General features: G+C 40.9%; 12 protein-coding genes across 22 annotated transcripts; 9 read left to right on the top strand and 3 right to left on the bottom strand.

Moving 5' to 3' along the window:
- The first annotated feature begins 1,352 nt into the window (after positions 1–1,352).
- Positions 1,353–43,262, top strand: wu:fj29h11 (protein NO VEIN). 3 transcript variants are annotated; one of them, XM_046376616.1, is made up of 48 exons: positions 1,353–1,870; positions 3,400–3,539; positions 4,618–5,429; positions 6,312–6,507; positions 6,685–7,052; positions 8,305–8,430; positions 8,517–8,714; positions 10,119–10,259; positions 11,885–12,145; positions 13,867–14,047; positions 14,157–14,323; positions 14,520–14,654; positions 14,775–14,953; positions 15,218–15,390; positions 15,665–15,889; positions 16,047–16,156; positions 16,859–17,074; positions 18,119–18,245; positions 18,360–18,582; positions 18,669–18,816; positions 19,142–19,319; positions 19,453–19,630; positions 20,499–20,625; positions 20,746–20,865; positions 21,545–21,695; positions 21,785–21,897; positions 23,688–23,838; positions 23,937–24,185; positions 24,789–25,001; positions 28,101–28,282; positions 28,428–28,611; positions 29,953–30,095; positions 31,301–31,482; positions 33,629–33,888; positions 34,019–34,253; positions 34,334–34,514; positions 34,724–34,850; positions 35,040–35,126; positions 36,346–36,531; positions 36,690–36,958; positions 37,252–37,394; positions 37,569–37,653; positions 38,632–38,746; positions 40,432–40,563; positions 40,654–40,860; positions 41,995–42,124; positions 42,279–42,432; positions 42,514–43,262. In XM_046376616.1, exons 3-48 carry the CDS (start codon positions 4,629–4,631, stop codon positions 42,925–42,927), a joined length of 8,871 nt encoding a protein of 2,956 aa, XP_046232572.1. In that variant the 5' UTR covers positions 1,353–1,870; positions 3,400–3,539; positions 4,618–4,628; the 3' UTR covers positions 42,928–43,262. The 3 variants fall into 3 exon arrangements, with proteins under 3 accessions (XP_046232572.1, XP_046232573.1, XP_046232571.1); XM_046376617.1 differs by lacking the exon at positions 3,400–3,539 and having other exon boundaries at positions 6,405–6,507; XM_046376615.1 differs by lacking the exon at positions 3,400–3,539.
- Positions 43,263–45,860: 2,598 nt separating this feature from the next.
- Positions 45,861–59,378, top strand: LOC124052588 (serine/threonine-protein kinase SBK1-like). Its single transcript, XM_046377011.1, has 5 exons — positions 45,861–46,122; positions 53,335–53,591; positions 53,715–53,917; positions 54,306–54,497; positions 54,575–59,378. The coding sequence occupies exons 2-5, from the start codon at positions 53,420–53,422 to the stop codon at positions 55,325–55,327; spliced, it is 1,320 nt and encodes a 439-aa protein (XP_046232967.1). The 5' UTR covers positions 45,861–46,122; positions 53,335–53,419; the 3' UTR covers positions 55,328–59,378.
- A 1,475-nt stretch (positions 59,379–60,853) lies between these two features.
- On the bottom strand, positions 60,854–71,223 carry si:dkey-94l16.4 (retinoic acid-induced protein 1). 3 transcript variants are annotated; one of them, XR_006842019.1, is made up of 7 exons: positions 70,884–71,006; positions 67,312–69,911; positions 65,883–65,976; positions 65,433–65,482; positions 65,189–65,253; positions 63,368–63,414; positions 60,854–63,285 (listed from the first exon to the last, which is right to left on the bottom strand). XR_006842019.1 is itself a non-coding variant. In XM_046377010.1 (6 exons), exons 2-5 carry the CDS (start codon positions 69,904–69,906, stop codon positions 65,206–65,208), a joined length of 2,787 nt encoding a protein of 928 aa, XP_046232966.1. In that variant the 5' UTR covers positions 69,907–69,911; positions 71,013–71,223; the 3' UTR covers positions 60,854–63,414; positions 65,189–65,205. The 3 variants fall into 3 exon arrangements, 2 of the variants coding, with proteins under 2 accessions (XP_046232966.1, XP_046232965.1); XM_046377010.1 differs by lacking the exon at positions 70,884–71,006 and adding an exon at positions 71,013–71,223 and having other exon boundaries at positions 60,854–63,414; XM_046377009.1 differs by having other exon boundaries at positions 60,854–63,414.
- Positions 71,224–73,113: 1,890 nt separating this feature from the next.
- Positions 73,114–113,761, bottom strand: LOC124052247 (myosin phosphatase Rho interacting protein). 3 transcript variants are annotated; one of them, XM_046376261.1, is made up of 25 exons: positions 112,825–113,761; positions 107,722–107,799; positions 107,124–107,189; positions 100,334–100,485; positions 100,167–100,251; positions 99,897–100,068; positions 99,255–99,699; positions 94,239–94,365; positions 93,194–93,298; positions 90,784–90,840; positions 90,100–90,168; positions 89,907–89,996; positions 89,257–89,366; positions 88,283–88,850; positions 87,704–87,841; positions 84,811–84,870; positions 78,537–78,684; positions 78,146–78,263; positions 76,727–76,886; positions 76,508–76,621; positions 76,294–76,380; positions 76,030–76,192; positions 75,266–75,351; positions 74,787–74,862; positions 73,114–73,964 (listed from the first exon to the last, which is right to left on the bottom strand). In XM_046376261.1, exons 1-24 carry the CDS (start codon positions 112,945–112,947, stop codon positions 74,830–74,832), a joined length of 3,354 nt encoding a protein of 1,117 aa, XP_046232217.1. In that variant the 5' UTR covers positions 112,948–113,761; the 3' UTR covers positions 73,114–73,964; positions 74,787–74,829. The 3 variants fall into 3 exon arrangements, with proteins under 3 accessions (XP_046232217.1, XP_046232216.1, XP_046232218.1); XM_046376260.1 differs by lacking the exon at positions 74,787–74,862; XM_046376262.1 differs by lacking the exons at positions 74,787–74,862; positions 84,811–84,870 and having other exon boundaries at positions 112,825–113,760.
- A 53-nt stretch (positions 113,762–113,814) lies between these two features.
- dhrs7cb (dehydrogenase/reductase (SDR family) member 7Cb) lies at positions 113,815–121,115 on the top strand. Of its 2 annotated transcripts, none has more exons than XM_046376263.1 (8): positions 113,815–113,937; positions 114,409–114,578; positions 115,714–115,870; positions 117,106–117,218; positions 118,596–118,806; positions 118,926–119,018; positions 120,194–120,355; positions 120,583–121,115. In XM_046376263.1, exons 3-8 carry the CDS (start codon positions 115,717–115,719, stop codon positions 120,786–120,788), a joined length of 939 nt encoding a protein of 312 aa, XP_046232219.1. In that variant the 5' UTR covers positions 113,815–113,937; positions 114,409–114,578; positions 115,714–115,716; the 3' UTR covers positions 120,789–121,115. The 2 variants fall into 2 exon arrangements, with proteins under 2 accessions (XP_046232219.1, XP_046232220.1); XM_046376264.1 differs by having other exon boundaries at positions 114,406–114,578.
- An 18,173-nt stretch (positions 121,116–139,288) lies between these two features.
- Positions 139,289–155,988, top strand: hs3st3l (heparan sulfate (glucosamine) 3-O-sulfotransferase 3-like). The gene is made up of 3 exons (XM_046378258.1): positions 139,289–140,280; positions 152,308–152,537; positions 154,313–155,988. Exons 1-3 carry the CDS (start codon positions 139,793–139,795, stop codon positions 154,699–154,701), a joined length of 1,107 nt encoding a protein of 368 aa, XP_046234214.1. The 5' UTR covers positions 139,289–139,792; the 3' UTR covers positions 154,702–155,988.
- A 2,649-nt stretch (positions 155,989–158,637) lies between these two features.
- Positions 158,638–174,625, bottom strand: gsg1l2b (gsg1-like 2b). The gene is made up of 5 exons (XM_046378346.1): positions 174,136–174,625; positions 172,901–172,948; positions 170,786–170,938; positions 161,011–161,122; positions 158,638–159,509 (listed from the first exon to the last, which is right to left on the bottom strand). The coding sequence occupies exons 1-5, from the start codon at positions 174,434–174,436 to the stop codon at positions 159,209–159,211; spliced, it is 915 nt and encodes a 304-aa protein (XP_046234302.1). The 5' UTR covers positions 174,437–174,625; the 3' UTR covers positions 158,638–159,208.
- A 31,163-nt stretch (positions 174,626–205,788) lies between these two features.
- On the top strand, positions 205,789–208,015 carry LOC124053085 (serine-aspartate repeat-containing protein E-like). Its single transcript, XM_046378049.1, has 4 exons — positions 205,789–205,951; positions 206,489–206,548; positions 206,937–206,981; positions 207,321–208,015. Exons 2-4 carry the CDS (start codon positions 206,494–206,496, stop codon positions 208,013–208,015), a joined length of 795 nt encoding a protein of 264 aa, XP_046234005.1. The 5' UTR covers positions 205,789–205,951; positions 206,489–206,493.
- A 1,308-nt stretch (positions 208,016–209,323) lies between these two features.
- LOC124053290 (fibrinogen-binding protein-like) lies at positions 209,324–211,627 on the top strand. Of its 2 annotated transcripts, none has more exons than XM_046378359.1 (4): positions 209,324–209,486; positions 210,024–210,083; positions 210,472–210,516; positions 210,856–211,627. In XM_046378359.1, exons 2-4 carry the CDS (start codon positions 210,029–210,031, stop codon positions 211,524–211,526), a joined length of 771 nt encoding a protein of 256 aa, XP_046234315.1. In that variant the 5' UTR covers positions 209,324–209,486; positions 210,024–210,028; the 3' UTR covers positions 211,527–211,627. The 2 variants fall into 2 exon arrangements, with proteins under 2 accessions (XP_046234315.1, XP_046234316.1); XM_046378360.1 differs by having other exon boundaries at positions 210,007–210,083.
- Positions 211,628–212,084: 457 nt separating this feature from the next.
- LOC124053287 (fibrinogen-binding protein-like) lies at positions 212,085–215,019 on the top strand. 2 transcript variants are annotated; one of them, XM_046378356.1, is made up of 4 exons: positions 212,085–212,837; positions 213,358–213,434; positions 213,824–213,868; positions 214,208–215,019. In XM_046378356.1, the coding sequence occupies exons 2-4, from the start codon at positions 213,380–213,382 to the stop codon at positions 214,888–214,890; spliced, it is 783 nt and encodes a 260-aa protein (XP_046234312.1). In that variant the 5' UTR covers positions 212,085–212,837; positions 213,358–213,379; the 3' UTR covers positions 214,891–215,019. The 2 variants fall into 2 exon arrangements, with proteins under 2 accessions (XP_046234312.1, XP_046234311.1); XM_046378355.1 differs by having other exon boundaries at positions 212,086–212,837; positions 213,375–213,434.
- Positions 215,020–216,221: 1,202 nt separating this feature from the next.
- LOC124053189 (serine-aspartate repeat-containing protein C-like) lies at positions 216,222–219,061 on the top strand. Its single transcript, XM_046378196.1, has 4 exons — positions 216,222–216,369; positions 216,890–216,966; positions 217,355–217,399; positions 218,111–219,061. Exons 2-4 carry the CDS (start codon positions 216,912–216,914, stop codon positions 218,791–218,793), a joined length of 783 nt encoding a protein of 260 aa, XP_046234152.1. The 5' UTR covers positions 216,222–216,369; positions 216,890–216,911; the 3' UTR covers positions 218,794–219,061.
- A 3,983-nt stretch (positions 219,062–223,044) lies between these two features.
- LOC124053283 (serine-aspartate repeat-containing protein E-like) lies at positions 223,045–225,890 on the top strand. 2 transcript variants are annotated; one of them, XM_046378350.1, is made up of 4 exons: positions 223,045–223,810; positions 224,321–224,397; positions 224,786–224,830; positions 225,170–225,890. In XM_046378350.1, the coding sequence occupies exons 2-4, from the start codon at positions 224,343–224,345 to the stop codon at positions 225,862–225,864; spliced, it is 795 nt and encodes a 264-aa protein (XP_046234306.1). In that variant the 5' UTR covers positions 223,045–223,810; positions 224,321–224,342; the 3' UTR covers positions 225,865–225,890. The 2 variants fall into 2 exon arrangements, with proteins under 2 accessions (XP_046234306.1, XP_046234305.1); XM_046378349.1 differs by having other exon boundaries at positions 223,051–223,810; positions 224,338–224,397.
- Positions 225,891–229,114: the final 3,224 nt, after the last annotated feature.

Raw genomic sequence — 229,114 nt, 5'->3', positions numbered from 1 at the left:
GTAAGTTGGGAGAAATCTATGAAGATGATCCAGAACAAGGCTCTTGCGTTTAACACAAAAGCAAAGAAGGACAGATCATTGTTGGATCCTCTACAGAAATTCTCTGATTGATCAGGGGTAGTAAAGGCAGTTGCCTGATTTTTGAAAGATAACAAAGAAAGTATAAACTTATAGGAATTGAAAAGAAAAAAGAACTTGGAATTTTGAATCCAGTTCAAGACTTTCAAGGCTGTGAAGGTTGTGTTTGACACAGCCCCTGATTAGGTCTGACAGATTTCACAAGACAGAGAATTTGAGGGCATAGTTATGCTTTAAATATATCCTTGATCACTCTCTCCAGCTAGTTAGTTAGTTAGTTAGCTAAATCCATGGCTCCTCCTATCCACATGAACCCTACTAAACCCCAGATTAGCAGGGCAAATTAACAGGCAAGATGGGATAAGTAATACTTCCAGAGTGTTTCTCTCAGTTAACTTACAAGAAGAATAATGTTCACTCAAGTATCTCATCTTTGATCCTTCTTATAGACAGACCATTGATAGTATTTTAAAGAATCTCTTTATATGTTTTTAGTTTACTGTGTATTTGAGATAATATACAGAATTTATTGAACATGTCACTTTGACTATCCTTTTACAGTTTCTTGAAGAGATGATGAATTGTTATCACTGGTTTATGTGATGGCCATATGATCTGTATGACTAAATTTTATCCAACATGATATGATATTATATTATAAATACTTTGACACAAATTTGGTTACCTTTTCATACATCATAATGAATGATTATGTTCAGCTGAGTTTTTTGAGATTCAGTTCAATATTCGAAGTTTGAATTTTCATTGGTTCGGGGGATTTTTATCTTTTTATTTTATAAATTTCCGTCTCTCTTATACCCTAGTGTCTTAGAAAACACAAAAACGCAGACAGTTATCTAATGCTGTACACTATCAAACTGTATTTCATATGCTCTTTAAAATTTGCGCCTGTTTTCCTATGTGCTGCATTGGCCTGTAACTCACGAGGCATTTACGGTCCTGGCAAATATTGTCACTTTTTTTTATTACAATACTGCACTCGTTCATGCGTTCACAGGTCAGAAAAGTCGTCAGTTCTCTCGGAAACATGCATCCTCGATAGTTAGTTGTCTGCTTGTGTAAAATCAATCTGCTGTTTCACCATAAAACTAACCGACAAAACCTCAGAGTCTCAAGAAACAAATGGGGTGCTGAGGTGAACAAATATCGGTGGCTGAAATAAATGATATATAAATAATTTTTGTACATGAACATTTTTCTTATGGAGGAGGAGAGCGGCGTATTTCCTATCTTTGGCGTGTAACATGAATGCACCATAAGGTTAGCGTGGTAACCGTTAGCGGTGACAACAATGAGAAAATCTAACGAGTTTCGCTTTTTATTCCGTACTATATGTACATTAATCGCAACAGTATTAAGATTCCGAAATGTCAGTGCTGTGAGCACTGTTATTTTGACGCTCGTTACCGACCGAATAATGAACTTTATTTAAAATGATATCAGAATACATCTGGTATTATTTGCTAACGTTAGCCTGTATAGCAGGTCCGCTAGCTAAAGTAAACGTTCTCATTGGTTCCATCGTTTTACTGCCATAGTTATTTACTTCAGCACTGAGTCTCAGGATGTTGAAAGAAGGCGAGGACGCACACCCGAACACTGCCCTTAGTGATACTTGGCTAGTACAATAACATATCCAGAGTCAGTCGGCAACACCTAACCAGCTATTTTAGTTGGTGTTTGATTTTACAGTAACGCTAGCATGTAACTGAACGTAGTTAACTGTACTTTGTCGGGACTGTGGTTGCACGCACTTTCCTGTCAGATACTGGTAAGTTAACGTTACATCGCCGTCTTACAGGAGTTTGTGGCTGTTAACTACTTGTTGACATCAGGTGTGATTTAAATTTAATATTAGTACATTCTTCAACATTGCTTTAACTTCTCTCCGCAGCTTGTAATATATTGGCACAATATTAGAATTGAGGAATTCCAAAATCTTGCGTGACTGTCTATAACTACACACAAAATGTTGCATTCTCTCTACCAAGTACAGTTTTTTATATTAAATGTGATTATATAATGTAATATATACGGTGTTACATGCCAGACAAAATCATCACCACCTGCCCTCACTGAAGGCAGGAAACCTCTCTGTGCGTCAACAGTGCTGGGTCAGTGGGTCAGTAAGTATGGGACCAAGATGACTTCTGCAGGTTCTGTAACCTGTAAAACCCAAGAACGTCCACATCCAGCATCATGTGTAGCAAATAGAATAACTGTACAGCAGCATAGGTTTATATAAAATAAAAACTGTTGACCTCTTTAGACTTATTATTCCTTCTCCATGCACCCTGGAAGCAGGTGCAGTTGTGTCACAAACCTCTTCCCTGCTTCTACAAAACTTCCTGGGCCAGACTTCTCCAAGTTCTCCAGGTTATAAAACTGTGGCCTAATGATTTGATTGATAAGCTTTGACTCTGAAAAGATAAATTACCTGTGCCCTGTCACTCTTCTGCTGTCAGCTATCATCATCATTATTTTTTTAAATCTGCATTTAACATTTGGTTTACTATGGCGGCAGCTAAGCGATGCCGTCACTATGCCACTCCCATCTAAGCAAATATTTCGTGAGAAAGGAAGAGGAAAAGGTGCAATTCAGTTGTCAATGTGAATCAATGCGCAGATTCGAACTAAGAACTAGTCAATTAAAGGGGATGTCCACAAAAGAGAAGTCTGTTTGCTCTTGGGGAGTACACTGCATGTGTTAAAAAAGTTGTAGTACCGGTAATTCATATCCCTGGAAGGAGCTGTGCCCAGAAATCTGCGACCTGCTCCTTCTCTCTGTCATGTTGCTTGCATAACACAAAATCTCAAATCAAAACTGTTGTTGGTGGAGTTCCATGTCATGTCAGTGTGTTAAGTAGTGAACTGTTTTCTTCAGTAGCTGCCAGTCATTCCGGTTAAATGGGAACTAGGCACAAGAGTGTTATCAGCTTTTTGATGTGTTGAAGCAGAACACAAGACTTTGCAATGCCAGAGTAGCACGCCTAACCTGTGTTTCATTTCCTTAGGTGCACAGCTGTTTTCGCAAGTAGTACACTGACTGGGCATGAACCGAATTATTAGGTCACGTGATTTGTTACACAACACAAGTGAATCAGCTGAGGCAGACCAGGAATGTGAAACTCAAAGCCACTGTTTCATTCCCCTCCGTCCCATCATTGGTTTGCCTGTGTGGTGACCACCATCACCATTTTCCAGGAATATGAGAGTGTGGCTGCTGGTCACAGGCAGCCATAGACTTGAATGTGCTTGCCAGTCTTGCTTTCAGTTTCATTTCTCTCTGTCTTTACTCAGAAAGAAGCACAGTAGGTAGGGGGAAGGAAGTGAGTACAGTTTATAAGCTAAAGCAGGAGGACTGCAGCTTTATACACAGTAGTTCAACTTTTAAGGAAGATGAACCACAGATCTCTCCTTTTTGTCTTTTGAAAGTATAGGTAAGGTAGACTGAATTGCTGCTTATTTATAATGCAAGGTTCTTTGTACTGCTGACTGTGTTCCTCTTTATATGTTGTAAATATTATGCATAGACTTGTTTTGATCTTTTAGTACAGTTACAGTAGTGATTATTTTTGTTATGTTAATGCCGTGGATTAACAAAATGAATGGAATTTAGATTTGAAAAGTTGGAGTAGTGTCACAAAGGAGTTGATGACCATTTTGAATTTGTGGTGTTAATGAAAACATAAACTGTCGTTCGATACGGTCTGTTGTACGTTCTTAAAGAAACACAAACGGTTCATTGGGTCTGCCTCTGGAGAGGAAATAATCCATCCAGCTAATAATTTTTGTGTTTGTGGTTTTTTTGTTGTTTTGTGACTAATCACTGTACTGTATTTGCTGCATGGTTTTAAAGAGTGTATAAAGTTTAAAGGTGAATTATTAGGTGTTTAGAGCCTTTTGATGTAGTATTGTAGTTTTAATATTGACTAGGTCTGGGTATTGATTTGTGATTTTTTTCACAAAATTGGTTACATACCTGTCAAGCTGACCCCTGCTTATTTGTGTTGTTTTTGTCACGATAATGCTTCATGTGCATGTAAAAACAAAAGATTATCTTCTTTTTTTGTGTTTGTGGTGGCATTCCTGTGCATCCGTAGAGACATGTATTTTTTGGGATTGAACACTAGGAGTGTGTGTTTGTAATTACAGACACAAACGGAAAACTGTTCAAAAAGGTTCAAAGTTCACTGTTCAAACTGGTAGTGCTTTATCGATCATTATCCATTTAAAATCAAGACGTAGTGCCAAGACCAACATAGTGAGTGGGTCATTTTACAGCTGAAAATTCTACAGAGTAATAATGTCACTGTTTCTAAACTGCCTGCCTCTTTTTCCTTTCTCTCTAGCATTAGGGATCATTCTCTGTAGGCTGTCTGTGTGTTTTGTGTGTGTTTTACAGCACATGACTTAAACCATATTTTTTGTTTGTGGATTATTGGCGAGAGCACAGGCTGCTGGTTAACGACTGTGTAGTGTTCGTCTGTTAACGGTGGTCTCTTTTTCCCTTGATAGTTTTACTCAAGATGGAGACGGTTCAGGACAAAATTGTGGCCTTGGTAGAGAGGCACCCAGCTGGTATCCCCCTTAAAAAGCTGGCTGTATTCTACAACCAGACATATCGCAGCAACCTGACTGTATCCTCCCTGGGCTTTGACTCCATGGCTAGCCTGGTAGCCTCTTTGGATAGAGATCTGGTTGTAAAAGGGGAACTGGTGTTTCACAAAAGCCATTGTGGTGCAAGTCGGGCCAAAGTTGGAGCTGGGACTGAAGCTAGGACTGAAGCTGGGGCATCAGTAAAAGCTGCAGAAGATGGGAGAATTGACAAGGTTCTGGAAGAAATTGTTTCCATGATAAAAGAGCATCCAGAAGGGGTTCCTCTGAAGATGGTGGCTATAGCCTACAACAAGAAATACCGCCAAAACCTGACCTTAGCCTCCCTGGGCTTCAAAACTATTTCCTGTCTCATAGCATCTTTGAAAGAGGATCTAGTTGTTAGAGGGGAAATGGTGTTCCATAAGCTCCACCAGCCTCTGAGTGAGCCTGGAACTGTGAAATCAGCAAATGCTAAAGAGGACAGCAGGCCTGCAACTCCACAGAGGACTGAATTGCTTGCAGCTACCCCAAGTGTTACCATGCCACAAGTGGATGTCAGTTCTCCCCATGTGCCTCCCACACAGGCAACAGTGAACCTTTTAGGCCCCCCCTTGATTTCCTCTGCTTCTTTATTCTCCACCGCCTGTGCTGTTCCTGTCAACACACCTTTTACCGTGTCCAAGCCAGCTGAGAATTTGACCCAAGAGCAGCTGTACGAGAGGGTCATAAAGGTCGGTGATGAAAACAGCAGATCAGCTTATTTTTCACTTAGTTTGTGTTTACTTTCTTAGTATTTGTTTCTAATGTACATCTGAGGGCATTTGACAGCAAAAAGGGAAAACCAACAACCAAATTATAAATAATAATAATAATCAGACATGAACTAAACCTAAATATATTGTGAGTTGTTTCTCTCTCATTAGCAAAGTTGTATTTTAGAGCTGAAAACTAGTTGAACTGTTTCATGGTGTAAATCATGTGCCGCCTTAAATCTTATTTCTGTGGGCTCATGCTTATAATTTGAACAACTGGGATTTTTTTAGCCTAAAACCCAGTTGTTCTGTCTTGTTGATTTAACCAAATTACTTCTAGAGGCAATACTTTCTGATGTCTCTGGCCTATCTATGGCTTTTTGCTAAGGAGCCACTTGTGAATTCATAGTTCAGTCACCTATTGAGTACCAATCAGTCCCTTGTTTTTGATGCAGAGAAAATAATGTTGGTGCCCAACCCATTGCTTTGAAATGTTGTTAAACCTGTCATGCATGGAGATGAATTCTGTGGTTGTGGGGTAATACTTGAAAAGTTAATTAAAGTAAATTTTGCATTTGTTATGCACTTTGGCATTTTGAAGTATATTCAATATATTCATATTCAGTTACAGAAAATGAAGGTACAGTACAGAGGTATTGTTGTTTTACTGATTTGTTTTACTTCAAATATATAATAAGATAATAAGCTAATCACTGGTATATATTTGTAGTTTGCATCTGGATGTTGGGTTATGCCTTTAGTTTACTAATCTAATCTAAAAATTAACCTTTGACCTGAACACTACAGTCTGTATTAGTACTGTATGTAAACCACCTAGTCAGTGAAAGTAATGTTTTCCAGGTGATAACGCAGTACCAGCTGAGAGCTCCTTCCATGGACCAGCTCCAAGCCAGCTACTTTCAGCTTTTTGGTGAACAGCTTCCTCTCTTACAGTACATGTCTCTGTATGACACCTGGGAGGCATCGAGCCACAAGAGGCTGACCACTCAACCTGAAACAACAGCACATCCAGAAATTGTGATGGGGGCAACTGCAGGTACATTTATTTATTTGTGTTGGCCTGCCACAATATCAGCATTATCTGTCTCAGATACACTGTCAATCTGTCGGAAACGCTGCCAACATGACAACATTCATCTTTTTGCATTAAAAACAAATATTGCCACTTATCCATACTTATAAAATAAATATGTGCTTCCATATCCTTCTACAGCTGCACAGAATCTGACAATAGAGCCTGTAAAAGACCAACAGCAACAGGACATTCTGTCCAACTTCCTCTCTGCGTCTGACTTTCCAGCACTGGGCGAAGATGTAAGCTTGACCAAAGAGAAGAAGAGCAAAAACAGAGGTGCAACTCAGAGAGAGAGCAATGCCCCTGTGTTTAGAGAGGCCTATAACGCCCAGTTGAGAGAGGTCCATGGAGCTAATATGCGGGCAGTAGAGGCTATGGAGAAGGACGAGGACGAGCTCACAGGGAGGAGAGTCAAAAGAGCGCTGGATCCAGATATGGTCAACAGTCTGATGAAAGAGGTGATACGAGAAATAGCTGCAGAGGGAGAGCTGGTCACCAAAGACAAGGTGAGGAGGAAACAGAAGCGCTTTGAATTTTAAAGGACTGGTTCAACATTTTTGGAAATACATTTGTTTGTTATGTCTGTAAGGTAAAGAGGGAGCAGATTTAGCTTAGCTTAGCATTAACTAGAGAAGCAAATGTAAAAAGAAAAAAAAAAAAACAACCCAAAAGTCCACCCCCACCTCTAAAATGTTATCCAAACTCCACACTCTGTATCTCGTTTGCATAATAACAAACAACGTGGTTTAAAAGGGAGTTTCCAGCTGTGAATGTCAACGGGTGTAGTCGATTCTGGTGACTCTGGTGGTTGCCTGGCAACTTTGTTGTGACAAGAAATTAAGTCACTGCACCTGGCTTAGAAATAGCTCCAGCGTGTAGCTCCTTTCTTTCCCATTTGTGTATGGCTTCCTGGCTCTACCTTCATGTTTGGCATACTAATGTGAGAGTGGCATGCATCTTCACAAGTCTCAGCAAGACAACCAATAAGTGTATTTCCCAAAATATGAAACTATTATCAGGTTAAAGGCTGTACTGCTTTTAGAACTTGTTGTTCCACTGTTTGTGGTTTATCCCTGTAGTCATAATTTTCTCATTTTTCTCTTTTCTCATTTTGGTGTCTGTGAGGTGTGCAGCAACACCAGTAGGTATGCATGCACCTGGTATGCATGCCTTCACATATATGAGACACCAGTGCATTGAAATAGCAAAGTTTCATTGCACCACAGAAGGCACGTGCTAAATCTGCTATTTTTGAACTAACATGAGTAATGAAATAGTGTGAACTTCAACTGCATTAATGCATTCGGCACCCTGCAATGGTCTTTTCACTTATTGTGATTCTGACTGATTAGACCTCTGCACAGGCTTAAGGCACATTACATGAAGTCACTGGACATCATGCGCCAACAGTCAAGTGAGGAAGATCTCAATCAGACACAAAAGAGTGCTGATCACCCAGAATAAGTTAGAAATATGTTAAATCTCCTGTGTAGAAGACCCATGGATGTATAGGTGTGGTGTGACCTTTATTTATTTAATTGAGAGATGTGAGAAAGGGCACTTGCCAAGGCTTGTCCAGTTTACTGTGTGAAAGTGCCATGTTCCTGAGTATGTAACCAAAATGTTCCTGAGTATGGTTTCTATTAGCCCAAGAGCTTCTAAAGGTAGATTTTGCTCACGATGCATTCCATTTGTGAATCTGTACAACTATCTAATGTACTGTATGTGATTTCCTCCCTTCAATGTAACACTATCCAGGTGATATCCAGGGTGTGCGAGTTGATGCAGATTCCCTCTTTGGAAGCGGGAAAGATAAAACCGTGGGCGACTCCGGCTCTTAAAGACCTTCAGTACACAATGAGAGAGGTCAACATGTTCATAGAGGTTGGCAAACATGCATTTGCTCTTAAATGTTTTAATCTGTATGTTTTTCCTGCTATTGGAGTCTTTTTTCTTTCTCTGTCTGTCAGAGTACTGAAGCAGTGGCATCCATATGTACCCTGTATGAGCTGGGCCGGTCACTGGCTGCCTTGAAGGACAAGAAGCACTATGAAGAGCTGAACCTGGGGCCCCTCTGCAAACTCCCCCTCGTCCACCGCATGTTCAAAATCGACAGTAACACTAAAGATGATGATATCCACCAGATTGAGACAATAGACATCTTAAAGGTATCACTCACATGGCAAATGAGATTTAGTTGATCAAACTGCTACTAAACATTTACCAACAAACTAGTTACATATTAAATAGATGTTTTGGGGGGTTTTTTTGTCGACCAAGCTTTGCATTTAAGCTTTACAGATTTATATTCCATAACTGGAGTCATCTTATTGATTGGACTATTAATTGTTGAGCCAAAAATGTTTATTTTGATTACACTTTCAGTATGGGAAGATTTAATTTGTGTAAAAGGAAATGAGCTCTGGTTCATGGGTATGTTTCTCATAATTCTTGTCAGAAATCTTGCAAGGAGCACCTGGTTGTAACCGGTTTATGATGAAATGATTCCACTTCCAGATTATGGCCCCAACAGTGCTTACTGGAACATTCAGCAGTTTAGAAATCCTTCTGTGACCATTGCAACAGTAAAGTTGCGATGGTCTTGAGAAAGCTCTTTGCTTTTACCCATCATGAGATGTTTCTTGTGTGACTCCTTGGTAATGAGATGCTTGTTTATAGGCCATCAGTTGGCGCTGAACCAGCTGATATTAATTTGCATGGTGCTGGTGTCTTGGCTTTCCATGCCTTTTTGCACCTCCCTTTCTTCAAGTGTTATTATTACACATAATTTATGAACATCTATGGTTTGATTTCTTTGCATATGTGGATTGCATGGGCTTTTACTGACATCTAGTGGAAATTTCATGTCAGTAGCACCTTTAGGGGCAGCACGGTGGTGCAGTGGTTACGCTGTCGTCATAGCAAGAGGGTTCCAGGTTCGAATCCCGGTCTGCGCCCTTCTATGTGAAGTTTGCATGTTCTCCCTGTGCCTGTGTGGGTTTTCTCCGGGTACTCCGGCTTCCTCCCACAACCCCTAAAACATGCACATTAGGTTAATTGGCTACTCTACATTGCCCCTGGTGTGAGTGTGAGAGTGTGTGGTTGTCTGTCTTTGTGTGTTGGCCCTGTGATTGACTGGCGACCATTTCAGGGTGAACCCCGCCTCTCGTCCACAGTCAGCTGGGATAGGCTCCAGCTCCCCTGTGACCCTGACAGATAAGCAGTATAGAAAATGGATGGATGGATAGCACCTTTGGAAATATATTTACTGAGAAAAATGGTGATGTGTTCAATACTTGTTTTACCTGCTGTATATTTGTTGTTTTCCTTCCCATGAGAGCTGATGTTCAAAACAGCTTCAAATTGAAGCTAAACAAAACAGCAGGGATGCCTTTCAGAGTTCATTTCGATGTTTCTGTTACCTGATGATGAGACTTGTCCATACTGATTTTATTTTGTTACCTACCAAGTTGTACATTAGGTTCCTCTAGCTCTAGGTACTGTATGTGAGCCCTGTATAATGTTTTAACTTCCTTTGTATTGAATACGTCTAATTTCTTTCCATTGTTTAGCAACTTCGCATTTACAGGAGGCAGCACAGCAAGCCGAAAGTAGACCTGGCTGAGTTCATGAAGTCTCTAGCTGACCACTACAAATGTGATTCTCCCTATGAGCTGGGTATCAGGATACACAGCGTTGGGCTGCCCATAGCGGTAAGAGACATGCCCTGCTGCAACATATGAAGATTTATTACTATTTATTAGTTATGTTACTGTTTTGTTCTGCACTTCATTTTATTTTCCCTGTTTTTGATAGCCGTTTTCCATTCACTTAGGTAGACAGTGGTCCGAAACTGTTCACATAACTGGACAGAGATGCAAACAGATTACTGACATCTTATGTCAGCCTACGTTTTAATGTGTTACCAAGTTGGATCTCAGTACCCTCATCTGGTCTAAATTGTGACGCTTTATGGGCAAAAGAATTAATATCTAGATTTATGCACAGCTTTGTTCCACTAAATCCATTTTTAATGTAGTATTGGCTGACCTTGTCTGGCAAATAACATTTCCTGGAGTGAACAAAATACTGATGATTTTGTTGCTCATGAGTCTTAACATTAGCTACACTGAAAATAAAAAATAGTTTTAAGCAGAAATTTACACTATATAGACAAAGGTATTGGGACACCTGACTATTACACCAACAGAGACTTTAATGACATTGCATTCTAAATATTACAGACAGCTTTGCAGCCATAACAGCTTCCACTCTTGTGCAAAGGCTTTCCACAAGATTTTGAAGTGTTTCTGTGGAATTTTTTGCCCACCCGACATTAATGTTGGGCAAAAAGGCCTGGCTCACAATCTCTGTTCCAGTTCATCCCAAAGGTGTTGGATGGGTTTGAGGTCAGGATTCTGTGTGGGCCAGTCAGGTTCTTCCACACCAAACTCCTCCAACCATCATTTATAAACTTTGCTTTGTGCACTGGGACACAGTCATGCTGGAATAGAAAAAGTCTTTCCCCAAGCTGCTTCCACAAAGTTGGAAGCATAGCATTGTCCAAAATGTCTTGGTACACTGAAGTATTAAGATTTCCCTTCACTGGAAGTCAGGGGCCGCGCTCAACCCCTGATAAACAGCCCCATCCTAGTACTTTTGTCTATATAGTGTATCTTGTCTTTCAAACCCATCAGTAGCGTTAATGTCGGCTGTAAATTTCATAACAGTGTTCCCATTAGGTTTTTATGCATATGACGTATGTGGATAAATCCATTTTACTATTGTGTGACAGGAATGTTATAATCCCTGTGTTTTCAGTGTCATCTCTAAAGATATGTCTGACATTAAGCTCAGTTCTTAAGGAATTTGGTTAAAGGTGGCTTTGAAGACTAATATTCGTGGTGCTCCTTTGCAACATGCTTAATGCTGAGATCTGTTTTACTGCACTGCATCCCACCAACTTCCAAAATAGCCACTCACTCACTAGATCCACATGTGAACACATTTTAAGAGAATAGCCACTGAGCTGTGGTACTGATGATTCTCTGTCTAGTTGTTGTGATGCTACCACTACACCACTGTGTGTCATCATTGGTGGCCACATCATAGTTATCAACTCACCCATGAGTACTGACACACTTAAGTTTATTGTTGGATGTACTTAAAATAATGCTGAAAGTAGCAGTAACTACTCCACATGTGACAGCATTTCCATTGCAGTGGGCCAATGTAAGAGGTGCTACCTGAATTCGCAATAACCCATCTGGTAAAGACACTGGATAGTTGATGAAATGTTAAGTTTGTAGTTCTCAGTTTGCTTAACGCTCCTTTTCAGACCCTTATAAAGGTGAGTCGTTGTGAGCACACCATCATGGAGCAAGCCAGGGAGGCCATCCAGAAAGAGCTGGAGGAGGAGATCCACGAGCGGATGAGGAAGATAAAGAAAAGCGTGTTGGACCCAGTGCAAGGAGCGGGTTCGCCCTTCTCCTCAGGCAGCCTGGAACTCAGGAAAAGATACGCCTCCATGTCGGCATCCGAGGTCGTACTGGCAGTCTTCACCAACGTGGAGGGGGTTTTTAGTCCCAGAATGGCCAGGGTGGGTGTCAGACTCTGATGGATGTCTTTCATTAATGGCTCAGATTCTTCCTGAGGTGCATCAAAAGAGCTGTGGGAATTTTGTGTCCACTTTTTTGGATTTTGTGTCTTTGCTGCATTAAACTGCTGGGTGATAGTTTCACTAAGCCTCCCGCCATGAGCCATTGGTGGGGGATAAGGAAAGCACTACAGAACCACTCTCCAGTTCTGAACTCATTAACAAAATGTCACCCTTCATAATCTCCTAATCCCTAATGAAGGCGTAAGAAAAAATGACTTTTTAGCTAATGAATACAGACTAGACATCAGAGATTTGTGGCTTAACTCATCTTGACACCTACTGCTACATGTTCTGGGATTATCTTTATGCTGCAGAATTTATCCTACTTATCTGCAGTTGCATGCTCAATAGGCCTTTTTTCATCATCATTAAAATAATATTCGTTGCACAATATCCAGGTCAACATGACCACACACAACATCACCATTCAGTTATCCCCCGTATGTTTCCAACATATTTTAAGATGGGATGTTGGAAGCATAATGGATCCTGTAGCTTAAAATCTTAATTAGAACAAAGGCCCCAAACGATGAAGACCAGCCCCAGACTGAAAGTCGTTTGCAGTAAAAAAAAAGAAAAGAAAAGAAAATGCCCACCACCACAGCAATCATCTCCTCCTTCTGAGGCCAATAGAGGAAGTGTGGCAGTGAGACAGCACTGTGCTGCCAGTTAGCTCGCTCAAATGCCCTTTTCTGACAAAAAATTTCAGGTTTCAAATTAGTCAGATTTATCAGAACAAGTAAGCTTTAATAATGTAATTTTTGCTGGTAAGTAAGACTGCAAATTTGCTTTACACAATTATTTAATTACCAATTATTTTGGTAAGTGTTAAATAAGGAACTTAAAAACAGTTATGAAACAGCCTTCACATGACATGACAAGCAAACAGGACCGTAAGCAATAAAGATGAGCTGTTAGTGTATTATAATGTTATTCTTAATGCCTGCCACTGGCATGGATTCTGAAAATTGAGGCTATGTTTTTATGGCTGAGGATGAGTTGAGAAGTCTCACAGCCTGAGGAAAGAAGCTGCTCTGTATTCTGCAACAGCACATAATTCTATATTGCCGGATGGGAGCAGAACAACTGGCTTATTTTATGTTACAAGGGAAGGGTGATATCTTGAGCTTCACCTCAACCAAATTACTTTCACAGAGCAACTGAATCCATTACCTCTAAGCTTACGTGTAACCTGGGTATGTGATCTGCACTGATGAAGTTTACTTTGTTTCACCATTGTTATATTACATGTTTTAATCTTACATTGCATCATCACTAAGCCTCCTGAAAACAGTTGTTTTTTTTAAAGAAATAAAAATATGTTGTATCTTTCTTTTACTCACTGGCAAAACAAATACAGGCACTAGGCAGATTAAGATCTGGAGGCAGTGGTGCTCATACTTCTTTTGCACAGAGGCCACCAGAATCAACAGCAAAAAATAAAGGAAGTTCATTGTAGCTGCTTTAATGAAACAGTATAAGAAACAGCTGAGGGTAGAAACAGCTGAGGGTGGGTTGATTGCCACATATTGTAATGTGATGCATGACTGCTTGCTAAATGGACTTGACAATTAGATGTGGCGTACCAGAGAGGCACAATTCAGTCAGTCATTTGGGATTTCCTGTCTCTGATACACGCCTTTGTTTGATACCCAATCCAGCATATCCAGAACTTCCTGCTGCAGGTGTCAGAAAACCGGCTGGCAAAGGCTCTGTTTCAGCTGGCCATCTGTGGAGGCTCCCTGGCAGTCCCACAGGACCTGGTGCCCAAAGACAAGGCATCCAAAAGCAGTGAACAAGCAAAAACAGAGGACAAAGCCGCCACATACATCCCCAGTGAAGGTATTCATGCAGGATGTAGCGTTAACTAGCCTAATAGTATCTACTCATGATGTATCAGGTCCACATTAATGGACATGATTGACAGATATATCTGCTCTGTGTCTTTCAGCCAAAGTGAAGCAGTACCTTAAAGACAGCATGTCCTCTCACAACTCAATCTTCACTTTGGCCAACTTGGCTGCTTTAGAGAGAAAGTTGACCAAACACTTCCAGGTCAAAGATTTCCTCTCTTTGGAGCAAGGCAACTTTCTGGAATTCCTAGCAAAACACATTCAGGTATAATTTTCTTTTTTGTTAATTCTCTAAAAATCTTTTATTTTCTGCTAACTCTCACAGTCTATATAGTGTGTGTGTGTGTGTGTGTGTGTGTGAGTTATAGGTCCGAGGCATTGTACAGCTCTCACCACAGTGATGAGATGAAAATGTACCCTGTTGTCACCTTCTCTGTCTCTCTGTCTCTGGATGTGTTCAGCTGCTGCAGGAGACACTGGGATCTGCTGTTTTTCTGGGCAGTGGAATCATGGATCTTGGTTTCAGACCCACCAGACAAGACGTGTTTGAGTTCATCAACCAATGTGGTGACATAACCTCCACTGATCCAAATGAAGTGAGTCGTTTAACACCAGAAGAACAAAGCTCTTCCTCTCTCAGTGTAAAGATTCTTTCTCTTTGTCTGTGTGAATTAAATTCTGCAATTTGACGGTAACAAACGCCTTCCTTTTCCCAGCTCTCCCACATTGAGTCAGCGCTGAGGTCCCACTACAGGGTACGTGACAGTCGTGACCTGGGCTGCGGCACTCTCCACATGCTGGTTGGCTTGGTCCAGCGCCAGAGAGGGCTGGCTGGTGGCGGACTGAGCCCCATCTACTACGAGTCAGCTCTGTTTGCTAAACACTGCAAATCGAGGTCAGCAGTGTGTTTTCAGACAGACTTTAAGCCGCAGAAATACATACAAATGTTTTCACATGCTCTACAGTACCTCTCATGATGAGTAAACTTAACTGCATTTGTGAAATTGGTGGAATGCTCCTTTATCAAAGCCAACAGTTGAAACATTATTGTGATATCAATTTGGGGTAGTTTTTGAAGAAATGTTTTTATTATAACTGAGCAGGCAGATGTTTGTCCTCATCTCTGTCCTCTTTTGTCCCACATCCATCCTGTTTACAGTCCTGAAGGTGGATGTGAGGCAGTGGGACGCCTTGGTGAAATGTCTAAAGCCCAGGCCCTGGCCAGCTTGCTGTCCTGCCCTCTTTTAGAGGATTTAAGTGAGTGGAGCCAATGGGAGCTGATCTTTAAGCCCCTTCATGGCTGCCTCAAAGAGTTCATCGAAAGAAATGCAGGTAGGAGTCAGCCACAGTGAGTTTGTGTGTGGTCATATTATTTGTAGATAAATGTACTGTACCTCTTCCTGTACGGTGAAACTTAAATTCTGCCCAGTGTCTCATGCTGATGAATACAAATGGTTTTAAATGGAAATTTGAAGGTCTTTGTGCAGAAATGTGGTTGTTTGTGCAACAAATAGTAAGTTAGAGCTGCGAATACTGCCAACTAAAATGTCAATTACAAACTTTTAATTTACTCTTTAATTTAATCTTTATTTCACTTATGACACAGCTAATACAGGCCTGGCAGCGTTGGAAGTGATGCCAGGTTTGCTGCTCAGGACCACCACTCACACAGGGGACAAGCATTTCTCCAGTGCCGCCACCAACCTTGACCCCGTCGGCACAGCCGGCCATCTCGTGTCCATGGTGGTAGCTGATGGGATTGTCAACGCTCCCACAGCCCTCCTGGCCAATCACATGCAGAGCTCCCTGGCGGCAGCTGTGGCTAAAGAAGGTAGTGATGCATCAGGGATGGGAGTTTTATGTTCACTTTTTAATTACATGATGCCTTTCTAATTCACTTTATAGCAAGGAAATCTTTACAATTGGAATGTATTTCAAGTGCTGCATGGTTATATCATCATGACTAAAATAAGGTTCGTGTTCCTTAGATTTGTCCCAGGCTGAAGAGGATGTGTCATGTTACAGCAGAGTGGCCGAATTCCTCTTGGCGTGTTTGACTCGAATCCCCACCAGGACGTGCCAGGCTCTTTTGCAGCAGGTCACTTGCACTGCATTGCCCGTGTTAGATTACAGGATCGAATCATGTACCCTCTTGTTGTTTCTGGAGAGAATTTGCGTTGAAGCTAAATTTAGATTTTCGAGTAAAGGTGGTGAGAACAAACTGTCTAGGTAGATTTTATCCCATGCCTCCTTAGGAAGGCTCAACAGGAAATGGAAATTCAAGCTCTGATATCGCAGAACCACCTTCATATACTTGAAATCCAATCAGTGCATTTAATAATCTGTGCATTTAAGCTTAACACAGCACCAGTAGGTGTATCAGCATCTTTAGCTGTCGTGCGCAGAGCTTCAAAAATAACAATTTTGAAAGTATAAAGAGCGGAGATACTGATGCTGGGCTTTTATTTCTTTATAAACATCGATATTGAGAATGCACAGTTACACATTCTTCCCCAGCAAATAGATGGAGCACAGCCTTTAACTAACAAACAGAGACACTGTACCGAGAGAGTGGGCAGCTTAAGCCGATGAATTTAACCCGCTCACCTAAATTGAGGAGGTGGTTATTATCAGTGTTCCAGTTGTCATGCCAACCGCAGACTTTACTTGCAAGACAGATAGATACACCAGCTCCTGGTTTGTTGGTCTTTTTAGGCTTTCTTCAGTTTGTGACTCCTTTTCACTTGTATGACAAAATGTCTAAAAGCAACATGATGACTGATGTGAATGTGACTTTCAGGTGTTTTTGGAGCCTTTCTCCCGTGTCTTGGGCCATGCCAAGTCTAAACAGGTCCTGATTGCTGTGGCCCAGTCTGACCCGAAGCACATGATTTGCCTGCATCGACTGGGCATCCTCCTGGGCATCACAGACTGGGTCAGAGACTACCAGAAGAAGCTGAACCCTCCACAGAGCCAAAATGGCATCATGCACGCAGCTCCTGCAGAACACACCAAGGTCAGAATACAAGATATTAGAACAGATCAAACAAATATGAAGTACAGTACAAACATACTTACAAACTTAGAAATATTAATATTAGTGCAATCCTGGTGCTTAAAAGTGTGGACTTTGCACATGTATTATCCAAACAAGCAGTATTGGTCTACATATTTCTTGGAAAAAAAATCTAATCAACAGGAAGTGATGTTTTTTCTGCTTTGAGCAGTAGCATCAGTTGAATAAACAGAGTAAGAACGGGTCCCAGTGTAACCGAGGGTGTATTTAATAATGTAATGCCAAGGCGCCACTGCCATGACACAGCACTTTCAGCCACCCAAAGCCATTAGGCCGTATTGATCACATTATTTTCTCAGGGTTATAACACAGACTACAAATAATGCCAACAAATAAGGTTTGCCTGTGGACATGAAACACTCTGGGGTCTGACTGTAATTATTCTTATCAGTTCTTGTATCTCTCCTCTCTCTTATCAGCAAGGAGCAGCATAGCTTCTCATTTTTAGCCTGCACAAACCGGCATTTGCACGACTCGTGTCTCTAATGACCTGCTTTTGGCTTCACTGTCACATTCTCCCATTTAAGCTTCAGGTTTTGTTGTTGTTATTGTTGTTATTAGCTTAAAGGTTCTGAATCAGGATTGCTATTTTTTGGTGAAAGTTACTTGTGAAAATTCAGCTGAGCCAAAGCTAAAAGGTTACTTTTATTTCATTGTGGCAGGTAAATATTCAGTCAGTCATTTTTTTTTCTTTTACTCCTAAACCTAAATGAACTGAGTGAGGGATTTAAATGAGTTCAGGTTTGATACGTAGTTTCAGTAAGCAAACTAGACACAGGTTGTAGCTGTGTTGCTTGAAGAGGGATGCAGTAATGAAGCACTATGCATTCCTGTCCTTACTTAGGTCTGAAGTATACCCTAAATTTCAAAATGGTTTAATTTTCACTGATTGATTAAGTGCTTCAATCAGCTCACTCCTGCATCTTGTTCATGCTGTATGTTTAATGAGTTAACCTGGTGTCTAATTTTATTTTCTTTCTCCAGTCTAATTTGATAGATTCCAAGAGCAGCAGTCTGTCAGCTCTAAACATGAGTGAAGATGAGTATCTTGAGGATAACATCCTGGACAGCAGCTTTGCCTCCTCCCACCTTGACCAAAGCCTACAGCAAGGTGAGTGAAAGTAGTACTCAACCACGAGGATGTGAATTTTCATGCCGTACTCTGACTAAAGGACTGTACCGGTTTCCCTTTCTTAGTTTTTAATTGCCAAATGCTTTCTTCTAGTCAATGGTGAGGAAGATGTAGAGGTTGAGGAGGGAGAGGATGAAGAGGAGCTGTACGAGTTGGCCTCGCTTCATAACGGAGAGATCTCAGATGTCAGCAGTGACGCTGAAGGAGGCCAGGCCAAAGAACAGTCAGAAATGTCTGATTCTAATGAAACAGATGCTGTCAGCTGCCAATCAGAGACCACATCAGATCTCCAAAGAGTCATAATTGAGGACATCAGGTTTGTTCTCATAATGTCACCCTTTACAATAATAATACATGTGTGCTCATAGCTGATCTGTGCTTCCATCTCTTCTTTTTTTTCAGGAAGGGGGAGTTTGGTATCGGTGTGGAATTGAATGCTGAAGGCCAGAAGCTGATGCAGGTCCACCAGGAAAGGCTGGGCCGCAGCTTGGACCGCCTTTCCACTGAACTGTACAGCAAAGACACACACTTTGTCCTGGAACTCATTCAGGTGGCTTCTATAATATTCACAGCCTTAAAAATGAAGCAGAATCTTCTTTCAGTTACTGCTCTGTTTTTATTTATTTTCTAAGTTAAAGCATGTAAACATTGCACCACTCCAAAAGATTATCCAGCAAGCATGTTTTCAAGCTAAAAATCACAGAAGAAGCGTATTATACTTAATACTGATTAAAGAATAAAGTTTTTCAGATGTGATTACTATTCTTTAAGAATGAAAATCCACTTGGGATTTTGATTTGCTGTGAAGAGTTACGGTTTCATTCAAAATATGTCTTACTATGGCTTACTCTAACCCATGTGTTTCAATTTGTCAGAATGCTGATGACAACGGTTACCCTTCAGAGACTGGTTTCGTTCCAGCGCTGGCCTTTGTGGTGGAGAGACACTGCATCACCGTTCTCAACAATGAGACGGGCTTCCAGGAAAAGAACATCAGGGCCATCTGTGATGTGGGTCGCAGCACCAAGGGCAAACACAAATATGGATACATAGGTAAGTATGTACACAATGCCTTGATAGTGATCAGAAATTGTAAGGGTCATGGTTAGAAGGATGTACTGAATGTGTGTTGTGACCTCGTCTTAACGTGTTCTGTTAATGATCCTGAACGCTCCACTCATCACAGGACAAAAGGGCATCGGCTTCAAGTCTGTGTTTAAAGTGACAGACTGCCCTGAGATTCATTCCAATGGCTTCCATTTGCGCTTCGACAAGACCTGTGGCCCCATGGGATACATCCTGCCCCACTGGGCTGAAGATGAGAGGCCTCTGGACATACCGCCAAACGACACGAATCAGCACAGGTTGGGTGATTGAGAGATAGCTTTCCTCAGCAGACATTTTAACGTTTCATGGTTGGTAAAGCTCAGGTGTTAATTAATAACATTAAGAGTGTCCCTGTAACTCATGACAGTGTGACAGCGAGCCAGCATGCACACTACCAGGATCCTGAGTCTAAAGCAGCTAAATGGAGCTCAGATATCTCATCATTACACCTGTGTTCACCTGTGCTTTTTCCATCGTAACATGTCAAAATGTCACCATATTCAAACATTCGAGTGAACTCATCTACCTGAAGGTGCAGCCTGTAAACCAAAATCTATAACTCGAACAGTGTAATTAGCTTAGTAAATATACTTCCGGTACAAACAGTCCAAACCACGAACCTGATTCCTAAAAAGTTGGGATGCTGTGTGAAACTTAAAAACTCAATCCAGTTATTAGCAAATCCTTTTCGACCTGTTGAATATAGGTTGAAGAGGATTGTCAAGTCACTGAATTGTGTTTTTATCTTTCACACAACTTTTGATGGTGTTAGGGATTGTAGAGGAAGAAGTTGCTAGATTTGCTAATTCTAATTCTGATTTACTAAGAGAATAGAAGGAGAACTTCACCCCATCCTTGCATCTGATCAACTGAGCCTTTTGAGGATGTCTCTTTCACATGCAATCATGATACTGTCACCTGTTACGCTGTATAAAACTTTTAGTGTGTTTTTTTTATCCTTGGTAATTGAATGGCGAGAACATTTGAAGGCTTGTCTCTTCCATGACAGCCTAATTAATGCCTAAAAATCCCTGTGGGTGCATTTATGTTTTCAGTATCTAAAAACTGATGCAGCACTGACAAACACAAGTGACATAACATCACCTGCATTTGTTCTCTTGTCAGCTGGACCACAAAGATCTGCCTTCCTCTGCGCTCCGAGAGCCATCAGACCAGGAACCTGTTCCATGACGTACACCCCTCCCTGCTGCTCTTTCTGCACCGCCTGCGCTCCATCACCATCTACAATCAGGTGACTCTTGCACATTTGCTCACATTCATGTATGGAGACGCGCATAATTGATGTTATATTTTTCAATCCAAAAACAAGCCATGAACCTGTTTCCTATTATTCCACCGTGTGCTTCGGCAGAGTGAGAAGCGCCTCGTGACAATGATTCGAAAAGACCTCAGTCACAATGTGTTAGAAGTGGAGCACACTGAGGGCACTGAGCGCTGGCTAGTGGTCAAAACCACACTGGAGCCCAAGAAGGTAATGCAACCACACTGGTATTCAGATCTAATTCTGTTGCTTCATTTTGTTCAATTTTGATCATGAGGGCTTTTCAAGGATTCTCACGAATGCTTTAGTTTCTATATTTTGTGCAAGAACAGAAGTTGACATTTTATGTTTTTGCAAATAGGCTACACTCTGCTGTCTGCATGTGTGCAGCGGGAGTAATTAAAGTCCAGTGACGCAGGTTACGGCAAGCAAGCGAGAAAGCTAAAGCGAGTAGTCCTCGGATATGCTTGGAAAATGTAACATCCAAGAATTGAATTTGATATTTAAGAAGGTGTGGGAAAGCTGATTTTCAGGCAAAAATATCATATCTAGATTTCATAACAAGATTTCATAACATTTCCCTCTATGAGACTAAAAAAAATCCAGACACACATGCAAGCACTTGAACGCCACCAGACAGATTTTAATGATGTGTTAGCCTGAAACAGCCCCACTGCTCTTTCTTCTTCAGTCACTTTTCTTCTTGTGTTCCCCGTCACCTGCAGTTAGGTTGTTAGAAGAGAAAAGAACTGAAGTTGAATGGGAGAAAACATGTTATGTTCCAGTTTCTCAGCAGCCATTTAACGGGCACAAAGATCAATTTCTGCAAGAGGTCGACTTTTCTGGGAGCCGTAGCCTCTGTTTTGACATTGATCCGTTTCTCCCTTAGATCAAAGAGGATGTTGAGTCCACCGAGCTCGCCCTGGCTTTCCAGCTTGACAGCAGCAGCACAGAAAATGACATTGTATGGCAGCCACAGAAACAGCCTGTGTTTGCTTACCTGCCCCTTCGCAGCTTCGGCTTCCGTTTCATCATCCAGGGTGAGAAAGGAGTTTGGAATTGTAGAGCTATCCATTCATGCATGCACTGGGTTTTGTTTTTTCCCTCTCACTCAAGTTTTCTTCTCCAGGTGACTTTGACATCCCTTCGTCTCGGGAAGATGTTGACAGAGACAGCTCATGGAACCAGTGGCTTCGATCTGAGATACCTCAGCTTTTCCTCAAGGCCATGGATGTCTTCACTGTAAGATGACACTGTATCGGCAGGGTGGTGGTGGGGAATTCAATTTCGGTTCAATTCCGTTTATTTATTTATGTAGCGCCATATCACAACAACAGTTGTCTCATGACACTTTCCAGTTAGAGCAGGTCTAGACCAAACTCTTTAATTTGATTTTAAGAGAAACCGAACAAAATCCCCATGAGCAAGCACGAGGAAAAACTTCCTTTTAGCAACTCAGTGTTGACGGCGGTCTGCCATGACCAGTTGGGTTGTGAGAGAGAGAGAGAGTAGTGGTGGTATACATAGACAGAGATGCATAACAATAGCAATAACAACAGAGTATTTGAATGACAATGACAGTATTAATAATTATTATTTTGATAGTAGTAGTAGAATTAATAATAATGGTGCATAAATATAATAGGTGGTAATAACAGTCATCAGTGTCAAGCAGGACTACAGCAGGAGGTCCAGACACGATCCATGGGAACCCGAGAGACGAGAAAGCACAAAGACTCCAGAGAAGAAGTCAAGTCAGTGACATGCATTGATGGGACATGAATGTGTGTGAAAGGAGAGTTAGAGGAGGAGAGAGAGAGAAGCTCAGTGCATCATGGGAGATTCCCCCAGCAGTCTAAGCCTGTAGTAGCATAACTAGTGGCCAGCCTAGGCCAGCCCTAACTATGAGCTTTATCAAAAAGTAAGGTTATAAGGCTACTCTTGAATGTAGAGAAGGTGTCTGCCTCCCGGACCAAAGCTGGAAGATGATTCCGTAGGAAGGGAGCTTGATAACTAAAGGCCCTGGTTCCAGTTCTAATTTTCTACTCTTTCACTTTTTTACTGACTCTAGGAACCACAAGTAAGTCTGCATCCTGGGAGCGTAGAGTTCTGGTTGGATAATAAAGTACTATGAGCTCTTTGAGATAAGATGGCACTTAATCATTTAGGGTTTTGTATGCAAGGAGGAGTATTTTATAGTCTATTCTGAATTTTACAGATTCACACACAGCCAGTGTAGAGAAGCCAATACAGGAGAAATATGCTCTCTAATATGAGTTTTTGTCAGTACGTGTGCTGTGGCATTCTGGATTGGTTAGAGAGTCTTTATGAACTGATAACAGGGAGAGAAATCACTAAAAGAACAAATGAGATGTTACTTTAATGATCTCTGCAAGGATCATTCACATTAATACAAGTAGAACGCAGCAATTGGAGAGAAGCAAATATGTAGCGTAAAGTATGCGACTGACTTTGACAAGGCCAAAGATTGCAGAAGGTTGAAATTACCTGTGCTGTAATAGGTCATATGGTAAATTGAGAATAGTGTGCAACTGGTTTTATTCACATATTAATTCCAGTAGCTTCCAGTCTGCTATTTTTTAGGAGTCTTAATGAGTTATCAGATCAGTAAGAAGAGTGCCAACAAAAAACAAACAGGGGAATCACTCATTTCAAATCAACAAAACAGTTTGGAATTTGGTAGAGTGGTAGGATTTTACTGGTGACAGGAAGAACGTGACTGAGAAAATCTGTTTTCAGGGTCCTTAATGTGAAGCATCTGGGCAGGAAGTGCTTCATTGACTTGGCAGCGATAAACGTAAATGAAAACAAGTGGAAATGATTAGTGAATGAAAACCAGTATTTCTGTTAGAAGAGAGACTCTAAGCAGATTTGTAATATCAACACATTAACGTGATGAAAAAGTTTTCAGTAAATCCAAATTAAAACAAGCAAATTTGAAAACAGGGAGGTCACTAGTTCTTGGCTGGATTCTTCCTTTAAAATGGTGTTCTGTGTTCTCTTTATTCCAGGAGCACCCAGAGTTCAGGGGGCTGAATGGCCTCTGCCAGTTCCTGCACTTTATCCCCCTGCCTGACGAAGTGTTGGACTTCTTCAAGCCTGTTGCAGGGCAGATTATTCAGTTGCTCAAGGGCAAGCGTTTCCTGCCTACGCTCAGCTCAGGTATTAATCACATCTGTGGACCTTAAAAGCACCCAAAAAACAACTGAACACATTGTATCTAATCCGGCAGCCGTTCCTCTCCGTGCTTTCTCTCCCAGATGGTAAGGTTGTGAACAAGCTGCCGTCCGAAGTGGCCGTCTGTCAGGACGCTGTGATTCGCAACGTGATTGGTGGAGACGAACTCGAAAGGCACTTGTCTCTGTCATATCTCCATCCGAGTTTGAGCAATGCGCCACCCACCTCCCTGCTCACTCACCTAGGAGTCCGATACCTGAGGGGTTCTGATGTTTCTACGGTAACCACAGCCATGGCCAAGGAGCTGATGAGAGTGGAAGGCATCCATTCAGGTGTGAGCAGTCAGAGTGCGGGAAAGGGAGAAAGAGGGAGAAATTAGATGAAAAGTCAGTCCGTATCACTTCGAATGATGGCAGAGCACGATGGATTGTAACTGCCAAGAGATCGCAACATGTAACAGGATTGCATGTATACTGATAACATAGAGACTGTGAGTGATTCAGCTCCCTAGCATAACAACAGCGTTCACTGCAAACGCACATCAGCTTCTATAGAGTAAAATTTTTCAAATATTTTACTAAAAAAAGATCCAATCCATATTTTATTATGCAATTTAGACCATATTGTCTATAAATATTCTTCTGTGACTCAAAGACTTCGATGTGATTAACTTTGAACACACATTTTTCTGTTTAGATGTAGTGAGATTTTGGAGCCATTTTAATATTTGCTAATTAAAGGACTACTGTAGTGGCTTTGTTATTCATTATGTTTAAAACTTCCTCTTCTTTTTACTGATAAATATCAGAATATTTCATGAAAGTAATATTGATCTTCATCATTGGGTACTCACAGAATTTCATTTTGTCATTTTGAAAACTTCACTGTCATGTAAAATTCAGAAAATGTTTGACTCCAGACCCATTTCCTTTTAGATGACGGCCTGCGTCAACTGGCCAGGCTGCTGGTTTGCAACTTCCGAGCTCTGGAGCACGGCTATGGAGAGACGGACTCCGTCTTGCAGACTCTCAGGGGTCTACCCATAATCCCGCTGGCTGACGGACGCGTGGTGGCACTAAGCGAGGAGGGAGTGTTCTTTCCAATGGAGGAAACCAAGACCAAGAAAAAGAACGCTCAGGCTCAGACAGGTAATTTCGCCTCAGTTTATACTCTGCTAGTACAATTATTGTTCAGCTTATTGAATGCCAGAACATACTGTATTATTATCGTCACTTGTAGCCAGTGGTAGCAGTAACATCTTCAATGTTATACATCTCAGATGCTTACCTTCATTTGGCAATGCACCCCTCTCCATTGCCATGACAATGGAAGTTTGGCTCTGTGACAGGTGTTTGGCAGGTTTAATTGTACACTGTGTTCTTGTTAAGAGTGTCTCCATCTGAAAAGACCAAACATTTACAGATATTTTCTGTTTTTGCAAGCATGTTTTGAAGACGCTGTATGATTTCAAATAGGCAAAGTGTTTAATCAGAAAGAAGAAAATGTACCCGTAAGAAAATGTGTTTCTTTTATTCATTTCAGCCATATGGTAAATCTGATGCATGTTACAGCTTAGGTTTTATTTCATAGCTTGGGACATTTGTTCTCTCACAAAATGAATTGCAGAGATCTCACCAGTGCAACATCACTAAAAATAGGTCCAATATAGAGTGCATGGGTATGTAGAGTCAGAGAAGAATTTGGAACAAGACAGCAGTGTGTGTCTGTGTTGTTTTGTGTTTGTAATTATCACACAGCACCTGCAAAGAACTTCTGGTTGTACATGTGCCTCCTGATTGCACAGTGCTAAATCCACCACCACAAAAACAAAACACAGATAGAAGAAGAAAAGCAGTGTGAATGTAGGGCAGTACAGTTTCACAGGCTTCCACTTTCCAAAAAAGATATAAATGGATGTAGACAAACAAAAACAGATAAATATGTATCACTGTGGTGATGGTGAGAGGTGCACATCTAACATGTTCCATTTGTGCTCACAAATGAAGAAAGAAACTGAAAATGATGGTGTGATCGTGTTAGACATGAGACGAATAAAAATAGCGCATTGAATTATTTGCCACATTTGGACCAAGATAAACTGACATGGTAATTCAGGCTGTAAAACAAAACTTTCTTTCTGGTCTGAGAAGCTTAGACAAACGCAGTCCATGTTGTTTGTCTGACCTCTTGTGAGAGGACCTGCTGCTACAGCTGTGTCTGTTCTCTCAGAAGTCACCACAGTCACGGACACTCGGGGCAGCGAAGTAGGTGTTTGACGAGCTTCACGTCTCTGAGAATAGGCAGACATACAGACACCAGAATATGCACACACAAACGCGAGGACACACCATGTTGTGCGTCATCATCGCATTCAGAAACAGAAGCAGAAACCCCATAGCAGAAGTTTAGAATGGCAAGCATGAATAATTGACTTTCACACTCTGATGTAAGCATCATGCCTCTGCAGCTTGTTAGCTTTAACACTCGTGAAGTGTAAGTGCTCAGACGTCTTTATAAGCACCTCAGAGGTGCTTTTGGACTTTAAACTGATTTTGAAAAGTTGAGCTGAAATTCCACAAGCAGTCAGAAAAGAATTTCTATATATCACAGTTCGATCATGATTTCTTCCAGTAAAACAGAATATTAAATGTTCTTATGGAGGCTTGAACCAACCACTTTCGACCAATAACATGACATCCACCCATCAATCAGTCTTCAACTTCTTTTCTTCTTTTTAATCTTAAACTGCACAATGCTAGTTTAAGACTCCATTAAGACTACTTCAGAAGGATGCTGCCAGAGTGATTGGCTGCGTTCTCTCTCTGGGGTTCACAGAGAGTAAGTGTATCGGGCTCGGGACCCAGCAAACTTGGTTGGACTGAGAGTGAACAGACTCAGAGATGAACCGAGGCCAGGTTTTATGATGGAGAATCTGGAACCAAGGAGGCTTATAGAGTTCCTGATAGAAAGATAGCTTTAAAGTTCTGTATTGTAGCTGTTGTTAGACAAGGACTGCCATCTGGATTAAATATGTGACTAACATTAGTGCCCGTATTAGCTGGAGGGGGCCAGGAGCCAAACCCGTCAGACTGGATCCATCAGATGACCAGTCAGTGTACTGGTCTGTCCGTGTTTGTACGTCATACTACAAAACAGTTTATCTTGACTTCTGCTGCATTGATTTTTTTTTAAATTCTTGTCCATTTATTTTGAGACCCCAACATTATGGAAATGCTAAATGCTAAATTAGCATCACAAGTGGTGTTTCCCTTCAAATATAGACATAGATATTGTTAAAGCAGATAAAGCGTTTTTGCAAAGTTAAATGTTTAAATTTAGCCTTAGTGTGGTTTTAGTACATAATATATGTTAAACCATGCCATTTATTCACAGTTAAATATTTGCTGTTAATGTTCTATTTTTTATTTTGAACTAATTTTTAACCGATGAGTCTCTTGGCTTCTTCAGACTTCAGTTATTATCAGGATACTGGAAACTGACAGCAAATTAAATATTGTGATGAATAGCAACATTGATCATTATGGACAAAATTATAGTTTTTGCCATATCATCCAGCTCTACACTCAAGCTGATTTTCAGGCCAGTGAGTATAGTTGCTTCTCTCTGGAGTGAAGCAAGCCTTGTACAGCACAAACCTTGGACAGAGGTGTGTGTGTGTGCGTGTGATCGTTTAAGAGAGACAGCTGAGATAAACACAGTGTTCTCCTGAAATATTGAGCAGCACAGAATCAGTGGGGAGACACTCCTTAAGATGTTATTCTCAGAACATAGAAAAGTAGGTCACTGGAGGTTTTTGGTTAACACATTTAGATTAAAACAACAAAGAGGCCATTAAGTAATGCAAGCAGTTGCGACTCACAATGACTTCTTTGTAATCCCGGTCAAAATTAGTGTAGACATCAGTACTAAAATTTTGTCAGTTTGTCACTACAACAGTCTTCTGCCTCTCTTATCATCTGTCGAGTCGTAAGGGCTTGTAAATTAAGAAATGAGCTGAAACAAGTGAAACACTCTCTATCACTGTGAGGCTTGTCTATTCAATATTAAAGCACAAATGTATCCCCTACAATCCAATGCTACATAACAGCACTGTAAAAAAATGGCTTTTTGTAAAGTTTACAAAGTGTAATATATGTCATCACGGTCAGTGTCAGTGTTGATTCTTTTGTTAATTAATCAATAGCTTTGTTAATCCAGTTTACCCCTCACGCTGTGTTGTTTCACAGGACCTCTGTCTGCGTTGTATAAGGATGTAAATGTAGTTCACCCGTCTCTGCTGAACTGTGTGGAGCCTCTTGAGGGTCAGCAGGTTCGGGAGCTACTGAGAAGACTCGGTGTTCATGAACTTGAGCCTCAAGACCTACTGGAGCAGCACATCTACCCTACAATAAAGAGCAACAAGTGGAAGGTACCATACTGTTCATACTGGATCACAAAGTTGTTGCAGAAGTGACCTCAGGCTTTTAAATGACAGGTTTTAAGCTTAGAAAATGTTTCTCTTATTACTCTCTTTTTCCTTGTACCCCCTTTTTCTCCATTGATTCCACGACCAGTCGAAGTCAGAGGCCGTGGTGGTGAGTTACTTGGTTTTCATCAAGCTGCACTCCTCCTCCAGCCAGGAGTACTCAGACGCTGCAGTGCCCGTCCTGACCAGCAGGGGTCTGTTGTGTCCGGCCAGCGAAAAGGTGCACTTCTCTGAAGAGTACGGAAACATCGACCTACCAAAAAAACTGCCTGGTACAGAAAATCCTGACACACACACACAAACACACAGATTTACATTGAAGACCCTAAAACAATAAGGTGTTCATTTAATGCCACTTGTCAAGCCTTCTGACAAAGATTTGTTGCCTGTGGGTATGTTGTTATATATGAGATTTGACTCAGAGCCACCGTTCTCATTCAGTACTAGTGTGTTTGTCAGTTCAAGAACATTGATGACAGTTTGGAATGTTATGCGTGGTGACACTGACTACATTACACAAGTAGTCAACGTCACACGTTCCTGTTCTGTCCTGATTTTAAGTTATTGCTGATTTTTTTTAATCAATATAAACAAATAAATTAACTCTAAGACATATTATAGGAAGTCCCTACATTATAAAATTACTACATTCCATTAAAGTGTAATATACAGATTACTTTGTTAAAAATAGTAGTAATAGGTACTCTACTATTGTATACATGGTCTCATTTTCCATCTTTTGGAAACTAATGGCAGATGTTTTAGGTGTTTGTTGATGAAGTTGATGACATACTGAGTATAACTAAGTGTGGCTCAAGGGTGACAGAGCTGCCTCTAGTCAGCTTTGGGCTGCCCTTTACCAGCTATCCATAACTTTCATTACAGATTATTTGAAGATTATTTTATTAATTAATCATTTAATCAGTCTCCAAGTGTCAAACCTGACAAAGCTGAAGGTATTCTGGTTTGCTTAGCTTGTCCGCCATTTTTTGTTTAAATATTTAAACTGATTATCAAAACAGTTGCAGTATAATTTTCTTTCCGTGGTCTTACCAGTTGGTTGAAAAATTGGAGTTAGTTACCTTGATCAGCTCTGACAGTCCCTTACATGAACAAATGAGGCTATGGGGGAAAACAAGTACCAGCCAGCCACCCATCATTGCTGTTGTTAGTACTGGTGGTTTTCCAAATGATGACCCTGTGTCACATAAAGCTACTATAGATGGATATTTTTGGGGCCTGTTCTTTATGTTCCTGTCTTATTTGACACCAAAAAAAAAATCTCTGAGACTTTTTGAGACTCTGTGTAGTATCACAAAATACAGTATCACGATAGTTAAGTGTGTTAATATTTTCTCCTCCTTGGCTTCACTGAGGAAGTTATTGAAGCTTTGGTTCTGTTTGTATTGGGAAAGCAGTGTAGCAGTGTACCTGCGAGATTTGACTCATTACACTAATGTTTCACTGATTTAAATGGTTACCTGATGTCAAATGATAAACATAGCACTTCACTCTTTCAGTTCCTATCTGTCTTTCACTTTCTCATCTTCTTTACCTCTTTACTGTTCTGCTCTTCACCAGATTCATGTGCTTGTCTGCTTTTTCTCCACCAGGCTGTGATTGGGTTTTGCTGAGTCCCTGCTACGTGCAGACAGACAGCGATGTAGCAGGTTGGCGGGAGCTCTTCAGCCGCCTGGGAGTCAGAGATGGTCTCATCATCCGCAAACAGAGACAAACACTCACTCCTAAAGAACTGGTGAGGAGGACATCCCTGAATTGTTACCTCAGCTATTTAGGGATAACATCAAAATGCAATACATAAAACCAGACCAAGGTCATGATAGCCCCACCTGTGAGCATAGATGATAAATGGTTGTGGATATGTTGTGTAAGGACTCAATATTTACCGGTTGCGTGGACACCAGACGCAGAGCTCAGTCATCCTGAAACAGGCTACAGTGCAAACGAACTATGACTCACCATGATGGATAAGGTAGTGATTAAAGGATGAAGATACTAACTGTTATGAGTCACACTGGGACTAGCGAGATCAATATCTCCTTTGAGGATGAGCAGAAAAAGCAGGTGACTGATGGGAAGTGTCACAGACAGAGCTGAGGCTGTGCATGTCAGATATTCCTGATCCCTGTTTTATCCCGGGCTACAGCAAACAGGGATCTTACAGTATGTGGATTTATCCTGATACCACCAGTCATTGTCTCTATGCTGCCTTCATGTAATATGGGAAAACATGGTACTTACATTATTCTGCTTGCTTGCTGTACGCATTAGCAGATGCTTGGGAATTGGCCGTAACTTTATATTAAGCAAATGAACAAAACAGTTTATGGTTGCTTTCAAAATTTTCAATGCAGTGGCGGGCTTGTTATTTTCGGTTTATATTGCAGTGTTATGTTTAGTGTTAAAACATGAATATTCATGATTTGTTATTCAAAAGATTTATTTATAGAGTGAAATGCACTTCACAAAAGACAATTGTGAAAACAATAAAATGAGTACGAATTTGTCATTTATTCTTTTCCTTAAACTGGCAGTAGTTTAAATAGTATTTAGATATTAGTGTTAAATCAGTTCACTGTGTGAAAATATCAGATTTCCTTACAGTCAGAGAGATAAACAAAAAAGTGAGAGCTGATCACAGTACAGTTAAAAAATCCTAGCGCTCCACAGAGTGTCTCTCCTGCTGGGCTGTTGACAGCACTGTCAGCTGCAGCCTGGATGGCTGGCTCATGACTGAAGCTCAGAGTTGGAGCGGCGAACACACACTGCCCTCCGTTTCTGTTGCCTTTATATGTTTTCATCGCAGCTTTGCTGTGTGTGAATGAGTAACACGGTTATCCCCATATGATGCGATTGATTTATATGTCCTACCCAGTTTAGTAACAGTGTGTGTTTCATTTTTCTCTCTGTCTCCTCCTCCTTCTCCTCGTGCTCCTCCAGGCCTCTAGTCCCTGGTCAGCGGAAAGTGCGATGTGGAACCTAAATCCAAAGGACGGCTATGTCCTCGATGACTACCCTTGCGAGGAGTTTCACGCCCTGGCCACGGCCCAGCTGCCTGGCACCATTCTCCTGCAGCAGAGAATGGCCTTGCTGGATCTGCTGGCGACCAACTGGGGAACTGGGTAACGCACACACACGCACACACACACACACACACACACACAGACTTATTTCTCCTCCTGTGTCACATGTTGTCTAGTTGAAGATTGTCCCATTTGAGGAGCAGTTGCATTCACTGGTTGTGTGTTGTATTGAGGAAACCTAATGGCCACAGATGGTATCTTAATGGCTGTATGGTTAGTCAGGGTCAGGTAGTAATTCCCATAATGTGGCCATTAAGTGTTTTCTGGGGTAAAGTAAGTTCAATGTTGGTGACACATCAGCCTTTTGTTTGGTTTTTGGATTTTGAGGTCGCCAGACGGATCAGTCTGGGGATTAATTCATCTGGATTTAGCTGCTCTTAGCTCCGCCTCATGTCGTTATGGATGCTACTGTTTTAGATGTGTGTGAGCGGAGGACAGCAGGTCAGGTAAGGAGGTCACCTGAGCTTAAAAACCCATACTCGCACTCCCGGTGCAAGCAGAGTATACAAGCGACAGGCCGATTTAAGTCTTACGTGACCCTTCCTACCAGCCGCCCTTTTATATCACAGCTGAATGAATAATTAACGCATCGCACCATCGTTTTTGCATCATTTATCACTTACACTTCACATGACTGCCGTTGTGTTTTATATTGCAGCTGTTCACGTTAAGCTTTCCACAGTGTTCGTGTTTGTCTTCTTGCTCTGATTTTTTTTTGAACGCAGTCCTGATCAGCCACAGAAATGTTCTAGAGCGAAACCAGCACTCAAATGCACCACATCTGCAGACAATTCAAATTACTTGACTCTTTCATTAAATAATTTCCCCTCTGATTTCAGCATTAAAATGCAAAGGTGACATAAGAGACACTCTGAAAAACGTACATATTTTTCATGATGTATTGCCTATCTGAAGAAAGGCTGTACTAAAAGGAATGGAAAATAGTGACTGCATGCAACTAAAACATTGTGGTGCGTCTGAATTTTAGTCAACAGTGATGATAAACAAACAACAGTCCTGATGCACTCCATTAGGGTGTAATACATCCCAGGGGACTTTTACTAAGACCTGGCACGTTTTATTCACATCTGGAACTTAATGGAGAACACAAATTGCGTTTTCTGCTGCTGAAATACAAATGAAGACACTTTTGTAACTGAAAGCATGTGTTCCTATATGTGTTAGTTACATAAAACATAATGTCATCAGCAAAATAAAATGCTCAGTGGTTGAGTTAATTATCAAAACTGAAAAATCAGAAGATTTTTTTAGAAAAAATGGAAGAAGGCCAACTTGAAGTAATATTAGCTGCTGTAATCATACTGCACTTATCTGGATCTGCGGTGAGCCATTTAAACAAAAACAGAGATTCCAGCAGGAAGCCACTGAGCAAAACACAAACACAATGTGAAAAAATAAGGGGCGGCTTTGATGTTTTGCAGTGTTGTGCTGGGTTTGGTCTCTATAAAGCCTTCTTCGAGTTACCTGGTGGGAAGAAAACAATACAAGAGTTCATGCGAGTAATGGCATAAAATCACACATGTAGGTCATACAGAGAGAAATAATCTTCATATGTCAACACTGTTAATAACCACTAAAGGCAGGGAAGCACTGATGTGGGCTGCCTGTTTATCAGGGGGGCAAACAGAAACTAAAACTACAACTTTTTTCTTTTTTTTTTTTTTTTTTAACTCTGTCAGTGCATGGTGAGAGAAACTGTCATCTATTACACTGGTCAATTTGATGCAAGTTGATTCTTCTTTCGAGCGCAGATAAGAATTTCTCAGTGCATTTAACACTGACCGGTAAGCACGTGCAGTCCTGCCGAGTGCTGTACGTTGTGCGCAGGAATGTAGGTCAAACAGTCACTGCCGCTTTGTTTGACTGTCACAAGTTGCATTAAGATCCCGTAGTCACAGCGACAGAGGCTGTCATCCATGCACTGTAATCACTGGGCCTCTGAAGTGATATCAGAATCAGAAATTTATTGATCCCTGGGGGAAATTGGGTATATATATATTATATGATCTCATTATATGATTATATGATGTATTAAACATATCTTGTTAAAGAAACAGTGGCATTGTTGGCTGTCATCTAGTTTGTTGCTTCCACTGCAGAGAGTGTGGTTTGAAAGTTTGAATGAGTCTGTTCTTATCTATAATTACCTTTCCCATTCTTGCAGACACTGCTACTCTCAGTACCTCACAGCTAAGGTGGTGGACGGTGACGGGCGAGAAATTAAAAAGACCAAGTCCTCCTTCTACCACTTCTTGTGTTTCCTTCAATGGGTGCCTGCGTATCGCCCTCTGGAAGGAAACCAGCAAGAGAGAAAGTACCTCAGTCCGAACTCAGTCTACCTGAACTTACCTGAGGTCACCAGCCTGCTGGGGATTCATGTGTGTTATGTGGACCTAGACCCCAGCGAGTTTAGCAGAGCTCTAGGTAAAAATGTGTCTTCTGTGGTGTAGATGTCTGCTGTCCATATAGCTATAGGTCATCTTAGAATTGCTGCAGATTATTTTGACAGTTGCTTAACATCCACTCTGTTGGTCACTCTTTTCCCCTCTGTTAGGAATGAGGCAGAGTATCTCAGTAGATGCTCTCATAAACTACCTGAAGGAGTGGTGTGTCAAACAGGAAGGAGATAAGGAGCAGAGACTGCCTGAGGACGAGTTGGAGGGGGCGAATTTCACTTCCACAGTTCAGCACATCCACAACGTCTACACCCATCTTTATATGAACTGTCCCCAGGGCAGCCTGAAGGAGCTGTTCCAGCATAACCCCGCTGTGTTCGTCGAATTCAAAAGGTACGTTGTCAGCTCTGTTAGCATACCTTTTAAGATCAGTGTCTCGATCTTGTCACCACAAGTCTGTATTTGTCCTCCAGACGAAACGATGAATGGTGTTCAGGACGTTTCTACCACCTGAAAGAGGTGTGCTGGAGTGACCCAACGAGCATGTTCCAGCGCTACAAACAGCTGACTCATGGAGCAGACAGTCCTGTCCAGGAGCCCAAAGTCCTGGCTCCCTTCTACACCCCGCTGGATGGCATGAGAGAATTCTTCAATGTATGCTGATCTTTGACTGTTTTCCTGAAAAGATCCCATGCGTCAGTTTTTGTCACTTTTAGCAGCAGCTTATGTAATTCCCCTACACATATAAAATGTTTCTTTAAATGGCACTTTGCTGTCTATGTTTGTAGCCAATTTTAATACCAAACTCCACCATTACGTATCTACACTCTGCATGTGTCTGTGATTACGTATCTTATGTACAGCTGCTGAATGTGGATCCCAGTCCCAATATGAATCAGTACGTCGGTTTGTTGGAACTGATCTGTTCATCGTCTCCCATTCCAACTGCTGAAGTGCTACAGGATGTGTCTGTGCTCTATGCCAGACTTGGTAAGCACATTCAGATTGTCAGTGTTTTGTTTCAGAGTGTTTCTCTTTCACATATCTCCCATCTGTCTGCAGCTCAGTATCTCTCTGGTCAACAACTGTTATGTTTCCCTCTTGACTTGTTACATCCTCCCTCTGTTCCCTGACTAGTATAATATAATATAATACAATACATGTTTCTATCTTTAACAGCTCTGAAGTGTTTGGTTCGAGTATCTGGTGATCAGGAAAACATCCATCAGCCCAAACTCGATCCTGGTTACTGCTCCACCTTGAAGGGTGAGAAAGACACACATTTGTATTGCAAACACAACAGACCCTTTGTTGCATCTTTAATCTGTGTGGCTGTTAGACTTCCTCTACTGTAATTGTGTGGATGTGTGGCAGCAGCAGAGTGAGCTGCAGTGCTAATGTAATCAGGAACTCATCTGAAGATGTGTGAGTCCTCTTGAGAAGTCCTCAAGAGCTTTGTTCCCAAGCAGTAGTGACTTCTAATCGATGGCCTGGCTCTTCCAGTGTGGGGAAAAAGGATTTTTTTTTCTTTTTTTTTTTAGATGTAGTTTTAACAACAGAAAATAAGAGATGCAAATCATGGCCACAGCGATGGACCAAGAATGGAGCCTTGGGGAACTCAGTGGAGTCACTGAGGGTGATGCATTGCCCATGGCTGCTGAGAGAGTCCTGTCTTATAATTATGATTTAAACCACTGAGGAGCACTGTCCCTGATGTCAGCCTACTGTTCAAGGCAACTCAATAGGATAGCATGAGCAGCAGTGTCAAAAGCAGAGCTCAAATCCAAAAGAATTAAAGTCAGACAGCATCAGCTACAAGTAAGAGGAAATTTATTAAACTGATGAGAATGGGTTTACTGCTATGAAAACCCAACTGGAATTTATTAAAAATATCAAATGTATTCATCAAGTCTGGGTAAACAGTCTTATCTGAAACCTTCAGTTAAAACTGTAATTTAGAATTTAGGTCCAACGTTTTGAAAATCAGTGGTGTCAGGGCGCCATTGCATTCTTGAGGGAGGAGGGAACAAAGCCAGAGAGCTTTTTTTTTACGATCAATAAAACAGGTGGGACCAGTACTGTTAAAAACCTCTTGGAGACATCTTGCACACCATAAGAGTCAGTGAAGGATTTCATTTGGTCATTAGGTCCTTTAAAGTGAACAGTTTAAGCCACTAAAAGTACATAGAGAGAAATGTTGAAATAGTTGTTGTGAGGTTTTGTAGTTGAACAGTTTCAGCAGCGTATTTCCCTCAGTGTTGCACTCTTTGCAATATGATCAAGACTGCTGTGATGTCATGTAAGTCCAACAGGATTCAGTGGGTAGAAAATATTATACAGAACTGATTTTGGAGAAGTGACTTGTTGGATTCCTGTTGGCTTCAGCTTGTTGTTGAGGGTGAGGTTGAAAAAGCGAGACAGGGCACATTTTAGTGTCACACTGAAGGCCTTCGGTTGAACCTGGCTGTCCTTTATTTGTGTTCAGGTATGGTTTCTGATAAGAAGGTTTTCCCCACCAAGGACAACACCTGGGTGAGTCTGGCACGCAAACCGATGATTCCTGACAACAAAGAGCTGGAAAAGGTCTTCAGACATCACAAGCAGGTCTGCTTGCTCAACCTGCCAGCAGCAGAGAAGAAAGCTGCTCGCAAGAGCAAGACTGGGAACTTGGGTACGCTGTTTTTGCAGTTTTATTTGTTATTTTTTGTGCATATGGTTAATATTAGATTAGTACTTGATTACTTTTGATGATACTCAATAGGAGAACTTTACAAATAAAACCTGGGTTAAAATGGAAATCCTGACTGTGATTGTATAATTGCCCGCCAGTGCCGGGAGAACGAGCCAACACCGTGCCAGCCTTCAAGGAGAGGGACCGAGCTTTGTTTCTGGATATCTGTGGGATCCGTCAGCTGTCCAGGTGCGTCAAGACTGAGCCACAGACGGAGTCCCTGAGACCCTGTCCATCCATACAGGCCATGGTGCGCTCCATCGTACCCTACATCCAGAGGTTCCTGTACTACGAGCAGCCCGATGTCTATTCAGAGCTGGTTGACAACAACTTTGGAGAGAAAATCAGACGACTTAACTTCAGACAGGTCAGAAGATCTCACCTACTTGGTTTGGAGTGCTTTAAAAACTGTAGCGCACATTGCTTATTTGACTAAGGAAGTGGCTCATTATGCAGGCATGACAGGGATGTTATTCTGCTAAGTGAAGAACAGCTCCAGATGTGCCCTTCAGTTGTGGATTTGTCTTACAACACCAAATTCAGGTTGTAAATGGTATAGTGACAATCCTGATTTCCACTCATTGTTCCTGATCTTTGGCACAGAGAGTGAGCGTCAGAGAGCAAACATTATGTCATCTGTAATGTGCCGTATGTTTACAGGTGGGCAAGCTGTACATTCGCTACCAGCTGGATGATGCTGGCGATGAGGTGGTGGAGGTGCAGGATGTTAACTGTCTGCTGAAGGATGAGAAGGAGCTTTACATCCAGAAAGATCACCTCTCAGCCAACCTGGACATCTGCAGGTGTGTTTGTGTGTTTGTGTGTGCATGCGTGCCTACAACTGATCCCATCAATAAGAAATCAAACTTTGTAAAGAAATAAAGCATGAAGAAAGGAACTGTGAAAAAAAAAAAATCCATTTCATACTCCTGTATGTGAATATATGTGTTATATGTTTGAATCTGTGTGTGTTTCAGGGAGCTGGTGAAACTTTTCTGCACGGAGAGCAGCCACAGGAAAGATCTGATGTCTTTCCTGACTTCCCTGATAGGCTCACTCAGTGTAAGTGAAGTACGATGCCTTCAAGCATTGATCACAAATCCACATCCAGTGAAAAGGGTGTTTGCTCGCTCACACTCAGCCCTCCCGTCCTCTGTCTCGTCCATCACACTTCCACACTGCGCCGCAGAGCTGACCGCAGCTAGAACTAATAGGCCGTTTCCCCCGTGGGAATCACGTTTGCATCACATGGCAATTTGCTCTCATCTCGGTGGAGCAGTGCAGCAGCAGACACTCCGTGAAGTGGGAGAGCTAAAAAGGTTAACGGGCCTCGACTTTGATGCCTCTCTGTTTCATATCCTGTCTTTGTGCAGCAGCGTCTTTGAGGCACACAGCAGAATTCGGCTGTGTTATATAATTGATGATGAATCGTGGAAAAGATGCAGCCGTTTAATTTAAGTCTGGATTTTCCAAAGTGAATAACATGTAAGTTTTGACTTTTTGATTGAAGATTTTAATGATGTGGTTGTGAGACTTTACAGGGATTTAATATACTGGAGTCAGATTGATGCTGATAGGAGAGGCTTAGGGGAAAATGCATCCACATCCGCCTCTCGACTTATTATATTCGCATATCACTTTAACATTTATATTATTCCGGGGAATTGATCAAACGGTCACTGGCTGCACATGTTAATAAGGTCATCAACATTTTAATGGGATGAGACGTCTCTGAAGCAGCGAGGTTGGGAGCGCCACTTCCTCTGTTGGTTAGAGAATCTGAAAGGGGAAATCTGCTCAGCTCTGGTCTTCAGACGCGTTCTTTTTGCGAATCTTGAGTGTTAATCCTCAGTTTCTGTTTGAGCTATTTAATTTCGCTCTGAAAACAAGCCATTTTTATAGACAGAATAATGAAATTCTCCTATTCTTGAAAAAAAAGCATCAGGGAATTCTGTAAAACAAATATAATATCCTGCATCAAGATTAGATCTCAACCTTGCTGCATATTGTCCCCCCACCCCCACCCCCCCTGCTCATCAGGACTCAGGATCCCTGAAGAGGTTCTTGCTCAAGGAGGACATCAGAGAGCTGCCCGATGAGGAGGAGGTGTGGGAAGTCCCAGAGCCCCCCAAGTTAGATCTGAACCTGGAGAGAGGTATGGAGGGCACACAGTGAACATTCCCACAAAGTTCATCACTTCACTTAAAGCAACAAAATGTCATTTTTGACAGAAGAAATAGCATCTTCCTGTTACAGATGCCATGTGAAATTCTTAAGCAGTGTTGTCATTATGAGAAAAAGTGTGTGTGTTGTGTTGCAGAGATAGCATGCTAACCAGCTAGCTCAGGCTCGCTCCTGGCTTGTAATGCCACTTCACAAACTCTCCTCGCTTTTAGTTTAATAAGTAAACAAAACAAACTCACAAAATTGTCAACGAAGGAATTATTCTTACACATATTTTCCTTACTAAGCAGAAAAATACAACATTACACCTTGTAAAGTGAAGTATCCCCCTTTTGCCTCACTTAAACAAGCAAAATAATCCCGTTAACTTAGCGTACACGCTTCATTCAAATAAGAATAGTAAAACTCAAGCCTGTCTGTGAACATTCTGCCTAAATCGTGACACATAGATTTTTATCATCAGTGGTGGTTGTTGTAACAGTAAAGACAGCAGCTCCCATGAACCCATGCTGCTTCTCTGCGTCATCAGACTGCCCCTTTTGTTTTCATTGGTTTGATTGGCAAACCCTTGGCAGCAGAAATGACATGCTGTGCATTTAAAGGATAAGTCAGGTTATATTCTATATTTTTCTTATTATCAACTAAGCGCATTAAAAAAAAAAAAAAAAATCAAAAGTGTGTTAGTCCTGTATTCTATATTATGTTTATACATTTTCAGGTATGTAGGTAGGTGCAAGAAAATATTTCCAGCAGGACAGTGGATGTTTGTGTTGATGCTAATGATAAAACATGTTACACTGTGCAACAGTATGGCTCACTGATGAGTCTTTAGACGACAATAGAGCTCCGTGGCACATAGGAAGAAGATACATCAGCCTTTGATACACACACACCAAAAAGAAAAAGAAAACAAAATCATCCCAAACGTTTGCAAACGACTGGAACGCCCAGTTTTCTAAAGAAATTCCCTTTACGGTCCGAATGTGTTGAGACATGGACGAAGGACTGCATTTGGTCTTTGCTCCGTCCTCATTAACAAATCCACAGAAAGTTGCAAAAGTAGAGAGGGGGAATATGTATGTGCAGTCTGGTGTTAAAGTGTTAGATAATGACAGTTTGACGCAGAACACGAGGATAACTGGAGCATGAGATGAATCCTAACAACACTGTGCTGCTTTCTCCCGGAGTCTCTGCAAAAGTGACATCTTGCATCTGCAGTTTCTCCAGTTCCCTCCGTGACACTTGCCCCGATTTCCATTATCATTTCATAATATGTGGGGTTTTTTTCTTCTCAGTCTCAGCTTTGCACAAACACGTTTGTTCACACGCACACACACACACAAGCAGATAACTGGTGTGTTTCTCTCATATGCTAATTTGGGTTTGTTCACTGTTGTGTGTGGCGACATAAAAGAGCAGCTGTTGCCAGGGCTCAAAGAGTGAGAGAAGCAGATCCCTCACTGCAGCAAAGAGCAAGCACACACTGTCTCTCTATCACACACACACACACACACACACATATGCAAGTATTAATATGATCAAAAGACTTTTTCATCACAAATCTGTTCAGTCGTATATGATTGATGTGTTACAGCTTTTATTGCATCTTTTCTTCTTCTGCTTTGGTTTTAACCAACTGAAAATGTTGTGCTTCAGTGCTATCAAGGAGTTACTCCTCCAGCAGCACCCCAGAGGAGCCATCTCGCCCTGCACAAGAGGATGGAGAACAGACACTGGTTTGCTGGCCTCCTCGAGCATCCATATTAAATACAGGAGCCAGTCGCACAGGTAAAAAGAGATGGTTGTTTCCAGCGTGGTCATTCTATCGCAATGCAAAACTGCATTTATAATTTCCAGCAATTTCCTTTCTGGCAAAAGTTCATGCCGATAGCAGTGTGGTGGATGCTGTCATGAAGATGTGGCCGCCTCCTGCTGGGCCCAAAGAGAGAGAGCCAGAGAAGGACGTCGCCCTCAGAGGAAACAGCCAGAGTGCCAGCAGCACCAGCACCAGCAGCTGCGAGGCAAACCAGCCACCCATAAGCAACAGACCTACAGACCAGCCTAGCCTTCAGACACTCCATCCAGGTCAGCCTAAACCTGTTGCTGTGACCTCCAACACACCACGCAGTGTGGGGGCGATCCGTGTTTTTGCAATGGAGAAAGCAACAGGCTTTGACCCATCTTGACACTAGCTAATGAACACTAAAACTAAGACTAACTAATGCTAAATCAAACAATCCTCTAAAACACACTAGTTTAAACTATGACCTGAAGCTAGCCTGCTACCTAGCAACTGTCTAAAATTGCTGCCTAACCTACTGAATACTATAAACACAGAACTAACTATAAAATTAATACCAAAGTATCTATGCTAACATTACAATGAAAGACCTAAGTCACAATATTAAATCCACGTAATTCACTCAAATCGCTCCTAACTCTCAACGGTCAGCAAAGTGCAGAGACCTCAGTTTTATAGGAGGGAGGGGAGGGGTGGGGCTCATTGTTTTGGTTAAAGCAGCTAATGAAACACACGTTTTCGCAGGTGCTGATGGAGACCAAAAACAGAGCTAAAAGCAGAGAAACTACTGTATTTACACACTTCGACTTGTCAGATACACAACTCTTTGTGGGCTTGTTTCTACTGAATGTGTAAATAAATAGGCTGTGTGTCTTCATTAGTTAATAGTGTGACTATTTTGTGTTTTAATTTTGTCCCACTGTCTGCAAGTGGGACAAAAAAGAATTAGTGCAGCTTTAAGTCACATTGAAAATTGGTTTAGTTCTCTAAATGTTAAATATTACAAAGTTTGTTTAACAGAACTGGCTAATGATAATACAGCACTATAAGCTAATGCTCTTTAAAGGTTGGTGATAAGTAATAAATTATGGGATGATTGTTTGACAGAACTTACATTTGGTTATTATTTTAATAATTTTTCTATAGTGTGGCAGCATTTTAAAGCAAGCTTCAACTTACTTTTATGGTAAATATGTAATCCATCCATAAATCCATTCTATTTAAGTATGGTCTGTCTTAATTAAACTAGTCCAGTTTAGATTTCTGAGCATGTTGTATTCACAATTGGTTCTGTGCTGGTTCTGAGTGTGGTACAAACAAAACCCCCTGCCATCAGAACGAATTGAACGATACCATGATCGGACATACAGCACATCCGGTGTTAAATGCTTCCATTTGGTCTTGTCTATCACCGACAGAATGCAGTCAACAGAGTGAGACCACGAAGTCTGGCAGAGCCGAGGATAGAAAAGAGAGCCTCACAGCTCCCAGACCTCCATCTGCACAGCCTGCTGAGACAGCCAGCGAGCAGCCGGCTCCAAACAGCCTGTAGGCTTCTTCTTCTCATCCCCAAAAATCTGAAAAATGAATGAAGAAAACCAATGTTGATTTTTACTGTTACTCCAATTAGAATCCCAATTCCCCCTACCTTCTTTTGCTCCCTTTCGTCTCTAAACGGAGCCTTTCTTTTTCTCTTTACCAGCATTGTTCCTGAGGCCATGGTGCTTTCCGGTACTTTCCAGGGGACCTCAGCTGCTGCAGAGACTGTGCGTCCTCCTCTGAACCTGGACTTCCCTAACTGGAAAACACAGGCCACACTGGAGGACATGGAGCTCACCTGCCAGAGACCAACCACCGTCAGTACACGGACTACACGGCATGTTTTCTCAGCGTTTGAGTGTTAGCAAGATTTTCTAAACTGTACTGTGCTTGCGTAGGTGGTGTTGTCGGACGACGCCAAGGATGTGGCTATGATCGGCGAGTGGGGGGAGCAGCTGGTCAACTCCTTCCTCTGCCACTGGAGAGACAGCAACGAGCCTGGACGACCCACACACGTCCTGTGGTGCAATCAGAGCGGAGAGAGCGGCCATCCCTACGACTTCAGGCTCACGTTTGGAGCTGCAGGACGGGAGACGTTGGTGTACGTGGAGGTGAAGGCGACCGTGAAGAGAGAGAAGTCGTTCATCCACCTCTCTGCCAACGAGCTGCACTTTGCGCTGAAAGAGAAGGAGCGCTATCACTTATTCAGAGTGTACAGTGCAGGAGATGCCCAGAATGTTCGACTGTGTCGCATTCAGAACCTGGCACAGCATCTCCACACCAAAGACGTGGCACTTTACCTGTTCGTATAGGTGTGTTTGTGGAGGTATTTGCACTTTATTAACCCGTACCACAACTGCACTGTAAACCATTCATTTGCCTCTGAAAGTCCCTCCTAACTGCACTGATTTTAGTGTTTTTATTTGTTTTAGTGCTGTATGTTATTTTGCTTGCTGAAAAAATGTGCACATTCCTTTTTCATCTGACTGTTCAAGGTTTTTTTATTGCCAGTTGTCTACACACAGTAAGCGTACAATTTTAAATTCTTAAGTGGATTTTACCAAATGCTAACCTTCTTTTTAATTCCCGTTTCCTCACCTTTCCTCAAGCATTACTTTGAAATAAAATCCTTTTTCTGACAGCTCAATGTGTTGGTCTTGTGCTACCGTATGTGTACAGACACAGCTTGTTTTTACCCCTTGAATAAGCCTGCGGGCGGTTCTAACACATCATTAGCAGTGAGGGATTCTGTCATCTTAACTTTGCTCACTGCGATTGTAGCTGAGGTTTTGAGTTAAATCAAGAGGAAGTGCAGCTGACTGGACAGGTCCCTCATAGGCTCCCATCATTCCTGGTAATTACACTGTCACAGGCTGCACTTCGATAGTGCAAGCATACAAAACATCTGTATGATGCTCACACAGCTCTATCCACTCATCTATAACCACTTACAAGGCTCTTTTTGATACAGCTATTACTCTTCGAAGAAAAGGCCGTCGAACATTTTGCACAGTTCAAGCCTGACCAAGAGAAAACATCTGACTCTGAAATATTTTCCACCTTTTTGTTTTGCTTTGTAACGGGAAAAAAAAGGGCAGATTCTGTGGGGGAGGTAACAATGCAGAGAAAGCAATCCAGCATCACATTGTGTGAAAAGAACCGAAACTTTTTGTGGAGCGCCTCCCCCCCAGAAAGGACCCCTGGCAGTCCCTCAACCTCACTATGAGAGCCACAGTCTGTGTACTTGCTGTAGGATGGTATTCTTTGCAAAACAGGACACTTATTACCCCATGTGATGAGCGTTGGTGGAGACATCCAAAACAGCTTCTGGGGACAGCACCTCCCTATTTTCATCCTGTGATGCAACCACTCGGTAACCAGAGGGCTGTTTTCTACAAAGAATCAGTCATGGATAATGTGTTCCTGTGAGACTAAATATATGCATATATGTATATATGAGCCGATTGCAGCGGATTTCCATTCAGAACAACGGCTATTTAATGTAAGGCTGTATATATAATACTGCACAAGCATAACATAGGTTAACATAGGTTATTCATTTAAAATGCAGTCCAGTATCTTAGAATACATTTCATAGGAATCTAATGCCCTAATAGAAAAAATGAACGCCCTCAAATTGTTAATCTGCTGCACTGCTGTGGGTCACAGAACTGAATATTGTTCCGATGTTACAGAGACTCTTACTGAGCCACAGTCATGAGACAGAACAGAGATGACTACCAGGTGAAAACACATTTATATTAGTGGCACCCAACCCCGCACAGAAACTGCCTCTGTATTAGCCCTATGGGGCATTCACATGCAGCTTGTAAACTCCAACGTCAGAGCTCACAAGGTAAGTTTTTTTTTTTTGGATTGAAACAGTAACAAAATCAAACTTGAGACACAAAACCGCTTGGTGATGATTGTTTGTATATTTAAAGAACTGTGCTTAGTAGAGGATTATTAACAGAATCTATTTTTTTAGTCATTATTATTATGTACAATGTACATTGAGGTGCAGAGGATTTTATAAGGGAGACAAATGAAATGTTGCAAATGAAATGATACAAAATTAAATAACAAAACAAAGCGTGATACTAAACTTATGCAAAAAGTAGGCTTTGTACAGGGACAATTAAAAATGGAGACATTCAGGTAGTTTGCAAGTCATGCCAGAGAAGTTGCTTTTGCAGACTGTTCAGAGTAATTGGAGCCGAGCACATGAAGGCTTTGTTAGCAACACACCACAGATATTCTGTATGTTTTGTGATCTGACAAAACTGTGAGCAGACTATTCAGAGGTGTGACAATATTTTGACTGAAATTACTTTACAAATAAAAATATGACTGTTGTTGTCTTGCCCTGAGCTGAAACAATGTCCACAATTCATACTGACTTCCTTTTACATTAGAAAACATCAACAGCAACTTATCTGATAGTCTGAGCTGAGCTGAGTAAAGGAAGATCTCAAAATATTAAAGATGAACTGCATTATGAAGTATCAGTACATGAAAAAGGCTATTAGTTCTGCACGGATTAACACCTCAATTATTTCCAGAGAGAATAAAAATGGGAAAAGCAGTAACTCCCGAGGCCCGACTATTTAACAGGTTTTGTAATTTTTTTTTAAATAAATGCCACAAAGAGGATTTCATATTCTATTATTAGCATTGTTGTTGTTGTTAATAATAATAATATGTTTGCTGTATTTAAGAACTAAGAATTGCTTTATTGACAGTATATATATTTTTACATACACAGACTGAATTTGTCTTCTACATTTGACCCATCCTGAACACACACATGCAACACCTGGCAAAATTACATGCAGTGAAACACACACAGGAGCAGTGGGCAGCTTGCTCAAGGGCACATTAGCCAGCTAATGGCAGGGGGACATTTTTCACTTCAATCACTCCCATTAATCACTCCACCACACCCAAATTTTTCCTGCCTGTCCAGTGGGGGAATCAAACCAGCAACCCTTTGATCACAAGCTTCTCCAACCTCTAGGCCACAAAATAACACAGGAAGATCTATTAATGACATCCCCGCACCTGTCTTGGTATTCCCGACTGCTCATGAAGGCAGCATAGTCTGTACGGAGACAGCGAGCAGCGGCGGCTCCCGGCGGAGCAGCGCTGTGATTGGCCAGATCGGAGAGGAGGGGGAGGGCTTTGTCCCCCCACCCCACCCCCCCTCTCCGCTCCTAGTCTCACTACTGGCGCTCTTCTCCTTTGCCGCCTCCCCTCCCCTCCCCTTCCATCCTAGAGGACGGAGCGATGCGGAGACAATAGGACGCAGAGCCGGAGGAGGCTGCAGGATGCTCGGCGCCACATCCACCGTCACAGGGCTGCACGGAGGCTTCTCACAGAAAAGCGACTGCAGGCGTTTCTCCCGGCTTACCTGGCTTTAGTATGCGCTCAGATCATCCTGTGTGTTTACCAGCAGCCTGGGCTGACAGGGCGGACTCCACAGCCCTCATATGGGAACCAACTGAAGGGTGAGTGGCGGAACAAACCCGGTTTGATGCTTCATCTATCCTCACCTGCCCCCGGACGAACCCGGCATCAGGCTCCCTTAATTACAGATCAATTACTTTGATAAGTGGGATGTATTACACTGTGTTTTGCTGTATTCAGTGCATGATCGATCAGGCCTTTTATGTGCAGCAGAACACAATGCTGTGGTTGGTCCTGAAGGCTGTGTGTTGTTCCATTTATCTCCAGCAAAAATGCAGCTTGTTGGCATTTTAGATTGTCAACAGTATTTCTGTGTGTTTCAACCTCTTGCACCCCCTCCACACACACACACACACACACACACACAATCAGCACCTCCACCATGCATCCTGTATACTGGGAGCAGGCAGGTATCTGCAGCGGCTTGTCTGTGTGTGTGTGTGTGTGTGTGTGTGTGTGTGTGTGTGTGTGCCTGTCACTCAGCTCTGGGCTCTGTTACTCTGATAGTGATTTTCCTCAGAGTCAGCGCTGTCTGAGGACACACTGCAGGTGGGATCCAACATGACGTATCCCTGGAGCTGAGGATGTCTGGAGAATAATAAGAGAGCAGAATGTTTACATCCAGACTGCCTCCGTTCGCATGCTGCTCTCAGGGCTCGCTGGGCCAGCGTCCAGTGATTTTTGTGTCTTCCTTATAAGAATTAATGGTTGCAACAAACCATTTGTGCACGTTATGTTGCAGTATTCATCCAGAAAACTTAACACTTGTGGTATTCTTAATTACTGTTTATCAAAACTGATGTAGGCGTGAATCACCTTGTAATTAATTGCTGTTTTAGAGTAATCTTCTGTTGCTTTATGTATTCTGAGCCTCTGTGGGAGGTTGTCTGGTTGTGTGTATGTGTGTGTGTAAAGTCTGAGACACAGCTGATCAAAGTGGGTTTAATCTACTTGAGGGCACATAAAAGCAGACACATCACATATACAAACACACACACACACACACACATGCAAGGTACCCACCAGCCTGATGAGTCACAGATCATGATGTAGGTCATATACACACTGCGATGTTCAACAATCCTCGCCAACGGACGTCTCGTTGGCAGCAGTGGTACCTTCTAGGTTTGTCCTCATTGTATGAAAAGACAACTTTAGTAGGAATATGGAAACCATCCTGATGTTGAGCCTCACTGGTTAAAATCCAGTGTCTGAGTAGTATCCTTGCTGTTAGGGAGTGCTGAGGGATATGTAAGGGCTTTTTACAGTATATATGGCAATATGGCAAAAATATGTACAATCACGTACAAATAATCAAACAGATATTTTAAGATTCACATTTTTGTGCAGTGCATGACACCATAAAAAAAAAGAATATTTACCAAGGTCGTATTTAGACAGCAAAAAATCTGGAGAATGATAACGATGTGGTTACATTATGATGCAAAAACCTGAATTATCAACCAGCTTTTGACATTTCAGGAAATTCTTTTTTTTAAGTTTCCCACTCCTGTATTAGAAGAGATAATAAATACCTCCCTCAAATCTGTAGGACAAATGTGAAGATAGGGCCGGGATGTGCTTAGCTTAGCTTAGCCTAGCTTAGCCTCGCTTATAGACAGTGGGAAATGGCTTTACAGGGAGATACGTGCATGAAGTACTTTTTGGACATGCTCAGTAACTCTTTGTGGCTGATTGTCACACAACCTCATTGTAAAAGAGAGACTTTAAGAAGTAAAATTTAAAGGCGCTGTTAGGTGGATTTTGTTCCCTTCAGACAGAGCCTGGCTAGCTTTTTCCCTCTGCTTCCAGTCTTTCTGCTAAGCTAACAGGCTGGTTCCTTGACCTTCATATTTACTGTACAGAGGAGTGGCATCAAACTCATTTCCCAAAATGCTGAACTGTTCTTTTGAGATGTTAATAGTCTGAATCACAACTAGGATGCTGATGTAAAAGTTTTTTTCTGATCTAAACAATATGTCATGATCCAAAAAACACTTCATATATTACTATATTTCACATACTGTGACTCGATATAATCTTGATCTTAATCTTGATGTAATTTAAACTCCATACTTCCAGTTTGTAACACAGATTTTCACAAATTTGTAGTCTCCTGGTACAAGATGGAAGATGAGATAACCCTGATGACATGACGGTGACATCATCAGGGGGCTCCTCAGAGCAACGGCGACAACACTATATAACACAGTACAAAATCAGTGGAGTGCCCCTTTAAAGCCAGAACGCGTGATTGTTGACGTTCTTTTTGTTAATGGGAAGGTTTGAACACAGTCTTAGCTCGCTGGATTTCTAATTACAGCAAGGTCCGAGGTCAGTTACACAAGGTGGAGGTCTGAATAAATCTATTTATGATTTCAAGATTAGGCTGTACATGTGGTCCAAAATCTGGGATTTGAGTTGTCAGTCTGTGATATTGGCTAGTGCAGGAAGAATATTGGCCACCACACCACACACTACACATACACACACACACACACACACACGGTTGTGTTTCCATCACTTTTGGGGACATTACATAGACTTACATTAATTTCCTAGAGGCTTAACCACCACCTAACCATAACAATAAACATTACTTGCCTAATCCTAACGCTGACCTCAGCCTAACCTTAAAGCAACTCTTCACCCCAATATTTAATGATTTACATTATGGGGACTTGAATTTTGTCCCCATAAGTAAGGTGGGTTCTCACAGTGTGACTGTTTTTGTCTCCTAACCATAGGAATACGCGTCCACACACACACACGCTTGCTGGTACTTTGCAGCTCAGCGGTCCTTGTCGTGGTGTGTTGCCCTCCCTCTCTTCCCCCTCTCATTATTTTCTCTCCCATACACCACTCCCTGTCTGCCTGGTCAGTCTCACACACACAAACACACAGCAGTCAGTCACTTCTGATCATGCTAGCTTGTTGTAAACAGACGACAGATCCTATGTGGGCATAAATTTCATTGCTTAATGTTTGTGCTGCTGATGCTCCTCACATGGTAAACAGGACTGTGCATGTTCGCGTCTTGTGCATCAGGAAAACTGAAAGGTCATTGAAATGGAAAAAGGATGAAGATGGCGTTTCTCTAATTGTTGGAGGGCAGCATGGCTGCATCGGCGGGGGTGGACGTGGCTGCGATCAACGCCTTGGCTCGCCGAATGTGCTCAGCCGGTCAGCTTTGCTTGCTTGTTGCATAAGCAGTCTGGGATTTAGTCAGCTACAGCCCCTGGTCGCTGCTCTGTTTCCACAGAGTGCTGAACCTGGTGGCACAGAGTGTCAGTGCTGAGGCAGGAGGAAGAGGAGGAGGAGGAGGAGGAGGAGAGGCCTGGATTTGCTGTCAGTTGAAATGAAAATGGTGTATTTTCTGTTTGCATTTGAAAGCCAGTGGGAGTGTACAGGTGCAGTCCCGAGGAGGAAAGCAGGAATGTCAGTGGCGAAGGAATCTAATTACTAGGATTTGCAACAATTTGTTGATTTTTGGATTAATCAGCCATGTATTTATTCTATAAATTGCCCAAAACTAGTGAAAAATACCAGCTGTAATTTATTGTGGCTTAAATCTTCAAATTACTTTTGTCCAAAACCAAAGAATATTCAGTTTACAGTCCAATAAACCAGACATCCTCAATCCTCAGGATGGAACCAGCAGGTGCCTGGTGAATAATTTAAACACTGATTGATGAAAATTGTTTGCGATTAAATTTCTGTCAGTCAATTGATTGATTAATCAACTAATCACTTAAGCAGGCTGCCAAAAATCTGCTGCGTTAGTTTAAGGATCAACTCCAGACCAAACTGAGTGCATCATTGACATGATTTTGTCAGCAAAACTGCATGTGACGCAATGGAACCACATTAACATTTGGAGTCAAATTTCTCATCACCTGATAAAAGTCCAATGTTCACCCTGCTTGGAGCTCTGTTTTGGTCTCCATCAACCCCTGGGGGGAATATCTGGCGTTTTAGCTGTGCTGTGCACGAACCCCAAAATGTCCAGCTGAGGCTGGCTCGTCTTTTTGTGATGTTAACTTTACAGAAACTGAAGAAGAATGACCCAAAAAACTCCTCACCAGCTGGCTAATCTCTAATCAAAATACAATCAAATCTGCTCCCTTTTTACCTGCAAACGTCATGAGGAAAAAGTAACTCCTCACATGATGCTCATGAATAACATGCCTGTAATGTATACAAATAACAAAAGTGTTTAATGCATGCATGTGATTTAAATGTGTCTATATGTATAACATTTCGAATATAATCAATATAACAATGCATCATACAGTGGCCTCTGAGAAGTTCAGTTAGTGTGAGACTGAGCCGAGCCCAGTCCATGCCCAGACCCAGCTGCTGACTGGTGCTGGACTTGTTTTGTACAGTGGGATTATCAGAGCTTCTTGTCTGAAAACAGCTGCCTGCTGTGTCTGAAAATGTGCTTAATAAGAGTGGAATTTCTAGGCTGGAAAACCAAAGTAGAAAAACGCTTAAAGGCTTCCTGGAGCTGCTTACCTCCGAGTTGAATGATAATTCTCTGTGGGTTTGTTTTTACACATGCCACCTTTTATATTACACATTTGACCAGTTGTTAATATGAAGATATTGACGTTTTAGGTGTAAGCAGAGCTACAGATTTAACATTACATTACATTGATGTGGAAAACCAGCCCATTCATCCAGCTGGAAGCTGTGGGACATATTTCATATAAGTTTTCTCCTGCTTCTGTTGCTGGGTGCCACATGAGGATCAGTGTCTGGATAATATGAAGATTTAGTTGTATGTTGGTGTGGACGTAATTGTTGAAATTCTTTTAATTCAGATTTTGTCTGCTTGAAAGGGAGCATCACATGACCTGCAGTTCTAACTTAGGCCACCTCAGAGGGGAGAGAAATCCTATAAATAATTAGAATTACTGTTAACAATAACATAATGGGGTGAGAAAGAAGCTGCTGGTCATTTCCACACTGTGTCAGATACTCCTCTACATGATCACAGAGAGAGAGATCACAAATAATTTGATCTTTCATAAAAAATACCGTTAAGGTGGATAAGCTCCAGGGTATAGAACAACATGTACATGCCTTTTTTTCTGGTCAGATTTTAGCGCTGGATACTGTGGATACTGTGCCAAGGATGTGACATGCGTGTGAAATGGACCTAGTTGTGTCTTGAGTTATTGTTAACACTGTGACGCAGCACACACACACACACACACACACACAGAGTGGGATAGCAGACTCCACATGGAGATCCGACATTTGTCCTGACCTGATGACTCATTCAGCCATGAGACTAATGTTGTTTCTATATAAATACAGATGCAGCTCTCTTTGTGGTAGACACACACACACACACACACACACACACACGCTCAAATGAATATTCATCTGAGCTGCCAACTCAAAGATAAGGAGAGTGACGAGAGTGTGTGACGTCTGCTGGGAATATCTGCTCTAGACACACACACACACACACACACACACACACACTTCTTCAACCTAAAATTTAACTATTTACATTATGGGGACATTTTGTCCCTGTAGAGACGACGCGCCCCCACATTGTGACTGTGTGAATGCGAGTATGACACATCTACACACACACACACACACACACACACAGCGTTGCATGTATCCTGCAGTACTACAGTAAGCACTTCTGACTCTGGACAGAAACAAATGGCTTTCTCTGTTTACAACACCCTGCACTCCCTCCTGTGTATGTGTTGGGGTGTGTGTGTGTGTGTGTGTGTGTGTGTGTGTTTATCACATGTGTCCGGGAGCTTTTATTCAAGGCAGCGTGCGAGCTGCAGTACATCCTCTCTGCTCTGCCATTTATCACCTAAACTGACTCATCCCTCCTCACCTGCTGGTGTCAACTGCTCTTCCTGTCAGCTTCACACAAAAAAGATTACACTCCCACAGAGGAACACAGAGGCCTGTGGAGGGGATGACGAGGTACTTCAGCTAGTGTGCTGCTGCTGCTGCTGCTGTGTGTGTGTGTGTGTGTGTCTTCTGTCACATAGCCGGTGACTTAACATGTGAAGAGGAAGGTTATGACTGCTTGCAGCTGCTCAGTCCATGTCAGAATGTTGTTTTCTGCCTCCTGAAGCTGGACGATGGAAAGGAATTTGACTCTTTGAAGGATTTGGGGAGAAGATTAGACAAATGTAATTTGTTCATAGATCATCTGAGATCTGTGCTGAGGCTGAATATGACAGGAGGCCAAGTGTTGCTGTTTTTTCTGTGAGCAACAACAGGAAGGCAGATTTACACGAATCTCCTCAGGGATGGAAAGAGGCTGCTTTCCAGCACTACAAGTTATGTAATGAGTGTGTGAGTCTGCATGTGTGTGTTTGCGTGTGTGTGCAGACTCCTCTATTTTTTCCACGTGTGCTTGGATCTATAGAGGGTCAGAACTTGGCAGTCGTTGCTGAGGAAGAAAAAAAGGGAAAGCAATCACTAAGAATAATCACACTGCAGCAGGGAATGGTTTTGCTCGAAAGTTATTGACTGTGTGTGTGTGTGTGTGTGTGTGTGTGGTGACTCAGCTCACAGCTCAGCTCTGGCATCCCCCTTGGAGAGTAGCATTCAAAATTACTTAAGCCTTTACTGCAGATAATTAGCATTTTCAGTGACTATCACACTGCAGATCAAGCTGCAACATCAACGGCTTGTTGTCCATCAGTGACCTTGAAAACCAAACACACACTCTGCTGTCCACATGCCATAAGGCCACAGGTGTAAGCTGTGATTTTTACTTACGTAAGTTACATAAAGGTATATATAGATGTGTTTTAGAATAATCTATATTCTAATAAAACAATAAAAAACAATAACATTTTAAAAAAAACAAAAACTAGAATGTGTAGTTTTTTGCAAATAAACGTGGTGTCCAAGGTGGTAGACTGCATCAAAATTTGACACAAATGTCAATATCCAAAGATGCACTTTCTACATAATTTGACAGAATATAGATAGAGAATTCCTAACTTGGTCTAATTCATGCTGATGATTCACTGATTAAGCTCAAGATATGTCTGGTGATTGTGATCAATTGTTCAGAAGTTAAAGAAAGTTATGGTTATTTAAATGTATGTATTCACTACAGCACCCCTGTTCATATATTTATTTTAATAAAAATTAAAAAAAAAATAAAATAAATGAATGAAAAAAGTGGATAAAAATGTTGTCTTTCACTCATTTAAGAATGGGTATCCTCTTTTGTTTCTGCACGGTAACACCAGGTGTTAGCTGCTGCTGCTCCTGTCCTGCCTGAGCGTCTGTTACCCAGTTTTTCCATCCAGTCCGTCCCCTGAAGTGGTCATCAGAATGAGTTCCTCTCCGCTGGTGTCTCGAGCCAACATGGACATCCTGGATGAGCTGCAGCTGATTGCAGCCCAGAACCTGGAGAGGCTCGAGGTTAACAAGTACTACGAGGTGATCCGGGAGTTGGGCAAAGGCACCTACGGCAAGGTGGACCTGGTCATCCACAAGATCAGAGGTGAGGGGACATGTCCAAACAAGTACTTTAACGCAGAGCGATAACCTGCTGATGTAAATAAGTAGAAAGGTCTACAGTAACACCAATGGCTATGAGGTTGTTTCTCTTCTTTCACCCCAAAAGGTACAAAAATGGCACTAAAGTTCCTGAAGAAGAAGACAACCAAGCTGAAGTCGTTTCTGCGAGAGTACAGCATCTCACTCTACCTGTCCCCCTGCCCTTTTATCATCAACATGTTCGGCATCGCCTTTGAGACGGACGACTACTATGTGTTCGCACAGGAGTACGCTCTGGCAGGCGACCTCTTCGACATCATTCCTCCACAGGTGCTCCACCTCGTTTATTATTCTCATGATTGCTTCTTAGCGTCATTGCTACTGGGATCGAGGGCTTTTGCAATAATACACAATCTCGATAAGTTTTTAATAGTTCTTTAACAGTTAAGCGTAAATTAAATCTGTGAAATCAGTCCAACGTTGGTTTCCAGACTTCTCTTGAACCTGTTGCCGTTGTGTTATCTGCTTCTATCTATAAAGATTAGTTAAAAGATTTATACTTTGAAATCAAGTGGAATCCAAAAGGATTATGTCACCTTAAAATTTCAATGGTCATTACATAAAACCATTTAACACACAATTGCTGTGATGCTGTTTTATTAGTGTATACGTTATAGGTTTTGTGTGTTTGACTCTGATCTCTCCCTCTGTTCTTCAGGTTGGTCTTCCTGAGGCGGTGGCGAAGCGCTGTGTGCACCAAGTAGCCATTGCTCTTGACTATCTGCACTGTAAGAAACTGGTCCACAGGGACATCAAGCCTGAAAACATTCTCATTTTTGACCGAGAATGCCGCAAGGTCAAGCTGTCCGACTTCGGCATGACACGCCGAGCCGGCTCACCTGTGAAAAGAGTGAGTAACACGTCTTTCTCTGACCTCCAGTTCTCTTGTTTTGACCGTGGCGCTGACCTGTCGAGTTTCACTTTTAGGTGAGTGGTACCATCCCCTACACGGCCCCGGAGCTCTGCGACGTCTCCCGTCATGAGGGTTTCTGTGTGGACTACAGCACTGATGTCTGGGCCTTTGGCGTACTGCTTTTCTGTATGCTGACTGGTAACTTCCCCTGGGAGAAGGCGCTGCCATCCGACTCCTTCTACCAGGAGTTCATCCGCTGGCAGAGGAGGAGGACGAACGCAGTACCGTCTCAGTGGAGGCGCTTCACTGAGCAGGCCCTTCGCATGTTCCGCAGGCTGCTCTCCGTGGAACAGGACCGCCGCTGTTCCGTCAAAGAAGTGTTCGGCTACTTCAGCCACTCCTGGATGCTGGACGCAGAGAACAACAACAACGGCAATGGCAATAGCAACAGCGGAGGTGGTGGAGAGAGGGTGAGTGGGGGAGGAGGTGGAGGAGCAGAGGTGCGCGGAGAGTTGGATGGCACCATCTCGTCATCTTCATCTGGAGAGGAAGACGAGGAGCTCCTTGTGGAGAGGATGAAGCAGCAGACTTTATCTCCTCTCTCACCGCTGTCACCCCTCTCACCCCTGTCTCCGGTCGTGGTAGAGAGGCGTAGCGGCGCCGGAGCTAAGGGTGGGATGACAGAACCGGGCGGCGGCCACCATTTTGTGTCCGTCTCCACCAACAGCTCTGTATCATCCACCAACAGTTATGATCGAATGCCGCGAGAAAACAGTTCACCCGGTGGTCGCATGCTGGTGGCTACACCCATTGAAATCTGTGTGTGAGTGTGTCAGGACGTTAATGTTGTCACACTCACCCACTACACACTTTTATACCTCCAACCACTTAGATGTGCATGCATCCAAAAAGAAACAGACAAAGAATATTAACGTGTATCCTGTTTGAAACATCTTGAGAAAAGAAGAGCACACATGGAAGACTTAGAAAGTGTTTCTAGACTGCACACATTCCTCGAGAGGTACAGTTTTTGGTCAGATTGGTGTCAGAAGACTCCAAGAGAAGCCCCATTTACACTTTGATTTCAGTCATGTGTGCAAACGGAGTTTTGTGAAAAACAGGAAAAATGAAAAACTGAGATTCTTTCACTAAAACCATCTGAAAAGAAGACCAACATGTATTTCTTAAAGCAATACTTCCAGCAAAAAAAAAGTAAACGGAGACCCAAAAGTGGAAGAGTGCTGTGTGATCTCTTCAGGACGTGTCCGGTTTTCATTTTTTAATGAAGCCAAGGGACAAACGATTTGTATTTTTGAAGTAGACTAAAGCAGTTCAAGGAAAGACCTTATAGGATAAAAATGAGCGAACGGTGGTTTTAAATGTTCCATGTGTAAACAAAAATGTGGACGTGTGAGTGTGTCTGTGTATCACCGTGCGTTCAGTATGTATGAATCCAGAAGAAGTGGATTTATTTTGCTTTGAGAATTTATTTATTTTGAATCTAAAAAGACTACACACTCTATTTTTTCTATTGGGTTTTTTTTTTTTTTGTAAAGCAGCTTTCGTTGTTTTTCGTTAGATGTCACGTTGTAATTTGATGCTCTGGCACAGCTGTGCCAAATCCACTTCTCTGCACGTTTGGTCGGCTGCTGTACATGCTGGTATGAACGGCTGTGTGTTATGTGTGAGCTTTAACCAGTGGTTTTCAGACGGAACATTTTACCGCCCATGACTGGACTGAGAGAAGGCTTATGATGTCTGTTCTTTATGTCAAACATATCTGAAGACTGTTTTCTACTCACTCAAAATTCAGTTTGTACAGCTTCTGTTTCCTTTGAAACCTTTCCTTAAAAAAAATTTGTTTGTATTGTTTATGTTTTGCAAAATGTATGGTCTGAAAAACAAAATGATCGCTTAGCATTTTCAATTGGATCTGAGGAAAAGAATCACAAAAGATGCTGAAGAGTCATCTTTTATAAATTGCATGAAGAGTAGCTCAAAATGACATTTATGAAAAATTTGAACTGGCTTTCCAAAAAAAAAAAAATTTGGGGGGGACAAAAAAAAAAGAAAAAAAAAAAGATAAAATGTTGTGATGTGGAATTTTTGCCGTAGCACAATTTGTTGTCCCAGAGTAAATATTGCCGTCATGAGACATCCTAGGGCTAAAAAAAAATCTAACAGTTTTTATTCAGTGTGTTGTACTTGTATTGCTATTAATGTTGTGTACATCTTACCACCTTCAGGAACAGAAAAAAAAAGCAAAGCATGAGGACATAGAGCGAGAGGCTTGACTTTAAAACAGGTAGAGAATTAAATGATGTAATTTTAGAAGAGGTTTTTGCTTCTAAATTGCCACTTTTAGTGAAGTAGTGTGGCATAGATGTTTTTTTTACCAAGTTAAAATTAACAGCAAAAAAAAAAAAAAAAAGGATCAAATGCTTTAAGTCATCATGAATATTACGTAAATAATTTGAAGGGGAAAAAAGCATCGGATCGTGCACAGGAATGGGCGTTTTGTGTGTTGCTTTCCGGACATAAATCTGCATGAACTTGTATGTGCTAAAGCTCTGTTGTGAAAACCTGCTCTGTGTTTCTCCTGTCACAAGCTGTAGTACTCTGTAGATGTAGTATAGCTGCAAACAACATGTTTCTTTATCTTGTGAGAGTCATTAGCCTCAGCTTGGATATGCCTGACTGTGGATCAGCAAAACTCTGTTCAGCCCTCACATAAACAGTTTGGATCATGTCCATCAAGGCTGCTCCCGGATCAGCGAGCGAGTATGCAAATTACTACATCTTGTGACAATCTCTGACCTCATCCGCAGCCTTCTGACTCAGTACAAAGGACGGTCCTGATACAGACACTGTAGCCGTGCTGTTTTCTGCAGTCGTTTGCTCTCCATAAGCAGCTGCATAAGCGCTGGCTCTGCAGCGTTTACTGTGTGAACTCCAGCACATCAGAAGATTCACATGACCGTTTAAAGGAGAGATTACACGGGCCTGTACATTACCTCATTATGCCATTCCTTCTGTGCAGCATTCCCCCTGAAACCAACTTCCAGCTTCTCCTTAGCACTACTGAGATGTCCCTACAGTGTATCAAACGTCCATGCTATCAAAGCATTCAGTGTGATTAGAAATCAGTGGTGGAGCCAAGGGGTGGCCAGTGATGGTGTCAAGTGCTGTCACTTTTTGAAAATAAATAAATAAATAAATTAACTAATATGTAATTTGCTCAGATTATATGTAACACAACGCACATAAAGTTGGCGCAGAAATGACATTCTGTTCAGCTGTGCATCAGATGCCTTAATTAGCATCAAGCTAACATCTGACTTGAGTTTTGTGTTTTGAAAGGGCAGTAAACAGCTTTATCTTTATCTACAGGTTTAACCAAATACGATGAAAATTTTTTACCATGTAAAAATGGCAGTTTAAATTTCAAATAAAAGGTGACAGTTCTAGTGGCCACCACCACACTGGTCATCACACGCAGCACCACTTTTCTAGTCCCCTGTTTTCTTTATGGAAACCTTTCCTGCAAATATTTAAGCCAACCAGCTTTTTCATATGTTTTGCAGGAATTATATTAAAGGTGCCCTGTGGAGTTTTTAATGTAAATAAACATGATGTCCTGTCTCTGTTTCTTGAGGCAGTACTGCCACTAACTGTCAGTAGAATAACATAAAACATGACAGGATGCACATTTCTTGCATATGTGCATACGAGTTCCTGTATGTGCAAATGGGCACTCATATGCAAAAACATAATCCATAGCTACAAGTGGTCAAAAGCTCCACAGTGTACCTTTAAAGGACTGTCTTTCAGAGTTAGAGACATTTGTGCACCTGCTTTGCATCAGCGTAATGACTTTGAAGTTTTGTTTTGGCCCATGAGAATATTCAGGACTCACTTTAGACAAGCTGGCCCAATTTTGATCATAAGCAAATGTCATTTAACTTCCATTAAATATATATAACCTCATTAAATGTTATCTCTAATAGTGTGCTGTTGGCTTGGGGCTGATCTAGCAATGACTGTTACGGAGTGTGTGAATTTTTTCTTTTTCTTTTTTTTTTTTTTTAAAGTGATCCAAAGTGACTATTTTACCAGTGTCACCATGCCATGCAAAAAAACAAACAAAAACAACACAATAAGGCACAGATTTCTGTCACAAAGTGATTAGTTGTTTTAGCCACCAGTATAAAACCTATTCGGCTCCATCACTAAATTCTGTGAGATAATGTTTGCCTGTTAAAATGCAGATTTATTTGTTTCAGAGTTTTATAAGACAAAATGGCTAAGACAATAAAACAAGCCTAGGCTGACATTAAGAAAAGATACTAAAGAAAGATAAACTAAAGAAACAAGCTGATTTTGGGCATAATCTTGGCATAATTTCATCCTAGATGATTTATGCCTTAACAGAAAATTAGAATGGATATTTTGGTGTAGCAACACAAGCTGCTCCTGTTAGAATCAGAACCAGTATTTGCTGCAGCTGAGGACACCTGACATGGGAGGAAGGATGAGTCATACCAAACTAGACATTAAGGGATACGTCACCGTCCCTTTTCTTCCTTGTAAGGTCTGATTCAGTCGCTGCTGCCTCCTCACCTCATCCATAACATACTGCGTTGTAGTGGACTTCCAGTGTCTTCACTGTCCAGTGGCATATTTCAAAGCATCATAACTTTGGTGGAGTTTTAGTGAGTAGATGACTGCAGCACTAGAACTCGTATCCAGTTCTGTCTTTGCAATACAACTGTCTTCCTGTAAGCTGAGATTTAGTCAATAAAATGAGAATTCTTGTTGATCTTTTTTGTCTCTTTTTTTCCTCAAGAATCTTCTGGGATGCAGTAAGACAAAGCAGGACATACAAGGCGGGTTGTTGTATAATTAGTGTAAACTATGGAATATAATGGACTTACAACGCCATGTTGTCATCAGTGGCTTTGTGGTTTTTTTTATATTAATGAAAATAAGGGTCCACTGTCATGGGACACCAGACTAGAACATGTTCTTTGGAACATCGCTATTGTAACAAGTCAAAATGCTGTGTCACCACATCCCTCTGACCATAAGCACTTATTTGAACCAGATGCTAAAATATCAACTAGTGTAGCTATAAATATATAGTTAGGTTTGTATATATTGGCACAGTTTTAATTTTTTTGGGGGGGGATTGTGCACCACCACATTGAATTTGAAATGAAATTAGCGAAATGAAGGCCAGATTAGACTTTGCGGGAAAACACCTAAAAAAGCCTGCCCAGTTCTGGAATAAGATGCTTTGGAGTGATGAAACCAAGATTAACTTGTAACAGAACGATGGAAAAGGAACACCTCATGATCCGAAGCCTTCCACCGCATCTGTCAAACATGGTGGAGGCAGTGTCATGGCATGGACATGCATGGCTACCCATGGAATTGGGTCACTGGTGTTTATTGATGACCTGACTGCTGATAAAAGTAGCAGGATGAATTCTGAAGTGTTCAGGGTTATACTCTGTGCTCTCTGCCAGGCGATGAACGTTTATATGATGCTGCTTCTTAGTGCAGAAGGATAATGATCCAAACATACAGTAAAGGCAACCCTTCTTTGGCCAAGTTAGAAGTCAGACTGAAGGCAAAAAGAACGACCAACAAGCAAAATGCAGTATGTAGTAAATGTTTGGCAAAGCATCTCAATGGAGGAAACTCAGCATTTAGTCACGTCCATGGGTTCCGGACGTCAGGCAGTCATTGACAATCCTTATATTTGGAATTATGTTAGTTTGTCCCATCATTTGTGAGCCACCAAAAATGGAGGTGGTGTATAAAAATGGCTGTAGTTTCTAAATGGTTAACACTTTTGTCAAACCCTTTGAATTAAAGCTGAAAGTCTTCACTCTGCTCACACCTTGAGTGTTTCATTTCAAATTCAATGTGGTGGTGCACAATTCCAAATGCCAAAAAACTTAAAATTGTATAATATATAGACACAATACATATGTACCTAACTCTAATTATAATGATAACAACGCTGATTCTTAAAAAAAAAAAAAAAAAAAAAAAAGTTGTGACACGTAAATAAAACAGAATGCTTTTTTGGAATCAAGGTACAAAAACAATGAAATATTTCACAATAACCCGAGGTTGTTTTAATAAGATATTGCATTATTTAGCAATTAACTAGTTAGTGAGGTATTATTCCTAGTTTTCCATAAAGTCTTACTTAATTAGATTTTTGTCATGTTTTATTTTATACTTTGCATTTTGGATTTCTGTGTTAGACAGAAACAGAAACTCAAAATACTTAAAATCAAAAAGAAAGATTTAGCCCCCAGCCATCCAAAAACACAAATCTCTTAGGAAAACCACAACATTGAACAAAATATTTATTTTTGACAATTACAAGACCTCTGATGCTCCGAGAGGTGACCAAGACGGTACAAAAAAAGAAAAAAAAAATGTTGCCATAACGTAAGAACCATGAAAAAAAGTGACACGAGTTGGCAGTCCTAATCCCATGTTAAACCTAAAAACACCACAGCACTGACAGACACATGGAGGAGGTGTTGGAATGTGATGAATAGTGCGTACCAGGACAAAAGGCTTTGCATCTTGAGGAGATAACCACATCCTGCTACATGCATCATTGCTCCAGTCAATGTGGGGTTAACACAAAAAAAGACAAGAGAAAAACTAATAATCACAAAATAAAATTCAAATCATTAGAATATCTGAGATTCAGCCCTGAGATTAACACATGGACAAATTTAAAAAAAAAAAAAATCCAAACATTTTGGAAGAATAAAACATACTCCAAAAGCTGTATTTGGTACAATGCAAACAACTTCCTGTAATTAAAAAAAAAAAATAAATAAAGAAATGCAGTGAAAATTTTTGGCTTACACCTGCTGATATAAAAAGAAAAGGAAAATCACTGCAACAAAATATAAAATGAACAAAAGGTTGGCACAAACAAAACAGATGTGGTGTTCTAGGATAGGGAGACTGATGTATGTGTGTATGTGTGTGTGTGTGTCCTGCTGCTGGTGCGACATGAAGCATGGCTTACTGGACCTCACACATTGGTCTCAGACAGCACAATGCTGCCCCTAGTGGCGCTATGCAAAAGTACATGAGACGTTACACCAACACTGATCACACAGAGACTGTTCTCTAACAAACAAACTGGCAGGAAGGCTGACAGGCCACAGCCCTGACCTCATCACCTGATTCAACAGATACTAATACACCGGGAACTAATCTCAGTACATGGTTTAAAAAGTCCCAGAGAGTCAGTGTGTACCTGCGTGGTCGGAGGGTTCATTAGCAAATGGCCTACCATGCCCCTGGTATTAATAACAACAAAGTGTGCAGCAGAAAAGTGCATGCAAGCTGCCTTCAGTCATCAGGATGTCCAAAGAAGGGTGACGTACATCCACTGATTTGTCGTTGCACCACAAGCTAGTGAGAATAGAAAAAAGCACTGTATATACCTCTTGCGTGTCAGATAAGGCTTTTTCAGAAAGGTTATGGTGGAAACTCACCATTTAGGCCAAGAGATAAAATCAAGAGTTAAAATCTTATAGCAGGAATCTTAATAATAGCATGGCCTATTGAAATTAGGATTGATGTAAACCAAAGATTCTCAGCACAGAAATCTGCAAACACACATCCTTCTTAAACTTAAGTGTCTCGAAGCCAATGTGAATACTGTGCTGCAAAATTCTGAAAAGTGAACAGCAAGAAATTATTGCAGCTCCTACAGTCCAAGTAAACGGCAGATGACTTGCATCGAAAGGAATCCCCGTAACAGCTTTCTCAACAAACAGGATAGGAATTCTATTAAAATATCAACTGATTTAAGGGCCGTGCAGACGAACACAACATGGGCACGTTTAAATTCTCCCAGCCTGAAGCGGGAGGCCAAAGTGCTTTCAGTCAAATAAAATCACACGGTCTCACCCTGATGGTTAGATGCGTCTCTTAAAGTTCACAGGACGACCTGTGACCCTCACAGAGCCACGTGAGTGAGCTTGAGGGAAAGGTTACTATCATGTCAGCTGAAGAAGGTAATACTGCGGCCGGAGCAGAGGAGCACACGAGTTCAGCGCCACTCCAAAGTGCTTCCTGCAAAACCCCCTCACATGGGGAGAATACATTCAAACACACACTGTTCAGTCCTCCTCAGTAACATCAACTGGGCCCAATGTTCAGTGCGGCTGTCATTTGGGTGGAAATGACACGTGCCCCATGGGCCGCTCTCAGTTGCACAAATCTTTAATGCCATATGTTCTGATCCAAAACGGTGTTCAATCAGGTACCTTGTTCTGTAAGTGTCCAGCCCTTTGTCTCTCCCATCATTTAAATAAAAACGATCTCCTTGTCTGGCTTTATATTTCAGCACTGAGTCTGTTTTAGCAAATAACTTAAAAAAAAACAAAACAAACAAAAAAAAAAACAACAACACACAGTCAAACCTCTTTGAGAACAGCTATAGAAGCCAATAAGAAAACTCCAGGAATAAATAAACCGAATATAAATCAAATACTTAGAAAATCTTTAAAAAATTAAATATCTTTGATTGTTATTCATATTTAATCCAGGAAAAAAAAAATCCATATAAATAACTACAAAGTGATAACACAAATGTTACTTTATGTGATGTTGAGAGTAGGTTTCCTCAGTCTGTAGGTGTTAACTGGTGTCTGATGGGTACCGTCAGACTGCACTCAGGCAGGATTCGGTGACTGGGCTCCTCCAGTCACAGTGTCGGGTGTGAACAGTGCAGCTGAAGAGCAGAGGGAGAAGTTAAGGTTTATGGGTGCTAGCTGTCAGTCAGAAGAACCCTGGTCCGTGGTTGCTATGGTTACCAGCAGAAGGGGAAGGAGAGCCCCTGCAGGATGTTCCAGGTAAACATCTGGATGAACAGACAGAAACAGAATTCAAAGTGACGAATTCTCCTGAGCACATTTCTTCTTGTTCTGAACAAACAAGAACCACTTTGACTGCCTGCTGACACAAAACACAGTTTAACTCTAATATCGCTTTCTTCAGTTTCAGCAATGCTTCTTGTGTGAAATATTGTGCGTCTCCATCTTCTTCTGTTTGCCCCTCAACACCATCCACCAGTAAGGAGCTGCACCCGACAGCTTAGATACAAAGTGTGGTTGAGATGACATTTATGACTTCTAACATGTACACTGTTTTTTGTTGCACTGTTCTCATAACAAAAAAATTGTAGTTAAGGGTAAAGACACACTATATGGACAAAAGTATTGGGCCACCTGATCATTACACCAACAGGGACTTTAATTCAAACTACACAGTCAGCTTTGCAGCTACAACAGCTTCTGGGAAGGCTTTCCATAAAAGTTTGGAGTGTTTCTGTGGGAATTTTTGCCATTCATGCAGTTGAGCATTTGTGAGGTCAGACACTGATGTTGGATGAAAAGGCTTGGCTTGCAATATCTGTTCCAGTTCATGCCAAAGGTGTTGGATGGGGTTGAGGTCAGGGCTCTGTGAGGGCCAGTCAAGTTCTTCCACACCAAACTCATCCATCCATGTCTTTATGGACTTTGCTTTGTGCACTGAGACACAGTCACGCTGGAATAGAAAAATTCCTTCCCCAAACTGCTGCCACAAAGTTGGAAGCATAGCATTGTCCAAAATGTCTTGGTATGCTGAAGCATTAAGATTTCCCTTCACTGGAAGTAAGGGGCCGAGCCCAAACCCTGAAAAACAGCCTGATAAAGAGGTGTGTCTGGATACTTTTGTCTATAAAGCGTAGCATCTTTTAGATTCTTTTAGTCTCTTACATTCTCTCCCACATTACAATTATGCTGCAGAATATTAAGCTCAAAATTGCAGCATGCAGCAAAATTTTGACTATTTTTAGTTAGCAAACTTAGTTAAAGTACTAAGTGACAACACTGAAGTTCTGACAACATTGACATTCAGATCGCGCAAAAGGTGGCAGAACTTAATAGTTCGCTACCATAAAATAATCCCTCTCAATCATCACTTGTGACCCTCAGCCTCTATTTCCTCGTTTTCATAGTGTTTTGCTGTGTTCAGGTTGTTTCTGGATGTCGATAATTCTGAAGAAAGAGAGCTGATTGTTGAGTCTCATTTCCAGGTCATCAAACACATATCAGACGCATAATTAATCCAACCTGGCCGACTTGGGAATGACACTCATCAACTGTCTTTCCCGTGTACTGCACCTTTAAATGGCATGTTTACTATCAGTAAGTGACAAATCTTAAATCCTGTTACCATGGCAACATCTTGCCAGTTAATGTTTGCTCAGTATTTGATCAGAAGAGTAAGAGACATATTTCCAACTATTTTTTGTTGAATGAATAAACTAAAATGAGGATTTCCCTTCATCACGAGCACAGACGCTGACACATTTTACCTGGCTGATAAAAGCATATTATCTGTACTTGATACTTGCTCAACCACCAGTAAGTTGAGTTGAGCTTCAAAACTCGCCTACACTTCCCATAATGCAGCTTCTTTCATTAGATCCCCATGACCCAGTTCATAAAGCAGCTTTTCACTTTTAAATTTGCAGGCTAGTCAAGAGACTACTTTGACACCACTTTAGAGGCTGATGAGTAATTTCTTCAAACACAACAACTTCCTCCAGATCTGCAGAGGACAGGAAAGCAGAGCAGGTATTTACTAACCTCATGAGCTAACTTTGTCACCTGTCATCCCATCTGTTCCCTGGAGGGGCTTTGAAAGTCTTGTTCTGGGGACAGATGAGGGATCACAAAAGTTAGTATTTAAAACAGTCTGTTTTAAAACAGTTTAGAAGAGTCTCAACTTTTCCCATGATGCACTTAGCACAGAACACAGCAAGTCCTCTATCGGTTCTAAACAGTAACATTTCCCACTGTGACTTTTCAAAGGGCAGTTGCTTCTGCTCACCTTGTGCTTTTTACACTTCATGGAGAAATTTTCTTCAATGAGGACACAATCTGTTAGAGGCAGAACAGAACAGGAGTTAAAGAAGCCACACTGACTCATCCAAAGGGTTCCGCCGCCCACACGTGCGACTTCAGGCTTAGCGGAAGTGATAACAGCCGACCGCACTTCACAAAAAAACCCTATTTCCAGAGCAGCACGCGCGCACGCACACACACACACACTCACGAACTCAAACACGCTTGCATAAAGCAGCAGTCGTGGGTCCATTCAACAGGTGTGATGTTCAACAAAGACACAAGTGATGCCCATCTAAACTTGGGCAAATAGAACAAAAATGAACCGTGTGGTTAGATAAGAGAGGAGTTAACTGGGTGAACAAACCCACACGCACATAAGAAGCAGGAAGTGCGCTTGGTTCCCCTGTGACATGCGGAGACGTAGGTCACTCACCTGACTCCAGAGCACACCTGTAGTGGTACTTGTTGGGACAGCTCTTAAAGAAGCAGCCCAGCGTGGCACCCGGGTCGCGGCAAGCCGAGCACATCTGGAGGCACAGCAGACAAAAGGTCAATACCAGGTGGTCTACTCTTGAGTATGTACTTACAATACTGCAGGTAGTGCGGACAAAGTACAAGAAAATGTATTGGATGCGACGCCCCGTGACTCCTTCAAGATCTTTCTGTGAATATACGGTAAACCATACAGTCTGAATTTAACAGCAAACGTTACGTTAGCAAATTCAATTCATTCACTTAAGAAAACGAGGATCTGGAAACACCTTATTAACACATTATCACTTCTTCAAGGTCCTCATTTATCAAAGAAACCTCAAACATGTTGTACCGCGCCAGGAAATTAACAACTGAGAACATCCTTTCACATGCTTCTTCAAAGCAGACATTTTGACTTGCCGTAGAGATAAACGCACACGTCTCAGTGGGAACATCAACCACGACTCTGTTCTATTCAAGTGCATCGGTTAGACAAGACAGAGCGCAAATAAACTTCCCAAAGGTTAAGTAATGTTTGTGTTTCATAAAGACACACAGATTTTTCCCCTTCAGCAGCTGCAGGGAATATTTATGATTATGAGTAGTGATAGAGTTAATGAGCAAAACTTTAGAGATACTAGAGCTGAACTTTGGTTCCACATGTGGCTGCAGGCTAAGGGAACATGTGCCCTTAGTCTAAAACGACTGTCTGTTCAGCAAAAAGTTCATTTACAAAAACTTTAATGCTCAATTAACCTTTTTTTTTTTGCCCAACAACTGACTGATTCCTGCTACTCCCAAAAGTTTTCGATCGCACGTCTTCCTCAGGGGATGGACTTTGTTCTGTAGAGACTGTTCACCTGGTGTCACATGAGCTAAAAGGAAAACTCTGCTAACACGACATTCATTTAACTGTTGTTTTGAATAATAAATGAAAAATGAATGTTTGCCCTCTAAAAATAAAGAGTTGGATCTGAAACTGTTTGCAGAAATTGCTAAATTGTTCTGACAAGGTAGGAGCTCAGATCGTTCGGTCCGCTGTGGACTTGCACTAATGCAGTCTCTTTGAAATGCACAACAAGACGAACCCCGAGGCAAAGCTACATTTTTTCATATTGTACAAACAACGTCTCAATGTCCTTCGCCTGCACCAAGAACTTCCAGTCTTTCTCTGTCTTTCTCTGGCTGACGTAATTGGCAGTTATTCATGCTTACTCATTCGATTACATCTGAAAACTATTAGTAACCCAAAGGCCTAGAAAACAAGCGAACAGACATTTAATGCATTAACATCCTTCAGGTTTTGTCAATCTCCAGGTCCATCATATAAACCGCATCTCCATGTGGTAACAACATCTTCACCATACAAGTTTACAATGCAGCTTTACCGTCTCCTGGGCCACCTTGACAGCCTCCTCCAGCCCGTAGACTTTGCCTTTCACAAGGAAGACGCCTGCGGACCAGATGCCGCAGTCTTCGTGGAGCCAGTATTCACAGGGCTCCAGGGGCAGCACTGGGGGGCTGTACCAGTCCTCCACATGGGCAGAACCAGCGTCTGACCGAACCCGCTTAGCTGCTGGGCTGCCGGTGCTGTCACCGGTCCACCGTTGACTCACCAGGAGGCCCTTCTCCTTCAGCTGTGCTCCTGGCCTGAGGGGCCGTGGTGCGTGTGGAAAGGCACGTTTCCTTTCCCTGCTCCTGATAGTGTAGGACGAAGAGTCTGAATCGCTGTAGTCATCTTCGTCCTCTTTGAGGCCTGATACGCCGGCTGGTGTTTTGGGACTTGGCTGGTACCCTTCAGGGTAATAAGGACCATGAAGGTCCCCCAAGTCCATTGCATTGGCCGACAACCCACAGAGGCAGCAGACTAGAGAGCGCTGGTGCTGGCTGTGCGTGGACGCCCGACCCAGCTGCAGACAGGAAGTGCTGGGTACGATTGCAGAAATAAAGCCACCTGGGTGAGCCTGCTGACCTTTCTTGTGTTGTGTCCTTAACTCCTCGGGATAGTTGATTACAGTACACAGTGATGGCGATGACTGCTGACGCTCCACACGGATGAATGGAGAGAAACTGTCCAACCTCAAGTCCCTTTTCTCCTCCTTATAGTTGACATACCTCAACTTGATCTCCGGCTCCTTGGGGGAGAACATGGAGGAAGACTGGCTCCGTTTGTGTTTCTTTCGCCTGCTCTTGGGAGTGCGAGCCCCCTTCGACTTGGCAGCTGGAGACATTTTGCTACCTGTAGCCTTGCCTTTGGCTTTGCCTTGGCTTTTCTTTGGAGATTTTGATGGTGGTGCGGAGAAACCTGCCACATGAATTTCCACCGAGGGGTCGGAATGAGAAAGCTGCTCTGGCTCCTTTATGGAGTTTTTGTGCAGGGCAAACTGAGGGCTTTTTGGAGGTGTGCTGCTATGTGACTTTTTAGAATTATTGATTTCAGAATCAGAGGTAGAGTCTTTGCAACTGTCAGTGTTAATGTCATTAGTTTTACCCCTTTTCACTGGAATTACTGCTTTTTGTTTCATTGTCTTCACCGAAAAAGACGCTTCCGCTCTTCTTGTCCTTTTTCCCACAGACAGGGCGTCATTCTTCTTAGCACAGGCTAACTTGGAATGACTAGCTGTCGACGGGGAAGCATTTGATTTCGTATTAGTACGTATGCACCCTGACACTTTATATCTGCTTGAATTTATGTTCATAACTATAGCCTCTAACCGCGTGCCCCTGCCGGAACGCACTGGCAGTTTCTTTTCTTTTAAAGTTCTCTGTAGTGCCTTTGCATTCCCATTCATGTGAGGAATGACAGTCTTGGGTTTATTTTCCGAAACATCTGACACACAAACGTCATCTGTTAAGTCGATCAAAGGCTCCAACACTGCCTTCCGTCTTTGGAAAGGCTGCTTATTTTCGTTGCTTGCATCTAACTTCGTGGTGTTATCACTGATGCCAGATCCAGGGTGAATGGCCCCTTCTGTACTCAAGCCATCGCACGCAAGCTCATCAGCTGCCTCCAGATAAGAGTTGTCGCCGCTGGGTGAGCTGGAGGCCTGAGGCAGGACGAACACATCTTCCACATCGTCTCGTGAGGTAGTGGCAGGGGAGACGGGGTCCTCCAGGGGACTGATGAACTCCCTGCTCAGTGAACACAGATCTCTAACAACCAAGCTGTCCGGGATGACCGCTGGTTCAGGTTTCTTAGACATGAGAAAAAGTACCTCAGAGCCTCCCCTCTCCTCATCCTCCCCTGTGACAGGGGTGAGGTTTTCCGGTGAGGATTCAGCACATCGTCCTGAACTCGACAAGCTATCACCCTGACCATTCTCCAGCACAGTACTGTTTTCTTGAGAGAGGCTGTGCTCCTCTTTGCCACCTATATGATCGTCCACATTCTCGTCTCTGCAACTAACTCCACCGTTGATGTCATGAGGTTCCTTTGTTTGACGTACACCCCCATCGCTTTCTGGGTCTACTTGCGCCCGAGACACTGACTGAAAAGGTTCTGTCTGAGTGATGAGGTCCACAGGCCTGTCAACCTGCTCCAAGTAATGCTGGTTGAGTGTACAGCCAGTCTCTGTAAGCCCTTCATCTGAGTCACAAGGAGGGTGGAGGGACAACTTGCTGATGGGCGGCACACCACACAGAGGCGAATGCTGAGACAGGGAGTCGTGAGTGGAGAAGACGCAAGACCTGCTCACGTAGGAGAGGGTGACTGTAGTGTGGGATAAGGCATTGTCTGGTTGAATTTGATCCCCTGATTGGAGTGTGATGTCCGAGGAGCTGGTCTCTGAGAACGGTAATCCGGGGTTGCTGCTTCCGGAGTTTGGGTACCAGCCGGGGCTCTTGACCATCCGGAGGGCGTCGAGGGACGTGGCGTTGAGGACACATTCCTCGCCTTTCCTGGTCAGGTCGATCACAGTGGCGATGCTGGAGGTGGAGAGGTCTTGAGGCTGTAGATCATCTACACTCCCAGGTGGCTGCTCCATAACAACTGTAATATACAGAGGAGAAAAGATAGTGATGTTACGCATGATTTATGTTGTACAAGTTATTTAATCAAAAGGTATCATTACTGGGTTTTTTTTTTGTTGTTTGTTTCTTTTATTTTATGGTCACCAACTGTTAAATAGACTGAGCACAGTTACCCTTTTCCAAGAACTTGAGGTCATAGTAGAGCTACCTTTAACCATTAACCTTCCCTTTAACCTGATTTTATTTTAAGAAATCAAGCAGAAAGTTAAACCTCAAGCCCTTACATCTCCATTCATAACGCTGACATTAGCTAGGAAACTGGCGTGTGCTTGAATTTCATTAAGGCATAACAAAATAGGTTAACTATCATTTTACGTTTTGGTTTGTTCAACATATATCTTGACATTACTGAATGTTTATAATATCGGGTTGTGACGTTCAGTAAATACAATATTCTCAGACAACCGGCTGACTTTTTACTACCAACGTTGACAGGTCAGGGTCGCTAACGATGGTTAGCTTAGCCTAGCCACAGCTGACGTTAGCAAGCTAGGCCCGGCTTAGCTCCGGTAACCTTCACAGACGCCGAACTGCATCTTATTTCTGGCAGCTTAAAGTGATTTCCACTTAAGACAGAAAGCCACACGCAATAAAACTTAACTTTCCAACTTCTAATGATCGATAGCGATCACCTTTTACTTCGGCGACGTTTGCTCCCTAGAGAAGCTTATTATTTCGATAAAATGCCCTATTTTATGGCGTTGTGCTCCACATTGCTCGTGATTGCCCACTGCGACTTAGGAACTTTGCTATAAGAATAACGACCAGACCAATTTTAAAGAATTAAATCTTGTTTCAAAAGATGTTTCTTGCAATATTAGATAGATCCCGAATTAAAGGGTGGATCATAATGGTTCATAGTAGTATACTTAGTTTTCTATTCGATTACAAAATTAAACGATCGTCAACGTATTATTAAATTATCGTTTACTTTTCGTGGAGTTTGGCAACACGTTCTCTCCATTTAAAAGAACGGCAGGCATCGGGGCAAGGCCCGGCTGGATGAAACAAAGACAGAGCGGAGGTAATGCGCTGCGCTGTGCTGCTGATCAAAACTTACCCGGACGGGAGAGGTCGTAACGTTTTTCAACGTCCAGTTAAGAATACGCCCCACCCTGCATCTCTTTGAACAACCTCCGCTACTCTCACGAATCCTAACACAACAACAAAGAAAGAAAGTCCCAAATTAAATAAAGATTCACACACTTTCCAGGAACCCACTACTCTGATAACAGCAGTGTCAAGTTGTTTTGAGCGTGATCTCAAACTTCCGGATAAGCTCCTTCAGAATAAAATTACACGCGGTGCATTTCATTGTTTTTCTTTCTTTAATTTCAAAGAATAGAAGCAGAGAGTACAGTTAAACCATACATTAGAATGATGGGAATTACTGAACGCTCAAGTCCTATTTTACCAAGAAGGCCGTTCAGTCAAAATAATTTGCTCTTTATCCAACTGTTGCATGTAGGCATCAGAACTTCAAAAACATATAGGCCGGCCGGCCAGGTTGAAAAGGGCTGTCTTTTCCTTTTTTTCTTTCTTTCTTTGTTTCTTACTTTCTTTGTTTCTTTCTCGAGGTGACATAATTTGGCATGACTTTGAGCTGTATGCTGTCTAACTCCGGGGGGCTTGACAAGTAAAGCCGAGCAGCAGAGGAACAGTTGTCACGGGAACAGCGAGGCATTATGGGAGTAAAGTGGTCGGACCTGTTCCCACCAAGTTGCACATTTGGTATCATTTTTTAGTTTCTAAAACAAATCGAAAAACCGTACACTTTTTGAATGTTTTTTAAACTTTTGCTGTTGCTAACAATTGTTTCACACAATCCTTTGAAGCCAAGTACTTCAATTTATTTTCGCTTCCTTTTTTGAGGAGGAAATAAATCATTACTTAAGCGCAACTTCAGATTTTTAAATTGAAAAGTCAAAGTCACTACTGTGTTGCATTGTGGGATATTTATGCTGCAACTAAAAAAAAAAATCAGTTTCTGTTTTTAGTTCACTAAAAAGCTCGTTTGTGTGGAATTTCGGACACAGTCCATGTCTTTTAGACTCCATGGTGTCCATGGTTTATAACCTTCGAAACTGAGAGAATCCTGATGACATCATCAGGGTTTCTTTTTCAAACCTCTGAAAGCCCTTTTTTAGAGCCACAGAAGATTACAGCAGCTTTTTTCAAGCAGACTAGTGTTTGTTTTGACAAGTAAACAGATTGTAAAATCAGACAACTCAAATTAAGAAGACTGAGACAATATGTATTCACCTTTGATAAGTGCAACATAAATAAATAAGAAATCACAATTTTAATGCCCTGAAGAGTACCACATAAACCGCTTTCATAATAGGAAATTGCAATAATTGCAGTGTACAAACGTTAAGCATGAGCTTCCCGTCAAAATGCCAGTGACAAAACAATCTTGACTCAGTTTCCACTTTTTTAGCTTTTTCAGGCTCTCAGGTTTTTCATATCAGGTTTGCTCAGTTGTCCTGTCAGTGAATGTTGACACACTCACGCTCAATAACTGTCTAAAGACAACACACCATGGTTAAAAGCTTTGGAAACGCAAAGTAAGGCTATCTGTTTTTGAGACCGTTTTGTCAAACTGATATTTGCAGAATGAACCCTTCATGATTAAGGTCTGAGCCATAGCAGACGATTAGTCCCACAAGTGCTTTGGATGAAACCTGACAGCTACTGCAAGAAAACACGAGATGTTCTTTCAATTAAACTTTACAGACGCTCCCTGACAAAGGGTTTAAACTCTTTTTCCTTAAGCAGTAAGAAAAAAAAAGCTATTAAATGTAATTTCACATCAATTATGAGAAACACTAACAGTAACATAACTGGAAATCAATGATTCATTTTCATCTTGTGTGTTCCTTCTTCAACAGTAACTGCCTTTTTTTTGTTGTTGTTGTATGTCACCAAATGTTTGCAGCACAATCACCACTTTGCAGCCACAGACAGGAAGAGTGCCATCAACATTAGGACACCAATAAATCATTAAATCTGAGTTGTCCCACTGGTTATTTCTGTGAACTGGAATTTTGAGCGTTACATAAGCATACTGGAGTGTTTTGTCGTTATCAGGCCTTTAACAGCAGGTGTTTCGTACACTCGATGCGCAACAGAAGTACGTGAAAACAGTCACACAACAAAAAAAGGGTGCAAAAATATTTATTGCTAATAAACCTGTAGTCAGTTGGTGTATATTTGCTTTATATTTACAATAATAGAGTACAGGGGAATGGGAATGTGAAAGAAAAATCCCAACCATTTAAATAAATATAAGGGACTGTCACTGAACAAGACTACAAACATAACTCCAACAACTCCTATACAGCTGGACCAATGATTGCAGCGAAGAGAAGCCAAAAAAAAAAAAAAAAAACTATCTAAATTTTTGTGTTTGGTGTTTGTTTTCTAACGCAGACAAGCATTTTGTTCCATAGCTTGGTTACCGAGCAACACTTCCATCAGTGGAGCGGTGGAGCGTTAACGTGCAGACCTGAATGCCAGACTCATTCCTATGGTTTAGTTATGCAAGTATCACACACTCATCAATATGTCGCCATGTTTAGCCATTAAACATCACATTTATGCCTTTGGCTAGCAACAGTCTAGAGAGTTAAAACAGTAGCTTACACAGTCATAGTTTTAATGTATGCATGACAGACGCTCAATTAAAAACAGTATTTACAGAAACGACACGGCAGCAAAAAAATTAAACAATACAAAAAAAAAGTCACAGTAACTGAAGTGCATGGAATGCAAAATCTAGACATGAAATTCAAACTTCATACCATGTTTTTTTTTTTAATATAATATATGATCTGTGTTTTGTGACCAGTGTGTAGTGTTACTAAATAAGAAATTACAGAGCTAAAATATAGTGGGCTTCTAAACATGCAGCAAGGTAGGCAGACGTGATGCGTCACTGTCAGAACTCCTTAGTGTCTTTATTTTCAAACAGGTGGAGTCTCTGCTCAGCTGTCAGCCCTTCCTTTAGACTCTGCAGGGATGGAAAGGCAAAAAAAAAAACCCTGTTAATAATGACTATGATACACAGAATCCTTTCTTGGCAGACGTGCGGCTCCTGAGCTGGCAGCGTGTCCCCTGACCCCCGGCTCAGTGATTAAAAAAATCTCTAAAATGAGAGTCAGGAGATCCCACACACCACATTACAGCACCCTGTGTGATCCCTGACATCGACAAAAGGCGGCAAAAGGTTATCAGATCAGCCCAAAATAGAACTGCAGTTCTCCTGCAACACTCCAATAAACAATACTGTCATTCAAACTGTGTGTCTATAGAAATACCGATCTTTACCTTGCTTTTTGTTTTTTTAATAAGATCTCAAGATAAGGTAAAATTAATCAAGTTTTAAATTATTTTCTCAACTAAAAGGAGGTGAAGCAAAAACACAAAGCTTTAGGTTTCTTTTTAAACTTAACACAGATCACACATGTTCAAATCACTTAACTGACAGTAATATTTATTGATGTATTCAGTTCTATGTTTGACTCGTCTGATTCTATTTCACTGACTTTTGTTGGTTTTGGGGCTCCTTAGCATGGCAGTGAGTGTGTAAACAACTCATTCATAAAACAAATGATCACTAATGCTAAAGGACACAGATTAGTAATAATCAGAAATACGTTCATATCTGAGACACAGTGCTGTCATTTGTTCTTCGTCATTATGCGTCTGTGCAGTGGAATATCCGTGAATAATAAGAGTGAAGCAGTGACTCAGATCTGTTGAGTGCTTTATCAAAGGTGAAGGACAAGAGGATGTGCTTAAACCAGCCATGGGTGCGTCTCGTTTGATTTACCTAAAAGGAGAAGGGGAAGGAGGCCTACACGTCCTCAGCAGCCCTAACTGTCCCAGGGCATGTCACGACTCACAGACTGAGGACAGAAGGGGGAAAACACACCAGCAAGTGTGTGTTAGACTACCATGGTGTTTCATCTGCATCACAATCCCAAGACTGCAGTTTTGATGGAGTCACAAAATGGGTAAACAAAATGCAGCCCTGCAGGAACACTGCCAATAATGATGCACAGTGAGCATGCAATGCTGCGTGCAACTCTGTAGGTGGCCAGTAGATGGCAGTATGTCACTTGTTTCACAGTCTTTGTTCGGTGGGACACCTCTAATGTCATAACAAGACTTCTCTGTCAGTCCAAAGTCTGCTGCTGCTCAAGCAATATGACACAATGGGTAATGCGGTTCCACAGAACATCCTGAATTAACTCAGAGGGATGAAGCACTGGTTTGACACTAAACGGTGTCACTTAGCAGAAAACCCACCTTCGACCTCATGGTGCGCTCTGAGCGTTTGGCTGCAGCAGCTGCCATCTTGAGAATGTCAGGGTTGCTCTTGGACTTCATGATATCTGGGAGGGGAAATGCATGAGAGTTTAAATAAAGGGAGACAACAGAGAAAAGGTTCAGTCTTCGGGTGTACTGGATGTTCATTTAGCTGACAAATAATGGACCTCATGCAGAAACCCCTTGAACAGATTCATTCTTAACTGGCACATACAAGTGAACTTAGAAAGCTTGTCAAATCCACAGATTTTCTCTTCACAAGTGGTCCACACCTGTCATACCAGTGACATCTGGAAGGATCCGCCTTCGACGGACAGGGAGAAAAACTCTTGTTCGACATATATAACATAACAACATAATATACGCGGCTGCCCCTGTGCTTACAGGTTAAGATGCAGACCCTGAACTGTAAGGTCCCTAGTTTGATTCCAGCTGAGAACACCTCGCTGCCATGCTTTCTTCCTCATTTACTGTCATCCTTATATTATCAATATGTTATAATGGCTTCAAATGTATTAGATTTTTATCGGCAGCACAAGGTCTCTCCCTCAAGCAGCTTTATGAAGGTCTCTGTCCTAGGGAACATCCTCATTACACCACTGACTATATCATTGTCATAGTCTGAACAACGCAAATGATCACATTTCCAGATTACACCTTTTCATGAATTTAAGTTGATTTACGATAAAAGAAGACAAAACTGTTCTTGCCCGAGGACCGCTGTGTCTCTGTTTATGTCATACCATATCCTCCTCGCTCCACCTCCTCCAGCGACGGCTCACCGAGAGCCTCGTGAGCCATCTGCAGCTGGTCTCTGAGCCGGCCCAGATCCCGCTCGGCTTTGGCCTTGACGATGCTCAGCTCTGTGTAGATGTCCTTGTACTTATCTGTCGCATATTTCTTATCCTGAAAACACAATATTTGGCAGTTCAGATAAAGTGCATTCACGTTGTTGAATTCCTGGACATCCCAGGTTAAAAGGGAGGAAGAAGCAAAACAAAACGCACTCTTTGGGCAGCTTGGAGTTCATCCTTCAGGGAGTTGATTTCCTGTTTCAGGTACTGGACCTCTGACTCTTTCACCCTCAGCATCACCTAGAAAAGAAGATTGACTTTACACAAACCTGCCTCAGCTTCTTGTTAAAACCTCATTAGTGCAGATTTGATGGTTTTTTTTTATATGTCTAATATGCAGGATTTTCTGCACTCGGTTGACCCTTACTTCCAACTCGTACAGCTCTTTTCCCTGGATCGTAGCGTTTGTGTCTCCTACTCCATCCTCAGATGTCATGGAGCGCATCTTGGTGATCTCCGCTGCGAGACGGTTGTTCAGCTCCTACGAATGCAAAGAAGAGGCTTAGAAAAGTTCAGCAACACAGCAGAACACAGTGTCCCTGAGTAAAACTTTGAATGCAGCTGCGTTGCACATCTTTGTGTGCACCTGGTTGTGTGCGTTGAGCTCCTGGTTCTCTCTCTGACACTGCCTGAGGGCCTGCCTCTCGGCCTCCAGCGCCTGGGCCAGGTGGGCATTTTCCAGGCACTTCTGGGAATACTGCTCCGACAGCACCTCAATCTCCCGCTGGAAGGAACACAGCTCCTCCCTGAAACGTAACACAGAACCACACTGAGAGAAAATCTGATACCGAGCAGGCAAAAGGGTGCAAACACAGCTTAGATGTTCAGCCTCTGGTTGGGTAACAGTCAGTCTTTACAGGCTGACAGGTTGTGGGGCAGGAGTTTGTGATCCTCCTTTATTGTCAGTGAAGAAGCTCTTGGATGAGCGAAATGAGCCACCACACAGACCTAAAAACCTCGTCAGATTAATGAAATGTCTGTCAGGACCAGCACTTCCACACAGAGAGGTGAGCTCGAGCGCAGAGTAACCTCGACACACGTCCCAGCAGGTCATAAGCGACGGCTGCAACGTGAGATACCTGAAAGCACTTTGGCTCAGTTCAAATGGAACCTTCTTTCATCAGGATTAAAAAGCTCATGAAAATCAGCAGTTTGAGAGGACGCACAGGCTAACAACAATCTTAAGTTTCGAAAATACGATAAGATTAAAAAAAAAAAAAAAGTATTCACTGATAGGAATGTTTTTTTGTTTTTATTTTTACATAAATATAAAACAGTGTTGGGCCCCATATTTTTTTTCCTCAGACCAACATATGTACTGAGTGGGATATTTTACATGTGAAAAATCTCAAATATCTTTTGGCATTTCTGTACTGCTATTTCATGAACCTGTCCACTAGAATATGCACTGATAGCTGCATTAAGCCAATTCAGATCAAATGAATTTCCACTACATGGAAGAATTGGCCTGAGAAACTTCATCCAACATCACATTTACAGGACGTGCTTGTTTTATTTGCTGTTGTTATTTTGCTTTGTACTCAGGGTCTATTCCATGCACTCAGCTGGCAGTGAACTGGGCTGCTGCTGTTTTCTTCAATAACAGAAAAAGGGATCGTGCTGAATAGATTAATCATGACACCAAAGTGTTTGACGAGCACCAAGTCAGTGAAAGGATTTGTTTCTATGCTACAGTTACAGATAAAGATGGGGTGACTACGGTATCATGACAACAAATCTATCGAGTTAGCCCATCACTCGAGCGGCTAACGGAGCAGAGTGATGAGCAGAATTCAAAGACGTTACGTGTCTACATGCTTGTGGACAAACAGTCAGCTCTTACTGCTGAGGGAGGACAGTAGTCTGTACTGGTCCTGCTTATTCTCCTCATGTTCTCGGACCGTACTCTTCATGTAATTAAAAGCTCTATACTTCAAGAGAAGAGTTTATGATCAGAGGTCTTTGGTTCTTCAGACCCTGCTGCAGCTTTATGATGGAAACTTACTCATGCTGCCTGCGGATCTCCTCTATGTCTGCGTTTTCCGTGTTGCTGTTGGCCTTACGAGCCTTGTCCAGCTCCTTCTCCAACTCTGTTCGGTGGGCGTTTTTCATTGCTTCAATTGCTAAAGTAACAGACAAAAAAGCTTTAATTTGTACAGTACAATTCTTACACCAAAACGTATATACTTAATAACACTCTTACACTGAAACTGTATTACTGTGGTAGAATAAGCTAAAGATACGGCAGCAAGATCATGCACTCTTCCTGAATTGCATCTGTGAATAACAAAACCTCCAGCAACTTTGTCCTTCCTGGTTTCTTGATAAATCAAACATGTTTAGCACAAAGAGCCTTTCTTGTGTTGGGTTAAAGGCGTTAGTGTTGTTTAGTGTACCAGCGATGGTAGCTGCTGTCTCTTCTGCTAGCAGACGTTCTTTCTCCTCATGCAGGTTCTCCAGCTCTCTCTGGTGTTTCCTCTGCAGCTCATCTATCACCTTCTGATGGGACTCCTCCATTGCGGCGAAGCCCCTCTCGCAGGTGGCCTATGAGACAGGAAGACATGGTGCAACTGTGAGTTTGTGGGCCATCTGGACACGGACCAAAAGGTTCCCCTGACGCTGAGCAGAGGAAAACCCCTGGGCCCTACAATATACGCCAGCGCAGATCATCACTTGTTTCCAGCAAATAACTTGCAAGCTACAGCCTGTTAGCCATGAGCAAGTCGAGCCTGTGTGAGTACAAAAAGGGTTAAGGCGAATAACAGGATACATGATATGATGAAGGAATTCATCAACAGTAAGGAGGAGGAGGAGGAGGAGCAGGAGCAGGAAGAGAGGAAGGAGAAAGAAAGTATATGCTGCCATTTCCTGTTCACAGCAAATCATCCACTGATGTTGCATAAACTGAGCTCATGCTGAACAGTCGCTGAAGTCTGCAGCTAATGTGCAAATCCTAATCTGCCTATGGGTCAAATCTTTGATGGAATGCGAGGTTAAGCCGATGCCCTGACACAATCATAAATAGCCTAGACGCTGCAGTTAAATGTATCTTCAGTGTGGTGCATTTCTGACGTCAGCTTGCCAAATTAGCACCATTGGGTATGGAGAAAGGGAGGGAGGAAAATAATCCTCTTCCAACACACTTTTAGAAAGAGCTGTTAGACTGCTATTATAACTCTGGTACAAGTTTCCACTAGAAGGGATTTCAATAGCCTTTACACTAGCCCAAATAAAACCCTTGTCCTGCTTCCGTCCCCTATTCACAGTCACTAATCTGAGGACTCAGTCGACGGCTGCACCCTGCCCTGCGTCCCTCTCTCTGCTCTCATTCTAACTCCAGTCAGCCAGGGGAAATGGGAGGGCCAGTGTGTTTTCACAGGGATCAAACCCCCTGAGAGCTCTGACCCAGGAACCTGCTGTGAGAAGCTGAAAAGTCGTCCCAACCCCCACCTCACAGAACAAATGTAAACTTCCTGCTCTGACATCAGACCACGCACAAGCTGGATTTAGAAGCATGTCAGTTTCTTGTGTGTAAATATGTACCGACTCACTACTCGGACACAGCAGACTATCTGAGCATAATATCAGTGAGTAGTGTTGCCACCACACATTAGTCCAAGCCTACAGTTAGTCAGCTGCATACTTGGATATCTTACATACCTTCCAATCTGGACGGCAGACATTTTCAACATTCCATTACAATCTCATAAGCACCTAACTGCCAAGGTTAAATGAACAGGAATTAAATTAACAAACTGAAAGTAAGCCTTTCATTTAAAGACTACGGCTGGTGATAATACGTGTTTTTTTTTTTTTGTTGTTTTTTTTTACTGTCAATAAAGCCCATAAAATAAAACAACCAAAAAACTGCTACCGTACTAACAAGTATCCTACTAATAAGTACTGTGTATATAACGAACCCTGACACATTTTTTCCTCTGTGTTACAGATCTGCGTTGTTTTCCAAAAAATTAAAAACATATCACTGAGTCACACTGTTACACACTGTAATTTATTTTGACTCAATCCCACACACCATCCAGTGGCCCGAATTACTCACTAGCCCGCTAAATGAGTAGCGATCCTCAGGTGAAAACAGTGGCTAACAAATGTACTTATTCCCCCTACTTAAGTAACTTTTGTTAAAAACTACGATGAGCAGCTGCTGACCAGTAAATGACCATTTTTTGAGAAATAAAACGACATGACACTATCAATCCAGTAGAAACCAACCAAATCATATCTGTGGCTCTCAGACATGGTGAAGAAGTGACAAAGCCCCGAGAATAAAACACTGTTGCTGTGGGTCTTTTTCGTGGCATCTGGCAGATAGTAAGAGAAATCTAGAATAACACTATCTGTATCCTTTAAATGACCAGAACAAGATAAATAATAAACACGTGTTAGTAAAAAGGCTGAATTTTGAGTTTGAGATACTCCTAGAATACAACTACACTAACAAAACAAGAGGTGAATAGAATTTCATCCGTGGTACACAAAACATTAAAGCCTAATTTCAAATATTTTTGAAAGCTTCAACAGGAAACAAGTGAATCCAGAGATGCAGCTATGAGCATTGTTCATAATGAAGAGTTTCTTTTAGAGACACTGAGAGACAGAGACCTTTATCAAATGACATTTTCTGGGAGCTTCGAGCAGCACAAACAAAATTTCTTTCACCTCCACTTTATTTAGTAAATTTACAAATAAACCCATCTGAACTATCTGTTTTAAGGTTGGTGTTTGTTACTTCATACCTTTAAGGTACTGAATGAAATAACCCACCAACTCACCAAGTAGTAAGACTTTCTCCAGGCAAACATTTGATCTTTGTCGTACTCAGCTCTAAAAAAAACAAAAAGACTAATTGTAAGGTCTAATGTGATCTGTAACCCACACAGCTGGCCATATGGCCGTAACACACACGGTGTCTTGATTTCAGGAAGAACTGCGACTACATGATAAAATACCACATCAAGAACAGAGCGGAAAAAAAGTTCTAATTAAGCATTCTGTAGTGTCAGTATCTCTTTACTGCACTAGTATTACCATTTTTTAAATGATACGCAGTTTTCAATTTGTACCTTATTCTGACACGCTCTGTCACACATTCAGGTGTGCAGAGATTGTTTTCATAGTAAATGACACCCAGCCCTAATCTGTTTGGCCAAATACAGCCGAGTTAAGTGAGGAAATAAGTACTTTAGTTAGCTGGGTGGACCGACCCTTCATCTTGAAAAGAAATACAAAACCTGCTCTTGAAAGTTTATTCTTGACCTTGCTGACTAGTAATTTTCCAGAACATAAGGTCTGCTTACCGCTTTTTCCAAAAAAATTCAACCATATTCCACTGCCTTCACTAGCAAATGAAGATGATGGCTAAATTGTTACAAAATTATCCAATAATGGCTTTTATCACATGTCTAAAGGTCACCTGGTCACATCATCCCAACAGAGCCAGCTCCGTTTGGTGAAGACTGTGAGATGTAGCTGAAAGCTCTAGGTGAGCCAGTGAATAGACCTTGAGTTAAAATTACTTGAAATGTTAGGCTATTAACTGGCTTTCAGAGAAAGGAGGGATTAAAAATGAACTGTTAGTAGAAACCATCAAAGGAAAAGAGATCAGACCCGTACAAATTGAGCTCACAGCGAAAGTCATTTTAGCTCAAAATAGTTTAAATTTGTTAAAAAGGGTCAGCTCTTTGCCCTTAACAATCTAAATACAGCACAGCAGAATCAAAGGGTCAGATTAATAAGCACACTGAACTACACTCAGAGGAACTCATTTCAGAGAGTAGGCTGATATGATGTGATAGTGTCAATGAATCTGATAATCTGATTCTCTGTAGTTCATTTTCACTGCTAATCTTATGTTCCAGTTACTAAAAGTTCTACAACTGATAGTGATGAAACTTCAACAAAATGGGTTCCTCACTACACACCTACAGCAGCGTCAATGATGACATTAACCTAATGCAGGTTAGTTTTCATGCAACACAGAAGAAAATAAGCTTTCAGAAGAAAGAGCGAGAGTGGGGTGAGCCAGGTTAGGAAGGGGAATCGGGTTTGGGGAAGGAAAGGGGATCTGGGAATGCCACAAAGGAACACAAGGCATCACATATGGACGACGGCAAGGACAAGGAGCGCTTCCACCTTCAGGTTTTCCAGGTCTTTCTCGTATTTCAGCCGTAGAGTTGTTATGTCTCCCTGCTCTTCGCGGCGTCTCATCTCTTGGGTCATGACTGAGACTTGGGTCACCAGTTCTTGAATGCGCTCCTTCAGGGTAGATGTTTGGGTTGAGGTGTGATGCGGCAGTCTGTCCTCATCTGTTGAGATCTTCTGTGGGTTTACCGGATTAATCATACCTCTCAGCTCTTCCATTTCCCTGTCAAACCTCTCCACGAGGCTTGTCCTCTCTAGCTCGTGCTTCTTTTTCAGGTTCTCCATGCAATTTGTCAATGAGTCGATCTCTTTCACATTTTCTTCTGCACGGACGCGCAGTGTCTCACTAGCCTTGGAGATTTCTTGCCTCAACTTTTCAGTTTCCTGCTCATAGCCATCTTTGACCTCTCGTAGTTCCTTCCTGTGTTTGGCTATCATGTCATGAAGCTCAATATATTTATCCAAGGAGTCTATGGGCTTTCCCTCGATCTGTATTAAAGTTTGTGGCCCTAAATTTTTCAAAGAAGCCTCAGTTAGCTGACTCTGAAGATCTGCCAGTTTGGACTCGAGATCTCTGGTAGCTTCTCTCAGTTTAGGACAATTTGGGCAATCCAAGCTACCAATGTGATCTTCTGTCTGCTTCTGCTTTAGTTCTTTCTCATGTTGGACTATCAGCCTAGTAATCACATAAGACATGCAGGCTTCTTTCAAAGCATCAAACAAATATTCAGAGGAGTGTTTCTGTTCTCGACCAAAACCAAAGCTGGCTAAAGCCAAAGACAGAAGCTTGTCATCGTCAGCTGACCTGACACTGGATGCAACCTGTTTCAAAACATTTGACTTTGCCTCCAAAGTCTCTGTTAACTCCTTATGAATCAGAGCATTTGTTTCATTATCAAACAGTCTGTACATGGTAGCAACATTTGGTTCTATTACTACCTCATGCTCAGCTTTTGCTTGTGGACAAATCCTCTCAGTCAGAAGCATCAAGCGTTTCTGTGCCATCATTTTTTCAGCTACACTTTCACAGCTGTACCCGCCTTTCTCTGGCTTTATTTTGGATGCACTCAACAACTGGCTCCAAAACTCTCCCTCTATTACCAACCTCATGTCTTTCCGATTCACACAGAGTAGCTCTTCTTTTGAAGAACTGAATAAACTTCTTTTTAAATCACTTAACATGCTCTCTACATTAATATCTACCACTGCTAACATCTCTAAAACCTGACTAATCGCCTCAGACTCCATCTCAATCTCTTTGACTACTTGCTCTGTAAGTCCATTATCATCAACATGCTTCCCTCCTGCCTCAACACACTCACTAACTGTCTTCATTTCTAACTTCTCTCGCAGCATCTTTATCTCATTTTCTGCTTCTCTTAGCTTCTCGCTACTGACTCTCTCAGATTCCTGGTTCAGTGTGATTAGTTCACGGTTCCTGGCTTCAAGTTCTATACAACGCTGTTCTGTAGATTGGAGGTTTGTCTGTGCCTCAGATAACTTTGCTTGTGAGGCTTCGAGGAGCTCTTTGAGTTGCTCGTTCTCTGGGTGCAGCTCCTCATCGTCATAATCTGCTCGAAAGCCCAGACCTTTCAGTGTGGCTTCTTTCAACTGCAGCTTCTTCTCAGTGTCTTTTAGGGTGCTGCCAAGCTCCTCCAATGTAACCAGAGCTTCATGAAGCCGCAAGGATTTCTCATTCAACTCCCTCTCGTAATACTCCCTGTCTATAGCGTTCGCCTGGTTTTCAGCCAGCTCAGCCTTGAGTCTTTTCAGCTCTTCCATGACCAAATGATGTTGTTTGCCGCCCTGCTGGCCGATGAGCTCGGCTTTCAGTCTGTCTATTTCTCTGTCAGCCTCAGTCAGCTGGTTGACTATCTCCTGACATCGTTGTTTCAGGGCTCCATTTTCACTCGTTAAAAGTTCAACCCTCTGAGACAGCATCCCAATCGTCATGTCGTTTGTCTCAGAATGGCTTTCAATATCTGAGAGTGGGCCATAGGGACTTTTAAGACTTTCAAAACTTTGCTTCTGAACCTTCCCCACCAAATCCTCCATGGTTAGTAGACGGGATTCATATTCACGGATGCTTTCTCCAGCCCTGGCTAAACTCTTTTTTAATGTTTCATTTTCTATCTCCTGTTGGTACTTCCAGGTCTCTAAGAGCTTCTGAAGTTGATGTTTTTCTGTTGTATCTTTATTACAACTATGGGATCTCAACAATTTTGCCAGCTCCTTCAGGGTCAGAGGTTTACCAGTTATTAACTCTTCTAGTTCTTGAATTGTCTCTGTACTGTCCTCAAGCAAGAAACTAACTGTTTTTTGGACAATTTCTGGTGGAGGACCGTCCAGAATGGATGGCTTTTGGGGTTCAGAAAAGTAAGGTTCCTTGATGTGAGAAAGTGAGAGGCCAAGCTGTGCCTGCATATTGCGCTTTTTCAGCTCTTGCAGCTTCAGGAGCTCTTTGGTCTCCTGGTACTTCTTTGTTAAACTCTGTGCTTGAGAACTAACCAGTTCGGGCCTCTTCATCTGGGGCATCACATCAGCCTCCAGACCCAAAGGGTGCTCCAGCTTGGAAAAGGGGACCAGACATTTGGTTAACACACAGCAGGGGTGACACAAATCTAGCTAATAATTTTCAGCCTTAGCTACCAATCACGTTCTTCTCATTTCTATTTAAAAGTCCCATTACAATTAGCTTTCCTATATGCTAATCAAAAAGTATGTAAATTAACAGTGATTCAAAACAAATGCAAAATTCTATGAGGTTTAAATGGTGTAAATTCAAAGCAAAGGAAAGAGATTAATGACCGGGATTAGTTAATCACAACAGAGCATGCACATTAAATGGTTAAAAGTCACTTCATGTGTTAATTAATGCAATATTAGTTTCAGCTAGATGGTTTACTCAGGGATGGAAGGCATACCAGGTCCTACAAAACATTTCTGAGGTTCTCTGGTCCAAGCTCATGTCTTGCACCAAAGCAATTCTTTTCTGAGTGGAGATAGTGAATAGTATTATCCAACTAAAATCTAAATCAAATTTATTTTCAAAACCCTCTGCAAAATTCACAGCAGTTTAAGTGCTCTAATTCTAAAACAAAATCACAGCGATGACTAACTCAACCATAAACAAACTGAATCTAAAGGTAATCATTCTGGCAAATCGATCCATACATCAAAGCACAGAAATTCATACAACATCACACATTTATGCCATTACATAACTATGTAAAATATATCTTAACGGAATAACAAATGTATGGTCTGTATAGCAATTAATAGAAGATGAGACTCTGACATTCATGCAAATCATTAGAAAACAAGCCAAGAGGTTATTATTCATACATCTTGAGCCAAACATTTCAGCAAGTAGAGCTAGGCCTTTTGTGCCAGTGACTATAGAGGATAATATCACTCTAAATGTTATAATTATTTGAAAAAGTTACTATTTTTAGTCAATTACTAGAAACAACCAGGCTATAATTTAAAGACTGACAAAAATATCTGAAATAATTGTAACATTAATAGGACGTTTCAGTGGAAAATTATTAACTACACACGTTTTTGTCTCTTTATAGTTAATGTCCATTGTACTCCATTTGCACTTTTCCATTTTAAGATTTGTTTTATAGACAGTATTTCATCTTTTGAGAATATGCAAATGAGGAGGAATGGATTTCACATAACTTAGAAGGTGACATTAAGTATGTTTTCATCCACATCAAAACTAGAAACTGAAAAAGCTGACATACTGCAAAAGACACTGCTTGGCTGAAGTGAAAATGTTGACAAAGTCAACGGAAACATTCTTAGCAGGAATATACTTGTTTCTATTCATTTAGAGTGAAATAATTCCAAGAAAGTCACATCAGCAACCACAAAACTTGAATTCCTTTAGCCTAAATCAACACAATAGTAACTGCAGGCATGAGTTCAGATAGTACAGACCTATAACACAGACAGCAGATTAACTAGTAGAAGCCAATGTAGTAATAAGATATCAATGTTGTTTTACATGCAATGAACTCATGCAAAGGCACATATCTTGTAGCCATTATGTTGCTTCGATGTCAGTTTGTTGATGTTTTCTTACAATAAAATACAACATGCAAAGAATGTTACAAAATGGAGGAGAAAACACTGCTCAACTGAGAAAAATATGCCTCAAATCCACAACAGGACTTCCCATCATAGCAGAATGACACAGAGCCTGTTCAGACCTGGTATTAAGACCCATTCTAAGTGGACAGCTATAAGTACAGATGTGAACGCAACAAAGATGCAACGATGATTCATTTGATATGTGATTACTCTGGAGTAATCAGATATCATGCTTGCGAACATGTCCTCGGCTACACTGAAGGATCCCTCACTCAACAGACCTCCTCTGCACAAATAGAAGCTTCAACAACAGGTAAAATGGATTATACACTCTCTGATTTCCATTTGGTTTACTGTTATGCAAATTGCGTACTCAGCAGATGCATCTCAAAGTCAAGGATGAATCTTCAAGGATGCTAGGTCCCTTGAATACCACTGAAAGACTGATCCGAAATCAAGGATTGTTCAAATTCTACAAAGAATTGAGTGCCTCGCACAGACACTTATCAAGGATTATGTATCATGTATCCGTGTCCTGCCAAAATCACCTATAATCCTATGTGCACAATGCTTTGCCTTTTCTTTGTTGTAAAAATCGCAAATAAATAAGCGCAAAGGAACAACATAGCAAAATAACACAATGTACACTGAAGGGGGGGACCTTTTCAATGACGCGCATTCACTAGCTTGTTCAAAAATATGTGCTCTCCAAATGTTCGGGAGAGTCTGCCTAGCATATGTAGAACCCGACTTGGATAAACCTGTCCTACCCAGGAAGCATCCTTGACTTGAAGTGCCTTCTTGTAAATTCAGTTTGTTTCCTTGTAAAAAGCGCATCACTGTGCCTGTCTGACTGCTCTGTGTCTCAAGTGAATCTTACCTGACAAATTTAGCAGCTTTTTGAACACACTGTGTCAACTGATTTCACCATTTACACTAAATTTATGAAAGACAACAAAATTTTACTGACATTCATTTTGAGTTGAGAAACTGTATAAACTTATGAAATGTGTCTACAACACATCCTTAATTATTTGGCCCTCCTTGCAAATTCGGTAAGTTATTTCTTTCTTTCTGTAAGAGAAACTCTGTCAATTTGTCCCAGTAATGTACTTGTTTATTTGCATATGGAGTGAGGAAGTGAAATCATGTGGAGACGCATCATAACTCCAGGTGTGAACTAACAGACTTAAAGCTGGCCACTTGTGATTGGATCACTCAGGACAGATGTTAATACAAAGTCTGGACAGGCTCACTGATTGCAATGCAGCTCCAAACACACAAAGGACTAATAACTCACCGGAGAGATGTAACCTGTCCGGATGTCCTGCTCTCTTTCCAGAGCCACTCTCAGCTGAAGTTCCAGCTCCTGCTTGTGCTTGTTTGAGTCAAGGAGCTGCTGGTGACAGCTCTCCAACTGCGCCTTCAGGTCCTCGATCTACAGGAGCAGCAGGGAGAATGTTGTGAATAGTTTAAAATGAAAAATGTGAAGTAGTCTGTGTTTAGACCTAAACAATTAATAGTTTAGATGTCAAAATTCATTGATATGATTGGAAAGACTGTATTTTTCCAATCACAAGACCTAAGATTTTGCTTACGCTATGACTCACATTAACAATGTCTTAACAACCTGTGGCAAGCCAGAGCTGAAGATTTCTGACAATGACTTTGGAGATCCTTGCTGTATTGCTTGTAAAAGTTAAACTTCTACACTTAGATTTAAAATAAAAATGTTTTATGAAAAAAATACCACAAGTCAGTTCCATTTTATTTCTTGGGCTGCTAATTCTTCCTCTAGTTTGCAACTTGTTCGGTGTGTACCCCCTAAATTTCATACTGTCTGAATACACTATCATAAAGACATAATGAGAAAACGTACCCCTTGCTTGTAATTCTCCAGTAGCTGCTCCAGCTCTGCAGTCTCTCTGGACGGCACCACAGTGGGCAGAGGCACCCTCCTTTCCTCCCGTATGGGCGTGCTCTCCACCTGCTGCCAGTGTTGTTCAATCACCTCCTCCACCCTCTGCTGCCTATCCAAAGACGTGGAACCTAACGAATCGTTTTGTCCGACTCCTTCCCAGCATTCATGGTCTGTCCTGCCTCCTTCGTTAACGGCTGTGTTCTCCCCCGATGAGCTGGTCACGGACTCATACCTCTTCCGCCTCTCCTCTCTTCTTCGACTGCGCTCTAGCTCTCCGAGGTCTGCCTGGAGGCTCTCGGCGTCCTGTGCCCGCTGCTGAGCCAGAGCCTGGGCGATGGGTCTGAACTCTGCCCAGTCGAAGGTCTTAGAGCGGCCCTCTCTTCTGCGTTCACGCGCTCGGCTCTTTATGACACCGGCTGTGGATTCTCTCTCCACAGATGAGGCCTCTGAGGAGGGAGAGTCCTGGGTGACATCTGGCCTTACCAGACCCTCCAAAGGCGAGAAGGAGCCATGATCCTCAGTTGAGCTGAAATGCAGTGAAAAGGACAGGAAAGTAAGTTTACTCTTCAAAATTCTCATTTCCCATTACTTTTGAATGCATATAAAGACCTCTATTATTGACAATTATTTTATGATCATTACTTCTTGACTAAATCTTTACTTGCATAATAAAAATAGTTCAACATGTTTATGCCACTTCTCCTAGAAACTAGTTTGTTTCTACAAAAAACAGACATTGTATTGTGTACCAAAATAAAATAAAATCAGTTATAAATTAGCCGTTTATCTTCTTTTCAATATGAAGCAACATCATGCTGCTGCGTCTAGCGTACTTGTGAACTGAATCGTCTTTCAGGTTCAGATTAGAGGTAGAATTATCCATCTGTGAAGCTGATGTATGTGTACAGTAGTGGTGACATGACTGTACTGACCTCGCTACATCAGGAGCAGTGGAGGGTCTGACGTTCTTCATAACTGCCTGGATCCAGTTCCTGCGTATCCCTGCTGTCATGGCCGACAGAGTGTGCACTCCCTCCTGGGTCTAAACATACCATAAAATATACAGTGTGGAGCCAGAAAACACAACCAGCTATGTGCAATGTGACATAACAACCTTTCAGTAAATAATAATTCATTCAGTGCTGGGTTTTTGTTTAGATTGGTTGGGTGAGATCTGCCATCCTGTTTATAACAGTGGTAGATATCTGTTTAATATATTTGGGTGTATTAAGTCATTGTAAAGTGGCTTTATGAAACTGCTGTTTTCTTTATCTAGTGCATTAATATCGTGACGTACATGATTTCTCAGGCAGAACATTTACTATATTACAAAATATAAACATATTATAAAATTACTCATACAGATACGAGATACGTCCACCACTTAGTCAGACCACCACTAACGGCATCTGTGTGCCTGTCTACAACAATATGGGGCTTTTGAGGTGTTTGTGGTTATATAAGTTGTGACAAGACCACCGTACCGAGTGGCATTTAAAAGTTCAGGGCTATGCATGATTGAGACTACACACTTTTCCTATCCTATTACAAACCATTTCATAAGGAAAGCAAAGTGTCTTACATGTATTTGGAAACCATAGTTGCGCTGAGCCTGGTACTCTGTTACATTGCAGCAAGTCGACAAGTCAATCTCACCATCCAGGTCAGAGGCCTGAGGTAATACAAAGATGAGTCAAAATGAAAATATGACGTTAACTCCCCCCCAGCTGTTCCACACAGAAACATGCAACAGAGAAAAATAAATAAATTCTCACCTCCTCTGCAATTGAATCCTTGTAATATCTCAGGCTGTGATCCGTCAAAACAAACCAGTATTTCTTCCACTACAACAAGGACAGGAAAACAAGACAAAGATTTGGTACACAAAGTTTAAAGACTGTAAAGCAGCCAGTCAGATCCACAAATGTGACTATGCTAAGGTAATAAGAGATAAAAAAGTAGTAGTCACATATTGAAGGTGCAGTCAGTCGATAAACCTGCTCTCTGGCCTCTCTGTATATCATATAAAGATGTATTTTAAATCTCTCAGGCTCCACCCCTGTCTTTTAAGTCCATTGAAGATACAACATCAAAGTCTGTAAAGGCCAAAGAATGCTACAGACATTCAAGAGTGCTTCATGTGGACAGTTCAGATGCTGTTTGAACTGGCTTTTGGCTCCGTTTTTGACGACTCCATCATACCTTTTCATAAAGAAACTAACAGTGTCAAAGAGCAACAAATAAATGCCAACATTATAATTTACATCTTCATTTACTACAGTCTGTGTCAATCTGTCTGAATGATTTGAGGTTAGACAAATTCTTTCAATGTAGGTTTAACTTAATGATTTTGAACATCATAAATAAAAAAACTTTGAACATCAGATATTTAAAAAAAAATGCAAAAATGATATATTATACAGACCAAGGCAAATTCAGAAAAAAAGGTCAGAAAGTACCTGTCCTTGCTCATCCAACTTTACCATCCAACCTTTCTTGAAGTTCAGTAAATCCGGCTAGAAGAAAACGACAAACGATATTGGGAAAACATCAGTGTCACATATGACTGAACAACATTTTCGTTCAACATGCAAGATGACCTTAGAAGCAGTTAAATGCAAACATAAACCTTGTCATTTTGCTTTTTCAAAGTGCTGTAGTGGTTTACCACCACTTATCTCAAAACAGAATACAAATTCACCACAAAATGTAACCAGAAGCAATTCCTAAATGACATGGCTAATACGTCAAATCCAAGTACAAAAAATCACTGTCACTGTTCAAAAACACATGCTCACTCAGTCAGCTGGGGGTAGAAGTTGACCCTACCAATGGATCATAAAAATGAAAGTGAGATGATATCTGAGAAATATGGACCACTGGCTAGGGTCAAATTCTGTCAAACGTGTCGGCGCTCAGTGCTACTCCAGCTGAGGATGCAGGACACAGTGCTCAGTACTGCTGTAGTCTGCTGTGAATCCACACAGTGGAAGAAACAAACATGTGCATGGTGACCTCAGGAAGCAGTGGTAAGTTGTGATACACACACCTGTCCCATTCCTCCAGTTGACAGAAATACAACGACACACACGACGCACAACGGGTGCAATCAATACAAGCAGCGGGCAAAATCTGCACACAGCAGGAGCAGAATGAGGAATATAACCTGGAGAAGGGAGGCAGGGGAGGGGGCTGTGCTGCCCCCTGCAGCAAGGAGGTTTGCCTTACAATATCCACACCTTTGCGCCATCACACCAAGGCCAAAAAAACGTGAGAAAGACAGTTTTAACTACAACAGAAATCATAGACTGATCTCAACTTCTCACACAATTGTGCTCTGTTCACTTACTGAACTTAACGGAGAGGTCAAAGTTGCGAGTCACTTAAAAGAAACATGAATGGATGAATTTTTTTAAACTCATAATCCTACGGTACATAGCCAAAAAATAGTTTTCTGAGAAAAGCTGACCACAGGGACCTTTCTCAATATTTAATTCTCCTAACTATGTTACCCAACAGCAGACCCAACAACAACCCGACGACCTCTCTCCACACAGCTGAAGGCCTGGCACTGACGCTGAGCCAGGATCCTACAGCTTAGCACAACAGGAGAGGCTTTGTCTGGGAGACCAGAGACATGCTGAAACACACTGGCCTTTACAAGGACCTTCAATATACAACTGTTGGTTATTGTCAAAACAATCAGAACTAATTTGAACCCAAACCTTCAGCTCATCATCAGCTGATTTCTTTCTATTTCTAACAATCTCCTATACCAATGCACTGCACAACATGCAGCCTGATGTGCAGATTAAAATTTTGTTTTCAGGTATAGAGCTGAAACAAACAGAAATTTGTTGACAAGTTTGATGACCAATTTAAAAGGTACTTCCTAATTCAAGTTTTGAAATAGGAAATGAATTCAAAATTCCATACTTTTCCAGATCTAGATTTTCAGACTTGGAAGATATTTTCAAACAAATACAAGTCCCACAATGTTTTTAAAACCCGTTAATATACGTGCTACACTCTTTTCTTCTCTTAAGCAGACTGTGACAAAAAGGTGGAGCCACAGCTCTGAATAATAGTGTATGTCAAGTTCGCTGTGGCCCGCATGGTAAACATTTTGGCAGTGCTGCCTGCCTGCTTCAAATGCCATGAAAAATTAAGTGACTCCACAGCTCCACAAAGCTCTATAACCCATTTTAGCTCCTTGTTATGGCCCACATATGTAATGTGTGGTTCAGTCTAAACATGCTACATACTACCCAGCACGCAAAGCCAAACACTCAAAGTTACCCTGTGAATTAAGTCAACTTTTAAGCATCTAGAGATTCAGGATCTAGAGGCAAAAACAAATATTGGGAACAACTACTGGAACAAATATTGGACTTATAATTCCCAAATGATCAGAAAGATGATGAAGCAGACAACTGTTTGCCAACACCTGAAAAATACAAATGTATAAGCCTGTGATATGATGATAGCTGAGCATCTTTTTTGCTTGTTTTTATGATTCAATGCTCTTTTGGGAGCAAAAAAAAAAAAAAAAATTCCCAATGTATCTTTTACATACGAGTAAGGGCAGCCTGACCACACAAACAAACATTCTGGGTTTTCTTTATATTATTATCTCCCAAGGAAGCTTCCCTTATTCCTGCCATTTATAAACAAGATGAATAACATAATAACTGGTTAAGGCAAGTTCACAGTGGTCATGATGAGAAGTTATTTCCTGCCGAAGAACATGTGGACCACTCATGTTTACATGCATGCTAACCTTTGACGGTCACAGAAGATGCTGTGGAGATGAACCCTGGGCCTTTCATGAGGTTGTTTTACAAAAGTGAGAGAAGAGGAAATGCTTACCGTCATGACCGAGTCAGTGGTCCTTCTGTCCAGGGACTTGGCTCTCCTCAGAGGCGGCAAGGTGGAGGGAAAATCCAGACCCTGTCCCACGTCACGCCTCTGCTCCTAAAGAATGCACATAAACACAAGCAGATTTTTCTACAAGGCAACATTACTCTCACAAAATAGCATTATAATAAAAAGAACACTTTTTTTATTTTGTGACAGTCATATTGTCATCACTGTGCATATCATCTAATTCAGTCTGTGCCGGTGGGCGTTAATGGGACGTGAAAGAAAAATGTCAGCTCCTTCGTTGTCAAACCCACATATTCTGTGGGAATCAACTTCACCCTGTAATGAACCAGAGAGAACAAACCCCCGCCCCTCCTTCAAAAAACAAAACAAAACACTGATGGCGTGAGACTAAACTTGCCAGCTCTAACTGTGTGTATTGTTTGAAAGCAATAGTAAGAATAACAGATAACTTCGTTGTGCGTGCAGTATGAGGCACACAAGAAGTCTTTATCATATTTATCTGTATATGTACGTGATAGTTTCATCTGCGAAACGATCTGCGCCTGGACAAGAAAGTGCATAACAGTGTCTGACTCTGTATGAGTGTGATGGGTCTCTGTGTTCCTGTTCCTAAAGCTGAGTTTAGAATGGTTCTAGTCCAGCTTGGTGGGCCAGGATGGGGAAGGGAAGCATATTCCCCAGGGGATTCCCACCACAGAGTGGAAACTGGAAATGAATACAGCACACACTGCTGACCTCTGACCTACAACTAAAACAAAGACAGGACAGAGAGAGGGAGAGATGGAGGGAAGAGGGTGAGGGTGAAGGGAAAAGATAGAAGAGTGTGTGTGTGTGTGTGTGGGGGGGGCAAAACCCACGCTGGTAGGTCTAATGTTGAGCTCACATCTGTACCGCCATGTGATGTTGTTTAAAGACTCTGTTTACAAGTCTTACCATATCTATTGTAAACTGCTGCACAATGTTGGCACTGTTGGATCAAATATGCAGGGACGCACACACACACACACACACACACACACAGCGTTACCTCTCTGTGGAAGCGTCTGTGTTCACTGCGGCCCTGTCTGGCTCCACTCCTCCCTGACTCTTCCACGTCCATTTTCTCTGGATTCTCCAACTCCAAGGCCTCTAACTTCTCAATAACACCGGAGCGACTGCAAATGCAAATACAAATACATGTAACACAGTGTTAAGTAAAACCAAAAATTCATTTATTATTCCTTTATTATTATTGTTGTTGTTGGGGGGCAGCCATGGCCTAGAGGTTGGAGAAGCGGCTTGTGATCGGAGGGTCACCGGTTCGATTCCCCCACCAGGGGCAGGAAAAATTTCGGTGTGGTGGAGTGATTAATGCGAAAAATGCTCGCCCCCTCCATTAGCCGGCTGATGTGCCCTTGAGCAAGGCACTTATCCCCCCAATATGCTCCCCGGGCACTTTGCATCCTGTGTGTGTTTCACTGCATGTAATTTGCCGGGTGTTGCATGTGTGTGTTCAACTAAGGATGGGTCAAATGTAGAAGACGAATTCAGTGTGTGTATGTAAAAATATATACACTGTCAATAAAGCTGATTCTTCTTCTTCTTGTTGTTCTCTTCCTTTCATGATAATGATACTGAAAGGCACAAAGGACTATGGGACATGGTGCAAGACAAAATATCTGCAACATCCTTTTAACCAAACGGTAAAGTAGGAACTACAAGCCCTGGTTATTCTTTCTTGTTTGTGCTTCCATGAAATCAGAACGAAGGAAGATTAGGCGAATCAAACTGATAAAGGATATCAAAGCACGGAGGGAGCGAGTAGACATTTTCCCACATTAGTCATCATGTCGCTCTTTGTATTTGCTGCCATGGAGATCTGATTGGTTGTCATATATTTAAGAGGAGACTAAAAACTTCAGTTTCTGTCTTCACAGCAGTTCATCTGCTGAGTGTTTCAGAAGTGTTTTAGAATGTAACTGTAATGAAACTATTAGCAAATTTATTTTTGTTTTAGCACTTTGTTTTCTCACAAATGAACCCCTGCTTCCCTCAAATACACTCTGTCTACAACACTGCAAAAATGTAGACCTCTCAGTCTAATATAGTGGAACGCAATACTTGTTATGTGAATTAAGCTGTACACAAGTTGTTGATCCTGTGAGTTTTGTGTTTCACAGATCAGTGACAATGATCCTTGCAAATTCCACCTTGATAGCCCTGTGGTCATCAGAAAGCACCACTCACAAGATGCGAATCTGCAACTGTTTGAGAGGAACAAAATTTAACATGTGATACTGCAGTTGAAATGCAGGTTAAGTTCCTTAAATCTACCAATGAAAAGAAAAATAATCCACCTCTTTTTCTAATAGCAATCCTAGTAGCACCACCTAAGGTTTGTTAACTGTTTGACTGAAGCTGTACAAGAGTAGTAATAGCTTCAGTCACACAGCAAAAAAAAAAAAAGAAGAAACAGTCTGTGCTCAGTGGTGTCCATCTGTAACCTTCGTCAAACTGCAACACAGTGAACTCAGACACATTCCCACACAGGCCTTTTGCTAAATGACAGAGGAATCTGCAGAGCAAAAAGGTGGGAGGCAGTGGGAAATATTATATTACTCTTTTGCCTAAATGTTGCCCTTATTTGGGGACTCTACAGCCAAGGCTGCAGTCCTTAAAAGGGAAAGAAGGAGAGGGGAGGAGGACAAGGACAAACTCCCACTGTATGTCCCAGACACGCTCAAATTGAGAATCGATTTGACCTCATCACAACCTTGCTAGTAGAAGGTCAGATCTAACTGTCCCAGAACAATTCAAGTCTTGTCTGCATCCATCATGTTTCCCTGGTCAGTGACACCAGTACACACAAGCTCACCATTTCATCCACTAAAGTTTCTGTTTCATTCTTCTGCAAAGCATTTAAAGACAGAACATATACTAATAAAAACAAACATGGCTTTTTTAAAAACAAGTCTGTGTTCAAGCTTACTCCAGCCACACATTTTGCAGTTTGCTCATCTTCCAGGGGTTAAGATATAAACAAAGTCTGGCAAAATGAACTTGGCCTCAGATGACAATCTTATGACAAGGAACAGTTCAGATTGCTGGCTTCATTTATGGTGTTCAAGTCACTCAGACAAACAGTAAGTGACAATAATCTTCTATACGACTTCAGTGGGTAGTTAATAAAGGTTTGATATGAAGGAACAAGAGTGTTTTCTGTTCTCTCACCGCACTCATCAAACTCAATTCCTTTGGTACGATTTTATCTGGTCCGCAAGATATCATATGTCCACATTAACTGACTTGTCCGTATGTAGCACACAAACCACTGACACTATAAATCCCAGAATGCACTACAACAGCTGGCGTGCCATTCAAAACCTGTAAGCACCAGGCCCCCCATTACTGCTGCTCTACTGACCCACTCTTCAGTTGATTTTCTTGAGAAAAACTTTTGACTGCCTGTGACAAACCTTCCACTGGAAATGAAAAACAGCCAATACAGAGGGAAACATACAACAATTATGCTAATGTGCCTTTTATTTTAAATCTGATCTTTGTTTTTTTTTTCTACATCTGTGGTTTGTTTGGAATTCTGTAAGAGCAGTTAAGGTCATATTTCTCTATGAAAAATTTGTCATAATAACTCTAATATTAGTGAAAACAATGTCCAATTTGTTCAATAAATGTTGACCCCATTTGGCCCTCGACTGGGACCCAGTTTTTAATTTTGGCCCCGTCTGTGACTGAGATAGACACCCACAGGATGCTCAAATGTTGGATTTTAGAACACATTTTGCCATCGATGCAGACCCATTTTTTTGAGTTAGCAGGTGACTTTCACTTTACCAGCAATTCTGGCTCCAGTCTACGGTTTTCATTGCAACGCAAGTTATCCGTCGTCAAAAGTAAATCCAGTGAATGCATAGCTGGTTGTAGAGACAGCAGGAAACAAGGAAAGAGAGAAACGGTGAAAGAGATGCAATCAAGTGCAAACCCACTGTGACATCACCCACGGGTTCTGAAGCCTTAAGTCTGGCATTATGGTCATGGCCATAGTTTTTTTGGCAATAGGGTGGAGTTGGGTGGGACATCTCACCGAGAAGCCAAGGACACGCTGTGGTAACAACCTGTCAATCACAATCGCCATAACAGAAAAATCTGACATGGGAATAATCCCCCTAAATATGTCGAATTGGCTGTTGTTGTGACTCAGGTGCTTATTCAGATAAGAGGCCAACACATTCATCGCACACATGATATGTAAAGAACCACATATCTGACAGAGGCTAAAGTCTCCCTGGGTGTTGTATGGGCATGTCTGTACAGAGGGAGAGTCTGCTTTATTTAATCCCCATACTGGCTCAAGTGGACCAGTAATGTGTTTATGGGGCAGTATGTGGGCACTCCCATTTTCCTCTCCTCCTTTTCCTTTCACTCCTGCCATGGATGGAAGGGACTGAATAGAGCAGGAAGCTGGCTCTGGAAGGAGAAAGATGACCTCCACCTAACCCACTTGGTTTCTTTAAAACATGGTGTGTGTATGTATATATGTGTGAGACCTGTGACCTCCTCGCCAATAGCAACCAGATTACTGAATGGAAAGTAGAGAGGCTGTGTGTTCATACAGTTTATGCTTACTGTAAGTAAGACTGCTGAAAGAAAAAGGAACAAACTGACATGGAGGGGCAGAGGGGAGGTCTTCAACGACAGATTTTCTCAGAAACGCATGAGAGATGTCTTCATTTCTCCAAAAACAGCTTTTTCTCCCTCCTTCCATTAAAAGCACACCAGTTGTGAATGTGTGCACATCAAAAGCTTTTGAAGTCTGTGCGTCACTGGACTGCGTGTGTGTGTGTCTGTGTATGTGTGTACACATGCCTTTAAAAGGATAAGCCGGAGGCGCAAGTATTTCCAGACCACAGTGTCTGCAGCATGGAGCTGGATTCCAAGAAGGCAGTCCACTAACCTGGTTCATCAGGTTAAATCAGAGGCTGATGTAAGATTTCACTTATCAGCAAGGACAGAGAGGTGTGCATCACTTCCTCTACAACAAGGGCCGTCAAAGTGGACAATAGTTTTCAATAGTTTAACATGGAAATGAGGTGTAAAAAGAACCACTGAGAAAACACTGTTCGGTTGAGGAGAAAAGGAGGTCTCATATATATAAAAAAAAAATAGATCAACTGTCTTTGTCAGGCCTCAGGGGAAAGGAATTTAATGTTAAATGCTACTGTAAGAACAATCACAAATTCTGCAACAAGTTCAAGGGTTTTCCTATGTCAGCCTCAATCATGTTCTGGCTCCCTTAATTGTCACTAAGTCACCAAGTCTTTGGTGTTCTCTGCTCCAAAGTAACATAAATTTGTCATTTCTGTTTTGTTCAAGTCTCTCCCAGCACAAGAAATTTCAACCTGGATCAGTGAAAATGAGTCTCTTGTCGTATTTGAGCCTGGTACACTGCATTACCAAAGTGTCCGAAGAAAGAACTGGCTGAAGGTCAGGTGTCGTGGGCCCATCATACAAGAACTGTATACTATATCAACACCAGCATTTCTAGCTCAATGAGGCAGCCCTTCACCTCAAATGTTTTCAGTTATTTCCTGTAGTGTTTGTGAGAAGGGCATTAGCCAGTTCATGGATGGTGGGGCTCTAGTGCAACATGCTTTGGCTGTCAATGTCATACATAGAAGCTTGAACACACTGAGCTTAGACAGCTTGTGGAAACAGCTGCACCTAAAGCAAGGTTTGAAAGACAATGCTTGAAGGAAATACAAGACAAGAAAATCTTGGCCTCTGCTGCATGATTTTGATCCTCGAGTTTTTAATGATTCTTGTGAGTCCCAAACTTCATGGAAGAGATGCTGATCGAGATCCATCTCAAGGGAAAATTTTAGGAAATATCATAAGAAATGTTCAAATTGTTTTCACACATGAACAGAGCAAATGAGACAGCTCGGCTATATAGAAGTACAGCAGGTCCAAAAGAACAGACCAAATGGACAACTACAATGTATAATAAAAACCTGTAAATAGTCAGACAGAAGAAGCAGACACTGACCTCCTCTCGGGGCTGAGGACGGCCTCCCTCTCCTGCCTGTCAGGGCTCCTAAACCTGCTCCTCTTCTCCGCCTTTCTGGCCTCGGCCTCTAGTCGTCGAGATCGAGGTGTGTCGTGGTGGCTGTAGGTGTGGCCGCCCCTCTGGATGGCCGGGTGGCTGTCTGTGCTGGTCACTGTGCTGCCACTGGCATCCGAGTCCAGAGAGCTGACTGAGCCGCTGATGTGGGAGCCGTTGGAGAGGAGGGAGCTGCCGGAGGGAAAGGGGTCGCTGGGGGCCGGGGAGAGGCAGCGTGGGACACCCCCCAAGCTGGAGCATGAGCCTGTCGGGGAGAGCAGGTCGTTGGTAGGCTGTGGCGCAGAACCATGCAGCACCAAGTTTCCCCGGTCCACCTCATCACCATTCACTGAGCCTGCGTCAGAGCCCTGTGCCATGGACGCACAGTCACCTAGACAAGAAAAACAGAAGATGCAACACTTTCAGAACAAAAACAAGTATATAGAATATGTATCTCTGTTATGCTTGTTCGTGTCTTTAATGTTATAAATTTTTACCAGTAACGCTTCTGGAACATCCACAATATCTGATACTTTAGAATACCATAGTTTCTCTACAGTATTCTTGAAAGGTGTCATTCCTCCCTACCTGCAGGGGGCAGCGGTGACCCTGGAGGCAGGTCAGCAGCAGTCCAGACAGCAGTCCCCTCAGCCTCTCTCTGGTTCAGCTCCTCCTGCCAGATGATGGAGCTCGAGTCTGGAACCTTCTCCACCTCAGGGATACCAGAGCCAGTCACTGCAACCTTGGCCGGGCCTGGCTCCTGGAAGTGTACATGTCAAACAGTCAAAAACAAGGCAATAAGAAAAGTGGAACCTGATACAAAGCTGTGACAAGAAGTTTTAATGTAAGGAGGATTACTTGGGAGGTTGTCGGTTCCACCTTGCGTTTCTTCTTCTGGTTCTGCTTGTTGGTTCGGGGGTACACTACTAGCTGTTCACTCCACCTGGAGACCAACAAAAGTGTTTTTTTTAATTGGTGTGTGCACATTCTAACCTACCCAACCAAACAGCATCAAGACAACTTACCCATTGATGATCTCTTTATTTTCTCCTCTGATGAAGTACTCCTGATCTGGGGTGATTATGCAGAGGGAGTTCTTTTGGCCTGTCTTGGGTTCTGCGTCTATGACGTCTGTACACAGGTTCATGTTCACCGTGCCCTGAGGCAGCGTGCTTGGCTAGAGGAGACACAACATGTGACATTAGCCTGTGTATGGGACTATGTGATTTCATGTTTGGATTCAATGAAGGCTGGAGCAGACAATTGAATACACAAAGGTACAATGAAAGAGCTGTTTAAACAATTTCAAGTATCACTAATCACCATTACTAAACACACTAAAAATGTACAGACAGTCCCAAATATTAGAAATGGCAAGACAAATGTGGAAAAAGTTTGAATGGGATGCTTGAGTCACTGGTGTGTTTCCATCCATTGTCCATCCACTGGTTTGGTTCCATACTGGATGGGTGACTTCCCGACTAAACACTGATATCATTGGTATCACATTTCATGTAGTTTAAATACTCAGACAGCTCAAACAGCTATGCAGTGTTTCACAGACTAAGTCTCCCTCTCTTTTAAAGAGGCAGATTCCAGACACATCAGGCCTGTACTGTATGAACATTCTATTGTTATCACCAGATCACCATGGTAACAAGGCAAATCCTTTCAATTGTAGCTCACACTGAGTGAAAGGGGAAGATGGCAGCAATGGGATGCCGGATAAAGCTGCTTTGTGTGTCTGATCAGTGAAGAACGTGGACCTGTGTTTTCTTCGTATACCAGCTGCCACACAGAAGCACTTTACCTAGAACAGTGTTTCCCAACCTTTTTTGAGCCGTGGCACATCTCTAACTTTAGAAAGATTGCGCGGCAGGCAAAAATGTTTGGATCAGTTGGCTGCTCCGCCTGCGGCCGCACGCCGTCCGCCCAAAGCGCCGATCGGGTGAAGCCGGATGCAAACCCCCCCCCCCCCCGCCGCCGCACAACCGACAACTGCCGCACAGTGGTTGGGAATCACTGACCTAAAGCACTAAAACCTCAATATCTCTGTAATATACATTCGACAAGCCACAGACGATACTCTGACATAAGCTTCTGGCATGGCTTTCTATGACAGGATAATAAACGCATTGTTATTTGAACCTGATAACTTATTGTTTCATTAACATCAAGGGGGGAAGAAAGAAATCCCCTAAACTTCCTCACCAACCTTCTGTGTGTCTGCTCTGAATCCTGTAGCTCTGTTATCAGGCTTTGCTGGGCTATGCATGCTACAGATGTAAAACAGGTGCTGGGTCTTTTTCCAGCTCCTTTTAAGGCCACTGAACACAGATCCAGCTTTATTAAGATCTGCCTGTAAACCCCCAGGGGCTGCCAAATATGGCAATTACACTGTGTCGCACTTTAGAACTCAAGACGCAGTGGAAGAATTTCCTCCACTATAAAGAAACCACCATCTTTGAGAAAAAGTAGCCAGTATGGAAGCCTGCAGTGTGGTGCAATCTGTGGCCACATCACTATCTTAGTGATATTTGTCAAGATGAGAACGATGGCACACATATAGTTCTTTCAAGAAGTGTGGAGAAAAGATAAGATTATATTATGCACTCTAGAAATCAATTACAACTAATAGCCCTTTTTGACCAATCACAATGGAACAACAGGAACTAAACCAGGAAGAGGTCCTTTTTAACCTCCTTGAACACATCTGGAGGAAGACGCTAAGATCAGAGCTGCAACAATTAGTCAATCAACGGAAAACTAATTAGAAGCTATTTTGAGTACTCACGTTGACCAATGGGCAAATATGCCAAATATATGGTGGTTTTAGCTTCTCGAATGTGAGGGTTTAGACATTGCACACTTGTGTTAAACCGTTGATTCATCAAAACAAGACATCCAAACCTCTCCTCAACAATTCAAGAGCCATCAGAAATGAGCTTTGTTGGTACCTGGAACCGGACTGAAATACCAATGCAGGTCGGAAATCTAATGTCAGTCAAGGCCAATCTTGTCATTCACTCCATTCACAGAACAATTACTGAAATTATTTTGTGGGAATATTTTTTTCTGATCGCTGTTTACGAGAGTTAGTCGATTGCAGCTAAGGAGTATTTATTTTACACTTTGCATTTCCATAGAGCTCTGACTTTATTATTATGAATGTGGCTCTTCCACCACACACAAAAGAAGTATATGGTTCTCATTTTCCATGTTATTTTAATCCATACACATCTCCTTCCTGTATAGCATAATAAAAATGGAATAATTAAAAAACGGAATCAACTTGGGAAAGGTTGTAATGTGCTAAATGTGGTCCTGCTTATATGTTTCTTCTTGTTTAAACGCCAACCACATCCCTGGCTTGCGAAGATATTTGCTCATTACAGCATTTGCTTTTAATGCACTCCCTCTCACCACTACCTTTCCTCTTTCTCTCCTTCTTTTGCCATGCGCGCTCCATGCACCGACTGAAAGCAGTCTTGATGTGCATGTGATGACAGACAGATCGTACCATCGGGTAAAAAACAGACAGAGTGCTGACAGTCTACAATTTTACAACATAGCACTGGAAACATCCCTGTCCACCCACATAGTCAGCAGATGATGTCTGAAGGTGAGTTTTCCAGGTTACTTGCTGCTGTTAGGTGGAGCCTGGATTTGTTAAAGTCCAGCTGATCCTGGTTTAAAAGTAACTGGTTGCTTAGAAACTGTCCTCTGCTACTCGCACCAAAACAAAAGGGACAAATCTGCCAAGACTACCTTTCAAAGACAAATAGATTGTTGTCGGTTTGATTTCTACACCACTGGGGCAATTTTCATATCCTCCAATTGTCTCTGGCTTCCATGGGGCTGCCTATTTTTAGCTTTGTGGTGGGATATTATTAAAAGCCTTAAAAGACTTTCTCACAAACTCCTCTTGAGATGTCTGTCACTGTGGGCGACATGACACGAGAGGCTATAAAACACACCAAGACACTCAAGTGAACAGAAACAATACAATCCACGGGAGACCTACAATTAAAATGCTTTATACAACAAAAAGAGAGATGTGTCTGTGAGGTTACTACCCCATGCTAAAAGCTTTATTTTTTACTGGAGCTCATGCCCAACAGTAAACTTTAAAAAAATGGCTTGAAAAAAAAACAACAGAGCCAGCTGTAGAATTAAATGGAGTACACCCACTCCATAAATAATAATAAATACTCCAGGAGGCTTTAACAGGCAAAGCCAAAGGCAAGTCCGTCTCAGCAGGCTCTGGAGAGGAGACTGCTGTTTTATATAGTACATATGCCTCGACACAGCACCTTCCATCAAAACTCTTAACAGACCGGAACTGATGGTCTACTTTCAATGGAAATACTTTCAGAAGAATTATACCACCAGAAAGAAAGAATACAGTGGATTATTTTGACAGAGAAAGTGCTTTCACGTTTCTAAAATATAATGTAGGATAGAAGCAGCTCTGGAGCTAAGTGGACTCCTTCTGACCCGTCCTCCAGCATGTTCTCATGGTCATTGACCTTTTAACCTTAAAGCTTTCAGGGTGGCCTCACTATATTTCCATCCTTGAGGAAAAAAACTGTTTCTCCATTTCAGTTTGTCTCACTATCTGTCCATTTAGAGTCTTATAGATTAGTCTCATATGTAATAGTGATATACTCTAACTAGACTATTCTTCATTCTGATGCATTACCAGCAGCAGCAGAACTGGTTCCTTGCTGTGGCAGGCTGTGTGTGGAATGTCTGGGTCTGGGGCATATCTGACGTTTCCTCTGTGGTTTTTAGGGGCTACAGCTCCCTTTCTCTTGCTCTCTGTGGTCCTGGGCTGCGAGCTCACTACAGTTCACCAAATAAGGGCATTGGAGGAGGAATCCTGCTTTAGATGGGAGAGCATCTTTCCCTCTGCTTGTGAGGAAAATAGTTGAGCTTTAAGAAGCCACTGCTTCAGATAGCACCCTGCTGTCTACTGGGCAAAAAATAGCAGACGATGTCATCACTCTTTAAACCTTGTTCTTCTAGAGGTTTACGAATATGAGAAAAAATGCTTGATTCAATGACTTCTTGTGGAGTTGCAATCTCCAGTGCAATGTAGTGACATTGAGAGCTGACAACAGGCTGCCTTCTGATGGCTGTTCTGATCCAGAACAGAGTACACACAAAAGTAGCAAAAAGAGATCATCCTTGTGGCCTGGCTCCACCATATGCACAAAATGATGAAAATACCACATATACATGGATTTCCTGGTAGGTTCTGAGGCCAGATTATGAGACCAACTAGGCTAACAGCTAACAACGACAGCAGCTAGTCTTGCCTACAGTGACTGTCAAACAGTTGGTAGTGTGGGAGCCAGTGTATTTGGGCCCATTTGAGGGACTAGGTGTCAGCATGTCTCAGCCGGGGCTCAGGACATGCCTGCTTGTTTCTCCTCGTGTCCAGCCTTTACACTGCTGCCTTTAGATATGAGATTGGTATTCTTCTCGCATGACGTTTAGCAAGAGTAAAAAAGCAGAGCTGTTTCACTGTTCCTTTAAAGCCATTGGGTACAAGCTCGTGTTTAGTTTAGCCCTAGTCTGGCACAGCCAAACATTTAACCACATTTGTATTAGCGCTGGAAAAAGTTCTGGCTAAGTGTGGGCCTCTTTAGAGAAGCACAAATATCTCCCTTCTGCATCACAGTACATTAAAAGAGGGAAAGGAATCACAATAAAAGTGCCTGGTTATTTTTTTTTTACATTTAATTTTCTTTTTAAATCAACCACAGCTGAAATATGGCCACCTCCACCTCACAGTTCTCTCTGCTTCAACTAGCCACGTAAACAATCATTAAACTATGCTGAGGTAACGAAATTCCATTAATAAATATGATCCTGTCATCTTCAGGGGAAAAAAACTTTTCACTGCACTTCTGGCATTTTTCTTAGACCATCTTGATTATGTTAGATGGTTGTGGACCACAGTCAAATTCAAAAGAATCGTTTTACTTTTAGTCAGCACAAAACATGGACATAAACAGGAGACATGAAGTCAATCTCCTATGACCGTAAGCTTGAACCCAGCTGAAGTGTCATGGCACTGTAACCATTAAACACGGGGAAGAAAATAGCTAAATGTCTTTACGTATGTACTGTTCACTGATGAACAGCAATAAAAGTTCAGATAATGTGATCAAAAGAATTATAAGACAAAGAGGGGGTAGGTGTGGTTGCTGTGAAACTCTCCACTATATAAAAGTCACATGAGAGGAATGGGGCATATGAATGCAAACTTCAACCCTGACCTCAAACAAATCACATCTGCCCTCCACTGGTGGCCGGAGCCACTGGATAAACAATGATGAGCTCAATGAGATCAAAACCATTAATGTGTTGTTATCAGCTCCGTTCCTATCCTCTGGGCCCGGAGCACAAAGCAGCCATTTCCCTGACCCACTTTTCCTGCCTTGTGGAGCACATGAAAAGACCAGAGGACAATAAGGCAGACAGTTTTGGAATCACTGTTACAATGAGAGGAAAACACAACTGCACACCAGCCTGGGTGTCACTGGAAACACATTACACAGTGGAAACACGCAGTCGCACTCGCGCAGACTAAGTTTCCTCCTATTGTCATCACTGGCAATACAAAGAGAGTCACCAAATGTGAGTTCAAACAGCTGGCTAATATACAGAGGCTATTACAAAGTCAGCTCATCTCCTCTCCCCATCCCTCTCACTTACAGGGACACACCTGCTCAAACAGTCTGGGTGTTTCATGTAAAAAGCTGGGAAAGAAATAGCCTAAAACTCTTAATTTGTAGCTCATCTGGAAGAACTGCAGCTGAGAAATCAAATCATTCTGGTCTTCACAACACATACTGAAGTAAATGTGTGTTTCTGACAGGGTGGCTGGCAGTGTGTGGCCCCCAGTGTTTACAGACAAGCAGTCTAATCTCCAGCTTGATCAGCCGGTATGGGTTTGGTCACCCGTGTCACATTCCCCTAGCGACACAGCACCAGCACAAACACAAGCCTGAGTGGGCACCAAGCAGCGACTTCCCAGCCTCTCTTTAGTTCTCAGACTCTTTTCACAGCACAGTGCTTATCAGTATCAACATGTATTTTACCAACATACTTTGTAAATGATGGGGCGTATCTGACAATGGTATATAGTAGTGTGATATAGTGTGTGTCTCTCTCTTGGCTTTTACCACTTACTGAACTAGCAGGGAAAATTTGAGAACACGTTCAACATCACTCACTTTAGTCTTATGGTTTTGCAAAATCCTTGACTACTTTCATCCTGCACAAAAACTCTTGTCACATTTTATTTAATGACGACAGGTGCCAAAAAGGTTAAAGCTGGAAACGCACTACGAGTAATGCAAGAAACGAAAGTCTCACAAACCATGAACAGTACCAACTAGCTGTCTACACAATGCACCAAAGAAGGGGTAAGATTTGAGTGGTGGCTGCTGTTGCACACAGTAGGAGGACGCATAGCAATAACATCAACCATAGCTGATCTGGATGACACGTCTCCAATGCAGTACACTCATCGTGCAGTTTCAGCCTATTTCAATGATCCACAGTCTGCAGCTGTAATGCGCAGAGAAATGTAGCAATGTGTCAATATGTGAAACCATCACAATACATCAAGGCTTCGAATAAACTCTGTGTCCTCACACTTGATACACTTGCAAAATTGAACATTAAACTGTGGCTCTAACAGTTCTACACAAATCACATTGCATTTCCCCAGACTTTAGGATCTGTTTCACAATCTGCCGACTAAGGAAGTCTGAACAGTTGACAAGATGCTTTACTTACTGATTCGTCCAGAGCAAAGCGCAGGCAGCCGTGTTCGTACAGCACGAAGAATCTCCGTTGCCATTTCTGTCAGAGGAAACACATGCTTTAGAGTTTAGGCTCACCTTTCATTATTTTCGATGTTTCCCCTATAATTGTACCTATAACCCCCACCAGGGCAAAAAGTCTTTTAGTTAGTTATTGACAAAAATAATGGAAAATATCCAGTCATTCTGTTTGTTTTGAAATGTTATTTTGAAATTATGGGTTTGCTTCTGCTTCTTTCTCTCTGCTATGTGTTTCTGCCATTGATAGCAGTGCAGAAGTGACTACTATAAGTCCATGCAGCACGATAACTAACTAACACGATGTATTTCATCATGTTGCACTGCCTAGCTCATGTTATGAGTATTTATTGTACCGCTGTAATGTCGGTGCATGATTGGCTTGTTTTGAGATTAGTCTCATTGAGAGTTAAACTAACTAGTTAGCATAGATAACTTCCATTGTATTACTGCTTTAGTTAAGGGAGAGGTATCAGCATATGTAAGTGTATACTTTGTGTGTATGCACATCCATTTAGTGAACAAACTTGCAGGTCAATAATGCATGCTCTTACCCGGGATCTATGCATTGGATTGTCAAAGTCAGTTCCCTCAGGGGCCAAGCACAGCCATCCACCATAAATAGGTTTAGCCTGTAAAAGAGAGAGGGGGAAGAAAACGAGCAATTTAGGTAATCATTAAAACTGGAAAGAGAGCGTGAGCTGAGGGTGATGGGGGGGGGGGGCTTTTTGGATCCAGATGTTTTCTCGGTTCTCACAGTACATTTTGCTGCAACACACATACACTAGTTGTCGAGCCTTTTGCTGTAATCAACTCTGTTTGATGGCATGCCTGAGTGCTTCTCTTTCCTGTTTCCCCACAGCTCATGAGATCAGTATGACCAAGGGAATATTCTCAAACCAAACAAATCCCATCCATACACGATTCACACTGTCAGTCCGACTGAGGTAGAAAAGTTCAGAAGACACAGAAACATATAAACACAGAGCGTGCTCCCATTGTGCAGGGGGCAGGCTCTTTAAAACTGGTGCTCTTTGCTCTCCATTAACACTAACATTCTCTTTAAGTGTTAACCATTAGCGAGCAGCTCTCATACCAGACCACAGACGAAAACTAAAGTGTCTCTGCTGGAAAGCAGAAGGATCCAATTATTAGCCTGCTATTCTAATACTGGCCCTGTTACTGCTCCATGTCACTGCATGCCTGCCATAAATCTATACATGCCTTGTTTGAACATGCATAGACGTGCCTGTGAAGGCAAGCTTGATAAGCTGAAACCATTAAAAAGGTTATTTTGGAGGGGCAGCAGGCTGTGACCCAGATAAATCAAAATCAGTCTAGTAGTTAGGTAGAAGATGACAAACCATTTCACTCATGATCAGACATCATGACAGACAGCCTGAAAATGGTAAAGCATACACAGACAAACACTATGGGAGAGTCACTAAACATGGTGCAGCTGTTTCAGAAAGGACAGGAACAAGAACACATCCCTGCATATGCTCACACACTTGCAAAAACACACAATGGTTCAAACCTCCTCCCCACTGATCCTGCAGGGAACACTCCTGCAGTGCCCTTTCATCCAAACTAGTATCAACTATAAAATGAACCTTAGCTCATCTCTCCCGTGCAAAGAAACCAGTAGAATTAGCACAGTGCAAAGGACATGCTACATGGCATGCTATTCCTGGATGATGTTGCAGTGTACTACAGAGAATGTTGAGCCAAGATCAGCGATTTTTGCTGGCACAGTGGCCAAGATAATACAGTGGTCTCACTGAAATAAATGAAGAAGGTGTGTTTCAGTTGCAGTGCAACTGTCAGTCTGATCGCAGACTGAGGCTCAAAAAGAACGGGTCTGACCTAGATGGAGGGCAAAAGTGTTTACAGCTGATGGGCCACATTCAAAGATGGGGCAAAAAGCAGGTCTTCAAAGAAAGGGTGGAGATGTTACAATCAGTATGAAGAGAACGGTGCACATTTTCAGATAGTCTCTCCTGGAAGCCATACATAGTCTTGTACTTGGCTGTTCAAATGACCAAAATTCTTTTGTCAAGAATGAAAAACAGAGCTAGACAGAGCAGTTCAAGTCCATATTACATTCTCATCTCTGCGTAACTCGCAAACGCTGATGTGAAGTGGGTGAGAATGTCAGATGTTCACTGAAAGTTACAGAAACTGACATAAAGACAATCATGTACTCCTTTCTCCTAGATGACTGCAAAACTATCAACTGTGATCACACCTCATAACTGCTGTCTCACAAAGGCTTTACAAGCTGGGGAGACTTTCAACCACCTCTATAATTGTGATGGCACATGACAACATAAACACAATTACATCAGTGACTTCACAGCATTGTATGACTGGCTCTGTACGACTGGCATTAACGACGTACAAAATGAGCAATCGTAGAACCTGTTCAGACCTTGTATGAACACATGCCCTGAGTAATCTAATCATAAGTGGACAGCTTAAAGTCCATCAGTTCACATCTGGCATTAAAGTTTGATTTGTTTACAGTCAATAACATGTTGTCTTCTTTCATAAATTTACCGTACTGTAAATGGTGAGATCAGTTGAAACAGCGTGTTCAAACAGCTGCTAAAAGTTGGCAGGTAAGACAGATTTCAGACAGGCTGGTACAGTGATGCAGCAGTACTTTTTACAAGAAACAACTTCATGTACTACATTAAAAGCTGAATTTACAAGAAGGCAAGAATGATTTAGAAATTTCCACTGCTGTCTGGCAAAGCTTTTAAGTTTCTCTTGGCTAAAGAACTCTCAAGATTTTGCAGTTTTTGAGGGAGTCGGGGGATATTGTGGTTAATAATTCGATGGTGAAATCAGGTGAAAGACAGTCGTGTGTTCACAAACACCTGCAGCTCACCTTAGCAGGTAAGACAGCTCATGTGGTCTGAGTGCTCATATCTAAAATGCCTCCTCATCATCCAGTACATCCCTGGGTGTATATAGACCTGTCCACATGTGATCGATTCACGCAGGATGAATATTAACACCAGGTCTGACAGGACCACAGACACATGACAGAATGACAGACAGTTGGCCTCTTAACTATGCTGCCACAGTGAAACACTCAATTGTCAACCAGCGTCTTCAAAAGGCTCTTTCCCCATTCAAACTACAATAAGAGACCAGTGTGTATATGCATTACTCCTTTTTGATGAGCATTTTTAAAGCTCTGCTTTCAGAGTAGAAGAGACTAGGCTTAGTGTGGAACAGCAGCAAAAACTGAGAGAAAACGGCGTATTTTCAAATTTGTATTTTTTACTGTGGACGTGGTCATGGTTGTAAAGAGTGGTTTCATTCTAGCAGTGTGCTGTTGTCACTGACCAGCATGTGGTTGACAAATAAAAAAAAAGGGAGCTGGGTGTGACAGCAGATCCAAATGAAAGTTGTTCCATTATCACAACAGTGATTCCACACACAAAAAAGCCCTTACAGAAACACTGCATTAAGCTGGAGCAGAGCCACAGATATGAGTGAGAGTCTATTTGGCATGAAGTGATGGCGTCTGTCCTTGAGTGATGAAAACAATTCTGAGAACAGCCTGCAGTCAGTAACTGTGTTGGAACATTTGGTACGTGTTAAAGCTATGAGCTCCACTGTGTATCATTATAAGCTCTCATGGTGGGATGTTGAGCAGCAGCCTCTGGGAAACTCTACTCTGATTTCCCAACCCCACGCTTCCTTTCTCTCCCTGTGACTCCTGCTCCCACTCCTTAAATCCCATCACATCACTGCCCATCTTTCTCCGTCCCTCCCACGTACATGTAAACCTCAGCCTGCCTGCATCTTCCATCACTGCCCTGCCTCCCACCACAGCATCTCAGTTCTTATGGACATAAACGATTCAAGTGACCGAGTGAAAACCGTGACAACAGACTTTAGAACTCATAGGGAACTAAAACTCTTTAAGAAGCACATCGACTGAAATAAAATAATGCACTCAGGCTCCAGAAGCAGCCCCTCCCCAGTCCACCTTTTACTCTAACATTGCTGAACAAAGAGATTGTTTATATTGGATACTGTCCTTCAGCTCTCTTCCCTTTGCATAACTTTTCCATGTGGGCTATCTGTTTCAAAGCTATATTCTCAAGCTCAAGTTCCCTTAAGTTCAAAAGAACTTGCATTTAATTTAGGGCTCAAATTCACTTAGCTAAATCACCTATTCATGGTGTTTTAACATCATTATGCAGCTATACAAGAGTTGTTTTTTTTCACTGGGTTATTGAGTTTGTCTCCTTTAAGTCAGCCCATAGCACATTCTGAACACTGGGGACATTTTATAAAAAGCCTAAACCTCACCTTGGGTCTGCTGAACAACACAGAAGTTTAACATTGTTTATGTGCTGTTATATAATAGAGATTTAGGACAGTAATTGCCTAGGTGTTGAGCAGTAACTAGTTTGAGGGCTGTCCAGATAGAATCCTTACAAAACCTGCTTGTGCAGCTGAGCTCCCTGCTAACCATTTGAAAAGCTGACAGTCTGTAGACAGCTTAAAGCGTGTGGGCGACTGGGCAACAGTGAAGAGTAAGGACTGATGGCGTATCATTCTCAAAGTCCAGAGCAGTAAATCTCGCTGGTTCCGGGTCCAGGTCACAGGGAGATTAGAGGAAGTGATGTAACCATAAGCTGTCTATCTTGACTCAGGAGTCTTGAATCAGAACGGTTAACCTCCAATGCACTCAGTGCAGCAAGTAATGAATGCTTTTGAAAAATAAAGCAAGTGTGTGCCCCCACACACTCTCAGAGGAGAGGAGGATGCTGACGTTGCTTTCTGACTCTTAAGCCGTGTTCAAGGGCCCATCTGGGCCTGATGTCTGGGATCAATTACAGGATACAACAGAGACTAAACTAATGATTTGAGAGAGGGAGAGAAGAGGGACCCAGAAAACATGCAAAGAATATGATCTCTCCACAGCTGAACACAACTTCACTTTATCTTTGTTGTTCTCCCCATTAGCTTCCACACAGTGCTCTCTGGTCAGCCTGGGGTACACACTCAAAACAAACAACTGCAGATAAACAACAGCTGAAGGTTATACAATCAATCATGGGGGCCAAACTGGCAGGCAAATGTAGCCATTGCAGAAATCCACAGGAATTAACTTTCCCCAGTCTGGTTAAGAAACAGACACTTGGACAGAGACAGGCACGAGAAAGAAGTGAGGAAACCATATATGTTTTTTGGTCCAGCCAAAATAAACACCTTAACTTCTCTACATCATAATCAAAATGGCACTTTTTATCAAGTTGTACCACACACACTGTACAGATATGACTGTCTCTTTAATGGACATCCTGCTGGTCATTACAAATTGACTTTGATGTTTAACTCATTAGAAGGATGGGTGTTACATTTTCAAATAGGAATCATAATCGTTACCAATACAAGCAATACGTTTTTAAAAGGGTTGTGGCTCTCAGCCTACATTCTCATGAGCCTGACAACCTGGTTACATACTTAACAGCTAAAAATCGTTTCTACTTTCCAGTCTGGCAGCAACAACAGCTCTTGAAAGACTCTATCTTAGTTGGCACTCATTCAAGAGACTAAAAACTATTAAAGTACAGGGAATCTAAATGACACTGATGTTATTAATATTGTTCGTAACATGCTTAGCTTACCTGGGTTAGATCCTGGTCCGTCAAAAGATGCAGTTCTCGTGGTTTGAAGCAGTTCTGACATTTACTTTTGTTGAAGAAGTTCGCCTGAAATTTCCTACAGGAGTTTTCTTTTGCGGTAGACATTATATTTTACCTCTTTTTAGACAATCTGGATGACTTTTATCAACAGTGGAGTTGTAATCCCGCTGTTTTAGTGTGCGTCTCTTCTATCCCAACTTCCAAAAAGCTTCAGCACTTCGATGCATTTTCAAGTAAAAAGATCAAACGGGAGTTGAACTGCTCGGGAACAACTTTCAAATGAAAAGTTATTTTTGTCAGTTTAGTTGTATCCAATTGCCGCTTCCCAATAAATAATAATTAGCTGCCATCAAGCCAGCCGTCTCATCACTCAGTCAATGATGAATGCTTTTCAGTCCATGGCCTGCAATCACAAAGCGGAGTGGTGAGAAAGGTGGCTAATATCCTGTTAGCTTGCCAGTGGATTTCAAAATCAATAAGGTGATGGCGTATGCCACAAAAACATTTGCACACAGTTATCGCCTTTAAGCTCCGGGGCGATAGCGTCCATTAAGTAACGACAGACTCCCATGAGAAGAAAACTTGCAGTCAGACAGAAGGCTACTATCCCAGTCGCAGCAGTCAGTCCATGCGAAGTTCATCCAGTGCTCCTTTGCTAGGTTGCGGTTAGCCCAGTTAGCTTCCTCGCAGATAGGGTAGCTAATGAAAACCTGTGTTGGGTGGCGTCTTTAACTAGACTTTTTAAAAAGATAAGGTCCTGAAATCCAGTCCCAGCGCTTTTCTCTCAAAGAGAGACGTAGCATGTAAGGAAAACACCCCCGAGCCAGTCACAAATTGCGAAAGCGTTATTTGGGATTTGGTTCCATAACTAGCTTGGTTAGCAGCAAGAGGTTTATTTTCTTCGTTCCCAACGGAGTGAGGGGGAGCGGAGAGAACACACACACACACAGGAGCCTGGAATTCTGAGGAGTCTCGCGATAACAGCTCAACGTCGCCGCCCACAGAGGGAACACAATTATCGCGCTTTTCAATATATAATAATTACGCGACCCTTTCAAAAGTGTACAAGTACAGGGGTGCAGAGGTGGAAACAAAGTAAATTATACTTAAATACTAGAAGAAGGGTTGTATTATTTTTAAGTGGAATTGTCAGCAGCTAAATGTGCTTTAAGTATTTTGTAAGTCAAGATAGTCATTAACTGCATCCATTATAAAATTGCGTAAAATAGAAGAACTCAATCAAAGTAGTAATACGTCAATATTGTACTTAAATGTAGTACATGGGAAATGGACTTTACTGCTTTCCACAACATGCAAAGTATTGTAAAATGTGTTAAAACTCCGAAAAGTAAAATAACTCACAAAGAAGAGGAAGAGCCTCTGTAAATCATCATCATATATTGGAATGTTGGAATTTTAGTTGGAAAACATTACCAACTGACTTTTAAGTAGCAGTACAATGCAAACACTTGCCCCTTAACACATTTGTCGTCCATCCCCTTATGTTGGCAACAAGGGAACATGCCTCAAATGTTATGTGTGTATATTAATGGCTGACTCAAGCAGAGGCTATTATAAGCAGTTCCAGCAGACAGCAGCGGGACAGAGAGACAGAGGAATAGAGCTCTGTGAATGGACGAGGGACATAGAAGGAGGAGAAGGGCCTCTGTTCCCTAACTAAACCTGGAAAAAAACAACAACCAACCCTGCTGAAGGATTAACTCCCTGTCCGTGCTGTAAGTGAACCAAGAATAACACAGATTACAGGTGTGTGTCCGTTGTGTGGTTGCTATAGACGTACACTCACAAGCCGAATGACCCGCTGAGATCTGATCATGTGTCAGCTGAGCTGGGATATGGGTCTCTGGTGTCATCATATATTAGTTTTAATGTAAATTACAGGTTATCTTAATTTATTTTCTCAAGTAAATCTGGGAAAATAAGGTCATCCATTGCTTATAAATGTGAACCTTCCTGGCTGCCTCAGGGTATCTTATGACAATATCCGGGAGGTGACATAGTGAAAGGCATGCTGTGGCTGCTGCATGCCCAGAATATATTTAGGTGCTCTCCTCAAGCTCACTTTACATGGAAAGTGTGTTATACTTCCCTCGTGGGGCTTAACACATTTAGAGCAGAAAACTATAGTTTGTCACAGTCAAAGTTCATAAATGTACATATAAAGTAACTGGATATATTGTTCTGTAAGTGTTTTTCGATGTATGGCTACAAATGACTAGGGTAGGAATTAGTTTCCATTTATCTGCTTTTAACATTTGATATGTTGTTCATTAATTTGTAAACAGGGTAGACTGGATGTTAGACCTCTGTCTTAGACTACTTAGACTACCAATATTTACTCTAACTTCACTCCTCCCAGTGTTGACAGGAAGGTATGATAGGCTACAGTGAACTGCATTGTTTCATAGTCTGAGGTTTTCTCCTCGCTACTGTGGAAAAGCATTTCGTAAGCTTACCATCTCAAACAATTGCTTCTGACAGATCTTGTTGATACACGCTTGATTTAGAAAACATAACGAACTGTGAACTATCCTGATAAAAACCCCATCATCCATTATTGGTTTCCCTGATTGAATCAATACCAAACACAAAAGAGGACTTAAAGATAAAGAAAAAGATTCAGAGAATGGATTTTTAGCTTTCAGATAACTCAGATGGCCTCTGAATTTACATTCAGTTTGATGAAGGCCTACTTTTTGTTGCTGACACTACACCATAAATGAGCCACACCTTGGGAGACCTAAAACTTGATCCAAGCTGTTATGTCAGCACAGACTGTTGGCTCTTCCAATGCGGGTCAGTAGGTCTGTAGCTGTTCACTGCACTGATCCTGTGCTTTCTCCTCTACAGGACATGGCCCTGCCCTCGGTGATGGTGTTGCCCCTGCTGATAGTATTAGCGGCAGGGGTCTATTACATCTACAATGAGGTCATGCACTTTATGTCCAAGTCCTTAGTGCGAAACAAAGTGGTGGTGATCACTGATGCTGTGTCCGGGGTGGGAACTGGTAAATGATCCCACTTGTGTTTTCAAAATTTAACCTGACTTTCCTTGCCATGGAGGTTTGTTTCCACCCTTCTTTGTTAGTTTCTCTGTCTCTGCCTGTCAGAAGGATGTTTAAAAGCAAATTCTATGAAATTTCACTATTTGTAAGCCTTAGGGGGTGAGGAACAGTTGATTTAGGTGGTGATTCAAAGCTTAGATTTGTGCGATTTGATTCGTTTCTTTGAACTGAGTCTGTATATAGTATAATATCTGTATACAAAATATGAATCTACAGGAAGGAAGCTGTTAATTTAGCTTAGTGTTCAGAAAGAAAGCAAGGGGAAAATAGCTAGCCTGGATCTATCCAAATGTAAGAACATTTTCAGACTGGTTTTATTTATATTAAACAAATGACGTGTCATGCGATGAAAACTGTTAAGTTTGTGTCCCCAACATTAAAAGGTAAAAGAAAGACAAAAACTGTCAATACTGTTTTCACTGGCTGAAGACATTAATACACAGTACTAATGCAAAAGAGTACTTATTAAGAAAAAATTCTCATGTCTGTTCTGACCACTTCTCACATTCACTGAGGTAGCAGTGTTTTTAGGACCATAAATGTTTCCCTCTTCATGGGAAATGTGTAAAATAAAATAAATTTAAAAAAAAAAAAGACAAAAACACATTTTGGTTTCGATCACGAACATGATTGCTGTTGAATGCTGTCACATTAATGTATTTCTGTACTTGAGAGGAAATAACATTTAAGAGTTATTAGTAAGTTTTGAGTTTCTTTTAGAATATTTTTTAGAATATGATTTGGTATATTTATCTTTTAAAACCTTCTGTGTCAAGCATGAGATATGCTTGAAAAACATGGCTAGAACTAAATGACATTTTCTGAATGTAATTTGCATAAAACATTAATTTTCATTTAGCTGCATTAAGTGCAGTGTTGGCTTTGACCACAAAGAGATGTTATCCTGTTATTAAATACAAAAGTTCAAAAATCCTACAATTTCATGGTCCAGACTTCAGACATAGCCAGGCTAGCTGTTCCCTGCCCACCTTCAGTATTCAAGCTAAGCTAACTACCTCCTGGTGCTAGCTTCATATTTTCTGTACAGACATGAAAGTGGTTTGAATCTTATCTAAATCTCAGCAAGAACTCAATTAGGTGTATTTTGTTTTTTAAAAAAAGTCAAACTTTAATGAAGTGACAATTTTATTCAACATGATTTTTTTCTCTCTGTTCAGAGTGTGCCCATCTCTTCCATAAGGGTGGCGCCAGACTTATTCTGTGTGGGACTAGCTGGGATAAACTGGAATCTCTGTATGACTCTCTGACAAATGACGCTGACCCCAGAGAGGTGAGGAAAAATATAAAATGTGGATATAAATTGTTCCAGTATTAGTTTTCATTTGAAACATACCAGACTCTTTAGCAAACATTTCCAAACTAAAGCCATTACTCTTTTTTTTTTTGAGGTGCTGAGTCATCTTTTTGGCAAACTAGCTGAGAAACAAATCTTTCACTATGGCTGCTACAATAAACACTACTATCTCATGTGTATAAATATACACTGGAAACTTGAATAGTACAGTGACAATTCTTATCAGCAAGCAGAGCCTTTACCATGCCACAAAATCGCTCAGGATTAATACATGACACCGACATAATATGGTGGGTTTAATGTTTTAAGCAAGTGAAAAACAGATTCTCTCCTTGTTTTTATTCTAATCCTCCTCTATCGCCACCTCCCAGGTCACCACTTCCTACTTTTGTTAACACAATAGCAGGATATCCTGTCTGACAGCACACTGTCCTGTATGTATCTTCTATACACAGACCAGAGCAGATGTATTTATATGGAAGAAGCACATAAATAGTTCACAGTATCATCTAATTATCAAATGAGTGCATGGCTATTGATGTTTTCAATGTGGATGATGCAAATCATATCAATTTCTGGTTACTGTTAAGATTGCTTTTCTACGCATTATCACTGACTGGCGCTCCAAGCTTACTTACCTTTGTTGTTCCCGTTCCAACATCTAAATGTGCATCAGTCTATGACAATGGACTATTTTGCTACAACCACGACAAAGAATATCTGCTCAGTTTCTTTCTGAATGATATCATTTTATGTTATATATTTTCCTCTTATAATGAAACATTTTTTCTTGTTATTACTACCCACCAAATGATTCAGTTTCAAATGTAAACTAAGATTATGTGGACAGTATGAAGACTGCAGGGTATTTCTGAGTGAATTGATTTCCCTATTAATTTCACTGCTTAGAGCTACATGAGAAGATCAATACAACTCGCGTGTTTGTATTCTAAATGTGAAACTAACCACTAGGTGATTGGCTTAGCTTAGCATAAACACTCTACTGGGGGAAACTGGTAGCTTGACACTGTCTTACAGTGTTCTGGTAAGTGGAATTTTCCTCTGACAGAGATGCAGTCATCAAAGTATTAGCAAAAAAGTATATTTATTAAAGTGTGGTACTATTCATTTAAAGTGGAATCATTTTATTACTTAAGAATAATGAGAAAAACATAGCATGAGCAGATTTTGATATAACCTAAAAAACATTTGCACTGTAACTGAGAAAATGCTGCCATTCTAACAAGCTAATATTTTATGTAATGGAGGCAGGAACACCAGTCACACCGATGCTTGATGAACAGAACACATCCACTCATAGGACTTCAGTAATACAATCCTGTGTCTTCGTAGACGTTTGCCCCAAAGCTGGTGATCCTGGACTTTAGCGACATGTACAGCATGGAAGACGTGGTGGCTGAAGTGTTGGAGTGCTATGGCTGTGTGGATGTGTTGATCTGTAATAGCAGTATGAAGCTGAAGGCCCCAGTACAGAGTGTCTCCCTGGAACTGGACAGAAACATCATGGACATTAACTACTTCGGCCCCAGCACTCTGGCCAAAGGTGGGCAAGACATTCGTGAGAATGTCATAACCAGATACACTAGTGGTACTATTTGAATGGTGTTTTGTCTTAGTGACCTTTTTTAATCTAAATGCAAATATGTCCAATTAATGTGGCAGGTGTTCTTCCAACAATGATCTCAAGAAGATCAGGGCAGATTGTGCTGGTCAACAGCATCCAGGGAAGACTGGCTGTTCCATTTAGAAGTTCATGTGAGTTGCCAACAGAAGTCTCTATGAGATACTTTTCCCCATCAGTTTTAAAGAGTTGGTTCAATTAAATTACAGAAAAGGATATTTTTTGCAGCCAGTAGAGGTGGATGGTGAAGCCTGAAGCAGTGAAGTAGAAGTACATTTAGTGATCCAAATAATGAGTTGAGCAGGAGAAAGAAAGTGTCTATTGAAAAAGTTATATGCAACTGCAAGAGTAATACATTATATTTTAGTTATGTTTAATATGGACATGAATAACATTGACATTTTTTGTGAATAAAAGAAAATTGTGGCCATATCATCATGTCCCTATTGGATAATCTGTAAATATAAATAAATTAGTAAATAAAATAAAAAACACTAAATTGCCAGTGAATTAGGTACAATTAGTCAGTTAAAGTAATGCCATCTAATACAACAATCCTTCAATAAATGCTACTTCCATGAAGGTTATGATGTTCAGTTTTTGGTGAGACTGAGAGGTGTTGATTTAACTGTGATCATTTTAGAGGATGTACTTTGTGATGCTCTTGAATTATACTGCATTGTACTGATAGTATTGCTATTACTTTGGCCACATGGGTATATCAGTGAAGATAGACTAAATAACAGAGTCACCTCTCCGAGCTGAACATTATAGCCTTCATAAAAGTAGGACACAACTCTGATTTTTGAGACAGCATGATTACATAAGATGTTAATGAGAAGAAGACCTTGAATCTGGGGTGATGCAAAGAATCTGCTTGTACAAGCAGTCGTGATAAATCTACTTCAAAAAAAGGAGACAGACTGGAGGGAAATAATGGAACAGTGCGGGTGCAAACCCATTGTATTCAAATTGTAATTACTTTCTACCAAACAATCCCCATGAAATCTGCTGACAGCACATTCACTGGATTTTCCAGAGTAACTTTAATAAGGTGACGCGACCCTTTAAAATGTGATCCCTTTAGCACTTATGCCTTCTTTACATGAAATACTACCAACCTGCTGAGGACTCAGACGTGTTCTCACAGTGTGGTGTAACACACCTGTGACAGAACAGAAAACTATTAGACAAAGAATGTCCTCTGCAATGTATGGAATGAGACCTTAGTGCAGAGTCACACCTCTTTTGTGTTTGCACAAAAGAATTTATGTTTCTGTGTGTGTGTGTGTGTGTCGGCACTTGTCAGATGCTGCATCTAAGCATGCGGCGCAGGCCTTCTTTGACTGCCTGCGGGCTGAAGTGGAGGAGTATGGGATCGTTGTCAGCACCATCAGTCACACCTTCATCAACGCCTCCGACCCGCCGCCTGTCGAGGAACCCGCTCCTAAACCAAACACTCTGTCTGCATGTGAGTAATAGAACTGGTATGGAAGTGACAGAGGAGGTATCGATACATGATAAATCATTACAAAGATGTTTCAGTGTATGCGAAATGGATATCAGGGTGAGTGTTTTCCAGCTGATGATGTATTACTGGCTTATTGAAGTAGAGGAAACACATTTTAGTTGTTCATGACTTTTCAAATGTTTGGAATATGTTTGAGTATGTATTATAACCTAAATGTTCTTCCACAGTTATTGCCAGACAGATGACCCACGGCGTGCGTCCGTCAGTTCTGGCCAATGAGATTATGCAAACGGTCAACAGGAAGAGGAAGGAAGTTGTGATGGCCCACCCCATCCCCAGGGTGGCCGTCTACCTCCGCTCCCTCATCCCCTCCTTCCTCTTTGCTGTGCTGGGTGCTGGAGTGAAGGACTCAGTCCTGGCTGAGCAGATGTAGTAGGAGAAAGGCTGAAATACAGGATGGGATCATACAGAGATGTGATAGAAAGCATGGATTTTTTGGATATGGTAGATTAGTGAAAGTATGTGCTGCATAAGGCGGGATCACAAACTGGGCAAAGCAAGCAACTGCACCAGGATCCCAACCCCTTGAGGACCATCAGGTTCATCATGTGGCAATTAGTCTTTGCTAACTGAAAGCTAAAATCCTTAAGATTTGAATGAAAACAACCCTGTCTTTCATAGTATTTGTGAGTATAGGTTAAACAATTACAAAACAAACTGCAAATCAAAAATATGTAATAAATATTGAGCTTGAATCTTGCCATGTGTGCACAGTAAGTTTTTCATTTGATCAGATTTACAAACTGAGCTAATGCACTGTATGTGCAGAAATACAGTATATGCAGGGCGTTGCATGCAGATGTGCATGTCAGTATGTGCAGATGGAAAAGACAGCATATGCAGAGATCTGAAGCAATATGACTATTTACAGAACACCTGATAAACAATCTAGCCTGAATAGAACTGGTCAGACCTTTGTCTTTTTAAATTAGATTTTGTCAGCTGTGTGATTTGAGGGACAGGAAAATGGCAGTAAAGCCTGAATACATAGATTTTAGTTTTCATCTGAAATTACACAGCGGGGAATTACCCTCTGGAAATTCCAGGGAATTTAGATGGATTGTTTTCAAAGTAAAATCTTTTCATTCACTGAAATACATTTGTGGTTGAATTTTACTTTAACTTCAGCTTCCTATAAAATTCTAGTTACTATTGTCTTTGCTTCTATACTACTTTATACTTTTACTCTACAACATTTCAGAGAAGAATGTTGTGCTTTACTGAATTATTTGACAGATATTTTTACATTACAGATCAGTTTTTTTCACCCATATGTTCATGTTGAAAGGTTAAACTAGCTACAATTCAACCAGCTGCAAAATTAAAATACACCTTTATAGCTGTAATAATAGAATAGGAATATTTTCTTAATAATACAATGCATATAAAATAATTTGAATGCAGGACTTTTATTTGTAACAGAGTCATGTTTTTATTGTGATTTTGTTACTACTTCCTTTAAAACTTCTTCAGAACAGTTTATGTAGATAGATATAGATAGATTATGTAGATATCATCAGAAGGAAAGATTTGACTAAATGTACTGATCCGGTAGTCTAATCTGATTTCAGGTGTGAATGCCTTCCTCTATGTGTCCTCTGGGTGGCAGTAACACATAGTTATTAACAATGAGTGACAGAAGAGAGCAGCATTTGCAAGACCTCCTTTCACAATCATTTGCTTATGTGGGGCAAAGTGTCCCATTATTTGTGCTTTTGAAATATCAGTTAACTCTCCTTACTTGTCAACTATGAAATAACTTAAGCATAAGCATCAGATGATGACACATTTTTTCATATCTGTTGTGAATTGTTGGCACTTATCATCTAGTGTTGCAATAATTGCTTGTGCGTTGCAATGAAAAATAAAAAAAAAGTAAAATAAAATAATTTACACAATAAAAGATTTCTTCATAACAAATGCTATACACCAAAGACCTTCGGGGAAGGTTTGACGTTTACACAGATGCGCTACATCCAATTACATGTCACTGATAAATTTATTGCAGTCGTCACTTCAGGGCTGGAGGACAGGATGGTATTATCCTGCAAGGATTACATTGGTGGGATCAATGCTGATCCATGTGCTCTGAACATGATGGATTTTCTATTTGGTGATTATTTGATGTATAAAATAACACATTTGGTAGATTCATGTTACATTCTCAGTGACAAAAGCCCATTTTTCTGACTCTGTGATGTAAATGAGGAGTAAATTCACAGGGGCTGGTCTAAGCAGTGTGTAAGCACTACTGGCGTCAAGTCCAGCTGGTATGCGTGAGTCTGTCCTCCAGGTCACTCTCCTCTGGGGAGTTCAACATCTTTTGTCTCCAGGGTTGGCGGACAGGAATGTGTTTCTAATGTTCACATGAATAAATGCAGCTCTATGACAATTCCGCATGTCACACAGGAAGGAGTTCTTTAGAGCACTCAGCTGGACTCTCCAAATTGGCATTTTGATCTAACACATTTACATATGTCACACAGAACTGCCAGATCACGTATGTTTCATTGCAAGCAATGGAGGTCAGTCTTGCATATGAATAATTATTTCACAAGTTTCCGGTGAGATCATGAACATGTTGTATTATATCAGCCATGAAATTGTCAGATTCATTTCTGCTTAAAGGTAAATCAAAGAAAAATGCATCGAGGTGTGCAGTAATATCTGAGAATGATCTGAGCCTAATAGTTTCTCTCAATCATCTGCCTGGGCTCTCTGGTGAGCAATATGTTGATAAGGCCCAAACATGGCGAAGATGATTGTCCTGAAGCGATATTCAGCAAGCGATGCATCCTGAATGTGAGGCATGACTTATAGATGAGAATCACCTCACAGGGACGTCTGCTGCTCAGAAATGGTCTTTCCATGAGTGAGGTGATCACCCTTATCAATTTTTAAAGCTCAGGTTATTGACACTTACCTGACTTATGGAGGTTATGCAGAGGCCATGGTAATGATTCCCTAAGCTTTCATAGACAACACCAGAGGGGCCGACTCTTACTTTAAAATATTGGTTGATAGCAGACATTATTGCTCCAGTGAGTATTAAGGCAATGTCTGCACAGTGGGGTTCTCTTTGTCCATCTGCTGTTGCTCAGGATATTTATATTCTGCACCATGGTGTAACTGTAAAGAGATACATATAGACGTGTGTCAAAAATGACAATTTAGGTCATACTAAAAATTGAGTCTGTTCATTTCCACCATGATGGAGGTTCCTTGTTTAGCATAGCTGACTAAAAATAACCAACAAAAATTCTTTTTTCTACTTTTTCTATTTGTTCAAGTCACTCAATGACTTAATTTTTCTTTTCTGTGTATAAATTGTTCTTGAAGCATGGAGAGCTTGAGGCATAGTGAAATGGCTGGTTGATTTAACCCCTGTACAGCATCAGGACGTATCCAAACAAGCATGAAAAGGAATTCAGAAAGAACTCTGTCAAGAACACAACAAAGGAGCAGCTTGTAAGAGTTTACAGCACAACCAAAAAAAAAGTGGATGGACAGCGTTCATTGCAGTGTTGTTTTCAAGCTGTGCTAAGTTAAGTTAAGCTTAAATTGGATGGTGATTTGAAAATAATCACTTTCAACAACAAATGCGCAGAGAATTATCAACCAGCCTTCCGCTTTTCATCACTTTTTAGTATTTTAAGAATTGCTATGATTTTAGGTCCACAACTTGACTGTTTGGCTCACTTTCACAGCTCCCATCAGCCACCTGTTGTAGTGTAACAGGCACTCATTGTCTTCAGTGAACAAAGCGAAGCATCTAGCTAAATAGTTACTTATTTAGCTTTAAAGGTGTAATATGTAAGAATTTGCAACATGTCATATTCTGACTTTCAACAATTAGGGGGCAGTTTAGCACCGGAGTAACTGCTAGCTGCTGTTAACTGTAGCTGCAGTTAGATAGTTAGCTTAGCTATCGCCTTTTGAGGTACAAAGTGGTATTAAAAGACAGGATGGGTTTGGGCTAGCTTGTTAGATAATTAGAAATTAAATTAGATAATTTTAAAAAACACTTAACAGCAATGCTTGACGGTGCCGTTTAGTGAAGGTATCAGTTTCACTATATGAAGAAAATATATGTTAAGTATCCTACAATTTGTAATGCCACCAAAATACACCTTAATTGTGGCAAGTTGTTACTCTTTTCATGAAGTTCTGGATCTGATTATGAAGTAAGTTGGCAAAAACTGCTGCTTCAAATAGTGAATTAACTTTCAACCGACTAAGTTATTCCGAAATACTGAATCCTGCAAAAGCCTTCTGGAACTGAAAGCACTGCAAACTGAAGTAGAGAAATTTAGAGAGACCTGACCTGACAGCCTGAGTGAACTATACAGGATTAAACCATTCTTTTTAGGTATAATCTTGGCATCACACGTCATCTTGAAAAGGGGATTTTTGTCGTAGAAGTCTTCCTAATCCCTCAGTCTTGTTTGGTTTTAAGATTACACATATTTAATCTTAAAGGGAAAGTTTGCCTTAATCTCTTATAAATCCCAGCCTGTGCTGCTTCTCATATCCCTTCACTTCAGAACACTTTCTCACTGACACACAACAGTCTCCACAAGAATAAAACTGCACTGCCAGTTACAGATTAGAGACTTTTAATGGTGGTTACCATAATCCTTCAATTTTCTTGCTTTTGGACAGAAAAGCATTATAATGTTTCTCATGACCCTCAAATCAGGAGGGACCACAGACATAATTATGTTACCAGTGGATGTCAGAGAGAGATTTAAATCAGTGCAAAACTTCAAGGAATAAGCATTTTAGCTGGCTGGGCAAAATCCTTTGTGTGCAAATGCAACAAAAGCCAAACTGAAGCACAGATCCTTCTACTGAAAATAGATCTAGATTAATTTGATAAGTGCAGAGCTTTTCCTTTCTTTTTGGAGTCTGATTTTGACCATTATGTACAGCTGTTTGTGAAAATGCCAGCATGTCAGAGTCCTTATTGATCTGACTGGGTCTATTTGAAGGTGTTAATAAAGCTTGAGTCTCTCTATTGATTGTCTGCCTATTGTAAGTCAAAGTATTGGGTGGTAACACAGTGTTCAACGTCAGGTGCTGGGTTGATGTGTTTACTTTATTGCTGCTGTGCAAATAACCAAGACAAGGAACTTCATGTGTTATTTTAGTATGCATTGGCACAGAAGTTTATGGGCTTGTTAGAAACTGAGAACCCTGTGTTTTTTCCTTTGGGGATCAATTGTTACAATATTTGGAGGATTAGTTTAAGGGTGGTAAATGGCATCTAGATTAATATTTTTATATTTTACAACTTATTTACATATAATATGTATATTCTGTATCACTAACTATCAGTAGATTTCTGAAATTCTTTTATAATTACAGAAATAATGGACAGTTACCAAAGCAGAAGCTCCAAAAGTAGACCCAATAAAGTCATTTGGTTTGACACACACATAGATTTCAAGAAAACTGCAGAATAATACAGACAGTCAGAGTATGAAACATGATATCAGTGTTTACGCACCAGCTAAGTTGCTAAGCTCCAGCATACTGAGTTCTGATGAGCCGTCCCTCTTTGTGCATATTATATGAGAGCTATGGGAATCCAAATGCAACACTATTGACACTGTGCAATTAGAGTGGGGTCATTAGGTCTGCTGCTATTTTAGAGGAAGAAAAGCAAGAGTTGCATCACTGGAATCCTGCCTGGCTGGGAGATGGAGAACACTCACACAAGCAAATAAACTTGAACACACAAACAGTCCCACCGCAACCCACCCCCACCCTCACACACACACACGCTCGCACCCCCTCATCTAAATTAGAGGGGGGGTGACAATGAGAGGAGGGGGTGGCTAATGAAACAGAAGGGGCACCAAGCCAGAAGGGATTTCTAAAGCCTGCTGTTTCTGGATGCCTTGACCCTAGCTCAGCTCCTCACCTTCTTGGCCTCCTTGGGCCACCATATTCTGACCCAACAAGGCTCAGAGAGAGGCAGAGTCTTTTCAAAGGGCTTGATTGGATTTTTCTGTGAAAGGAAAAAACATCAATGTGGGGAACTGTGCCTCTCGGCGTCTTGTGTTGCAGTAACAAAGAAGAGTGTGTATGTGCTTCAGCATAACTATCAACTTCTGGAGGATCACAGTGACCCCTGGTCAAGAAATGCCTTACATAAGCTATGTTCAAAGCATACTTGTGCACACACATGCTCACTGAAATTTACATATGTAGTACTCAGTCACACATTATAGATCTGATTTAATCCCCTTGAGCAATTGCTTTTGAATGCGAAAAATGCTCTATTTGTTGACAGCCACTGTTTTTGATCATTTTGAGTGTTATGACCATCATGATACTCAGAAATGTAGTGAAACTATTCTTTTTAAAACTATTAAAACTGTTCTTCCTTAAAAGGAAGATTCAAATTTTAGCACGATTGTATACCAAAATCTGCAAAATACCTGGTAGAGCTCGCCAGTAACAACAGAGCTCCTTGTGCTTTGTGGAGTGGATCATAAAATTAGATTCATCAGGGGAAACATTAAGGTAAAATTGCCTCCAAAAAACAAGTCCTCACCACTGCACCCTATCAAAACAGTTCGATTCGTCTTCTACATTTAGATTGTCTGTCATACGGAATTTACACGCTATGATTTTCAGACTTGTCAAAGCCTTAAGTGTTGATGTCAGTCACATAACATTTCTCTTCTGGCCCTTGGGTGTCTTGTCTCTTTCAGACTCTCTTGCTTTGGTCCTTGATAGAGCTGACAATTTGTGCAAACAGGCCTGAAGGGGGTACAGAGGGGGATATGGATGGATGAGGGGGTTCAGAGCAGGAATAGAGAGAATGTGGGAGAAAGAGGGAAGGCATGCATGGAAGTAGACAAGGACATAGGCTGGAATTGTAATTGTCTGTTAAGAAGACTTTTGTTCTCTTGCACAGGGCTGACAGCATGTTTCTTTCTGCACTCACTAAAAGGTCCTGTGTGTGTGTGTGTGTGTGTGTTTGTGTGTCTTTAACGTGGCCACTAACAGGTCTCGGATCACTGGTTATGAAAAGAGCGGCTGGTAACCGTTGTGTTTCTGCTGGTAGAACCCTGCCCTTTGATTGGCTAGCTGGAGTGGTGCCGCTGCTGCAGGCAGGAAGGGTTATTTTGGATTTGTGAATGGAGGCCATGTGGGCTGTTGGGTAATCTTTGTGACTTACTGGGACCCAACTGTATAATGGACCAAAGAACGTGGCTTTTGTTGCGTACATGTGCTTCCATTCACTGAGCTGTTTTTCCGCAGGTTTCTTTATGGCATGAGAAGATGTTTTAAAGGGGCGTTTCAACATGTTTTGCAAACTTTCGAACAGCTGTTTAAACCAGGAAAAAACAGATGAATTATTTATAGTGATATAATAATGGCTCTTTCTAAATAACCAATCAACCATTATATTATAGTATGATTTTGGATTTTTTTGATGATTGGAAAACAGTATACTAATGTATATTAATGGTTGTAATGCTGTTATGCTGTATTCATTGTATAAAATTCATGCCCTACTTATGACAAAATTTCACACAACTGATGACATTTTATCTCCAAAAGGACAAAGGCTCAACTTTACTGTGACATCATAATAATCTGTCCACTACTTAACACCTCAACTCTTGGGTGTCCACCTTGAAACTGTACTGATTCTACAGCTCCTCTGTGCTACCGGTTTGAAGAAGCATGTGAAGCATTATGTTTTTTTGTTATTTGTGGCTTCATTCAACATCCATATCTGATGCATTAAGTGCACAAGTTCAATGTTTTTGATGATACTGAGCTTCAGTTGATGTTGTTGTTGTGCCATGTGATGAATCTCTCCAGCAGCCACTGCATGTACTGTATGAGTCTGGACAGACATGGCTGTGAACTGGAAGTGGTGTACTGAGGCATACAACCTTCAGATAGTAATTCTAGTTTGCTCTGTTTTGCAGTTACTGCAAATATTTCATGTTCATGACACGTAATATTTTTTACATGGTAAAGGAGATGTCAAAGTCAAATATTGGCCTTAACCAAACTTTTATTATTAATTTGTCACTGTGTTGTGACTTTGTTGGGTAGCACACTTAATATTACACTATCAGCCTATTACCATTTGATGAATTTGGGATTGTTATTAATCCTGATGGAGGCCTGGCAGCAGTGGTCACTATAGGGATGTTAGTAGAGGCTATGTTGGGCCCAGGGGACTTAGGGATCGATGGGGGGGACTGCTGGCTGGGATCTCCTCTGCTCAGCTGAAATAATGGCCAACCGCTCTGGTCTCTGTGGGAATAGTAGAATATGTAGATAACAGCAAGGCTAGCTTTGAGAAGCTTAGGTGGGCTTTAAACAAAGAAATGAAAAAAATGTTATTCAAACTTTATACATTTTTATTTATACAAAGATTTTTGTATATTTAAAAAATATTTGCTGTCTACAGTAATAAAATTGGTTTAAAAATAAACTTTTAAGTATAAAACAATTCTTGGATTAGAATCCCATGATGTTATTTACTCAACATGGATGAGCGCAAATACTGGCAGACTGGGATTTTGGCTCGACAAACATTTCTCAGGGACAAAGCAAGACAGGAATAATCTTGATTGACTTGAGTTGTGTGTTGAATTGTGCGCTCACTTACTTAGTATTTGTTTACAATAGTTTTTCCATAAAACCAAAAGGAAGTAAGTGCAAGGTGTTCAGAAAATAAATGTCTGGGCATCTTGGGCAGAGCCAGGGGAGAGAAGGTATGTGGGATAACCAGAACAGACCAGAGGATATGAAAAAGTCGGCTGAGGGTTTTGTTGATGTCGTTCAAGAAATTTAGTGGCTGTGGACCCCCTTATAAGAAGGCTGTTGCATGACAAAATATGAATCTTTTTCAGTTGAGCTTCATTACATGAAATAAAACTCAATAATTCAGGGAAAATAAAAAAAAAAAAACCAAACAAGTCTGGAAGTTTTGCTTGGGAGAAGCAGTTCCAAGCAGCTCCTTTCTGGTTGCATCACTGCAGTGCCACACACATCTGCAGGTGACACCTACTGATGCTATTGTATCATATGCTTACCATAGCAACTTTACAAAGTGATGAAGTTTTACAGCTGGTTGTTTTGCCCCCAGTTGGAATCAATCAATGCAGCTTTAAGTCTGACTCGAGTCCAGATCTTAAGTCTACAGTTCTGACGTTTACATATTGAAATGACAATGGTGATAAACCCATTGTTTAATTTTTAGGAGTCACAGCCTCAGTATTTAGCACTTGGGACTTGATTTGACTTGACTGCCACAACTTCAAACACGTTTCTGGTTTGCTAGATGACGACTTAATGTCAAAGCTGTCTAAAAGTACAACTAGAGTTCCATGATAATAGGTACACATGATTTCTTCCAGCCTGTGTTTTTCAATCCTTGTAACCTTGCGCTGCAAGAAGAGAAATGGTGACAGGAGTGGTAAACATGCTAACGGTGATGTCCTCAATAACCTTCTGTCACTGACTGTAAATGGCCACAATACAAAGGGTAAATCGTCCCGAGGCCCATTAGTCTGTATGGGCTTGTGTTGTGTTTATGTCTGTAGATACAAGAGAGCAATGTCTCTACATGTGGGTCCATTAAGTGAGAGCAGCATATGTCACAGCTCAGTCAGATGGGCTTCAATCTCAGTGGGAATACACTCCCTACAGCTGGCATTCACAGGGGAACGCGCGCACGCACACACAAACACACACACAAACACACACACACACACACACACACACACACACACACAAACACAAGGAAAATATGTGTAAAGCTGTCCTTCATGCTCAACCTCCTTACAAGATGGGATTATTTTCACTGTATAATTAGGAATGGTGGGGTGCCGGGTGGAAATGGGGCCATTAGCAATAACAAAAATAATTCAAGGTATATTTTTTAACGTGTTGCATTGTCATGTTTAGTGCTTGTGAGATACAGTAGCAGCAACTCAAAAACAACGCAGAATAAACACCTAAATGATCAATGCCTATAAAAATACAGTCTTGTTAAAATTTCTGTTCAATTAATTAATAATGAAATTAATGATGTTCAATTAATGAAAAAGAGAGAGAAAGGCTCAAAATGTTAAACTTGCTAAAATTACTTGTGGGACATTGATTAAAGTGGTTGTACTCGATATACTTCACAGACAGGTCAAAAATTATGATTTCACAAACATAATCAAGTATAAAGTTATGTTCACAACATTTAAAACATTGAAGTTATTGTTTACATTGAGGTGAGTAAATTCACACAATTGTTGAGATAAATTTTGGAGAACTTCAACCAGTGAATCTGTGCCTCTGACCAATGACAAGCCAAGGGAGAGCAGGAATGTCCAAACTAGATTAAGTTATCATAGCTTAGTAAGTGTGTGTCACTATTATTTTAGCCTGTGTGAAGGCTGGTTTGCAAAGAGGAGCCAACGGTTCAATTACATCTTTTTAATAATAAACTGGAACATTATTGTAATTTTTGCAATCAAGCTTATAAACTAACAAGTAACTGTGACTGTGTAATCTCATTAGCTTTGAGAGCCTTTTCCTCTCTCTTAACCGTATTAAATAAAGTACAATCAGCAGATTAAAATGCCAGGAAATAGTAAACAGCTGAGAACAGAAAATTGAGCTAAAGCAGGTATTGTGGGACATCATTTGGCTAGCATGTCCCTGATGTCTAGCATGTCAGCCAGGAGTTCACAAACTACTCCTGTGAGAAGTCACTCCATCACAAAGCTTCTAGAACCATATTTCATAAAGGTATTTCAACACTGTGTCACTTTCTTATGTGACAAGGCCTTAAAACAGTACATAAGAAATAGCAGAGATCAAAACACAACAGCAGGATATGACAACACGCTTTAAACAGTGAATGCACTAGCCATGTTGTGCTAGAAACATACAAAGCACTGAATGACAGACACCTCCACAGAGTCCAAATGTGTCACTGTGTGTGTTCACTCGTTCATGTGTGTGTCCTATTGAAAGCCAGTGAGATGAAGGCCCTGTGGGCTGGCTAAATGAAGATGGTCATCAGTCTCTGGCTACCTGTTGCTGTCAGGAGGGAAAAGATGAGATGAGAAGGGTTTCATTTGGGGGACGTGAATGAGAGGGTGATATTGAATGGACTACACTGAGTACTGAATGACACAACTCAAGAAGCTTATTTAAGAATACTGATGAGAAGCAGAATTTATCAGAAAATGATCCAAATTTCAGGCACATTTTGGGGAACGATGAAAAGTCCTAAATCCTAATGCTGTGCCCTAAAGAGAAAGGGATCATCCAGCGTCCTGACATGATGGGATTTCAAAAAGGTGAGGACAATCACTCGTGATATTTCACTCATCGACACTTGTAGGAGGGCTCAAATGTGATGAGAGGTAGGTAAATACATTAGCGGTATGATCCTTCTTGAGATTAGGGGTCAAAGGGGGTGTTAATCCAAGAGTAGGAGATACAAAATGGAAAACATAATCCCCAGTTCAGCCATGCATGATAAATTGTGATTCAGCTAACCCGCTTCCATGATCTGGCACATGAATAAGGGCTAATATACAACATGTTATGCATTGCATTAGAAAAACACTGTCAGATGGATTGGGTCACTTGAAGCAAATAAATGGATGATAATGAGTGTGAACAAAAGTTTTATTGTTTAAATCTGAGAAAATCCTAACAATCCACAATGTTAAATCACGTTATATCCATAACAAAGTCTTTTTTCATTATAATCAAATGAAAGCCCGGAGACAAACCGAGCGCATAATTATTCCAACAAATCCATATGAGTGGTTCTTAGGATTAATTTTTCTTCATTGTAAGCTGTAGAATGAGAAAATGAAACAAGACTCCAATGATAGATCCATTAGCTATGGAGAACATCAATAAACTTTAAAATGAGCCAGTAAATTTCAGAAACACACCCTTATGGACATACTTTCATGGGGAGAAGTTCTTCTATCCATGACAGTAGGTTTTATGAAAGGTAAAACAGGAAATTGGATGGGATTACTCCCATATTGCTATACTCTCTCTCTCTCTCTGTGTGTCTTTAATCCCCTTTCAGAGAGTATCCCTGTACAAACCCTGGATAACAGATTTATCTGGGATAACGTCCATGTCGTTACACAGTCCCCCTCCTCTCAGAGGCCATGGGGAGCAATAATCTGTCTCTTTACAACAGGGAGGTTAAACAATGCTAACAGATGTGTCTGGAAGCCTGCGGAAATGAGGACAGGCTTTCCAGCAGGTAATCGTAATCTCTCTTTTCCTGATCTGTCTCTCACTCTCATACTCACTCAGCCACACTTTGTCTTTCTCTGAACTCTCTGCCTTTGCCAGGACATTAACCTGTTGTCCCTAGTGGTTAAAGCCCGATGGTGCGACTTGAGTGGAGTGCTATCAGCTGTATGTGTGCGTGTGTTGATGTGCGTTCATGCATGTGCATACAACTCCTCTGGCCTGAGTGTAATAATGCATTTTAATCGTGGAAAACGGTGCAGAAAAATACATCATGCGGCTGGTTCTCCTTGTAAAAGCCAAATCAATATGGAATGCGAGGTGTTCATGCTTCAGCTGACTGCAGACAGGTCAATACCAAAAATGCATGGAGACCCGGAGAGAGGCTCTTTGCAATTACAATTCATTATTATTCCATTAGGTTCCATCGAAAAACACTTGTGTCGATACAGAGAGTCAGGCAGCACCTGCAGGCTCATTCCAGCTCCTGAACAAACTGTAAATGTTGTCTGTCCTTCCATGCGAAAAGCCTTCATCCCTTCCACTGTGTTAATCTTGTAACTTAAAGGGGTTAGAGGGTGTGGCTCAGCTGATTAGCCAGACTTTGTTGTAGAGATGTAGCCATAGTGGCATTGGCACCAGCAGCAGGGCATTAGGGCAGATTAATGTCGACCTAGCAAACTCATTAAACCCCCCCTGTCTGTTCTTGAGCTCTGGAGGAGGCATGACAAACCACAACCCCTGAGCAAGGCATCTGCAAGTCAAGATAAAGTGAGGTAAAAAAGGTCACACTGTGCTTCAAACGAACTAGGTTGTCCTGCCACCACTAAAGATGGAAGATTTGATGGTGTTTAACCCTTCTGTTATGTTACAGGTCAATTTGACCTGTGTTAAAGTTTGAAGATCAAGAAAAAATAGTATTTTTTTCTGTATGAAACTTCTTCTGCTTGCCTTAATTAGAATAATCAACATATAACATGAAAATGGTTCATCTCATCTCATTTGCAACCACCACCCCGCATGTTTATATCACATAGATACTGTTTGGGTCAATCTGACCCAGCAGTCAAACTGGGGCTAAAAGGGTGTCAGAAAAATGAAACTGAACACTGAACATGTATTTTTTTTTTTTTTTGATGAAAAAACGACTGAATTATCCTAATTGAACCATTATCTGTGAGAGGTAAGGAACACCATTACACTAAATATTGACAAAATAGTTAGTAATGGAGTTTGTAATTAAATATTAACAATGCTTATTAGGATTTTTTTTTCAGACTTCTTTTGGATAATAAAATATGCATTGGGACAAATTGACATGGGAACATCATTGCTGTTCCTGACAAAATGAACACAACAGGTTAGTGGTCACACTCAAAGATAAGGTGAAAGACCTGCTGTCACGGCTTTCTGATAGCATCCTGACTGCATCCTGCAGCTTTCCTCTTATTTCTCTAAGACTTCAGTCCTTCCCAGGGAAACTGGAAGTCGGTCACAGTTGGTGGTACTGAAAGAAGGTCTGAGAGAAGAAAACTAATAAAACTGCTAAATTCTTAAGCTATTAGCTTTCTACAGTGCATAATTGTCTTGCTTTGCTGTTAGCAAGATACAACGAGAGCCTTGGGAGTCAAAGTTTTGACTTTTATCCTTAAGTTCATACACTTACACAGACTTGTACCTTTGACTTTTAATTGAAGAACAAGATACATTCAAACACAGCATGGTTTGAAACCCATTCAAGTCATCATTATCAAAAAACAGAAGCTGAGCTTTAGTAAACCACGAAACACTAACAAAAACATGTTGAAATTTTAATTTCCCCTTATTCAACAATGAATTGATAATGAATAAAAGATGATGTAGCTGGAGTCACAGCGGCACCTTGATGAACAACACAAAACAGCTGATATTTAATAGAAAGGTGATATCCAAGCAACTGCAGCATCTACTTCCTGGATCTGAAGAATAAATGTAATAGTTCACTGCAGGTGTGAAAACCTTGTCACAGCCTACAACTGACTTATAATTGAAATAGCTCAGTGGATTAGTGGACCATGACCTGTATTTTACAACTACACAATAACCTCATTGCAGCTACGACATGAAGGGGTCAAAGAAGCACCTTGCTCATTAAAACCAAAACCATATACACATGAAATGGCCTGAGGGCTCTCTCTCTCTCTCTCTCTCTCTCACACACACACACACACACATACACACACAGACACTCCCCAAAGCAGCATAAGTAGAGCTTATCCTTTCTTGGAGTGCTCTGATCTGATCTGGCACCTCTCATCCTTGTTCACTCTATGGGTCAAATGCACACACACACACACACACACACACACACACACTCCCTCTTCATTGGGACACTGTGTGGTATCTTTGCCAGCATGTGGATCAATGACAGGTGGAGAAGGTGCTGGGGGAGCAGGAGGTGCAGGCCTCTGATCTGGGTGTGGCTCTGGCAAGACTTAGTGACCCTACAGGCCTCCAACCCAGGGACACAAGTGGGACATGAGGGCTCTTCACTAGACAGTAATTAGGCCACTACTACATGACCTATTCACTCCAATTTCAGTTGGATTTGGAGGTACATACAGAAAACACAAGTCCCCCTAAATTTCCAAATGATGCTGAGATCACTGAGTACATTTCTGTTATTCAGAAATAGAAATAGTATTGCAGGCTTGTTTCAAAGATGAATAAAACACACAAAGGCAATTTACAAATAATTAAGATGTGCTTGTCTGCTGCACGAGAGCAAAGCATCCCCTTATTCTAGATGTTACATTAGTAAGTCAACCTGCTATTTACCATTAATATATCAGACACAAGATGTGCTACATTGGTGAAAAAATTCAAAGGCCTATTAAATGACTGGAGTGTACAGTATACAGGAAGAACCTCAGTTGTACAAAACCACAGGATTACATAATATTAGTGTGTAGGCGAGAGTGACAACAGGCTCTCTATACATACTGTATTTGTGAATATTTTCCATTCAATGTAACGGCAACATCGCGGTTCATTTTCCATTTAAAGCCATCAGTCAGCCATCTCTATCAGCTGTCACGTGTCAAGCCACATACTGAGACTCTCATTTCAAATATTAATTAATAAGACAGACATACACAGTAACAGTGTGAGCTGATCTTACCATAAAACAGGCAGTCTTTCCTCACCAGTTTCTGTGCAAAACTATCAACACCTTATTAAATCATTAACTCTGATCAGATGGGAATTGTTAATTCCTCTTGCAATTTCTTCCAGTTTATGGCACAAAACACCTCCTAATGTGGATCTCCTCATTTCGCTCTCAGTCATTCTGGTCTGTTTTCTCACCCCTTAAGTGTGCACACGTCTTACTGTTCTCACGTCTGATATGTTCACGTAACCCCCCTGATGCTTTTTTTTTCTTTCCTTATAGTCTTTTTTAGCATCTTGTTGCTGTTCATATGGCTTAGCAGAAAGATTTCTTCTCGCTTTACTGAATCTACATTGCTTTATGCCAATAAGCAGAAAAATATGCTTTAAAAAAACGGGTGAACTGAGCCGTTAAGAGCACCACAGGAACTACTTTGGCATGGCCTGTGGTGCTGTGAGAAGTGAGTACTGGGTCCTTATGTTTGAAATGGATGGTGAGATGAGTGGTCAGCGTGTGTGGTTCATTAGTTTGCGACTGTGATTGGCTTGAAGGTATGCGGCTCTCCACTGAGTGACTTATGGCTGTAATTTAGCCTTGATTACAAACACCATTACTTTAGCTCTAATTAGACTGTCAGTCAGGTAAGGGATGAGGGATGCAGACACACTCCCTGTAAGGGATTCATAGATGCAGGACTGATGACAAATATGCTGACTTTAAAGACGAGCATGGTGCATTAAAATATAGAAGCTTCCGAAAAATCGATGACATAGACCACAAATGTTAAGTCACAGACATCCGAAACGTCATTGCAGTTTACAGCAAGTGAGTTCCATAGTGACTCGCTCAGTTTAAAATGAACACATTTCTAAAACCTCTTCATTTCCTACATTGTGATGCAGGAGCGTATTAATCAGCTCGCTCTGGCCCTGTGTCGGGTAATGAATCAGTGCCTGTGCTCCGGCCCTGACCCCAGGGTCACACTTTTATGGACGACCACTTCATCACGGAACAATCTGCTGTACGACTGCAGACAAAAGACACACAACCACCCCTGATGACCTTGCCTCATGATCCATGGATGGAGGTTGGTGAATAAAATAAACAGGAAATAATAAGAAAGATATAGATTTATACATGGACAGTGTATAATGTCTGTGTGTGAGTCATTTGTCACATTATGGTGGAATAAAGGGATACTTGAGGGTGACTTTGGTGGTAAGTGTTGAGTGATTGGGGCATATAATGATTCTTATTTCAGGGTCAGTTGAGCACTACATGGAGTTTTTACTGGACTGATAACCAGCTTTAGACTGTTCCTTTTGAACAATTTGTCAGCACAATTATATTTTTGACTGTCTCATCCGGACAAACAGCTGTGGAAACAGTCTTTGTTCATTTATAAACACAAAACATTTGTTTCCCACAGTTTTCCAAATAAAAGCATTAACGGTAAAAACAAAACATTGGAGCAATAATGTCCGTTGTTTCATAAAAAAACACAAAAATATTCTTAAATAAAAAACATTTTTCACATTTCTCTTCTTATGTACAAAATAAGAACCAAGACTTTGACTTCTAGATTAACATAACACAGAAAAGAGGTGTAAATAAAAGAAAAAAGAAAAGTCCTAAAAATATAATATGCACTGCAATAGAAGACCAGAGCTGCTTATCTGTGTGTTGGTGTCCCAGCACAACAGTATGTTTGGGGTGATGGATGGCTTTTGTGTGGTTTTCTACCATAGCTGACATTCAAACACAAGAAAACAAAGTATTTCCTGTAGACTTTAATTTGGAGATGCCCTGTGGGCAGACATTTCACCAGCCTCAGTTGTCAGTGTGATGTTACCACATCCATTTATGTCCTTAGCTTTGGCTTTGTTGACTTATTATGGCCACCAATATGGAATGATTGCAGTATTTGCATTAAAAAATATCTGATACACAATATAATAACATGATCAGACAGGTTATATGCATCATTTTTAGAAAAAAACAAACAAACAAACTTAGTTAGGAAAATCAAGGCCCAATGCCAAGAGCATGATGCTTCTGCTACTCTTCCTGGAAGGAAGCCACCTGAAAATGTCAGGGCAACCTAAGTATTTTTGGGGGCCTTACATACTTCAGCCAAGTATTAAAGATGGTTCAGCAGGTTGAGTTAAGTAAAACTAATTTTACAACATCCTGGCTCAAATGTACTCAACCAAAAAGATGAGAAGATCATTATGGTGATGGATTTAATGGAAGAAAAAAGTCCTCAGTCCTCAGTTTGCAGTTCCTTCTTTCGACATTCATGGGCCTCGCACTCTCCTGGTTTATGAAGGAAATTTGTCCAATCTGATGGTTAGTGGGGCAGCTAAGTGTAAATGAGACAGGAAACTCTATAATGTGAGAGGAGCTAAAAGATTTTTTTTTTTTTTGTAGATTATATTCACCTTTTTAGATGAAAGCTTCCAAACAATGTCATGCAAATTAATTTCTATCACCAGGAAATATTTCATAAAATACCTTACAAATTATATTTACGTACATCCTGATTGGTTGCTTTCTGTCTGTATAATAATTAGAAGGGACAGTCACATAACACAAAGTTTAATCTTGTTGAAAATGGACGGCAGATCTGCTCTGTCTATCATTGCAGGACAATGCAGTGGTTTTATGGCACGGGTCACATCTGCTGTGGGATAATGACAGGGGTAAGCCAAATGGAACATGAAGTATGTGCGTATTAGTGTGCGTGAATGAATGTGTGTGTGCGGGTACGTGCGTGCGCTTGTGCGCGCGTGGCAGGAAGGAGGAACTAATGAGTCTCCTATGAGCTATTATCCGTACCTTAGCCCCGCGCTCGGCAATAATAAAAGCCAACACTGCAGAGCTCCCTAACAGGAGACTGCAACACAACACGCGCCTCTGTTAATGCAAGTGATAAAGCATCCACTTAGGAAGCAAAAACCTCTTCTTCAGTCAGTAAATTGGCAAATTGTTTCTTTCAGAACTTCAATGTACAATTTGCTTAAATGATCAGTTTTAAGTGTTGTTGATGTAAGATTTAGGTTCACGGGTCACACAGACTGTCCTATGGGTCAGGATCAGCAGACTATTGGCAGCTGCACTATGTAGTTTAATACTCTCTGACCACTAAGCCAATTATGTGATTGGTCTAAGATTTCATAGTGGGATAAATCCAGTTCCAAATGGCACCAGTGGTCCACTCTTGTGCACCCGCTGATGAATATATTCCCGAATCAACTGATCAGAGCATTTCTATGGGTACTTCAGTATTTGTTCGCCTTAGACATAGGCAGTGGTATTATATCTACTATCATATGGCACAAAGCTGCAGAGGACACAACACAAAATGTGACAGAATCCAAATCAATCAATCGGGCTAGATGAGAGTGATAATAGCAAAAATGAGGTATGGGGCATCGTCTGCGCCCTGGCTCGTCCCATCTCAGGTTCCCCCGATAAATAATACTAGAATTAAACGTGCCTCAGGCCATGACCCTCCGAGCTAAGGTATATGAGAGAGAGAGAGAGAGAGAGAGAGAGAGAGAGAGAGAGAGAGAGAGAGAGAGAGAGAGAGAGAGAGATCCCTGGATGCGAATCCCTGTGAGATGAGCCGTATTGGAGAGGCGCAGAGTATCCCGTGGAGTGGAAAGAGAGAGAGAGAGAGATCCCCGCTGCAGCCCGGCTTGGATATTAGAGCTTTATTCTTCCCCACGTTTCCAGGGTGGCTGAGTAAGTGGGCTCACATTCTGGATGTCACGCAAAAACTAGTGATTCACTAAATCAGACTGATTTAGGGAGCTCAGTGCGCTCTGAACGCGCAACATGAAGGAGGAGGAGAGCAGCGGAGCGCACACTCCAAGAGTTAGCGGTGTGTTAAGAGTATGAAGGGATGTGAGCTGAACTTGTGGTAGAATGGCAACTTATTTTACATGGATCACTGAGGGATGGCAGCTTTTCACCACCATCATCACCACCACCACCACCACCACCCGAGCGCGGACCTGCGGCGGCTCTTCCACCGGCTCACCATCGCGTCCTCTCTGAGCATCCTCTGCTTCTCCTTGGTCTATCTCCTGACCGGATGCTGCGAGTCGGAGCTGACAGAAAACTCTGAGATAAAGCCACCCACGCGCGAGTTCCTCTTGTCAGGGTCAGGATGGCCGTACGAGAGAAACGGAACAAGCGTTGCCAAGGAGGTTTCCGCCGCGGTTGGCGAAGGCGCATACAGCGGTCATCCCGGGCTGGAGGCCAACAACTCGGGGAAAGAATGGACAGCCACCCGGAGGTTACCCCAGGCCCTCATCATAGGGGTTAAAAAGGGAGGCACCAGGGCTCTGTTGGAGTTTCTGCGGCTCCACCCGGACATCCGCGCTCTGGGCTCGGAGCCACACTTCTTCGACCGTCATTACGCACGCGGGCTGGACTGGTACAGGTACGCACACATAAGGCAGGGAATCTATCTATCTAGCGACTGTCAAAATTCATTACTCTTTATTTTTTACTTTCTTTTACAAAGTTTATATACTTCAATTAAAGGTGAATATGTATTGTGGTGGCCAAGATTTACATTTTCTCGTTACATTTCTAACTTTTACAATTCATTGTTTGACTCAAAAAACGTAATGAGTCACTTTTTTTTTAAAAGTAATTTAAGTAAAGGACTCAAAGTCGAAGTGCCAAATATGATCCCCCAGCTTCCTGTGAAATGAATCTCTTTGTATTGTTTGCATACCCAAACATATCCACAGCTAGTCCACGGAGGTTTAGGTGACAGTCAAAGAGACTCTGCCATCTGGTTATGCCAATCTGTGCATGTGTGCATGCGTGTGTCTGAAGTGCTTGTTGTGCATGTGTGTGTGTACAGTAGGGAGTGAGAGAGAGAGAGAGAGAGAGAGAGAGAGAGAGAGAGAGAGGCCTTGTGTGGATGAGTTCTCACAGAGCAGCAGAGTAATCATCTCTGGAGCCTGAGCCAGATGTTACTGTTGTCATGTGGCTTTGTTCTCAGCCTGTTCCATGAAAACTTGGAAATACTCTGAAGGCACGCACACATGAATGAGACTCAGGGGAACAAGAATCAAGTCACTCAAACTGCTTGAGTATAATTCGGGTTTATGAAGGACCGGAAAGGTTTCCACTAGACCCAGGATTTCAGATTTCTGGCCTTCATTTTGCTTTTTCTAACTGTGTGTACTATGTAAGTGCATGCACCTATAGACCTCCTAACTGCTCCAAAAATGGCAGATTAAAAATGCATCCAAATGTGGACAACATGGCGTGCTGTTAACCAGCTTACAGTATATTACTGGAGCTCAATAGCTGGACTAGCTCAGCCCTGGGAGCCTCTTTGGCATGTCAGCAACAAAAGATGAAATTTAGTTTTTACATTGATGTGATACAGGCGGAGAGACAGACACACTGAGGGATGGAACCAGAGCCAGAAAATTCCTAAAATCTGGAGGTACTGGAAAAGCCGCTGTAGCCTCTCTGGTCTGCCAGCATGTCTGCTGTGTGTGTGTGTGTGTCACACCAGGTGATATGAATGTGACACCAGATTGTCACGTCTCCCCCGTGGGCCAGATGGGGCTCGCTGTCGATGTCGAGCCACTTGACATCACTGTCAGCTCTGTCAATTGACCTCTGACTCCAGGTCACTTTACACTGGGAGTTAATGATGTGTTCACACCAGTCCATAACAAACAGCACACACCCAGAGTACACAGACTGACAAAGGAAATGTGTCTTTGTTTTGGTTGCTCACACACAAAAATACAAAGAAGTTACAGATATACTATAAAATCCAAATGTAGTTTTGTCTGTCCTTTCTATCATTTTTAATAATATTGTTCTCACCAAAGTAACTGCTGAGATCAAGGAATGCGATGAATATCACTACAACAAAGTTTGACAGACAGCTTGTTAACAAGACAGCAATTTAGCCAGAGCTTACCGAACCACTTTATATGCAAAACATCTGGAATGTTGATAATAATTCTTCATTCTACAGGAAAACTACGTTCGCACACTTTCAAAGTTAAACCAGAAGGTCTGTAAACTTTGATGGGAGGCTCTTTGACAAACTCCTGCGAGCTACCAGCTGATCTATGGCTTTGAGCTCTAATGTGTTTTGTTAGAGCCCACACTGACTGTGGGTTTGACAATGTTTATTTATGAGATTTTACTAACAAATGTTACACTGAGTACATTTCAGTGTGAATCTGTTAAAAAAACAACAACATTTGTTTTCTTTTACTACAGCGGTAACCTAAGTGTGCATATGAATGTTTTGGTTAATTTATGTATTTAAGTTTCTTACTTTCCATAATTTGCATAGGTCAATTATTTCATTATCATTTAACACTTTATTTCACTGTATTATAGGGTCCAATTATATTGTTTTATTTATATATTCATATGTGTTGCATCTAAGTTGCTGCTTCATGTTGCCTTTAAGAGTAGACTTACTTTAGTTCCTACCTGCCTTGTCTTACGAGGGACAGTTGTGAGTGTGACGGATGAAATGTGCAACAGAAGAGCTTTTGTGGACCCAGCGAGAGTGAAGATGGGTGTGCACTGTCTTGCTGTGTCAGTGTAATTCAAAGATGAATTTGTAGCCCACTTACACACAGGCCAGAAGGACTGGAGAACACTATGGACCACAGAAATTAGGTTACAGTAGTATTATATTTCTTCAGACAGGTGTTCTGAGCCAAGTTGGTGGAAGTCTTTTAATGGACACCATATCCACATATTAAAGTGTTTGAGGGACACATTTGCAAGAAAAAAATTCAGATCCACATTGTCCTTTAGTGTGGTTTTAAATCTGATTAACTCTAAATTATGTTTCTCTAAATTATTATGCAGGGTATAATGTCATATTTTTAAGGGAGGTTACCTTTTTATTTATTTTATTTCTCATTATAATAACTTGTAAAGTACAAAGTTTTTGCATCAGTTCCATCTGAACTGTTAAAGCACTGTGCTGCTAAATATGTGAAAGAACAAAGACAAAGCAAAAACAAACTTGACACACAGCTGTGTTACATGCTTCTCGCTACATTACTTTCTCACAGTGCAAGCAGACAGGCTAGTACGGTGACTGAAAAGTGGCCTACTGACATGACACATTGTGGTCCTCACATTTCAGGTTGTAGTCGTCCATTGAGACGCTCCAAAACTGTGATGAAACAGTTTTGGGAATAATTTTACTGTTTGCATTCATTTTCTCTTCCAATTGTTGGCCTGGTATGTTGTATATTTTGTGCCTGAGGACTTCTATTTAGTGATGCAACTACATTCCCAGATTCAGTGTTGATACTGCTGATATGAATTATGTTCAAAAATATGAAAATAAGACAATGAGAATTATCCTTCATGGTAGTGGAGCACTTTGATATCACACAGCAAATGGAAGATCAGCTGTAATGCTTACTTAGTCAACATTATATTTCTGTGTAAGTGCTTTTTCTCTCCAACCCCATCACGGGCAATCAAAGAAGATGAGATATAGTGTATCTTCCTCAGAGTCCTTCCTTGTCTCTCTAAGAGTAAAATAACATTTAGCTTCACTGGGGCAATTGAGATCAGAGCCCCTGACAAAGATCCACTAATGGTGTTTGGAGCGGAGATTGGATCTGGAAGAACGCTGCGATGAGCCCTGAGATGGACTGGAAGTTTCCTCCTTACTGTGCTGTCTGGGATCGATAGCTCTATCTCCTCGCTCTGACCTTGGGTTGACTCCAGCATTAGGGCGGTTAGCGTTGGTCAGCTCGGCTTCTGTTACAATTAGCAGGAAGCTTTATCCTACATTGGCATAATCCCCCCGCATAGGCACACAGGGGTCATGTTACACTTAGCTTGTTCTCTCTCTGAAGCTTTGGAGGAATCCATTAAAATTGCTCAGCTGGAAATTCACATCTCACTCATGTTGGTTTCCTCCTGAAAGATGGCTTGACATATGGACAGTGAAAAACGAGAGATAAAATAAAGGGTGAAGAGATAAGGCTTGGGTGAGCTGGAGGTTAAAGGTTGAAGTCAGTGTTACCACAACCTCACACAGCTCTGCTGACCTTTGCTTCAACCCAAGGGACTGTCATCAGAGCTGTGCTTGTGTATGTGTGTATTTGTGTATGAAGGCTAACTTCTTCAGACTCTGGAAAGGTTGTGTTTTGTTCTTGACGTACAGCAAAATTTATCAATATATTATTGACTCAGAATTACTGGCATAGCGTTAACCTGATAGGTTGCACTGTCAGTGTTTGCTGCTCCTTTTTCATTTCCAAGAAATCACAGTATTAAAAAGATCATAGAGTACAAACTTTTTAAACAAAATCTTATGGTTTTGGTCAGTTGTAAAGGTTCTTTCAACAAATGCTCAACATCATCATTCAACATGATACAATTAAATGGACTGAATTTATCCAATTTTTGTAATTTCTGAAACTTTTTTTTTTATTTTTGCAAAGAAGTAAAAGAAAACATCTTTTCACTTCTAGCTTAGACTTATTAATGATTTTAGACTTAATCGAGTGAAATGTCGACTGTCCCGAGCAGATTTCATCAGCTGGAGACCAATTAGCTGGTGAAAGATAACGCTATTGTTAAATCCCTGTAAAATTTGTGTTGCAAATGTTGAGGCTTCTGTGATATTACGGTAGTAGATTGAAATAATAGGTGATCAGGAACAAACAATTGCTATTACTTATTTATATTAGAAGACTACCATTGCTATAAAGTAGATCTACTAGCCCAAGTAATTTACAAAAGTAACCTGTAACCTCAAAAAATAATGTGGTGAGCTGATGGCATACCTCTTAGTTTTGGAAATAGTCATATTGAAGTCGTAAACTAGTTAGCCAAACATGCTAAGGTTACATTTCTGCAGCTCCATCCTTACTTCTGCACCCATTATTTATCTCCTCCTTAATTTACTGTATTTGCTGTTTCTGTTTGCTGTCCAACTTCCTCCTTAGGGTCGTCAGATTGACTTCTTCATTGCATCATGACAGTGATCAGCTTAGAAATCGGCTTGGCTCACATGAAGAATATTTTTCAGGTTTTTGTGACTTTTGAGTTTTTGTTTGTTATGCCTGTATTTCTTTATGGCTCAGCTCTTACTTACATGTTTTTGGATGTTATCAGCTAGCCTAATAACTTTTTCAAAGGACTTAAAAGTGTTTTATGTATTCTTTCTCTGACGCCTCTGTTAGTTTGAATTAATTTGAAGACACCATGCCTCTCATGACATGCAGTGACAAGAAAGGCGGTCCAAAATTACTCTGTCTTTTCATAGTCAACTGCTCTGATGACACAGATTCATTTGCAATTCATATTGAACTCGTTAAGGGAGGCTTTTAAAATCATACCCATACACTGGTGGCTTTGTCCTGCCATGACACAGCACATGGTACTACTTGTGTTTTTGTGTTTATACAATGGAATATAATTGCCATGCAAATCACAGAAGAATGGCTGCCAAAACATTTGATGTTCAGCAGGATTCAGTGGGCGGGAATTATCAGCTAACACAGACAGGCATATTTTCAGATGCATCAGATTTGTTGATCTGTAGAGGGACTCACATATTTTATATTTTTGGTCTTTTTTGGCATGAATTTGCACCATAAACATGTGAATTAATTAAACTGTAAGAACAGAATCAGTGTTGGCTGTTACCCTAGGTTTTGTGTGGTGTGTGTATACCCAGGGTTCAGGTGTGGTCTGTCCTGTCCACGTACTGTACTGGAGGTGATCACCATAAGGCCCAGACGGGTGGGGCGATCTGGCCCTCATTAGGGCCCTCCCCTGGGGACTGGGAAGTAGAAGTGGGGGGATCTGGGGCCTCTCTATGATGGATGTCTCCTGGAAGTGGACAGGGCACAGCCACGATGGACGGACCCCTTAATGGTCCCCCATACAGAGGAAATGGATGAGTGCTCCCACAGTAACAAACGCATTCATACAGACAAACAAGTACACATTCAAATCTCATATCTGACTCATAAATAAGTGGTCAGCTGTGTATAATGAACAGTCAATACTCTACTCTTTGATTGGTTATCGTTTCCTCCTTGGATCAAACATCAGAAATAAACAGAGCAGATTTTACACCTTTGATCCAGTGCTCCCTCAAATCCCCCAATCCTTTCTTGCATGTTTTCTCCTGCATATGTGATGCATATTGCCTTTGCCCCATATCTGTTAATTTACACACACACACACACACACACACACACAACACAGCATGCTACTGATGGGGCTCCAGAGGGTCCTGGCTCCCCCAGTCTCCACCTGCCACTCTTGGTCCCAGCTGAGTCCCAGTGCTGCATTACCATTCTCAGCCATTCCTCTTACATTTACACTGACACCTTCCGGCTTCGCACACCCCATCATCCTGCACTCATCTTAATACACACAGTCCCTACTGTTCCTCGGTTGTATACCCATCCACACCCGTCTACGCATAGTTGCCCTAAGCCCCCATAGGATCAATAGCCAGTGGCCTTGGCTGGGCCGAGGTAATTCACTAGGGACATGCTGAAATATTGGGAAATGGACGACAAAAGAGAGGATCCTCAAAGGCAAACAGAGGCTTATTATAAGCTGCTGGATAATCCCTGTGTTCATCATACTGGATGTTTGATCTCACACTCAATTGAAAATGAGCAGCGTAAGGATGTTGGTAAAACAGGATTTCTAAACTGCCAATTAATTGAGCCATCTTTTTCGCTGGGATTTCCTCTGTAACACATGGTGCCACCAGCTGGTTCTATTCACCTGCCAATGATCGGCTCCAATGCTTAGGAGTTTAATACCCCGTTTTACCCAATTCCTCTCCCCCTATTGTGCAAGTACCCCGACCAACCAGTGGAAAACCTTCACTGGCTTCCCGTTTGTGAACATGGCCAATAAGTAACATTGCATGGAACTGAATCCAATGTAGTACAGCAAAAAGAATCGTGAGGTTTGTTCTACCACTGCAGAAACATTTGCAGTCCTAACTGGTATCCAAATATGTCTGGGTATCAAGTGGGATACAACATTGGGTTAACAAAAACATCTCCCACCAACAGTCAACACTAGTTGCTTTTTGCTATGGCGATGATGTATTTCTTCCCTTGGCCTTGACCATAATCTTTCCATGACCTCATCAATGACTAAATGGATTCGGTTGCTTAAACTTTACTTTTTGGACCAAATTAATTTTGTGTAGAAGTTAAAACCTGTAGTTTAACCCTCAATTATCAATGGGTACTGTTTTCCTGAGTGACTGAATTAAGCATATGGAAACCAAGGTTAGACATAGTTATAAGTGTACAATACAATGCAGTGTAAAGTGCCCCATTTATGATCCTATTTAGCAGGAGAATGAATATGAATATGAAACTTATAGAAAGCAGTAAGTGGCTCTAATTGGCGATCCAATACTGGTCAATACTTGTTTTATTGTTTTTAATCCATAAATATAAATAAATGGTTGCTAAAATTTTTTCTTTAAACTTAAGAAACTGTTACAAGTTTTTTAAAGGAAAAGTATACGTGTACGCTGTGCTGATAGAAACAGTGTAACATATAGTGAAATTTCCATATTTCCATATTTACAAGCCTCACACAACAGTGAAGGCACGTGTGATTGAAACGTGGTGTTGAATTGGTCAGGGAGTCATCCTAAATATTAGAAACTAAAAATCTAACCCCTTTTATTCAATTTATTTTATAAATTTAAATATCTATTCTTTAGCTCTACACACTTGGTTTAACTCAATGGCAGTGTTTCTGATTCAGAGAGAACATTTCAGAACTAAAGCTCCAGTCTACGTTCATTCAGGGATGAAATGGAATTGAGGTTCCAGACATAACGTAGCCCCAGGATCACAAAGTTTTCTATGCCAAAAGTAACATCAGGGCATATTAAGTTATTAGGAAAACTAACAGCTATTTTGTCTGTCAATTAGTGTGTCTGAGAAAACCTTATAGCAGAAGCATATTCATAATAGATCTTTTCTTTTGATGGTGTTCTTAGGGGCAGTAATTAGCTCTTTGTGCTGAGGTAATGGTATGGGGCTCTTGGCTCTAAGGCTATTCACAGGCAGATTGCTAATGGAGGTGCGTTTGTATCCACTCCCATCATTCCTTCATCAGTCACCCACCCCTTTCATTTAAAACACTCTAGCAAATGCTCTGAGACACACACAGTTGGATGAGCACACACACAAAGTCTTTGAATGGTCTGGTAAAAATCCACCACACCCACCCTTTATGTCTTCAGTGTGCGTGTGTGTGTGTATGTGTGTAATTTGGGATGTTTTTTAAAAATGTGTCTTAGATGTGTGTGTGTGTGTGTGAGAGAGAGAGAGAGATGGGTCCAGTGGGAAGCCAGAAGCATGATAGCAAATGCTTGGCTAATGAGTGAATAATGAGTATATTTGTGTTTTACACTGTTTGTGTGTGTGTGTGTGTGTGAGAGAGAGAGAGAGAGAGAGAGAGAGAGAGGCAGACTGCGTGGCACCTCGTGTTCAGGGTATTCGAGTTAAAAGGGAAGTCTTGAGGCTAAGTGGTGGTAAGCTCTGCCTCACACCGATCAGATCAAATGAAATCACGGTGTGTGTGTGTTTGTCAGATTCATAAAAGCGTGGCCGCTTTGGGGTGGTGGTGTATTGACAAGAGGTCATGTTGCAGGCACATCTGAAACCTGAGCTGATACCAGAGGACAGTCAGAGCATCCTGTCCTGTACTGTATCGGTCGCGTGTCCCCTCTGATCTCTTTTTTGTTCGTTCTTCTTGTATTAACATTTCATTTATGACTCCTTGGGAACATGTTTTACTGACTCTCTTAGTTTTGTGATACATGCCTAACATAGGTGGCTATACAAAAAACAAAGCTGTCTCTGTAGTTACTCATGTGTTATCTTGTTACGAATGGGGGGAAATAAACTGGAAAAACAAAATAATAAGCAAATCTTGCCAATTTAAAACAGTGTAAGCAACTATGAGGAACTTAGAGCTGCATTAGTAAATATTTCCGTGTTATATCAACAAAGACCACTTACAGTGGTGAACGCAAACAGAATAATTATAAAATTGGCACTTCCCGTCAGTAGTTGAGTGTTTCAGTTTTTAGTGTCTTTCAGCTCATTGTTTTGGTATTCAGGCCCAGCACTGTTCTGTTTGAGTCTCACTGTGCTCATCAGCCCCATTTTGCTGCTGCAGGCATCTTTTTTCTGCAAAAAGCTCTGATAAACCAAAAAACGAATGCTGATGTCATGCCATCTCTTCTGGATTTATAAACTGGCGTTTGTTTGTTTGGCAACTTGGCAACCTATCTATCTAATACCAATAAAGTTTCCATTTTTAACCTTTATATTTTAAAAAGCTTTGATTTGGACAATTTGGAATAGTTTTCTAATGTGTCTTGCCTATATTATGCAATAAACCCCAATAAACATTTTTTGTCACATATCTGTTGTAACATAACACAACAGCAACACAACATTTCAACTCTATATTTTCACACTTTTTCTTAAAACTGTGTGTGTTACACTGTTGTGTAAGGGAAATACCATCTCAAAGTACAGTACCAATTTCACATTTTTTGGAAAATAGCCAAAAAACATGAACATGTGATTTGTAGATAACACAGTGGTGTGGGCATTTAAGCTCGGTTTAAACAAGCTGAGATGCTGATTCAGAGCTGTATGTGACCATGCTGCTGAAGCTAACTCTGTTTGGTCAGACAGTCAGGTGTGTGTGGCAGGTGTGTTGGCAGATGTCCCTGAGTCCCCCAGCCGGCCCTATGGGCCCTCTGGAGTCATTTATCTCTAAATGAGTCCCATCTGCTGTGCTTCTGGTATGGAGGAAGAGGTGAGCAGAGCCATGCACATTCGGAGAAAGACTCCTGTGTTTATGTAGCGCTGCTGTCTCCTGCCTGTGTGTCAGCTCTTTGGACACTTTGGCACAGCTCAGTCTGTGAGAGTGTAATGTCAAATGTCAAAGTGACAGATGGGGACTTATTAAAAAAGAGAGTGCACTACAAAAGGCATCACAGAGGATAACCTCCGGTTCAGGAAAATATACCTATGCACCCTTGACTTCTGAAACTATTTTTCCTCTAAATTCCCACACAGTCAACCATAGAGCATGACATCTTGGGAAATACACTTATTTCCTCTCTTGGCTAGATTTGATGAGCAGATCAGTATCACTCACATATCTACAGTGGCTTGCGAAACTATTTGGCCCCCTTGAACTTTGTGACCTTTTTCCACATTTCAGGCTTCAAACATAAAGATATAAAACTGTAATTTCTTGTGAAGAATCAACAACAAGTGGGACACAATCATGAAGTGGAACACACTTTATTGGATATTTTAAACTTTTTTAACAAATAAAAAAACGAAAAATTGGGCGTGCAAAATTATTCAGCCCCTTTCCTTCAAGTGCAGCAAACTCTGTCCAGAAGTTCAGTGAGGATCTCTGAATGATTCAATGTTGACCTAAATGACTAACGATGATAAATGGAATCCACCTGTGTGTAATCAAGTCTCTGTATAAATGCACCTGCACTGTGATAGTCTCAGAGGTCTGTTTAAAGCGCAGAGAGCATCATGAAGAACAAGGAACACACCAGGCAGGTCCGAGATACTGTTGTGGAGAAGTTTAAAGCTGGATTTGGATACAAAAAGATTTCCCAAGCTTTAAACATCCCAAGGAGCACTGTGCAAGCAATAATATTGAAATGGAAGGAGTATCAGACCACTGCAAATCTACCAAGATCTGGCCGTCCCCCTAAACTTTCAGCTCATACAAGGAGAAGACTGATCAGAGATGCAGCCAAGAGGCCCATGATCACTCTAGATGAACTGCAGAGGTCTACAGCTGAGGTGGGAGAATCTGTCCATAGGACAACAATCAGTCGTATACTGCACAAATCTGGCCTTTATGGAAGAGTGGCAAGAAGGAAGCCATTTCTTAAAGATATCCATAAAAAGTGTCATTTAAAGTTTGCCACAAGCCACCTGGGAGACACACCAAACATGTGGAAGAAGGTGCTCTGGTCAGATGAGACCAAAATCGAACTTTTTGGCAACAATGCAAGACGTTATGTTTGGCGTAAAAGCAGCACAGCTCATCACCCTCAACACACCATCCCCACTGTCAAACATGGTGGTGGCAGCATCATGGTTTGGGCCTGCTTTTCTTCAGCAGGGACAGGGAAGATGGTTAAAATTGATGGGAAGATGGATGGAGCCAAATACAGGACCATTCTGGAAGAAAACCTGATGGAGTCCGCAAAAGACCTGAGACTGGGACGGAGATTTGTCTTCCAACAAGACAATGATCCAAAACATAAAGCAAAAGCTACAATGGAATGGTTCACCAAAAAACATATCAAGGTGTTAGAATGGCCAAGTCAAAGTCCAGACCTCAATCCAATTGAGAATCTGTGGAAAGAACTGAAAACTGCTGTTCACAAACGCTCTCCATCCAACCTCACTGAGCTCGAGCTGTTTTGCAAGGAGGAATGGGCAAAAATATCAGTTTCTCGATGTGCAAAACTGATAGAGACATACCCCAAGCGACTTGCAGCTGTAATCGCAGCAAAAGGTGGCGCTACAAAGTATTAACTCAATGGGGCTGAATGATTTTGCACACCCAATTTTTCATTTTTTATTTGTTAAAAAAGTTAAAAATATCAAATAAATTTTGTTCCACTTCATGATTGTGTCCCACTTGTTGTTGTTTCTTCACAAAAAATTACAGTTTTATATCTTTATGTTTGAAGCCTGAAATGTGTCAAAAGGTCACAAAGTTCAAGGGGGCCAAATAGTTTCGCAAGCCACTGTATCTAGATGTGGATGAGAGGTTAGGAAACAGTTAGCCTAGCTTAGCATAAGGACAGAACAGGAAGCTTGGCTCTGTTCAAAGTTAAAAACATCAGCCTGGCTGCATGTTTGAAGTTAACTAATGAACATTAACTCTTTCCCTTTGCTTCCAGTCTTCATGCTAAACTAAGCCAATCATCTCCTGAGTAGTATTCATCTTCTCATATAACTCTGAGTAAGAAAGCAAAGTAATAAGCATACTTTCCAAAAATGTGGAACTGTTCCTTTAAAATCTCTCTCTCTTTTTTTTTTTTTTTTATTAACACCGTTCAACACAAGTCAATATCCCATATGTTATGGTGAGTTATGGAAAAATTGGTATAAAATGAAACACAGTATTTCTAGAATATTTCCATTTGAAGGAGTGGTGCACCAGTGAAAATACATTTGAAACAATACTGAAAACAATCAGCCAATTTCATCACAATTTATTGTTGCCTGCATATCATATCAGCCTTACGCTCATGCTTTAAGACTGCTGTGATGGTACATACTGCAAGTGCGATCTGACAAATCAAATGATGCTGCCCTTCTAATGACATTCTGCCAGCAATTTGTCTTTGTTTTTCTGGTTCTTCCAGAAGTATGATGCCCAAAGCCCTGGATGGCCAGATTGTTATGGAGAAGACACCTCGCTACTTTGTTACTGTGGAAACACCAGCACGAGTCCATGCTATGTCACAGGATGTGAAGCTGATCGTGGTCGTCCGAGACCCCGTGACCAGAGCCATATCTGACTACACTCAGATCATCTCAAAGACCCCTGATATCCCTCCTTTTGAGAGTCTCGCCTTCAAAAACCGCTCCACAGGTACTGGTCCTGTAGCTCAGAATTACATTGTTTGAGGTTGTTTTATATAGCAGTATCTCTCCCTCTAAATCTGTGATTTTTCTTTACTGTGCATCGGCAAGTATTGGCAAAGACTCAAAAAGACGTGAATCAGTAAACAATGACACAAATCATTGGACAACAAGCCTATATTTATCAAACTAAGCTTAAGAATGTCACAAAAACCCAACTCAACTTATTCAGTTCATTCTGTTGCTGTGAAATCCTTGATGTCTATGGAGGCCATTTAAATTATAGTTAATATTTTAAATGAACAACGATTGAATATGTATGTATGTATATGTATATATATATATATATATATATATATATGTATATATATAGAAGAGATCATAGGAGGGATAAGAAGGGATTGCAAACAATGCCAGTTTTAACTGCAATGTTTGGACCTCTTCTAAAAAAGGGATAAAGTAAAAGGTCCAGTACATATGAAATATATAAATTTAATAAAACATAGATATTGTGACTCCGGCTTCCTCCCACAATACCAAAAACATGCACATTAGGTTAATTGGCTACTCTAAATTGCCCCTAGGTGTGAGTGTGAGAGTGTGTGGTTGTTTGTCTTTGTGTGTTGGCCCTGCGATTGACTGGCGACCAGTCCAGGGTGAACCCCACCTCTTGCCCGTAGTCAGCTGGGATAGGCTCCAGCCCCCCCGCGACCCTGACGGATAAGTGGTATAGAAAATGGATGGATGGATAGATATTGTGTGAGGTAAGGGGCAGGTGCATGTCGGTGTGTGTTTGGTGCATGTGGTCCCGCGGATGGAGCTGCAGCAGTGGGTGTAGAACACAGCTCATGGTGGATATTAAGGTACATTAAAACAGTACTTGTTCTCGAAGTCTTTCTGACTTCTCCTGTAGCTCTGTCATATTTCAACACATCAACATGGGGAACATAAATTTAGATTCAGAGTGACTTATACTTCCTGATGATATCATTTATAAATCAATAGCTATTAAACAACATCCCCTCAAAAAACATAGAAAAAAAAGCTACTTGTAACTGTAGAGCTTGAGAGACAATCATCTGTTTTTCAGGTTTTCTTCTCTATCAGTGTTTGTGATCTTCAGGTGTGCACTGCAAACAGGAACTGCTAATGGCTAATTTTGCATACTTTTAATTGTGCAAATTTGCCCAAATGTACACAAATACAGGCATACAGGGCTCGAGCAGAGGCCTGCTAACTAACTGAATATGTGTTAACATTGTACTTCTCATATATTGGAGATGGAGCAATTTTCATTTAACTGATTAAAAACAAAATTAGTTTCCAACTATTTTGATAATCGACTAAAAAAATTTCAGTCATTTTTCAAGCAAAAAATGGGTTCCAGCTTCTTCTGTAGCGCTGTGACACTTTTTTTCCTCTGAGGAAACAGAATACTTGCATTACTTCTGTTAATGAAATCTTTGGGTTTTGGACTATTGGTGGGACAAAAGAAGTAATCTGTACAAGTGACTTTGGGCTCTGGGAAATTGTGATGAGCAATTCAGTGACTTAATGATCAATCAATTGATTGTGAAAATAATAGACAGTTTAATTGTTATTTTCAGCCGTACTATTTACAGCTCCATACTGCCCCAATGTTAGACTTGTATTTTATTGGTCTAGACCAATAGCTAAATGACACTTAGTAATATGTCAAGTTGGTTGAGATGATTTGAGGTGATGTGACGGTAGTAATGAACACTTTGAATGAAGAACCTTGGTATATCTCTGTCTTGTCTCCAGGTCAGATCGACTCTCTGTGGAGCCCGCTTTGGATCGGCCTATATGCCCAGCACCTAGAGCGCTGGCTGGCCTGGTTCCCCAGGTCTCAGATCCATCTGGTCAGCGGGGAGAGGCTCATCTCCGATCCTGCGGGAGAGCTGGGCAAAGTCCAGGACTTTCTTGGTCTCCAGAGGATCGTCACAGACAAGCACTTCTACTTCAACAAAACGAAAGGCTTCCCCTGCCTGAAGAAGCCAGAGGGCAGCAGTAAACCTCACTGCCTGGGGAAGACCAAAGGGAGGATCCATGCATCCATTGACCCAGAGGTGATGCAGAAACTGAGGGATTTCTACAAGCCACATAACCAACGCTTCTATCAGATGGCAGGCCAGAACTTTGGATGGCAGTGACCCTTTTGTTTGTGGAACCAGATGCTTTCGTTAAAGTTACACTGGTTTTGGTTTAAGCCACAATTTCTATTTGACTGAAACTGAAGCAAAGACTTGGTGTGCAAAAGATTCAGAGCCAATTACCCCCTTCTGACCAGCAGATGGACATGTCAGAGACACTATAATGAAAACCCTGGGTCAATACATTCACCTCTATTAATCAGTTGTCTTGTTCTAGAGTTTGAAAGACATCAGCATCAGTTTATCTATCAGAGATGTTCAGTAAAAAGGTGCTTTCGTGGTATTAAACATGGGTGCCCCCAGTATTGCACCTTTCTGGTTTGGTAGGCTACTTATTCCTACCTCAGGTGGTTAAATAAAGCATATGTGTGGTTGGTCATGTAACTGTGGTTGCTATAGGTTGTGGCTGTAAAAAGTTGAATGGTGAAATACACAACGTAGCTTTTTAGTGTCTCTGGTCTGCAGTGTAATCCTGATGCTCTAGTCGGTAGGCTGTAGTGGCAAAATGAACCCGGAGCAAACACATTTTCACATTCCTGAATTTCCCTTTCTCTACCTGTTTGTTCTTCAGTCTCACTGGTTAAGAATTTAAGGGCAATCAATGCATACATATTGAGTATCGTCCTCCAAGCATTGTTCCCGAAAAAGGGGGGATGAATCTTTTATGTGGCGAGCAGCAGAAGGGCGAGCGGGAGAATCTTTATATGAGCTCAGATTTGACTGAGTGGTTTTGTATTCTTGAATAATGAATGTGCATAAATGGATGTAGGGGAACTGGTGTGGATCACTCGCCTCTTCGCCTAGTGGCACACTTATGCGCGAGGCTTTGGTTAGCATGTGACTGCAGGACCACCCTGCTGTACCCAGAGAGAAGTAAAGGGACCACTGGTGGACAACCAAAATAAGACCAGGTCAAATCGACGAGAGAAGGCCGACCTGTCAGTGGTCATTTCTCAGAACGTGATGAATGCAGCTTTCAGGCTTTACCGTGTTGCTGTGAGAAGGCCTGCTTACAGGGTTGTCTGTTTTCAGTTTGCATGTATTTGCACTAGTTTGAAAGGATAAAAAATAAAACTATTTTTAAGCAAAGGACTTGGCAATGCAATTTTGTGCTGATTTTCTCACATTTCTTCTTTTTCCTTATTGTATGCCACAAAACGCTGTTGTTACAAGGTCTCATTGAGCCTTAATGCATAAGGTTTAGATTTATGTTGAATGTGAGCGCAGGCAACATTAGTGCAATTGCTTTGTAAATGTAAATCTGTTTATGCAGAGATGTGGCCTACAAACTGCCTGGTTGATAAAATGATGGTCCCTGTAATAATGTGAATAAAATTGATTTAATGAATTTTAATGAATTTTTGAGACTGGTTATATTGTTTTATATGAGTGATTCTAATTTTAAAATGGTAAATTACAATAAACATTAAATCTGTAACAGAACACATTCATGTGTATATTCACATTCATGTGTGTATACAAACAAACACAAGCAAATAAAAAAAAAAACTTAAAAGAGAATGGACATTTCTGCTAATGTCTGAATTAGACCACACCGCCATCTTGTGGACAATAAAGGAAGCAGTTGAGACGCATGGGAAAAGTGGAGTAGAGATCAAGATAAAAACAAGTTCATTCTTTATTGTGATGGTACTTCCTTGTTTGACTTTAAATAATAACTTTTCATAGAAATTTATTCATGTCAATATATTAGGTTGCAAATCATTTTCCACAAAAAAGTAACTGTAGAACACTACACAAAAAGTGCCACTTGTGAATAAGTCTGACATACACAAAAAGACACAACAATCCATGCATCAGTATTTAAAGCAACTCAGGTTGGTCAAACAGAATATAAACTGAACCAGATTAATTCTTTAAGTTAAATACATTTCACTTTGAACTGAACAAATAAATTAAATACACAAATACATATATATATTATACATTTTCAAATGCACTTGAAATGACTGTAAATAACAACCATCTTGGTCTCCATCAATACAATTCTGTGTATACATAAGAAAAGTACCTCATTATCAAGTAAATATTCCACAGAGAGCTTCAAATGAGGCGCGCTCATTTCGCTGATGATTTTTGGCAGTTTGCACAGACAGCTACATGTTGCAGTTATTAGCCAGAGAAACGGCACCGCCCTCCTTAAATTGTCATGAGCACAGAGCATGCTGTTGGATCAGAGGCATGCTGCTGTAAGTAAAGGCACTCAGCATGGCCCATAGGTTTCTCATTCTCTGCACTCACACCTGTATTCCTGCGTAGGTGAAGAAACAGCCCTCAGGTTTCGCTACTGTCACTTCCCTTCTTCCATGGAGAGACTCTATATATACTGTAGTACAAGGATTAACACCTGAAGAGGTGTGTCGTAAGCTACTTAATTCTGTTTGCTTCACATGTTTGGTGGAGGCAGTTGCTCCAATTCACAGTATGTGCACCATATTAGAAGCAGTAGGTGGAACTTCTTAGCGCTGGGCTGTCCTGTGATGTCTATCTATATGTGAGTGAGTCACAGAGAGTCACGGACACAGAGTTTTAGCAACTTTGTACATTTTCCTCAATGAATAAAATCCAACAGGTGGTGAGCCAAGAGGCTCCAGAGTCAGTTTGTGCTACTTTTAGATGGAGTGCTGACCACCGATCAGGCCGTGGTTCCCTCCACAGAGCTTTAACTTTGTACTGACAGTTCTGTACTCATAGGGTTTAAGCACTGACCCTTCATAGCAGTATTGCTTGAGCAGAAGTACACTGTAAGTATCACTAACTAACACCATCGTAGGATGGATGTGGCGAGCTCCGGTGAGATACGGTATGTGGTTCAACACTGCTCTTTAAAGGTGCTCCATATAAAATGTAAGCATTAAAACACCATCACCGCATCAACTCTGAGACATCTGTATAGTTTCTATAAACAAGTGAGATGAGTGCTGGAAAGACTGAGAGCCTTTATCTTGTCATTTACACTTTGGTGGGAGTTAAAAGCTGCTGGATCCATTGTATTTGTCTTCATTGGAAAGTTAAACCTGTGTCAGAGATGTAACCAGGACAGAAAGACTAAGATCAAGAAAACTTTTTGTCTGGTTTGTTTTCCATAATACCTAAACAGTGGGTTCAAGATTATACTTTTTGATCAAAATAAAATAGTCTATTTTAATGTAAATATTACAAAATTGTACACTGGCAAATAAAGTGGGCCCCTTGAAAATTTAGTTCCCAAACCTCTGGCAGATGGCATTTGATAGGGAACAATATTATCTGGCTAAAAAGCTTGTTTGTTTGTAGTTTGTTTGTGCTGCAAATTTCATCATAACCTATAAGGATTCTGATTCTGAACCACGGTAGGTTATCAGTCCATTATCAACTACTTAGCAAATCAATTTTCTTCTGCCGTGTTCCTAATTTCAGTTGTAACTTAGTCAACATGTTACACAGCCCCAATTCCAAATAAAGTTGGACACACTGTAAAATGTTAATAAAAACACAATACATTCATCTGCAAACAAACAATTTTATGAAGTACTCCTGAGCCTGTGTAGTAATATCCTTCATACAGTCACGTGTTGTGCTCAGCACCGTCATTGCTTGTGAATGACTGAGCCTTTCATACATTTCATAGCAATCACGATCCTGTCACCTGTTACCATTGAACCAGTTTACCTGTGGAATGTTCCCATCAGGTGGGCAGTACACAACTTTCCCAGTCTTTTGTTGCCCCTGTCCCTATGTGTTCAGAATAAGCTTATATTTACAAAAGTGAAACCATTAAATATATTGATTCTGTGCCTGTGAATATTCTCATTCATCCAGGTCATGGTTATCTCAAGGAAATTCAATCGAATGCAACTGGACTTAGTTATTTGTCTTTGAAGACGTTTCACCTCTCATCCAAGAGGCTTCATCAGTTCATGTGCTGTTTTCAATTCATTACATGTCAAAAAGGATTAGCAAATGATTATTCTATTTATTATTCTTCTATATTCTATTTGACTTATTGTTTTCACAGCATCCCAACTTTATAAAATGCATTAGCATTTTTCAGCTTATAACTTTTTAATTTACTTCAGTCTCACCAATCTCATCAATTCTGTTTCCAGCAAAAACCCTTGATAAACCCACGTGCGGCACCTGCCCAGCACCAAACAGCAGACTGATAAAGATAGCACATGCTCAGTGAGCTTAAGCTTAAGTCCCAGTTATAATTGTCAGGACTTGGTGAGACCAAAACAGAGCTAAATGTAAGGCGAATGATGGACATATATTTATAAGGTGGCCAGAAACACCAAATGAAAGGTAATGTTGCATCGTATAGCTGCTAGATGTTGAAACCGGCTAACGTTAACCACATTAACTTTATATTCAGCTTGTCTATGGAGTATCAAATCACCAGAGCTCTCAACCATGGTCTCACTTTGTTTACAGTAATTATATTGTTGCACCACAATGAGCATGATAATGACCTGATGATGTTTGCAAAATGCCACACACAGCTCCTCTAGCAGTACTCCTCTCCCTGTGGGTCGGGCAGGTCGTTGAGGTCCAGGAAGATGGAGGTGTTGGAGAGTTTGCGACCATTGGATGACAGATCCAGCAGCTCCTCTGCAGTGCTTGGCACAGAGCTGATGTACATGTCCCACACTTGCTCTGGAGAGTCCAGCTCCAGCAGCTTCTGCTTGATCTTCAGGTTCTTTTCAATGTTCTTGCGCTTGTGCTTGAACTCCAGGATAGTTTTAGTGTAGCGGTTGATGGTGGTTACTGAAGACGCCATGCAGGCTGTGAAGGAGCTCCATGCCAAACTAAAGGAGAGAGAGACACACACATTTTGTTCTTTCAACCAAGACATAAGTCATTCAGTTGATAATATAAAGAAGTCTATCATGGATGCTGTATTAATTGGGGAATAGGTAATAACTCTCACCCCAAGTGGGCTGAAAATATGAACAAGGTAATATTCCAGGGACCGGAGAGGATTAAAAATTTACTTTAAAAAGTCATCAAAGTTATCTCATGGACTTGACTTTCTTGAAATAATTACTTAATGAAAACAGTGTGTCCTCCTTATCTTGAAATAACAATAAACTCCTGAACAACCTGCCAAGACAATTTTTTCCTGATCAAATACTAATTACTGTGACAGGAAAACAAAATCTAATGACCAAATGAAATGCAAAAAATAATAAAAAAAAAAATAATAATTACATGGCTGTCTTTGACAACCGTCCATTAAAGTTATAAAAGTTGTTGATTAGTATAGTAATATTCTACAACTTGTTAACTTGCATTTCCTTTAAATATCAGACCTCCTTATAGGAGCTACAAAGTTTTTGCTTGTGATGTCTTTGGTGTCCTCAAATGTCTCCAAAGTGCCTCCAGGTGACACTGGAAAACCTACTGAAGAATGTTTATGACTGTAAAACCTTTTACCATCATTTAAAACGTTTTGTTTATCATCGTTTTTCTCACGTTCTGCGCTGTCAGCTGCTTTTGAAAACAGCTGGAAAAAGACACCTCTGCCTGCAAAAACTGAGCTCTGTCTGATCTGGTCCTGAAGCAGTCTCTAAACGGGACACCATAACACACTGACACAAGCAAACAACCCCTCCGTACACCATTGGAAAGGGAAAATGAATGGCTACTATTGTGAGTGATTGACTTGTCGTTGGCCAATAACAGCTTGCTCTACCACAGGAAGATACGTGACGGAGCTGGCTGGCCTTCCAAACTAATCAGGTTTGCTTCAGCATACTAAAAACAATAGTGTGCTCCTGACTTTGTCACAGCAGTTTGTGTTTGGTCCCTTTCCTGTTTCAACATGTCAGCTCCACCGTGCATAAAGCCACAGCTCCTTGAAGAAATGATTTTGTTCTTGAAGAAGTGCATAGACCCTTGATCTCAACCCCATCCAACACCTTTCTGATGAACTGTAGCTCTGACTGTGGGCCAGGCCTTATCGCCCGACACCAGGATTGGGCATCACTAAATGGGATCAAATCCCTGCAGCCTGGTTCTAAAATCTGACGGGAAGCCTTCCCAGAGGAGCATAGGTTAAAACCTGGAGGCTAATGCTCAAGGTATATAATATTATAATGTTTAGGTGTTACTAGATGGCCAAAGGCATATAACAATTTGAAGAAATTGTGTTTGCTGTGATTTTTTTCCTGTTTAAAAAATTTGCAGATAACATTGACCTGTTCAGATATTTTGCATAATTTCTAAAAAGTAAAAGCAGAATACAGAAAAAATTCTGTCGTGGTACTGGTATCACAGACTCTTCTCGTGCAGATTGTATCAACTCACATGTACGACCAGCTGTAGTCCCACGTTTGAGGCTTCCAGTCTTCTGGGCCCAGACTCACAGTGAGCTGGAAGGCTGTGGTGAACATCATGTGGGCCACCATACCCAACAGACCTGCCAGAGAGGGGGGGGAGAAGAGAGAGAGTGAGATCCTGACCCCCTCCTCTGCAACCAATCGCCGCATTTCCCTTCAGTCACCACATGGTGGCAGTGTCACATTATGCTAAGCTGAAAAGGTAAACCTACCTGAGTGATGGAAGATAAAAACAAACTAATCAGCAAAATTAATTCGATCACACACCACAGTTCTTCCTATATAAGAGAGCCAAGCCCCACTTTTCATGCATTTTTTGACAGCTGTGTCAGTATTTTTATCTTTTATGTGACCTTTGCTTGTCATCAAATTTTATTACACCAAATCTGAGCACCCTTACCACCACTGGTGTAGAGTCACTAAGTACTATTACTAGTACTAGTACTAATATTAATACTTAAGGACCTAATATTACAGCTTTTTCATCTCTACGTTTCTTTCAAAACAATAGTTAGTTCACAGATAAAGATTTTACATAAGGAACACATAATAAGCGTAGAAGCTCAGAAACTTTGCAGTAAATTTCAGTCAGTAAGCAACAATGCATATAAATTATTTATTCATGCATGAATTATAGGTGCCTGGCTCTGGCTAACAAATAGGACTAACCGGTGCAAAAAAATATATATACTGAGGGATGGATATGCTAATCGTCCGATCTCTGTTTTTGTTTGGGAGATAAAAAAGTCAAAGAAAGAGACAGAACTACTAAGCTTTTCTCAAGCGTTTCTCCCACGTTACATAAGCCATTTATAATGATAACAGGCAGATTTATCACTCAAACAATGAAACAGTGGCTCCTTCAGTGGACTTCACAAAGAGGTATTTTTTATGTCAGGAAGTGACCATCAATTTTGTTGACTGACAGTAGACTTTCTTAGCTACAGTTAAAGACTGAGTTACCAACGCTAACTCTACAGATTGAATAAAAAACCTCTAAAAACAGCTGACTTGTTTTAAGACCAGAACTCTGTAAATGTTAAATGTGCAACATGATATGTCATAGGGTATTTAGGGGGTCCACCTGATCCTCAAAACTCAATGCTTGTTTGATATTATGTGTGACAAACAAGTGGATCAGAGAAGATGATCAGCGCTGATCATGTAGAGCAACACCAACAGCAACTGCAAGCACAGTGGTTGCACACAACGGTTGCAGATTAGGTAATTTCATGGTGCTGCCACTGGTTCTCTCTGTGCATCATTTTTATCCTTCCCTCCTCCAATCAGTGCTCCTCATTGTCCTTTTCTCAAGTACCTTTCTATTCTTCTCTTCCAGCTCTTGTCTCTTTTTCTCTACTCCCCGTCATTTATTTTTTCCCCTTTCATGTCGTTTTTTTTTTTTTTTTTTTTTGCTTATGTTCTAGATTTTGTCAGCTGAAGCACAGGCTCTGGCTCTCCTCCTCATGCTGGACTTCTCAATGCCTATAAAATAGAGCAGGAATAAAATCCAACATGTGTAGCCCACCAATCCGATTACCACATAAACCCCTCAAATCCCTGGACTGAACAAGAGCAGATTCAGCACCAAACACCTAAATTCCCATCTCATCCCTATCAGTGCTCATGTTTATTCCTAAAGATATCCCACTGCAATATTATCATAATGTTATGCAGATCAGAGGCAGCTTTGTTTCAGGATGAGTGGAGGAAATCTGAGAACGGCACGTCTTGGCACGTTGTGTCATTTGGAAATTGTGCCTGCTCAGCTCACACAAGGTCAGATAATGTCATAGGAAGTCAATAAGTGTCAGTCCAGGTTGTTTATTTTTGGTTCCAAAGCACCTCACAAGGACACACAGCTTCATAGACGTGATGCTCTTTGGACTGTTCAGCCGTGTTACAGATAGGAACGTGGTTCAGTGTCATCAGAGTAAATGCTGTAATTCCAAACAATAGCCACTAGAGGGCAGTATGGGTAACCCTGAATGAAAGTGTGACAAAACGAATGAATAAGAGCAAGATTTTGACAGTTTTATGATCTATGAATAAATACATAGAACAAAATTCTCTGCTTTTCATGTTCCTTTTTCTCTTTATTCTGGTTTATAAAGACATGCATATGAGCCTCGGTAAAAGTTTGGTGGTGCCACGATGCACCACAGAGCGACACAGGAAATCATTCCTGCCTGTCGCCATCAAACTGTTAAACTCAGCACTGTGACGGACACACTCACTTTATATATACAATGTATATATTGGTTTTTTATGACATGTACATACCTGCATTTTAAATTTTCTTAAAAAACTTGAATACACTGTAAATACCTGTACTTTGAGATTTTAGTTTTTTGTTTATCCTATCCTTATTTGTTTATCCTATTTTTATACTCTGCACTTTTCTCCTTTCTTGGTCGGGAATACTGCATGTGCAATGTCTGTAAGTACAAGAATTTCCCTTCAGGGATAAATAAAGGAATTTCTGATTCTGATTCTGATATATTAGGTATTTATCATTGTGATGTTCACTATCCCTACCTATAGTTTGGTTCATTTTTGATTCATGTTTATTTGATCTTGTGTGTTAAATTACCTATACATCAAGATCTTTTTCTTGTTGTAAGATACTGCTGATGACTCATCTGAGTTTGGGATTGAATACATGTGTTTATCCAACCAAATGTAATTTAGGGTGATTAGCTAACCCCTCCTGTCATATAAAACTGCACCTGACCATTAGGTCATAGGCCGTAGTAGCTAGAAGAGTCACAAGAGTGGCAACTGGCAAAAAACTTTGTTTACGTCTCCAAAAGAGATGTAGTTGTACTCTGATGTATTCATTTCTCCCTCTTCATCCTCCTCATCTAATGATGTGGGAGATGTGGGTGGAGGACACAGTTTCTTATCATGCTGCAATTACTCTGCCACACCACTTTGGAACAATTAGATTTAAATCCCTCTTGAGCCTTTTTTACACCAAAATGAGTGTATTTATGCTGTTTTTTTTAACCATGGGTAAACCCACTAAAAACGGGCAATTGTTTCCTTTTCCATTGCCAGCAGACGAGTCACGAATGTGCTGGAAAACAGGAAACATCAGAAAGAACAAATGGAGGCCAGTAGCAATGTTACTGTGGTTGTTCTTTTGTTTAGCTCAGTCTCTTTTTCAAAGCCAGCACCGATCGGATGATGTTTGACACTGCCTGAATGGAGACAGATGGAAACTATTTACATGCCAAGATCCCAAACTTGGGTACATCACGCCAAAAAATGGTACAAAATTGGTATGTCCACGTTGGAGTTATGCTTCCATTACTGCTGATCAGCAGCCGAAAGCATCATGAACACAGATGAGCTGATAATTTGGCAATAAAAGAAGAAGAAAAATAAGAAGAAGAAGAAGAAGACGAAACATGCAGTGAAGCCACATCCTGAAAAAATCTGTGTGAAGGTCCTCTGGGTGAAGGTAGAACCTGGACAAAACAGTCCTTGGCACCATCTGATCACATAACATTTTTGAAATTCATTTGTTTCAGAATGCTTCCTTTGCTTTAAGACACACCCAGTGTAATCTGCACCGATTCATGAGCCAGCAGATAAAGGGCAGATTATGTTATTATGTCTGCTCCTACATCTTGCCCAGCCGCTGTCTGCTAAAACCAAAAAACTACTTTTCGTTTTCGTGTTCAAATTCAAACACATTCAAATGGAAACGGTGTGTTATGCAAACACACTGCCCAGCCTCCGTTAGGTAACAACCACCAAATGAGATGAGCGTACACAACGTACCACAAAGCTTGCTGCACACAGTTCCTCACCAATGTATCATTCATCATTCAGCCACAGCAAAACAACACACCATTTTAAAACTGAATGTGTCCCTATGCTTTCACTGCCACCCTGTCCCCGCCCCCATAACCATAATCCCACGGTTCCACAATAAAACAAACAAATGAAACAAGCTTGTGTTATTTACATAACGTGATTGATTTTTGGGGGGATATAATTTATCAGATAAACTCAGATAAACATAAACACTGTGATGTAGAAGCATCATTGTGGGTTGATAATGATGATGGATTTCACCAAATTCCTCCTCGACCATCACCTTTGGTCTTGGACAGCCAAAAATCATTTGGTTTATAGCAGATTTAAGGGAACACAAGCCGAGTGCTTTATTCCATTTCCATTTGTCGTAATGTTTTTCATTGTCTTGCAAATACAGTATAGCTTGGGTGGCTATAAAAAAGTTTTCTTTTAAACAGAAATGGTAAATGAAATGGAAATTTTCTGTCTGTCCACGCATTCCTTTTTTCTGTCATGCTTTCACACATGCTTCCTCTTCATACACTTTTGTCATCCCCAAGATGATTGACAGCTATGAGATAGATTAATCTGCTCCCTACAATTGTTCCCTTGATCCTCATTACCATAGCCACTCTCAATCTATTCACTCCATTAAAAACAGAAACAACTTTTTTTATTTGCCTTCCTTAATTCAAATGTTTCACAAGCACGCTAACTAAAACCTTTGTGATAAGCTTGGGAAGCAGTTAAAAAGGAAACACACAAGGATGAAGACTACACCCAGTATATACTTAACGGTATTCACCTCAGTGTTTTGGAAAACAGCTCACTTCTCCAGACGGTGAGTCACGTATAAATAAAACATTACACATGCAGATGGGGTCGACAGGTTCACTTACTGTTCGACTCAAAGTTAGACTGGGCAAAACGCCAGGTCAAGGCTGTAAAAACAACACACCCGAGCTTGAGTTTGAGAGGCTTCAGCGGCATGGGAGCACGCCAGGTTCAACTGCAGTCAGCTCCAAATGAAAAGATGGAGACATTGTGAGTGGATGACTGCTGTGATACACTAATACCAAGGATGTGTCACCTCCATAAAGTTCTGGACGGCCCCTGCCAGATGCTTTTTCTTATCCTAACCTGCAGGGATCAGGAGCTGGAGCTGTTTTTGGTTTTTTTTGTTAAGGGAATATTTAAGCTTGCCCTTGTAAGATGTCCAGAGATTGTCTGCCAAGGCAGAAGTGGCAAGTGGGAGTTAGTAGCGTACATTTCACCTTTGTTGTGTTTTGGTTTGGATGCCAAAAATATTGGGGCTTTGATATAAAAGTCAAGTCTAGCCCTCACTCAAAGAGGGAAATGAATTAGTCTTTTTCTTCTCATTGTTACACGTGAGAATCATGTAAAGAGAACTATCCTCTGACTCTTTTGGTTCATTCTCATTGAGCTCATTTGCATAAATATCATGATGGTGCTTATACAACACCCAGCACCAAAGTACAGACAGACAAAGTGAGTTAGGAGACCAAACCAGAGCTAAAAGAGAATAAATGAATACTGGAGTTTCATTTGATGACCAGCTAATGTTGTCTCAGATGGATGTGCGAATAAATAAGTGTTTGACTATCAAAGACGTCAGTGTTGTGTGTGCTGCTAAGTTGCCAAACCCTAGGCAGCCGTGAGGTTGGAGAAGCGGCTTGTGACAGGAGGGTAGCTGGTTTGATTCCACCCCGGACAGGGAGGAAAAAGTTGGATGTGGTGGAGTGATTAATAATCCCCCCCCCCATTAGCTGGCTGATGTGCCCTTGAGCAAGGCACGTACCCCCCGCCCTCAATTTGCTCCCCGGGCACCTGAAATGGCTGTGTGTTTCACTGCATGTTGCATGTGTGTGTGTTTCAGTCAGGGATGGGTTAAATGCAGAGAAACAATTTCAAAACAAAAGTACTTAATAAAGTACAAAAAAAAAATTAAAATCCAGTAATGCGCATTTGAGGTACACAGTTCTTGAACAGTTACCAAGGAATGAGTAAAAAAACAAATGAATCAATGACAACTTGAAAACAGATGGATGTTTTCTAGTGAGCCAGTGTGCGATGATTATCTGTGAATATTATTATCTGAGAATATTCATACCAAACGGTTACACCATGGATTGTTCCTGATTAGGTCTGAATCAACTGCTAAATGACACATGATAAATACTCACTCTATCACTCACTAATTGTCACTTTATCACTCAGCGAATGTTTGCACACCATTGGACTGTTTTATTGGCTGTTTCTTTTATTCTAGTATTGTTTTTAATTTTTTATATATTGTCTATTTTATATATCTTCATCTATCTATCTATCTATCTAAATGGACTACAATTTTATATCACTAACACTTTATAGAGCCCCACATTCACCCTCACACACACATTCATACTCACACACTCATATGTCTTTTCCAAAGGATGACTCGTCATCAGTCAATGCATTTACATGGGATTACTGGTAATGACTGATCATAAAATAGAAGATACGTATTACAATAATGTAACATATTGTGTGTTGCCTAATTAGCCAGCAAGCATCTTCGTGTAATGTCTCTTGTTAATAATGGGAGCTTCCACACCGACAGAACGCCACTGACAGAAACATCACAGCGTAACATTATTGTTTACAGCACAATGTCCTGCTGGGAAACCTTGTGTCCTGGCATTCAGCTGGACATAACTTTGCCATGTAACTAAAATAGTCTGGCTTTGTAGTTTTCACTAAACATTACTCAAACATGAGTAAATAATACATTTATTGGGGACTATTTTCAGCTGTGAATAAATACACATGTAGCGTACTTGTGAGAATTTCCTGCAGCAGGATGGCGCACGAGGTTTTACAAAGCGTACTGTCTTGTGAGTGAAGAGGAAGTGGACATGTCATTTTCAGTTAACTGTACAACAAGAGCAGTTGGATGTCACATAAGAGTAATGAGACACCAAGCAATTCTTACAAAGTTTGAAGGATATTTAACCAATAAGGGCACAGCCTCTTAGTTGCTTCACATGCTAACCAGATCAAAGCGGACTTGGCTGACTCTGTACTCAGTCTAATATCAAAGCGTAGGAGAATCAACCAAATCAATATGCACTCTCAGGCTCAGGGTGCCTTAAATATTCCATGTTTCTGAAAAGGGTTTCTAAAGATCTTTGTCAGTGGAGTCAGAGGTGTTGCACATGACATTACCTGAACATTGTTTGCTGATCAGGGGCCTTCCTGCATAGACAAAGTGCTGGGTGTTTCAAGAAAGATAGCACCTGCTGATCTTGAGATCCAGGGAAATGACTGATTTATTTAAATTTTGACTTCACGTTCCTGACTAAAACCCATCGCAGACATAAAGGGGAATTCTGTTGTTTGTCAAACTTGGTCTTACATTGTCTTTTGGTCACACACACACTTTTAGTCTTGTAGACTGACCGATGTAGTCCCCAGGAAATTTCTGAAATGATCAGAAGAACTGAGAAGATGGATGCAGCTTTCCTGTGTGGGAATAAATTACAGAGCTACCTGCCCCCACCAGCACAGGGAGGTCACAGTCAGGTTTCCAGGTTTGGTATACTCATGCCAACACAGAAACCTATACCAGAACCTATACCAGAACCTATACCAGAACCTGCGCTGACTGGGCGTATCTTGCGATTGCTGGGCGGATGGATTAAACTGTTGCTTATTAAGAACTTCCCCTAAAGCCACAAATTTCTGTCTGTTACTGGATTAAACAGATGAGATACAACATCTGAATTAGTCAGCTTTAGCGATACCGGCGGCCATGTTTTAGAGCTAGTCAAGCTAGCTGTTTCCCTTTCCTTTACTCTTCATGTTTTGCTAATTGATAACTTAACGCATGTCCTAATGTGTTTGGCTCTGCTGTGTTGGGTTGTTTTCAGGTTTCAGGTTCACAAAGGCACACATATCAGCCTGATACTGACTCCATGCAGGCTATTCTAGAGTGAGAAGGCAGCCATACTGGATCTACTTGGGCGCTTCTAATAGAATATAGTGCACAGGGCCATCATCAAAGAACATGTTCAAAGCGTGGACCCAGGATGTGCAGCAGGTGAAATTCTTCAGCCTACGGCTCTTTCAGACATTTCCTGAATCTGACCTGTCAAGTAACTAAAATGCTGCAAGTCATTGCCGCTGAGTAGAGTATCTTTCACTGCTGATTCACTGCCCAGAGTGTGGTGGTCGGGATCATTTTCACAGAGTGGATTAGAGAGAAGGTCATTGTTAAGTCCTCCGCCGAGAGAGGGAGGCAGACTGCAAACCGGCTGGAAATCTTCTCAGGGGCTGAGAGGCTGTAACTGGCCTCAATATGCGATTGGCCAAATGCCAGCATGGAAACAGAGCTAAGGACTCAATTATTTTAAGGTCTAACTAAATTTAATTTTACGTATTTTCCTGCAGTGACCGCCTGGTGGTGTCCGGGGTGCGCGGACTTTTGGTTCGAAATGACGTTACTTCTAATTTGTACTGGTACAGAGACGGTTGTAGAGTCAGTGTCATCGTGACTTTATCAATAAATATTGCAATATCAGCGAAATAGATAAACTGTAATTATCAACATTATTATTATCATTACTTCAAACACACAGTTAACTGTCAAAAACTGCCTTTAAAATGAAACACATTAAAGCACTATGTAAAAGTAATTAATTCTACCTGAATAATCTGACTGAACTGCCAGTGGAAACTCTGCCAACTGCTGCTCCTTTAACAGGAGCATTTTGTCTGGTATATGATTTGATCTGAATCAAAGTAGTTTACTGCCATATTTTATTTTATGTGCCCTCAGGTCAGATTAGAGTTTCTGCGCTTTGTCTAGTAATGACAGCTGACATTGCCACTTTTAATAATCTCCACAGTCTTGGATATAAGAGATACTGCTTTTGAAAGGCCTGTAGGAAGAATGAACATGCAAGCGTTTGTACATTCTTGATTAAAATCTGTTTTTACTGTCTACGTTTCTCTGACTGACTGTCTCATCTTCTCTTGACTCTTGATAAGCATGTATCTGTCTAACTCAAGTCACAATGTGTATCAGAGTACACAGATTTGGTTGGCTGAAGAGCATAATGTGAGATCACAGGCAACATATGCGACTGGTGTATGGGTTTTTCAATTTGCCAGTGCCACAAAGTCTAGAAAAACTGTGGTAGCTGAAATAGAAATCCTCAATCCTCTGTCAAATAATTAATAATAATTAATGTAATAATTCTCAGTAGTGTTGCAGTTTTAGGTCGTGGTCCAGACAGGATGAAATCTGGGTCTGGACCCTAAAAGTGAGATGTGTTTTGGTCATTTTGCTAACATGGAGGACGCCACTTGACCCTATACCCTGACTGCAAATTTGCAGAAGCTGCAAATGACTCAGCAGGGGTTAAGATAACATAAACGAAAAACAACGTCTATTGGAAACTGTTGCTGACATTAGCAAATGGGTTAACTAGCTTGCACTTTCCAAGTGGGATACACACTTAACTAAACTAAAAACAGTAAAGTGTTGAATGTTGTAAAGATGACTTCAATAACTGCAGGTAACATGTGGCTGAAAAATGTGAAGATGACTAGAATCAGAATTTGGAGGTTATAGAGAGCAATGACATTGTTTAGTTAGTAGCACACCGCAGAAGTTAAGAGTGAAGAAAATGGCTATCAAATGCCAGTCAAATGTCGCCAAAGGAAACATCCACCTGGAGGCCTGAGGCCCAGAATCTGTACCCCTGAAGCCCGGAATCTGTTCCCACAGGCATCCAGAAATGGTTTTAGCTGTAGCATCATTTTGAAAGTTTTATCACGCAAATGAAGAGAATTTCAAAATTTCCATTCAACTTCAACAAAAAAATAACGCAACACGTGACAGATATTTAGAGATCTGATTTGATGCTGCTTACCTGAGAGCACAGTGAATATGGCAGCGAAGGCGTTGAGCTTGAGGCCGTCGATGACATTGCCAAAGTGACACACCTCTATGGACATAAGGATGCCCCCGGTGGCCAGCAGGAGGATGTACAGGCACTCCGCAACAATGCACAGCCACAGCACTCCTATGGAGAGAATTGGTTATGATGAAGGAATTGCATAGAGAAATAAAAAAAAGACTTATTCATGTTGTGGGAGAGGGGGTGAACACAGCTGAGTGGATGATTGAGCGGGTGTAGTGATAGGAACTGAGAGAGAAGAGATATGGGGGGTAGGGGAGGGGAGAAAGAATATGGGTAAGCAAGGGCAAAGGGAGAGGATAGGGACAGGGGGAAGAAGGAGGGGGAGGAGAATGAGTCTGGGAAAGGTGGACCACTGACCCCGTCACTCATATCATTAACCTTCACAGTCAGAGAAAGGATATATGATCCACCGAGAGGCGTACAACAGCCTGAGCTCAGGTCGGCGTGCGTGATAGGACAAAATATCAACGGATTTAAAAACCTGTAAATGTAAGCTGAGGAGTAATTGCATATTATCACCCAAGGGTAGGTAGTTATTGTGTGGTTAATTAATCACAAGGTGGACTAAAGTAATATGCCTGTTACTAAAAATATCTATGTATGAATTATGAATAGAACATAAAAGAGTTATATGCTTAGAAAGTTAACTTAGAAAGTTTTTTTTTTTTTAACCTGCTCTAAATTGAATTCTTTAATTAAATTCATAGTAGGGAAGTGAAGAGGATTCAAGAAAATGTTATTAGAGGACATTAGAGTCTTAAAAGAGGCTGCAATTAAGTGCATTCTGACAGTTTTTCTTCTCATCTCTCTTTGATATGTCAAATATTTTAATCACATGATAGCAGCATGTGGCAGAGCAACATGCAGATGAAAAGCAAAACAGACTCAAAGAATGAATGGGGTTGATGTAACATAACACCATGCTTATCCATATGTACTGGCATCCAAGCTGTCATCTCAGGCCCTGAGGATGTTTACCGAACACGTCACAAATACAAAAGTTTCATTGCTTCAAATCTGCAGTGGGAGACTTTTACACAAATGATGCTGATTTACCGCCAAGTAAATCTCTCTGTATTTCACACATGGCAGTTTTTAACTCGGGTGTCTGTGGCAACTTTCCCACACTGGCACATAAATAGCGATGCGTCTTAAGTCAATCAGCAAAGACTGGTTTGTCAGAGCTGGGGGAGGGGGGAGGACAGTCTTTAAAAAGGCTCAGTAAATGTGAAAGGGACGGACGGTGTTGTTTTTAGCACAGGTTACTCCATTGAGGACTGTGTTTCCGGGGACGACAATATTCACTGTTTGGTCATGCTGGTTTGGTTATAGTTTACTCCATTACTGTGGTGCAGACTGAAATGTCTCAACAACAATCAGATGGACTGCAGTGCAATTTAGGACAGACCTTTGTGGATGAATCCTTCTCTCTGGCCACCACGAGGGGACATTTGTTGTTCAGAGTGTAATGTCCAGACAACTATTGGGTGAATTACCATGCAATTTGGCGCAGACATTTTTGGTGATTATCAGCTTTGCTTTTTTTTAATTTATTTTTTGCTTTTTTTTTTTTTTTGGCGGCATCATCAGATCAAGATTTTATTTCGGGATGGGATGCATGCAACACTCACTCAGGTTTCAGCGCAGGAAAACTGTTTGTTTGGAGCAGGGGTACTAAAAGATACTGTCTCAGTATGACATGATAGTCATACTTTGAATAAGTAACCATCAGTAAGAAGACAGATGTGGCTTGAAATTTAACATGGGCTTAAAGATGAAAAGAAAAGAAAAAAAACCCAGGCTGCTCTTGGAGGCCGACAGATGTTCTAACAACTGTCTGACTGGGACAGAGGCATTGCCAGTATTTCATCACAGTGGCAAAAGATCTCAAAGTCCTTTCCTGCTATGAGTGACTGCCATGTGATGTGTGAGCACCATAAACGTTTTCATTACTGGATTGAACATTTGCATAAATGAGCTATTATTCCTTTTGCAGCAGCGAGACGGCATTGCATGGCTACATGCTACGGAATTAGTGATGGACTGCATGAATCGCACGCTTACCTCTTTCATTTGAAGGTGCAACGTAAAGGAAACTTCTGCATTTTTCACCTGAAAAAGATTAGAGATTATGCCTTTCATTGACACTTTATGACAGTATATGAAAGTATATTCTCTACTGCAACATGCTGATAAGTGACACAGGGACTTCATCTGTGGTGAGATAGGCTACCTGTGACTCTCTCACTTTGTGACAAAGCTATGATGACAAAACAAAACAAAACAAAACACCATCTGATCCAAATCTGTGAAGGGATTTCCTTTCTGTGCAATAACATGCTCCCAGAATCTCCCGGCTTCAAATCTAGCTTGTAGTAACGTGCTGGCCAAAACAATTCTGTGAGATTTCACTGCCAACAGAACAAATGCTTGTGTGGCGGTCTGGAGACACACACACAGATACTATACACACATATTCCTGGATCCATAGTTGGGGGGGCGGGGCAAGCAGCTCCCAGCTAATCTGGAACTGGCCCATGAATCACACACAGCAGTAAATACTGGACGAGAATAAAACTTCAACTGTAAACTGGATGTAATAAGCCTTTAATATTGCTTTTGCAACATTTTGCAACATTAGAATAGAGACACAATGACTGGTCCTTTAATCGGCCAACAGAAAGTTAATCAGCTACAGCTCATCAGCAGTAATCAATTACCTTGATGAACTACTTTGACCATTTTTTGAGAAAAATGGCAAATGCCAAACCATCTCTGGTTTCAGCTTCCCAAACGTGAAAAGGCTGTTTCTCTTACTCTTGTTACTGTTACTGACTCGATACTGAATGAAATATCTTGGAGTTTTCGGTTTATTGCACAAACAGAACCAACATTCTCAATCATTAAACTTGGAAACCAATGAAAAAGAATGTGACATTTTATGGTCCTCACATCCTTATCTTCTCTTTGCTAAAACATGTCTATGGAAGCCCTTTATCTAATATTCTCTGGAGGACCACAGAAACCTGTTTCAGCACTCAGTACTGAGGTGTTAAAATATGGGATTACGCGTTCCTGATGATGTTTTTAATCTAACTTTCAAATTCTTTTCTGAGATTAATCCCGAGACCAATTCTGTGGTAAAGCAGGATTACATTTTTTGATGGAAAATGGTACTAGAAGCAGGATTTGTTTTTATGGGTTAGTGGATCGACGTGTCTCTCCCTGGCGCACCTCTCCGTGCGCCCCGCTGCGCTCCGGTCCCATCAGCAGCCCGTTGCTTTTCTTCACAAACTTACCGGTCATGTTGATGTGCTGCTCGCAGGAGAACCAGATTCCGGTGTGAAACTTCCTCAGTACGTACTTATCCTCCCCGGTTTCCCAGATGTACTGCACCAGTCGCGTGTCGTTGATGTTGGAGCTGTTGAACCTGATGCAGAACGACTGTTTGGTGGTGACCGGGCCGGTGCAGAACGGCTTCACCACTTTGCGCGTCCCCTCGCACCAGTAGCTGGTGGTCAGAGCCGACACGGCCAAGAACAAGGCGAGGAAGTTCAAGGTGAGAGCCAGCGATGCTCTCCGCCGCCGGTCTATTCCCATAACGGCGGCAGGAGGAGTGAAGACGCCTAACTTAATCCCTCGCCTTGTATGACACCGGATTCTGGCGACTTCTTCAACTCAAATCCTCATAATCCGGTTATTCCCGTTAATATATCCGCGGCTAATTACCGCGGCGCGTCTGGCAACTACAGCGTGCCTCTCACATCTGCTCCTCCAGTGCTGCGGACTTTCTCATTTTGTAGGATGCCCCCACCTCCCCACCCTCACCCCATCGCCTGAAACACCTCCTCACACCCCCTCACGCACACGCCTCTCCTTCTTCTTCTCAGCCTCATCTTTAGCGAGGAGATAAAACAGCGGAGCGCATGCGGTCCCGTAAGGCTTCATGATGGGATTTCTATCGTCAAAAAACATCTTTTAACACTCCAGGAAAAAGCATTTAATATGAGAAATTGTTTTTAACAAGTTTTGCCAGTGGTCCTGCTTCTTCTCCTCAGTACATTGAAACAAAGCAGAACGATGCAGATCACTTGCGTCAAGGCTATCAATGACTCATTTATAATTATGAACACCCCCGCCCTCCCCCAGAGAGAGGCTGCGCTGAGAACAGGTGGCATCCCACTGGCAGAATGTACTCAGATTTGTTTGACAGTCAATAAAAATGATTTGCTCCAGTGGATATATAGTTTTAATTTTCCAGACTCTTCCTACCACAACCCCAAGTGCCTATAAAAACTATCCAACTCTTGTGAGCCTTTAAAGGACGTCTCCAGCAATTTATATACTGCACTTCTACAAAGCAAAGACTCATAAAAATGGCCTAAAATTAAAATTTCAATGGCCAAAGATATCCTATTTCTCATAATACAACCTATATTGGAAAAAGACAGAAAATACAGAATAATACAAAAGAATAGAATACGGACATCAAGCACAAATAGCTCACTGCTATTCAAATACTTTATTTACGACTCCCAAAATTCACGCGACTAGTTTTGAGAAGGTTTAACTGTAAAGACATTATTTCTGCAGACTCTAAAATCAAGTAAATTACCCAGAAATAACAGTGAAAAGGAATGTGCAGTGACAGGAAAAATTCCTAATCCCATTATTATTAAATAATACAAAACAGTACTCATAATGTCAAAGATATACATATAAAGTTTCTAAAATTAAAACATGAGAGTCTTTTCTTATGCATGCTCTGTAAGACACTGAGGACAATCCTGTTTTAACTAAATCATTGAAAAAAATAATTCTATAAACTGTGACGTGAAAATTACGTTTTAATTGGTTTTTACCAATCAAACAGAACAACTTCCTGTCCGGAAGTCACGTTTTATTTCCAGCGGGAAGATCAATGTTCACGTATAGGTCGTATTGTCACTCTCAAGTCGAGTCAATCTCCATAGTTCAGTGTGTACAAAGCACAGCACTTTAACGCATGCTTAAGTTTAGCGCGGCCATCTTTTTCTGACCTTACCGAAGCGTTTTGGGTGCCTAAACCCAACCATACAAACCTCACCGACGCTTTAGCTGTTACGCTGTTGGATGACGAGAGTGGATTTTGTCTGGGAAAACAAATTAAAAATGTGTTGTCTTTTAACAATCAGCACATATTACAAAGTTTCCTTGTGAAACTGACAAGAAACACAATTCCAGCAGCATTATATTTCTGTCACACTATATATATTTGCAGCTGCCAGTCTGTACGGTATGAATATAGTTTCTGAAAGACAGAGATCCTGCAAACGGTGGAACGACAACTAGATGACTGTGTGGTCGAGCAAGACAGAATCTGTGTATGAAATTAAACAGAAAACATGGAATGAACTGGAAGAATTCTACCTCTCAACTGCATTTTTTTTTAAATATAAAAGCACATATTCAGACCTGGATATTATAAATACATATCATACAATATAAAGAGCTCTGATAGGGATATATGATGTGATGATATAAATGCAGACACCCAAACAGTGGAGCAGTTACATTTTATAAGCATTTCCTACATAGATATATGTTTATATTTTTGGTCCATAACATCTGGGACCTTTAGCAGATTCCCCCCATGAAAGGAAAGAAAAAACTACAGCTGACAGCAAAAGTTAAGCACTCCACAAACAGACAGTTACCACCTCTGTGTAATTGCTTCCAGCAGGATAGCTCTCCTGGTGTCGGGTCAGGGTGGGCCGGACAGCTTTCAATCAGGGACGGAGGCACAGAAATCTATATCAAGGTGGTTAAACTGTTACGGCACTAATGTTTGGGTTTAATCTTGAGCTTATATGAGTCATATGCTTTTGTGGGGATTCAGCACAGTGGGATCCCCATCAGTAATCTTTGACTACCTGCTGCAGATATGAATGAATGAAGAGTGAGGAAAAATGGTGTGTGTATGTGTGTGTGTGCGCTAAAGGTTCATGCAGGTCAGAAGAAGGGGGAGGGCAAGGAAAGAATGATGACTTTTAATCTCGGGGGACAAACGTTTGAGGTTCCTCGACAGCCTCCCTCTGACACAAACACCCTTCATGTCACTCAAAGAAGCACGCGCGCGCACACACACACACACACACAGCAGTATCACGGCTGTTTCACGCTGCTGTACCCCTAGAAGCGATACCAGTACGGTCGTTCAATTTCAGCTCCTTTCACATTCTTCCCAGTGTCGAACTAGAATCATAATTAATATCAGTCATGTATGTACTGCCTCTGCTTCCCATCACATCCAACATATCCTCAGTGTGTGTGTGCATGTCACTCCCATGAGGCACCAGAGATAATCAATAGTGTGTTACAGTGCATGGATGTTACACACACACACACGCTGTTGATCCTGAATCCTCAGGCCTATTATCCTGACTCTGTCACCTTCATGTTGATCTATATTCTTACTGTAGAGGAGGGAGGACTCACTCTGACTGGAATGTCTCACTGAGGGCCAGCTCTAATGCTTTACTCCTTTTCTGCCCGAAAGCCACAGAAGAAAGACTCCAAGGACGGGCAGCGAGATAGATTCTCGTCACACGCGATGACCTTGCAGGGGCCCAGACGAGCCACAGAGGCAGAGAGATAAATACTGGAGATGTTTCATCTTCACAGGAGGGCTGGTTTGCATAGTCGGCTCAGGTGATGGACTGTCAGAGGAAAGGCTACTTTTTGTGGGGGAGGTCATAGTATGCTCAGTGATAAAGTCACTTTCTCTTTTCTAACATTATCAGTACTTATAAACGTGTGATTTATTCACACACATTTAAATGTTTTATCTTTTCTTTTTACAGAGAGATGACGGAGACCTATGCTGATTTCGAGCAGCACCCTGCTTTACAAATTCAAACATGGGAGCCCGTCCTCCAGTGAAGGACAACTTAGACCATTGTTTGAGTAAGTGCTGCTAAAATGACACATGTGCTTGTGATTATGACGGGAACACAGGAGGAAGGCAGGTGATGTTAAAACAGAGAACTAAGGTCGGCTGGAGGAAGTCAGGGTGGATGGACGGAGCAACGCAACTCAACCACATGTTTATTACTGCAACCGTAATGACGAAGGTCCCCTTACCTTAAAGACGGAGGTGGTTTACAGTGGAGAAAACAGCAAAGGGAAAGTTAGGCTTTGAAAGTGTCCAACTGAATAAACCCTCCAGCTCTCTTCAAAGCCACTAAACAAAAACACATGAATGACTACACTGACTGAACTGTAGCTCCAGCCAGCCAGCCAGATTTGTGTGAGCAGCAAGCTTGCTACATTCAACTTTTTTTAGTCTTAAAAAATACATAAATAAACAACTCTGTTAAATGCCGCAATCATATAAACACAAGCAAAACAGCTGTTACAAGTGAACCTCAGTCCACAGAGGCCACCCAGCCCTGCAGTCTCCGTTCACCGCTGTTGGTGTGCGCCCTGTGTTATTGTCCCTGCACGAGCCCGCTGCTGCTGCAGTGTGAGTGTACAGCATCGTTATCACTGCAAACCATATCCAACTACTTCATGTCTCTTTCACATGGAAGAAAACAACATCACAATGACTGTAAACAACAAGTATGACTACTGTTACAACTCAGAGCTGTTAAGCTAGCATGTTACAGTTGGGAGGATTTGGCAACACTTTCTCTGGCATTCTTGTGCAACTAGCTGACAAATAGTTCTGACAATATACACTATATAGACAAAAGTATTGGGATTCTTGACCAATACACCAAGAGGGACTTTGGAAGCATAGCATTGTCCAAAATGTCTCAAGCATTAAGATTTTCCTTCACTGGAAGTAAGGGTCCTTGTCCAATCCCTGAAAAACAGCCCCATACCACACCTGAATTCAATAATAAAGAGTTGTAGCAGAACACAATTGTCTATATAGTGTAGCTGCCAAGTCTTGTGGAACACTCTGTCACAGTGAGGGCACAGGCAGAGTGCATGTGGATAGGAAGGTGCTTTGGTAGACAAGCACGTAGTCCATCCAGTCACTTCATTTGGGTCAAATGGAAAACTTATTTTGTTGTTCATTTTGGAGGATTTTGGTTGGTCTTTCTGGGTTGCTTGCTGAAACAACTGAAGCTGGTTTTCTTTTTGTGAGGAAAGTCTCTGTAAATAGTTTTCACATCAACATCCATATCTTAATTTTCAACTTACAAACTTGTGATTGTGATTTGGTACTTGATAATAGGAGAGTGCCTGAACATGACTGTTTTGACTTATATGGGAGCTCTACAGTCACGTAGGGCAAAACCTGCTAGAGGAGTGCCAAGGAAAACTAGTCAACATTTTGTGAATAATTTTAATCATCTAATCAGTTTCTAAAAGTGTTTCATTGGAATTACATTGTACATTATGGACACTTCACTAAATATCCTTAAACAGCCTGTCCTTCATTGAGGTTTGAAGTAAAATGGTGGCATTACTTCAAACATCAATGAATGATTTATACTGGGATATGAATAGTATGTGTGCAGGCATGAGTATGATTAATAGCGGAATAAATTATAACACGGACCCCAGAAATTAAGGCAAAGTTGACAAAATTACATTAAAAATACTGTAAAATTATTATGGGAGTGTTAGAAAAATGATAAAAACAAGACCTCAGTAGTGTTGTTGGTAATGTTTTGCCAATGCACAGTATTTTCTTTAGCCTAACATCAACCTCTTATCGTACAACCACCTAAAGCTGGTGATGATGTGAACACTTAGATGCTGTAAACACTGGGGTCCTTTCTACCTTTAGCATTCTTCCTGTATGAAGTGAACACAGCATAAATCACAGAATGCTGATCAGTTGTTTAATGGACCATTCAGGTGAAGCTCCTCAACTCATTAAGTTGGGAACTTTCATGCAAATATGTCAAATTTGTGTTCAGGTGGTCATCAGTCATTGGTGTATATGGACTACCTTTATTATACTGCCTGAAACAAGAGCTTTTAAATCCATTATTTTCACTACAGGATGGAAATATTAAAAGAAACTCTGCTATTGTTCTTCAGAGCAGCTGACGTGTTGTTCAGATAAACACAAGATAAATAGATTTACTTACCATTAACCTGCATGTCCAGGGGGTTTAAATTATTACATCAAACAACTTAATGAAAAATGGCTTCCATTATATTTTTAAACTGAGATAGAAGAGAAAGAGTTTGTTCTGGATTGGGTGTGGATTATGGCTGTTTCTGTTTCAACTGAAATCCGATCCTATTTAAGTCTGTTGCGGGTTCCAAACTGTTACATGCACTTCAGTACAAAACTGAGCCCACATAAGGACTGTTTATCACAACCCAGACCCCCTTTGAGTTACATTCATATCGGACAATTCTGCACCTCATGAGGACTTGTGAGAAACAGGTTGATGATAGGATAGAACTGGCCCAAAATGTGCCCACTTTTAATCTGGGATTCTGCTATTCTCATCATGCAACTCGATAGTCTAATCTAATCAGCATCTCTCTGTCTGATAAATAGACATAAACTTGTAATATCATGACAGCAACTTCCTGGTTATGCATAGAAAATTTTTGACTGTACGGCACAACCAGGGGTGTCTGAATGCATCCCCCCCCGCCTTTCTGAGGGTAGACGGTATCATTTGGACACTTGCCCGAAGGCATCTGGGCAGTGTTGCTTAAGGGTGGAGCTACTTCACTCATCTGCTCTCTCTATGTATGTTGCATGGAAACGTACATAAAGAGATCAATCATCACTGCCTAACCTCTATGTGCTGATGTGAGGTAACAAATAGGAAAAGGAATATATGGGAAATGATAATATGACAAGAGAAGTTACATTTTATTGGTGTTTAATTACAGGTAACTTTTATTAAACTGTCTGACTGTCAGGTTAATTCTAGCACATCATAAATGAGGCAAACAGATTTACATAATGAAGATAACAGCGAGAGAAATAATGTTTTATAGGCAGAGGAATGGCAGCATTCTGGAAACATTTGTCTCCAATTATCTAATAGGCTCATTTGAATAAAGACGCACGGTTTATGTGGCTGTAAAATAACTTTAGGTTCATTTAGCCGATTGAATTTCACATTCATTATTTGCTTATCTGCATGCAGGGATGTAATTTGCAAAACAGATTTCGGCTATAAATATAAAGGTGTCTGTTGTTCTGTTTTTATTTGATTAAAAGTGTCTGACAGTCCTCGCAGGCAGTGAAAAATGCCTCTGAGTGTGTACACAAGAGGAGAAACTTACATGTGAGTCATTTCCTTTCATCCTTTCCTTACTTACGCTCATCCCCTCATTCCTCATTTTTTTTACGTAATCATTCACTCATGACAGACAGCGACCATGTACACACATGTGAAGCACATATATGTGAGCACACACACACTGCTCACATATAAGTGGTTTATAAGCAGAAGGATAAAGTGCATTAGCTGTAAAGAACGGAAGTGCTGCGGTTTGTAATAAAGCTGCACAATCACAACTCAATCATATGTTTCAAAGTGTTTATTCCTATCCTTAGTCCTGCTGGGTTTTTGTGTTCTGAACGGGAGATGGTATGTGATGTTTTGTCAGCCGGTGAGGTTTAAAGGGACAGTTCAACCAAAATCAAAACTACATTTTGTCATGTTTCAACTCAGGCACGGAGCAGGTAAGAATAAACGCAGATTTTATTAATGTCAACCTGGACTTTCCCAAGGCACAGTGAAATTAACACAAAGGCTATGAAATTACTCCTAAAGAATGTCTCCTCTATTAAGAGAATATTTTCTGCTATGAAACATTAATTATCTCAAAGGAGATAAAAACAAAAGGCTGTAAAAATTACTAAAGAAAAGAGCTACTACTCTAGAGAATTAAAAATCACTACAAAAGGAGGCAAAAACAAGACTATGGAAAATAACAAAGAACAAAAAATCACTCCAGAAGAGGATAATCTAACTGTGAAAATATATAAACTAAAAGGTAACCAAAAATCACTCCTACGGAGGAAAAAGAAACAAAAGACTACCTAGAAACCCTAAACTAAGATGAAGACCAAACACACTGGCACAAGACAAGGGAAACTCAGACTATTTGAACACAGGTAATGGGGAACAGGTGGATACAATCGAGTAACTGGGGAGACAATCAGACTGGAGACCTATGAGGAAGGGCAAGTGACCTGAAATGAGAGAAGAGTTACTTTTCAAAATAAAACAGGAAATGATGAGACATAAACCCAAAACAAGACAAGACCTCACCGTGGGGTGACACATTTTTTTTTCCTCTCCTGTAGTTGTATTAATCTGGATGAACTCTATAGCAATGCCTCCTTCCAAAAATCATGATCCAGTTACTCAAGTGAGCAGACAAGGCAAGAAGTGCTTGTGTCCTCTTTGGCTGAACTGTGAAGGTAGCTACCTTAGTTAGCTGGCCTCTCATCCATAAGTAGATGCATGCATCAGTCCAGTGGTCTAATATGGCACATTTCACTTTCACACTGACAGTCATTGCATGTCGCTCTCTAAAACGCCTTAACTTGTCCTGTGAAGCGGCTGCTGCTTATCTAACGTGCTGCTTTCTTTATTCCAGATGATTTTCCCAGTGGCAGTATGGCCATATCCATTCATTTTATTTCTGAACTGTATAATTTCTGGGATGAAATGCATTTCTGTACGGATGCAAAATGAGTGGCAGCTTAAGTGCTATGGAAAGTGTATTGCTCACACAAAACTGAAGACTCAAACTGGAATAATTACATTTACAATGTAATTGGCTCTCTATTCCATGAGACAATTGCACAGGCATGACTTGATGATTTGGTGCGTCACAAACAGCACTTCTTCCACACAAAGAGCTGAATATTTTTGTGATTGATACATTCATGGAATTTATTCAAAATTCTACTCAAACGGATGCACCAAAATGCTAGCTAAGAGAAAATGAAGTGTCTGACGGCTCATGAAGTGTCTCTATAATGTGCAGTTTGCCCCAACTTCTGCAAGAATCTGCTAATGTATTTATATTGCATTATATTTACTCCTTAACCTTTGGTACAAATGCATTTTATACTATGAAAAGGAACATTTGGCGGCCATAGTTTATGATACACTCCCTTTCTGTTTCCCCCTTTGACCTGCGTGTTCATCAACCTGCTGCCTCAGTTATCTGGTCTGTGGACATACTGCTCTCCTCACGCAGGAGCGCACACAGGAACCCTACCCCGTCTAGCTCATTGAAGAGGACGCGGCTCATCACATCCTGTCCACCTTCAACCCTCTGCCATGCGTTGCGTTGGTTGATCACTGCCACTGAGCTTGCCTCTTTTCATCGCCTCCCTCCAGACCCTCGTTATCTCATCTCCTCCATGTTTCCCACCAGTGATGATGTCGGCTCACTCTGGCTGATTATGAGCGCCTGTAATGACTCACAGCTCTAATGTGCCTCATTTGGTAGAATGGACAATCATTTTCAAGGTTAAGAAAGTGCATTTCCACTAAAGCTTGTTTGTGACTGTCTGGGGTGTGTTTGTGAGTATGTGCACGTCTATGCTCCATGATTGTCAACAGTGTGTATTCCTAGTTGCATGTCAGTTTTTCTGTCATTTACTGAATGCCAGAGCTTCTCTTCCTAATAAACTAATCCCTCCTGAGGTAGAAACTCATCCTCCCTTAAATGTGATTTACTGCTGACAATAATGTCCAAAGTGCATCACTGACTCGTTACCTCCCCGGCTGATGGAGGCGTTTGCAGTCATCTTCCTCTGTGCTAGTTTGTGGGAGTCATTACTCCTTTTGCCCCAGCTCAGGCTCTCAGAGCTTCAGTTCAACACATATCATTAATCAATCCTAAACAGTCTGTATTCACTGCTATTGTTGCTTCTCGGAGGAGTGGAAAGTGATGAAGAAATCAACACCCACTTATTGGCTTTAGAAATTTTTAATTGTTCCTTTGAGGCAAACTAATACCCAGTAGCTTCAGTTTGTACATATTTACATGTTTACAGGAAAAATGAAGAGCAATCCTGAGTTGTGAAGATTATGTACTATAAATTTAGCATCTGTAGGCATATCAGGCCTGTCAAGCTTTGGATCGCTAAGAAAAAAAGTAGGTTAGGTTAAAAAAAATAGCTTGGTTAACGAGTAGCACACCCACTCTGTAGCTCCGCACACTGTGGGTGGCGTCAGAGTTCAGGCTAATGTTAGTTTACACCGCAGGAACTTCAGCTACCTGATGAAGCATTACCTGTTCCAAATGTTTTAAATAATCCAGCTGGAAACATTAAAAAGTCTTCTTTAAACAGCGTTTTCAACAACTAGCTAATGGAGCATTAGCCATTAGCTAGTTGTTAACTTATAGGCCTGTTGGGAAGCTCACATGTCATCCATCTTCACAGATCTATCTATCTATCTATCCATGTCTCTCTCTCTCTCTCTCTCTCTCTCTCTCTCTCTCTCTCTCTCTATATATATATATATATATATATATATATATATATATATATATATATATATACAGACACACACAACTTAGACACATGAAACAAAGAGAGAGTATTTGTGCATTGTGCATTTGTATATAGTTTTATTTTCAGAATGAAAAATAATTAATTATAATTTATAATTTCAAAATGAATGTGCAATCTAATATGCATCTAAAAACCACGTCACAAGAAAACAAAAGTCTGTTTGTGATAGATTGTATGTTATCATGTTGATCTTATAAGGAACAATGTGCAATATACGATGACTAATGTATAAAAACTGTTCAATGAGATTCCAGTCCTCATCTCAAAAGGGCCAGCCGGCTCAGCGGCCTACTTTTCAATGATCTGATTTTGTGGAGAAAGAATCTCATCCCCTTCCTTTCACTCTTCTCTTGTTTTTTCAGGGGGGGAGGTTAAAGGGAGTCTCAGGTGGCAGGGCACACTTGCCAATTACACAGCAGATAGGAGTATAACATAGGACTGAGAGGAAAAATCAAAGCCCGTTTTTTTTACTGTTACAAAGCCAGACAGAATAAACAGGGATTATGCCACTGAGACCTGATTTTTACCAGCAGCATCTGCAAAATATAAGCCCGGAGTGGAGCCACAACTAGAGTGATATGGATGGGACGTAAATGACTATCCACGGTCTCTCCAGATGGATGAATTTCTCACAAGCCTAATGACAGTGGTACGTTATTAAAGTGAAATGTCAGACAACGAAACAAATTATTGATAATTAAGTAAATTGAGATGCACAGCTTTGTTTGCCAATTTAGATCAAGGGAGGACTAATTTTTGACATGACAATCTAATGGAACAAATATACAAGCAATTGTCAAGAATCCTGGGAATCTAAAAGGAATGATAAATTACAAACCACAAACAACATTTTTTCAGTTGTAGCAACACTGACATATTATCAGCTTATAAAGTTGTTGTTGCCAATGTGATAACAATTATCTGTTTAAAGTGGGCTTATCAGTTTTTTTTCCCACTGAAAACAGCTGCCTGCTGGTTGATGACAGCAGCGAAACTGAACCCAAAGTTTGGCTGTGGGCCATAAAACCAAAACATTGATCTGAAAGATGCTAAAACACACAGTAAAACTGCTGGGAACTGCAGAGTCAGCTAAAAATTCCCTGTGCCTTGGTCACTAACTGTCACAGTACATCTGACCCTCTGTGTTCATCAAAAAATATTGATTAGTGCAGTTAGTTAGTTAGTGCCTTAGTGCAGCTTTAAGCTGATCAGCCTCATAATTAGGAAACAGGACTATTTGGAGCAGAAAGCTTCTGAAAAATAAGATGTGAAAAATCACCCCTGTTGTTTCAAGAATGTTTACATGCACCACATGCTGCTCGTCTCATATTCTAGTTGTTTTTACACTTGTGAACATTCATTAGGCTATCATTCAGAACTGCAGTGTTTCTGCCTTCTCTCCAAATAAAAGGTGACTGATCTAAATTTAATCTTTTAGTTATTAATAATGCAGTCCTTTGCAAAAGGCTAATACTCATTAGATTTTACATCATTAAATCTGATGTGAGATTCAATTCAATAACCAGATGTAATGGTGATGTGGAAGGGTGAGAGTGTTTAATGGCTTTTAAAAATACTACTTGAAAACATTAGTAGCTGAGATAAACATAGGTATTATTTAGCTCCTTTCATTATATTTCATTTCATCATATTTATCACATAATCTGTTTATATGCTCTATACTTTACAGCTGAAGAAGTTCCATTTAGATGCCTTCATGCTACTGATGAGATATTGGCTAGTATGGCAGCTATAGAGGGTCAATAACCTCTTAGTTACGGTTGACTTAGGCCCTGGCAACAGCTTGAGATGTATGATTAAATAACTATGGACCTGCTGTATCAATCTTACTGCTGGTTGGTTCAATTCAATTAAACTGAGCCTACTGCATTTCCCTATGGGGAGTAAGAATCTGATGAAAATAATGCATGCTTTAACTTGATTGGAATTGCAAATAGTGGTATTTCTGTTTGAAAGGAGAGCACTTGGCTTCATTGTGTGATTGTTTTGGGTGGAAATTCAATCAGCCCCAAAGGACATTAGAGCAGGGCTGATGAATATCAGTCTCAGTGTATTCAGGTAATCAACTAATAATGTTTAAATGAGGATTTTGAGTGATTTTATGATGATTATCAGTATTTCCTCAACAATCAGAGAAACATAGAAGGAAGGAAAATATCATGAAAATGTCCAAACATATATGCAGCATGGAGGGAGCTGTTATGGCTATCCTGCTGCTGTTAAGGAACGACCTGCTTTCCATGCAGGCAAAGGAGATGACAAATATTTTCCATCCATCCATCCATTTTCTATACTGCTTATGCATGCAGGGTCATGGGGTGACGTTGGAGCCTATCACACCTGACAACAATACACCCTGGACTGGTCATCAGTCAATTACAGGGCTGACACATAAAGACAGACCGTCACACCTCGGGGCAATGTAGAGCAGCCAATTAACCTAATGTGCATGCTTTTGGGACTGTGGGAGGAAACCGGAGCACGTGGAGAAAACCCATGCAGGCACAGGGAGAACATGCAAACCCCACACAGAACTCCACGACCCAGACTTGAACCTAGAACCCTCTTGTCTTGGGGTGACAGTGCTACACCACTGCACCACCGTGCCATCCCAAACAAGTGGAGACATAAAAATGTGTAACCTCAGTCAGTTTAAAACATTCAAAAATGAAGTAACATAAACAGACCATGAACACAACAGTGCAGATGTTATGTTTGTCTGCATGCTAACAAGCTAGCCCATACCTGTTCTGGCTCGTAATACTACTTTGTACCTCTAAACGCTGATAGCCTCCCGTAGTTTTGGGTGGTAGATGAGTCTAATAAGTAGACAAACTCACAAAATGACAAGACAGGAGAGTTTCTCTCTTCTTTTTGTTCAGTTTGCCATGTCTTCTTGTCCCCGAAGTCATAATAATCACTTCTGTACAGTATCCTCTGTCATCAAACTGCCCTCCCATAGTCTAGGAGGCTGTGTCTGTTCCTTGCTTGGTGTCTAACCATGTTCACTTAAAGGCTGCTGAGTCTGGTTGAGCAGGGCCAGGTTGCATGCTGTGACTTCACCTGTGATCTGAGGATGCAGTCCAGATGCAATCTAGTCAGTGTGGCTGAGCTAACCATAGCTATAGCTGCAGTCAAAGAACACTACAGTAAACACCATATGAGATGGGAATATTTTACAAGTTGATGGGCCAAAGCTGCTCTGATCAATATTACTACATTAATAATGAGTCAGATGACTAGGTGTAGCGTGAAAGAGGTCACTACTGTAATGACAATATCTCAACTCTGCGGTTTCTTAGCTTAGCAGAAAAATGGGAGGCGAGAGGAAGACAACTAGAGAGTGATATCCATTTTCTCATCTCGCTCTCGGAAAGAAAGCCAGTAAGCAAATTTTCCAAAATGTTGAAATGTTCTTTTAAATAAAAAATTATGATGCCACTAAATACGAAAATGAATGTGTCCATGTAAACTGGATGTGTGCACGAGCAACAGATCACGACATGCTCATTTAAAAACTAAAATTGAAGTGAACCGAAATGATGGCACTACAGTAAAGGTCATGAGAAAAGGTCACAGGGTGAAAATCAATAGGTTTCCTCCTCTGGGGATGTGAATGTGCACAGGAAAGTTAATGCTATCTGTTCATCAGTTCACTGTCTGGCAGAGATAACCACACTGTTTTCCTTACCTCCACTGTGCCTGAATAGGCAGATACAGCCACAGAGAGAGAAGGAAAACACATGCTTTGTAAGTTACTTTTCCCACACAGGTCATCACTTTTTCTACTTTTGCATCCTTCTCTGCTTTATATTTCCCACAAGAGCGAATTGGAAGATACTGCTTTCATGTTTCAGTATTACCCCTTCATGTGACAGCCATATCACCGCCTCTCCATACTAGCAGCATTATAGCAGTGTAACAGTCAAGACTTTGCTGTTCTCTCGGCAGCAAAAAGCAGCCGTCAGCACATTAATTCACGGAGGTCCCCGAAGTATAAGAAGCTCTCATTTTAATACTCCCAGTCCTGTGGCAGCAATTCAGCTTAGATGCTGGTGAGGTGATCGTTTCAGCATGCTTACTGTCCATAAAATGACTGTGCAGAGTAGTCAGCTGTTGCTATATTTTACTGTCCCACCTCGGACAGTTAAAACAGGAGCACATGTCAGAGACGCAGGTGCTCAACTGCCTTGAAGTGTTGGAGCAATCTATTTGAAATTCTTTAAACTCACATCATATAGATCATGACTGACAAAATTAAACTCCAGTGAAATAAATGTAGATGCATATTATTAGACAAAAGTACGGGGCCACCTGACCATAACATCAACAGGGTCATTGCATTCTAAATACATCAACAGCTTTACAGCTTGCAGCTTTTTTCTGTTTCTGTGGGAATTTTTGCCCATTCATGCAGTTCAGCATTTGTGAGGTCAGACTGATGTTGGGCAAAAAGGCCTGGCTCACAGTCTCTATTCCAGTGCATCCCAAAGGTGTTGGGTTGAGGTCAGGGCTCTGTGAGGGCCAGTTAAGTTCTTGTCTCCATGTCTTTATGGACTTTGCTTTGTGCACTGGGACACAGTCATGCAGGAATAGAAAAAGGCCTTCCCCAAGCTGCTGCCACAAAGTTGGAAGCATAGCATTGTCCAAAATGTGTTGGTATGCTGAAGCATTAAGATTTCCCTTCGCTGGAAGAAAGGGGCCGAGCCCAAACCCTGAAAAACAGCACCATAAAGAGTTTTGTCTGGATGCTTTTGTCTGTACAGTCTAAGCATCTTTGAGATCTCTGAGAGCTTGGCGGCGTGGAAGTTAATTTAATTTGTGGTTCTACTAAAAAATTACACTTAAAACATTCAACAACATCAGAAATTTTCACAATTATGGCAGTGTTCCTGTAACTCGTTTCTTTTACAGAAAATAGTTCTATATAGAGCCTGTAAGTAATGAGCATTGTGGAATGTTATGTTAATTCTTTTAATTACATGTTTTCAATGCTGCTGTAAGCACATAAATTAAATTTCATTTATAGCCATTGCATTAGGATTTCAAGTAAAACTGAACATATGGGGCCTGATTCACAAAACATCTTCCAATGGTAAGGTGTTTCTGGTAGGAAAGTCGTTCTTTGATTTGTAGTTCCTCAGCCTTCCCATTTCCAACACTAACTGATAATCTTACTGACTTTCTGTTGTTTTGAAACAGACCTGAGCCTCTGACCCTCTGAGCCTCGTCTCTTCGGTCTACAATAAAGCGTTTGGATTTCTGGAAAGTATAAATTCCATGCTTTCCAATGAGAATAAACACAGCGTGATCAGGAAGATGAAACTTTGAATATTCACGGGTAAAAGTAGCAGTTGAGCATCACATTTTGCAGTCACGCTGATATCAGTTTGTTTTCTTGCCTAAATATTTGTGCGAGGCTCATGTTATCTTTGCCAAAAACAGCAGATTTTGGTTACATTTCAGCCATGAGTTTTGAGCAGGCTCAGCGTAGCCATGTTTGTATCAAAATACTGACACCACTGGAACTTAGAACATTTGAGTCCTCTGATTGAGACGAATCAATTGACACCTTATACAGCACTTTGGATCCTTGCGTTCTCCATTAACCTGCCCGTAGAGCATGGAATTCTACTGTCATACATGAGACTGATAAATATTAATTGTCTTTATTCTTATTTCAGTGTTTTTGAATTTATATTGTGTTTAGATTTCTGTTATTTGTAACATGGATATATGGAACTACATAGTGTTTTAAAGTTAAACTCCCAGTAAACAGTCAACATGTAAACAATAAACATGTCCAAAACATGTAGCAGGAATATATAGCTGTCAGGGACAAAGAGAAGACATTCACCTGCAACATTATCTAGGATAAAATCATTATAATGGTCATATTGCCTTTGATATTCAAATAATACCCTAGGCAAGGATGACAATCTTATTTTCACATCACTGTGACATCATCAGGGTTATTTTTTTCAGATCTTTAAAAGCTTTTCCAGAGCAAAGGGGACATCAGACACATCTCACACACACAGAGGTACTCCCTACCTGATGTGTGAAATCAGTGAAAGGCCTCTTTGGATGAGAGTTCCAAAGCATTAAACACATGAATGCTTCTCACACATTTCATGTCATTCTTCCACACCTTTGCTGACCATATAATTACAACAATCAGACACACATTTCATGAAGGTGGGACTTGACTGTTGGCTGATTCTCCCCACCTCCAGGGATTCAATAAGTCTCCTACATGCTTGTGTGTGTCTGAAAGTGTCTTTCCTTGTCTCCTGCTAATTATCCCCTCGTTTCCACACACTGTCTGCGTGATGTCAAACAAGGACAGTGTCACATCCCTGATAAAGACACTGTGTCTCACCTGGAAATAAACAAAAGTGGTTGCAGATGGTTTTCAGGACTGATAATATGCTGGGTTGTAAGTCACCCTGAATTACAAAGGTGGGTGAGGTACTGTGTCATAGAGGACAGTAGAGGACTAAACTGATGTGTCTGATAGTGTAAGGTGGAGAAAAAGGAAATGACTGGGCTGAGGGGAGAACAAGAAGATTGAGCAGTGTAAATAGAAGGAAGGAGGTGTATTGTGAGTAAAAGAATGGCAGGTTGTCTGGACTCGTCAGTAAGAGAGGTGACTGGGACTGAAGGAGACACTTGAGTGATGAAGTGATAGATTGGGAGACTGCTGGAAAAGATAAGTGAAGAAACAGCAGGCTGTGACAGGTGGGGACACCTTGTTGAATTGTGACAGGGCAACTCATCAGCAGCTCGTTTTCAGCTCTGAAAAAATCACCATAATGAAGATGCCGCTGATTTGTCTCAGACGACAGGCTCATACAAACATGGCGCAATCACAAACAAAGGGGGAAAGATTTTAACTAGGATTCATGAGTAATATGAAGTGAATTCTTAGTGTGTGAAAAAGTGTTTTTGACAGTGATAAGAGGCTGTACCCAACCAAGATGCCACAGCTGTCGGGTAACCAAGCTAACTAGAGGGACCTCAGTGTGAAATAAGACATTTCCATCAGCTCGGCAAGCATCCATCCCTATGTGGTCCACTTGATTAAATGTGATGCAGCAAACGGCACAAGGGATTTATTGTTCTGCTGTTGTTTGAAGCAATTTTCCAAAAGCTTTATTTTATCTGCTATTGGTGTAGCAAGATCAAAGACTTTAAAACCATAGCCAAGAGAGTTAAGAAAAGCCTAAAATATCAATACACAAATATACTATCTGCTATAGAAACAGACGAACAAAAGAAACAGTTATTCCATACACTTCTTTAAAATCATACTTGTGGTGTGGTTCACCGCTTTGGTCCATCTCTACAAGCTTTAGCTGGATTGTTATGAAATGACGTACAGACCATCACAGTCCACACAGGATGACAACTTTTCATCTTGTGCTACAAGCTGGTAAGAATTTACAATGATCCATAAAACATATCTCAACATCTATTAGGTTCATTGGCACAAAATTTGATGAAGAAGTCTTGCATTCCCTCATCTAACATCACCACGGGCTTCAAACTTCAATTTGTCCAGTACTTAATAACTGCAAAATGACCCATCTGCTTCAGCAGTACTTTGCACAGAGCTGCTGGCACCATTTTTTTTTTAATTAAATCTGGTCCTGGTAACTGTGTGTAAAATAATGTCATCTAAATATTGATAGGAATACCATTTGTTCAGGACATCATCAATATTTCTGACCAGTTAGGTACTGGTAACTATTTAGTACTTGTTGCCAATACCCATTTCTAGAATGAATGTAGAGGAAACAGTTAACCTGGCTCTGTCCAAAGTTACAAAAACCACCCACCAGTAACTCTAAAACCCACATTTGACAAGTTATATCTCAGTACAAAAGACAACCAAACAAACAACAACAACAAAAAAGGAGGGGGTGATAATGGACTATTTCTTGACTATTATGTGAGAACCACCATCACTGTGAGCCCAGGCAACCAGTGAAGACTCCACAAAGTCACTGTTTCTGCCAAAGAGATTGTAGGCAGATTTGGATCAAACGTTTATGCTAAGGTAAACCTACTGTCTTCTTCTTATTCTACTGTATTTCCACTCCTTTACCCTGTATCTTCTGACTCTAAACCGCAAACCAAAGGAATGAGTCAAAATGTGTTATTTTAGGTGCTGCTTTTGTTCGTTTTACCTGCTTAAAACATCAGTGAAGACTTTCTGTAAACATGGACACACACAGTTTGACTAACACCAAAGAAGAGCCATGAATCTTCATAGTAAATATTGTTCTTTATAAGGATGTTGAAAATAATCATACAACAAATACCTATTCTCTCATTCTAAAGTATGCAATAGCTAATGGAGCAACAAATTATGTGTGTGTCTCTGTTCACATTGTTATGATCAGAATGAAATGTTTCACACAGTGTGATCATCTTACAAAGCCATCTGCTCTGTGGAGCTATTTTCAGTCCTAACAAGAACAGAAATGGCTGAAGACTTCTCAGCCAATGGCCCGAAAATGATGAAATGTGAACACTCTTATCTGACCTCAAAAACTCATATCAGTCGATCTTAATTTTGACACTACATAACTAGGCTGACATTGTGTCCGGTGCTGGCTCTGCGGCTCATCTATCAGAGGGGCTGAAAGTTAGTATCAGGACTGAAATCTCTTGGGTGCTGCTGCATGTCAGGCATGTGTCACCGTGCCGAGATGGCCTGGGATCCATCCTGTCAAGGCAGGACTTTGAGAAGAATGTTTCTGTGAAAAGAGAAAAGCAGATCAAGTGAGAGGGATTAAGAGATAGTGTGTCAGTCTGGGACACACAGCTGTGATTGACAGCAGTTATGTAATAAGGCAAGGTCCACTGACAGATGACTTCCTCTGCTGGACATGGACATGCGTGTGGCAGTGGTGTCAGTCGCATGGTGGGTGATGATGCAAGTACTGTGCAGCCAGACCTTTTGTCTTAACACCTGACCAGTACAGAGCTGACTAACAGCTATGAAGGGAGGGGTTTGGTGAACTATATAGATAGCATAGCTAAGTAACGTCACAGTGAGCATTTCAAACGTCTTCTTCAAAACAGCTGCCCATAGCCCAAACGTTTTTACTGATGATTTGACAGTTTTACCTCAGCTGGGATTAAACTGGCAGGAGAAGCAGGAAAATATGGTCTGATTGACCAAAATGAAGACAGGGGAGGGCAGGAATGTGTGAATATACAGGGTCCAGGGTATAGCTTGCCTTTATGGGGATGTGGACATGCTGGTGGAAGTTCTGAAGTCTGGTAGAAAGCTACAATAAAAATATCACGGTTCTTTTGTCATCATACAATTCCTGCTGTGAATTTCTAATGTGAATCTGGAGGAAAGTAAACACCAGTCACAAACAAAGTGGTGAATTCTCTGAGCAGTCATCACGGTGGACGTCTGGTAAACATTTTCCATCCACACTGACTTTGCTTGAACTCTTTCCCTCTCTTCCTGGGTCGATCACACCGTCATTTCATTTGATCTGGCTGGTCCGACTGGCTGGCAGGAGGATGCCATGGAAAGTGATCAGCTGAAGGTCAACTGCACTCAAGCCAGTCTCTGCACTTGCTTTTCTGATGTTGATGTTTGTATGCATCTGGGTCCACCTGCGCCATCTCAACTGTGCAACAGATGATCTAATTTGGGTGTGATGACTTGCTCTTTCATCACAAACCATAAATACTGCTGTGTGTTCACTCATTTATGTAAGGAAGACTGACTGTTTGAAATGACGTAAGTCACCACGACATCAAACAAAAGAAGTGTGAATTTGACAGAAGCATGTTGGTATTTTTTAAGTTATGTGGATGTTAAGCTATTTGTCTAGAATTTCCAGACTTCTGTAGACTTTTCAGTGTATAAATAGAATTGACCTGACAACTGTCTTTGTGAATGGCAGTGATTTCACTCGCTCACTCTTTTTTCCTCCAAACATTCAGATACTGTATATTGCACTACTAGAGAAATATGTTACAGAATTTCAAGTATCTGCTTGGAGAGGGTCAAATTTAGAACTCTGTAATTAGTTATTGTATTTAAAATGTAAATTCTATTGTAATATCATTTTAAAATGAAGACAAAGCTCAGATCCACAAAATGAATGAAAGAAAGCATGCACTTGTTGAGAAATGAAAAATATGAGGAACCCTGCATGACCAGATTTTCCATCAGCCTGGAGGGAGTGGCGAGGGATGGCTGAGATTATCAGGTCTAGACAACAGCAAGAAAGCAATCAAGCTCTGCTGACAACAAGGTGAAAGCTCAGTGACCGTGTTGGGACGAGAACGGTGTTTGGACACAATGGGCATGCTGATCCTGTAGGATGAGGGTCTCATGTCAATCTTTAAGTTGTTTACTTCCACCAACTCAGACTGCAATCCCGATATGTCTTACAGTGAGAGATGACCTTTCACTAAACCACTACCCTGTACAACTATTGTCCAGCCATTGTTTAGCAATTGTAACCAGGCACAAAAGGTCTGTGAAGTGATGAATCTCTCCATGTCATTTGGTGAGAACAAACAACAACACGAATCTCAGCATTTAAAGGTGCTAGAAAAACTGACCACCTGTCGAATTCATACTCCAAGCAAATAGGGGCTGTAAAGGAAATGCACAGTACCTAATTTAGCAAACAAAGGTATGAGGTCCAAAGTGGGGTTATAAGACAGGATGGGACAACAACATTCTTGCAGGATTCTCATTTTATTACCAAATTTGCTGGACAAATCCAAAACCGTAAAGCTAAAGTGCTTAGTGAGCTGTCGATTACTCAGCACAGTGACTGCGACTATTATGCCTCAGTCTTACACTGTATCAAAGATACATGTCCCATTATCAGGTGTTGATGCTCAGTTGGATTAATAATTGTTTAACCTTTGCGTAGACATATACATAAAACTACATACTGTAGAACTGCTGACTTGTGGCTAACTTACAACAGCAACTTGTTGATAAATCTTGTTAATTCTTTCCAGAGGGGAAATGTGAAAAACAAAGTATACACAAACAAGAATGATTCACCAAAACCTCATTGCTTACAGTGTCAGCCACCATTGTTCATCTCTGAAACAGGATCAAACAAAACCGCATTTGACGGACACACGCAGCACAGGAAAGGCAGGAGCTTGGTTGGCGCTGTGGAGAGCGCAGTCAATCACATTTTGCTATGTATGGGAGCAGCAGGGGATATTATGGCTACAGTATAGGCTTGGCAGGCTGAGCTATATTAGTTAGGCTGGCTGGTTCTTCATCCTGGCCCACACTGAATTCCCCAGCTGACTGAGCTGAGTGGGGTGCCTGGATGATTGCCTGGGACCTTTCAATTTACCACTCTTCACACCTGGTCCCATGAGGAGGGAGGCAGGGGACAAGGAGAAAAAAATCATAATACCCATATGAAATTGGGTGATGGTGCATTGCATGCAGTTTTAATATCTTACATTCATTTAACTTATACATGAAGCTCATTACAGCTCTTAGAATATGAGCAAACACATATTAGTGGGAGCCTGTAGCACGCCCCAAAGGACTGGCATGATCCACATGTTGTTTAATATATCTCTCACACAGCGCAGTGCTTTTAAGATGATTGCCCGACATGGTATTTAACAACAGGGCCCATTACTACACATTCCTATCAGCTGTAGTGTGGAGAAGCACAGACAGAGAGGAGGAAAGATCTAGGGAATCACAGTATGATCAGAAAAGCACTCATACACCCTGAAACCATACAGCACGCTGTACCCCAGCGTTCATTGCTGCTCTGACCTAGATACACTACTTAAACTCGAGAGCACTGGGGCAATTACTGAAAAGAAGATTCCACGGGCACAATGCCTTAATTAGACATGCAGTTTTAACTGCCGGCTGGTGAAATTAATCAGAATAGAGAATGGGCTTCAGGATGGAAAAAATAAGCGAATGAGTAGGGAAAAGGGAAAGATAAAAAGCTATGAGAAGGAAGGCAATATTATCTTGGGAAAACTGTCTGTTGTGTTATGTAAACTTAACTACAGCTAGAAGAATTGATTTGCCTTGACATACTATGCTGTTTTTATTCTAGCGTGCCTGTCAATACATCTGAAACTCGGGAGTATTTAAAATTGATTATTTCTTTGTTTTGTGCACCCCTTGATTCCTTCTTCATTTTTTTTTTTTGATCAGTCATACCAGCTGAAAAATAAGTAGCAGAAACAAGCAACAAGTACTTGTACTTGTATGTGATCTAGAAGTAGGTCAAGAGGGTTGCCTCTACCTGCAGAGCCACTTGTTTCTTTGTATTAGCTTCCTTCCGGTGAGCCATTATGCTGTGGCCACAATCAATGCAATCAGTCTTCAACATAGAATAACGAAGAAAATAGGTTTTATTTGAGTGTATTGTGTAGTTTGACTAAACAGAGGATGATTTGAAACCGTCGCAAAACATCTTAGGGAGGAAGACTGGTCGATACAGCATGAGACTTTGACATCAGACTACACTTCAGTTCACTTCTGTATGTGTAGCTCATATCAAAGCGGTAACAGAGGCTTAGGGATGAGGAAAGAAAATATATCTGTGTAAAAAATAGATTTTTGGTAAAAACAAAATACTGGATACTTTCGCCTCTTGGGCAGTAAACTTTTTGTTGGAGTGTTTACAGCTCTTGTCAGCAGCAATGCAAAAAGCTTTGTTGCCAACCTCATAAAGCGGTAAAGCAAAGTATGTGAGCTAGTTCAGGCATTCAGCTCCTGTCCTGCTGCTGCACCACACCACTCACATATACCGATGCTGCTACATATGCTGCTGTTGCTAATATACCGTTTCAAAAATGCATGCTCTGAGTCAGCGTTGTTCACCTCCTGCTGTGCAGAACACAGTCTTTGGTTGTAGGGAGTAACAGATTCTGAGCCTAGACACCATACATGCTGTACGTACTGGCTTCATAAGCCAAAACCACCACCATACATATTTATTTGGAATTCACTGATAATACAATGAAAGCCCAACTCATTATGATCTCATAATAATAATAAATAATTTATTGTTATTTTTAGAAATGACTTAAACTGACTTTTGGATTGGATATTTTGTCTTCTGGAATTTTGGCTAGAGTTTTGGTTTACCTATTTTCTGACCTTTTGCACTCACCTGTCATCTGATTTTTAGTTGTAGTTGATTTGTAGTTCTGGACTCTTTGTGTTATAAATATTTTGTTATGTGAGTGTCTTTGTAAAGACTTTTATTACACTATTTTCCAAGTCTGTGTTGTCTGCTTATTTGGAGTACAAGAACACATACCAGTGGGTGACAGTATATTATGCTGGGCTAAAGGTTTAATGCACGTTCCTGAAAAAAGTAGTTATTTTGGAACTTTCTAGACAGCCTGCCTTCATTTTGTTATCATATAAACCCCTCATGTGTAGCTAAATACTATCCCTGATACCTGGTATGTACCAGTACACTGTAAATTGCAAAGAATAACACTGTACATTAATAATCTAAAGTGTTATTGAAATATTTCGGAGAAGCTGTAGTTCTGAGACTGAACCATGTGAGTGATAAGCTGATAAGCTGCTATGGATCCTTATACAAATAAGCATCTATACAATTCTCCTTGTTGTTTTCACACTTGCTTGTCCACTTCTATTCTTGTCCATGTCGTTGTGCTTGGTGCTTCTGGAGGAGGATCAGTGAAAGCAGTGAACAGGTGTGAACAGGTGTGCCGAAGGGGTTTGATCTCTCCTTCTCTGCCCTCATTCATCTTTCTCTGTCACATCCAGCTGTGGGTCTCTGTTGCCACCTCATTGTCATTCTGGAGGGATGTCTGTCCTCCAAACTTATCTGTAGACAAGCAGGGCTCTTACACTGATTATACAGATCCTCCAGAGGAACAAGAACCAACAGCCAGCTCCAACTCAGACATTAGCTCCTTGTTGTACGCCATAGGTGACAAAAATTGGCACAAACAAGGAGCAATTTAATGGTCCATCTGATACAGAAGATTCAAAACCAATACTGACATTTTTGCTGAGAAATACAAGAGGCTGTCTCAGACAGGTTATGAATAGCCCAGTGGTTTAGTCAGATCAACTGCTTTATTTATATTTTTACATATTTATATTGTATGAAAGATGCAAACGGGGGTCAGCACCTGAATGAGCAACTCCATTCACATTACACAAGCCATTTGAGCCTTTGTTCATATGAAAATATTGTAGATTCATTTTCAGGATTTTCATGTCATAGACAACCAGCGTGCCTTATGGTTTCCCAAAGAAAAATACATTACAACAAATCTTCAGAAATGCACCAAAGTCATCAGATTAGAAGTTAATAACTGCATATTTTAGGATTTCTGATAAAGGTCCCTCACACACGAGACAGACAGAAGCTCAAATGTACATGCACACAGCTGAAGTCCATGCACATTGCATGGTCACACAAAGACACTGGTGCACACATGTTTATTTCTGTGATCTAAGGAGAAGATATCTGACACTTCTGTTTAGAACAAAACATAATCTTGTTCTAGGAGAAGCTGAGGCAACAAAGTGCCCTTCAGACTGCCATATGGTATCAGACTGTCACATGGAACAAGTCACACTGGGAGTGAACTCCCCATTAAAAGATACAACTTAGATAAAGATAGAAAGAAAAGATCCAAATTAGAATCCCGGTCTGGGCCCTTCTATGTGGAGTTTGCATGTTCTCCCTGTGCCTGTGTGGGTTTTCTCCAGGTACTCCGGCTTCCTCCCACAATACCAAAAACATGCACATTAGGTTATTGGCTACTCTACATTGCCCCTAGGTGTGAGTGTGTGTGGTTGTTTGTCTTTGTGTGTTGGCCCTGTGACTGACTGGCGACCAGTCCAGGGTGAACCCCACCTCTCGCCCATAGTCAGCTGGGATAGGCTCCAGCTCCCCCCACCTGTGACCCTGCACAGCTAAGAAGTATAGATATGGGAAGGACGTGTGGATTTTTGAAATACTCAAAAATAGCAATCCAAAAATAGCTAGGTTTTGTTCACCTTGGTTTCAGCATCAGTGTCAGTGATCTTCAGTCTGCATTTTCAGAAATGTTAGGCATGGAGGGCATGTGTCTCAGTAAAACCATTTAGGCTCCAGTTATTCACTTTGACTGAGAGGACTTAGCGGTCAGAGTGCATGAAAGTTGTGTCAGGTTGAATGCTTTATGATCTTTTGTGTGTTTTGCTGATAATAAAAAGTGACATCAACAGTTCAGGCAGTGGATACAGTAAAGATTAACATTAATAGCTAGCTATGTGACTGCTGCATGTAAAGCTCTTTGTCTTATTGCAGATAGGAAGATGATGGCAGCATACAGCAGGGATTATCCACACTCTCATTTCCATTACGAGCATTTTTGTCAGATAAGCATGATTGCTGTTCGTTCTTCAGAGGGAAGTGGGATGTTCTGATTGGCCAGTATACCTTGACTGATGCAATTTAGATCCTGTCCTTGCCTCCATCTTCCTGCCTTTAGACATAACCAGGCAGCTGCATGATGTACTAAGCAAAATAGTGTCAGTGACCAGTCAGCACATTTTTTCTACAGGCAATACTAAGCTTATCTCCAGTACCTTGTAAAATTACAGTCCTTTGTTAGTACCTTGTAATTTTAATGGACAAACATTTATTTCCCATGAGACTTTGAAGATAAGGACAGGAAATAAGTAGACATTTCAGTATTTCTAGGGGCTTTTGTGCAATGAATAATTAAGGGGTTGGGGAAAAGAAAACAGGCTGTGGGTTCACCCTGGATTCATTGGGTGATAAGTACTGGCTAGTTTGCTTTTTAGCACTGATCTTTCATCATCCTCAGGGATGGTGGTGCATGAATGTGAGGCAATTTTCATTTTTATTTATTTATATTTATTCTAGCTCTTGTGCATCACATGCACGTGCTCCCCTTGTCTGCTAAATTACTGCAATAAAAAGCTCTGTTATATGCCCTAACTACTTCTTTTGCCTTCAATATCTCACCCAGTATCATTCTCGTGTGGTTATTACAGTAGTTAAATATAGTCTAATCATGGGGATAAGAACCAATTTTCAGCTGCAGCCGCCACCTGCCTGCTTCTGCGCTGTCATGTCATTTAGATGAAGAGGCTAAACTCTCAAGAGCCATTGTCAAAGCAAAGAAGAAAATCTTGCCCTCAGAGCAGAACAACCAGGTGCTTTCACCCCAGGCTTGTCCCTGTGTATAGCTGTGTAGTTAGCTGAAGGCAAATCTGGAGGAGGTTAATTTGAGGTACAATGATAGTATCTGTGTTATCGGGAGTTTGGCACTGCTCCAGCTCCCAAGTAGTTCTGCTCTAGTCTGCAAATGAAGCTGTCCTGATACATTTTAATGATGAGAAATTTGGCAAAGGAAAATTCATCTTGGGAAGGAGGACAAATACAAGGTCATTCTTAGAGGTCAGTCAAGTTGAGTCCAAATTTGCAGTCTGCCTTCTGGGTGCTAATGTGTCTGTCTAGTGAAAGCGAGATGTGATAAAATGCTGAAGTGCTGCTTTTTGAGAAAGCAGTCCTTCACAGTCAAGTACGCCAAGGCCTTCCTGTTCACTGTATTGTGCTTTGAGCTTGCTGCATAAAGACTATTTTTACAGGTATTATTTGGTAATTTTTTTAATTCAAGAATTTTATTTTAAATTTATTTGTCCTCGTGCACCATTGAATTACACAACAAATGAAAGTTTGTATTCCCCTTCATGGAACACACGTAGAGCATATATAAAAGTAATTTAATACAGAATAGAATTACCTAAAATTAAATAGAACAATATAAATACAATCATTTGTATATGTACATACATATACACTCAGGAGATAATTCTGTCCATTTTTCAAATTTGCATCTGGGTGAAGAGATCATGCAGTGATAATGCAAACCCCTTGCTTCCTGTGTGCTTCTCTCATAGGCAATACTTGTTTCAGCAATAAAGGCAAAAAATACAGCAGATTAAATTACATACTTGAACTACAAAATAAGTCTTTTTAACTTTGGTGTGTAGCTTCCAAAGTTAGTCCAGTGTAAAAATTATGAGCATCTTCTTATCTGCCATGCGGTTACAGGCCCTCAACATACATTTTCTCTGTTGTGGGCCATGGGATCCTGTCATCGGCTATCATCGGCTCTCTTCTGCTAAACTCAAAGTTTTGGATATTTTACAGGACAAATTTCTGTATTTCAGTTTTTCCATGTGTCGTTCTCACAAGTCTGAAGTGTTCAGGACTGAGTTAGAAAAAAAATACTACGAATCAAACTATGATGACAGTTGTAATGACATAATTTCACTATTTAAAGTAATGACTTTCCCTCCTTAAACTTTGACTGTTGATAATTTATTCATATTTAATGTTGTAATAGTTAATAGAAATTTTTAATAGAAATTTTGAAACCAAAATTTCTGAGGCTTTACCCTTAAAACTGTTGAATGGTTAGGCAGGATTACAGTCATGGTTCAATGAAACCAGTATTGATTTTTACCGCATTGGGTAACTGTGTGGACCCCAAACACTACCAAATTAGTTTCATGAGGTCCCTTTGGGTTGGTGTGCACACAAAATAAAATCAGACCTTTACAAGCTTTGAATTAAAACCAAGGCTCCAATAAACTATTATTTTCATTATTGATTAATCTGTCCTTATTGTTATTATTATTGTTGTTAAGAGACTAATTGCCTTGACAATAAAATGTCCATCTATTATGATTTCTGGAGTCAAAAGTCCAGAACCAACAGTCCAGAGCCCAAAGATATTCTGTTCTCCATCATGAATGACAAAGAAAGAGATCGTAACCTTACATTTGTGAAGCAAATGCTTGGGGCTTTTGTTTAAACAAATGACTAAAGCTATATTTGATAATGAAAATACTTGCCATTTAATCTGTGGTCAATCAATTGAATAATAATTGTAATTGTAATTATAACATCACCCTACCTTTGCCGTAGAGAGAGGACAGATAGCTGCATTGCATTGCATCATCACAACATAGGTTATATTAAAATTTTATACAAAGAACTAATGGTGCAATTGTTTTTCCTGGGCGTGACTTCAAGCATTGGTTCCAATGAAGAACTTTTGGGCAAATGCCATTCGTTTCGTTGCAGTTTTGTTGTAATCAAAACAGGAACTGTACAAGAACTGTTAACCTGCATCCCTTAGTAACATGCTTGAATGAACCAAGATTTTTTTTCCAAGCTGTACTTTTTCATGTTTTACTGAAAATACATTGGCCATCCAGGCATCATGTAAACCTTAACAAGACTCCTGAATCGTGCTCTGCTGTTGAAAACAGTTATTTTATCCAACCCATATTAGTGTCATCACATTCGTTGAAACAACTGATGCTCTGCCCTATCAAAAGAAGTCTGATTACCAGCAGTAGTCTTCATGACAGAGATCTGTAGAAATGATAAATATCAAAGGACATAGAAGAGTGGAAAAGGCCACAGAAGCATTTCTAAGAACTGAGACCTCAATCAGTCATCAGTCAGTCAGATAAATGGAACAGTGGGCAGACACTTGGCAGTGCTACTCCTCTCTAAAGACAGGTCATACTGCCAAGATCACTGCAAAAAATGATGTCAAAGCTCAAGAAGGTATTTTGCAGATATCATTTGACTTGCACCCGCACTAGTAAATGTATTTCTCATGGGGTGCTGTTTTTAAAGTTCCACAGTTAGCACAGATGGACAACTTCTTTCCTTTTTTTTTTTTTTTCGGAAATTTGCCAGTGGAAACAAGTTGTGAATACAACATTAATATGTTATTATCTGTTAAGTTGCTAGCTGTTGCCTATATACACATCCAGCAGTTCAAGAATAACATGAACATTTGCTGTCTTTTTAGCTGCTTAGCAGCTGTGTTAGAGGTTGGAGAAGCGGCTTGTGACCAGAGGGTTGCTGGTTCGATCCCCCACCCTGGACTAGCAGGAACAGAAGAAGTGGAGCGTGGAAGGGTGGAGTGATTACTCCCCTTCGTTAGCTGGCTGATGTGTCCTTGAGCAAGGCCTTTAACCCCCCCAATTTGCTCAAAGAAGTTTAACATTTAGAAGTCCATTTGTAAGCTTTGTTGTTAGTCTCTATCAGCTCCTGAAGTACATATCTGGCTCTTGCTGCCAAACGCTTCACTACGTTCACCAGATTGCGTCTGCCTGCTGTTTGGTGCTGAACAGCGTCTTTTAAACCTTTTGTTTTGTTGCTGCACACAGCTGCATATTGAAGTTGAAAATGAGACTATGAGAACAGTAAAGTTCTAAAGAAAGCTCTGTAAAGCCCAGGGGAGCTGTTGTGGTGGTATGAATTGGCCCCTAGTAGGGACTGGATTAAACATTGTGCTTTTCTACTTAATAATGCAAACTGGAAACTGGAACACAAGGAAAATGTTGCTTCTTCAATCTCTGTGCTACAAATCTTCTATTAGTTAGGGATGCCAACTTTTTTACACTTCAAATTTGGTACATTCATCTTTAGCATTAGTGTAGCATGATATCATGTAAGTGCAGGATACTTTTCAATCAGCTTACAGAGTTAATGCTGATTAGCTAGCCAGTTGAAGCTGTTAAAACCTGCTAATAGTTACTTGACAGTTACTTAAGTTTTAGTTTTAGCCAGCCACCAAAATCAACATATGTAAGCTCAAATTAATAAATCTGCCTTGTTCCTGCGGGATTGTGTCTAAACAGGGTACCCACTATTATAAAAAGTACACTTGATCAAACACACAATCTATGAGCCACGTAAACAAAACAGCAGCCCAGCTATCAAAAACTGAAAACACTGGATTGGAAAACTTGACAACCTGAGCACAAAGAGATAAGTATTAGATCGTAAGGAAAAATCACAAACAGAGATCGTCTCAAGGAGAGAGTCTGACATAATACTACAGAAGCTGACAGTACAATCTGGGGTTAGTGAAGCAGGAGAGTTTATAAATCAGGAGGTAGAGTGGTGATGATTGGACCAGATGAGCAGCAGGTTTGCATGTAAGTGGATCACAGGAGGAAGACGGGTCGGCCCGGCCCTGCTCCGGATTGGTTCACACACCAGAGGAGGGGAGAGAGAGGACAGGAGACAAAAAACACTGAGCCCTATCCTAACAGAAGGTTCTTCATTTGATAGTCTGCCTGAGTAATAGTACACTATGTTTCTGAAATATTAAAAGTTCAGACACCTTTCTGAATGTTAAGTAATGGAGCCCTCAGTGTCTCAAAAGATGAAATGTTTTTAATAATACACAAGGTATTATTGAGTGCAAAAGTATAGCCTTTTTGTCTTTTCTTGGCTACAATATATAGCTGTTAGCTTAGCCACTGGCCAAAAACAAAATCCCAGTTGAGGATGCTTGTCACATTCTCTTCAGGGTTGGTTGTCCCATGTGTTACTGATAGTGAGTGAATGCCATGAAGATGAGTTGAGTATTATTTTTCTTTTGTTATATAAGAAAAAAAAACATTTATAAAAATGATTTTCCCTGTATACGTTGTCTCATTGCAAGAGGTTGTGTTAGGTTGTTGTATTTCAATGGAAAATTAACTTTTTAAACTAATTTTTAAGACTGCCTCTATTTTTTCCCTCAGGACAATAACACAAGGAAACCCAATCACATCAAGTGTGGCTATTGATCCCATGATGGTAATGGCTGTCACAAGTGTACAAGATGTATTTGACAGCCCACATCCTTTGAATAGGTTTGAAGACAGAGAGTTCACTGCATGCCCCATTCACACTTTAGACTTCGATTACACACTCTAAGGGAAACTAGTAAGAATTGAGTTTTTGGGGGATTCAAAAGTAAAAAGTGTGACAATCAACCACTTCCTCCCCAACCTGATGAGTATAAATACAATCCCAGCAGAACTTCACACAACTTGATTTGGTCTAATCAGCAACATGACAGAAAACACATGTCAAGGTATATTATATCTGAAATCAAACTCTAGTAGTCCAGCCAAGGTGACATATCCTCGTCAATGTTTAATTTTTTTTTTTTTTAATTTAAGTTACTTTAATAATCCCAAGCTGGGAAATTGCTTCCCTACAATTAACCCATCACTGATTGAAACACACACATGCAACATGCAGTGAAACACACAGGAGCTGTCTGCTGCATCAAGCGGGAAGCATATATTGGGGTTTAAGTGCCTTGCTCAAGGGCACATCAGCTGGCCAATGGGGTGGGGGGGGCATTATCACTCCACCACACTCAACTTTTTCCTGCCCGGAATCGAACCAGCGACCTTCTGATCGCCCCCGACATGCTTGTTTTTGATGACCGATGAAATGGAACTCTTAAAAGTCCTGGAACTCCTGTGCTTTGATGGCTGTGATGTTTCACAGCGAAAACATTCCGCTGTAGTCTCATCAGGTGTTCCTTTGATACCAACACAGCAGTTTGCACTACGATCTCCACCAGATTCGACGGCATCACACAACGTTTCTGACAAAACCACTCGTACGACGTTTTGACGACGCGATCCTTCAGAAATCTTCCTTTTTCTGCGACCAAACAAGCTTCCTTGAATTCAGGTAAGTCTACAAGCCTGAACATGGCATGAATAGTATTGAGAATGAAAATAAATGATTGCGTGAATTTAGTTCATTAGTTAACTGTTAAATTCACATTTCTGTTTTGTCTTTTCACAAAGCCACACAGCAAATCCTCTACTGATTTTGAAGTGACATTTTGTTAGATGATTTTGTTAATACACTCACAACGCTGGCATTAGTTTAGTTCAAGTCATATTTCTGTGTTTGTGGGTGTTTGTCCTGGATAACTGGACTCACGAAAGGAGTGTGTTCCTATTTCAGTTAGAAATGCAGTCGTGTAGATGTGTGGCAGTCAAGTCGTGGAACAGATAATTAAATTTAAATTGTCAACACAAATACATAAACTAACCTGCTAACCTATAATTATTTTTATACATACCTTAATGCGCCATTTTGTTTTTAAGTTGTGGGGCAGACAATATTGTGATGGGCTGAAAACATGAAATGTAAAAGCTGAGCACAGACAGTGCGGTCATGTGAATTTAAAATAATATTTTAGCTGTTGTATCTTTTCAGTTACAATGGACAGAGGAGATGGACCCCACAACGGTGCTAACCACAATGCTCCTGACCTCGGTAGGTACCTCACTCCTCATTTCATACCAACATGCCTGATGTTTAACCCAAAAGATCCCACAGTGACACTGGTGTCAAAAACCTTTAAATGAGGAAAAAAGTTACTACAAAAGTCCAAAGTAAAATACATGTAGAACTACGATCTTGGACACTACAGGGTACTTTTTCCAAGAAAACATCAGAAATATGTTACATGTAATCCATTTGATATGTTTTATATCCTCCATCATTTTCCTATCAAGAAAAATGTGTCTGGGCTCTTATGTGTTAATGTTACAAGGTGTAGGACAGACATGTTGTGATGTACTGAAAACATAAAATGTAAATAATGAACAAAAACAATGTGATCATGTGGATTTAAAATAGTCTTTTTTTGTTTTGTTTTCAGTTATGCCAGACTTAGGAGACGGACCCCACGTTGGCCCTAACCATGGTAGGAACTTCACTCCTCATTTCACACAAACGTGTCTGAGGTTTAATATAAAAAGATATTGGGCCGACACTGTTGTCATGTATAGAAAATAGTCAAATAATGATTTCGTGCTGAATTTTAAGATCAGTCAGTAGCTTCTGATCACTGCTCATCAAAAAAGTGCTTGTTGCTGGAGCTGCTGAGGATATAAGACACTGTGTGTAAGGTTATGAAAAGCATCCACACATTTCAAACTATGTAACACTGATTTATTAGTAAGTGATTATTGTAGAAGTGTGTGGTTACTTTTCCTGTCATATAAGTAGTAATAATCAATTATTTGTCTAAATGATCTTGTAGCTGGACCGGTACATAACCCACAGCAGGAAATACTGCAGGTCATTGAACAGTATGGGCGATTTGACGCTCGAACCATTCACTGGCTGCGGTACGTCCTCATCAATGGACTTGTGATGGAAGCCATTGCTTACCTGAGACAAATTAGAGATGAACTGGCTTACAATAATTATGATGACTATGAGGAAGAAGATGAGGAAGATGAAGAAGATGAAGAAGATGAAGTTGGTCAACAGTTTGAAAATGCTCCTGCTGAGCCTCGAGTTCACTTGGAGGTCAACCGTCCCGTGGAAGCAGAAGATCCCCTGCCTGGAGGATCCAGGAGGAATGAACTGCCTGGTGCCATCTCTGACAGTGACGTCGACAGTGATGCTGAGGAAGATGCACCCTCCACCAGCTCAGTGCCTGGAGGATCAAGGAGGAGGTCAAGAGAGGAAGATGAAGGAGATAAGATGAGCAGGAAACGATTCAGGTTCTGGAATGATGCCGTCTCAGACAGTGACGCTGACAGTGACGCTGACAGCGACGCTGACAGCGACACAGACAGCAACACTGACAGCGATACAGACAATGAAGAACCAGTGCGAGCACATTCTTCTCGCCAACTGTCTGGAGGAACCAGCAAGAGGAGAAGAGAGGAGGAGGAGGATGATGACGACGGCAGAGGCAGCAAACAACCCAAACGCCGACGCTATTAGACTTTATCTTAAAATAAAAATATAAAATACAATATTTCTCTATGAAATGTGGTGAAGTAGAGGTATGAAATGTAAAGCATAAGTTGTATATAGTAAATTTATAAGGATAAATTTGACTCAAACTTAAAATGTTACTCTGAAAAATACAATGGAGTAAAATTTACTGTTAATTTTTCAGATTTCTACTCTGTTAAGTGCTTTCATTTAACTGACTTTTATTTTACTCTATGTGACATAAATTACAAAAAAACAACAACAACAAAAAAAACCCCAAAACTCTTCTTGTCTGAAAGGTTATCTTTAAACTCAGAAAGGTAACTAAATCCAAGTATGGTATAGACAAAGTACACTGTCTAATATACAAATATACAAATAAATAAATAAATAAACATCAAACACTGGTGTCACTTTAAGAAAAGAAGTTTCTTAAGATAATCCACAGATCTTGTGTGAGCAGTTATATGTATGAACTCTCTTCTTTTGTTAGCAAACCAAGCTAGCCAACATTATAGCTCAGCTAAGGAAGATATGGTTACTGTCTACATCCTGTACTGTCACGAGCACAAGGTTTTTGTCCATGAATAGATGCAAATTCTGCAACTCACATCAAAACAATCTAGATGGATGGATAGCCCTACGTGTAAGAGGAAAGATACTCACATTCTGACTTTAAAAAACATGGAGACACAGTTTTCGCTTGCTCGAGAAACACTTTCCTAAGATAGCAGATCACAATAGCCTATAAAACTGAAAGGTTAGACAATGAAACTGATAATACTAAATGAAAAGATAATAAAAATAAACCTTTATTTGGAAGAGTGTTAGAATCAGCTTCACCTGTGCAGCTGCGGTGGCTTGAAACAGTGATTGTGTTACCAACCACTGCCTCAGCGCTCTGTTCACAGTACAAAACACTGACCCAAATGGAGCTAAAAGTTAAGGTTGTTCAGAGTACGACACACGTGTTGCACACTATCAATTTCAAGTGCGCTGGGTCGATGATTTAACATGAGACTAGAAGAACTGACTCTAGAAGTCACAAATTGCACACAACAGTATTGTGCAGTACTCAAATGTGTTTGAGTCTGATGAGGGGGAACAACACGATCACTCCACCTGCCTGTCCGGTGGGGGAATCGAACCGGCGACCTTCCGAAAGCAAGCCCATTCTCCAACCTCTAGGCCACGCCCGCCCCCGACACGCTTGTTTTTGATGACCGATGAAATGGAACTCTTAAAAGTCCTGGAACTCCTGTGCTTTGATGGCTGTGATGTTTCACAGCGAAAACATTCCGCTGTAGTCTCATCAGGTGTTCCTTTGATACCAACACAGCAGTTTGCACTACGATCTCCACCAGATTCGACGGCATCACACAACGTTTCTGACAAAACCACTCGTACGACGTTTTGACGACGCGATCCTTCAGAAATCTTCCTTTTTCTGCGACCAAACAAGCTTCCTTGAATTCAGGTAAGTCTACAAGCCTGAACATGGCATGAATAGTATTGAGAATGAAAATAAATGATTGCGTGAATTTAGTTCATTAGTTAACTGTTAAATTCACATTTCTGTTTTGTCTTTTCACAAAGCCACACAGCAAATCCTCTACTGATTTTGAAGTGACATTTTGTTAGATGATTTTGTTAATACACTCACAACGCTGGCATTAGTTTAGTTCAAGTCATATTTCTGTGTTTGTGGGTGTTTGTCCTGGATAACTGGACTCACAAAAGGAGTGTGTTCCTATTTCAGTTAGAAATGCAGTCGTGTAGATGTGTGGCAGTCAAGTCGTGGAACAGATAATTAAATTTAAATTGTCAACACAAATACATAAACTAACCTGCTAACCTATAATTATTTTTATACATACCTTAATGCGCCATTTTGTTTTTAAGTTGTGGGGCAGACAATATTGTGATGGGCTGAAAACATGAAATGTAAAAGCTGAGCACAGACAGTGCGGTCATGTGAATTTAAAATAATATTTTAGCTGTTGTATCTTTTCAGTTACAATGGACAGAGGAGATGGACCCCACAACGGTGCTAACCACAATGCTCCTGACCTCGGTAGGTACCTCACTCCTCATTTCATACCAACATGCCTGATGTTTAACCCAAAAGATCCCACAGTGACACTGGTGTCAAAAACCTTTAAATGAGGAAAAAAGTTACTACAAAAGTCCAAAGTAAAATATATGTAGAACTACGATCTTGGACACTACAGGGTACTTTTTCCAAGAAAACATCAGAAATATGTTACATGTAATCCATTTGATATGTTTTATATCCTCCATCATTTTCCTATCAAGAAAAATGTGTCTGGGCTCTTATGTGTTAATGTTACAAGGTGTAGGACAGACATGTTGTGATGTACTGAAAACATAAAATGTAAATAATGAACAAAAACAATGTGATCATGTGGATTTAAAATAGTCTTTTTTTGTTTTGTTTTCAGTTATGCCAGACTTAGGAGACGGACCCCACGTTGGCCCTAACCATGGTAGGAACTTCACTCCTCATTTCACACAAACGTGTCTGAGGTTTAATATAAAACGATATTGGGCAGACACTGTTGTCATGTATAGAAAATAGTCAAATAATGATTTCGTGCTGAATTTTAAGATCAGTCAGTAGCTTCTGATCACTGCTCATCAAAAAAGTGCTTGTTGCTGGAGCTGCTGAGGATATAAGACACTGTGTGTAAGGTTATGAAAAGCATCCACACATTTCAAACTATGTAACACTGATTTATTAGTAAGTGATTATTGTAGAAGTGTGTGGTTACTTTTCCTGTCATATAAGTAGTAATAATCAATTATTTGTCTAAATGATCTTGTAGCTGGACCGGTACATAACCCACAGCAGGAAATACTGCAGGTCATTGAACAGTATGGGCGATTTGACGCTCGAACCATTCACTGGCTGCGGTACGTCCTCATCAATGGACTTGTGATGGAAGCCATTGCTTACCTGAGACAAATTAGAGATGAACTGGCTTACAATAATTATGATGACTATGAGGAAGAAGATGAGGAAGATGAAGAAGATGAAGAAGATGAAGTTGGTCAACAGTTTGAAAATGCTCCTGCTGAGCCTCGAGTTCACTTGGAGGTCAACCGTCCCGTGGAAGCAGAAGATCCCCTGCCTGGAGGATCCAGGAGGAATGAACTGCCTGGTGCCATCTCTGACAGTGACGTCGACAGTGATGCTGAGGAAGATGCACCCTCCACCAGCTCAGTGCCTGGAGGATCAAGGAGGAGGTCAAGAGAGGAAGATGAAGGAGATAAGATGAGCAGGAAACGATTCAGGTTCTGGAATGATGCCGTCTCAGACAGTGACGCTGACAGTGACGCTGACAGCGACGCTGACAGCGATACAGACGATGAAGAACCAGTGCGAGCACATTCTTCTCGCCAACTGTCTGGAGGAACCAGCAAGAGGAGAAGAGAGGAGGAGGAGGATGATGACGACGGCAGAGGCAGCAAACAACCCAAACGCCGACGCTATTAGACTTTATCTTAAAATAAAAATATAAAATACAATATTTCTCTATGAAATGTGGTGAAGTAGAGGTATGAAATGTAAAGCATAAGTTGTATATAGTAAATTTATAAGGATAAATTTAAAAGGTTTAAAAGGTTATCTTTAAACTCAGAAAGGTAAATAAATCCAAGTATGGTATAGACAAAGTACACTGTCTAATATACAAATATACAAATAAATAAATAAATAAAAAAAACATCAAACACTGGTGTCACTTTAAGAAAAGAAGTTTCTTAAGATAATCCACAGATCTTGTGTGAGCAGTTATATGTATGAACTCTCTTCTTTTGTTAGCAAACCAAGCTAGCCAACATTATAGCTCAGCTAAGGAAGATATGGTTACTGTCTACATCCTGTACTGTCACGAGCACAAGGTTTTTGTCCATGAATAGATGCAAATTCTGCAACTCACATCAAAACAATCTAGATGGATGGATAGCCCTACTTGTAAGAGGAAAGATACTCACATTCTGACTTTAAAAAACATGGAGACACAGTTTTCGCTTGCTCGAGAAACACTTTCCTAAGATAGCAGATCACAATAGCCTATAAAACTGAAAGGTTAGACAATGAAACTGATAATACTAAATGAAAAGATAATAAAAATAAACCTTTATTTGGAAGAGTGTTAGAATCAGCTTCACCTGTGCAGCTGCGGTGGCTTGAAACAGTGATTGTGTTACCAACCACTGCCTCAGCGCTCTGTTCACAGTACAAAACACTGACCCAAATGGAGCTAAAAGTTAAGGTTGTTCAGAGTACGACACACGTGTTGCACACTATCAATTTCAAGTCCGCTAGGTCGATGATTTAACATGAGACTAGAAGAACTGACTCTAGAAGTCACAAATTGCACACAACAGTATTGTGCAGTACTCAAATGTGTTTGAGTCTGATGAGGGGGAACAACACGATCACTCCACCTGCCTGTCCGGTGGGGGAATCGAACCGGCGACCTTCCGAAAGCAAGCCCATTCTCCAACCTCTAGGCCACGCCCGCCCCCGACACGCTTGTTTTTGATGACCGATGAAATGGAACTCTTAAAAGTCCTGGAACTCCTGTGCTTTGATGGCTCTGATGTTTCACAGCGAAAACATTCCGCTGTAGTCTCATCAGGTGTTCCTTTGATACCAACACAGCAGTTTGCACTACGATCTCCACCAGATTCGACGGCATCACACAACGTTTCTGACAAAACCACTCGTACGACGTTTTGACGACGCGATCCTTCAGAAATATTCCTTTTTCTGCGACCAAACAAGCTTCCTTGAATTCAGGTAAGTCTACAAGCCTGAACATGGCATGAATAGTATTGAGAATGAATATAAATGATCGCGTGAATTTAGTTCATTAGTTAACTGTTAAATTCACAGTTCTGTTTTGTCTTTTCACAAAGCCACACAGCAAATCCTCTACTGATTTTGAAGTGACATTTTGTTAGATGATTTTGTTAATACACTCACAACGCTGGCATTAGTTTAGTTCAAGTCACATTTCTGTGTTTGTGGGTGTTTGTCCTGGATAACTGGACTCACAAAAGGAGTGTGTTCCTATTTCAGTTAGAAATGCAGTCGTGTAGATGTGTGGCAGTCAAGTCGTGGAACAGATAATTACATTTAAATTGTCAACACAAATACATAAACTAACCTGCTAACCTATAATTATTTTTATACGTACCTTAATGCGCCATTTTGTTTTTTAGTTGTGGGGCAGACAACATTGTGATGGGCTGAAAACATGAAATGTAAAAGCTGAGCACAGACAGTGCGGTCATGTGAATTTAAAATAATATTTTAGCTGTTGTATCTTTTCAGTTACAATGGACAGAGGAGATGGACCCCACAACGGTGCTAACCACAATGCTCCTGACCTCGGTAGGTACCTCACTCCTCATTTCATACCAACATGCCTGATGTTTAACCCAAAAGATCCCACAGTGACACTGGTGTCAAAAACCTTTAAATGAGGAAAAAAGTTACTACAAAAGTCCAAAGTGAAATATAAGTAGAACTACGATCTTGGACACTACAGGGTACCTTTTCCAAGAAAACATCAGAAATATGTTACATGTAATCCATTTGATATGTTTTATATCCTCCATCATTTTCCTATCAAGAAAAATGTGTCTGGGCTCTTATGTGTTAATGTTACAAGGTGTAGGACAGACATGTTGTGATGTACTGAAAACATAAAATGTAAATAATGAACAAAAACAATGTGATCATGTGGATTTAAAATAGTCTTTTTTTTGTTTTGTTTTCAGTTATGCCAGACTTAGGAGACGGACCCCACGTTGGCCCTAACCATGGTAGGAACTTCACTCCTCATTTCACACAAACGTGTCTGAGGTTTAATATAAAAAGATATTGGGCCGACACTGTTGTCATGTATAGAAAATAGTCAAATAATGATTTCGTGCTGAATTTTAAGATCAGTCAGTAGCTTCTGATCACTGCTCATCAAAAAAGTGCTTGCTGCTGGAGCTGCTGAGGATATAAGACACTGTGTGTAAGGTTATGAAAAGCATCCACACATTTCAAACTATGTAACACTGATTTATTAGTAAGTGATTATTGTAGAAGTGTGTGGTTACTTTTCCTGTCATATAAGTAGTAATAATCACTTATTTGTCTAAATGATCTTGTAGCTGGACCGGTACATAACCCACAGCAGGAAATACTGCAGGTCATTGAACAGTATGGGCGATTTGACGCTCGAACCATTCACTGGCTGCGGTACGTCCTCATCAATGGACTTGTGATGGAAGCCATTGCTTACCTGAGACAAATTAGAGATGAACTGGCTTACAATAATTATGATGACTATGAGGAAGAAGATGAGGAAGATGAAGAAGATGAAGAAGATGAAGTTGGTCAACAGTTTGAAAATGCTCCTGCTGAGCCTCGAGTTCACTTGGAGGTCAACCGTCCCGTGGAAGCAGAAGATCCCCTGCCTGGAGGATCCAGGAGGAATGAACTGCCTGGTGCCATCTCTGACAGTGACGTCGACAGTGATGCTGAGGAAGATGCACCCTCCACCAGCTCAGTGCCTGGAGGATCAAGGAGGAGGTCAAGAGAGGAAGATGAAGGAGATAAGATGAGCAGGAAACGATTCAGGTTCTGGAATGATGCCGTCTCAGACAGTGACGCTGACAGTGACGCTGACAGCGACGCTGACAGCGACACAGACAGCGACACAGACGATGAAGAACCAGTGCGAGCACATTCTTCTCGCCAACTGTCTGGAGGAACCAGCAAGAGGAGAAGAGAGGAGGAGGAGGATGATGACGACGGCAGAGGCAGCAAACAACCCAAACGCCGACGCTATTAGACTTTATCTTAAAATAAAAATATAAAATACAATATTTCTCTATGAAATGTGGTGAAGTAGAGGTATGAAATGTAAAGCATAAGTTGTATATAGTAAATTTATAAGGATAAATTTGACTCAAACTTAAAATGTTACTCTGAAAAATACAATGGAGTAAAATTTACTGTTAATTTTTCAGATTTCTACTCTGTTAAGTGCTTTCATTTAACTGACTTTTATTTTACTCTATGTGACATAAATTATAAAAAAAACAACAACAACAAAAAAAAAAACCAAAACTCTTCTTGTCTGAAAGGTTATCTTTAAACTCAGAAAGGTAAATAAATCCAAGTATGGTATAGACAAAGTACACTCTGTCTAATATACAAATATACAAATAAATAAATAAATAAATAAACATCAAACACTGGTGTCACTTTAAGAAAAGAAGTTTCTTAAGATAATCCACAGATCTTGTGTGAGCAGTTATATGTATGAACTCTCTTCTTTTGTTAGCAAACCAAGCTAGCCAACATTATAGCTCAGCTAAGGAAGATATGGTTACTGTCTACATCCTGTACTGTCACGAGCACAAGGTTTTTGTCCATGAATAGATGCAAATTCTGCAACTCACATCAAAACAATCTAGATGGATGGATAGCCCTACGTGTAAGAGGAAAGATACTCACATTCTGACTTTAAAAAACATGGAGACACAGTTTTCGCTTGCTCGAGAAACACTTTCCTAAGATAGCAGATCACAATAGCCTATAAAACTGAAAGGTTAGACAATGAAACTGATAATACTAAATGAAAAGATAATAAAAATAAACCTTTATTTGGAAGAGTGTTAGAATCAGCTTCACCTGTGCAGCTGCGGTGGCTTGAAACAGTGATTGTGTTACCAACCACTGCCTCAGCGCTCTGTTCACAGTACAAAACACTGACCCAAATGGAGCTAAAAGTTAAGGTTGTTCAGAGTACGACACACGTGTTGCACACTATCAATTTCAAGTCCGCTAGGTCGATGATTTAACATGAGACTAGAAGAACTGACTCTAGAAGTCACAAATTGCACACAACAGTATTGTGCAGTACTCAAATGTGTTTGAGTCTGATGAGGGGGAACAACACGATCACTCCACCTGCCTGTCCGGTGGGGGAATCGAACCGGCGACCTTCCGAAAGCAAGCCCATTCTCCAACCTCTAGGCCACGCCCGCCCCCGACGCGCTTGTTTTTGATGACCGATGAAATGGAACTCTTAAAAGTCCTGGAACTCCTGTGCTTTGATGGCTCTGATGTTTCACAGCGAAAACATTCCGCTGTAGTCTCATCAGGTGTTCCTTTGATACCAACACAGCAGTTTGCACTACGATCTCCACCAGATTCGACGGCATCACACAACGTTTCTGACAAAACCACTCGTACGACGTTTTGACGACGCGATCCTTCAGAAATCTTCCTTTTTCTGCGACCAAACAAGCTTCCTTGAATTCAGGTAAGTCTACAAGCCTGAACATGGCATGAATAGTATTGAGAATGAAAATAAATGATTGCGTGAATTTAGTTCATTAGTTAACTGTTAAATTCACATTTCTGTTTTGTCTTTTCACAAAGCCACACAGCAAATCCTCTACTGATTTTGAAGTGACATTTTATTAGATGATTTTGTTAATACACTCACAACGCTGGCATTAGTTTAGTTCAAGTCATATTTCTGTGTTTGTGGGTGTTTGTCCTGGATAACTGGACTCACAAAAGGAGTGTGTTCCTATTTCAGTTAGAAATGCAGTCGTGTAGATGTGTGGCAGTCAAGTCGTGGAACAGATAATTACATTTAAATTGTCAACACAAATACATAAACTAACCTGCTAACCTATAATTATTTTTATACATACCTTAATGCGCCATTTTGTTTTTAAGTTGTGGGGCAGACAATATTGTGATGGGCTGAAAACATGAAATGTAAAAGCTGAGCACAGACAGTGCGGTCATGTGAATTTAAAATAATATTTTAGCTGTTGTATCTTTTCAGTTACAATGGACAGAGGAGATGGACCCCACAACGGTGCTAACCACAATGCTCCTGACCTCGGTAGGTACCTCACTCCTCATTTCATACCAACATGCCTGATGTTTAACCCAAAAGATCCCACAGTGACACTGGTGTCAAAAACCTTTAAATGAGGAAAAAAGTTACTACAAAAGTCCAAAGTAAAATACATGTAGAACTACGATCTTGGACACTACAGGGTACTTTTTCCAAGAAAACATCAGAAATATGTTACATGTAATCCATTTGATATGTTTTATATCCTCCATCATTTTCCTATCAAGAAAAATGTGTCTGGGCTCTTATGTGTTAATGTTACAAGGTGTAGGACAGACATGTTGTGATGTACTGAAAACATAAAATGTAAATAATGAACAAAAACAATGTGATCATGTGGATTTAAAATAGTCTTTTTTTGTTTTGTTTTCAGTTATGCCAGACTTAGGAGACGGACCCCACGTTGGCCCTAACCATGGTAGGAACTTCACTCCTCATTTCACACAAACGTGTCTGAGGTTTAATATAAAAAGATATTGGGCAGACACTGTTGTCATGTATAGAAAATAGTCAAATAATGATTTCGTGCTGAATTTTAAGATCAGTCAGTAGCTTCTGATCACTGCTCATCAAAAAAGTGCTTGTTGCTGGAGCTGCTGAGGATATAAGACACTGTGTGTAAGGTTATGAAAAGCATCCACACATTTCAAACTATGTAACACTGATTTATTAGTAAGTGATTATTGTAGAAGGGCGGCACGGTGGTGCGGTGGTTAGCACTGTTGCCTCATAGCAAGAGGTTCGAATCTCGGTCTGGGCCCTTCTATGTGAAGTTTGCATGTTCTCCCTGTGCCTGCGTGGGTTTTCTCCGGGTTCTCCGGCTTCCTCCCACAATACCAAAAACATGCACATTAGGTTAATTGGCTACTCTAAATTGCCCCTAGGTGTGAGTGTGAGAGTGTGTGGTTGTCTGTCTTTGTGTGTTGGTCCTGCGATTGGCTGGCGACCAGTCCAGGGTGAACCCCGCCTCTCGCCCATAGTCAGCTGGGATAGGCTCCAGCTCCCCCGCGACCCTGATGGATAAGCGGTATAGAAAATGGATGGATGGATGATTTTTGTAGAAGTGTGTGGTTACTTTTCCTGTCATATAAGTAGTAATAATCAATTATTTGTCTAAATGATCTTGTAGCTGGACCGGTACATAACCCACAGCAGGAAATACTGCAGGTCATTGAACAGTATGGGCGATTTGACGCTCGAACCATTCACTGGCTGCGGTACGTCCTCATCAATGGACTTGTGATGGAAGCCATTGCTTACCTGAGACAAATTAGAGATGAACTGGCTTACAATAATTATGAGGACTATGAGGAAGAAGATGAGGAAGATGAAGAAGATGAAGAAGATGAAGTTGGTCAACAGGTTGAAGATGCTCCTGCTGAGCCTCGAGTTCACTTGGAGGTCAACCGTCCCGTGGAAGCAGAAGATCCCCTGCCTGGAGGATCCAGGAGGAATGAACTGCCTGGTGCCATCTCTGACAGTGACGTCGACAGTGATGCTGAGGAAGATGCACCCTCCACCAGCTCAGTGCCTGGAGGATCAAGGAGGAGGTCAAGAGAGGAAGATGAAGGAGATAAGATGAGCAGGAAACGATTCAGGTTCTGGAATGATGCCGTCTCAGACAGTGACGCTGACAGTGACGCTGACAGCGACGCTGACAGCGACACAGACAGCGACACAGACGATGAAGAACCAGTGCGAGCACATTCTTCTCGCCAACTGTCTGGAGGAACCAGCAAGAGGAGAAGAGAGGAGGAGGAGGATGATGACGACGGCAGAGGCAGCAAACAACCCAAACGCCGACGCTATTAGACTTTATCTTAAAATAAAAATATAAAATACAATATTTCTCTATGAAATGTGGTGAAGTAGAGGTATGAAATGTAAAGCATAAGTTGTATATAGTAAATTTATAAGGATAAATTTGACTCAAACTTAAAATGTTACTCTGAAAAATACAATGGAGTAAAATTTACTGTTAATTTTTCAGATTTCTACTCTGTTAAGTGCTTTCATTTAACTGACTTTTATTTTACTCTATGTGACATAAATTACAAAAAAACAACAACAACAAAAAAAACAAAACAAAACTCTTCTTGTCTGAAAGGTTATCTTTAAACTCAGAAAGGTAAATAAATCCAAGTATGGTATAGACAAAGTACACTGTCTAATATACAAATATACAAAAAAATAAATATATAAAAAAAACATCAAACACTGGTGTCACTTTAAGAAAAGAAGTTTCTTAAGATAATCCACAGATCTTGTGTGAGCAGTTATATGTATGAACTCTCTTCTTTTGTTAGCAAACCAAGCTAGCCAACATTATAGCTCAGCTAAGGAAGATATGGTTACTGTCTACATCCTGTACTGTCACGAGCACAAGGTTTTTGTCCATGAATAGATGCAAATTCTGCAACTCACATCAAAACAATCTAGATGGATGGATAGCCCTACTTGTAAGAGGAAAGATACTCACATTCTGACTTTAAAAAACATGGAGACACAGTTTTCGCTTGCTCGAGAAACAGTTTCCTAAGATAGCAGATCACAATAGCCTATAAAACTGAAAGGTTAGACAATGAAACTGATAATACTAAATGAAAAGATAATAAAAATAAACCTTTATTTGGAAGAGTGTTAGAATCAGCTTCACCTGTGCAGCTGCGGTGGCTTGAAACAGTGATTGTGTTACCAACCACTGCCTCAGCGCTCTGTTCACAGTACAAAACACTGACCCAAATGGAGCTAAAAGTTAAGGTTGTTCAGAGTACGACACACGTGTTGCACACTATCAATTTCAAGTCCGCTAGGTCGATGATTTAACATGAGACTAGAAGAACTGACTCTAGAAGTCACAAATTGCACACAACAGTATTGTGCAGTACTCAAATGTGTTTGAGTCTGATGAGGGGGAACAACACGATCACTCCACCTGCCTGTCCGGTGGGGGAATCGAACCGGCGACCTTCCGAAAGCAAGCCCATTCTCCAACCTCTAGGCCACGCCCGCCCTCGACATGCTTGTTTTTGATGACCGATGAAATGGAACTCTTAAAAGTCCTGGAACTCCTGTGCTTTGATGGCTCTGATGTTTCACAGCGAAAACATTCCGCTGTAGTCTCATCAGGTGTTCCTTTGATACCAACACAGCAGTTTGCACTACGATCTCCACCAGATTCGACGGCATCACACAACGTTTCTGACAAAACCACTCGTACGACGTTTTGACGACGCGATCCTTCAGAAATCTTCCTTTTTCTGCGACCAAACAAGCTTCCTTGAATTCAGGTAAGTCTACAAGCCTGAACATGGCATGAATAGTATTGAGAATGAAAATAAATGATTGCGTGAATTTAGTTCATTAGTTAACTGTTAAATTCACATTTCTGTTTTGTCTTTTCACAAAGCCACACAGCAAATCCTCTACTGATTTTGAAGTGACATTTTGTTAGATGATTTTGTTAATACACTCACAACGCTGGCATTAGTTTAGTTCAAGTCCTATTTCTGTGTTTGTGGGTGTTTGTCCTGGATAACTGGACTCACAAAAGGAGTGTGTTCCTATTTCAGTTAGAAATGCAGTCGTGTAGATGTGTGGCAGTCAAGTCGTGGAACAGATAATTACATTTAAATTGTCAACACAAATACATAAACTAACCTGCTAACCTATAATTATTTTTATACATACCTTAATGCGCCATTTTGTTTTTAAGTTGTGGGGCAGACAATATTGTGATGGGCTGAAAACATGAAATGTAAAAGCTGAGCACAGACAGTGCGGTCATGTGAATTTAAAATAATATTTTAGCTGTTGTATCTTTTCAGTTACAATGGACAGAGGAGATGGACCCCACAACGGTGCTAACCACAATGCTCCTGACCTCGGTAGGTACCTCACTCCTCATTTCATACCAACATGCCTGATGTTTAACCCAAAAGATCCCACAGTGACACTGGTGTCAAAAACCTTTAAATGAGGAAAAAAGTTACTACAAAAGTCCAAAGTAAAATATATGTAGAACTACGATCTTGGACACTACAGGGTACTTTTTCCAAGAAAACATCAGAAATATGTTACATGTAATCCATTTGATATGTTTTATATCCTCCATCATTTTCCTATCAAGAAAAATGTGTCTGGGCTCTTATGTGTTAATGTTACAAGGTGTAGGACAGACATGTTGTGATGTACTGAAAACATAAAATGTAAATAATGAACAAAAACAATGTGATCATGTGGATTTAAAATAGTCTTTTTTTGTTTTGTTTTCAGTTATGCCAGACTTAGGAGACGGACCCCACGTTGGCCCTAACCATGGTAGGAACTTCACTCCTCATTTCACACAAACGTGTCTGAGGTTTAATATAAAACGATATTGGGCCGACACTGTTGTCATGTATAGAAAATAGTCAAATAATGATTTCGTGCTGAATTTTAAGATCAGTCAGTAGCTTCTGATCACTGCTCATCAAAAAAGTGCTTGTTGCTGGAGCTGCTGAGGATATAAAACACTGTGTGTAAGGTTATGAAAAGCATCCACACATTTCAAACTATGTAACACTGATTTATTAGTAAGTGATTATTGTAGAAGTGTGTGGTTACTTTTCCTGTCATATAAGTAGTAATAATCAATTATTTGTCTAAATGATCTTGTAGCTGGACCGGTACATAACCCACAGCAGGAAATACTGCAGGTCATTGAACAGTATGGGCGATTTGACGCTCGAACCATTCACTGGCTGCGGTACGTCCTCATCAATGGACTTGTGATGGAAGCCATTGCTTACCTGAGACAAATTAGAGATGAACTGGCTTACAATAATTATGAGGACTATGAGGAAGAAGATGAGGAAGATGAAGAAGATGAAGAAGATGAAGTTGGTCAACAGTTTGAAAATGCTCCTGCTGAGCCTCGAGTTCACTTGGAGGTCAACCGTCCCGTGGAAGCAGAAGATCCCCTGCCTGGAGGATCCAGGAGGAATGAACTGCCTGGTGCCATCTCTGACAGTGACGTCGACAGTGATGCTGAGGAAGATGCACCCTCCACCAGCTCAGTGCCTGGAGGATCAAGGAGGAGGTCAAGAGAGGAAGATGAAGGAGATAAGATGAGCAGGAAACGATTCAGGTTCTGGAATGATGCCGTCTCAGACAGTGACGCTGACAGTGACGCTGACAGCGACGCTGACAGCGACGCTGACAGCGACACAGACAGCGACACAGACGATGAAGAACCAGTGCGAGCACATTCTTCTCGCCAACTGTCTGGAGGAACCAGCAAGAGGAGAAGAGAGGAGGAGGATGATGACGACGGCAGAGGCAGCAAACAACCCAAACGCCGACGCTATTAGACTTTATCTTAAAATAAAAATATAAAATACAATATTTCTCTATGAAATGTGGTGAAGTAGAGGTATGAAATGTAAAGCATAAGTTGTATATAGTAAATTTATAAGGATAAATTTGACTCAAACTTAAAATGTTACTCTGAAAAATACAATGGAGTAAAATTTACTGTTAATTTTTCAGATTTCTACTCTGTTAAGTGCTTTCATTTAACTGACTTTTATTTTACTCTATGTGACATAAATTATAAAAAAAACAACAACAACAAAAAAAAACCCAAAACTCTTCTTGTCTGAAAGGTTATCTTTAAACTCAGAAAGGTAAATAAATCCAAGTATGGTATAGACAAAGTACACTCTGTCTAATATACAAATATACAAATAAATAAATAAATAAATAAACATCAAACACTGGTGTCACTTTAAGAAAAGAAGTTTCTTAAGATAATCCACAGATCTTGTGTGAGCAGTTATATGTATGAACTATCTTCTTTTGTTAGCAAACCAAGCTAGCCAACATTATAGCTCAGCTAAGGAAGATATGGTTACTGTCTACATCCTGTACTGTCACGAGCACAAGGTTTTTGTCCATGAATAGATGCAAATTCTGCAACTCACATCAAAACAATCTAGATGGATGGATAGCCCTACTTGTAAGAGGAAAGATACTCACATTCTGACTTTAAAAAACATGGAGACACAGTTTTCGCTTGCTCGAGAAACACTTTCCTAAGATAGCAGATCACAATAGCCTATAAAACTGAAAGGTTAGACAATGAAACTGATAATACTAAATGAAAAGATAATAAAAATAAACCTTTATTTGGAAGAGTGTTAGAATCAGCTTCACCTGTGCAGCTGCGGTGGCTTGAAACAGTGATTGTGTTACCAACCACTGCCTCAGCGCTCTGTTCACAGTACAAAACACTGACCCAAATGGAGCTAAAAGTTAAGGTTGTTCAGGGTACGACACACGTGTTGCACACTATCAATTTCAAGTCCGCTAGGTCGATGATTTAACATGAGACTAGAAGAACTGACTCTAGAAGTCACAAATTGTACACAACAGTATTGTGCAGTACTCAAATGTGTTTGAGTCTGATGAGGGGGAACAACACGATCACTCCACCTGCCTGTCCGGTGGGGGAATCGAACCGGCGACCTTCCGAAAGCAAGCCGATTCTCCAACCTCTAGGCCACGCCCGCCCCCGACATGCTTGTTTTTGATGACCGATGAAATGGAACTCTTAAAACTCCTGGAACTCCTGTGCTTTGATGGCTCTGATGTTTCACAGCGAAAACATTCCGCTGTAGTCTCATCAGGTGTTCCTTTGATACCAACACAGCAGTTTGCACTACGATCTCCACCAGATTCGACGGCATCACACAACGTTTCTGACAAAACCACTCGTACGACGTTTTGACGACGCGATCCTTCAGAAATCTTCCTTTTTCTGCGACCAAACAAGCTTCCTTGAATTCAGGTAAGTCTACAAGCCTGAACATGGCATGAATAGTATTGAGAATGAAAATAAATGATTGCGTGAATTTAGTTCATTAGTTAACTGTTAAATTCACAGTTCTGTTTTGTCTTTTCACAAAGCCACACAGCAAATCCTCTACTGATTTTGAAGTGACATTTTGTTAGATGATTTTGCTAATACACTCACAACGCTGGCATTCGTTTAGTTCAAATCATATTTCTGTGTTTGTCCTGGATAACTGGACTCACAAAAGGAGTGTGTTCCTATTTCAGTTAGAAATGCAGTCGTGTAGATGTGTGGCAGTCAAGTCGTGGAACAGATAATTACATTTAAATTGTCAACACAAATACATAAACTAACCTGCTAACCTATAATTATTTTTATACGTACCTTAATGCGCCATTTTGTTTTTTAGTTGTGGGGCAGACAATATTGTGATGGGCTGAAAACATGAAATGTAAAAGCTGAGCACAGACAGTGCGGTCATGTGAATTTAAAATAATATTTTAGCTGTTGTATCTTTTCAGTTACAATGGACAGAGGAGATGGACCCCACAACGGTGCTAACCACAATGCTCCTGACCTCGGTAGGTACCTCACTCCTCATTTCATACCAACATGCCTGATGTTTAACCCAAAAGATCCCACAGTGACACTGGTGTCAAAAACCTTTAAATGAGGAAAAAAGTTACTACAAAAGTCCAAAGTGAAATATATGTAGAACTACGATCTTGGACACTACAGGGTACTTTTTCCAAGAAAACATCAGAAATATGTTACATGTAATCCATTTGATATGTTTTATATCCTCCATCATTTTCCTATCAAGAAAAATGTGTCTGGGCTCTTATGTGTTAATGTTACAAGGTGTAGGACAGACATGTTGTGATGTACTGAAAACATAAAATGTAAATAATGAACAAAAACAATGTGATCATGTGGATTTAAAATAGTCTTTTTTTGTTTTGTTTTCAGTTATGCCAGACTTAGGAGACGGACCCCACGTTGGCCCTAACCATGGTAGGAACTTCACTCCTCATTTCACACAAACGTGTCTGAGGTTTAATATAAAACGATATTGGGCAGACACTGTTGTCATGTATAGAAAATAGTCAAATAATGATTTCGTGCTGAATTTTAAGATCAGTCAGTAGCTTCTGATCACTGCTCATCAAAAAAGTGCTTGTTGCTGGAGCTGCTGAGGATATAAGACACTGTGTGTAAGGTTATGAAAAGCATCCACACATTTCAAACTATGTAACACTGATTTATTAGTAAGTGATTATTGTAGAAGTGTGTGGTTACTTTTCCTGTCATATAAGTAGTAATAATCAATTATTTGTCTAAATGATCTTGTAGCTGGACCGGTACATAACCCACAGCAGGAAATACTGCAGGTCATTGAACAGTATGGGCGATTTGACGCTCGAACCATTCACTGGCTGCGGTACGTCCTCATCAATGGACTTGTGATGGAAGCCATTGCTTACCTGAGACAAATTAGAGATGAACTGGCTTACAATAATTATGATGACTATGAGGAAGAAGATGAGGAAGATGAAGAAGATGAAGAAGATGAAGTTGGTCAACAGTTTGAAAATGCTCCTGCTGAGCCTCGAGTTCACTTGGAGGTCAACCGTCCCGTGGAAGCAGAAGATCCCCTGCCAGGAGGATCCAGGAGGAATGAACTGCCTGGTGCCATCTCTGACAGTGACGTCGACAGTGATGCTGAGGAAGATGCACCCTCCACCAGCTCAGTGCCTGGAGGATCAAGGAGGAGGTCAAGAGAGGAAGATGAAGGAGATAAGATGAGCAGGAAACGATTCAGGTTCTGGAATGATGCCGTCTCAGACAGTGACGCTGACAGTGACGCTGACAGCGACGCTGACAGCGACACTGACAGCAACACTGACAGCGATACAGACGATGAAGAACCAGTGCGAGCACATTCTTCTCGCCAACTGTCTGGAGGAACCAGCAAGAGGAGAAGAGAGGAGGAGGAGGATGATGACGACGGCAGAGGCAGCAAACAACCCAAACGCCGACGCTATTAGACTTTATCTTAAAATAAAAATATAAAATACAATATTTCTCTATGAAATGGGGTGAAGTAGAGGTATGAAATGTAAAGCATAAGTTGTATATAGTAAATTTATAAGGATAAATTTGACTCAAACTTAAAATGTTACTCTGAAAAATACAATGGAGTAAAATTTACTGTTAATTTTTCAGATTTCTACTCTGTTAAGTGCTTTCATTTAACTGACTTTTATTTTACTCTATGTGACATAAATTATAAAAAAACAACAACAACAACAAAAAAAAAACAAAACTCTTCTTGTCTGAAAGGTTATCTTTAAACTCAGAAAGGTAAATAAATCCAAGTATGGTATAGACAAAGTACACTCTGTCTAATATACAAATATACAAATAAATAAATAAATAAATAAACATCAAACACTGGTGTCACTTTAAGAAAAGAAGTTTCTTAAGATAATCCACAGATCTTGTGTGAGCAGTTATATGTATGAACTCTCTTCTTTTGTTAGCAAACCAAGCTAGCCAACATTATAGCTCAGCTAAGGAAGATATGGTTACTGTCTACATCCTGTACTGTCACGAGCACAAGGTTTTTGTCCATGAATAGATGCAAATTCTGCAACTCACATCAAAACAATCTAGATGGATGGATAGCCCTACTTGTAAGAGGAAAGATACTCACATTCTGACTTTAAAAAACATGGAGACACAGTTTTCGCTTGCTCGAGAAACAGTTTCCTAAGATAGCAGATCACAATAGCCTATAAAACTGAAAGGTTAGACAATGAAACTGATAATACTAAATGAAAAGATAATAAAAATAAACCTTTATTTGGAAGAGTGTTAGAATCAGCTTCACCTGTGCAGCTGCGGTGGCTTGAAACAGTGATTGTGTTACCAACCACTGCCTCAGCGCTCTGTTCACAGTACAAAACACTGACCCAAATGGAGCTAAAAGTTAAGGTTGTTCAGAGTACGACACACGTGTTGCACACTATCAATTTCAAGTCCGCTAGGTCGATGATTTAACATGAGACTAGAAGAACTGACTTTAGAAGTCACAAATTGTACACAACAGTATTGTGCAGTACTCAAATGTGTTTGAGTCTGATGTTATGACTTCGGAGCAGTTATTGAAGGCTTTTGTGCTGTTCCTCAAAGGTTTTCCAAACTGTGTCAGATCTCAGCGAAGATTCTGCTGTCATTTTCACTGTGACATTCAAGGGACATGGGTTTGATGTCCTTTGTGGCAGGCGCAGGACTGCTGCCTGCAGAGAATGTGGCCAGAGTGCCACAGTAATGTCACCTGTCACCGCACTGCCATACTTCGCTCCTCAGTGGTTTTTCCTTTGTGTTCCAGAAATTTCCACACACTCTAGACTATTACTCTGCTATCTGAACAGCAGCATCTCTCCTTGACGTTGTTCTTGTAAAAGCAGCCGTGCGTCAGTTCCGCTTTGATGCTGATGCAGATGTAAAGCATTTCTCTTATTCTGTTCACCCCATACTGCAGTGATAACAGAATACGCTGGTTCTCTGTGCCTCCATTTACACTACATACACTCCAAGTTGTCAGGCTTTATAGCTGTGACCACATTAGCATACTGGTATGACCCCTGACCTCCCGACTATGTGGAGCTGTAGCATGGACCAGCTGCAGCGGGAATCGCTGGGTGTCAAGGAGACAGAGGTTCAGCAACAATTGGAGATGACAGCTCATTCATCATGGCCGAGGTATCCGTTCCACTGAATAGAGCACATTCTCCACCCTAGACTGCGCCTGGCTCGCTTAATTAAAAATGGGAACACAGTAAACAACTTCAATGATTTCTTCTCTTCTCAGTGCTACCTCATTAAAAAAACATACTTTTGATGTTTGGCATCTTTCTTTGTGAATGAAGAATGGAATTGAGCTGTTAATTTCGAGGACATGCTTTGATTATTCTTTTTGTTCTGCTGTTTTCTTTTCAGGGCCGTGCAGCTTGTAAGTGTGTTTGTGTGTGAATGAGATAATGCCTCATTGTTCAACATCGTAAGCTGGAATTGTATTTCCGAGAATGCGCACAAACACACACACACACACAAACACACCTTCGGTTGGTTTTACAAAGACTGACTGTTTAAGTTGCACAAAGCTGTCTAGTTTCTGGAATAGGTGCTGAGTAGTTGACTGGTATATTGATAATTTGCTGAACTAATGTTAGCTGCAGAGTAGCAACAGTATCATATGTTTGCTAACATTAGCTAACATTAGCCTAAAGGTGCACCAGCAAAAGAGTATGAGTAAACATAAACATGAATTAACATTAACAACACTTTTTCATTTGTGAAAGGAAGAAAGATTGTGACATCATATCCTCAAAAGTTGATAGTTTCACTTTAAACTCCATTCACCCCAGATCTCCATATTACAACAGTTAAAAAAAATTTGGCTTACTTCCTCATAAAGCTGCCTTATAACTGATTTGGTGATTAGAAGGTGAAATTATTTAACCATTTACACAGCTCTAGCTATTTTAAAGTCTTTAACCACCTACACCACATATATAATAATTCTAACTGAATTTCAGTGACTATATTTCAACATGTACAACATTATTAGGACCTAGGACACTGAAATATTGTAATTTTAATGCTGCTTGCAATTGCAAATCACTAATTTAGTTCTTCCTCAGTGTAGTTGGCTGTTTTAAATTTAAGATTTTGTTTTGGCCATTCTAACAAGAACACTGCCCCAGTTCCCTTTATGCAGACCTTTTTCAAAGAAGACACATCACAGTAGGAAAAGCAATACAGTTAAGCATGGTTGGATTCTTTTCAGTTGCAGTTTACATCCATGTCTGCCCAGACTCATTTAATATATGTGGTGAAAACTAGATAGATCACGGCTTCATCACAAGGTGCACTGACAATCACCTGATGTTCAAACTCAGCAAAAACCAAGACTACTGCTGTACATCCATTAGTGTGTGAGCTTGTTAAGAGAAACAAAAAATAGTCAGATTCTTTGTGTGTGTTCATGCAGGCTGCAACTTAATTTCATGACAGAAAGTCCACTGCACCAGAACTTGACATCTAAATGTAACTGGTCCTGCCTGTCATAGCTGGGAGTGGCCCACGTCCTAAAATGTAGTACCATTGACCGAACAAGATATCTGCATGAGCAACATCTGTATTAGGATGTGTAATGACAACTGGAAGAACTCTTTAAATAACAATACAGTATTTCTATATATCTATCACTCTGCCAACACATAATATACA

The sequence above is a fragment of the Scatophagus argus genome, chromosome 21, assembly GCF_020382885.2.
Source record: "Scatophagus argus isolate fScaArg1 chromosome 21, fScaArg1.pri, whole genome shotgun sequence".
Classification (NCBI taxonomy): Eukaryota; Metazoa; Chordata; class Actinopteri; family Scatophagidae; genus Scatophagus; species Scatophagus argus.
The sequence above is the reverse complement of the archived record's forward strand: the minus strand, read 5'-3'. Positions and strand labels throughout refer to the sequence as shown.

What these genes read in the sequence shown, in the direction of transcription:
- dhrs7cb (XM_046376263.1), top strand. Translation starts at nt 115,717, where the DNA reads ATGGCCCTGCCCTCGGTGATGGTGTTGCCCCTGCTGATAGTATTAGCG. An exon ending in TGTGTCCGGGGTGGGAACTG is followed by an intron (nt 115,871 to 117,105) that starts GTAAATGATCCC and finishes CTCTCTGTTCAG; the next exon opens with AGTGTGCCCATCTCTTCCAT. An exon ending in ATGACGCTGACCCCAGAGAG is followed by an intron (nt 117,219 to 118,595) that starts GTGAGGAAAAAT and finishes GTGTCTTCGTAG; the next exon opens with ACGTTTGCCCCAAAGCTGGT.
- LOC124052247 (XM_046376260.1), bottom strand. Translation starts at nt 112,947, where the DNA reads ATGTCTACCGCAAAAGAAAACTCCTGTAGGAAATTTCAGGCGAACTTC. An exon ending in AGCTCAACGCACACAACCAG is followed by an intron (nt 76,622 to 76,726) that starts GTGCACACAAAG and finishes TTGCATTCGTAG; the next exon opens with GAGCTGAACAACCGTCTCGC. An exon ending in AAGAGCTGTACGAGTTGGAA is followed by an intron (nt 76,381 to 76,507) that starts GTAAGGGTCAAC and finishes CTTCTTTTCTAG; the next exon opens with GTGATGCTGAGGGTGAAAGA.
- LOC124053287 (XM_046378356.1), top strand. Translation starts at nt 213,380, where the DNA reads ATGGACAGAGGAGATGGACCCCACAACGGTGCTAACCACAATGCTCCT. An exon ending in CCACAATGCTCCTGACCTCG is followed by an intron (nt 213,435 to 213,823) that starts GTAGGTACCTCA and finishes TTTTGTTTTCAG; the next exon opens with TTATGCCAGACTTAGGAGAC. An exon ending in CCACGTTGGCCCTAACCATG is followed by an intron (nt 213,869 to 214,207) that starts GTAGGAACTTCA and finishes ATGATCTTGTAG; the next exon opens with CTGGACCGGTACATAACCCA.
- si:dkey-94l16.4 (XM_046377009.1), bottom strand. Translation starts at nt 70,935, where the DNA reads ATGCCTGCCGTTCTTTTAAATGGAGAGAACGTGTTGCCAAACTCCACG. An exon ending in GTTGCCAAACTCCACGAAAA is followed by an intron (nt 69,912 to 70,883) that starts GTAAACGATAAT and finishes TGTATATTACAG; the next exon opens with TTGTTATGGAGCAGCCACCT. An exon ending in TGAAGTGTAAAAAGCACAAG is followed by an intron (nt 65,254 to 65,432) that starts GTGAGCAGAAGC and finishes ATCTGTCCCCAG; the next exon opens with AACAAGACTTTCAAAGCCCC.
- LOC124053085 (XM_046378049.1), top strand. Translation starts at nt 206,494, where the DNA reads ATGGACAGAGGAGATGGACCCCACAACGGTGCTAACCACAATGCTCCT. An exon ending in CCACAATGCTCCTGACCTCG is followed by an intron (nt 206,549 to 206,936) that starts GTAGGTACCTCA and finishes TTTTGTTTTCAG; the next exon opens with TTATGCCAGACTTAGGAGAC. An exon ending in CCACGTTGGCCCTAACCATG is followed by an intron (nt 206,982 to 207,320) that starts GTAGGAACTTCA and finishes ATGATCTTGTAG; the next exon opens with CTGGACCGGTACATAACCCA.
- LOC124052588 (XM_046377011.1), top strand. Translation starts at nt 53,420, where the DNA reads ATGAGTTCCTCTCCGCTGGTGTCTCGAGCCAACATGGACATCCTGGAT. An exon ending in TCGACATCATTCCTCCACAG is followed by an intron (nt 53,918 to 54,305) that starts GTGCTCCACCTC and finishes TCTGTTCTTCAG; the next exon opens with GTTGGTCTTCCTGAGGCGGT. An exon ending in CCGGCTCACCTGTGAAAAGA is followed by an intron (nt 54,498 to 54,574) that starts GTGAGTAACACG and finishes TTTCACTTTTAG; the next exon opens with GTGAGTGGTACCATCCCCTA.
- hs3st3l (XM_046378258.1), top strand. Translation starts at nt 139,793, where the DNA reads ATGGCAGCTTTTCACCACCATCATCACCACCACCACCACCACCACCCG. An exon ending in CGCGGGCTGGACTGGTACAG is followed by an intron (nt 140,281 to 152,307) that starts GTACGCACACAT and finishes TGGTTCTTCCAG; the next exon opens with AAGTATGATGCCCAAAGCCC. An exon ending in CTTCAAAAACCGCTCCACAG is followed by an intron (nt 152,538 to 154,312) that starts GTACTGGTCCTG and finishes TCTTGTCTCCAG; the next exon opens with GTCAGATCGACTCTCTGTGG.
- gsg1l2b (XM_046378346.1), bottom strand. Translation starts at nt 174,436, where the DNA reads ATGGGAATAGACCGGCGGCGGAGAGCATCGCTGGCTCTCACCTTGAAC. An exon ending in TGCACCTTCAAATGAAAGAG is followed by an intron (nt 170,939 to 172,900) that starts GTAAGCGTGCGA and finishes TTCTCTCCATAG; the next exon opens with GAGTGCTGTGGCTGTGCATT. An exon ending in CATATTCACTGTGCTCTCAG is followed by an intron (nt 161,123 to 170,785) that starts GTAAGCAGCATC and finishes CCTCTCTGGCAG; the next exon opens with GTCTGTTGGGTATGGTGGCC.
- LOC124053283 (XM_046378350.1), top strand. Translation starts at nt 224,343, where the DNA reads ATGGACAGAGGAGATGGACCCCACAACGGTGCTAACCACAATGCTCCT. An exon ending in CCACAATGCTCCTGACCTCG is followed by an intron (nt 224,398 to 224,785) that starts GTAGGTACCTCA and finishes TTTTGTTTTCAG; the next exon opens with TTATGCCAGACTTAGGAGAC. An exon ending in CCACGTTGGCCCTAACCATG is followed by an intron (nt 224,831 to 225,169) that starts GTAGGAACTTCA and finishes ATGATCTTGTAG; the next exon opens with CTGGACCGGTACATAACCCA.
- LOC124053290 (XM_046378359.1), top strand. Translation starts at nt 210,029, where the DNA reads ATGGACAGAGGAGATGGACCCCACAACGGTGCTAACCACAATGCTCCT. An exon ending in CCACAATGCTCCTGACCTCG is followed by an intron (nt 210,084 to 210,471) that starts GTAGGTACCTCA and finishes TTTTGTTTTCAG; the next exon opens with TTATGCCAGACTTAGGAGAC. An exon ending in CCACGTTGGCCCTAACCATG is followed by an intron (nt 210,517 to 210,855) that starts GTAGGAACTTCA and finishes ATGATCTTGTAG; the next exon opens with CTGGACCGGTACATAACCCA.
- LOC124053189 (XM_046378196.1), top strand. Translation starts at nt 216,912, where the DNA reads ATGGACAGAGGAGATGGACCCCACAACGGTGCTAACCACAATGCTCCT. An exon ending in CCACAATGCTCCTGACCTCG is followed by an intron (nt 216,967 to 217,354) that starts GTAGGTACCTCA and finishes TTTTGTTTTCAG; the next exon opens with TTATGCCAGACTTAGGAGAC. An exon ending in CCACGTTGGCCCTAACCATG is followed by an intron (nt 217,400 to 218,110) that starts GTAGGAACTTCA and finishes ATGATCTTGTAG; the next exon opens with CTGGACCGGTACATAACCCA.
- wu:fj29h11 (XM_046376615.1), top strand. Translation starts at nt 4,629, where the DNA reads ATGGAGACGGTTCAGGACAAAATTGTGGCCTTGGTAGAGAGGCACCCA. An exon ending in CCTCCACTGATCCAAATGAA is followed by an intron (nt 14,655 to 14,774) that starts GTGAGTCGTTTA and finishes TCCTTTTCCCAG; the next exon opens with CTCTCCCACATTGAGTCAGC. An exon ending in GAACGCTCAGGCTCAGACAG is followed by an intron (nt 25,002 to 28,100) that starts GTAATTTCGCCT and finishes GTTGTTTCACAG; the next exon opens with GACCTCTGTCTGCGTTGTAT.